The 262,840-nt window shown below is 43.1% G+C and overlaps 1 protein-coding gene across 4 annotated transcripts; it reads left to right on the top strand.

Moving 5' to 3' along the window:
• The first annotated feature begins 91,384 nt into the window (after positions 1 to 91,384).
• Positions 91,385 to 214,937, top strand: Mme (membrane metalloendopeptidase). Of its 4 annotated transcripts, none has more exons than XM_027933692.2 (23): positions 91,385 to 91,596; positions 136,607 to 136,773; positions 137,622 to 137,657; positions 165,545 to 165,706; positions 166,493 to 166,573; positions 166,673 to 166,768; positions 166,881 to 166,999; positions 168,400 to 168,465; positions 175,874 to 176,008; positions 177,860 to 177,961; positions 179,422 to 179,558; positions 179,667 to 179,760; positions 180,854 to 180,982; positions 181,868 to 181,966; positions 184,489 to 184,569; positions 186,589 to 186,692; positions 197,453 to 197,511; positions 202,979 to 203,098; positions 204,445 to 204,578; positions 204,705 to 204,770; positions 207,338 to 207,433; positions 207,737 to 207,813; positions 213,472 to 214,937. In XM_027933692.2, the coding sequence occupies exons 2-23, from the start codon at positions 136,617 to 136,619 to the stop codon at positions 213,569 to 213,571; spliced, it is 2,250 nt and encodes a 749-aa protein (XP_027789493.1). In that variant the 5' UTR covers positions 91,385 to 91,596; positions 136,607 to 136,616; the 3' UTR covers positions 213,572 to 214,937. The 4 variants fall into 4 exon arrangements, with proteins under 4 accessions (XP_027789493.1, XP_071471652.1, XP_071471653.1 ...); XM_071615551.1 differs by lacking the exon at positions 91,385 to 91,596 and adding an exon at positions 132,177 to 132,325; XM_071615552.1 differs by lacking the exon at positions 91,385 to 91,596 and adding an exon at positions 132,527 to 132,576.
• Positions 214,938 to 262,840: the final 47,903 nt, after the last annotated feature.

Here is a 262,840-nt window from a genome sequence, read left to right on the forward strand (position 1 = left end):
AAAATGCCATGAATCATATGAGTCTTATACCCTATGCACCTTGAATTCAAAGTGAATCACATAGTCAGAGGCGGCTCACAGCGCATGAGGGACAAGGGCCTGGAAGGAGTCAGAGGTAAATCTTCCTAACTCAGAAAGAGTGGGCTACACAAATTTAAGGTCATCAGATGACCCACTGACATTATGAGGCCATTGTCTCACAGTTCAAAGCCAACCCACCCCTCCCTGCCCGCCCCCCCAGGCCCTGGGAAATGAGTGAGACTTGGGACTCTGTGCTCTCAAGACTCACCATCCACCCAACTTCTCTAGTCCACTCTGTCCTTATCTCATGATGGAGGCAGGGGGAGTGAAAAGAAGAAACAAGGGGGGAAAAAATCCAAAGAACCATGAGTGGGGGAGCTCCAGTCACTTTACCCGTTTCCAATTACGTTCCTGGGCCAGTCTGACTGACAGTTAAGTTTTTAAGGGAAAAACAAAGACGTTTATGTCTGCATATCATAAATATTTAGACTGAGAGAGAACATTAACAAAGACTTTACGTAGCTCTTGTTTTATAGGTGGGAAAATTGTGACTCAAAGATGTTAAGTGGCCTGGCTGCCAAATGCCTAAAAGAGTAAGGACTCCCAGGTGGGGGATCCACCTTCCTGAATGCCAAAGCAAATAAAAAAAAATACATAACTCAGTACAGATCCAAAGTAAGTGGACCTTTAATGACCATAGAGTCAAGTGTTAATATTTACTTAATAATTCTGTCCTGCTTTGAGCAGTACACCACATCAGCAATGGGCTGTGGGCACTTGTTTCCAGGTCCCTCCTGGGTGAAGGTCAGGCGAAGGAGAGGTGCCAGGTAGCAGGAGGGAGTTAGTCCTTCTGGAGAGGATATAAAGTTAGGACTTCCCTTTTAAATTCTAGAATTTCGACCTACAAGGTTTCCACACTGTTGCTCTGTATGAAGCATGTCCGATCTGTTTCCGCTGCCTGCATCTGTTCCTCTTTGCTTTTGTAACACATCCTCAACCGCTTGGGTGATCCCAACTCCATGGCCACTGCCAGCTTCCTCGGATCTTCAGCCCCTGGGCCTCTGGTTCAAGCTCCACCCGTTGTATTCTTTCTTGAAGGTCTTTCATTCTCAGATCAAGATGCAAAGACCTAAAATGGGTCGAGCTGTTTAATTCTAGGAGGGAAGTCTGCTTACCACTTACTGCTACTGGCCAGTGCCAGTCCAGTCCATGAATGGTGGGTTGGAATCTCAGTCTTCTGGTTGTGTGGCCTGGAGGCAGGCGGGCAGGGGGAGAGGGCGGGATGTGGCATCTCACCACCTAGCATCTTGCCTTGCAAGTAGAAGGCCTTCCATAAATTCTTTTTGAATGGAAGTTATGATTGAGGTTAATGCTGGCTACTGTCGAAGCTTGTAAGATGACCACTTACCAGGTCCTGGAGCAGCTTACCAGAGCTGGTGAGCTGGAGAACTTACCAGAGGAAGGAGCTTGGAAAGTCATCTTCACGTCCTGCAGGGCCTTACACAGAACAGGTGCCAAATAGAACCATGAACGGAAAACATGAACGCCTGGAAAAACATGTTCCAGTGGATCTCAACCTGGTGAAATGTCACTAACCTTTATTTATGTAACTGCTGTGGTCTGAATCTTTGGGTCTTTCCAAATTCATATGTTCCAACCTAACATCCTGTGTATCAAGATTTGAAGCCTTTGGGAGTGATCAAGCCATGAGGGCTCCACATTCATTAATGGAATCAGTGCCCTCATAAGAGGCCTGAGGCTTGTTCACCATCAGTCTCATGAGGGTGTGCAACAAGGTAGCATCTTGGAAACAGAAAGCAAGTCCTTGCCAAACCCTGGGTCTGCTGGTGCCTCACTCTTGGACTTCCTAGCCTCCAGAACCATGAGCAACAAGTGTACACTCCTTACAGATGACCCAGTCTAAGACATTTTTATAGGAGCCTAAAGGACTAAGACAACAATTTTGAAAGATGAGTAGTGTTGTAATAAATGAGACAACATAGATGAGGCCGGGTGGGGAATCCTGCCAAAATTGGGAACTTCAAATTCTTTTTCACTTTTACCATCAAGCAATGTTATCTTCCCTGGAGAGCAACAGAACTGAGCCCTTTCTCACCCAGGTCTAAGGAACAAAAAACAACTCTCCTTTCTTTGAGCGCCAGGCTGGTAACAGCAAAAGCTAGTGCAAGTTCTCAGGAGGAAATTCTAAGTTGACCCCTCTCCATAAAACGTTGACACTTGACAGCCCCGTGGTTTTAGAAGCCGATGCTGAGGGTGTTATCAGGGTAAAGAAGGTTTTTTTTTTTTTTTTTTTGAGCTAAAAACTGGGCTAGGAGTTCTTTGATGAGAGCCAACATGGGCTCTGGGAACTGGAAATGTTTACTGGTCTGTGTAGGATTTGGAGCACCATGACAATACTTTTTTTTTTTTGCCCATAACCTTCACAGTCTTTGCTTCTGGGCCTAAAATAATAGTCTTTTTCCTCTTTTGCTCCCAAAGTTGAAGTATTGGGGAAACTGTATATTTACGGAAAATATGTCAAGAAAGATTCAGAGTAGGCTGTCGCCAAGTCTGCCACTGCAGGGTAGGGAGAGCACAGGGAGATGGTGTCCTGAACCCAAGCCACAACTCTGTCAGGACTTTCTATTTTGTGTAGACTCCTGAGATTTAAAAGCAGTAACAAAGACCAAGGTTCCCGGAGGAAGGTTCACATAGTTTGGGACAGGCTGTCATGTGGAGAGAGTCAGGGCTAAGGCTTTGACATTTAGGACAGATGAAACCCAAGGAACAAATAGTTGAATAACAGATTGCATTCAGATTGTCCCTTTTTGGCTACTAGCTGTGAAATGCATGTAACCTGTGATTTTGTGGTTCTTCATTTGTGAAATAAAGAGATAATAGTAATTTCCAAATGGTGCTTTCCTGAGGTCAAATGTGGACATATCTTGCCCGCTGTCGGGCACTGCTCAACCATGGTGGTGACGATGGTGCTGGTGACAATACATCAGAACAGCCGAAGTCACTGCAGAGGCAAAGGTGTCTTCACACACAGGGCAAGAATTCCATCTGCACCCAAATCAGGTTCCTCTAGAGAAGCTCTGGAATCTTCCTGGAGAATCTCTATTGCTGAGTGCGCTCCTTCCAAAGCTAGGGTTCTCTTCTCCCTTCTGCCTTTTCTTTGTGTGTTTCACACACCTTCTAGGAGAGGTCTCCAAGAGCAAGTGCAGGAAGGGAGCTGTGGGTGGGGGAATATGGAGCCACTGGCAGGGTCTCCAGGACTGCGGACCAGGAAATCCGCCTCTTCCCTGAAGGAGGGGAGACAGCACCGGGACCAGCATGGCCCACAGCTTCACAGCTGTCTTCTGACTCCACTCCATGTGGCACCTTGAAGTGCCACCATGGACGTCTCTCAGCAAGACTTCTGGGTTTAAACCCAAGGTGGGGGACAGCCAGGTAATTTCCACTTATTTTCCAGGTGCAGTAACAGAGTCTAGTACCCCTCTGTCTCCAGGAACCCTTCCATGACCTTGAAAGCTGCCCAGAAGTCATCCATCAGCTGTCCCAGGCTTTCACTGTACATGTAAATAGCCTCCTCCTCACATTTTTTCTCCCTTAGGATCTAAAGCCTCCTCTCTTATTCCCCTTATAACTCTGCAAGTTCTATGAAAATTTACAAGCACTACACTGATTTTTATGGGGCCCAATAATCTAAAAAAGAGAGAGCTGGAAGTGCTAAGTGGTAGGAGCATTTGCTTAGCACCGTAGAGGCCCTGGGTTCTGTTCCCAGCACAGAAAGGAAGAGGTTCACATGAATTATGAAGAACTCTTCTAATTCTTTTATTTATTCTGTTTACAATTACTACAATTCAAAAGTCTAAAAATTTAGTTAACCAGCCTGTTGGTATTTCAACAATCACAAAACAAGCATTCCAGGACACAGAGCATTAGGGGTAAATGAGGGCGCATATTAAAAACAGGAGGCCTCGCAGACATTTTGGAACTCCCTAGAGGAGCTAAAATAAAATTCCCACTGGATACAAATTTTGAAAGGGCAAATTATAAAACTTTGGGGTTATCTGTGTCAACTCTTTAAATATTTTTTCACCCAAATTATAAATTGATAAGCTAAAGGCAGAAAAGTAGCAGTTAAATAGAGCCACAGGGGACAACTGCAGTCTCATCACCAAGTTCACTGCTCAAATAAACTCTTTTTCTCCTTCTGTGTGTATTACTGTTCAGAATTCAGCATCCATTACATATGCAAGTTTGTTATCTTTTTTCCATTTGTTATATAATAAGCATTTCTCATCTATGAGACAATTACTGTAAAATATTTTGATAACTATCCATTAAATAAATAATAAATTATTACATATTAGTAAACAAAATAATAGACCCTCATCACAAGTATATTTGTGGAAATTCTCAAATCATATATAATTAATATATAATTTCATAGAATATTGACAGGACATTACTATATTTACATCTGGGTGAAATTTACATCTAGAGGTGACTTTTGCTCTTCTAAATAGTTCATTTGATGAATATTTCTGTGCCTAACTCGGCATTTTGGATTAGTTCCTTAGTCTCTATTTCCCAAATGGAAATATTATACCAAATCATTATGTTTTGTTTTTTTGTTTGTTTTTGGCAGAGCAGCAAGTACGTATTATTCAAAGCATAAAGTAGACCTTACTGTCAAGGTCTACATTCCATTTCTATGGAAAAATGGACAACAACATCTCCAAACCACTTCCAACTGAAAGAGGGTGAAGTCATGGGAAGTAACCCAAAGTTCTTTTTCTCTATCAGGTGGGACATGGTCAGTTAAGGACATTCAGCTTCAGAGCAGCCCAAAAGTTCACAGTGGCAGATGACAGGTGACTGGACAAGGCATATATAGGACAGGAATCACGCTAAGACAACAATAAACAAGGTGGCGAAGCATTACTTTTTTTGTAAAGAATTAGCACAAAAGCAAGTAGTATTTTAGTCAGTCTCTGAAAACTAGGAAGACAGTAACTCAGAATCATATCACTGAAAACAGATGGAAGTTTACCAATATAGGAGATTAGGAAGATCTGTAGATCTATGAGATCAAGCTCAAATTAACTCAGGACAAACTTGTGACTCTAGAGTCCTTTGTGATCATTATTATGAGGCACTCCCACACAAGAACCTTCCTTCATAACCTCTAGCTTTACTTACTTTTGGTAGGGCTGGCACAAATGTACATCTGGACTATGCTTAGGCTATACTCTCCTGCCAGGTGCTTACGACCAAGTTGGTCAAAACTGACCTTGCTCCTATTTAAAGAGTTACCTGAAATTCTTCAGATATCATTCTTGGGGATGTGTGCAAAACCTCTTGGCTCCTTTAGCTTTCCTCTATCAGTGGTGCCATCTGCCAGGATGGGTCAGAGTCTTGCTGATCTTTATATGGCTTCTCTTGGAAGCATAAGAAAGGTTTCCATCTCCAATGACCCTCATCTTTGCAGAATGTGCACTGGTTGGCTTCCTGTTCTCTAGAGTCCTCTGGATCTCCTTGATGATCAGCAGATAGTGTGACTCACCAGAATTGCAGGGCCCAAAGAGGGATCCTGTTGTTCTCTGGGTCCTGGCTGACCTTAGAAAACAAGGGCCAAAATGTTGGCTAGAAGTTTTTTTTTTTTTTTTTTTTTTGTATCATAATCATCTCGGGATCTTGATACATTGGACAAAATAGCAAAATTGAAATCCTAGTCCAGTTTCCAATCAACTTTTTTGAGAACACCAAAAAATGAGAATGACTTTTGATGGTAGAGAATATTATGGAGACTTTCATTTGTGCTCTTCTAAACCTATTATGCAGGGTCCTCCTCCATCCTCCTCATAGCCATGACATGTAGGTACAATTATGAACCCCACTAAGCAGAAGAGGAGACTGAGGCCCCGAGAGCTAAGAGAGGTGGTCTGCTGTCCAGAGAGAGACAGTGGGGTTTGAATCTCCCCACCTGACTCCCCCACTTTGTTCCTACCCCTGTTCTCCAATGACATAGCAATCCTTCAGATTATAAGACAGGAAAGAGCCAGACTTCTCTCCACAGAATGTTGACTTTTATCATCTGCTTTCTTCCGTTACAGAGAATAATCTCCCTTGGAGGCCAACAGAGTGAAATTAAAGCAATTACCAGAGCCACTGGCCAGAAAGACCAAAGAGGATGCTGCTAGAAGGAGATGATGTTCATGAGAAAGGAATTTCAGGTGGAAACCCGTTTCACAGGGATCCTGTAGCAGAAACTGCACTTGAAATATTTAAACTTAACTCCTAGCTACGTCTCTGGGCTTAACTGGGGGTAACTGAGCACAGAGTTAAGGGCGAGGGAGATTTGCTTTGGAGGATGTGTGAGAGGCAAGGAACTCGAAGGGTTCCACGTTAGGTTACTCACCTCTAAGTGCCCCTAGGAAAGTGGATCTGTCTCCTGTAACTATACCCTCATCCCTGAACTAGGCGCCTAAAGTGGAGAAAGCCTGAAACAAATGATTGTGGAACCCAAATCCTCTATGCTACTTCCAGAGAGCCTCCAAGACCGGCTCTCTGGTGGAGGGAGTGAAACCTTCCTATGGGGACAAGAACTGTAAGAGAGCCAAGAAAGGGCTCATAGGAAGATACCTGAAGGAACAGCAGGCAGACGCTTGATGGAGTGCCCCGACGGAAAGGAACAAGGGCCTGCCAAAGCATGTGCTTTCCTGTCTTAGAAACATAAGGAAGAATGTGCTGGAATGTGTTATGTATGTGAAAAGTAAAGGTTAACAGAATCGGCTACCTTGCACTTGAATCCAATATGTTCACAAAGAAACTATTTTGAGTCTGTATGTGCATTCAGACATTTTAATTAGAACTATACCAATATTTAAATTTTTTTGGTAATATGTTAAAGTAACTTTTGTTAAAGTATAAAGAAAGAGTGACAAGCAGAAGGTGAGTAGAAAGGCCAAGGCAAGAGAGAGGCAGAACCTAAGGACCCTTGGCCCAGGCAGGCCCCGGATCCTCCAGCATTTACCTGTGTTCACTTAACCTGTCAGATTGTGTGTAGGGCCTTCAGCTTTATCGCTTGAAAGTCTGTATCTGCTCTAGTTGGTGCCACAGCTGCTGTGCTGTCCTTACCCACAGCTCTTCCTATGGCACCATGTATTTCTAAAGTTTAAAGGATGCTGAAATGACAGTCATGATAATGAAGAACTTTTTCCAAATGCACTTACGTTTCTTCCCATCAGCTCAAGGTTAACTCAGACACATTTCACAGTATGATTTTAGACACCTGCTCTTCTCAAAGTTTAAATAAACATGCAGGAATCTGAGGGACAGTGTTCATTGGTGGTTGAAATGTCATCTTTAAGCTCTGGGCTCCTGCCCCAGCTCAGGCGGTGGCTGGCTGTGTGACCTTGGGCTAAGATCAAGGAGCTTCAAAGTGCTTCTTAGGCAGTGGGGTCTAATGGTCTCTGCGCAACAGGTTGTCACAAGAATCTGACGGCATGGCAGATGGAGTTGAGCACAGTGCCTGGGACTCAGCAGACAACAAATAAGAGTGGCTCTGCTGACCCCAGTTCAACCCTGCGGAGTGGACAACCGTGGCAAGAACTGGATTCCTCCTGAGACTCCATAACTTCCTGAGCATGGGTAGGCCAGAAATTCCCTGGGAATTGTTGAAATGTTTTCTTCCAGATCTGATGAATTCCAGGGCTTACGAAAAATGCAGAACTGAAACTCATTAACCAGCATCTGCAAAAATCATCATATACGAGCGGGTGAAATTTGGGGGTTGGTTCTCATTGTGTCCCAGCCGCGTTGTTTCCACATTTATTTTGTACTTTTGCTTCGGGTTTTGTTTGTGTCTTCTGTTAACATCAGATTCCCCCGTGGCCTCATGGACAAACTTACTCTTCTGTGTCGAACTCAGAGTGTAAGATGATCTCAATTCGAAAACACTTATTTGAACTTACAATTGGAAGAAAGGGTGACTTGGTCGTGAATTTCTCTTTTTCCAATTGGTCTATGGAAGACTGAAGAGAACCCTCTATATTTCTTCTCTTGATCCCACATACTATTCCTTCAGCTTCAAAATAAACAAATGAAAATAAAGTTCATGTACATAAAACAGGTTCATGCAAGCCTTCCATGAGGGGTAATTCAAACACACATGGCCACTGAGCCGAGCTCATGAGAAAATTTCTCTACTAGTAACAAAAAGCAAGGCCTAAATTTACACATGTGATCATCTGAAGTCTAAGAATAAGTGGAACACTTTCTTTTTAAAGAGAAGCTCATAGTAAAGCTATAAGCTTAAGAATAAGTAGAACACTTTCTAACGGGAAGCTCATAGTTTTACTATTAAATTGACTTTTTTTTTTTTTTGGCCAATTTAAACAGGCAAGAGTTGGCTGTGTTGAAGGACCAGGAAGAAATAGGTAAAAGCCATCACCTCTCTTGTTGGGGCACTAATTAACTTCATAACACAGGCTGTGATTCCTGCTGTGCTGATTTTTCTAAATAAAGTATGCTGAAAAAAGATGTTCACACATAAAAAGGGGAATGAGAAATTGGAATACAAATACAAAATGAAGACAAAGTTTCAAAAGAAAATTAAATAGACTTCATAAATAGAAAAAAACATTGTATAAATGAATAAGAAAAGACAACATAGGTTTTGAATGATTAAACTAGAGGCTAAGACATTTAAATAAAATTGATAGCATTGTTATAACATAATCAAGAATTTAAAAGCGTAGGGATTAGGAAAATCTAAATCAATAAAAGTGTGTGTGTGTGTGTGTGTGTGTGTGTGTGTGTATGCTGTTTGCTGTTAAGATGATGATACAGATTCAAAAATCTTGTAGTCATGTGAAACCAATCATAGTTTCCAAAACAAAAAGCATGGAGCTTGGGGTCTATTCCTTTCTTCACTCTGTGCATGGCACTGTTTTTTGGGTCCTGGGAAGTGAGGGCTGGGTGACTGGCAGCAAGCTCTGGGCCTCCCACCAGCATTGCCTGTCACTGTCCCAGCCAATGAGGGGCAGCTGTAGCAGGGAAAACACCCTTCTCAGAGACTCTGTGACCAGAATCCACTGTTCCAGCCCACCCATCGGGAAAGCCCATCACACAAGACTCAGTTCAGACAGTAACATGGAATTTCGTTATTCAGATTCCACTTCGGATGCGAGCAAGCAACATGTTCTGCGTTTTCATGGTCAAAGCTTTATTTTCCCCCAAATGACCTGGTTGCAACGCCTTTGGAAAATGGTAGGCGAACACCTATTGATAAGACTTTAAATGTTGAAAGAAAGTTAGATATTACTTTAAGTACAATTTAAAGTGGAAATTAGCATCAAAATAGCTCAAATTTTTTAATTAATAAAAGGATATGAAGATTGTCACCGATAATAACAGTTTTAAGCTATACTCTCAAATTGTGATAATTTTAGCTTTATCGTAAAGTCAGCTACATTTTCACATTTTTCATCTTGAAAATGTCTCCTTACATTATGACTCTAATCCTAGATTATTGTTTTGATTTAATCTCTTTGTTCTTTTATCATTTTGAATGTTTCTCATTTCTAACAAAATGAGCATAAGGAAATGCATTAATTTTTGAAGCTTTAATTGCATGTCACTATTTTAATGTGTTTCCTTTATCAAAGGCTGCCACATTCCATTCCCGCCTGAAATCTCTCACCTCAAGCTGCCTGTCTAGATAGTGCTCCATCTTCTAGTCTCAGGAGGGTAATCAGGCACTAGGGAGGAGGCCTCCCTACCCTTTTATTTTCTTCTGGAAATTGCAATCTTACTAAATCTCTCTTTCAAAATACTGATGTTTGATTTGGAAGAAAGTGGTATCATTTTTGCTATTACTGAGGAAGTTTGTCAGCACCTCTGTGATATCCCCCCTGCTTATTCCGTACCTTGGCAGTGACATGCCCTGCAAAACAGTTAGGTCATGGAATTGAACTCTCCCCAACCATTCCTTGCCAGCAGCCTATTTTGCCCTGGAAGCTACTCCCTTGAGTCTGTCCTCAGTTCAAAGCCTACTTTTGCTTTTACAAAGTCAGAGAAGGCACAGAAAATTTTTTTTCCATGCAAATATCCTTAAAGGTGTTCACGGGCATAACAGAGACATTTAAGGGTCTCACTGAGACCCTAACAGGATAATGTGCCATAACAGCATGAATGTGTAGAAGTCACTGGAGCACAGTGCTCAAGACAGCGACAGCCAGTCTTCCAGCCCTGCCCTAAGCTATGTGCTGAGCGCATGCCAAGCAAGGGAAGGGAGATGCCAGCAGCCTGGGAGGCATGGCTGGGAACGTGGCTTCTCTGCATGAAGTTGGATTTCTATAACTTGAATGTTCCTTCCCAAGTTTACAGGAGAAAAAAAAACTGTTTATGATATTTAAAGAGTCTCCAGCAATTCCTGAGTTTGGAATATTCTAAAATATTCTAGTTTTATGGAAGCCACACTTTCTTAACAAAACTATGTTCATTTAACTCAATGTTAAAAGACACAAGTAATATGTGCAAGATGTAGGTTACAAGAAAGAGGAAGAGCTCCAAGTCCACTAAGAAAAATTAAATTAAATTTAAAGGACAATAACAAATATTTGCATAAGATTTACTATAATCATCCTTCTTAGCACCTCACATATCTTCATGTGTTTTGTTTAATCCTCCCCAGAAACTCATAAGCTGGGTCTTCCTGTGAGTCTTGCTTTTTATATGTGGGAAGCCAAACATAGGAATCAGCTTAGTCATTAAAAACAAAGCTTCAAACCCAGGGAGCCTGGCCACAGGGGTCTGCTCACGAGCAGTATATCACACAGTCTCCTAATGCCTCCTGCGGTGTTTCTACATGTTCACAAACACACCATTCTGGCCCGAGAGCTGCAAGTATAGCTAGGATGAACCATTTCTTGAATCAACACCCATATACTGGGTATATCGATGAGAATGTGAGCAGGCCTGGGACGACAGCAAGACAGAAAGCATTTCAGTTCAGAATACAATTCAAAAAATATTATTGAAGACCAAACAAAATGTTAAAATGTGATTCTTAGGGGCATAACATTAGCAAGGGAAATGCAGCTTTAGCTTTCTTATGAAGACCTTGGAAGTCAAGGTCATTATAATGCATGGAAAAAAATTAATGAAGATGCCAACCAGTGTGCTTGTTGGAAGAGAAATGTGACCTCGGTCCACAGCACATCGACTCAGTATCAGGCAGTAATTGCAAAGATTCATCTGTCCTAGCCAAGGACTCATTTTCCAGCAGGTAAAGTACACTTTACCAGATAAGCTTTATCACGTTAAATTAGCAATGATGCCATGGTCACAATTCAGACGTTTACCCAGTGCCTCCCTAAGCTAAAACCAGCACTGTGCATTTCAACACCAGAGCTTGTGGTAATAATGCTTTGTTCACATAACATGAGGTGTTCTAGCAGGCACTGCCTTAATCTAAATGTATAAGGAATATAAAAACCAACACATGAAGAAGCTATTTCATGGTATCTATGCAGATTAACCCTCCTGTGATCAATGCAAAGGGCACTGGTTTGAACTTGCAAATCAAGCTCCTAGAAGAATGCTTGGCACACACTGTAGGTGCTCAGCAGTATTCCTCACATGGATGAACAAACACACCTGGCTGGAAAGCAAAGAGCAGGTAGCACGTGGGGCACTCTACTTACTAGTAAAGGAAATGTACAAGTGGGGAAGGCTTGGTTTCTGGTCTGGCATGTGGGGAGCTTAGAATTCACCACTCTGTCCTAAAAGCAAGCTTAAAAAAAAAGCTAAATGATGGCTCTTGCCCTCTGAGTCAGTCTGAATCCAGGGAACAGGAGACTTCTCTAAAGAACTTTGCAACTGTGGGCCACATAACCTCCTGATTGGGGAGATTAATGAGACCACTGGAGAACAGAAAGCCAACCAGTGCATTTGCTATGAAAAGAAGGGTCATCAGAGAAGGGAAACTTCCCTGATGCTTCCAAGGGAAGCCACATGGTCAAGCAAGACCTGAGCCCATCCTAGAGCAAATGTCTCTAGCAGAACTGAGAAGCTGCTGTAAAGTTACCCCAGGACTCCCATGGAAACTCAGCTGACTGTTAACAATAGATAGAAACTGTTAGAGTCTGTAAACAAGTCAAAATAACACCTGGCATTTTGCCAGGGGAATGTTAGAGTTCGTAAACAAGTCTGGATGGTGCCTGGCAAAATGCCAGAGGGAGTGGTTTGAGAAGTAACAAAAGCGAGCCATTAAGTGTGGAGATTCCTGATTGGTTGACTGATGTATCTAGTTTATGTTAATTAGATAAGCTGTGTGGAATGTATAAATACTGCTCCTGTCCTGCAATAAACGGCTTCCACTCCTGCTGTATCAACGTACACAAGTTGTTCGTCACCCCCGGGTTATTTTGCCCAGCCAGCCGGGCTGCGGCAAGAAACAAAAGTCAGTTTGACTGCTTCATCTTAAACACTTAGCAAAGACAGTTAAAACCAAAACACAGCTATTCCTGGGCATTTTAAATAATAATAATAGTTAAATGTAACTTAAGGTATACACCTTGCATTAGCCCCCAAGAATAAGTAAACTGGAGGCTACAAAAGAGATTATTAGGCAGAAATGCCTGATAACTATCAAAAGGAACTGCCAGAGTAGTTTTTAGTTTAAGGCTTACAGATATTCCTAACCTACACGGGTGGGCTTGGTGTTTGCTAATATGATTATGCAGCCCTAAGTAACAGAATTAAAGGTTTCTCTATTAGACACAGAGGTCATACTAGTAAAAGAATTTTGCAAGATCAGATGACATTAAATTATTAAACAGTATCTTATGGGGAAGGACATCTGTGACACTAAAAGTTAAATGTTATGTTTACATTCCTGATAACTGGGGATGTTAAAGCCTGGTGAGGATACATCTATTATAAAGCAATATGTTCCAGCTGCTGCAACATTTGTTCACTACTCATAGAGAGTACTCTCTCATAGAAGCACCCATCCCCAAATGACTTTACAACCTGTTCTTCCCCAACCAGACTTCAAACTGAATTGACTTCTAAAAGGGAATTCACATCCCCCATGTCACCCCCCACATCGCCCCCCACATCTACCCCATGTCGTCGAGCCCCCTCATGTTCGATGCCCCCTCTTAGCTTTGAAGGAGCCAGAACAAGCTGTTGCCCCTGCTCCTTAAAACAATAAGGAGTTCCTAAAATTAGAGGGGGGAATAAAGCCAGAAATAGATAGACAGTATAGATAGGTAAATCAAGTCAGGTTGGATCTAGGATGCCAATTTTGAGTGAGTTTGGGAAGTTGAAGACTGTCCCCTGAGGGTTACCATTTACTCTACCAAGATATAGAGCCTGCCCAAATATACCCCCAACTAAGGGAACCATGATTGGTTCCCAAGTTTCCAGACAAAGGGGGGAATGAGAAACCAGTCTCTACCTCAGAGGAAAGCCTGTCCAAGGAAGGGGGCATGACCCTCATCCTTGGAAAGACCCACAGAGCACTCCTAGGCACATACCCACCCTGCTGAGTTATATATCTACAAATAACAGGAGAGATCTGCTGTGCCAGGTGTCTCTGAGTCAGTCAGGCTACATGAGGACCCATAGCAATCCCCTGGCAGCCACCAATCAGCATGAGACAGGGAAATACCTGGGATGCCAGATGACCCTCCCAGTAGTTTATGGTGGTTGATAACATGTTGGGAAACCATATAGGTTAGCACATACTCCCCTCATGGCCTAAACCAATCAGTTCAAATGAATCCCCCTCTTGTACTAACCAATCACCCCTAACCGACTTGTTCCCACCAGTGAATGTGCTAATCAATATTAAGAGTTGTTGTTTGATTTACCCGCAGTGTGTGATGATTTGCTAAGAGATGCTATGATGTATGTGAAGTCCCTGCCTTCCCCAAAGAGTGTATAAAACTGCTGCCAACCCTGGGCTCGGGGCCTCTCAGTGTCACCAGTTGCTGTGTGTGCGCAGAGGACCAAGCTAGCTCACAATAAACACCTCTTTGTTGCTTAAAAAAAAATTTTTTTAAAAAGCTAAAAGAACTAAAAATGCACAATTTCTTAGATCTATCAGAGAGAGGAGGTCATGAGCAAACCACTGCTCTCAAATTAGACAGACAGGGAGACTTAAGAATCACAATCTCTAAATCAGAAATTATAAGCAAAAGCCTCCCCAGGAACCAGCACCAGGCTGAGGACATAGCAGATAAATGGCCGAGGCCTCGGTGTGGACAAGACAGAGAAGTCAATCCACAGGGACGCCCATCACCAGGGTCCCGTGTGCTGCCAGGCTCTTCACCTGCAGCAGTCCCACCAGCCAATACAGCGAATGTTGGAGAAATCTCTTCCTCTTTCTAGCAGGGAGAGAAAAGGTAACCATTTTGAAATACCCCAGAATATTCTGCATTCTATTGGTTGAAAGAAGGCCAGCCCTCAGGAGAAGCATCTCAACAGAGCCCAGCTAGCTAGGATGTCACTGCAGCTGAACGCCACTGGGGTAAGAGAATACAGCACTCCTTTCCTGGAGGGGGAACTACTCAGCCCCAGGCCCCTCTATCTGTCCTGCCCCACCTAGGTGGGGAGAGGCCTGAGAGGCACCAGCAAAGCTCCCTTGGGGTATGGCACCCTCAAAGATGGATACCTGGTCACTAGACTATTAAAAAGTTTCCTTTGATCCCACTTCTCTCCATGATGTCACCAAAGGATTACTTACCACAGTTCCCTTTAACTTGTCAGGGAAGCCTACCTCACCCAAAATTACAAGGCACACTGAAAGACCAAAAGAAAAAGAATTCATATTTAGAGAAAGCCGAATTATATATGTATATATGTATAATTCATATATGTGATATATATGTATATATGGAGAGAGAGAAAGAGAGAAGAGAGACTGAATAAGCACAGAACCAGAGTCATGTATTAGCAGGAATGTTAGAATTATAAGGCCAGGAATTCTTAAAACTAATATACTAAGTTCTTTAATGAAAAAAAGTAGATAGAATATGAAAAGAAAAGAATAATGTAAGTAGAAATATGGAAACTCTAAGAAAGAATGAAAAGTAATGCTAGACCTCAACAACATTGGGAGAAAACGAATGCTGTTCGTGGAGTCATTAGTAGATTAGACAAGGCTGAAGAAAGACTCATGGAGGTTGAAGACATATCAATAGAGAAATCGACACATGGAAAGCAAAGAAGAAAAGACCGAAAAAGAGCAGGATATGCAAGCACTGTGACACAACCTCTAAAGATGTAGCTTATGCATAAATGGAATACCAGAAAAAGAGAAACAGCAGAAAAATTTGAAACTAATGACTATGAACATCATTAAATCAATGTCAAACTGCAAATCATAGGTCAGGGACATTCGGAGAAGATAAATGCTGAACAGCTTCCACAAGAGCAAGGTATATCACATTCAAACTTCACAAAATCAAAGATAAAAAGAAATTCCTGAAACAAACCAGAGACAAAAATTACCTTCCATTGTGTGAAGAACAACATAATTTCATAGAAGCTTCCCTCGGGGACCATGCAAAAAAGGAGAGAAGAGAAATATTTAAAGTGTTGGGAGAGAAAAAAAACTAATACAGAATTCTGCACCTTGTAAAATTGTCTTTTCAAGGAGAAGGAGATATAAGGACTTTCTCAGTCTAACAAAATTGAGGTGATCAGTTGCCAGAACTGCATTTCAATGAATAATGGAAGAAACTCATCAGAGAGAAGGAAAATGGTCTTGATCAGAAACTTGATCAAGACATTAATCTACATTAAGAACCTCAGAGAATGAGGAACTGAAGAGTCACTAAAACTTACATTTTTATTTATTTCTTTTTTTTTTGGTACTGAGGACTGAACCCAGAGTGCTTAACCACTGAGCCACATGCTTGGCCTTTTTTATATTTTATTTAGAGACAGGGTGTCACTGAGTTGCTAAATCCTTGCTAAATTGCTGAGACTGGCTTTGAACTCACAATCCTCCTGCCTCAGCCTCCCAAACTGCTGGGATTACAGGCATGTGCCACCATGCCCAGCCATTTTTCTAATTCTGAATTGACCTAACAGATAACATTTCATACAAAATAATAATAGCAACAATGTATTTTATTATGCTTATGCATCCACACTCACAAACATGTATATGTAAACTTCTAAGTCACGTAAATGACGGTAATGACAAAAGGCATGAGAGGAAGAAATTAGGATTATTTTATTATAAACTAATCACACTAAATGAAGAAGTGTTGTATTATTTAAAAATGGACTTGGGTTAATTGTAAATAAGTATTACTTATTCTAGAGTAACAAATAAAAATGTAAACAAACATAATTGATATGCTAAGGAATGATGAAAAAATGGAAACCTAAAATGCTTTAGAAGGACAAGAGGCAGTAAATGTATGACAGACATAAGTGAAAAAAATAAGAAAGTCAAATACAAAATAAGAGCAAATATGGCAAGCGATCAACCAACTATGTGGAGAATCATGTCAAAGGTCAATGGTCTAAATGCACCTATTAAAAGACAGAGATTGTCAGAGTGGATCAAACCCAATGCCTGTACCAGGTGTACTATAGTAGCACACACCTGTAATCCCAGGATGCAGGAGGCCAGGACAGGGGAGTCACAAGTTCAAGACCAGCCTAAACTCTACATAGTCTATAAGACACTGACTTTAAATATGAAAACACCTACAGATTAAAAGTAAATGGAACTCCAAGAGCAGGATGATGATAACTGCTTGACCCTTGGCACTCCCCAAGCCCCACCAAAAAGCACAAAAACAAGGGATAAAGAACTACATTTTGACTAGTGTATAGAGGAGAGTGCAGGAGTACAGGGAGGTGCAGAAACCCTGAGGAGCAGAGTCTCAGGATGGCCACATGGAGAAGGGAATGAACCCCCTGTCCAGCCATGCCAGCCCTCTAATCAGGACCAGTTTGAACCAGGAGGAAGGCTTCCTACCAGGAAGGGCTAAGGAAGAGGCTTCTGGCAGCCTCCCTCACTGACATGGAGCCTGCAATCTGTGCTACTGGAGAATCTTGGTCTCTTCAGGCCCTGGGGCAAGTTTAGGGAGCTGCCTGAAGTTCACATACTGTCACTTTAGAGAGGAAACTTGCATTACACCCCACCCCCACCATGACCCAAGCTGCTACTTTACTGCAACACCTTAAGACCAGAGCCACCTTAGAGTGGATTCTGCTCTGGAGCTCAGTAGCCACTGTGTTCCTCCACTCCTGAGGTTCTGCCATCAGTGCCCCAGGCTTATACGTGCCTATGCACCACTCTCCTGCTGAATTGCTGTAGCTCCTTGACCCTAGGGATAAGCTACCTTGGAAATACTCCATGTTCCCCATCAAGTGGCTGGTGTGCCCCACTTTCAGCTATTTATAGCTTAAGTCCAGCAAGCAGAATAGCTGTGATCTCCAGCATGTGAGTCCATAAAGCACCCTGTTCGCCAAGGAATAGCTGGTCTGGCCCAGTGGGAAGGCTGAGCCTTTTCCAACAGAACAACCAAGCACGTACCCCCCAACTATGTCCAAAGAAGCACACAGCACCTCACCTTCAGGGAAGCTGTACCTGAGCTAGCACAGCAGCCAACACTCCTTGGCATACAAACCAGCCCAGCACCCCAACTTCAAGGCACTGGAGATTTGCCTCAGGGGAATAGCCCTGATGCTCGACCCCCATATCAAACCCAATATCAAGAAGGAGAGCCTCAGCTAAGACTCCCCACTGTGAAGAAAGATGAGAAGAATTCCTAAATCCTTTGCCATTGAGAATTCTGATGATATCCCTTGTCTCCTCTGCCACCCAAACTCCTGCAGTGTATACCAATGAAGCACTGACAGACATTGCTACTGTTCATATCAGCTGGGGAAGATGCAGGGGGCTACTCTACTGTGCCCACCCAGAAACAGAGCCACTGCACTCGGTCCAACCAACACCCAGAACTCATCTGCAGGTGAAACTCTTTCCCTACAAAAGCTACTCTATAAAACTGTGAAGGTGACTGTTCCACCAGATTCCCAGATACCAATATAGGAATGAACAGGAAAAAGTAAGGAGAAATAGTATCACCAAAGAAACACAGTAAATCTCCAGTGAAAGTTATCAAGCAAATGGAAATTTATAAATTGGTAGAAAAGAAATTCAAAATAATGATCTTAAGGAAACCCAATGAGATCCAAGAGAATACAGATAATTCAATAAAACCAGGAAAAGAGTACATGATTCAAATTACAAACTCAATAAAGAGGTAGATATCATAAAAAGAAAAACAAATAGAAATCTTGGAACTAAAAAATTAAATTAATACAATGAAAAAAAGAACTATTGATAACTTTAAAAGCATGCCAGATCAAGTAGAAGAAAGAATCTTTGAACTTGAAGACAGGTTTTTCAATATAACCCAGCTACATGGGGCATTTAAAAGAGTGAAGAAACTCTAGGGGACTTGTAGGACACTATTAAACAAACAAATGTTTGCATTATGGGTATGCCAGTAGGAGAAGAGACACAGAAAAGCACAGAAAGCTCATTTAGAAAAATAATTGCTGAAAAATTCCTACATCTTGGGAGATATGGACATGAGATCTATGGCATTCTAAAGTCCCCAAGGAGGTCCTCTCCTAGACATGTTTGTAATTAAATTATCAAAAGTTAAAGACAGAAAACTCTAAATGCAGCATGAGAAAATATTAGGGAGACCCCATTAGGATATCAGTAGGTTTCTGAGAAGAAATCTTGTAGGTCAGTAGAGAAAAGAAAGACATTTTCTTTTTTTTTAATTTTTATTGTTGGTTGTTCAAAACATTACATAGTTCTTGATATATCATATTTCACACTTTGATTCAAGTGGGTTATGAACTCCCATTTTTACCCCGTATACAGATTGCAGAATCACATCAGTTACACATCCATTGATTTACATATTGCCATACTAGTGTCTGTTGTATTTTGCTGCCAAGAAAGACATTTTCAAAATCCTGAAAGAAAGTTAAAATACCAGTCAAGAATACTATACCCAGCAAAGCTATCCTTCAGAAACAAAGAAGAAATGAAGTCTTTCCCAATCAAAACCAGGAGGAACTTAACCACTACTAGACAAGCCTTATAAAAAATGTTTAAAGAAGTTCTTCAACTGAAAGGGAAGGAAAAATTGCCATCCAAACATATGAAAATGTAAAATTCACTGGTAGCGATAAATTCACAAATAAATTCAGAATAATCTATTATTATAATTTCAAATGTCTGAAAGTCAAACTAGTCAAAAATAGCTATATCTACAATAAGTTGTTAAGGAATATACAACATATAAAGATATAAATTTAGTAACAAAAATATAAATTGTGATGGAGGATCAAAGTGTAGAGTTTTTGTATGTGATCAAAGTTAAATTACTTTCAGCTTAACATAGTCTATTAAAACTATCAGATTTTTTTATGTAAGCCTCAAGGTAACCACAAATGGAAAATTATGACAGATAAAGAAAATGAGAATGAAAAATGAATCAAAACTTAGCAATACAGAAAACCACCAAACCACAGAGGTAAACAACAGAAAAGAGAGGAAGAAAGAATTTACAAAATCACCAGAAAACAACTGATGGAAGGGCCATGTTGTCAATAATTTATCTCACAATATTAACCTTGACTGTCAACAGATTCTACTCTTTGATTACAGGACAGGGAGTGGCTGAATGGATTTTAAAACCCCCAAGATCCAAATATTTGCTGCCTAATAGAGACCCCCTTTTTAACTGTAAGGACACATATTAGCTGAAAATAAAAGGATAGAAGAAAATATTCCATGAAGATAGCAATCAAAGGAGAGCAGGGGTGGCTTCAAGTCAAAAACCCAAAGATAGTCTATGTTCTCAGCATTAGAGCATCAAAATTTATAAAGCAAATATAATGCACATGAAGGGAGAAATAGATGGCAGTATAATAATAATAGGGTACTTCAGTATCTTACTCTCAATAATGGTTAGATGGGAAATATGAACTTGAACTGCTGTTGAAAACAAACAGATCCAACATACATAATTAGAACTTTCTATACAACACAGCAGCACTTAATTCTTTTCCAGTGCACATGTTACACTCTCCAGGAATAGCATATGTTAGGCCACAAAACAAGTCTCAACAAAGTCAGGAAGACTGAAACCATACCTATCTCTGTTTCTGAACATGTCGGTATGCAACTAGAAATCAATAACAGGAAGAATCTTGAAGGATTAAAAAAATATATATAGAAATTGAGCAACATGCTCATGAAAAGCCAAAAAGTCAAAGAAATTAAGAGAGAAATTAATAGATATCTTCAGACAACAATAATGGAAACCCAACACACCCACACCTATGGGATGCAGGAAAGGCAATTCCAAGAGGGAAATATATAGCAATCAATTCTTCCATTGCAAATGGAGAAAGATTTCAAAAAATAGAGCCCAAGATCATGCCTCAATCAGGTAGAAAAAGAAGACCAAACTAAACCACTGCTAGCAAAAGGAAGGAAATAATAAAGATCAGAGTAGAAACAAACCAGAGAGAACAGAAATGCCACAGGAAAAACCAACAAGATCTAGAGTTAATTCATGGAAAACAGAAACAAAATCAACAACTAGACTAAGAAAAATAAAAATAAAAATGCAAATAATTAAAACCAGAAATGAAAGTGGGATATTATGGCAGATGCCTCAAAAATTAAAAAAAAAATCCTAAAATACTATTATGAGCAATTATATGCCAACAAACTGAATAACTCAGAGGAAATGGATACATTCTTAGAAACATGGAGTTAATTAGAATAACTAAGACAAAGATATCTGAAAAATTCCAAATATTTAGAAATTAATACACTACCAAAACAAGAGTAAAAGAGGAGTTTTAAAAATCAGAAAATATATTGAACTGAATAGAAATGTGAAATGCACTTAAAGTAGCGCCTAATGAAAAAATTATAGTAGCAATGACTATATAGAAAAGAAAAAAGGCTTAAATCAAAGTGTGAAATATGATATGTCAAGAACTATGTAATGTTTTGAACAACCAACAATAAAAATTTTAAAAAAAGAAAAGAAAAAAGGCCTTAAATTAGTAACCTCAGTGTTTACATTAAGAAATTAGGGGCAAAAGCAACTTAAATTCAAATTTAGCAAAAGTCAGTTATGAACATCTTTATGCCAATAAACTTCACTCACAGGAAAGGGAGAATGATCATTGAGTGTTTTGGTAAACCCTCACTCAAAAAGTAGATAATAGGAATAACTCAGTATCTGTTTTAAAATTAATGCATAACAGAAAAGGCTGCCCACAAATAACTAAGTCCAAATAACTTCTTTGGGGAATTCTGCCAAATATCCAAGGAAGGAAATTGACCAATTCTAAACAAGTCTTGGAGAACACTGAAGAAGAAAGAATACTTTGCAGACCTTCTAAGATGCGACCTGCTCTGATTAACCTAGACCTGACAGATTGCAAGGAGACTGCAGACCACAGACCCCTGCATAGACATTCAGAATTGCCATGTAGCCTCAAGTCCTCGCCTGGCGCTTGCAGAGTTGGAGAGTGGTTGTACCTTATGTTCTCCTTTTCTACACAATCTGTTTAAACACCAATTAGCCTTACTTATGTTTTCAGAACCTGTGCAGAATACCTTTTCCGGGTTTGAGGGCATTTTCTGTTAGCCTTTTAGTGAAGTTTAATAAACAGAGAAAAATGCCCGTCCCCAAAACACAGCAGGGTGAACTTGCATGCACTAAACACACCCACACAACCAGACCCCAGGCAAGAAAGCACAATAGCATCAGAAGCTCTGGTAGCTCTCAATCCCCACCCACCCCTGTTAATAAAACTGCCATTCTCACTTCTAACACCAAAGAGTGTTGGTTTTAGACAGTCAATTTTCTTAAAGATCTCATTATGCTTGACAGTCATTTAAAATTCACATCCAGGGCTGGGGATGTGGCTCAAGTGGTAGCGCCCTCACGGGGCGCTGGGTTCGATCCTCAACACCACATAAAAATAAAAAACAAAGATATTGTATCCACCTAAAACTAACTAAATAAATAAATATTAAAAATAAAATAAAATTAGCATCCAAACATTTTTAATGTAACATATCATTTGTACCCCCTTCCATTTATTTACACAAATAGCAGCTAAAACATCACCAACTATTATTTTCTACTAAAATGCATACCTATGGCATGGTTCATCATTAATGTCAATCCATTTTCAAATAGATTTCTTGCTAATTAAATAATGAATTTCTTATCTAGTTGAATTTTTTCTTGCAATGTAGTTACACAACATCTTGATGTTTGGGCTTAATATTAACATAATCTCAATTTCAATTTTCTGTAATGAGAATCATTTTGGACCACTGTCCATCTTGTAAGATTGATTTTACTTAAAACCAATTACTATATTCTGCAAGCTTATTAGCTAAACACACCCAAATTGCGATTCATCCCATTTTCCTGAGAGGCAGCTAGTGAGTGACAGGCCTGCTCTCGAGACCACCATGGGTATGTATCAGTCAGGGATCTCCAGGGAAATTGAACCAACAACACAGGGGAGGGCAGAGAGAAAAGGGGACACAGGTATTTTATGGGATGAGCTCACACAAGTGCAGAAGCTGGACAAACCTGAACTTGCAAGGTGGGTCAGCAGGCAGGAGTTGGGTGAGAGCCTATGCTTGAATCCAAGGCAATCTGCTGGGGCAGCATGTCTTGTTCTGAAGGAGGCCATTTGTTTTTCTCTCCAGACCTTCAACTGGTTGGGTGAGACCCACCTGCTTTGTGAAAGGTACTCTGCTTTTACTCCAAGTCTATTGATTTAAATTCATCCAAAACTCACCTTCACAGAAACACTGGGATCAAGTGTCTGGCACCTTGGCCCACTGAATATGAAATTAACTATCACAGGGTCTAGATTCTCCTGGCAGAAAAGCGCCTGCCCCAGACATATAGAGGAAATGAGGTCTCCAGGGCCAATCCAGATTTCAAAAAGTCACAAAGAATAATTTCTTTTATTTTTCTTTAGATTTAAACATGGCATATATTAGTAAATGAACACAATAATGAAAATATTTTAAAATGCAAAGAAAAGTTGTAACACTGTCTTCCAACCACGATAAATTTTCTTTTAATATCCAATGGAACTTTTTCCCAACCAATGCTGCAATTTTTAAAAAGCAGTATTGATTGATATAAGTGAGTACAATGTATTTTAAGCAATTTGGTAAAACAAAACCTGTGATACTGGTGTGTATTCTCATTCCAAATATTGCTTTTCTTTTTTTTTTTTCCAAATATTGCTTTTCTATTCAATTATTTTATTCATCTTTGTTTGGCTTTTCCCTACAGTTCACTTTGAAATTTCTTGGAACCCAGCCGTTTAATCAAACAATGATCTGGAAGGACATTCAGCTCATGGGAAATTAAAATATAACCGCAGCCTTTTATGACACACGAGGCACCCTGTGCTGAGCATTCTGTGCACTGTATTTCCTGAATTAAGTTGTCTGGAGGAGACCAAGACTCATTTCTATTTGGCCGGTGGACATCTTCAGGCTCTGTCTTTCAGGAAGCCCAAGCCTCCTGTTTAAACCCTCCAAGAGGAAGTGCGTCTATGGAGACAAGCCAGTTTTGACTCACCCAGTTTCATTTTTAGTCAAATTTCATTCTCAGAAGTCACTGATGTCATACCCGCCATGGCGATTCAATTTCATCTTCGTGCCTACAGCAGTGGAGAGATGCTGTCCCCTGGACCACTGCTCGGCTGACATTTGATCTAGAGTTTCATTGTAATCATTTCGCTTGGCATCGAAAATCCATGTGAGTCCCAGTGTATATCCCCTGGACTGAGTAATTACTAGTCACGTGTCCCTGGGTCCTGCAGCAAGCTTTCCTCTGGGGGCACTGAGAAGCATTTCTCTCCTGGTCCTGCTGTTTGCCAAGGGCATCTATTCCAAAGGCTTGTGGGGCTCGGACTGGGCTCCACACTCTCTAGTCGGCTCTGCTCTCACCGAAGACTGTGGCCAGCCCAGTTGGCTTTTTGACGTAATTCAGAGTTGGTGGTTTCCTCCATAGTGTGTTTTCACGATCTGGAAAGCTTTAGGGGTTACTTTTTTCCTAATCAACTATGAGAGCTTCTAAAACCCAGAAGTGTAGCCAAAATAACTTATTTGTTGAGAAGAACGGCATTTGTTCAAAGCTCTGACTTTGGAGTCATGGGCTAGACATGTGGGTTTGAGACCTGGCCCCACCACTTTCTAACCCTTCCTTGTTCCCTTATCATAGAAGAGGGGAAACTAAGGGGGCTCCGGTTGTGGCTCAGAGGTAGAGTACTCACCTAGCATGGGTGAGGCACTGGGTTCAATCCTCAGCACCACATAAAAATAATATAAAGATATTGTATCCACCTACAACAAAAAAATGAATATAAAAAAAAAAAGGTGGGAGGAACTAATAGGAACCCAACTGAAAAGCTGCTGGTCATACTAACTGTGCACATAGTAGGGAATGCTTGCTATGGAGTCCCAGGTACGCTCTGCCTTTGGAACAGTTGAACAAGTGAAGCTAGTTGCATAACTGAACTCTGTGGTGGGTTAGTTGACTTAGTCAATGGGGTATAGCAAACCCATGCAGATAGATACTCCCTTCAAATTCAATGGATTTAAATTTAAGTGAATTAAGTAAGCACAGTGCTTCTCCTAGGCATAAATATTGATCAAGAAACTAGGTGTTTCTCAATTATGCAGGCAAAAGGGGGGTATGACTGTCCTTGAAAGCCACTAATTCCAAATTAATATATTTCAAGGCACTTTTTCTTCACATGCTCACATCTCTGATATTAGGATACATTTTACAATCTGCAACTGCGATCACGGTGAGTCAAGCCTTCCCAGAGCGATGTCAAGCTGGGTCGTAGTTGGCTATTCTCACCACTTCTATTGAATTAAATGTCTCTTTGAAAGATGACAGCATGACCAAGCATAACTGAGCATAAAACAATAAGCTGCTTTCTGCAGGAAAGTAGAGGACAAAGAGTTGGTACTCCCTGATAACCAGAGGAGCCGGTGATTGAGGACAGAGCCACAACTTCAGGCTGTCTTGCAAAACCACAGCCTAGTGCTCTGTGGGACTCAAGAAAGTACGGTACTAACAGGCCCAGCTTCACCGTGTGGTCTGTTCCTGAGATACAGGTAACTTTCTATTAAGGTCAGTAACTTACAACAAGCTCCCTACAGATCATGTTGCAGATGTCCACATCCTTAACTTTTTCATGATACAGAGGATAATACTGTGTGGAAAACACACATCACAATTATAAGTTGAAAAGTGGAACAGAAATAAATAAGTTTAAGAAGTGCCCTCACCAATTTATTGCATTAGTATTTTTTATTTTATAGTTTCTTTGTGGAATTACTCTAAGTTTTTCACATTTACTCTTACTTATATAACATTTTCTTTATATGAGTGATTTATGATTGAAAAAATCATGTTCAATGTCTAAAAGTGTTTTTCAAAAATATATTTTTTTTAATTAAGTGGTGTATACTTTAATTGCTACAATTGTTTTCTTCTTTCATAACATAAAATAATAGTCATATTTAATTGCTGGAGCCAGAGTCGATGAAGCATAAGCATATTTGGTTTTGGTTTTAGGTGCTCAAGATTGAACCCAGGGGTACTTTATTGCTGAGACACATCCCCAGCATTTTTAATTTTTATTTTGTGACAGGTTCTCACTAAGTTGCTGAGGCTGGCCTTGAACTTGCAATGCTCCTGCCTCAGCCTCCCGAGCTGTTGGGATTACAGGAGTGGGCCACTGCTCCTGGTGCACAAGCATATTTGAATAAGCATAAGTAACAGTATAAATCTATCTGTGTTAAAGAGCCCTGTTGTTTTAATTTTTAATCTATCACAGAGATTTAGCAAAACACAGGAGATATGAAACTTAAAGAACATAAAGACGTAAGCTAAGTTTTAAAATGTTAGATACAGCAAATGTAAAACTGCTCTGAGAAATCGCTCTAAGTTTCTCACACTCGCTCTCACTTTCTGCACTTGATACCCTAGACCCGCAACGGGTGGTGGACTGGCAGGGCTGTGGCCCATACTTGGTTGGCTACTGTTGGAGTGACCTAATCCTTGAACTGTCTGGTGAAGTTCAGAAAACTCTTAGGTTTTCTTTTCTTATATATCGGCATGCTCTCTCGTAATTGTATAGGACTTTACAGTTTGTAGATACATGTCCTCATAGAACTTTCCAGTCCAGTGGTCTGCAGAGCTCAGACTGCCATGCATATTCTCTGCCCCAAACACTTCTAAAGGTTGGCTTTGGTCATGGCTTTAGAGAGCCCAGAAAGGCAAGATCAGCATTTTAAGTGGACAGAAAAACAAACAAAGCTAGAAGTCCACTCCAGCAGCCAGACGTGGAGCCCTTGGTGGGCAGAGACCAGATGGTGCTCTGCGCTTGGAACTGACAGGAGTACCAAAGCCAGAGACTGGGGTGAGGCTCTCGCCCTCACGACAGGAAGTGGAGAAAGACAGCTTCTGACTCATCTCTGAGAGCCATGCGTGTGCTGAGGCAAGTGTGCACAGAGGCCTGCGTGGACCCAGCCACTCCTCTGGCAGTTCCTGCCTGGCACACCAGCAACCTCAGCTGTCAGAGTGTGGCTCAGTGGTCCTCTCAACTGCCCTAAAGAGAAACTCCTGTTTTGCAAATGGGAAAGCTCCTATTTTACAAGGATCTAACCTAGGATCATGCAACATTCAATCAAATACCAAAACAAGGACCAAGCTTCCTAGCTGGGCACCATCACCCAGGGAAATGGACTCACCGAAGCCTAATCTCAGCTGTGTCTTGCAGCTGCAGTCGCGCATGTAATCCCAGGGGCTCAGGAGACTGAGGCAGGAGGATCTTGAGTTCAAAGCCAGCCTCAGCAAATTAGTGAGACCTTGTCTCTAAATAAAATACAAAATAGGGCTGGGGATGTGTCTCAGTGGTTAAGTGCCCCTGAGTTCAATCTCTGGTACCAAAACAACAACAGCCTGAAAAACAGAGACCAGCTAGTAGAAAGCATATTCTTTCCTTGCAAGTTTAGATTAATTTTTAATTAAATTATCTAGAATTAAAATTTGTGGCTCCTACAATAATTTCTATTCTTATGCCTAAGAATGTCAATTTTTATGATGAAGATTCAATAATAAGGAAGTGAATAAATTTTTGCTCTTATAATTCAGTATACTAGTTTCCATCTGGTATAATCAAACCCTGATGTACCAACAGTTCCTCCACGAGGAAGAAAGAGAGGGTTTTCATGTTTTATTAGGTAGGGAAAAGCCACTGACAACCTAATATAAAGCTTGCACAGGAATTTTCAAAAGGTGGAGAAAATAATCGAAAAAACATGCACTGGTTTGCATTCTGGAATTTTCAAAACAGTCCCAATTTCATATAACTTTATTTTTGTTTTCTAACTGTATTTTCTTATCAGATTATGAATAAATGCGATTTAATTCCAAGGCTTTTGTAAGATGTGCTATGTAAACCAAGGGACAAAGCAGAAAAACAAGCAATTTTGTCAGATCATTCAATCTAATTTTTTTAAAAGCCAAAAGGTCCAGGCTGAATCTTAAGGAGAGCCCCTGAAACCTAAATACTATTGGCTGGTGTAGATCAAGCTCGGAGAGATAGAGAACCAGGTACAGGAACCACATTGCAATAATGAGCATAGCAATCTTGTAAACTAAAGCCACCCTTACCTTGCCCCAGTTCTTCAAAAAAAAATTCCCTCTGAACTGACCTTGCTTCTGCATCTGTCCACTTGTCTGTTGACAACTGATAAAATGTTGGTCCTCTGCTCCACACTCTGTACCCCAACAATGGCCTTTTCCATCTAAGGAAGACCATTCAGTGAAGGGTGTATTAGAATACTCCATATTCTTTGAGGTTAAGTGTGGGAATTTGATGAAACTTATAGAAAATATAGCTATGTTTTTTAATTTAAAAAGCAAACCTTTTATGTAAAACTGCTCTTTTTCTTTATTATTTTCCAGTGTTAATTGGTTCTCATTCTGACGGGACCATAAGAGCAATATAGAACCATTACACACTAGGTATGCTTGTATGCACACATTTCTTGCATATATGCACTGCTTTGCATGGCTTACCAATCACAAGACATATAATTCCCATTTTACACTTTGAGGATAAGGAAAGCTATGGAATTATTTCATTAGGAAATAAACTCAGCTTGAAATAAACTCATTCCATCATCTTCAAAAGCAGTCTGGAGCTTGCCCATTAACTCTGAAGCCCACTAGGGAAAGGATTCCACAGGTACTAATTCCCTTGCAAGAGTTCCAGCTTTGGGCCAATCTGTGTCTTTCAAGCTTATAAGGCTAGAAAAACAACGAGGAGACTTTTGAAATGCTGAGTTCACATCTTAGCAATTAAGAGTATTCAAAAACAAATCATGAAATGCTCATGAGTTCCATGTTCAACCAACCACTTTTAAATTGAGTTTTCTATGTTATTTAATTTCTACTTAATATCCAAAATGGGAAATTCCCCATCACATTTCAAAGGTGAAAAATGCTTCCCCTTTCCTCTTACTGTGTAGCTTTGTAGTGTCTTGGTGTGTCCAATTGTATTTGATAATTGCCCTTATAGACAACTGATTCTTTTAAAAAAGATTAAGTCATGTCACAAATTTATAGTTAAAATAATAGCTGAAAAGATGTATTTCTAACTATTGAAGCACTGAGTGGTGCTTAAAATCTCTCTCACAAGAGAAACTTGCCAGCGCGTGCTCAAGTTAGTCCTTTCCTGATTGACAAGGTTGCCTCCATGTTCGCAGAGCTGATCCAGCCCAAATAAGCTGTTAATTGAAGTGTGCAGAAACTTGTTTATGGTTTGCTGTTCCCCACAGGTGTCTGGATGCAGGACTCCTACAGCTTTGGAAAACACTAAGCAATGTCTGTCAACAGACATTTATAAATATGTCATTATCTATTACTTCATAGAGAAACTCAAAGCCTTATGTCAGACGTCTTACCTGATTTATGTTTTTGTTCAAAAGCACTTGGCTCCATTTGAGAGACAGCTCCTGAATCAGGAATAGGAGTTAATGAACTGAGGGCATTTGTTTGATAAGCGCTTACTGAATACCTTGTGTGCAGTACACTGCTTTGGGTGCTTGTGATAAGACTAATAAGGCCACAACTGAAACCCCCAAAGAGGATATGCTGTTGAAAGGAAGAGAAGGCCACACGCACAAACAAGTAGACGCAATGAAGCTTCATAGATGGACGCTATGGCAGGAAGGAGTGCAGACTGTGACGGGTGCCTAAGGAAGGGGTGGTGGGTGTAGCCAAATGGAGTCAGGACGCTGGTCAGTGGAGAAGGGCAGTCTTGAATTTAGCCTGCAAAACATGCTGGGGTTTGTCAGAAAGTACAGCAGTCCTGGGTCCATGACAGAAAGGTGCAGAGTCAAGGCCCCTGGGGGGGTAGGCTGTGTGGTGCCCTTGGAGTCCTCTGGGGATTCCCTGTGATATGAGCATACAACGCAAGAGCAGGATTTGGTGAACTAGGAAACTGATGTTTCAGCAGCTCTGTGTTCCAGCTCAGAAGTTCAAGCCAACTCCTGTCAATAAAGGTGACTTTTGATAAGTTCCAAAAGGGTAGGGATGCTTTCAGATTTGCATCTTAGAGCTGAAAGTCTGAAGGCAGCTTGAGAACAAAGTGGAGGGGTATAGATAAGGGACAGGGACCACATAGAAGAGTCTAAGTGAAAGATGGTTGGAGTCCAAATCCAGGCAGTGATGGTTGGAGTGGAGAAGACACAAGAGATATGAAGAAGGGTGACTCCAGATAGCCTGATCACCCATTGAATGAATCATTGGATGGTTGGGTGGATGGATGGATGAGTAGTGGATGTATGGATGGATGGATGAGTAGTGGATGAATGGATGGATGGATGGGTGTATGGATGAGTAGTGGATGGATGAATGGATGATTAGTGGATAGATGAATGGATGATTGGATGGATGAGTGGTGGATGGATGGATGGGTGGGTGGATGGATAATTGATGGATAGATGAGTGATGGATAGATGGGTGTAAGGATGAGTGATGGATAGATGGATGAGTGATGAATGGATGGTTGAGTGAATGAATGGATGGGTGGATAGATGAGTGATGGATGGAGTATGGGTGGATGGATGGATGGGTGGATCAGTTTTTCTGACCCATTATCCAAGACTATTATTATCAGTGAAATCAATTTGCAAACTATTTGATTTGAAAATGAATTGCTCTAGAGAAGAGTAACATTTCTAATACTTAAGCACCTATTCAACGGCCCAGGCACTCATTGCTTTTATTATTGAGCCTGGGGCAGGAGTACCTTGTAGATGCCAGATCATTGCACTGTCCAAAGGGTTGAGGGGTGGGGTGGGGAGTTGTGGTGAAGTGAATGGGGATTCAGGGCAGTGGGTGCTTAGAGCGAGCAGGAGGCAGTGAGCACATTAGAGGATGGTGTAGCTGAGTATTAGCTCTGGCTGTGGAGGAGAAAAGAAATAGCCCTAAGACAAACAGACTCCATTTCTAAGCAACCCAATAGCCTGTAAGTTCATAGAGCTCCTCTTCTGTGCCTCACCAAACACCACCTGCTAGCTTAGGTCTAGGTATGGTGAAAGAAAAAGGTTGCAGCTGATTGATCCACTGCATTCTGGCTCTGCCCTTTGATATTATATGACCTCAGGCAAATATTTAACATTTCTGAACTTGGTTATTTTCCTTTGCAAAACAGAACTAATAGCATTTACCCTTCCGCTTTGCAGGGATGAAGTGTGACCCAGTAATATAATACACACGGAGGAGCTTTGTAATTTGTGACGCTGTCAAAATTGGTTATTGCTATAATGTTAATGCTGTCACCCAGGTTCCCTGTGCCTCCTCAGGCTGTGAGAGGTTTAATGACAAAGGGATGACACTCATTTAAGTTGCAACCTGCTTGCTGGGCATCTCAGACCACAGTGTTTTCCTGAGGACTCCCCAGCTCTGGAGGCCTCCAGCATTTACCCTCACCTTGCAGGCTCTGCTGGGCCGCCCACCCCAGAGGGCAGAGCCGTGGCTTCTGATTCCAGGGGCGCTTTCTGTGGCTCAGGGGTCATCTCCAACTGGACAGGCCGGTGCTTCCACTCTGCTCTCCCAGCCTGTGTGTCGTCCTCCCAGCACAGTCGCCCTTCCCCACTTCCTGCCCAGATCTTCCACGGGAGCCCACATGGGCCTGAACAGTGATTCCCAACCGCAATTGCGCAGTAGCCCCCCCAAGAGGGTTCTGAAGTGCCCTTCTTCCACCTGAGACGCTAAATCCCAGTCTCCAGGTGAGAGCCCCGCATCAGGGGTTTTAAAGAGACACAGGTGATTTTGATGTGAGCTGAGAGCAGAGGCCATCCAGAGGAATGGGAGGTGTCCATCTCTCCCCCATCCATTTGGCCTGCTCAAGAGGCTACGGAAACCACACTGCCATGGCTCTGGGCTTAGAAATGCTCCAGAACCTTGAAAAGTACACAGTATAAAAGAAATGACTACATGAAACTTTTCTTCATTTTTTTTTCACTTGTGGTGATTTTATATTCTCCTTTATGGGAAAGTACTATTTCATTCTTTTACTCTTTAATGTTATTTTATGTGGCACATGAATTCATGGGTATGCATGTATTGTGAACACTCAAAATGTTTACTTATTAGAGGGTCAGATCACAGTGTTATGGAACATGATTGTTTTCCTTATGGCATTGGTGATATCCTATGATTTCTTACTAGAAAACGTTGACTCGATCTTTTGATTAAAAAAAAAATCCACAACTCATTCACTAAATAGTCTCATATATAGGCTGTTAAAAACAACAAAGTTTGAAATTTCTAATACTAAAAATACTACTAACAGACACAAGCTTTAAAGGACTTTTTTTTAAATCAAACTGGTCTTCTGATTTCAAGGACAAGAATATCTTAAAAACAAACACTGAAATATAAATAAATATCAGTGCACATACAGAAAAATAAAGAAAATTTTGCATGTGCATTAAAGATAATAACTTTAAAATCATGAAAGAGATGTTCTCATATGATTCCAATCTGATAGTGAAATACCAATCTGTATTTTAGCCAAGGAGAAGCCCTCAACCATAATACTCCTTTCCTTTTAGGATAATTTTGTAAACAGCATGCTCCTTAATTAAGCAACATCAAAATACACATCTAAGTGACTCATTGCTCCTGCATTTCTCAGGAATTGAAAAGGGTTGTAATTACCAACAGGAGCTCCCTGCAAACAGTTCTACACACACACACAAACACACACACACACACACACACACACACACACACACACCTTTTTTGTTCGCACTGTGACCGGTTTACCCCATTCTGCAAGATATATTATTAAAGCAAAGCAGTTATAAAATGCCTGAATGGTCATATTATAAAAACTTCAAATTTCATTGGAAGGTGGAAAAAACATTTCCTGTGATTCTCCACTCAAAACTCCCCAGGGCCCCATTCCAGGGCCTTTCAAAATCAGGCCTGGGCATCCAGAAAGGAATCTGCCCATAGCTCTGCTCTGTGTAGGAAGTGAAGGCTTCAGTTTAATTCGCTGGATCCCCTGCCCGGAAAGGCTGCGCCCGCTGGGGTCCAGTTTGAGTTTCCTTAATAAACCTGGTGTGTTTCAGTTCAAAGATGTGGAGACTTGTTGGCAACTTTCTGGAAACATTTAGCACACTACATTAAGGCTTGCTCCAAGACACTTCATTTATAACCTGTAAAAATTCCAACTGTTTCCCCATTGAGTCTATTTTTTCTAGAGAATACTTTTCTTCCATTATATTCTATATTACAGGGAAAATAATTTTCTACATAAAGCACTAATTAACTTCCTTTTATCTAAATATCTACTCAAAAAAGTAGTTGTCTAAACTCTTCAAGGAGCCACTTCTATTAGAATGTCAAGTTCCTTTCTAGACTTAGCTAATGGGCCAGAAATGCAGCCTTGATTTGGGCTGCCATAAATTATTCATTGTAGTATATTTTTCAATCACATTATTTAATTCTAAGCTGCTTTTTTTTCTTCTCAGTCTATTTTCCCTGGTTATCTCAGAAGCTGGATCAGCTCACTAAATAGATCACCTGACATATTTCCCCAAATTTTAAACATTTATGCAATAACATGAAGCCATGTGAATCTCCTGGAAAACAGGCTGCAGAAATGGGGTCAAACAAATGTTGAAAAGAACTAATAAATATCCCAATATTAAATAAGCTGCAGTGGTTATTAACTATGACAAAAGTGCCCACCACCAGGCCAAGATAGAGAAACAGGAGAGGAAGAAAAGTATCTGGCAGCATTTTCGCCTGAAGTGTGGAGGAAAAAAAAAACCCAAATGACAAGATTCACATCTTATTATTAGGATCTTATTATTCCAATCAGATAGTGAAATACCAATCTGTATTTTAGCCAAGGAGAAGGATTCTTTGTGTGCTCAAAAAAGTACCTGAAGCTGTGATTTCTTATTTTCACCTCCCTTTCTTTCATATCAAGAACAGATGTATTCATGGCACACTAATGTCCTAACGTGGACATTTGTGGAAGCCAGGGACTTCTAAACAGATCATTCACAAAGACGAAAGTCACCAACGCACAGATAAAGCCATTTTTGGAAGATACACTGAATTCCAGTAACTAAGGGAATTAGGTAGCTCACTGACACCCAACACTGTGTTCATCAAACTGTGGCTTAGGTATTTGAAATGGTTATTTCACTTGTGAAAATGAAAGGAGAATTTAACAAGTATAAAATAAAGGAGAAAATAAATCATGTATTGTTTCACTACATGAATGAATGCAGGGAAAAGACACAATTAGTACTGATTAGGGCCTCAAAGGAAAAAAAAAAAATCCAAAGCAAGCTAATGGATTTGAAGAATGATGGAAATAAATTACTTTTAATCTGTGTTGTAAATATTCAGTCTGTTCTGTTGGATTTAGCTTTAAGAAAAAAAGAATGCAGAGAGAATCTTTATTAAGCATCTACTATGCTCTGCTCTCTCAATTCCATGCCAATTTCCCAAACCCAGCTTGTTATCCACACTTAACACTCGAGAAACCAGGCTTATCTGGGCTGAGGACCTCTGCAAGCCTACTAGCCGTGAAGGAAATATTTAAAGCTGACTCCAGCTGTGCTTGGTGAAGCTCTGCGTAAGGTCAAAGTTGCAAAGGGCAGGCTCAGAAAAGTACCTGATATAGCTGGGGTTTTGGCTCACTGTACCTCTTTAATCAAAATGGTTGCACCTGTTACTTCTTTTGTCTAGCGATCTGCTGGAGCTTTCAGTAAAAACAAACACACAAATCTCTGCTAATCAGCCTTAGGAAACAGTGTGCTATGGATGCGGCTCCCAGGAGAGCAGCAGAGCTTTCCAGCATCTGAGATGGAGACTGCAGGCAACATGGGAGCTTCCAGTTGAGACCCTTTCCCTGGAGAGGGAAGCCAGCGGAGGACAGCTGTGTTCTGAGAATGGAGGACATCCCCTTTTCTTCCTCAAAGTGCAAGGACACACTGATCTTTTCTACAGTCAGATGACAAATTCAGAGCAGCCAAGCCCTCGGTGGCCAGGGCTGTCACCACTGGGCCACGTTGCACTTTAGACCTTTCAGCAGAGACCTTCATCCCTTACTCCACATCCCCAGCAACCCACCAGAGACACACCAGCGCTCATTGTATTTACACACCATCCTTTTCCAGAAAAACAGAAATCATAAAGGAAAGAATAACACATCCCAAAGAAATGTACGTTTCCTCTGAAGTATTTTTTAAAAACGGCTTCAATTTTCAATTTTCTATATGGAAAACACCTCTGTGAACCCCTGGGCTCGAGCCAGCTCCTGAACTGCAGACCCTGCCTTGACTTGCTCCTCCGTGCATATCCACAACCCAAGACCTGACCCGATGCCCTTTTCACTGGTCTCCGATGGGCTCTGCTAAATGGAAAGAGTAGAAGAAAGAGCCTTTTCTGAGGCTCCCATCAATTCACAGACACACAAGCCCTCCAGAATCACAAAACCTACAGGCAATCACACTCCAGATTCTAAGTGCAATCAGAGCTGGATTCACTAATTCCAGGAACTTTTTTTTTTTTTTTACATAAGGACATGATTAATGCTAGAAGTGAGTGTGTCAGGGAAAGCAGCCTCTGACCCTCCCCACGCCTGTCTGCATTTCACTTTCACCTTCTCCGGGATGAGGACAGGTCTAACAGACAGCAAGATGGAACTAACAGCAATTCCTGTTAAGAGCCAACTTAGAAATGTAAAGAAGGAGAAGAAGTGTGCGTTCAACCTGGGCATCAGCAAAGGTGACAACTATTCTCTCCCTTTCTGCTGCAGGAAGATATAAAACAGGCTGGGATGTTGGGAACTTGATAGGTGAAGGGAAAAGACTTCAAAAGCTAAGCAGAAATCTGGAGGATGGTGGGGCAGATGTTTTCCATTCTACATTTTTGGTCTGTTTGGGTGATGGGGAATTTGTCTAAGATGTTCTCTTGCTTTCAAGAGAATTTCTGGGCCTAGGGAGGTAGTTGGGAAGGAGGCAGGATGGTTGTGTGTGTGCCAAAACACACACACACACACACACACACACAGACTGCAAGAAGGGACACTATAGGAAGAGTCAATGGTGGGGACCTTGAGATTTTCCACTTGCTTGTCCAACATGGCGTGCCCTCAGGAGAAAAGGTAACGACCAGGAGGATTACTCTGCAGGAAGAGGGAGTTATCAGACAGGAGGAGCCATGCTGTGCTGCACCAAGACATCTGACTGGCTTAAATCAACAACGAATTGTTCCTCCTTCAGCCTATCTGTCCACTGTGGGGGTCATAATAGTCTTTCAAGAAACAAGCAGCATCTCAAATGTTAATTTGAGAGAATTCTAAAAGTATCCCATCAACTATTAAATGACACAAAAGGTTCTATTTCCGCTCACAATGTGCTGTCCAGAGCCAATAACATCGCCCCACTTGGTCACAGTGAGGACAGGGAGTATGAACTCTGTGCCTGGAATAGGAGATGGGGGACTCTGGGAGCCCAACACAAGGACTTCAGAAAGAGGGCATCCTCACACCAACCAGGAGCCCTAGCAGGTCTGGTGGAGTCTCCTAGACTAAGGAAGAAAATTCATAGCATTGATTCTGCTTGTATGTGTGAGTACAAAACAGAATCAGCATATAACATAATGCCCCACTTCAGGCATAGACTGAGGAAGTTTATAAGGACTAAGCTCCTACAAAGCTTTATATATATATATATGAATATATATTAAGTATTACATATTATATTATTTACATTTTTGTATAAATTTATAATACATATTGTTATATATTATATTACATATTTTATATGTTATATTATATATACATATGTATACATATACACATATACATACACATACACACACACAGAATGTAGAAACCCAGAATAAAGGTAAAGAGAAAATCATTCTTTCTTTCTCTACAGATAGACATAGCAAAAATATAATAAAATCTCATTTATATAGACAGACTTGGGGAAAATCCACAGTGATTTAGTCAAAAGTATATATGTATGTATGCATACAGATATATATTATAAAATATTACATATTAATTCAACTTTATTATTTTAGAATATGCATAAGAACTAGCTAGATGAAGTACATATCATTGGAAAAAATGATTTCCAAGGAGTTTCCATCAGAAGGAAAAAGAATGAGGGCTAGGTTCTTGTATTCAAAAGAAGAAGGAGTTAGTGTTTGTTCTCTGAAGGGTCACAGAGAAATTGTCAAACTGAATCATAACAGATGGGCAAAAGAAAAACTAGGGCTAGGTCGTTATTGTTCTGAGCATTTTAAAATTTTTTCCCTAAAACTTTCTACTTCTATCATTCATCACGTCCTTTATCTTTTTGAGCCCTTGAGAAAATGATATTGCCAATATTCCAAAATATGCAAAGGAGAATATTATATACAAGCCAGGTAGATGGCACACAGTCACTATAATCCAGCAACTTGGGAAGCTGAGGCAGGAGGATCACAAGTTGGAGGTCAGGTTAGGCAACTTAAAGAGACCTTGTCTCAAAATGAAAAATAAAAAAGGTTGGGGTTGTAACTCAGTGGTAAAGTGCTCTGGGTTTGATCCCAATACCAAAAAGAAAGAGAGAAAAATTATGACATACAGAATACCAAATAACCAGGTTTATTTCATATAAATTGAGTTAGATGATAAAAGGAATGCAATACATTCCAAGCAGCTGCACACGGTAGCCAGCATTTCTAGACCATCAATGCCTCTATGACCAAATTACTGGCTTTGTGATCATCCAACTTTTCTTTAGACCAAAAAGGAATCAGTTAACTTACCATAAAATTTTATAATGAATTCATGTTTGGAATACACTTCAGAGAGAGAGAAACTAATTTTTGTATGAGAAATAATGATGTTTTATCAGTACACCTGAGATCATGAAGGACACATTGGCTATTATTCATTCTTGCTCTACTTGCGTTTTAATTCTTTTCTATTGTGAGAATAATCAGTTAGGTAGGCTGAGATGATAATTAGCATTGTTTGATGGCAAGTAACAAAAAGATTGCAAATAGCATAAGCAGAAGATAAATATATTGAGAGAATCAGAGCAATACAGGTAGAAAAACCTACATCAGGCTTTAAAAAAACTGCAGAAACTAGAGCATCAGAAAGCAGACGAGGTGCAGGAGCTAATTGGCAACCATAAAGAGGAAGCCCACCCATTTTCCAGAGTCATTTTCCAGAGCTTTGCATCATTCTGCTCAAGAATCAGCATCCCGGACTGACACAGTGGTGCAGACCTGTAATCTCAGCAACTTGAGAGGCTGAGGTAGGAGGATCCCAAGTTTAAGATCAGCCTCAGCAACTTGCCAGGCCCTAAGCAATCTATTAAAACCCTGTCTCAAAATATAAAATAAAAAGGGCTGTGGAGGTGGCTCAGTGGTAAAGCATCCCAGGTTTCAATCTCCAGAACCAAAACAAACAAACAAAAACAAATGCAGATCAGCTACTTGATGCTTCATTTCCACCCCTTACCTAAGGAGCTCAAGATGTCATGACTGATTGACAATTAATCTTATACACTGTGAAGAGGAAATTTCCCCAAAAGCGCGTGGACCGTTTTCACAAAATCAGGGCAAAATTATATAACTAATGCCCAATAAAGTAACAGATACCTACTGCACTAGGATCTGTTCCTAAGAATTTTGAAATTCGACAAAATGCTTCCTAGAGGTGCTCGCAACTCCCTGGTGAGGCTCGTGGTGGAGCTGAATAATGAGAGACCCTGTGCTTCAGCAGCTGGATTTGGTAGGGAGGTGGCAGGACACCATGGAAGGGTGCTCACATGTGACATGTTAAGGTTGGTCTGTGTTGGTTCAGCCACTGATGGAAACACACAGGACAGGGGAGGGGGAGTTGAAGGAGCAGCCAGGGGGAGCCGGAAGCCTAGTGAAGCTCTTGGCAACAACTTAGTCAATGCACAGTTACAGGGACTTGATCTAGAGGAGGGCAGAGGGGCTAGAAAGAAGGGATTGTGTTCATTAGTCTTTTTCTATGAAAGGGACCACCCAGTGCTTAGAGGTTTAAAGCAACTACCATTTATTCAGACCATCCGTCTTCAGCCAGGGGAGGGGAGGGTGGCTTTTGGCAATGTCTCAAGGTATTTTTGGTGATCACAACCGCGGGGGTGAACGTGCTTCAGACGTGTATGGGTAGAGGCCAGAGGCTTATCACCATCCTGCAGTGCACGGGACAGCCTTGCAAGAGCCATCAGGTCCACAGTGGCCAGAGCACCAAGTAAAGAAACCGTAACTTAGCTTGTGGTTCTGCAGGTCATCAGTGCGGTTTGGACTCAGCTAAGCTGCTGCTGATCTGGGCGAGGCTCAGCTGATTTCAAATTGCTGCTCCCCACAGTTGTGTCGGGCTAGCTGGCAGGGTGATGGATCTGGGCCAGCTCCTCTCTGACCCCTGTGGTTTCCTGTCCCCTGCCAGGCAGACCCAGGATTACTCGCATGGTAGAGGCAGGACTCTGAAGACCTCCAAGAAACATGCAATGCCTCTTAGGCCCAGCTGTATAACGATCACGCTTCCCGTCAGCCTGACTCTAAGGGTCACAACAGTGCAGTGGTAGACTACCTGTTGACACAAGGTCTACAAACAACTGTGGTTGACTTGTAATCTTGAAGTTGCAAGGATGTAAAATCAAAATAGTCGGTGGCTTCTAGTGAAAGGGAAGGGGTTAGAATCACATTGACCAAGGTGACTGATGGAATCAACTATGCCCCTCCATGGATGAGAGGATAAAGAAAATGTGGCCCTGGATGTACAGTGGAATATTATTCTGCCACAAAAAGAACAGAATTCTGTCACTGTGTCATTTCTAGCAACATGGAAGGAACTGTTAAATAAAATAAGTCAGGCACAGATACCTCATCTTAATGTATGGAAGCAAAAAACTTGGTCCCGTTGAAGTAAAGAGTAGAGAGGGGATTACAGGAGGCTGGGGAGGGTGGTGGAGAGAGGATGTTTAACAAGCACAGGGGCAGCTGGAAAGGTGGAATGGTTTCTGATCGGCTGTAGCACTGTAGGGTAACTATGGCTGGCAACAGTTAATTGCACCTTTCAAAATAGCTGGTACAGGATTCTCAGTGTTTCCAACAAAAAGAAATGATAAACGTATGAGGTGATGGATGTCAATTACCCTGCCCCGATCCTTAAGTGTATGGAAGTATGACACTGCACCCTATAAATAAGTGCAATTATGTTTCGATTAAAAATACATTTAAAAGATGATATGGAGCAGAGATCCGTGGCTAATTGAATCCCAGTTTTGGCTACCGACTTTTTCAGAGGAAAACGCACAGAAAGAGAACTCGGGAAAGTAAAAATGAACCGTTTTATTCATCTCTGCGGATTTTGACTCAAAAACTAATAGGTCTGGCAAGTCATCTATTTTCAAGAGAAGTACCTTTTACGAAGCAAATACAATCTTGAAAATCTACAAGAAAAGCAAAATAGGAGATTTTCTCTGCCTAGTCCACCCCAAAATGGAACGCCATTTCCAATGTGCAGAAATGCCACCCCTGTGGGGAGGGCCTGGGAGAGGAGCGGAGAGGAGGGAGAGGATGGCAGGGGGCGGTAGGGAGCAGGGGAGGAGGCAGGAGAGAGGCACAGGCGCGGGTCAACTGGGAGCCTCCAGTGCCCTTGGAGGAAAGGGCGCATCCTCCAAGACCCCTCTCAGGGGCGTTTCAGCCCTCCCACCCCCAGGAGACAGCCTGGGTACAGTGATCCTGAGCCTGCTCCGTCTGGCTGTGTCCCCTGGAGGAAGTGCACAGAGGGCTGCTCCTGGAGCTTCCTTCCTTTGGGAGTGGGAGGAAGCGGTTCACCTTCAGCTTCTAGCCCCGCCCTGCGCCGTGCGCCCCCACGTGGGTGAGGAGGGACAGGGCGGGGGACTCCAGCTGCCCCCCAGGAGTGCAGGGTTTAATCCGGGGACTTGGGAAACCATCCGCATTGTTAGTAGTTGGTGTCATTTTGTATGAAGAAAATGAACCGAGAGTGTAAAGTGAGAAGAGAAGGAAACCAAGAACAGAATCTTGGAAAACTGAACATTCAAACAACAAGTGGAAAAAAGGGCTCAGAAGAGGGGGCTCAGAAGAGGAGGCTCAGTAGATGAGCAGAAAGTCAGGAAGCCTGTGAGAGTAAAATATCCAGGAGGGAGAAAGTTTCCAAAAACAGGCTCTGGCCAAACAGAGTCCAGGCCACAGGGGGTGAAAGGAAGATTGAAGACTGAGAGGAAGCTGCCTTTAGCAGTGATCGCAGGGGACCCCATAGTCTGGGAACTAGGGAAAGAGAGGTTGGGATCCCAAGTGAGACCACGGAAACAATTCTTATTTTATTGCATAGAGATGAGGAAGAATGGAAATAAAGGAACACGTTGTGGAAGGTGTTTAAAGAGGTTGGAGTGTATCCCCATGCTGAGGGAGAGGGTCGCTGGACACAGAAAGGGGAGGAACTTGGTGGAACGACTGCTTAAACACGTAGGAGCATGTTCTGAGCCAGACAGGGAAGGGACCTGAGGTGGTGTGGGTCAGGGCTGTAGGACAGTGAAGAACAGAATACTAGTCTCTGCACATAGAATTTTAACTTTATTGAGAACGTGAAGAACAAAGAGCAAAAATAGTGATGGCTAGAAAATAAATTAAAAGTACAGGCATTTAAATAGAAAGTGATCCAGTAATAGTGGGTGATCTTCCCCTACAGGAGACCAACAAGCCAGGAGGCTACAAAACAGCTCCCTGTGCTCAGGTTCTATATGCATGGACCAAAAGACACCAGAATAATCCTTATCTCCAGTTAAAGCTCCCAGCCTTCCACACACACACTCTGCATAAGAAAGTTAGGGCAAGAAAATCAAGGCATTTCCTCCCACACTGTCTTTATAAATGCTTGGCAATATTGTCTCTGGTCCTCAAGTTCTTGCTAAGTCATCAGATTCCGTGCACTTCCCCAGAAGAGTCATAGATGAGCCATTGATTTGCCTTTGACTTCTTCCACCAGTATTTGCATTCTTTTCTCATGCTTCTAGACACAAAGCCACTCTAATAGAGAGATTTTAGGCCCTGAGGAGGAAGAAAAGGAAAGGTAAATGGAAAAGACCGTCTCTCAGCACTTCTCCAACCGCCTGTCACATCATTTACTCCACTTACACTTTAATGTTGGTTCCATCACGGAAAAGGTCGCATTATGTCTTGAATTTTAAAAAGTGATGTACTACACAAACCACTCACCGCATGCATTCGGGGGCAGCCTTGAACAAATTGCTTTGAACAATTGCAGCTACTGAGCAGGTTAATGGGAAAATGCTCCATTCTGCACAAGGGGAAACTGGGAAAAAATGGTGCACTTGGAATCTTCAAGGTAATTCACATGAGTATATAAAAGACAGAACAAGAAGCATGTTTTCTAAAATATTGGTTAAAAATGCTATGCGAGTTCAATTTAGTGTGCTATTATTCTAATCTTTCTATTAAAAGATAAAACGTGAGATTAAATATTACCTGCTTCTCTACCCTGGGCTCATGCATAGGGATGCAATGTATTTTTTTAAAGAATATAAATACCACTATAATTCTTGGAAATGCCAAGCTCTGAAATCCTCTTAGTTTAAAAGAAAGTTTCGGGGGAACTGCTGAGAGATGCAAAGAAGCATGCACAAATGTATTTTTAAGTAATAAAATCCTATTTCACAACGCAGTCACCTGTTGGTCAAAACTAGCAGCAGATAACACTAGATTTCTCATGATCTCACTTAGAAAGGTGAAGGTCAACTCAAGCAGGGTTTTAAAATCTGGAATCATGTTTTCCTTAGAATGTGAGAGTTTGAATATTGTAGACAGTTTAGTAAATAAGTCCACTCTTTCTTTTTACCCCATAAATTTCGGACACACTGAGGATCTAAAATCAAGAATAGAAAGATCCATGGGGTCACCATAGATGAATGCACTTCCACATTTACTTCTGGTTTTTAAGCCCATTGTGTATTAATCCCTTTTTTACTTTAAAATGTTATCAAATTATTTCCAGCCACAAAGTAGATAACATTTCTAGAGCATCCCCAGTTCTTATCAGGAAGGAGCAGCTGAGATGACTAAGCTCACAACCATGCCTTATCCCTAAATAAAGCCATTAAAAAGGAATAAAAGAGCCAGGAGCCATGACACACACCTGTAATCCCAGCAGCTCAGGAGGCTGAAGCAGGACGATGGTGAGTTCAAAGCCATCCTCAGCAACCATGAGAAGCTAAGCAACTCAGTGAGACCCTGTCTCTAAATAAAACACAAAATAGGGCTGGGGATGTGGTTCAGAGGTTGAATGCCCCTGGGTTCAATCTCTGGTACTCCCCCACCACACACAAAAAAAAGTACAGATCACATACATCAATATTTCTTAAGAACAATATAGAAAAGATGGGCATGATAAGGAAAAGCTTTGGAGTGTAAATCTCAATTTCCTTTATGTACGAGCATGACTATATGATAATCTCATTAGTGCAGACTTTACCACATTGGAGTTTGTGATCACTCTGAGAAGTATTGCCAAAGTATACCTCATTGTGTACAATTATTAGGAAGTTACAAATTCTTCTACGTATTCTAAGTCTTTTGGGACATTTTCATCTATGGCATAAGTTACCAGGGGTCTTCTGCTCCCCCTCCCGACCCCAGTTCCATTCATTCCCTAGGGTCTCCCTAGGCAAGAGTCTCAGCAGCTCCTTGTGTGAGAGATGCCAGCCTCCTACTCTCAAAACCTGCACAAGCCTTCCCAGGTCCCCAGGTGGCTGCACCCCTCCCTTCCCCCTCTGCAGGTGTCACACCTGCCTGTTTCCCCAGGGATTGATGCCTCATCTCCTGTCCTCAGCCCCGCTCCTTGTTGCTCACTGACAACCTGAACACCTCTGGAATGTGCTGTATTTCTTCTGGACTTAGCACCTTCTTATCTCTGATTCTTCCCACCTGGAATGTTCTTCCACCAGGACTGTTTTAAGTTGAAAGAGGGAAAGTGACTTGTCCATGGTGTTTTAAAAGTAATAAAATTGTATTTCTTTAAAACAAAGCTTATTTCATTATTTGCAAAATTACAAGCTAACCTTTCTTCCAAGGCCACAGAAATGGTGGCTCCCATATGCTGTGGGGTCTAGAAAGGTTACTGAGACTCTAAAGCCTGAGGTACTAACAGAGAGTGAGGCTGTGAGCACCGAGGCCAGAGCCAGGAGAGTGTGCAGGCAGATGCGCTGTGGTCCTGCCTTGTGTCCAGGGGACAGAGACTCTCCAGGAATAGAGAGGCTGCCCCTGGGGAGACAAGCTCTCTAGTTACGTTCACATTTTCCAAAACAAAATCATGACATGCAGTTCGAGAAGGAGACCTGGGTAGAATACTTGGAATGCTTGAGTCGAAGCCAACTCAGAAAATCCAGACTAACAGTTGTAACATAAGGGAACAAACCAGTTTGCAGCTTCTTCCATAGTTGGGTGAAATGTCCCCACGAAATTCTCATCTTCTCCAGTTCTCACTGATTCCCAATTTCTCATTCAGCTTTAGGGTGTCTTAATACATGTGAGAAGGTCCTCATATCTTGAATGTAAGTGTCATGATATCTAGCATATGTTCTCTTAGAGAAGGGTTACAGACCCAATTTGATTAGGGCCATGTCACAGTTCCAGAGGGAAAATAGTCTTGGACAGCCCAGGAGATTCTGTGGTCCCTTTATTCCAGTTCCTGGGACCCCAGTGACCCCCATCTGAACCGAGGCAAGCTGGTACATGAAGTGGTAAGACAGAGGAATGGCTGCTAGGACCCAACCAAGGCCATCAGTCCCAGGACCTGCCTCAGGACCCTGCTGCATCTGTCAGGAGAGGTGGGGTGTGAGGGCCACACCCCAGCCAGCACCTCCCGCCTCCAGCAGTCCACACCTCTTTCTAGAGCGTGGCCACCACCATCAGGTCCTCCAGGTAGCTCTCTCCCTCACAGTCTCAGTGTCCCCCACCACCATGTTCTTGCCTCAACAGTGGGAGGACAGGCAGCAGACTGGCCCTAAGCTTCATATCTTACTTAAATTATGAGGTCAACCTTAAACCCTGGGATCAGTGTATACATGATTTCAAGGACCAAAAATGCTCCGTAATGGGGCATCAAACAAGGCTTTGGCAAAATCAGGAGGTAGCAAGTTGTTAGAGTCTGTAAACAAGTCTGGATGGCGCCTGGCAAAATGCCAGAGGGAGTGGTTTGTGAAGTAACGCCAGCGAGCCATTTAGTGTGGAGATTCCTTATTGGTTGACTGCTGTATCTAGTTTATGTTAATTAGATAAGCTGTGTGGAATGTATATATACCCCTCCTGTCCTACAATAAACGGCTCCCACTCATGCTGTATCAACGTACACAAGTTGTTCGTCACCCCCCGGTTATTTTGCTGCAGCCGGACTGCGGCAGCAAGTCTAGGTCAAGTTGATTTTCCTGTCTTGGAAAGCCACAAACCAATTTATATTAAAATCTCTTGTCATCAGTCATCATTCCACATTTGACAAAAACTGGGAGGGAGTAGAGAAGCCCTGTGCATTTCTTTGGTTATCTTTATTTCTTTTTATTTTATTTTTATTTATTTATTCAGCAATGCCAGGGATTGATCCCAGGACCTCCCTACCTTGATCTTTCAGTCAGTCAACCCCTGCACTGTCCACCAGCTACAATGTGCTTCATGTTGACACACACTTGATGCTCCAGGTGTGGCCCACAAATCAGCATCACTCAAAAGTGACAGCTTGAGCCAGGTGTGGTGACGCACACCTGAAATCCCAGAGGCTCTGGAGGCTGAGGCAGGAGGATTGCAAGGTCATAGCAAGCCTCAACAACTTAGTGAGACCTTGTGTCAAAATAAAAAATAAAAAGAGTAGAGGATGAGGCTCAGTGGTAAATCACCCCTGGGTTCCATCCCAAGTATAAATAATATAATAATAATAATAATAATAATAATAATAATAATAATAATATCACTTGTCAAAATGCAAAGTCTGTACTCTACCGGGAATCCATGGATCTCAGTCAGCATTGTTAAAATCTCCCAAGGTGATTGATATGTGCTTCAAATTTTATAAAAAGCTTGTCAAAAGTGACAATCCTCACAGTGTGCTCTCAAGCAGGAACACCCATCAGTGCCACCTGAATGCTCCTCAGGTGGAACCCATGAGCCTGCTCCAGGCTGACCTAAGATGTGGAGGGGGGGGGCAGTCAGTCACTGTGTGTCAGCACACCTCCAGGTGATTCTGATTCTCCTCAGGTTGGAGAATTTTTGCCTCTGGCCTTTTAAAATTTATATTTAAGAAGAGCTAAGCTTTGACAGAAGCTATTTTATTTCTAAAATTTTAAGCAACCGAGAAAGCCATATATCTGTCTGGACCATTTTTAAGATCTTCAGTATTTTCTGAAGGAATATCCTTATGATCTGATTTGAGCACTGGAATCGATGGATGTGCCTGGGGCACACTCTGTGTTACTTTCTCTGTATCTGGTAAAAGTCACATCACACTAGGGATCATCCCACCTCTTTGGAATGAGAAAACATCTCCCTGGAGGCACCATAGTGACCCCTGAAGGAATGAGCACAGTGGAACTGTCATCATGGGTAGTTCCTATGGGCAAAGATGCCCAAGAGAAAAGGCACCGTTTGAAGACTTGGCAATGCCTCTCTGCCAGCTGCTGGCACCCAGGGCCACCCTCAGAGCAGCTTGGATGGGTGCTCCTGCCCTTTGAGTCTTTTGGCTCAAAGATGATGGAAATTTCATACCCTTTCTCCTGAATGCATTTGAAATAATTTCTACTTTGAAAATTGTTTTACTCAAAGGTAAGGCAGTTGTTATGGTCAAGAAGGCATCAAATGAACACAGTAAATGTAGTGGTGTCATCCACAAATGTAGCACTGCCCAGGTGAATTTTGTAAAAGATATTTTATGAAGAATGTTAAAATACTTGTAGTTATTTTCTATATCATTCCACCCAATAATTGTTTCTATAAATGTATATTAAATGTATCAAATTTGGATATATAAACTAAAAAATCCATTGTACATAGTTTGTCAGAAACAAAAAATAAAAATGTTCAATTACATGGAAGACCAACCTGAGCAAGTTCTCCTAGGGGAGGCACTCAGAGGTGTGCCAGGCGCTCACTCTTGAATATCCAGATTAGTCTCCTCAGGCTGCCATAACTAAACGCATCAGACCTCATGGCTCCAAAAGTTTCTTGCAGTTCCGGAGGCTAGAAGTTGAAGACCCAGGTGCTGACAGGTGCACTTCGGAGACCTCTTTTCCTGGCTAGGCATCTGCCTTCTCCCTGTGTCCTCACCTGGCCGTTCCTTTGTGGGTGTGAGTCCCTGGTGTCTCTTCTTATGAGAAAACCAGTTTTATTGGACTAGGGCACCACCCCAGTGGCCTCTTTTTAATTTACTCCCCTCTTCAAAGACCTCATCTCTAGATATGGTCACATCGGGAAGCCCAGAAGATTGGACCTTCAACCATATGGGTTTTGAGAACACAAATCAGCCCAGGTCAATCAGCATTTCTTAGGAAGTGATTGGATCTCACAGGGGTATTTACCAGATGGCTCAGAAGTATTTTAATATTTTCAAAATGTGTATAGTTATATCAATGAGTAGAAACTGATTATTAACCCTTGCATGGTTTCCATGCAGATTTTAAAAACACATGGTGCAAAACTCTGAAGGTTTGGAGGAACCCTTCAGGAACGTTCCAGGTTGAAGATTGAGGCTAAGTAGATGGGCTCTGAGGCCGTTGATGGAGTGAGTGACTTTGCACCTGGTGGACAGATGGCGTCGTGTGGTGCTTACACACACAGGCTTGGGAATCCGTTTGTGATTCTGTTACCCATCTATAAAATGAGCTTGATAATAGCACCTACCTGAAAATTGTTGCAAGCAATAGAGTATTGAATAAAATGTTCATGATATTCTTGGTTTGAAGTAGATGTTCAGTAAGTAATACATTATTATACCTCTTGATAAGATAAACTCATGTAAGCGCGCGCACACACACAGTTGCTTGCATTAAGTGATTTCTAAAGTCATTCTCAGTTCTAAAACTCTGTGAGTCTAAGTGACACTTGGCCATAAATAACTCACAGTAAACAGAATAAAACTTTTAAATACATTTATTTTTTTCATTACAGAAACAAATCATACCCTTTTTCTCTATGGCTATTCTATTTTTGTCAGTCACATGGTTTGATTTAGCCTATGTATGTTAAAATCATAATGAATCCTGTGCTCACTGGGTGACACATGTAATCCTGTTGGACTACTATTCTGTGGTTAACATACTATTAAACCTGAAACTTAATGTGTTACAAATAAAATGACGTGATATGTGATTATTCAAGTAATACAACATATATCCATGTGCATGAACATGGAATAATCTTAAAGACATTATTCGGTGACAAAAGCTAAGTGCACAGAGATACCCACATTATGCTGCCATATGCTAAAAAATGAAATGTCTTTGTGTTATTTACATTTTTACAATGTGCATGCATTACCTTTTGAGAACATAGTTTTCCTTTTTCACAGTAAAATGTAACAGGGCAGAACAGATGCCCAAGATTTCATTTTCAAACAGAAATCCCAATCAACAGCACTAGTAGCAGCTGCTGTTTATTTGATAAGAGCAAAGCAGCAGATAGAAATGAAAAATAAACTAAATGAAAAGGCATCTAAAAGATCAAATCCCGGGTGACTCTTATCCCAGTTGGTTTGCTTTAAGTTCCACAACAATTTCTCAGAACTAAAAAATGCCATGATTTCAGACAGAAGGAAAGATTTGACATCAGACAAAGCTGGTCTCCAGTCCTGGTCCTCCCACTTTCTAGCTCTGCAAAGAAACAAGTGACTTCATACCCTGAGCCTCATTTTCATCAGAACAGGTTTTAAAATGCCTGTCCTTCCACTAAGAGCATGGTCATTTCACTTGTACCAGCACAGGACAGCCCATATAATAAGTAGGACCCTTCACATCTCCTTCAGATAATCTTCTTCAGCAAATCCTGTAGGATGCAAACGCACATTCATGCATTTGGTCATCACATGGATGGACTCAAAACACTGTAGCTAAAACAGAACAGAGGTTTCTCTTCTCTCAGGGCGGTAGAAGGAAGATGAAATTCACCCAACATGGTGAATCCTGGTGAGTGCTATAACAAAGACAGTGCTCAGCACCACAGAACACATGTCAGGGGCTTCTAGTCCCAGAACTTGCCAAGGAAGTCTACTAGGGGGTGTCATACCACAGTCAGGCCTGGAGCAGGGGTAGGAGATCACTCAGTGAGTCCTGAGGCCATGTCCTATGCTACTGATTATTAACCCTTGCAATGTTTCCATGCAGATTTTTAAAAACACTGGCTTGGCTGACCCCTGGAAGATGAAATCTGACAGGTGTGTGGTGTGTGTCCAGAGTGCACAACACAGTTCCCCCGAACACCAAGCCTCCAGGGGAAACCCATGTTGTCAAACCCAGCTGAAGAATGCAAAACCTACAGCTCAGAGAAAAGTCTGCCATGGTCACACAGCCACTGAGTGGGCAAATCCAGGGCTCTGATTGCCTCTGGCATTTTTTAAAAGATCAGTGGATTTTTTAATAATTTTTATCTTTTATATGTATGTGTTTTTATGTGAGTGTTTGTGTGTGTGCAATTTATCACATGCTACTGAAATTCTAACTCATTACTGGGTATGTCTAGGATCTCAGCCACTTTACTATACCCAGTGCTTGGAACATAGGAAATGTTCAGTAACCATCTCTTGAATGAATTAATAAATCCTAATTTTAAAGGATCAGTCTTTTAAAAGTGTCACTTTACTGTCTAAGGAGTTTTTAGAAGGTCCCTCAGAGAAAAGAATTGGACCTCAACATGGCCCAGCAGGATTCCTGACTTTTACCACTGAAAAGAATTCCAGGGTGTATCTAAAGCACAGCTAGTGTTCATTTAAGGATAGGGAAGGTATGCACACCCCAAAGCAGAGTTTGACTGCCCTCTTTCTCAGAGAAAATAGGTGACATGAACAAGGTTGAGCTCTGAGTCTATATGAGATTAAGTTGGGAAGAAGCCTGTAGGTTCTTCAGGTAATCTTGAAAACTCAGATCCATGCCAGTCATTTGACACAGGGGGTTAGCGTGTTTGTGGACATGCAGTCTAACCGTGAGTCATCTGTGGATGCCTTCTGTCAGTCTTCAAATCTGGCAGCATTCGAATCATTGTGGTTTTGTTCCAGTTGATCTGGGACAAGCACACCCTGGAGGTTTCCTTTATCTAACCAAAGGGACAAGCCCAGCTGGTCATGCTCAGAGAGCCCAGTCTCCATCCACTGAGGTCTCTTCCTCTCCCCCCTGAGAGCTCAGAGGTAACCCATCTTTTCAATGATTTCAATTCATTTATGTCCCACTCCTTGAACTGAAATTTAAGCATCTTAACAGCCTTAAAGAACTTCAGAATCCTCCCCAAACCAGAGTTTTGAAACTGGACCAGGTCCCCTTTCTTTCTGAAAAGGGTTAAGGAGGCATGTGGCATCCAGAGGCCACCGGGGCTCTGGAATTGTGAAAAGGACATTGCACAACAGACCAACTGGAAAACTGGGGAATAGACCAAAGGCTCAGAGAAAGCCCCTGTGAGGATTCAGAATTCAGCTCAGGATGTGGCCCCCGAGTGTGAAGTCAATAGAACTCATTTGTTTTGAACAAGCAGAAGAAACTTCAGATGTATTTTTGAAAAAAGCATCTAGTTTTCCTCTTACAACATGGACTTGATCCTGGTACCCACCAAACCAAATGCTCTGCTACACTGAAGAATGTGCCTCAGATTGAAAGGCAGGACCCTCATGCCTTTTCCTTTTACCTGGTATTGAGGTGTAAGGTTCTTGGGAAATTAAAAGTTTTAGTGCATTGAATAAACTCTCCTGCTTGCTGGAAAACTGTGGTCTTGTGGAATTACTTTCTGGCTTTTAAACATGGCATCTACATTCCTAATTGCCCTATTTTAATTCCGAGTAATCTAATCTTGGGAGGTAAACTAGGCCCTTGCAGTGGCCTATTAAATTTCTCTTACCCTAAGGGGAAATTTGTTCAATTCTCTTTATGCATCCAAGAAAGCAAACTTTAGAACTGGCTCTAAACTTGCAAGGCCTTAATGATGACCATGGAGTAAGTTTCCACCAGCTTTTAGTGCTACTTTAATTCATTCCAAATGTTCAAATGCAGACTTGTGCCATTAGCGGATCTCTCTCTCTCTCTCTCTCTCTCTCTCTCCCCCCCCCTTCCTTCACATGTACACACATGCACATACTCTACTTTTCTGTCCCCTCCCATGTAGATGTTGACTCTGCAGTTTACAGATCTACCTTACTCTCAGTACTCTTTTCCCAACCCCCAATCTAGGTTCAGCTTCTTCCTCCAGTGCTCTGACTACAATTGCCATCTTTCCTACCCCCATGTGTCTGCAGACAATAGGACAGCAGGGACCATGTCTCTTATTGGCCTCTATTCCCTGGTTCCCAGCAAAATGCTTGGAATGTGGAAGACTCTTAATAGTTTTTGTTAAATAAGTAAATGAGCCAGGCAGGATGGTGCATGCCTGAGGCAGGAGGATTACAAGTTCAGAGCCAGCCTCAGCAACTTAGCAAGGCCCTGTCTCAAAATAAAATATAAAAAAGGGTTGGACATGTGACTCAGTAATCCCCAGTACCAAAAAGTAAATGAATATACCCCAAGACAACAGGATATGATCAGAGATAAAAGGAACGTGTGAATGTCATCAATGCCTTGGCTATCCTCTGTCAAGAAAGAAGTCATTAATTTTACTAGGTTAAAAAAAATTGTCTCTTGAAACATGAAAACTTTGTCCTTCCAGAACCTCTGGAACAAAGTTTTAGATGGTAGAGTATATATATTTTATGTGTGTGTGTGTGTGTACATATATTTATGTATATATATACATATATATGAAATCATAAAATTTGGTTTTGACTCTCTCTCTCTCTCTCTCTCTCTCTCTCTCTCTATATATATATATATATATATATATATATATATATATATATATATATATATAGTCAAGCTAACTCTATTTAATAACATGTTTTCCATAAGTATCAAAAGACAATTTATGAGCTCTGTGATTAGCTTTGTGTGCAAGAGTTAGGTAGTAGACTACATTAGCCTTATTTTCTAGCAGTTATATATTTGCAACATAACACTCATTTCACAGAACAAAAAGGGAAATGGAGAGTTTTGATTCCTAGTTCAGTATCTCTTCAGTGGGATGTGTGCTAACAAAAGGATATTAGAAAGAATCAAAAGAAAACCTAAAGCTTAGAATTGGTCCAAAAAGAATATCTTCATTGTAAGTAAGCAAATAATAGAAACTGGCTTCTCTAGGAAAACACTCAAACCTGTAGGGAAAATGCCACATGAGGACTGAGCCTCTAGCATCAGTTTTGAGAACCACGCCTTCATTCAATACCTCCACGTTTCACAAGATCACACCCCAAGGAACACATGAGGTCATCCCCTATTGGGAACCCAGTCTGCCTGTGGTTTACCTCCCACGGGCTCTCCCCCGTTTTTGTTATCGCTGGCAGCAGAACCAGTGTTGGAAGGCCACTGTGAAGCCAAGAATTCACACACTCCGAAACTGCTTATGTCAGGCCTTTCCTCAGGGTGAAAATAATATTCAACAACTTTCAGCATGTGCTTACCACATCTGCACCCATTTTGGGTCAATCAAAAAAAAAATACTGCTGGAAAGAAATAAGCTACCCATTCAAAAGTAAAAAAACAGGGAAAGCCAGCTGCATATAAACCCTGCAGATTGTGCTGATGAGATCCATGGAGGGGCAGAAAGAGCTGCTGTTTCAGGAAAAGAACATTTAACTTCTGAGCAGAAAAGGCTGAGCACAGAGACGGGACAGAAAATACTCGCTCTCTATCAAAAGCAATTCCTCGCAATGTGGCGAGGGTGTTTTCATTCCATCCCTAAAGACCTCACACAAAACAGTATGTCTTTCCCATGTGTCTGTCTGTCTCTCTGGATGCATGGACTGATTGATTGATTTGACTACTGCTGCCATGTTTTATTTTTTATTGAAGAAAATACAGAGAAGCACGAAAATGAAAAATCGCCCCAGGTCCCATCACTGTGTAATATCTCTGTTGTATTTCCACTGCTGGTTAAAACTTCACCCATAACTCCTCATGACTGTCAATAAATTACAGGGAAGGATTTTCTATTAAGCTTTCTTCCAAAGGATTTATGTCGGTTCTCTCTATAATCAAACCTCCCCTCAGTGCGAGTTTTTAATCAGCAGGACAAGACCCAAGACACCATCCAGGGCATTCCATGGTTGCTTCAGGTGCTTTGTGGCTTCCATTTGTCCCAGGTGAGTGGAGAGAGGCACAACCATGCCAGAATGGGGGTAGATCGGAAAGTTTGGAGGAGTCCCAGCACCCCCAGCTTCTCAGAGACATGAGCAGGTAGATGAGTCCAAACATTCACCTCCAGGGTCCAAATGACAAACCTCGTCAAGTCTGCAGTTGACCAGCGGCTTTGCTGCCTGCTCAGGGTGTCCAAGCTCCCGGTTTGATTTTGGCAGGGACTGGTTACTTTTCTCTTTTCCAAAGCCAAGGAGAGCATCATCAACGGATTATTTCTCAAAGATGTCCTTCGTTAATGAGGAGACTGGGTAAGATCATCTAGATGCATTGGTATAAAGTAACCCTGAGAGAAAATTGACCCTGAGGGCTCTTCCACTCCAGGGGCTTCCTGTATTCCAGAAGCAACACCACAGAGTCATTGTAGAATGAGACTCAAGGGGGTTAATAAATAATATATTAATATAAAGCAAGTCGGGGTTCAAAACCTCAAATCCATGCTTTTCCTACATTAATCTGCTTCACTGGGGAGAACAAATCTTAAATGTGCCGTTTTAGTGGCAGATGTGTAAAAGCTTCTCCTATAAATACACATGGTTAGATAGAAGTGTAAATACACACACATATGTACATGTGACCTCAAAATTCTTAGAATCTTTGATACAAATAGTCAAAATTCCTGAAGAACTTTTAGTAAAATATACATACTCCTCATATCTGCATGGTTTTATGTAAGTTGTAACTTTGGTAACAATTTTATAAGTGGGAATGTAATTATAAGCTATCGAGCATGGAGAAGATATAGAATATTATTTTCTGCATAGCTCTCAAGCACACAGCTGATAGAAAAACCTCTGCAAGCAATAAATATGGAGAATGACATTCAAACACATTAATATTTCTTCTAAACTATCTAGGGAACACGCCTCTTAAATCCCCACTCATGTTGCTCACCCTGCAACTATGCATTGAATTCCTTGGCATTGTGACCAAGAGCCTATAGAGACACATATCTCTGCTTTGCTTTTGTGAGATCGCTGTAAGTCATTTGCCTCCAAATGGAGGTGGAAGCAGAGGGTCCCCACAGCTGCCACTCACGGGTCCCATGACCCCACAGGATGTGGGACAGTGCCTTTGCCAATTGATCCTCTGATGGGGGAGGAGTCTGTCTTCCAAGTCCTCCTCACTGACCTCTAATATGTAGAGGGAGAATAGATGTTCTGGGCCTGGTCAATGGGACTGTTCACTTAGCTAGCAGCCAGGTGTCGACACACAAGCTCAAAATGGGCCATGACAACTAAATTCCATCAGTGACACTAGTAAGGTTACTGGGTCAAAATCTCCACTCCAAGAGACTGAGCTTGTGAGGGCTCACTGACAGTTTCTTGAAAGTGGCTTCACATGACATGTACGACCCTGGGAAACTACTAAAGAAATCAAACTTCGGGGTAATCGGCAGTGTGGCTTTGGAAAAATGGTCTGTTATTTTAAAAAATAGGAAAGAAGAGGTGAAGAAGGAGGCATGGAAAGAGAAGGTGGGGAAATGGGAAAGGGAAAGGGAGGTGCAGAGAGGGGATCCCACACCAGTGTAATTCAACCACAATGGGTCAATCACCTACCTCACCAAGCCCCTGCGAAGGCACTGGGAGGCCATGGACATGAAGGGAGCACCCTGTCCACAACTGTCTGTGAAGGTAGGAGGAAAGAAGTCAGCTTAACATGCATGCTCTCTGGGATCCTCCCAAACGCCCAAAGTGAGAAGCAAATCGGGAGTGGACTTCACACTCAAGCTGCCTCTTGAACAACTGTTAGAGGGTCTTGAAGAAGCAAGCTTGGTCTTCTGCTGGGACAGAACTGGTGACGGCTGTTTCTTGTGGTTACTCAGGTTGGCCCACATCTACAGGTACAGAGTGCAGCCTATCACCAAGAGGCAGGAGCAGCATAACACGGTCACCTGAGTGAAGCTCTGTGGTCTGAATGGGGGGCATCCTCACCTAGACTCAGGTGGAGGCTGACTTCCCCCACTCGATGGGATTGCAGTGGTGAGAAGGTCAACGAGGTCATTAGGTCCTGGGGGAGCCACTCTCAGAAAAAGTGGCTGCCATGCTCATGGGAGTGGGTTAGGTCTCATGGGACAAGTTTAGTACCCTGAATGGCGGGGGGTGGAGGGGTGTTATAAATAGAGGCCACCCACCAATTGTCATCAGCACACCCCCATCCCCACTCTTGCACACATTCCTGCTATGCCAGGCTGACTGTCACGTTGTGACACATCCAGGGGCCTGGACCAGTCACTAGCACTGTGCTGCTTCAACTTTTCAGCTACCAGAATCATAAGCCAGATAAATCTCTTCTCTTTATACATTTCCCAGTGTCAAGCATTTTGTTATAGTAGCAATAGTCTACAGACTAAGACATTGGGATAGCAATTTCCAAGAGGTTTTCTGACTTTAGCATGATGTAGCACAGGGACAAGTGGGCTGTAGTTTGTGACATTTAAGTTCTAAACTCCATTTTGTCAGCAATTACCCTTGAGATAACTAGAGCAGATTGATTCAGTGTTTTAGTTTTCTATCTTAACAAGATTTTGACTTAAAATATATACTTCAAAAATGTACATATTAATTGGAAAATTTGTTCCCAAATAAAGTTGCATTTGAAAGTAATATGAACATTAATTCTTAGATCTTTCTACCTTGAGCATATAAAGTATGAATGTATTTCAATTAAAATCCTTAACTGCTGTAGGAATCGAGAATCAATACAGATGACACTCCATATAAATATTTTTTCAAAATAGCATTTACACAAAACTCTTACACATTTTTTCTTATCAATACTCCTTAAGTGATGAAGATTAACACCTGTTTACATGACATTTAAATTGCATTTGATGTTGTAAATCATCTAGAGATGATTCAGAGTCTACGGAAGGATGTGTCTTAAGTTCTAGGCAGACCTTGTGACATTTTGTAGAAGCAACTTGAGTACCCTCAAATTTTGTTACCCAAGGGGGTCCCAGAAGAAATGTTGGGATACCAAAGGTTGACTATACTGTGAATGTGGAAGAACACGTGGCTATTAAACTTCGTTAACTTGTTCCTTTATCTTCTGGACCATAGCCAGAACTTTGCTGGCTATGCCTGGAAACTTGAGTAAATCAGTGTTGTAAATAACCAATCCTCTAACACCAGGTGAGGGAGATGACGACGCTGCTCCCCTGCTCTGGTCTCCAGAGAAAGCACATGGCTGTGTTTTGACTGAGAAGTTCAAGTATTTAAGCCGCTATCCCTGCCAAGATTTATTCAGAAAGTGTTTCCAGGGCCACTGGGAATGAAATTGTATCTGGAGAAATACGATAGTTGGCATTATAAATAAGAACAATTGGGGCAATTTGCCAGGAAACACCTCAAATAATTCTCTGTGAATCAAGGGGTAAGTGATTGGGTCTGCGGCGTGCGCACCTTCTAAAAAATGCTTTTTATGTCTTGATGGAAGCTTTAGCTAAATGTTCCTTTTGGTCTAACTCCCATTACGTGGTATCTGCTTATGTACTTTTATGTATCAGAGGGACAGAATGACATGTCAAGGGTTCAAGTAAAGGCCAGCCAGCCTGCCGGAGGATGGCCTCTTTACACACAGTGGGAGAGGGCAGGTGACTCTCAAGGGCGCTACTTCTGTCCATTAAAAAGCATTATTCCTGAAAACAATCAGAAGGACTCAGAAGACAATCAATCCTTGGATTGGTCACTTCCATACAGAGCTACCTGGCAGCTCCTAAATACTCCAGAGCAAGGAGCAGAAGGACTGGCCGGTTGCCTCTCTGGGGCGCTCACACGCTGTTGGCCTTGGCCACAGACAGGCCCGATTCTCATGCTCATCCCCGCCTCCACCCAACCACCACCGTATCTGTGGGGCAGCTCAAGGACTTCCTGTCATTGGCTTCTCTTCTGGAAATGTGATCATCAATCCTGGTCTCCCAGAGAGTTTTCTCCAAAGGAAAACAGATAAAATATCAAACGCCAGTGTTGTCCCACGTGGGTGCAAGAACCCATTTTTGATCAGTTTTTATCATTTTAAATAACAGAAAAAGGGCCGTGGAGGTAGCTCAGTGGCAAAGCACCACAGATGAGGGTGGAAGCAGCCTTCGCGCTTCTTACCATCACTTTTGAATGGGTCTTCTATGATTTTATTTTAGTTCAGTTCACTCAAAACATGTTTACGAAGCATCTCCTCTGCTCCAAGACCCGGGAAAAGTCATGGACGTAGAAATGAACATTCAACGAAGCAAAGCAGTGAGCCCAGCCATGCTGTCACATGAAGACCATACTACATGGGACCACAGAGAGGAGCCACAGTGCCAGGTGGACAGCAGTTGGAATGGGGAAGGAAACTGTACCCTGAGGCTTCGCCCCCGAGGAGGAGAGAGGGCCCCGACCCAGGGGGCAAAAAGGTGCCACAGTGCTCAGAATTAGCTTAGAACAGAGACGCAGCCTGGACTTTGAAAACCCTTGAGTGCCGGTCTCATTTAGACTCCATCCTCCCTGTGGTCAGAGGCTGTGGGTGGTGGAGAGAGACACTCGTGCCCACCGTGTTTCATTTCCTAAGAGGTACATTTTTCATTTTGACAGTTCCGACATCCCAGTGCACCCGTCAGGGCATGGAATTTGACAGTGTGCCTCGAGTCGCAGCAGTCACCTCGGACACCCACAGCTCTTCTGTTTCCTCCTTACGCATGTGCAGGAGAGGTGCATAACCAAATGGGACAAATTAAGTATGAGAATACCTGAGACGGCAGGTATAAAAAAAACTCCTAAGTGATAAGATATACTATTTAGTTGCATAACTAGTAGCATTTTTTGTTTGGAGAGAGACACAAAATAACTTAGGGAGGGAGAAATGAAGCCCGAGACAAAGCTGCAGGCCATTCTAATCACCCAGGCAGAAGCTGAGTGTGTGCCCAGGCTGTGCACCAGCCAAGAGTCGAGATTCATCCTGGCTGCACATTTGACCGGACTCAGTGTTCACCTGGAGGTGGTCCGAGGAAAGGGTTTTTTGACGGAAGCAATGCTAGGGATTCAAGCCATGGCTCTGTGCATATAAGGCACATGCTGTACCACTGAGCTACACCCCAGCCCCAGAGGAGGCCCTAGAGGCCACCGATTTTTGGTTTGTGTGGTATTGATGTGTGTTTGCTTTTAACTATTGTCTGCATTTCTTGTACTGGAAATCAAATTCGCCATCTTATAAATAGCCATGTTGTCAACAAAGGAAATGAAATGTCTTTCTTCCTCTGGCTTTGGGAGCAGGTCTTTAGACCTCTGTTCTATAAGAGGTGCTGTTTTGGTACATCCACATAGTCTTCATGACTTTGAGGCTGACCTTTGTCTATTCTTACGTGCAAAACCACTCTCCTAGACAATCAGCTGAGCCATCAACTCAGATTTCCTAGATAACCCTGCAGCAGCTCTGCAAGGGAGAATTCCAGAGCTTCCATGTTATCTCCAGGGCCACTTGGTATTTATGTGAGGACCTGAAGGTGCGGCTTTAATGAGACCAAAAGCAATAAGTCTGAAAAGGAAAATCTTGTTATCAATGATAACAAGGCCAGTGTCCTCAAAACCAAGATTCCTTGAGAGAGGTCATAGCACTCACAAAGCTCCGACCTCTGACTGATCACCAGCTTCACCTTCTTCTCCATATATTAAAAAATACAGTTTGTATGGAAACATTCCTTCACTGATTTAATAATTGTTGAACAGAGCAAAATTATTTGGAAAATTAAATTCTGACAACTACAGCCCAATAAGTCACTTTTTGATGAAAAGCTACTCAAATTGGAAAGGAAAATATTTGGTTAAATTAATTGAATATGATAATCTAATATTCTTAAAAGGAGTGTGAAAAGCAAGGTGCAGGTAGTATCTCCCTAGGCATGCTCTGGAGAATGTTGGTAGCAGGATTCCAAAAGAGTTCTGTGTCCCAAGCAGATCAAAATCTCCGGCTCTCTTCTCCTCAGACCTTTCTGGAACCTCTGTCTGCAGAGGTCCAGTAGAGGGAATATCCACCATGTTCCCCAACCTAGAGAGCCTGCAACCCTCTTTTCAGGAGAGAACGGCTTCTTCTGTCCCACAGAACACTTTTTGGGAAATAGTGGTCAAGTAGAAAATAAAACTTAGCCTCCATCTAAGAGGCCAAGGTGTGTGCATGTGCTTACTGATGCTTCGACATTTCTTGATGAGTCTGAAGTAGGAGTTTAGGCTGAGTGGAAGGTAGTCTTCCTTTATCAATGGACTATTGTCCCTCGAGATTGCTATGATTGGGTTAAAGCAGACACGTAATACTGCAGTGATTCTTAGATATAGACCCCACAGTTATCGTAGTCACACACACACAGACACACAGAGAGAGAGAGAGAGAGAGAGAGAGAGAGAGAGAGAGATAGAAGGCTCCAGTTCTGCAGAGGCCTTCTGAGGGCTGAAGAATTTATAGCAACCCACTCCAACCGTCTCCCATACTCAGCTTCCTCTTTCCCCTTAACAGCATATTGCAGACTGACTGTACCCACCTGAATGTTTCTTTTCTGGGTAATCAGGACATAGACCAAGCTTTCTCTTAGCCTCATAAGACTATCAGGATTTGAAAAAGAAATCTTGGCAGAGTTATGGAGATAAAATCTCAAATGAAACTTCAACTAACGGCACATATGCACTTAGTAACTATATCATTTTGAGGGGAAAAAGTTTTTTAAAGGATCCATCCAACAACAGGGAACAATCATTCAAGGCAATTTTTTAAAAGTGGAAATTTAGAAACATTGTCTTCCAGAGGATGATTTCAATACAAAAGACAATTTAAACCTGAATTTCTTTCAATAAGTGGGTAAATTATTTCACTCAGCCTTGTAGTTTCAGAATAATGTTTCTTAAATCAACTGATAAAGGAACTAAACCTGAAAGGATCCCAAGACATGACAAATTTTTAACCAAAATCAATTACAGGTTTATTTTATTTTCCTTTTGCTTTAGTCCCCAAAATGTACCAAAATTTTTTTTGCTAAATAGTTAAATTTTCTTTTACTATAATTACTTTAGAGCATACTTTCTTTCTTTCTTTTTTTTTTTTTTGTACCAGGGATTGAACCCAGGGGCAATTAACCACTGAGCCAAATCCGCAGCCCTTTTTTATATTTTATTGTATTTTATTAGAGACAGGGTCTCACTGAGTTGCTTAGGGACTTGATAAGTTGCTGAGGCTGGCTTTGAACTCATGATCCTCCTGCCTCAGCCTTCTGAGTTGCTTGGATTACAGGTGTGCACCACCGCGTCCAGCTTAGAGTGTACTTTCTAAAAAAAAAAGGAAGAAAGGAAAGGAGGAGGAAGGAGGGAAGGAGAGAGAAAGGAACACTCACCACTGAATATCACAATCATCCAAATGACATATCAAAAATACTCACCTTTACGTCATGGACCCGAGAGTAAGTGAGTGAGATGCCAAGTTCCATAGTGCCTTTGTTTCTGGGACAATGATCTTGCAGTGGCTAAGACCACATGCAGACTTTAAATCAGACACTGAACAGGGCAGCTTTTGATATTCATCTACACATCTCTAGGCCTCTTCTATAAAATTAAATGGGAATGGTGACTCACTTATGGACCGCTTGTAAAAACTTAATGAACAGAAATATATAAAGTCTTTGGCTCAAGTTCTGGCATTTGGAAAACACTCAACCAACCTCACCACCAACCTGGAATTCAGCACATGCCAACACTTTCCACAGAGGGCAGTTTGAGCCGGATGGGAACTCACTGGGACCCTGGGTCTCCCCTCACTCCACCGACGTTCAGCAGGTCTGCTCTGAGCCACTGGGCCACGCGGCTCATGAAAGTCGCAATCTGCCAGGCGCCTGCTAGCTCTCCGTATTGCTCTCTTCTCTTCCATTCCCTAGCTTGTCTTTTCTTTTTTTCTTCTCCTTCCTGAAATAGCAGTTCTGAAAATTCCACACCTGTTGTGATGGAAAGAAAATCTATAGAGGAAATAAGCCTGAATACAGTGGGTGTCTGATGATGGCCATCATTCCAGAAAGGTCAGCTCATCAATATCTGCAAGCTGCTTCTGCAGTCGGTAGTAATGCCTGGTTCCATAGCCCCTCACATTAATCTGCTGGAGGGGCCCTAACAAAACCGTTAGGATGGAATGGATTACACAGTAAAATGTGTTTTCTCTTAATTCTGGAGGCTAGACGTCCAAGATCAAGGTACCTTCAGGTCAGGGTTGGATTCTGTTGGGGGCTCTCTTCCTAATTCATAGACTTCCTTGGCCTCTTCTATAAGTACATGGAGGGGGGGGCGGGGGATCTGGTGACATTTCCACTTGGAAAGAGGACATCTGTCCTATCAGATGGAAGTCCCACCCTTCTGACGTCATTTAACTTAAATTGCCTCCTTACAGGCCCCCATCTTCAAATAGAGTCACATTAAGAGGAGGCACTTTGCTGTCTATGGTGGTGCACGCCTGTAATCCTAGTAACTCAGGAGGCTGCAGCAGGAGTGTCACAAGTTCAAGGTCCCAGCCTGGGTAACAGAGAGACCCTGTCATAAAATAAAATGAGAATGGCTAGGGAGTAGTTAGTGGCAGAGCACCCCTGGGTTCAGTCCCCAATACCACACACACATACACAACAAGGATGTTTCAACAGATGAATTTGGGGGACAAAATTTAGTCTGTAACAGCCTCGCTTTTTCTTACCATCATGAGAATTATAACTAGCCCCTGTCCTCCAATATTTAAACATATTTTGGTGGGGGAACAGGGAGGAAAAGGCTCAGCCAGGGGAATGAGGGACTGGTCAATGTCTGAAATTCTTTAAATAAGTCAGGATATTTCTGAAAGTTCAAAGCTGCTTTCTTTCCATCTCTCTTAGTCACTTCTGGTTACTCTAACAAATAAACTGAAGATTGAGTCACATAAACCACAAACATTTATTTTTCATCATTTTACAGGTTGAAATCCCAAGGTAGGGGCCAACAGGGCGGGTTCTGCCCAGGGAGGCCTTGGGGTTGCACACTACCACCTTCTTGTCATGTCCTCATGTGTCAGGAAAAGAAAGAGAATTAGCTTTCTGGACTCTTCTTTTAAGGGCACCAATCCCTTTCCTGAGGGCTCCACCCTCAGGGCCTAATTAAAGATAGTCTTCCATATTCATGGGTTCCATGGACTGAAAATACAGTATATGAAAAAAATTGCACCTGCACTGAACATGTCATCATTCCATAAGCAATGCAGGATAGTGATCATTCACATGGGATTTGCATTGTATTAGGTATTACAAGTCATCAGTGATGACTTAAAGTACGCAGGAGAATTGCACAGGTTATATGCAAATATATTTATATGAGACTTGAACACCCTCATTGGTATTGATGGAGGGTTCTGTAACCAATGTCCCAAGGATACTGAGGGACAGCAATAGCTCCCAAAGGCTTCACTGCCAAATGATGTCACCTTGGGACTGGGGACACTTTGAGAGGACACAGACATTGGGTCCATACCACCCTCTAAAGAACTCTGAGTGCTGTCCTTTCCCTTATCACCTGTAACCACCACTTTGCAATATTTTGTTGTTAACATTTCATTTTTCTTTCTAAAAAGTAAGTATCTTGAGAGCCGGATCAGTGCCTGGTTATCTTAATCCTGTTAGTAGCTAACCATGGTGTTTTCCAGAGAGCAATCTTCCATCCATTTTGGTTCGGTGCCTACCACATGCAAGGCCACCACTGTTTAATTAGAGCTTCCTAAGACATGCATGGATGAACCTAAAAATAAATTGTGAAACAATTAAAAGCTGTTGGAAACGGGATGTACTACTACTCTGATCCTGTCAAGTATTTGTAAAATGCACTTAAAATTTATCATCCCGCCTGCCACGCATCAGCAAATGTGTGGCTTGGAAATATGTTCCTTGTCTCTACATCTCACAGAATTTCTGCAAGTGAAAATCCTCAATACTGTTTTTCATGATGAGGGAAGAATACCCTCAAATCGCTCAGCATTTGGGCTTTTTAATATTCAGCTGCAGGAAAGGGTTGAATCTCAGGAGTGGCAGGCACCACGTTTTCATTGTGCGGCGCTGCGGTGTCCAGGCACTAAGGCAGGTGAGGCCATCTGCCCAGAACCCTCCTATCCTGGCACAGTACAATCACATGACCTGCTGGCCCTTTAGCCTTTATTTCTATAGGCGTCCTCAGCTTCTTAAAAGCTAGAGCACAGAAAAAGAAAAGGGAAAGGCCACAGTGGTTCACACAATTTTCAGCTCCTATTTCAAGAAGCTGTGGAATTTGGAAATCCACAGTGTGACATAGAATAGTCCAAATATCATCATGCAGCTTCTTGACAATGAGCTCCTTAAACAGGACCCTGTTGAGGGTCAGCGAAAAATAGAAATTGTTGTAGTTAAGTGGCCCTTATACATCACACATAAATTAGAAACTAGATATTTTATAATAATCATCTATAAGGAAAATAAAGTTTGAGCTCTGATGGCAGCAGTATTATTCAGGAATTAAAAGATAAAATTTTAAATAAGGAACTTTTATTTAGGGAGCCTTTACATCTTGTTTTCATACAGTGTCAGCCATAACAATGGATTTCAAGGTTAGAGTAAGTAATCAGATAAGGATAAAATTAGAATCTTATATATTTGTTCCTGGGAGACGGTGACCTTCAAAACTCCTCCCTATTTACCAAATCTATTTCTATGCATATGGCGGCTCTCTTTCTGACTCCTGATCACAACACTCTGATACCAGTTAACCTCAGTCATTAGATAGACCCTCCACATGATGCAGTTCACAGTGGGCTTCTGTGCTCAACTGGGGATTCATTCTCTATCCCCCCATCAGTGCTCATAGCCCCCTCCCCCCTTACATGCAACAATCCAGGCATTTCTAGGTGAGGAAAGACCTGCTGGGATCTTTCTTTTTATGCCATTTGAAAAGACTTAGATGCACTGAAAAGATATTCTGTGATGGCCAAAACGCAAGTTAAATCTGGGGACTGCAAGAGTGGCAATCCCAAGGACGCAGAGGGCGCTTGCGAGAACAGTTCAAGTAGAGCAACCCCTGCAGGCGCACAGGAAAAGGAGACGCACTGTCCCTCTTGAAATGTGACCAGCAAGTGGCATTTTCAGAGATGTGATCTTTCACCTCAGACAGCTGTGAGCCATTTGTCAACTGCTCTGAAGTGTGGCAGAGTCAACCTCGGGTCTCAGCCACATGGGTGGGGCAGTTTCCATGAGCTGGAAGCACAGAAGGACGCTTCTGGCTCAAGGACGTCCTCCCAGCTATCAAAACAGCAGAAAAGCAATTCTTCCAAATTAAAAGAGCTGGGCTAATAGGCACCCTGGGTGCACGAAAAAAAAAAAAATAATAATAATCTCAGTAAAAACAAACAAACAAAGGGAACTCTGGAGCATGATAGGAGACTCCTGGCCCTTCATCACAGCTCCAAATCCGGCTCCATGACTTACCTCAACAGCTTAGGTGATTCATTTCACCTCTGAGCACCTCCATTTTCTCTACAAAACAAAAGTGACATCCCTACAATTTGGAGAACCCACACCTGTTGAAGCTTCTGGAGCGTAATCGCCCTTAATATATATCAGTACCTCTTCACAAAAAAACTAAAGCAATAAATACGTTCTTTAAACTTAGATGAGATTGTTTCGTGTTTACTCTTCAAACCTTGGGTTTCATACAGGAGAAATAGACCCAGACGTTTCTGGGCTCCTGCTTTGCACTGCGTGTCCCTTCAATGTCAACCAGACAAGCCCCTAGGGCTGACAGAGCTAACCTGGACCCTCACCTGGTCTCTGGGGTGCAGTCTTGCTGCGCCTCTCTGGACTGGTCTTTGGGTTCCTACATGAGCTTTTCTCATCTAGAGTACTGGTTTTAGCACCTATTGTCACATGAAGTGGCAAATGAGTCACTGCTCCCCTTTTCCTTGTCCTCCCTTTTCCTGCATCCTTCTTTTCTGAGGATCTGATCACTCTGAGCACCCAGGGAAGGATGATGCCTGAGATGACCTGGCAGCCAACAGTGTGGAGTCGCCCCTGGACCCCATCCACCTGGTGGAAGCTCCCACTAACGTGACTCTGTCACTGCCTCACTGGCCCTGTCCTCAGAATGCCAAGGTTACCTCCATCTGTGCCTGGGGCCGGTTCTGCTGTCCCAGGGCCCATTGGAGCCCCCCAACCACCCTGCCATCGAGGACAGCCCACTTTACAGATGACGCTCCGGGATGCACAAGGCTATGTGTGTTTCGGTCTTCTGCAGAGTCCTCAGCTCCAAGTTGACTGAATCTTGTAGAGCGGGGTGAGAACACAGAAGCTGAACGGGCTTTGCACAGGAAGTGTTAGGGAGGCAAAGCTGAGACTGAACAGGGACATGAGGGAAGACCACGGGAAAGCTCAGTTTGAATGAGTGTGTGAGTGTACGCCTCTTTCGCGTTTTATTCTTGCTCCTCAGTTCTGACCTATGCTCAAACCTCCCTTAGGGTCAGATGTGGTGCTCGCTTTTATTTATTCTATATGACCTAATTCCAAAACAGCGGAGGAGTATGTCATAGCCTTAGACGTAGAAATGAAAAATAAAGTACTTTCCTTTTAAAGTCCGGGTTACAAATCTAATAAATTTGCAGCAGTGAGGAAGTAACGAGCGTTCACATTCCATGGCCTCCAGCAACACGGTGTAGAAGCACAGTCCTGGCTAATTCACGTGTGGCCAGTCCTTCCCCTGTCCAGCTAGGAGAAACAGTCTCACCAGAACTGAGCGTCCCCTACCCAACCTGTGTCTCCTGATCTCCCCTGAAAAGGACACCAAAATGCTCTGAGCGCTGCTGCATGAAGTTGGGTGCAAATGGGATCTGTGGACCCACCTAAGCATTAGCAGGAGTTTCCTACATGTACATGTGACAAAACGAGGACAAAATCACCCTGAAATACCTTGTACTTTCTCTGATTTCCACCAGCACTGCACCCCCCCCCCCCCAAAGCTCCCTAATTGGTACTAAAGGTCTCTCACATCATCAGGCTAGTATCAGGGGACAGGGAGCTCTAGCAGAATCGAAGACCTCTCTCTTGCAGCCCTCTGCCAGCTGCTGAGAACACCTCCTCCTTCAACCCCAGAATCCCCAGTTCAGGTCACACTCCCTGTGTGGCTCCCAGCTCCCCTCTCCCCTCCCTCGCAGGTGGAGCCTGAATCCACTCCCTTACCTGGCAGGGGTGCTGTCCTTCTCCCCACCTTGCCCCCAAGCCTCCCTGCCACAGCTTCCCATCAGCTTAGGAGCATGTCCCAGCGCCTCCCACTGAAGGAACAAAAACTCAGGCACTGCCTTGTCACTGTCTTCAAACCCTCTCCCTCCCTGTCCCTCTCTGGGCTGCTGATGAGAGTCAGAAGGTGTAACAGGTCGAGCCCCGCCCACCATCTACTGTCCTTCTGTCCTTCTGCTTCCATGACCTGCTCCCTGCACCTGGTCAGCTAGTACAGTTGTCCTCACTCAAAACGTATGACAGACCCAACATCCTTACCCCTGACCCAGGTCACTCCAGTGCTAAGGTCTCCCTGTCAGACAGGAGTTCAGGAACACCACAGTGACAGAGGCAGGGGTGGGGGCAAGAAGGGAGATGAGTCCTGTCCCCATTTACGGTAAGTCCCCATGCCATGACAACTCCAGCCACTGAGGACTTGTGGCTCATGATAACTCCCACCATAGGTTGGCTATTCTGAAATGACCAACAGGGGCAGAGTGGAGAGTACTCTAATTAGGTTTTCCAAGGTAACCAATGGGGTTAAGGACATATCTGTCCCTGGCCCTCCTGTCTTGTCCACCCCTCCACTTGCCTGTGGTGTAACTTCTCCATGGCAGGCTTGCTCTTCCTCACAGTCCTGACAGTGCCAGGGGAGACTTCTCACACTGCAGTTGAATCTCCCAAGTTGCCCAAATGGAAGCTGCCAGCTTTTGAGGAACAAACTAATCTCCAAGCCTCAGAATGTCACTGAGTTCTGTCTTCTTGGCCAAGAAGGTCCTTGAGGTCAAGGGAAGGAACTAGAGCTCACTTCCGCATGACAAGAGTCCTGACTGCTCCTCCTCCTCTCTGCAGAGTTGCTCTGCCCCCAGGATCTGCAGACCCTCACTCCTACGGCACAAGCCAGAAGGACTCCCGGACCTTGTGCTCCTCATCCCAACATGCTTCGAGTTCCTCCAGGCTGCTTAGCAACTCCTCCTGGCTCACTGCCCATCTCCCTTTCCATCCATGGTCAGGGGATTTTGCTCACATCTACACCCAGCACCTAACAGTGTGCCTGCCTCGTGGGAGATACACAGTGGACATTTTCTGAACAAGAGGTGCCAGGCACACTTCCTTAAGGCTTTGTGTTTGGTCCGTCATGAGATCCTTGCAGAAGGCCCACTGAGGCAACAATTGCCCACATTTTAAATGGGGATTCCAAGGCACATGGAGGCCAATTTGCTGTGTGCTAAGGTCAAAGCCAGGATTCCAGCCCAAGCAGTTGGACTCCAGGACGGGAGCTCATCCCCACTCTGCAGTGCTTCTCGGTGTGAGGATCTCTCTGTCTTCATCTCACTCCTCTCTGCAGCCCTGGACGCCACCCCCACATCCTCCCCCAAACAACATCCTACAACCTGCTTTTTGCTTCTCCATCCATTTTCCTTGTTGAGGCCACCAGTCCCCAGGAACATGTGGGTGAATCCTACTTTGTACCTCCCACTGTGCCATTTCCTGGGCACTTCCGGATCACATCCCCAAGTGGATGCTCATCACCTGTCACAGAGCTCTCAACCCTAGCATGTGCAAGGAAATCCAAAGGCACCTGTGCTCTAGCCAGATGCCCAGGGACCGTCCTGAGATTTTCCTGTCTCTCAGCGTCTCCCACCTCATCCAGCCATCGAGCTCTGATCCATGTCCCACACAATCTGTGTACTTCTCTCCATGCTTTGAGCACCATGGAGTCTGGACTGTGTGCTCAGATTACTGCACAGATCTCTTACAAGTCTTACCTCTACTCTTCTGCTTCTGAATTTCCATAACACTGTACAGAGCCAACAAGAAAGTATCTTAGTATCTACATTGCACCTTGCTACTCTCCAGCAGAAAAAGCTTTTCATGAGCAAAAAATTCAAACTCTGCACCATTTGTCTTTGCTGCACCAAGCTCATTGAAAATCGCAATTGTTTTATTTATTCTGAATTTCTTCTTGTTTGTTTTCTTAGTGCCCCACTCAAATACAAATGCATAAGAAAAAGAAAAGTGCTCTATTCTGCACTGAGTACCCTGAGCCCTGGCAGATCTGTTCATTTTAAGGGCTCAGTGATTGTTTCCTAAAGGGGTAATTTGAGTCTGCAGCCCCAGGGATGAGACAGCACTGCCTCGCATTGGCTTTGACAGGTCCAGTTGCACTTGTAGAGTTTCCAGCTGTAGAGTTCATGTGGTCTAGTGAGAATGTGTGCAAGCCAGGACAGCCAGAGGGGCATGGACCTATGATGCTTTGTTCTGCAGACCTGGAAGTGTTACCATTTATGACATAATGACATGTGCATTTCAATTTTTGACTACAGCTCCTGGCTTGTCACTTCCTCTTCAAGAGAGGCCATAGGAGCTAGGATTTCTTCTCCAAATCGGGGCATAGACACTTCAATCTTCCCTGCCTTTCCATCTCAGAGCTGGCCACAGGACATTCTCTCACCTATTGTCTGAAGGTGGATCATAAGACCATCCTCATTCCAGAGGGTCCTGTCCCTTGCTCTGGAGGAAGGAATGCTACACAAAGAGTCCAGAAGAATCAGAAGAGACAGGTCTCACTAGATTTTCCATAAACAATCCAAAAGGACATAGTTCAGAGAGCTTCCCGGTAGCTGAACACAGGGAGATTGCAAGAGGGTGACGTGGCCAGAGAGAGCAGGGTAGGAAGCGTCTCACCCTCTCCCATAGCTCACCCTATAGTTTCTTCATCCATGTCCTGCATAATGTTCCTTATAAGAACCAGTAAGTGTTCATAAGTGCTTCCCTGAGCTCGGTGGGCACTGGAGCAAATGAAATGAATGCCAAGTTGAGGTGGCTCAATTCACAGCCTGTCAGTCAGAGACTGGATCTAAGTAAGGAGGGGTGGTGGTCTTGGGGACTTAGGCTACCTCTGGGTGGTGTATCAGGACGTCAAGGCTGAGGGGACACCTTGCTGCTGTCCCCTGCAGAATGAACTAGCTACTCTGGGTCACAGAAGCCATCTGTGTTATTAATACATAGTAGGAACACACCAAAGGGTATATTTGCCTACGTACCAGAATTTTTAAACAGAAAAATATTGATTATCAGAGTTTTAGGAAATAGCAATTATCAGAATACTCTGTTTCCCTGCCAAGATTTGATGGATTTCATATTAATGAAAAGTCCAAAAGGATCAGAAAGAACTAAATTAAATACAAATGTCCATTGCCTGCCAGGTAGGGGAAGGGTGACCACCGACAGAAAAGGCCCAGTGGCCCGCGGCGGGACAGAGCTTCCAATCACTCCTGCAAGGTAGGCGGGCCTGCGACCCACCGGCAGAAGAGGAGCAGCCGCCTGCTGAGAGGCTGAGCCGCCCCCTCCCCCTGCGCCACCATAGTAGAGGGAACTGTGACCAAACACAGAGCAGGCCCAGCGGCCTGCTGAGGGGCAGAGCCGCCCCCCACCCCCCGCGCCTGCCAGGTAGGGGAACTGTGACCACCGACAGAAAAGGCCCAGTGGCCCGCGGCGGGACAGAGCTTCCAATCACTCCTGCAAGGTAGGCGGGCCTGCGACCCACCGGCAGAAGAGGAGCAGCGGCCTGCTGAGAGGCAGAGCCGCCCCCTCCCCCCCGCGCCTGCAAGGTAGTCGGAACTGTGACCACTATCAGAACAGGTCAGACCTGCAACCGAGAGACAGAACAGGCCCAGTGGCCTGAGGAAGGGTAGAGCCGCCCCCCCCCCAAGCCTGCAAAGTAGGCGGACCTGCGACCCACTGGCAGTACAGCCCCAGAGGCCTGCAGAGGGGCAGTGCCGCTGCCTGCGCCTGCAAAGTAGGCAGAACTGCGACCACCGACAGAACAAGCCTAGCAGCCCGCAGAGGGACAGAGCCGCCGCCCGCGCCTGCGAGATCGGCGGACTTGCTACCGACTGACAGAGCAGGCCCAGCGGCCTGCCGGCGTGGTAGGCACATTGCCCCAATTGGAGGAGGGGCAGAGCCACCGCCCGCGCCTGCGAGGGAGACTTTGCAACTATACAAGACCAATATAAATATATAGGGGGAAAATTCAATAGCACAACAGTTTCACCAAGTAGAAAGGAACGCGAACAGTATGAAGAGACAAGGAAAGAAAGGACCACAAGCAATACAGGTCAACTCAACGTTAGAAGAGGTAATAGCTGCAGCTGATGGAATGTCAGATAAAGAATTCAGGATATACATGCTTCAGATGATCTGGAGTCTCAAGGAAGACATCAGACAGCAAAATCAGACAATGAAAGATCACTTCAACAATGAATTACATAAACAAATCCAAGAAGCAAAAGATCAACTATACAGGGAAATAGAGGTTATAAAAAACAAACAAACAGAAATCCTAGAAATGCAGGAAGCAATAAGCCAACTTAAAAACTCAATTGAGAATACTACCAGCAGAGTAGAACACTTAGAAGACAGAACATCAGACAATGAAGATAAAGTATTTCAACTTGAAAAGAACATAGACAGCTCAGCAAGACTGTTAAGAAACCATGAGCAGAACATCCAAGAAATATGGGATAACATCAAGAGACCAAATTTAAGAGTCATTGGGATACAGGAAGGAACAGAGTTTCAAACCAAAGGAATGAGCAATCTATTCAATGAAATAATACGAGAAAACTTCCCAGACTTGAAGAATGAGACAGAACCCCAAATCCTAGAAGCCTACAGGACGCCGAATGTGCAAAATCATAAGAGACCCACACCTAGACACATTATAATGAAGATGCCCAACATACAGAATAAGGAGAGAATTTTAAAAGCTACAAGAGAAAGGAAGCAGATCACATTTAGGGGTAAGCCAATCAGGATAACAGCTGATCTTTCAACACAGACTCTGAAAGCTAGAAGATCCTGGAATAACATATTTCAAACACTGAAAGAAAATGGGTTCCAACCAAGAATTGTGTTTCCAGCGAAATTAAGCTTCCGGATGGAAGATGAAATTAAAACCTTCCACGATAAACAAAAGTTAAAAGAATTTGCAGCTAGAAAACCATCTCTTCAAAACATCCTTGGCAAAACATTACAGGAAGAGGAAATGGAAAATAACAATGAAAACCAACAGTGGGAGGTAGGACACTAAAGGGGGGAAAATAATCAAAGTGGAAAACAAACCATGTTTAGTAACATAAATAAACAAATATGGCTGGAAGAACAACCCATATCTCAATAATAACCCTAAATGTTAATGGCTTAAACTCACCAATCAAGAGACACAGGCTAGTAGAATGGATCACAAAACAAGACCCAACAATATGCTGCCTACAGGAGACGCATTTGATAGGAAAAGACATACATAGGCTGAAGGTGAAAGGTTGGGAAAAATCATATCACTCATATGGACTTCGGAAACAAGCAGGAGTATCCATACTCATATCAAATAAAATAGATTTTAAGCCAAAGTTAATCAAAAGGGATAAAGAGGGACACTACATACTGCTCAAGGGAACCATACACCAACAAGACATAACAATCATAAATATATATGCCCCAAACAATGGTGCAGCTATGTTCATCAAACAAACTCTTCTCAAGTTCAAGAGTCTAATAGACACCATACAATAATCATGGGAGACTTCAACACACCTCTATCACCACTGGACAGATCTTCCAAACAAAAGTTGAATAAGGAAACTATAGAACTCAATAACACAATTAATAACCTAGACTTAATTGACATATATAGAATATACCACCCAACATCAAGCAGTTACACTTTTTTCTCAGCAGCACATGGATACTTCTCAAAAATAGATCATATATTATGTCACAGGGAAACTCTTAGACAATACAAAGGAGTAGAGATAATACCATGCATCCTATCTGATCATAATGGAATGGAACTGAAAATCAATGATAAAAGAAGGAAGGAAAAAGAATACATCACTTGGAGAATGAACAATAGGTTACTGAATGATCAATGGGTTATAGAAGACATCAAGGAGGAAATTAAAAAATTCTTAGAGATTAATGAAAACACAGACACAACATATCGGAATCTATGGGACACATTGAAAGCAGTTCTAAGAGGAAAATTCATTGCTTGGAGTTCATTCCTTAAAAAAAGAAAAAACCAACAAATAAATGATCTCATACTTCATCTCAAAATCCTAGAAAAAGAAGAGCAAAACAACAGCAAAAGAAGTAGAAGGCAAGAAATAATTAAAATCAGAGCTGAAATTAATGAAATCGAAACAAAAGAAACAATTGAAAAAATTGACAAAACTAAAAGTTGGTTCTTTGAAAAAATAAACAAAATCGACAGACCCTTAGCCATGCTAGCGAAGAGAAGAAGAGAGAGAACTCAAATCACTAACATACGGGATGAAAGAGGCAATATCACAACAGACACTTCAGAAATACAGAAGATAATCAAAAATTATTTTGAATCCTTATACTCCAATAAATTAGAAGATAGTGAAGGCATAGATAAATTTCTGAAGTCATATGATCTGCCCAGATTGAGTCAGGAGGATATAGACAACCTAAACAGACCAATATCAATTGAGGAAATAGAAGAAACCATCAAAAGACTACCAACTAAGAAAAGCCCAGGACCGGATGGGTATACAGCAGAGTTTTACAAAACCTTTAAAGAGGAACTAATACCAATACTTTTCAAGCTACTTCGGGAAATAGAAAAAGAGGGAGAACTTCCAAATTCATTCTACGAGGCCAACATCACCCTGATACCTAAACCAGACAAAGACACTTCAAAGAAAGAAAACTACAGACCAATATCTCTAATGAACCTAGATGCAAAAATCCTCAATAAAATTCTGGCGAATCGGATACAAAAACATATCAAAAAAATTGTGCACCATGACCAAGTAGGATTCATCCCTGGGATGCAAGGTTGGTTCAATATACGGAAATCAATAAATGTTATTCACCACATCAATAGACTTAAAAATAAGAACCATATGATCATCTCAATAGATGCAGAAAAAGCATTCGACAAAGTACAGCATCCCTTTATGTTCAAAACTCTAGAAAAACTAGGGATAACAGGAACATACCTCAATATTGTAAAAGCAATCTATGCTAAGCCTCAGGCTAGCATCATTCTGAATGGAGAAAAATTGAAGGCATTCCCTCTAAAATCTGGAACAAGACAGGGATGCCCTCTCTCACCACTTCTGTTCAACATAGTTCTCGAAACACTGGCCAGAGCAATTAGACAGACGAAAGAAATTAAAGGCATCAAAATAGGAAAAGAAGAACTTAAATTATCACTATTTGCAGATGACATGATTCTATACCTAGCAGACCCAAAAGGGTCTACAAAGAAACTATTAGAGCTAATAAATGAATTCAGCAAAGTGGCAGGATATAAAATCAACACGCATAAATCAAAGGCATTCCTGTATATCAGCGACAAATCCTCTGAAATGGAAATGAAGACAACCACTCCATTCACAATATCTTCAAAAAAAATAAAATACTTGGGAATCAACCTAACAAAAGAGGTGAAAGACTTATACAATGAAAACTACAGAACCCTAAAGAGAGAAATAGAAGAAGATCTTAGAAGATGGAAAAATATACCCTGTTCATGGATAGGCAGAACTAACATCATCAAAATGGCGATATTACCAAAAGTTCTCTATAGGTTTAATGCAATGCCAATCAAAATCCCAACGGCATTTCTTGTAGAAATAGAGAAAGCAATCATGAAATTCATATGGAAAAATAAAAGACCCAGAATAGCAAAAACAATGCTAAGCAGGAAGTGTGAATCAGGCGGTATAGTGATACCAGACTTCAAACTATATTACAGAGCAATAGTAACAAAAACAGCATGGTACTGGTACCAAAACAGGCGGGTGGACCAATGGTACAGAATAGAGGACACAGAAACCAATCCACAAAACTACAACTATCTTATATTTGATAAAGGGTCTAAAAGCATGCAATGGAGGAAGGATAGCATCTTCAACAAATGGTGCTGGGAAAACTGGAAATCCATATGCAACAAAATGAAACTGAATCCCTTTCTCTCGCCATGCACAAAAGTTAATTCAAAATGGATCAAGGAGCTTGATATCAAATCAGAGACACGCCGTCTGATAGAAGAAAAAGTTGGCTACGATCTACATACTGTGGGGTCGGGCTCCAAATTCCTCAATAGGACACCCATAGCACAAAAGTTAATAACTAGAATCAACAAATGGGACTTACTCAAACTAAAAAGTTTTTTCTCAGCAAAAGATACAATAAGAGAGGTAAATAGAGAGCCTACATCCTGGGAACAAATCTTTACTCCTCACACTTCAGATAGAGCCCTAATATCCAGAGTATACAAAGAACTCAAAAAATTAGACAATAAGAGAACAAACAACCCAATCAACAAATGGGCCAAGGACCTGAACAGACACTTCTCAGAGGAGGACATACAATCAATCAACAAGTACATGAAAAAATGCTCACCATCTCTAGCAGTCAGAGAAATGAAAATCAAAACCACCCTAAGATACCATCTCACTCCAGTTAGATTGGCAGCCATTATGAAGTCAAACAACAACAAGTGCTGGCGAGGATGTGGGGAAAAGGGTACACTTGTACATTGCTGGTGGGACTGCAAATTGGTGCAGCCAATTTGGAAAGCAGTATGGAGATTTCTTGGAAAGCTGGGAATGGAGCCACCATTTGACCCAGCTATTCCCCTTCTCGGTCTATTCCCTAAAGACCTAAATAGAGCATGCTACAGGGACACTGCTACATCGATGTTCATAGCAGCACAATTCACAATAGCTAGACTGTGGAACCAACCTAGATGCCCTTCAATGGATGAATGGATAAAAAAAATGTGGCATTTATACACAATGGAGTATTACTCTGCATTAAAAAATGACAAAATCATAGAATTTACAGGGAAATGGATGGCATTAGAGCAGATTATGCTAAGTGAAGCTAGCCAATCCCTAAAAAACAAATGCCAAATGTCTTCTTTGATATAAGGAGAGTAACTAAGAACAGAGTAGGGTCGAAGAGCATGAGAAGAAGATTAACATTAAACAGGGATGAGAGGTGGGAGGGAAAGGGAGAGAGAAGGGAAAATGCAGGGAAATGGAAGGATACCCTCAGAGTTATACAAAAGTACATACAAGAGGAAGTGAGGGGAAGGGGAAAAATAATACAAGGGGGACAAACGAATGTCACTAGAGGGGGCAGAGAGAGAAGAGGGGAGGGGAGGGGAGGGGAGGGGAGGGGGGATAGTAGAGGATAGGAAAGGCAGCAGAATACAACAGACACTAGTATGGCAATATGTAAATCAATGGATGTGTAACTGATGTGATTCTGCAATCTGTATATGGGGTAAAAATGGGAGCTCATAACCCACTTGAATCAAATTGTGAAATATGATATATCAAGAACTATGTAATGTTTTGAACGGCCAACAATAAAAAATTTTAAAAAAAATAAATAAATAAATAAATACAAATGTCCACCTAGACAGCAAAATACTAAGAAGGTTAATGTGCCGAGTTAAAAAGTGTGCATAGATGTTCACATAAACTTGAGGAAATTGTTTTATTTCAAGTCAATTTAAAGTGTTGAGGAACAGAGTAGACTCCAGATACGATCCGGGGGTTCCAAGCCAGGAAGCATGATTGCAGAATCACTTCCTTTACAAGGTGGGGATTCACCAGTGCCCTGCAGTGTCCAGTGGGAAAGGTGATCTGCATATGGGTTCCTCGTGTACACCCATCCACACAGACAGGTAGGGATAGAGATATTATTAACCTTGACCAGAAAGACAATGTCGATTGCTTTTTATCTGTAGGTCAGTGCGGCTGGGGCCTCACAAAATGCTGAACTCCCTTGTGAGATTATACTCCAACTTCTTTGAGGGTGGCTGACTTTATGTTGTTTTACATTTTTTGGAAAACTCATTAAGAAGTAAAATGACCTTTCCTTGGCCTCCACAGTGGTGATTTCTATCAAACATTCTGTGTCACTGGGCCAGTCGGGGGTGTGCATAGCCGAGACACCTCTGAGAACAGTAGACATGGTTTCCACGCAGGCTGGCAGTGCACTCTGGTTCCCCTAGTTGGTAGAGTTTATTTGCTTACAAGTGACTCTGACAAAGCCTATATTTAGCAGAAATATGTGATTTGACTTGCAAATCCTTCGCCTCCACACTCACATACTTAAGTAATTGTTGCAAACAAAGGCTCACACTCATCCTCTGCAAGGTCTGAAGCCAGTATGCCTGCCTGGAGCTTGCCTCTGCAGCAAGTACAGAGGCACCAAATCAGAAGAGTTATGCAAACTCCTGTAGGTGAAAGCCCTTCCTATCATCTGGCCTATGTGCCAGATCCCTGGGCAGTGCAAATAGACAAAGCCCTTCCGAAAACCACCCACGAGGATCAAGATTGCTCTGATAGGGTTTGCTGCTTCTTTTGTTGTTGTTTCAGGGAAAATGATTCCACATCATGGGCATAAACTAAACGGGAGTTGCCATGAAGGGCTCCCATGCTCATTGCAATTAGAGTGCCACTCAGCTTAGCAGAGCAGAGAAGCTGCTAATGGATATCCTACTGAACATGTTACTGGGTTGAGGGTCGGGGGGTATCTGGCCACAGGTCTTGCCGAATGAAGCTCTCTCAGGTTGCTTAACTTCTCTGAGTCTCCTTTGTGAAACTTCAGGATTATGTCTAATGATCTTGTTCCATGGAGCTCTTTTTAAAATTCAGGAATCAGGATATTTTAATTACATTCTCTCTTTACATATTGGTGTGTTTCTGAGCACTAGGTTTCAAGATGTGTATGCTTTTTAGTGAGCAAAATAAGCTTACATAACTAGGCTTCTTCCCTTTAATCTACTCTATTTGTTACTCTCCATGTCCCTAAGGTATCCTGGTTGCTTTGCTGTAATATATTCTAATTGGTTTCACAGGGTTGCCATAACAGAATACCACAAGCTGGGTGGCTTAAACAGCAGAAATTTATTTTCTCAGTCTGGAGGCTGAAGTCCAAGACAAAGTTGCCCAAGGATCTGGCTTCTCCTGGAGGCCTCTCCTTGGCTTGTAGACATCTGCCTTCTTGCTGTGCCCTCAAACAGTCTTTCCTCTTCAATATGCATCCCTGGGTCTCTTCTTCTGAGAAGAACACCAGCCATGTTGGAATGCAGACCACTCACACAACCTCAGTTTACCCAAATCCCCTCTTCTATGGTCTTTCTCCAAATATATCACATTCTGAAGTGATAGGCATTGGGGCGTCAATGTCTGAATGTTGAGGAGACACAATCAGCACATAATGTATATATTCTAAGTTTTCTTTATATGAAATAGTCTTTACCCAATAAAATTTTAGTATTATTTTAAAATACACTTTCAATCTAATCAACATACACTTTCTCTAAGCTGGCCTTTTGAATATGCACATAATTTTAATTACATGTATTGATCCTTATAGAATTTTATGAGCCTTCCTTAGCAGATTCATTCATTTTTTCATAAAATACTCTGCTGAGATATTTTTACAGCTGCTTCTTCTCTCCTTATCATGCGGGACACAGACGTGCATCAGCAGCTGATTCCTGGTGAGCCAGCATCACAGAATTCCTGTGTCACCTCCGCCATGGCTCCTGAGGGTGCCTAATAAACTCATTAGAGTAATTAATCAGGTTCTTTTGACTCAAAGGAAGCTCAAGGCCATTGAAAACAGAGATCGGAGTCCAGGAATCAAACTGCCAACAGTTCTCCAAGGTCGGTGGCCATGGGGGTGAGCACTGTGCTTTCTGGGACAGATGTTCCCCCCAATCCACCCATGGCTGCAGACCTCATCTCTCCTGCTCACACAGACTGTGCTCCCATGAGGGCAGATCAGGGTACTGAACACAGAACGTGAAGACGTTTTTCACGATCTCCAAGGGATCTGTTAGCAGACTTGGTGTCTCTGGGGTTTTCCTGGCCTCGCAGGGACATGGAGAGCTTGGTCAGAATGCTCTGGCCTCCTCCTGCAGGACCCATTCAAGTCTCATCACTAGCAAGGAGCAAAAAACCTGAGAAAGTCCCCTTATTAGTGTCAGAATCAAATTTGGCAGACCCCGTGGGGTCCTCCATAAAAGAAAATGTTTAAGAAAACTGCAGCTGGGCACAGACTACTTAGAAATTAGGAGATTCCAGAAACCACCACGGCATTCATGATGGTGTCTGTGTTTGGCAAAGAATGACAGTGGGCTTGCCCTGGGCCCTTTACAGAGCACGGGACAGCACGTCTGCCCTCACGCCCTCCTTCAGGACACTGCTACCTGTGAAAGGAGGGAAAGAGCCCTTTCCATGTCCATTTGACAGAGAATGACACCAAGACGCAGAGAAGTTAAGGACTGTGCATGGTGAACCAAAGTCAGAACTTGGAACTTGCAATGAGGTCATTGGCTAGGCTCCCACCGGAGGCTGACCACAGGCCTTGAAAGGCTTCCCCTAGCAGCATCTCCTTTTCTAGCGTCCAGGTAAGAACTTGGTAGGTTTTGCTACTTAGCCAGCCACCACCCTGAAACCATCTGTCAGCCAGCTGGATGTCTTCTTCCCCCTAGGATGACATTATCTAGACTATTAGGACAAATAACATTGTGTAACATCATCAAGCCATGATGTTCAGATTTCAGGAAGCTGAATTGCCCAAGAGATGTGGGCAGATTTTTCTCTCGAGCAGTTGAGTATATTCAAAGATCTCTATTTAAAAAAGATTAGGAAAATGTAAATGTGCATTCTTCCCTAGAAGTGGGAACAACAGGATGCAAGAGTCCTGGAGCTGCTGAAGGAATAGTGCCATCCACATGCTTCGATATAATCTGGAAAGCTAGCAGATGGTATTGGTGTGGACAGAAACTAATAAACAAATATCATGGTCTTGTTAACCATCTTCTCCCCAGCACCAAGCCCGGTGCCTGGGAAGCAAGAAGACAAGTACACTGGTGGCAGTAGGAGTCACGGACATCTCTAAAGCAATAGCCTCTTAATTGGCCTCCCTGCTTCCACCCCGGCTCCTCTGCAGTTTCTGCACATCCGGCAGCCACATAATTACTGAGCACTATGAACCAGAGCTGGGAGTCGTCAGATCTCCTCAGTGACTTTTTTTTTTAATATTTATTTTTTAGTTTTCGGCGGACACAACATCTTTGTTTTTATGTGGTGCTGAGGATCGAACCCGGGCCGCGCGCATGCCAGGCGAGCGCGCTACCGCTTAAGCCACATCCCCAGCCCTCCTCCTCAGTGACTTTAATTCCCACTCAGCAAAAGCCCAGGTGCTTGCAAATATTGATAAGGCCCCGCAAGATGGGCCTGTTTGTCTCTTTGAATCTTTCTCCTCTTCTCTGCAGTGTTGAATCCCCTCCATCTGCTCTGTTTTTTGGGGTCCCTCCAGATGCCAGATGCATTGCCACCTGGGTTCATTCATCCCTGAGCTGATCCCCTCCCTGGGAGGTCCTCCCCAAGATATTGCCCTCTGCTCACTTTCTTTAAGGTGCAAAATTTACAGCTGACCCCACCCTGCCCAGTCTGGACTCATCCTCTGTAATCTACCTTTCTGTGTAATTCTTGCAACATTCTAATAAATCATTTATTTTGCTTACTGTCTATCTTGTCTCACTTAAGTTGGGGTTCCATGCGAATAAGAATGTTTGGTTGGTTGGTTGTTTTTCCAGTACATGGAACATAATATTTAGTAAGCACTCAAAGCAGCCCAGGGAGAGGTTCTGAATTCAGCAGCTTTGGTAGAAAGTCCCAGGGAAAGGCAAAGGATGGATAACGAAGAGGAGACAGACAAGAAAGCCTATTTTCAGAAGAAGCCATAGAAGTTCAGGACTTTAAAGTAGAATTGGGGATATACAAAGAAAGAGGGAAGATGGAGATGGGGGAGTGGGAGAGATGTCAGCTGAACAGGGAGCTTGCTAGGGCACCCTTCTTCAGAGCGCACTTTCCCAGGTGTCTCAGCCATTTGCAATGTCATAGACTGTGTGGCTTAAACAGGCAGCATTTGCTTCTCACAGTTCTGAGACTGGAAAGTCCAAGATCAAGGTGGCTGCACCCGCAGGGTCTACGGCAGGGCTGCATCCTGGTCTGCAGGTGCCCTCTTGTCCTGTGCTCACCTGGTGGAGAGCAGAAAGAGGGACAGGCCTCCCTCTGTGTCTCTTCTTCTGAGGGCACCTCGTCAGCCTGTTTGGGCTGCTGTAAAGAGCATAGTCCTCCCTCCATACTCACAGGAGCTACCTCTAGGCCCCCCTTCCTCTGTGTTTACCAAAATGTGCACACACTCAAGTCCCTTATAGGAAATGGCAGGTACTTTCATAAGACCCTTGCACGTCACCTCCATCATGATCTTGAGATGACTTGCCCTGCCTGATACAACACAAAAGCTACGTACATAGTAGTTGTGTTGCATGGTTTAGGAAATAACGATAAGGAGATGAGGCTGTACATGTTCAGTACAGAGAGAATTTTTTTTTTCAGTCCACTGTTGACTGAATCCAGGGACACAGAACTCAAAAGATAGGGAAGGCCAACTGTACTATAAACTGGGTAGCATATAAACAACAGGAAAAAAAAAATGCCCTACACTTCTACAGGCTGGGCAACCCAAGATCAAGGTGCTGGAGAATTGCTGATGGTGAAGGCCATTTCCTAGTTCATGACTGTTGCCCTCTCTCTGCATCCTCCCATGGTGGAAGGGGAAGGCATCCCTGGGGCTCCTTTGTGAAGGTACTATTGCAATAACAAACTCTTGTGACCCAGTCACCTGCCAAAGGCCCTCTCTAACACTGTCCCTGTGGAGGTCAGGACTTCAACCTGTGACTTTCAAACCTTCAGACCATGGCAGACACTAATCTCAAGCAGAAGAGCTCCAATGTCACATCCTAATGACTTCTCAAAGGCCCCATCTCATAGGATCCTCACTATAGGGGCAGCACTTCGGCTTTCAGGGACAAACATTCAGTCCCAAGCACAAGGGCTCTTAGTGGAGTGTTACTGATCAGGGGAGAAGCCAATTGGAGACTTTGGCCTCCAATGTCCAAATCTTCCTTTTGATTTTACATCTTTAATATTTGGGTTTTCTGAGTTAAATTTTGTTTTTAAAAAAGCCTTAGGTTAAAAATGGTTTTTAAAAAAATGAAACTGCTGCCAGAAAGTGCATTATATCAGGCAAGTGTCGAGGGCTATAGGCTGAAAGGCAGGACTCTGAAGCCTGCTAGCTGCCCTCTCAGCAGCCAAAGAGAGGAGCTAAGGCAAAGACAAGAGCCCTGGGCCTCCACCGCCTCCAGGGAGCTGAACTTGGCTTTGAGGTGGTCCCGTCGATGGGCGATGGGCAGGGACAGAGGTGCGACAAAGTAACTCTCCTCCAAAGACACCCCAGTCTTTGACCTGTGGGTGTGAGTGTGCTGAACAGTGAATTTACAACTTCAGAGGACATTAAGATAAGAACACAAAGATGCTTCTGGAAACCACTCAGCAAACCAGGGCTTAGGGCACTGGAATGTACCCGAAATCAAAAGCTCTGAGGGTGTCACAGCTGGACCAATGGTGTCCGTGGGAGGAGCCTGAATGCCTCTCTCGCCTGCTGGTGGTACCACTGCAGCCCAGGAGTGGGATTCCTGCTCTGCAGGAGCCTGCCTGCCAAGCTGGAGGGACACCGTGAGGGATCTGTGACTTGCTCCTCTGACAGCCAATACAAGAGCCTACAGTGGATGGATTGGGGAGAATTTATACTACATGGGCTCATGACTGGGCAGTTTCATCTTTTAAAAATGATTACTCACTGCTTAAATTCACCCGAAGGCCGAGGACCTTCTCCACTTATCCACACTGGACAATGCATGTGACCAGCATTTCACTCAATGTTCTTCTTAATCTATTCCCCACCCCACCTCACACTGGATTTGATATATACAATGATTTATGTTTGCACGAGAATGATAATAAGGCTAGCAAATGAGTTCTGGACAACATACTTGTAAATAAAGGAAGATATTGGTCCTCCTGGAGTCTAACATATTAATATTATTTTACTTGTTTTCTGTCATAGATAACTGATGTTATTAACGTGTAGATATTTTGTTGATACTTTTCACACTGTTTTTTTTCCTGACAGGGAGTTTGATTAAGGAATTTAAGAATTTGAACATGACATAGAAAAAGGAAACATCTTCTGTCAAGTTTCACATTGATGTGTATGTCTAGTATAAATGTAGAAAATGTTATTTGATAAATAAAAACGGTCTTACATACGGTAAGTTGCTGTCAGAGGAAGTCAGGGTGAATTGCAACAGATATGTTTGGAGCACAGGAAGGACCATTAGGCAACGCAAAACTATGTCACATGAGAAAAATAAATTCACTAAAAAAGTGAATTTTTCAACTTTTAAGAAAATGGACCAGTGAACATACAGCTGTCTCCAAATATTTGAAGGCTGAAGAAAGAACATCAGGATTGTTAGGAGGTCTTCACGGCAGATGAAGAGAGATGCAGCTTCCTGTAAAGCTGAGCAGAACATCAATGACACACCTCTGCCCCCAGCTCTGTGAGGAAAAACGTCACCAGTATGCCACTCACCCGTGGCCACCACATACTTGCCCACAGAGGGAAGAGGTCACACGTTGGCTCAGCTAACTCTGCCTGCATGTTGTCAGAGAGAAACTCTGATGGGTTTGTGACTTGTTTTTCTGAAGCTTCGGTGCACCAAATGAATTTGGAGAAGTGGGGAAAATCTGTAAGCAGAAGTAGACAACGTGGAAATCAAATTTCTGTAGAGATTAACAGCCACTGGGCATCAGGGTTTTACAAACAGTGACAGCTTTGCAATAGAGTGACAATCCCAAAGAAAAGGCTCTAAGTAAGTGGGAACAACAGATCAAGGCCTCCTTGGCCTGTGTAGCCAGGGACATTTTAGCAGCAGCCACAGATCTGGTCTGCTCCATACATGATCTGTTTGTCTCTCCGGGGAAAATACAGCTCTAAGATTTGAATGCCAGGGTTTGCTTACTTGTTTGATTATTTTGGTGGAAGAGGGGGAGGCTGTTTCCTTAAAAGGAGCACTGTTCTAGCTTTGTCACCCAAATGGTTAAAGGAATGAGCTCTGAAGTCAGGGTGCTAGGGTTTAAATCCCATCTCCACCAGTGACTGACAGTGTGACTTGGCCAAATGTTCCTCTTGTGGAAAACAGAGATGATCACCATGGTATCTACCTCATAAAATGATGGTTAAAAGAATTAATTGATGGAAAGAGCTCTTCCTAGCACCAGCAGTAAGTAGTTTTTTTAAAGATCATTGTTTGTATAAAAAATTACTTTCAAGGTCAAAGGCTGAGTCTGACCTCTGCTTCCCTGCAAGAAAAATAAGCCTCTTAAGTAACATCCTGACCTGGCTATCTTGGTATCTGTTATGATTCTTGGTCAATGAAGTTGCAGAAACACATAGTCCCAAAAGCCTGCTGTTGGTGTTATGTACTTCTCTCTTTGTGCAATCTACAAACAAAATGAGAATCCACAACAGATTTGCCACTGCACTCTGTCCATTTGACCTCTCAGATAGTCACCATGACTTTAAGAAGCATTGATTCAAAGCAAACAATCCAAATAGGTCTGTCAGCCTGGGTATATCATAGACTCAACTTCAATACCCCCAAAATTGAAGCTTCAATTTTCTCTTTGCACTTCTAATATTTGTCAGTGTTCCTGGCCCCTCTGGTCACCTTGGTATGGCCATGCTACCCTGCTGAATCTCATCAAGCACATCTCTTCCTTCAACACATTCTGTGAAGCCACCCTGCGTCTTGATTGACTGCCTGGACTCCTGCACTAGCCTGGGGAAGGCTGCAGTCCCTGACCTCTCCACTCCACCACCGTCCTGTCTTCTGCACAGCCATAAAGAAAACCTTCTTATGTAGCTCAGACCAGTTTATGCTCCCTGTTGCCTGCAGTTGACCTCCAGGGCCCAAGTCAGGCATCTGTGACTCTCCATGGCTGACCTTCCCTGTCCTGCACATCCTCCCAAACCCTCCCAGCCTCCAGGGCTCCTGGCTTCCTGCACACAGTCCCACCCACCCTAGCACACACCAGGTGCCAGGACCCTCCTTGTCATGCTGGCTGCCTTCCCTGGGTGCTTCTTGACCTTTCTCTGCCCTGAAACCTCCACTCAACCCTTAAGGCCCAACTCAAGTGTCACTGCTGTCAATTTCTTGGCCTTAAGCTTTCTTCCATGGAGTCCCTGAGTATTGGGTGTATGTAACATTTTAACATTGTGAAACGTTTTAGCACTTGAATAGCATTCAAGGTATAACTGTCTTAAAGGTCACAGATGAAATGCAGTTTACTCTGCTGATTAGATTAGAGGCTTTTGAAATATATAAGCTCATTCGTTTTATGCATCTTAACCTTAGCTATTAGCCCAATCCTTAGCATTCAAAAAGTTTGTGGAGCTAATGAATGAAATAAATCTCTGGTGTGTGTGTGTATATATATATATATATATATATTCTTTTTTTTTTCAACAGCACAAATATTGGGAGATGCACTTCCAGGCCTTTTTAAAAGTTATCTCTTAACTTCTATCAATAAATCCATGCATGGGTAGGTGCCAACCTGAAACCGATTCTGCCTTCCTCTCAGGAAGCCAATGGCTTTGCTAAAGTGAACAAGGTCCCCCAGCTGGTCATTGACACTTATTATGTGTCAGGCCCTGTTCTAGGCTATGGGGATTCAGTGAAACAGTACTCCTAAGGTCCAGGATCTCCAATTCCACAAAGATGAGACAAAGAAAACCAGGAAACAGACAAACTGGGTTCTCGTGCCCAGTGGTAAGGGCTGAGAAGAGCGCACAGTGGGCTGATGTGATGTGTTGTGACTGGTGGGGGATGGGGCCACTTAGATTGGTGACACCTCCACAATGAGGTGAGACCTGAGTATGAAAACGGAGCCAGCCACGTGGAGATCTGCAGAGGGAGGGCAGCAGGGCAAAATGGAAAGACAGAATGAGGAAAATAAGCCCTCCAAAGGGGACTGGAGGGTACATGACACCATGTCACTTGCCTTTCATTTTTCTACGTTTACATATGACACAGCCTCAGAAGGCTCCCCGCATTTTGGAGATGAGGAAACTGATCAACAGAACAGCCAAATGACTTTTTCAAAGGTTTCTGTGTTGGAGGTGGAAAAAGCCATTATTCTAAATGAGTTCTGACTGTCTCAAGGATTTGAATCAAATGCCAAGCTAAAGAAAAATGATTTGAAATGACATTGCCTCTTCCTTGTGTGTTAATCCACAATTGCAAATGTTATAAGAAGAAAATACAGTGCCTCCCTTAATATATTTCTGGTGTTAGAATAGACAGTACAGCCCATTTTTAAGGCTATCCATAAGATAGAAACTATGTCACAACAAGCTTCATTATCATGCAATGTTACTAGACAAAATCTAAATGACCACGTATACAAATGCTAGTAAAATTGAGACTCCTAGTTAGATGAAAACATAAACTATTTAAACACTTTTTAAAGTTTAAAGATAAAATAAGAGACACTTCAATGCTAAAGACCGCCTCTGTGTGCAAAGCGCTGTTTCCTATTTGATGCTAAAAGATTCTATCAATTATTCAAGGCTGAAATAGCAGATCAAACAAACAAGAAAATGCGCCACCAAGCAACCGAGGACATGTCAGAAAGGGCATTCAGCTTTTACTGGGTACAATGAACAGATCTACCTTTGTTCTGATAAAAAATTAATCCATCAGGAGTCAGCAACCACCAAAAGACTAATTAAAATGTTAATGAAAATCCCATGTAACTTTCTTCCCTTGGGCCAAAATAAACTTGAGGTGATATGGAATTTAATTACAGCTACACTGGGAGACATCCCTTAACACTAAGGTACCAACAGATCCAGAATTAGAGCATTATCTCAATTAACATGTATTGCAAACTGAGCCAAATGCCTTAAAGAATTGGGCTGCACATTTTTTAAATATACACAAGGAAAAAGACTACCTCCACAGTCCTTCCTACCAAGGCTTCTCTCCTCCTCAACTGACTGTAAGACTCAGTTTTTGAAGAACGGATCTTGGGAGAGGAGTTCAAATGGAAACTCGTCCCTGTCTAGCATCATAGCCAGACTCCCTTATGAGATTTGGGGTGAGTGTGTTCCCTAACTATCAAACACCTTGGGCAAATACCTGAGCCCCAGGCACAGGCAGACTGTGCATTGGGTGTACATGAGATTTATTTTTCCCTCCACATATGCTTTTCCTGCCCGAGTGAGGATTCCCTGGCAATCATAAATATCTTACTCTATGTCCAGAAACCTCGCAGGAAATATGGACTGTGGCTATCAATTTGAGCACAAGCCTCAAAGCAATGTTTCCCAGGCTTGTTGGCCTCCCTGTCTTCGGAAGGACTGCAGAGCTGTTCATGAGAGGCCCCGTCTGTGGACAAGGAGCAAATCATGGGCAGGGCCTCCTGTCCCTGGGGTCTGTAACCCATGGAACCTCAGCGGCTCAGGAGGACTGTGACTCCATGGTTGAGACATAATAAAGCATAGATGAGGGAGAACTGGGAGTTTCATGTTGAGGCCAATCCCCAGGGGTTTTAACAAAATACACAGCAGTCATTACCCAACAGACTCTCGGCCTTCTCTGCCCCTCCTAACAAACCTGGAAGAACTTTAAAGAGCATGTAATTTCTATTTTACCCCAAGGGCCCAAGTCTTTTGGTCAGTTTGGAAACGAAGCCTAAAACAATAAAGAAAGAAAATTTCAGTTTACATTCAGGATAACAAACAGGTTTCATGTTTCCTTCTGAGTCCAGCCACTTTGTGGTACCCCCTGCCCCCCAACCTTGGTGCTAAGCCCATGGCAGAGCTCCCAGGCTCCAAGAGGAAGGAGCCACCATGAACTGCTTGTGCTCACCAGACTCGGGCAGGAACCATGATGTCACTCATGCCTGTGCTTGATGGCTGCGAAAGACGTTCAGGGGAACCACTGGGACTCCACAGTTGCTTTAGGGAGTTAGTGGGGAGGAAGGGGAGAACTTCCGTATCAAAAAGGGGGAAAATACAAAACACGTATGTCTGTGTGCACGTGTGTGCATGTGTGTGTACACACACGCGTGTTCCACTTAATGCCTCCAAAGAAAAGTCATCTATTCATTCAACAGATATTCATGATTTATTATATTATACAGACACCTTTTAATTGACAAGTGGAGATTCTCCATGTCTATGGTGTTCAACATGATGTTTGGATTCACGAATACACCATGGACCGCCTGGGTCCAGCCCTTCAGCATGTCCCTTACCTCACATACTTATCATCTTTGTGATGACACCACTTAAAATCTACTCTCTTAGAGATCCTCAAGTATGTAACGTATTATTAACTACAGTCACTGTGAGGCACCAGTGGACCTCCCGAACTTTCTCCTTCCTAAGTGAAACGCTGTGTTCTTTGACTAACATTTCCCAAGTCCCCCAGGCTCAGCCTCTGGCAATCATTTCACTGTTTATTTTATACGAGTTCAACTTTTTTAGATCCCACACATGCAACCAGGCAGCTTTTATCTCTCTGTGCCTGGCTTTTTTCATTTAATGGAACGTCTTCTAGATTCATCTATGATGTCACAAATGATAGGATTTCCTTCTTTTTAAAAGCTGAATAGTATTCCATTATGTACATGAACCGCATTTTCTTTCTTTATTTGCCTGTGGACACTTAGGTTAATTGCATATTTTACATATGATTATAACAAAATATATTTATATATCATAGCATAAATATATTTTACATGTATAGATATGCATATAAATATATGTAAATTTAAAGTATTATCAATTACATGTTCTGTCAAAATAATGAAGAGGTATATAAAATTTATTAAGTGAACTTCTCTAGGAGCTAAAGATACAATGAAAAGCAAAACCAATTTCTAACCCTCTTCTATTCCATGTGAGGAAACTCCAAAAACAGTTAAGTAAGTAATATGTGCATGTGAGCTGCAAGGGCTGAGGATGCAAATAAAGCAAGAGGAGGGAAGGGGGCTTACTGAGGTGCCCCCTCCATCCATCTGAATGTGCAGGGAAGACCTCCTTGAGAAGGTGGCGATGGAGGAGAATCTGGGAGGAGTGGCAGGGCCATGAGCATCTTAGGAGGCACAGGTGCAAAGTCCCTGCTGGGGGAGTGTCCTGGGGTGTTGGAGGACAGCCAGGGCTCTGGTGCACTGGGGAGCAGGGAGGGGAGAAGCAGGGCAGGTGCTGAGAGTCTTACCTGGTAGGACACTGAAACACCGTCTCCTTCCTCCAGCCTCCAGGAAGTTGCCAGCAAAGGCTTTGCAGCAGATGTGTACCATGTAGACCTGCTGCCCCCAGGAAAACGGACACAGAGGGAAAGGAGCAGAACAGAAGGAAGCCACCACTCAGGAGGCCACAGCACTGATCCAGGCTAGAGAGGGCAGCTTGGACCAGGTTAACTCTGGAGAAAGTGATCCCACCAAAGCTGCACTGTGAAGGTAAAGCCCATGGAATTTTCTAATGGCCTGGAAGTGGGACTTGAAATGTGAGAGAAAGAGAAGCTCCCAGAAGACTCCAAAATGCATGGCCTGAGCAACAGGCGAAATAGATTTGCCATTTGCTAAGATGGGCAGGATTGTGAGGGCAGCAGCTTTTCAGGGAAGAGCAGCAATTCACCTTTGCATAGGCTAGGTCCTCCTTAGTTCTTAAGTCAGCGTCCCTGAGGGACGCTTCACAGGTTTTTTGTTTATTGCAGGAGTTTTTACAGCATCTGTGCTTGTGTAACTACCTTTGCTATCCAGGTACAGAACTTCTGCATCACCCCCAAATTTCTCTCATACCCTGTCCCGGTGGACTTCCCAGCTGCCGCAGAGCTCAGACAACAACTGACCTGCTTCATCCTCACCACTTGGCTTCTTTCTGATGTTCCATATAAACGTCATCATGGGGCATGCAATCTTTCCACTGACGTCTTTCACTAAGAGTAATATTTCCATGATTTTTGCCAATCAAGTGTAGCCGGGGTTGATTTCTTCTTTTATTGCTGTGTCTTGGCTGCTTGTTTGTTATTGAGTTGTAAGAGTTCATTCTGCATCCTGAATATTACTCCCTGGTCAGATATGTGTGTAGCAAATATTTTCTCTCACTCCTTGGCTTGCCTTTTTTTTTTTTTTTTTGGAAGAACAGTGTATATTGAGGAGCAGAATTTTTAATTTTGTTGGAACTTATCAATTTCTTCTGCAGTTTTTTATTTTAAAAAAGAAACAAAAAAACAATTTCTACCCCAAAGTTGCAAAAACCAAATGTCTCCTATATTTTCTTTTAGAAGTTTCATTGCTTTAAGCCTTCAAGTTCAGCTTTATGATTTATTTCTGGGTAGGTTTTTTTTATATATGTGAGATGAAATGTATTTTTTCCCAAATGTACATTAGGCTTCTCCAGCACCATTTGTTGAAAATAATTTTCTTCCCCCATTGAATTTATTTGGCACCTTTTTCAAAGCACAACTGACCACAGACACGAGGGTTTAGTTGTGGAGTCTGTTCTGCTGAGCTGGGTTCCCGTCAATCTCCGCGCCACCCTGAACACTGCAGCTTTACAGGAAGTCTCCCTTTGTGCCTGCAGGTGTAGAGGTGGCTTTTTATTATTTTTAATATCTGGGTTTCCTCATGTTCTTTCTCAGTTCTTCCAATATTTAAATGCAGTAACTTTCCTTTGCTGTAAATACTCAAAGTGTTTTATGTTTTCCAGGTTAAGTGTGACCAATATAAATTCTCACTAAGTTGACAGGTAGGTACTATGGCAATATTCACTTTGCAGAGGAGGAAACTGAGGGCCAGAGACGTCGAGTCGTCTGCCAATGAGCATAGAGGCAAGCTGGCCCCAGAGTCCGCACCTCCCCACCATCCCTGCTGCTGGCCGGCATCACACACCTCCATCCTCAAACCCAGAGCGTGGGCGAAGCCACGTGGAATACGGGGCAGAGGGTACCCCAGGAGAACGCCAGGGCTTAGATCCCCCATCACGAGGAAGAGTCAGTGAAGGAGACTGTAAAGGATCAACAAGGGAAGGGGGAGAACCTCGAGGAAGGGGGAGGCTAGAAACCAAGGGTGGGGTGATGGGTTGCAATGGAGCTGCCCGAAGCTGCCCAGCACCCTGAGACCTGGAAGGTGACCCTCGGGAGGTGAGCCCTAGGAGGTGAGCCCCAGATCTGGCAATAGCAACACAGGGCTGAAGATCTTGATGAGCACAGTCTGGTAGAGTGTGGGGCACACTCCGCCCAATTAGAGTGGGATCAAGAGTGAGTAGGAGCTAAGCAAGGTGGCACGCACCTGTAATCCCAGCCACTCCGGAGGCTGAGGGCAGCCTCAGCAATCAGTGAGGCCCAGTCTCAAAACAAAAAAATATAAAGGGCTGGGAGTATAGCTCAGTGTTAGAGCACCCCTGGGTTTGATTCCCAGTACCCGCTCCCCAAAAAAATGAAAGAGAGAGAGGAGAGAAGGAGGAGGGGGAGGAGAAAGAGAAGAGAGATGAGGAGGAGACAGTGAGAGTACCCAACCCTGGCTGGGTGCATGTCCAGGTAGTGGGTAGCTGCTGAGGGTGGGGCGAGGGGACAGGAAGTCAGGTTGTACAGGGCAGCAGATGGTTTGCAGAAGAGGAACATATCAATGATACAGAAGTGGGGAAGAGAAAACCACAGGCTCTCTAGTTTTGAATTGTTCCCAAACACTTACCTAATTTGCTGTGTGAGTGACATGTGTTTTTCTGTGATAAGAACATGGAGTACCACCCTCCTGCCCCTCCTGTCCTTCCTGCCCGCAAGACTTACATCACACCTGACCAAGACATATACATGAGCTACTCATCTCAAAGACTGCGTTCCAGAACCCAAATCAGCCCAAGGTCCTGTACAGACACCTGGAGGGCGTGGGGTGCACAGGGCTGCCCTCTGAAGCCTCCCTGCTCCTCTCTGAAGACCACCTGCACCTCTCCCTGGCTTCCCCAGGACCTGCCTGTCCTCTGCGATTTCCACAGTGATGACCATCATCCTCTTCTGAGAGCCTCCCTTAGCAAGGTAAGCCTCCACCCTGCATTGGCCCTACATCCTCAAAGGCCACCTCCATTCTGATTGAGCAACCAGACATTAATAAGTGGGTTCTGAAAGGAATGCAGCCGCTCTCTGTGCAGACAGTGTACCTCCCCGTAGGGGTCACTCTTGTTCCTCTCCCCTCCTTGAGCATGTGGGAAGCAAAGAAGCTCTTTGTATACCCGTGATTCGTGCAATCATCCCCCGGTCACCTCCTTCTCTTAACCATGTGGAACACTGCAGGCCCCAATTCTTGAGGAGGCAAATGGGTAGGGGGTTAGATCCTGGGCCCAGAGGAAGAGGCAAGGGAAGGACACTGGCTCCTCACAGTGGGAGAGCCAGGCAGAGGAGGAATGTGACAGGCCTCTTGACAGACAGGGGGCCGGGACCCTGTGGAAGTCCTCTTCCAGCACCTTCTATCTTCTCAAAGTTCAACCACCAGCTAAGAGTCAGGAGGAGCAAGAGGTCCTGGAGGTTTTGCTAAAATGGAAAAGGTGTGAATGAGGACAGAGCGAGTTATTTAGACCAGAAACAGGGGACTGTGGGTGACAGCAGGGGGGCCTGCTGGGGTTGCAAGTTGTACATCTAAAGCAAGCTTCAGGCAGATGATCCTGAAGGGGCTTCTCTGGTTGTTTAAATGGCCACTTTTGTTGTAATGAAAAGATTTTAAGACAGAGCTTTGAGTTTTCAAAAACTGACCAAAGGAATCTCCATAAAACTTGCCACTTGAGGCATTAGATCAAAGATAATTTTCTGGTTTTGATCATTTTACTGAGGTTACAGAAGAGAAGTGCTTGTTTTTTTGGAAACCACACAAGGAAGTATGTGGAGGGAAAAGAACATCATGATGGGACTTACTCCTAGCTGGTTCTGAAAAGAAATGTGTAAATATAAAATGAAATAGACATATTTTGCTTTCCATCTTTATAAAGGTATAATTGACAAATATAAGTCTTCTATTTTATGGTGTATTACATGATGTTTTATATGTATTTGTGTGTATATATATATACACACACACATACACACATAAATTGTGAAATGATTAAGTCAAAATTATTAACATAATTTTAAAAACATGAATTTAAAAATATAAATTAAAAAAGAAAGATAAAATAAGGTAAAGCAGTACATTTTTTAAAGTACTCTGATTACTTCCTTTATGACAACTTTAAACCCTGATACGCTGAGGGGGAAAGTAGCAGCTATTAAAACAAAGATGAAGAACAAATGAAGAGGTTTTATTCCAAGTCCACCTGGCTGTGTCCGGCTGTGCAGGAGCTTGGCGGGACAGGGAGGTAGGTGGCCTTACTTTGAGATCCTCCTATGACATTTGGGGCCTGATAATCCCCTGCAGTAAGGGGTGTCCTGTATATCATCTCTGACCTTTCCTATTAGATGCTCGTAGCAACTGGCTCAAGCAGTGACAACCAAACACCAGGGACATCTTCAAACATTCCCTGAGCTGTAGCACTCTGGTGAGACCCACTGCCTCAGGGACACCTCCCTGTGGTTTTGCAGATGTGAAGTTCTAAAAATCAGGATTAAATACACACACAGAAAACATTTATCTGTATAATGTATATTATGAATTTGTAGTATGCAAGCCCAAATTTATGTATACAAGGAAACAGAGCAACACAGAGATTGTGAGAAAGGATGAAAGGATACAGCAAATACTAAGTGTTATGATCTGGAAGAATATGGGTCAAAAGAATCCAAAATTTATTAATACTATTCTTGTAAATTTAAAATTATGTTTTGAAAAAAAGAAAAAGAAAAAGACTGGTCAGAGACTTTCGTTCCTATTTTTGAAATGCATTTGAAACATTACTACATTTGTAAAAATTTTTAAGAATCTACTTAATCAGAATTTTTATTTAAGGAAAAAGTCAAGGCAAGGTTGATGCTAGTTGCTTTCAGGGTGCAGCTTAAAGCATTAGGGGACCCCCTAGGGGTGAATCTCTATTGTGAGTCAAAGCATGGTTTCCTTGGTCTTTCTGCAAGTTTCTCTGTCTGCATTTTCCCAGAACTCTGCAGCATAACAAAGAACAGCTTACACGCCACACCCCACACAAAGTCCAGGCTGTATCCTGGCTCCCTCTCCCCTGCTCTCCACATCTAGTCCACCAGAAAACACTGCTGATTTGCCCCATATTCTTCCCTCCCTTCTAAGCCCTGTGGTCCACATCACCACTAGACCTGCATTCACTACTGACCCCACCCCAGCCCACCTTCCACACAGCCACCAAGCCTGTCTCTCCAATGTCACTCCTGCTTACATGCTTCAAATGTTCAGAGGCTATAGAATTTTCTGGACTCTGCCTGCAACTTCTTTTTCTCCTTTCTCTGTCATTTATCTGTGTTCCAACCACACTGCATTCCCTAGAGTTCCTGGTGATACCGCCAGTTATGGGTGACGAGTCCTACTTCCCCACATGTTGAAGTTTGAACATTAGAGAAGCAACCGAGGCAAGCACATAAAGCAGAGTTTATTTAAAAAGGGGTCACATAGACTTCTCCCGCGAGGGAGAAGGGGGCCATAGCTGGCATCCTGGTATCCCAAGAAACGAGGTGTTCTGCCATTTTTTATGTGACCTAGGCTTCCTTTTTCTCCTGCCTTTCCCCCATTACCTTTCTCCTTCTTGACTAGGCCCAGGAATGCTCAGTGGGAGGAAAACAGGTGGGATGAAAGGGGCTGGGCAGGATGGAGCAGCCAAAGACACATCAACAACCTTACAGCTCTTTGTAGGGAGGGGCAACTCCTGGGACAGGTTACCTTAGCAACAGGTTGGTGCAGGGGCAGGTTCTTGATAAGATCCCTCAGGATACAAGTCTCCAACTTCCCAGACTCACTCAAATTGGCCCTTTGACTCAACCTGATGCAATTTACCTATCTACACTGACCGCCTGTCTAATTCTGGCTTCACTGGGACCAGCCTGGTTCTGCATCCGCAAACTTGAAGGAATGCCCTTCTCCCTGACAGTCCAAATTTTATTGATTGAGCAAAGATTTATGGTGCGTGTCCCGCATGCCAGGCATTGTCCAGGCTCTGAGGCCACAGCATGGAACCCAGAAGACCAGGGCCGCAGTGACATACCAGGGTGATAGAACCTGAAATTAACATTATTTAAAGGACTTTCTGAAAGGGGAAAAAAAATAGTGAATGCAAATTTATATTTTAAAAGTGAACGCACATTTAGAATAAGAGAAGGAATTTCATCCAGTTTCTGGGCTTTAGAACTTCAGTCTCCTTCCTTCTGAGGGGGCCTGGGAAAAAGCCCCCAGCTAGCAGTGATTTCCGCTCCCCTGCCCCTGCCCACTCAGAGCACTCGCAGGAGCAATGGCTTCGTGGGAAACCCACCTCTGATTCTGTAGATGAGACTGGGGACACACAATTACACCAAACAATGTTTTCAAAAAGGCTTGGTGTGCCAGGCATGGTGACACACACCTATGATCCCAGCAACTTGGCAGACTGAGGCAAGAGGATCGAAAGTTCAAGACCAGCCAGGGCAGTGGCACACACCTGTACTTACAGCGTCTCGGGAGGCTGAGGGCAGGAGGATCCTGAGTTAAAAGCCAGCCTCAGCAAAAGCGAGGTACTAAACAACTCAGTGAGACCCTTTCTCTAAATAAAATACAAAATATGGCTGTGTATGTGGCTCAGTGGTCAAGTGCCCCTGGGCTCAATCCCCAGTACCCAAAACAAAAGGGTGAGAGATATGGCTCAGTGGTAAAACATCCCTAGCTTCAACCCCCAATACCAAAAAAAAAATGTGATGATGCTATTGTAAGGCCAGATTCATGGGACCCCACTAGACCTCCAGGAACTGAATCTGATGCAATCACACAAGAGTGTTTATTGCAAGCTTGAGCCTGGACTCACAACCGTTTCTGACACAACAATCCTGAGGAGTGAGCCCCAGTCCTTTGTTCAGTGAGATTTTATAGGTTTTTGGGGGATACTCTATGTGTCACAATATCACATAGCAAATCATTTCACACCGCGGGAAAATCAAACAAGAACTCTTAACATTGATTAGCACATTCACTGGCAGGAACAAGTTAGGTAGGGGTGATTGGATAGTACAAGGGGGGATTTGTTTGAACTGATTGGTTTAATCCATGAGGGGTGTACGTGCTAAACTACATTTTTTCCTAACATGTTATCAACCACCAAGACTATTTGGGGGTCATCTGCCATCCTAGGTATTTTCCCTGTCTCATGCTGATTGATGGTTGCTAAGGGGTTGCTATGGGCCCTCACTAGCATAACTGAGTCAGGGACACCGGGCACTGAAGATCTCTCCTGTTATTTACAGACAAACAACTCAGCAAGGTGGCTAGAAGTGTCCTGTGGGTTTTTCCAAGGACAAGGGTCACACCCCCTCCTTTTGGACAGGCCTTGAGGTAGAAGCTGGGTTTCCAAAAATTTGGAGTTATATCAGTTTCTCACTATAAATACTAAAGAAGACGCTGTGATACACAACCATTAAATATGGTAAGGTAGAGGTAGAGATCTTAAATGGATTATACAACAGTCTCAAGCCTTTAAAGTCAGAAGTTTTTTTTTGTTTTCTTGTTTATTGTCATAGATTGAATGTGAGGTGTCCCTCAAAAGCTCACGTGTGAGACAATGCAAGAAGGTTCAGAGGAGAAATGATCAGTTGTTAAGAGTCTTAACCAATCAGTGAATTAATCCCCTGATAGGGATTAACTGAGTGGTAACTGAAGTGATGGGGTATGGCTGGAGGAGGTGGGCATTGGGGAAGTGGCTTTGGGGTACATATTTGCATCTGACTAGTGGAGACCTGTCTCTGCTTTCTGATCATCATGTGAGCTGCTTCCCTCTGCCACACTTTTCCTCCATGATGTTCTGCCTCACATTGAGCCCCAAGGAATAGTCTGCTGTCTGAGGATTGAGACCTTTGAAATCATGAGCCCCCCCAAAAAACTTTTCCTTTTCTACAATTGTACTGGTTGGGTCCTTTAGTCACAGCAACAAAAAAGCTCACTAAAACAATTATCTATTGCACCAAATTTTTACAGGAAAGGGTAGCAGAAGGCTATGTGGCTGCTGATGATTTCTTGGAAATTTCACCAAAACACAGACAGCAACAACATCAAACACAGACAGACCACACAGACTGGAAACTTGAGCACTGCAAAAGAAACAAAGCACAGAGTAAAGGGACACCTGGAGGAGGGGAGGAAGTCATTGCCCACCTCCTGCTTGATAAAGGCTTAACCTACAAAATACATAAGGAGCCGCCCCCAGCTCAACAGCCACAAGCACTAAAGACCCAATTAAAAACAGCCGAAGGACTCGAATACACATTTCCTCAAAGAAGACATTTAAATGACAGATAGGTTTATCAAACAATTCTCAATTCTGTGCATCCCAAGAGTTATGAAAACCACAGGGAGGCATCATCCCACCTGTCAGGACAGCTGCTATCAAAAGCACGGCTATGGACACGGGCATGACCACTCTGAAACCCTTGCACATTATTGGTGTGAATGCACAGCGGTGGGTCACTGTGGAAACTGGTATGGAGGATGCCCAAGGAGGAAAAGTAGAACAATCTATGAACCAGCAATTTCTCATGCAGGTATTTATCTGACAGATGAATGGTTGGAGAAAGAAAAAAAAAAAAAAAAAAAAAAAAAAAATATATATATATATATATATATATATATATATATATATATGTATATATATATATATATGTATATATATATATATACACATATTTACATATATTCACACACACACACACACAACACACACACATAAATAGTGCCATTTTATTCAGCTTTTTAAAAAGAAGAAAATTCTTCAGTGCCAGACAACCTACATGAACCTCAAAGACATTACGCTGCTAAAGAATTATTAACCAATCACAGAAAGAAAAATCCTGCATGATTACATGTGATAGGTATCTAAAATTGTCAAGTTCATACAACTAAAGAGTGGAAAAGGATCATCATCAGGGGTGCTGGGGAGGGAGAAATGGGCACCAAGTTTCAATCAAACAAGATGAATAAGCTCTGCAGATCTGGTGTACAACACCATGCTTGTAGTCATGATAATGCATTGTTAAAGTTATTTTAAGAGGCATACTTTATGTTAAATATTCTTAACTCAATAAACTAAAATCGTTTTTTGCAAAGGGCTATATTTTGTTTATTATAATACAAAGCTGCTTTATATCTAAAACACCTATACAAACAATTTTTTAAGGAAATGAAGGATTTTGCCAGAAGATTATTAAAGAATATGAGACGTCAGTCAGTACAGACAATTGTCACTGTAATCTTGAGGTGGTGGCATGGAGTGTCTTGCAGTGTATTTAGAGCATACCAACCAACCAAACCCCTTTTGGAAATGGTCTTAAAAATCCAGGGGCTGCTATATCATGCAATATCTCCGAGAAATGAATGAAGAACTGAGAAGGGAGCGCAATTTCAATAGAAGACGAAGAACTGAAGACAAAGAGAAAGGAAAAGAACATGAGAACTTTGGATCCTAAGTGCCAACCCTTAGTCCTTGATATTAGGTTGACTACTGAATGGCGTGGGCATTCAGAGACTAGAAGAAATAAGATTGTCAGTAGTATTATCATGGCTGCAATCTGGATGAAAACTCTAAATGTTTCTAAACTTTCACTGGATGGCTTTTTCACTTTTATTGAGATTAGACTTTGTCACTTTACAACAGCTCTACTTAGCTCTAAAAGATTATTTTAAAAAGAGAGTGCTTTAATACAGGGGTTTAGAGAAATGAGCCCACAGGCTTGCTTGTCTTAAGGACCATGCTGACTGCCATCTTCTCTGAGATAATATGTACCAACTTCAGGACCTGGAAGCTTCCACAACTCTACCTCTGAATTCTCCTATCATGGACTTGCAGAACATTGGATGCTAACTAGGTTCTGAGAATGTCTATAATGGAATTCCTTCCATCAGCTCCGTCAATTTGTATGTGTGTCTAGCTAATTACTTTTTATTTTAAGTGATATGGATGTAAGATTTTTTTAATAGTAGAACAGAAACATACATAATGAAAAGAAAATGTCTCTCTGCCTGGTTCATGACCAGACTTTTGCCTCAAAGATAAACAATTGAGTTTCTTATAGGTCCATCAGGCACTCAGGGTAAACACACACACACACACACACACACACACACACACACACCATTTTGCACACATTGCATTAAATCTTAAAGAGAGTTTGGATTTTTACTTTTTTTTTTTTTTTATTAAAATGTCTGTTGCCAAATTACTTCTCAAGGACTTGAGGATGTTGTTTTCCCACCCAGAGAGGATTTCTGGGTTTATGTTTTCACACTCTCCCCACCAATGGATTTTTAATTGGATTAATTTGAAAGGAGATTTATGAAATGTCACAGTGAAACTCATTATTTTGTACAATTACAATGCATTAATAACTATAATTTTGAAAAGAAAAGATCATCATTCTTGCTTTTGTTGGCCTTTATTTAATTATAGATGAAAGTAAATACTTTTTCCTGTTTGGGCCATTTGTATTTCTGTCTCTATTAAGGGTCCCTCACATTTACCTATCTTCTACTACATTTTCTTTTACATGGCTAGGGTATAAATCTTTGTCAACTTAGAAAAAATCACCAATATTTATAGTTTATACGTATTTTGCTTTCTAACATTGTTTATTGCTTGGAAAGACTCTTCACTATCAGAAAAGTTTGAATGTTAATTTTGTAACTAGCCACCTCGATAACATTTATCATATTGATTTTAAGAGGATTTTTTTTTTCAGTTTCTTTAAAATTTTCTAACTAGATAACACTCTCACCTACAAGTGATGATATTGTCCTTTCCCATTTCTTCTTTTCGACTCTGCATCAAAACACTGAGAGAAGAGACATAAAAGGAGGAAAGACTAACTTGCCTCAGAGGTTCAGAGGTTTCAGTTCATGATCAACTGACTCCATTGCTGGGGCCTGTGGCAAGAAAAACCATCATAGAGGGGAGCATGTGGTGGAGCAGAACTGTTCACCAGGAAGGACAGAGAGAGAGAGGAAGGGGCAGGGGTTCCAATGTCACCTTCAAGGCACACCCCGTGTGACCTCACTTGTGTCTACTTGGCCCAGTCTCCTAAGCCTTCCAGTTGCTAGTACCACAGTCTTGACCCAGTTTGGGGGGCACAAGGCATAGGGCAGGGTGGGGAGACACAGAAGGCCCAAGCTTCACACTCTTCTTTCTTTCTTTTAATTCAAATGGCCTTTATCTCCTGAACAAAACTGATTTATCGCAGTAACTCTGGGAACCCTCGCCTGCATCTGAGCTGGGACGCTGACTCTGCTTCCCCATTAGGTGGTTCCGTGAGCTGGAGGTCTGTCAGACACCTTCAATGTCTAAGGGAATGGGACTTTCTCCTTCTTAACCCAATGTTACGAGGAACTGTGTTCATTTACTTCCTTCTGTGTAAAAATTTTGGGATGAAACTCACTGGGCCAGGAAGTATATCTTCCTTAATTGACAACTTCATGCTATTTACAAATTGTAGAAGATATTTATATCAATATCATAAGTGAGCTTGATCTGTAAATAGTATGTGGCAGCTTGACTTCTTTCCCTATTCACCAAAATATCTTAAATCAGGTTGAAGATGTCTATGAAACCATTTACACTAATTTTTCAGAGAGTAGCACTTCTATATTTTCTGCAAGTTTGGTTTGATTTCTTCTTTATCATAAGTCTTTTAAGTAAGAAAATAAATTTTCAAGTAGTGAGGGTTTAGGTTTTTAAGATTAATTATCATTTTAACATCTGTAGACTCTATGGTAATAATTTCCTTTTCGTTACTGCTCTTGATGGTTTCTTTTTTCTTTTTTTCTTTTATTTCTTTTATTTTTTTTTTGAGCATTTTACTTAGAGTTTACCAATTTTGCTGGTCTTTTCAGTGATCAGCTTTGGCCTTACCAATTTTCTCTATTGTTTGTTATCTATTTTGTTCATCTCTGTTCTCTCTTTTGTTATTTCTTCTCCTCTAATGACTATGGGTACAATTTGCTCTTTTTCTATGCATTTAAGGTGGAATGTTAGGAACTAATTTTAGTATAAACTTTCCTCTCTCCATAGTTCTAGCTCTATCTCATAAAAGTTCATATATTTTGTTTCTTCATGATTATTCTTTCCAGAGTATTTTCTAATTTTCCCTTGTTTGCCTTTATACTTTGCGTTTATCCTGTTTGGGGATGACAAGCTTCTTAAATCTAAATTTTTTTTTAATATTTATTTTTTAGTTTTCCGCGGACACAACATCTTTGTTTGTATGTGGGGCTGAGGATCGAACCCGGGCCGCACGCATGCCAGGCGAGCGCGCTACCACTTGAGCCACATCCCCAGCCCTTAAATCTAAAAATGTATGTCTTTGAATAATCTGGAAAATCTCAGTTGTGTATGTATGTGTGTGTGTGTGTACATGTATGTACCACTGTGTACACGTGATATGTGTGTGTATGTGTGTGTGCCTCCACCTCTCGCCCTGACTCTATGACACTCCCATCTGTGTAAGTTAGACCTTCTGCTATTATCCCAAGCGTCCCTGAAAACTGAAGCTTTTTTCCAATCTTTTTTCTCTCTGTTGGTGAGAGAGATTTCTCCTGACTTCTTATCTTCAAGTTCAGTGACTTGTTCCTCTGCCAACTCCATTCAGCTTGTGAGTCCATCTATCCAGCACATTTTTTTTTTCTTTTCAGTTGAAGATGTGGTGCTTATCATTTCTAAAATCCCATGTGGTCCTTTTTAAAAAGATAACTCACTCCTTGTTGCAGGAGACATTCTCTCATTTCCCTCTTTGGGGGGGGGCGGGTTTCTCTTCCTCATGGGGCCTGGTTAAACAGCGGCAGGAAGAGTTCTGTGTATTCTGTGTGTCTCCTCAAGAGTCTGTGCTCTTGTCAGGGACAAGAGCTGCTGTCCACAGCATGGGTACTGTTGTGATCCTGGGCAGCGAACAGTCTCATTTGGACAATCAGATCTATGTCCTGTGGGTAGTAATTTGAACCGTTCTGTGTTCCCAGCCTTTGTGATTGTGTGTCAGTTATGGGTCCTGCGCTTAGAGGTTGCGGTTACCATGAAAGTGTTCTGAGGAGTCTGGTTTCAGTGAGGTCCATGGAGCCTAGCTTGGGTCTCTCCTGGCAGGTGTTACCCCGGGGCCTGTTGAAGCAGGACGCTTGCCTCCATCTGGGAGGAAGCTTTGGCTAGGGCTGGTTGGGGTCTGACTTGAGGGTGCCTCCACCGGGAGCTGGGCTGAGACCATGCAGGGCCACAGCTAGCTCTGGCTTTGTCAGGTTGTCTCCGGACAGGCACTCTTCAGCCATGAAGTCCAACTCCTGGTTCCTGTGGGGCCTGCTCTTAAGCAGAGTCACAAAGGAAAAACCAGTTGATAATGCTCAGGAAGCACCCAGGGGTGGGAAACTGCACTCAGCTCCTGCTCTTTTCTGAAACCTGCTTTTGTTTCATTTCAGGGCTGGAAACATTTTGTTTTTTGTTCAGTTTTGGTGGGAGCGCTAGGCTGCAGCAGGATGCTTTTCTGAGATTTTTGCATGTTCAAAGACACCCTTTGTGGGGCTGGGGATGTGGCTCAAGTGGTAGCGTGCTTGCCTAGCATGCGTGAGGCACTGGGTTCCATTCTCAGCACCACATAAAAATAAAATAAAGATATTGTGTCCACCTAAAACTAAAAAATAAATATTTAAAAAAAAAGACACCCTTTGCTACTGTGCCTAAATAAAAAGGAGACTTGAGTGATGTTTAACTCTTTCCCTCTGACAGCTCTGTAGATGTGGCTTCACTGTCAAATCAAAGGAAGTCTGAGGTGACCTGCTGAGAACCACTTGCACCTAGCTCCTCACAGGGCTTTTGTCCTTGAAGTTGAGTCAACTCTTGGGAATGATTTCTTGATGCTAAACACTCTGCGTCCATTGTTCCTAGAACATGGTGAACCTTCCATTTGTGGTTTCGATTTTTTTCCTTCTTATAAAAATATTCATTTTATCTATGAGTCCTTTTTTGATTCCAGAGCTTAGTTTATACTTGCTCATGGACCCGGAAGACCTTCACAGGAAACTGTTTGCTATTTGTATCTAATAAGTGTCTTCAGATTCCTTTAATGTCTTTGTCCCTTTCATATCGAATCACTGTGATTATCCCAAACCTTTCTCCATTTCAGAAGCTCTGGTTTTTTGCCATGTTTATTCTAATCTTTACTAATTCTAATTTATTCATTAGTTCTGTGGTAAGCATCCTCCATCTGGTCTCTTAACTCTGAAATCCCCCCATTTCATCTTGCTGGTGCTGCATCATTTATTTTTTTTTATTGCTCACTGAATTTATGTTGTTCTTAATTATTCTATGGTTATTCTCTTATGGTATATATATATATAGTGGGGTGAATAATGATGCTCCAAAATTCAGGCCCACCTGGAGCCTCTGAATCTGACCTTATTTGAAAATAGAGTCTTTGTGAATATAATTAAACCAGGAGTTGAGATGAGATTGTGCTGGATTAGGATGGAGTCTATATTCCATGACTGCACGCCATGAGCAGCAGAAAAGCACACAGGGACACAGAGAAGCAGCCACACAAGGGTGACTGCAGAGAGTGGACAGATGCGTCTGCAGGCCCAGGAGATGAGGGGGGCCAGCAGCCTCCAGAAGCTGGGGACGAGGCACAGGAGATTTTCTGCCTCAGAGACTCCCAGAAGCAATAATCCTGGTGACACTTGATTTGGGACTTCTGGCCTTCTGCATAGTGCTAGTATAGATTTCAGGTTTTGAAGCCACCCAGTTTGTGGTGACTTGTCATGACAGACTAGGAAACTGATCCAAAGTGGGCTGCTGCAGCAAGTACCTAAAAATGTAGAAGTGGCATTGGAATTGAGAAAGAGGAAAGGCTGGAAGAATCGGGAGGCACTTCATAGAGAATGTGTGGATCTCCCTGAAGAGCTGGCTGGCAGAAATGTGGCTCTTCAAGACAGCTCTGGAGAGAGCTCAGCTGGAAGTGAAGAACATGGTCAGAAGCTTCCATCATCTTCGAGCAGGTACATGTCATCGTCAACAGAATGTGGTAGAAACGAGAAACTGAAGGATGGTTCTGGTGAGGTCTCAGGAGAAAATCAGGTCCATATTGGAAACTGCAGAAAGAAGACTCTTGTCATAGAGGGACAGAAATCGAGACTGAATGGTGTCCTGTGATTGGGAGGAAAGCAGAACTTGCAAGTAGGGGCTTGGGCGTGTAGCTAAGGAGATGTCTAAGCAGAATGCGAGGTGCCTCGTGGTCTCCACTTCCTGCTTGTAGTACAGTGTCACAGGAAAAAGATGAATTGAGGGGGACAGAAAGCAGCAGGAACTTGGAATCCAACTCTCAGCCTATCAGACAGTAAACTCTAGAAACAGACTGAACAACCTTTGGCCAAAGAGCTCAGTGTGTAATAATAATCAGACCAACCTTGTGAGCAGAAGCCAGCAATCGAGATGGCATTACTCAGGGAAAAATCAGTGGAGCCTCCATCCGTGCCCAGACATGGGCAGCTGTGAGCTGCACGGAGGGCCCGCAGGGCTTGAGGGGATGTCATATCAGCAGGACCCAGAGGGACAGCAAGACAAAAATGCAGGATGCGGTCAGACTTTGGGACTCCGTTAGAGGCACTCAGCTGCAGATGCTTGCCAAACTTCCAGAGAGGAGGAAGGACAGCGAAGGCAGAGCCACACAGAACAGGACAGAGCCAGGGGAGCCTCAGAACCATGTCCAGGCCCCGAGCCTGATGCAGTCAGTCTTGCTGGGGTTTGGGCTTGTGGGGACCAGTGACCCTTTTATTTCCTCCCATTTCCTCCCACACAAACAGGACTGTCTAGCCTGTGCCCACCTCATCATGGCACTGGGCAGCAGATAGCTTGTTTCCAGGTCTCAGGCCCATGAGCGGAGCTGACCACTCTGACAGCAGCAGCCTCAGAGCTGCTCTGTAAGGTGTGAGAGACCTGTAGGGCTGAAGGAAGTGCCCGGGCTCTGGGGACTGCTGTGCAGCCTGGTGTCCTATACATACAGTGGGGAATTCATTTTTACTTCCTGGGTATTGCCTCCTATATGATGGATTTCGTCTGTTAGGGTTCCAAGATCTTCCTTGGTGTCTAAACAATTTGGGTACATTCTTCTTGACTTTCTTTCCTCTTGCCAAGACCTAGTTTTGATTCCTCAGAGCTTTAGTGTGACCTTTTTTAAATTGTACATCAAGGAGAAAAAGTAACTTCAGCTATGGACAATTATGGGTAGATGACTTGACCTGGATGCATATCCCAAATTCACTACACAAGGACATGGACTGAAGACTTCAGTGAGTATTTTATGAAAGAGGATACCCCAATGACCAACCTGACTGAACTGGCGATGTTCTGAAACAACCAGAAATCTCGTGGACTGTCAGCAGAACTTAGCTCTGCCATCTTGTAAAACTGGTTGGCAGTGTCAACCCACTAAACATGCCATAAACATACTCAGTGACCCAAGAAGTCATCTTCTGGTTAAACCCAACAGAAGCGTATCAAAGTGGACCACCAAAAGACTTGTCAAATAGGCACCTAGCATTTCCAAACTGGGAACTGCTCAAATATCCCAGTTGCAAATGAAAAAAAAAAATGCAGAACACTCATAGTATGGAATACCACATAGAAATATGAATAAACAGACTAACACTACACTTCACAGTTTGGATGAATCTCACAAACATAATAAGAAAGAAAGAAATCTACTGCCTTACCCCTCTGATTACATAAAGTTCAAAGCCAAGCAAAACTAACCTATGGAAGTAGAAATCAAGGTAGCAGCTGCTCTGGGCAGAGGTGGACATGTCAGAAAGGATCCCAGAGAGATCCTGGATCTACTAGCAATATCCTGTTTCTTAATGCGATGGCCAGTTACGTAGAGGTCTTAACTCTGAAAATTAATCAGAATAAACCTGTGATTTGTTGATTTTCCTAGATGCATGTTATATCCTAATCAAAGGTTGTGGAGGTTTGGTTTTATTTCATTTTGTTTTGTAAGTTCAATGCCTTAGCTCAAGAGGAACAAGGCCCTGGTTTGGATTGTGTGTATGGTGTGTATGTGTGTGTGTGTGTGTGTGTGTGTGTCCTTAGCTCCTCATGGGCTGTCACTCATCAGCACCCTCACCCTCCTCCTCCTGCCACTACTCTCATCCCCACCCACCCAGGCTTCCTTTGCTGTTTTTAACGACAAACCAAACCACGTTCATAGAAAGGGAAGTTGGATTTCACCTGTGGGTCTGTGTCTCTCCCTCAGAGGATGTTCTTTCTCTCCTCACTTCCTCTGTACTAGATCTTTAACCAGTTTTGGAGATCAGCTAGTTGGGCTGGTCACTATGATCCCTGGTGACCTGCTTCCTCTGGTGCATTGGTAGAAAGTAGTTTACAACCTCTACTCTCAAATGGTTTATTGTGATTACCTCAAACTGACCACACACTTCTGCATTCATTTTTCTTCAAACTGTGGTGACCATATGTAGAGGCAATGAAAGAATGGAGGGGTAGAGATCAGTGATATATTTTATCATTAAATTAATCTTCTTCCCCTGCTTTTGATAGATGGAAAAGGGGAGGGAATCTTCACAAGGCCTATCATATTTTGCTTCTTCTCCTGGCTTGGATACACATACACACACACACACACACACACACACACACACATATATGTGTGTGTGTGTGTGTATATATAATTATGTATTTGTTTAATATCTTCTGCCATAAATTATATCTCCTATAAGTCTATAGTTATTGCTGTTTCAAACTTACTACTTTTTAATTTATTTTGGAGAAAGAGGAATCTATAACTTTTCTTTGCTATCTTGTCAGAAAAATGAGGCTCAGTTTCCCAAAGACCTACCATATATTCTTAGATGCATAGGTAGTCAATTAAAAAAAAAAACTTGTATAAACCTTTATAAACAATAATATAATACAGGTACATGGCAAGTTTAAATTTTCAACATATCCCCCACATTTCATTGGTACATTATACTTGTACATAATGATGGGATTTGTTGTTATGTATTCTTAAGTGCAAAACTATCAACATTTTTGATGCAGACCCAAGACTAAATGTCAGGTGCTACATGGTAGAACTCCGTGGGGTCAGACCCCAAGGAGGGGTAAGAACAGCTCCCTGTCCTCAGAGAACACTTGAGCTCTGTTTTCTCCGGAAGACAAGGGGAGGGCCTTATTTACTGCTCACTGTCCTCCTCTACCACTCTGATCTAAGGCAACTCCAATTCTAAATAAGTATCTGTGGGTGAATAAATAAATGAATGAATGGGAATTTCATCATAACATATAAAATAAAACATAGCTCACTACTTCAGTAAAAGAGACAGAAAAAGAAACATCCTTCAGCACTCCTTTGCACCTTCAAAGTGCCAAATGCAAATGAGCATTTAACTTAATGGGTTTAACTTAATGAGTTTAATTTAATGAGTTGAAAACAGAACCCTAAGAAGAGAGATAAGTAAAACATGACACCAGGATTGAATGAAAAGTAAACAAATAAACAATAAATTGGTAAACAAAACTATAATCCAGCTCTGGAAAGGGTTAAGGAAAGGATTGAAAACAAAAGTTCCATTTTCATACATTTAAAAAAATCTCAGTGTTTTGCCAACAGCAAATGTAATTTCCTAGGGAAACTCATTTTCAAAACTTCCTCAAGGAGAAGAATGTGTGAGCCGTCAAAGCACTGTCTCTCACGGAAAGCGCGGGCTCCAGATGATTTTATTACTGGGTTATTTCAAACCCTTGAGGAATAAATAATTTGCCTCTCGGAGGCTTCCAGACAAAGAAGAAGAAGGACCACTTCCAAGTGCACTATGTTCCCATGTTGGTCCCAAGAGCGATCTGGCCTGGCCTGAGAGTAGTTCTGTGCAGAGCCCAGTGTGTAGCGGGAATCCTGCAGGTGTTCCAGAACCCTAGTCCATCTGAGTCTCAAGAATGTCCACGAGATGAAGCATCATCACCCTTTAACATGAGGAAGCTTGGACACAGAGAGGCCCAGTGGCCTCCAAGTTCCCAGGAGGAGTGGGCAATGGAGCTGGGAGGGACCAGGCAAAGCTCTACAAGACAAGCAGTTAACCACAGGAAACAGAAAACAATGCAAATGAAACAGGTAAACAGACCATGGCCAAAATAGGACGTATTCAAGAAAATCTAAGATTAGTAAGATAAAAACTCCTTTCTTGGGGGGGCGGGGTTCTAATTAGTTATACATGACAGCAGAATGCATTTCAACTCATTGTACACAAATGGAGCACAACTTTTCATTTCTCTGGTTGTACCTGATGCAGAGTCACACTATTAGTGCAATCATACACATAGATAGGGTAATAATGTCCATCTCATTCCACCATCTTCCCCCATTTCCCCGTCTCTCCCCTCACGCCCCTCTGCCCAAATTCCTCCATTCTTCCCTTGCACCCCCCCATTATAGATCAGTATCCACTTATCAGAAAAAAACATTTGGTCTTTGGTTTTTTAGAATTGGCTTATTTCACTTAGCATGATAGACTTCAGTTCCATCCATTTACCTGTAAATGCCATAATTTCATTCTTCTTTAAGGCTGAGTAATATTCCATATACCACAGTTTCTTTATCCATTCATCTATTGAAGGTTGTCTAGGTTGGTTCCACAATTTAGCTATTGTGAATTAAGCTGCTATAAACATTAATGTGGCTGCGTCCCTGTAGTATGCTAATTTCAAGTCCTTTGGGAATAGAATGAGGAGTGGGATAGCTGGGTCAAATGGTAGCTCTATTCCAAGTTTTCTAAGGAATCTTTGTACTGCTTTTCAGAGTGGTTGCACCAATTTGCAGTCCCACCAGCTATGAATGAGTACAACTTTTCCCCCACATCCTCACCAATATTTATTGTTGCTTGTATTCTTGATGATTACCATTCTGACTGAAGTAAAATGAAATCTTAGTTTTGATTTGCATTTCTCTAATTGCTGTGAGAAATGTTGAATTTATATATATATGTTTGTTGATTGATTATCTATCTTCTGTGAAGTGTCTGTTCAATTCCTTAGCCCATTTATTGATTGGGTTTTGTGATGTTACATTTTTTGAGTTCTTTATGTATCCTGGAGATTAGTGCTCTATCTGATATGTGTGTAGTAAAGATTTTCTCTCAAACTTCAGGCTCTCTCTTCACATTATTGATTGTTTCCTTTGCTGAGAAGAAGTTTTTAGTTTGAATCCATCCCATGTATTGACTCTTGATTTTATTTCTTGCACTTTAGGAGTCTTGTTAAGGAAGTCAGGTCCTAAACCAATATGATCAGGGTTTGGGCCTACTTTTTCTTCTATTAGGAGCAGGGTCTCTGGTCTAATTCCTAGTTTCCAGATCCACTAAAAACTCTGCTGAGAGCCACAGCTGAGTCTGTATGGCCCCTGGCATTTTGCCAACAGTATTGATTGACAGGCGAGGCATTACTATCCGCCTCTGCCGCAACTTTTGAGTTCTCACACTATTTTGGAGTTCTCGTGGGGATTTCCGGGGATTCCCCGAGAGTTCCCATTGGTTGGGGAAGTGCAGGAGGAGGGATTTCCAGGAGAGATATTTCCGGCTGGGGGTTCCTGGACAAGCCTCGTGGCGTTCAGGACGATTCCCCGGGAGCTGTGTGAAGTGTTTTCCTACAGTTTAAAAATAAAGTTTGTTCCTGCTTCAGTGGCTAGTGATTTGTGCCCAGCCAGACTGCGGCAAAACTCCTTCCAGGAAAATTAAAATTCTCATGCAATCTATTTAATCAGAAAAGAGAGCTTTTATATATATGAAATATAGAGAGAACAAAAGTGATCATTGTTTACAAAGAGTATAAATAACCCACATAAATAAAATAAAACATAACAGTATGAGAATCCAGGGGTGTGGAGGTTCTGATGGATAGGCAATTAGACCCAGAGTCTCAAAGCAGGAGCTATTTATCAGCAGGTAGTGCTCTTGAGCAACAACCATAAGGGTGGAGGTGACCCTGATACTTTATTTGCCATTTAAGATGACTTTGTCCCACCAGGCCATAAGTTACTGGTAGGAGAAATAGTTCTTTATACCTGCCCTTTGAGAGGCTGGGGATAAAAATGATATTTTGATATTTTTAGCAAAATCACGAGTTCATAGTTGTAAGGTAGCTTCTTTGACCTGCAGGTACCCTCCCTCTGGGCTTGTTCAAAGTGGAAGCTTTTTCTTTTTTTCTTTCCTTTTTTTGTTGGGGGGCAGGGGTATAGGAGATTGAACCCAGGGACTCTTTATCACTGAGCTATATCCCTAGCCCTTTTTCTTTTCTTTTCTTTTCTTTTTTTTAATTTTGAGACAAGGTCTTGCTAAGTCGCTGAGGCTGTCCTTGAACTTGTAATCCTCCTGCCTCAGCCTCTCAAGTCACTGGGATTAAAGGTGTGTGCCACTGCACCTGAGTAGGTAGAAGCTTTCTTTCTTCCTTTTAATTTTTTGTTGTTGTTGTTGAGGGGCCTTTTTTATTATTTATTGATATGCAGTGCTGAGAATCCAACCCAGTGCCTCACACATGCTAGGCAAGCGCTCTACCACTGAGCTCCAACCTTAGCCCCCTAGAAGCTTCCTTAATAGATCAAATTAAACACATAAGGTAAAGGGAGCTTTCTCACTTTCAACAAGCTTACCCACCTTAGCACAGGTGATTTGGGATGAGAACATCACCTTCTCTGGTCCTTAGTCTAATCACTCATAGAATGAGAAGAACTGATCGATATGATCTAAGATTTCCCCCATGTGCAGCATTCCGTGATTCTTGTACCCTCGGATCCTTCTCGGACAGTAGGTGCTTGTGGTCGTGAAGAGATGGGGAAGGAGCAGAGGGCATTCATGATGGGGGAGGGACGTGGCTGGAGGAGGGGTCTCTATTCAGACTGCTGTCACAGCATTCCGTGGGCTGGGTGGATTGCGTGGGCTGGGTGGATTCTGCAACAGAGATGTATTCTTCTACAGTTCTGGAATCTGGACTTCTGGGACCCAGGTGAGGCCCATTTTGCTGGATGCTCTCGCAGGGCATTCCCTGCTGTGTGCACAATAGAGCAGAGGGGCGAGGAGCAGGGTCTCTTTTCCTCTTTCCTCAGGACACAGTCTCCCCAGGGGCACACTGTCCTGCCCCCACCTCAACCTAATGCCTCCAAAGTCTCCACCTCTAAAGCCATGGTACTGGGTTAGGGTTCAGCATATGGGATGGAGCACAATCATTCCATGATGTAGGACTACAAATGAACTCCAAAGCTCTCAGCACTTTGTCTAAGGTGTATGCATGATCAAAGGATCATTTTGTGTGTAACACATAAAAAAAGATGTGCTACATTTGAAGTAGCAATGTAGATAAAAAGTGCAGAACATCCTTTACTCATGTTTGTTCTGGGCTATGAAGTCATGAAGGGGGATTCTGTTTTTTTAATATAAATTCACATGTGTCATGGTCCATGGAAATACAAATGATTTGTTTACGCTGACCTTATAGAGCTCAATCTTACTAGACTCACTTATTAATTTTAACAATTCACATGCAGATTGTTTAGATTTTTCTAGGTACAAATCAGATCATTTGCAAATTTCTACTTCTGAATTTTCAATCATTTTTATTTCTTTACACTGCCTCCTTGTCCAAGCTGGGACTTCTCAGTCAGAGTTGAGTGGAATAGTGCAGAGGGCGTTGGCCACCTGTTGAAGTTGGCATTCATCTAGATGGACCTCCGTTCACCTCTGCCTTGTCCATACTCCTTCCTGCCTTTCGGAACTTTCACCCACATCCCTTTCCCTCTACAAGAAGAACACCCTCTAGTGTTCCCATTGGTGTAGGTCTGACGGTAACATGCCTTCTCTTTAGTTTGCCTTCAAACTAAAGAGAGAGAGTGAGAGAGAGAGAGAGAGAGAATTTTAACATTTTTTTTTTAGTTTTCGGCAGACACAACATCTCTGTTTGTATGTGGTGCTGAGGATCGAACCCGGGCTGCACGCATGCCAGGCGAGCATCCTACCGCTTGAGCCACATCCCCAGCCCTGCCTTCATTCTTGAAAACACTTCTTTTCTCCTTCAGTGCTGGGAATCACACATACCACGTGTGTGCACTACCACTGATCTACACCCCAGTCCCTGAAAAACACACTCTTTTCACAACTTTGAAAAGAGTCTTTCCATTGTCTCCAGGCACCCATTCTTCCTGTTGAAAATTCAGCTGTGAGTCTTATTGCTAGCTCTTAGAATCAAGATGATTAGTATTGCCTCACCCCAAGCAAGAGGCAAAAGTAATCCTCTGTATGTTGGAAACTAATTCATTAAACCATGGCATCATATTGGGCCTAGAATTATTTACAATGTTTTATATACAACTTCTAGGACTTCAAAATAACCAGGTACATGAGGAGAAAAGAGAAGGGAAGCAAAGCTTTAGAGGAATGAGACACTGCAGACAAGACCAGAGCCACCTCCTCATACCCTCCCTGCACCCTCTGCTCCTTGGCCAGCTCTCAGGTTTGGTCTTTGAGCTTGACCCTCAACTTTCTTCTTTCTTTTCCTTTTAACTCATCCTTGGCTTTTGAAACTATTGCTTTGATAGCTTTTACCAGTTTTAGAAAATTCCCAGACCTTATTCCACATACTGCTTCCACCATATGCTCTCCCTCTCCTCTTTCCAGGGCTCTAATTACAAGTATTTAGCCCCTCTCAGTAGATCTGGAAATCTCCCTGCCTCTTATTTTCTCGGTGGTACTTCCTTTTGCTTCTCAGTGTTTCATTCTGTGTTTTATTTATTTTCCCCTTAGCTTTAAGTTCATGTATTCTATATTCAACTTTGACTTAGTTCTTTCTTAAGTTTCCAGTAGTATGTATGTCAAGAATCTCAACCTTCTCTTTTACAGTTTAGATCATAATGTGCATAATTATTCTGAAATCCATTTCTGATAATTCCACTATTTGTTGCTGCCTGGTCTCCCTTGGTTTTCTGTTCTTTGCCTGTGCATCTAGCTGTTTTTGATAGAGTATTATAGGTAAAACAGTTACAAGTCTGGTATGCTATCAGATTCCTGCACAGAGGATTGATGGTCACTTCTTGCTAGTGGTGAGGAGCTAAGGGTCTTAGAGTATTTTAACCCAGTTTTAGGGATGCGCATTTAGTGGGGTGGTCAGTTCCTAAAGAGATGGAGTACTGTCAGGACACTCTAATCCTGAGCCTGTAGCCCTCCGGGGCTCCATTCCAGAGCAACAAGGGCTTTCTAGTCCTCCTTCCCAGTCCTTCCTTTTTGTGTTGCACCCCTAGCCTCTTCTTTTCCTCCCTGAGCTATGCTCCATTCCAGGCTCCTGACGCTTCCACAAGAACTGACAGAGGACCCCAGAGGGAACAAAGTCCCAAGCAGAGTTCTTTTTTTTTTTTTTTTTTTTTTAGAGAGAGAGAGAGAGAGAGAATTTTAATATTTATTTTTTAGTTTTCGGCGGACACAACATCTTTGTTTGTATGTGGGGCTGAGGATCGAACCCGGGCCGCATGCATGCCAGGCAAGCGCGCTACCGCATGAGCCACATCCCCAGGCCCCCAAGTAGAGTTCTTATTCACTTGATTTCCTTGTGTTCTGGATTTTGACCGCATGGCTTTTTACTATTTTATCATATTTGCTTTTGTTTTTCTATTGGGAGTTCTGTCCTGCTTTGTGGTGTGCTGTTACTGATCCACACTCCTTTAAAAAAAAAAAAATCAGCTTCCCAAATTCTCTTGTTATTGTTTAAATGTATCCACCTAAAGGCACTTGGTAGAAACTTACTCCCTGATGCAGCAGAGATGGGAGGGAGGGCCCACTGGCAGGTGTTTGGTCCTGGGGCTTCTCTCTAATGAATGGGTGAAAGTGGATCATAAAAGGACTTGAGGTATAAGTTATCTCTGTCTCTCTCACCATGGCTCAGGCATGCCCTCTTACCCTTCTGCCATGGGATAACACAGCAAGAAGGCTCTCACCACATGCAGCCCCCCATCCTTGGACTTCCTAGACCCAGAACCATGAGCCAAATCAACTCCTGTTGTTCACAAATCACCCAGTCTGTGCTCTTCTATTATAGCAACACAAAAAAGCCTAAAATAGTCTCATATATATTTTTAATGTTCTCAATCATTATATGGCTGGATAAAAATTACTGAAAAAAATGATCACAGATGTACTTTGTAAATTTTAGCTTAAAGTAGGTTGAAGTATTTTTAAATTATATTTCTAGTTCTCCAAGGTATAAATCAGGCAAAGATGTGTATTCTTCAGGCAGGGTAAAGTGATCCTCAGCTCCTTATGTGGCTGATCTTGTTGTGTGAGCATGTGTTAGTAGATTCTGCACCATGTCATTGTCTCACAAGGTTCACAAAAGCTGTTATCAGGCAAAGGCAGTCAAAGCATAAGGTCATCTCTAATGGGAGGTTATTCAGAATCACATTTCATCCCATGATGACCGACTTCCTGTCAGAGAGATAGAATGTGATGGTTAAAAGCAAAGGCTTTAGGTGGCTCAGTGGCCACACCTGGGATTCCAGCCACTCCAGAGGCTGAGCAGGGAGGGTCACAAGTTCAAGGACAACATCAGAAAATCAGCAAGACTATCTCAAAATAAAACAAAGAAATATAAGGTCTTGTGATGTAGCTCAGTGGCAGGACACTTGCCTAGCATGCACGAGTCCCTGGGTTCTATTCCCAGGAGTGAAGCAGGAGGAGGAGGAGGAAGAGGAGGGGGAAAAGCCTTTAGCAACAAACACATCTGTATTTAAGTTCTAGCCCTGTCACCTGCTGGTTCAAATCCACCTCTCCAATCCTCCTATCTTAATCCAATCCATGCAAGCGGATAAAACAAAACACTTTGATTGGGCAACTTATAAACAACAGAAATGTATTGGTCACAGCTCCGGGGCTGAGAAGCCAGCAGATCTGGTGTCTGGAGAGGGCTGTTCCTAACAGGCGGCACTTCCTGCATGTCCTCACAGGGTAGGGAAGGTCAACGGGCTCTCTGAGCTCCTGGTATCCTGGGTGCTCGTCCTCTTCACGAGAGCAGACCCTCATCACAAAGTCCCTAAGGCCTCACCTCTGCATGTCACCGCAACAGTGATGAGGTTCAACACGTGAATCTCGGGGGACACCAGCGCTCAGATCTCAGCACCTTAGCTTCATGGTGGGTAGAAGGAAATAACAGTATCTGCCTAATCAGGGATATAATGAGGGTGAAGAAAACAATGCTGACAAATGATTTTTCTAGCACAGCATCTAGTACGTAGTAAATGTTTGATAAAGAGCATTCAGTAGGGCCTGGGGATATAGCTCAGGGGTATATTGCTTGCCTAGCACATGCGAGGCACCAAGCTTAATCTTCAGCACCACATAAAAATAAATAAGTAAAATGAAGGTATTGTGTCCATCCACAACTAATATATATATATATATAAAATTTTTTTAAAGCATTCAATATCAGGCATTACACTAGACGACAGCTCCTAACCTGGGGTCTATTGGCTCTTTGGCCTGGACGCCTCTGTTCTAAGGAGTTTCATGTACATCTTGGCCTCTACTTACCAGGTTCCAGTAGAAACGCCACCCCCCAAATGTGACAGCCCGCGATGTCTCCAGACACTGCTGAAGGTTGGCTGGTGAGCTAAATGCGGGTCGAGAACCTCTGTGCTGGAACACTGTGTCCATAGAGTGATACTCAGATAGAGGAATGCTAACTTTGGAGTTGAGCACCTAAGTTACTATCTTGGATTTTCCATTATTACTTCTAAGCATTTCAGAAAACACTTTGATTTCTCCTCATCTCAGTTTGTCCACTATACATTTATATCCGTTTATACAAATATGTGCACCTAGGTTAAGTACATGTGCGGGAATATACACAGCTACATAAGATACGCTGCAGGTTTTTCTTTTTTAACCCTTGAAATGAGCATCCATGAATAAACTATGACAAACAGCTCTATAAACTTTCTCAAAATTGCTTTGGTCTGGTGAAGAAGAAAATAAAAGCTATGAATAGCCCACACCCATCCTGACTCTGAGGCCACCAGAAGCAGGAAGCTGGCCACACTCAGCCCTTAGAGGTGACATGGGATCTTGCTCCTCATGCCAGTGGGCAGACAAAGCCCTGCAGAGCAAGGCTGCTCTCAGAGTCCACAGGAAGGTGCTAAATTGGAAACCTGCAAAAGACCCCTCAATAATCAGAATACATACAGTGTTCCGGCCCATGTTAGACTAGAGAGCACCAGGGGAAGGGTGTGGTTCATGTTGAGGGAACGTTCTTCCATAGTATGTTTGATATCTATAGCAACTCTCAACTGCAAAATACTCAATTATGAAAGGCACAGGAGAAGATGGAGGTAGTGGGGCACGGTGGTGCCCACCTGTGAACCCAGTGACTCAGGAGGCCATGGTAGGAGGAGTGCAAGTTCTAGGTCAGTCTGGGAAACTCTGGGAGACCCTGTCTCAAAAGAAAAAGGGCAAGAGATGCGACTTGGTGGTGGAGGGCTTCTGGCTTCAATCCCCTGTACTGAGAAGAGGAAAGAAGGAAAAAAGAAGGAAGAATGGAAGGAAGGGAGGGAAGAAGATGGGGGGAGGGAAAGAAAAGAAAAAAGAATGTGCAAGAGAGAAAGACGACGGCTCTGTGGTTCAGGGACAGAGATCAGTGCTGCTGACTGTGGCCAAGGCTAGAGGCTCTGTCCACTGCTCATGCTGGGCTGTGGCACATACTCATCATGTGGGACCATGGGTACACTGTTCACAGAACCGCAGTGTTATGATGGCAGAGTCCTGTGGTCTGTCCCCTTACTTGGGAGACCTCCCTCCCTCCACTCTAAGGCTCCTACGTGTCTGTACCGCCCTTCCAAGGGCCGCTGGAGCAAAGTACAGCAAGCAGCGTCTTAAGGCAGACGTGCTGCCTCACATGGGAGGCAAGGTGTGGCAGGGTGATGCTCCCTCTAAACCCACAGGGAGAATCCCCGGACTCTTCAGCCACCGTGTTTGTCACTGATGCCTGGCCCCTGTGTACAGGTGGCCACAGCTCCGTGTCCCCGGATCTACCTGTTTCTTTCTCTCCTTCTTCTCACCTGGGATAAGGGCCAGCCAAGCGCAGCCCACTACACCTGCCACAGCCCTGCCTGCCAATGCAGGCACCTTCTGAGGTTCCAGGAACACGAAGAGTTATGTCTGAAGCTCCCACCAGTGGCCAGCACACAGGTTTACCTAAGTGCCCGTGACGTGTGAAATGAACCAATCAAACTTCACCTTGGTCCTAAGGGCCCCAGGAGACAAAGACGCATAAGTACCATAAGTATGCTCCCTCAGACCCCAGCTGAGGAAAAGCAGAGGGGGGGTCTTTCCCCACAAAGCTGTCAACAAAGAGTAGACTATCGTTAGCCTCAAATCTCCTTGAAAACTATGTAAGTAAATGAAGTTTTGTTTCCTTATCTGTTACTTCCTTAAAAAGGGGCATGACAGAGCCTCACCGATCTCCAACATCAAGTTTTGAATTGTCTAACTTAAAACCTGAGCATGTTGACTAAGGAGAAAGAAAGCCCTGGGGAAAATGAGCTTAGAAGAAGGAGGGAAGAATATCCAGTAAAAAGAAATAAGAGCACATATGAACATGCATGGCTATTGTCCCTACATTTTCTGAAGTTTCCTATTTCTCATAAATAAATAACATGAGCTTCTCTGGCTGACGTCCCAGCCAAGCTGCCTAGGCCGGCTCCTCTTCCTTTCCTCGCTTGCCTGTGGCCCATGACCAGCCAACTGGTCCACCTCCTTGGGGACCCTAGTTTGCCATGGAGAGACTTTAGTTTTAGAGTATATTTTGCAGCTAAATATTACATAATTTCCTCCCAAATTCAGTCATATATTAATGATTTTTAATAAATCTGCATGGCAATTGGCTATACTTATGTAAATTTTGTCCGTGAATCAACTCACTTTCTTCAACTTAAAAATATATTTTAATGTAAGTCGGGCGTGGTGGTGCACACCTGTAATCCCAGCTACTCAGGAGGCTGAGGCAGGAGGTTCATGAGTTCTAGGCCAGCCTGGTTGACTTAGTAAAACCTGTCTCAAAATGAAAGAGCTGAGGAGGTAGCTGGTGGGAAAACCCCCAGGGTACAATCCCAGGTACTACCAGAACATATATTTTATACATATTTTATTTATATGAAATTTTACATCACTACCATCCATTGGTTGAAAACCTAAGTCACTTGCTATAAAAGTAAATACAATGAAAAAAAATGTGAGCAAAAGAATCCTCGTTGGATGTGCTCCTCTGCCACCGACCCTGGGCCTGAGGACTTATGTCCCTTGGCTGAGGGATGTGGTTAACGATTGGTACAGAGGTGCCACACCAACCCAACTTGGCTTTTTCCTGACCTAACTAGAAGGATCTAAAGAGGAGTCAAAGCAGAAATCCCAAGATTCACAGTGGGATTCATCGTTATTGAATGCCTCTACATAGCCCGTCCCCTGGCAGAGCTCCGAGCACGGTTTACAGGTCACTGAGGAGAGACCACAGAGCAACCTGAGAAGTACTGGCATATCAGGCTGGGCTCATCTGATGTATTTTCTGCTTGTAGCAATGCTGAGAATGAGTAGGCTTTTCTTGAGCTTCCAACAAACTCTCCAAAGATCTTTTCTTATAGTCATTAGTCCAATGATAATTAAAGAAAAAATACAATCTATTAAAAAAAATTCAAAGACAAAATAGAGATGCTTTTATATATTTAAAAAATTTAGCACATGTCTGTAATCCCAACAGTTTGGGAGGCTGAGGCAGGAGGATTGTAAGTTCAAAGCTAGCCCCAGCAACTTGGTGAGGCTCTAAGCAGTTCAGCAAGACCCTGTCTAAATAAAATATCAAAAAAAAAAAAAAAGAACTAAGTACCCTGGGTTAAAACCCTGGTACTGGGCTGTGGCTGTGGCTAGCAGTAGTGCACTTGCCTGGCACGTGTGAGGCACTGGGTTTGATTTTCAGCACCACATACAAATATGTAAGTAAAATAAAGGTCTATCAACAACTAAAAAAATATATTTAAAAAACACCCTGGTACCAAAAAAAATAGATTTAACTATAATGTTTTCTTTTTAAAATGTTTTTTTTTTTTGAATGACACTTCACCAAGCAAAATCTATGGATAACAGCTTCATGAAAAGATTCTCAACTTCATCAGTCATTAGTGAAATGCACATTAAAACCGCATCTGTAAGCACAGCTAAAATTAAAAAGCATGACCGTACCCAGTGTTAGTGAGAATGGGGAGCAAGTGGAATGCACACACTGCTGGTGAGAATATAAGGTGGCTCAACAGGTTGGAAGGCAGCCTGGCAGTCTGTCCAAGGTGATGAGATGGCAGCAGCAGGGAACATGACCGCCTTGTTATCTAGCCACTGCACTCCCAGCAACAGGACCCAAAAGAGACGAGATCAGGTGCTCGCACACAGACTTAAACGCGAATCTCTGTGGTAGCTCTGACTGTAATAGCCCCAAATTGGAAACACGAGTATCTATCAACACAGACAAACACACATGATGGTACACCCAGACCATGGAACATAGTCCAAACACTGACTATTGCTAGTACAGGGATGAATATTAAAATAATTACACTGAGTAAAAAACGTCGAGGCAAAAGCAAGTACATTATTGTATTACTGCATCTATATAAAATTGAGGAAAAGGCAAACTAGGATGGAGTGGCAGACAGAGAGGTGGGCAAGGTCAACAAGGTCACAAAGGAGAGGCTACCAATAGGCAGGTCGTGCTTTCAGAAGGTGACAGATTAATTTCTTATAATGATGGTGTAATTCTTTCAGGGATACATGCATCTGTCAAAATATATCAAATTGTACATTTGGATATGTGCAGTTTATTGTATAACAATAAACTGCATCATAAAGCTATTGAAAGAAACATAACTCCCCCAAAACTGGATATTATAGGCAGCTCCCGTACAGGGTCACTGGTTGTATTAACAAGCTGGGTGTTTTTCAGTTCTCTGTACTTATAACAGCATCTCCCATTCAAACAGGCCCCCCATATATTTAGCCAGCACAAGTTTTGTTAAAGTTGGTTTCACATGAGTGAACTAAGAAAAGATAGAATTTTGTAGCACTAGGGGGTTATTGAAAGTTTTTGAACAGTTTTGAAAAAAAAAAAAATCCGAGCTTCTGTTTAAGACAATCAACTGGGAAGTAATGTGAACAATGAATTGAAATGAAAATGAAGCCCTGTCTTTGTAAGGATACTGGTTAAAATGTTAGAATAACAGTTCAGGCAAAATAAGAGAATGAAGTTCACCCTGGCCAGTGTTGGCCTTGAGAGTGGAACATGGGGGATGGATTGAGGAGACCCTGTGGAGAGGAGAATGTTAGGACCTGGAAACTGACTGTGTGGGGTAATGAAGGAGTACGAGAGCCACTTGGTTGTGTGCAGCCCAGACCCCCTGTGCGTGCTGCCCCTGCCTTAGGAACGCCTGCTCGGGAACTGAGGTGGCCAATACGTCGGGCTAACCTGCGTGGGTGTGGGCATTGCCTGCTCTGAGACAAAGGCTGACACAACAGCATAGGGAGAAACCACCAAGGAAGAAAAGGCAGGAAGGGGACCAAGGCAGGGACAGCCTCATTCAGCAGGCAGACAGGAAGAGAGGCCTGGCAAGTGCTGTGGAAGCCAGGAGAACTCAAGACTCCAGAAGCCTGGATTATACCCGAGGAAGGGCCGAGGGCCAGGAGTAGAAAGCCTGTGTTCAGAAAGAGGGCAAGAGGACAGTTGGAGGGGACAGTGGGAAGGGGACAGGTTGACCAAAGCCCAGGAGAGGGCCGGGCCCACAAGCGGCTGCCACATCCCTGTGACAAGTGTCCTGACTCACCTGGCCCTTTTCCTCTGAGGCACCTCAGAAGCATATTAACCACCCCCCTTGCTGTGAAACTGTCCCAAACTTTTACTGGTGGTAACACAAGAAGAGAAAACATTACTTCATAGAGAGGCCCTATTTTCTTTCTTTCTTTCTTTTTCTTTTTTTTTTTTTAACTTTTATTGATACCTACTTCAAAGAGTTACTGGAGAAATAAATGCGTCTGAATTCCTTCACAGGATGAGACTCTCTTGAGTTCCAGATGCGTAAAGGCAATGCCATCAGGTTGTCAGGTGAGGACCTGGTAGACTGTGTGAAGCCTACCCCTCGTCTGTGTGATGTCAGTGATTCCCAGCAGAAAGACCCCCTTGAGGACTGCCACCCTGCCCAGCTCCACAGCCGCAGGACATGGGCACAACCAGGAAGTAAGATTGTTTTCCCTTAGTAATGACAACCGTTAGACGTCACAGGCAGATGAGGGGAACAGACAATTCTTCCAGAACGATGCAGCCAGTGTGATAGGGGCAAAACCAAGACAAACCACACCATTTCATGTTTTGGAGTTGTTTTACAGTTATGTATGATCAGGAAGTAATCAAATGGTCCTACTAATTCTTCACATTTTTTTTTATGGCCTACCTAGTTTTAAAAGTTAGAGTGTACTCATATGCACTAGATACACTTACGAAATAGCATCACTATAGTTGAAAAGACTTTATACATTAAAAAGCAGCTTGGAAACTGGGCGTGGTGGTGCACATCCTGGTGATTTGGAAGGCTGAGGCAAGAAGGTCACAAGTTTAAGGCCAGCCTGGGTAACTTATGGATGTCCTGTCTCAAAATGAGAATGGCTGGAAATGTAACTCAGTGGTAGAGCAGTTGTGTCATATGCACAAAGCCCTGGGCTCGATACCCAGTATTGCAGAAAAAAAAAAAAAATCTTGTAATAATGAGAACTGCTTTTCTTTATATTTGGCATTGGGATATTTTAAACATTTTCATGAAAGTACAGTCAGTTTTCCATAACCTCATATTCCATACCCATGGATTCAACCAACAGAGATGGAAAATATTTGGAAAAAAAAATATATATATATACATATATTAAAAAAACACAACACACAATAATACAAATAAGAAATGCAGTATACCCACTGTTTACACAACATTTGCATTCTGTTAGGTATTATAAGGAACCTAGAGATGATTTCAAGTGTACAGAGAAATGTGTTATGTCATATGCAAATATTTTTAATTTTTTAAAAACATTTATTTTTTATTTTTAGGTGGACACAATATCTTTATTTTATTTTTATGTGATGTTGAGGATGGAACCCAGTGCCCCGCACATGCCAGACGAGTGCGCTACCACTTGAGCCACATCCCCAGCCCATCATATGCAAATATTATGCCTCTTTACACAGGGGACTTAAGCAACCCCAAATTTGGCATCTGCAGGGGTTCTGAACCCAGTCTCCAGGGGATTCCAAGAGATGACTGAAAACACTAAAAGGCACAGGGCACACACATTTGCCTGCATAAATAAGGTTTAATTTTAAAGTGTTCTGTTTACTCAGACTTAAAGAATGTAGTGAAGTCTAACAATCTGAGTTAAGAAGGATTCTCCGTGCGAGAGCCGACTGCCTGAGGGAAAGAATTAAAAACGCTGGGTTGAAGACAAGCTCCATCCTTGCAAAAGAACTGGTATGATCCCACGTGCTAATAGAGCGTAAAACACAAGAGTCTAAAATCCAGATATTTCTGTTTCACTTGGCACTTCTGGAAATGTCACAGATCCAAGAGTAGTTGGGAATTGATTACACATAGAATGTGATTATCTCAAGGAAAGACTAAAACTTCCAACTCAAGGGTTTATTAGAAGCTGCATTTCTTTGTATTGCTTCCCCTAGTTTCAACTATTTGGAATTAGCATCTATGCCCATGATCAGAGTCAGAAAGAACCAGAGAGATTTAAAGGTTAACCGTGCGAAGCTGAACCACCGTGCCCCGAGGAAAACAGGTGTTCAGATTCTTTCCAGGGCTGCTGGGGTGCAGTGTTCATCTCCTCCTCTCACCTCCTGGATCAGGACCATGGAACCCCCAGGGGGATGTAGCAGAGAGCTCCAGCCTGAGTGAATCAGATGCAGAGGTGCTCTGGCCACCCAGGGCTCTGAAGCAGACTCCCTCTGAGCTGGAGTCCGTTCCAGGTCTGGGATGCCAAGTGTCCATATGAGCTGCATATGGCCAGTGCCAGGGTCTACACGTGTGGCTGGGAGGAGACATACACTCCTCTTGGGAGAGTGGGGGGATGAAGTGCTTTGAAATGAAACGGAGTGGCACCCTAAGGTGAGGAAGGGGAAGCCTGCCCTGGTAGGAACTTTCCTGCCCCATCACATCAGAGCACCTGGAAGAGCTTAGCCAGAGAACTGGCTCAATGCCACATTTTGAAATTTAATTTCCAGTGACTCAGTTATATTCAGTTGAGAAACTGCTTGGTCAGTGACTATTTTCAAAATAGTCACTTGTGGGATCTTTGTTTTTGTTTTTCTCCAATGAGGCTTGAAGTCATAATATTGTAGTCAGATGCGTCCACCTTCACAGTTAGTGCATGTGGCATTCAAAAATGGTCAGACATTTTACCAAATTGTCAGAAGCAACAGACGTCCCGCTGTCAGGGTCCCTCGTGACAGAAGTGCTACCTTGAGGATGTCCAACACCTCACACCAGCTCGCCACCACCAGCTTTCCCTCTCAGTGAGGGGGCAGAGCTTCCCCTTTGCTCAAAACCCAAAGAGTCATTCCTGATTCTTCTCTACCTTCAAGATTTAAAGAACAAAAATAAACAAACAAAACCCCCGAGTCCTGTGGATCCTACCGCAAAAATCTCTCCTCTGCTTGCCTTAGATCATTTACTTATTTTTCAAAACGTCTCTCATAAGAATGATGGCACGGGCTCTCCAACAGAGCTTCCTGTTGGATCCAGAAGATCTAGAAGCGCTCCCTGTCTCCACCCTTACCCTATCTGTCTAGCCTTCCCGTTCCCACCACTGGGGCAGGCATTGGCGGGAACCACTCTGACCTTTTTGCACAAAATGTCTTTGGATTGCAGGCAAGAAAATGTAAACCCTTTTGCGTGGTGTTCACCTTATTGTTCTGCAGCCAGCCCTCAAGAAACTGCTTCCTCTCTCTCCTCCGTCTCCCTACCTTTGCATCTCAGCCATACCTTCCCTTCTGCTGTGTCCCACACAATATTCAAGACACAGAGAATGTGCCACTGTTCCTGATGCTCTCTCTCCCTCTCAAAAGGGAGACGCCCTCGTCACCTCCTTTATCTAGAAAATTCCTATTCATTCCTCAAATCAAATAAAAAACATTATAGGATAAAGTGTTCTGACACACCCAATGGCAAAAAGTTGCCCTTGCATATATTTCCAGCGAACTTTGCCTGTAACTCAATTATGAAAATCAACATATTCTATTGTAAATGCTTGTTTGGATTTCTTCTACCCACTAAATTGCGGATTCCTTGATTACATAATCGGTTCATCTTTTTGTTTTCTTTGCATCTATAATACCATGCACAGGGGTTGCTTGCTATTCTAGTCAACATTATTTTGCCCCGAGTCACCCATATTGATTTGTTTAGTCGCAGCTGGTTATTTTGCATTCTGGACCGTATTCCATTTTATGCATGTATTACAATATTTTGTCCTTTCTCCCATTAATGCACTTCTGTGCTTTCAGTTGTTAAAAAAAAAATAGTATAGACAATGCTGCTGTGAAATCCTCACCTATCTCCAGGTTTTTCCTGAAGTGAACGCCTGAAAGGGAAACTGCATGGTTCTGAGTCATGTGCTCCTTCAACATTTGCAGATAGCATGTTTCCAAATTTGTTCACTAATGCACAGTTTTGTGTTTGTTTTCGTTCCCGTGCCAGGGGTTGAAGCCAGGGTCTCTCATGTGCTGAGCTTGTGCGGTACCTGGAGCTCCATCGCCAGCCCATCCTCCGTGTACTCCTGGTACTTTGAGCACTTTTTAAATAAACCTACACCTGTCACATTTAAATCCCTATTTCATGTAGAACTAATTTTTTTTATAATATAGGAATGCAGTATTTTTTTTTCTGTCTGCAGGTCTCAGCAGACTTTTAAAGAATTTTAAATCCTTTTTAAACAGGTATTTAGATATTTTGCCGGATTGTCAAAAGCAACCTCAGAAGCAAATTTTCTCCCCTCTTTGTCCTCCAGTCTCTTATCCCTTATTCTTTCCTAAGGCAAGTTGTAGAAACTAGAATTCCTCTTCCCCACGGCCAGCCATAGGGAAATTAAGAACCTCATTACACCTCATTTCAGAAAGTTTCTGCCCTGTAGCAAGGCAGTTTGGGTGGGGCAAGTGGAGGAGGGGATGCTACCACTGAGGGGCCAGTAAGAAACTGGACAGACAGGGCTTGCTGGGTTCCCCACTCGGTCTATTAGCATGACATCAGATCTTTGTCCAGTCATGTTTCTTCAAAACTAAGCATAATCCTAAAATCCAAATAAAAATACGGAAGAATAAAAGATCTGGAATAGCCCAAAGTAATTTAAGCAGTAAAAAGAGCAATGCTGAAGGCATCACAGTGCCAGTTTCAAATTATGCCATAGAACTGTAGTAACAAAAAATGGCACAGCACAGGCGTAGAAACAGACATGCGGATGAATGGAATAGATTAGAAGGCAAAGAGACAAACCCACACAGAGGCAGCCATCTGATCCTTGGCAAAGGGGCCAAACACATGCATTGGAGAAAAGACAGTCTTTCTAACAAATGGTGCTGGGACAGCTAGATACGCATAAGAATATGACTAGATCCCAGCTCTCACCCTGCACCAAAGTCAACTCAAAATGGATCAATGACTTCAGGATTGCACAAGGAAAAACGAAATTAAAAAAATAATAATAAAATAAACTAGGCATAAAAGTTGACAGTTCAGCTGGGTCTTTGGATGTGCATTCTGAAGCACCCCAGGATGGGGAAACATGTGATCAAGTCGTTCACTATATTTTTGTTTGGGTCTGGGGTGTCGGCCATGACCCTTTCATAAATGGCCAGAGAGAGATCACACCCCACCCCTTTCTGCTCCTCCATATTTCCTTATCGCATGGGTCAATTTCTGCATCCCTAATATAGGGATTGATCTATTTTCCCTGAGCCAATTGAATATTACTAATTAGTAAATTAATAAATTACTATTAATATTGAAAGCTATCTAGTAGGTTAAATCACTCCTACCTTGTTTTTTTTTTTCCAGGCTATAATTTTCTTAGTTCTTCTACAAAACATTTTATAATATGCTTATTTAGATTATAATCTAAAAAATTTCTATTGGGCATTCAGTTGATAACAATCTATAGATCAGTTTGAGAATTTATAGTTTTAATATGTTGAGTATTTAACTCCAGGTACATAGTTAACTACCTGGTCTTTGACAGTCTATACAATCGCCTGCTCTTCAGGATTTTTCAAAATTTATAACTTTTAAGATTTCTGTTGGCATTTATTTCTGGAAAATGTCTACATTTACATTTATAGTATTATCTATCCATACATATGTTTGATACTATAGATGAGTCTTTTAAGATTATATTTTCTAACATTTTCTGTTACATAAAAATGTAATTAACTTATTAATATTAATCTTAAAAAAATCACATTACTTTCCTATAAAGATGGTAATCTTATATACACTGCCTTCATTTTTCAATATTGAAGATCATCCCATTTTCATGGATGAGTTTTGTTATTCCTATTTACTTCCTTCTATCATTTTCCTTTCTTCTCTCTCTCCTTTTTCTCTCTCTTTTTAAACTGCACTGTCTACACCCTCTAAAATAAATACTTAATGTAAACAAATTTGTATTTTTATGGTTTCTTTTTTTTTAATTTTCATTTTTATACACATCTGCATTCAATTTGCTTTCTTAAGATTCTTTCTGTTCTTTTTCTAACTTCTTAAATTATATACTCATTTTAATATATCTTAGCTTTTTTTCCTCTTAAGTAAAAAGCATTTAAGACTACAAATTTTGATATACATTGGTAGATAGCATTTTCATTGACATTCAGATACAAATTTTTGAAATTTTTATTGTGATTCATCTTGGATTCATGTGTTATTTTAAATTATTTGTTTGCATCTTTTGACTTCCAATGTACATGTGACTTCATTTCTCTTGAGTTATCTTAAGGTTCAAGATGTATTACTTATAATTAGAGTCTTGGAAATTCATTGAAAATTTGCAGTTAGCACATAATCAATGTTTTTAAATATTCCTTAGATACATGGGGGGGGGGGGAAGGAGAAGCAAGTGTTCTCCATTTATTGAACAAAAAGCTCTACATATTTCCACTAGTTGATCTTTTAACACTTTATTCAGATCTTTCTATACAGGTACTGATTTGTGCATCTGATTTATCAAATACATCTGTTTCAAAATCACCCATCACTATGGTGGTTTATCAGTTTCCCCTGTCCTCATTTTACTTTTTGAAGTATAGACTTAAAATTTGTGTTATTACATGTAATCAAGTTTAGGACTATGCCATTGGCTGAATTGATTACTCTTTCTGGGGGTAAAATTGTAGTCTATTTTATCTTATAATATTGCTACATTGACAATCCTTTGGTTACATTTGCTTATGCTTTTCTATCATTTTTGACTTCAACCATTCTAAATCTTAATTTTTAAGGTGTGTCTCTTTTAAACAGGGATAGCCAAATTTTGTTTTATTTCAGTCTTTGTCTTCTAACTGGAGAATTTGATCCAATTATATTTACCATGATGAACACTTTTTTATTTACTTCTATCATCTTATTCTGTATTCCTATATGCCCTTTTTAATATTTAATTTTTCTCTTTCATTATTTTTTAAAAATTGATTTGTGTTTAATTCTAGTTTCTTTCTTGCTGCAAGATTGAACCTTATGTATTCTATTTTTTATCCTTTTAGTGACAAAACTAGTAACATTTAAAGTACAATTAATGTACTCAAGTGTAAGACCTAAACATTAATCAGTATCATTATATTCTTTTCCAACAATATAAGGACTTTGGAGTACTTTGATTAATACTCTCTTAATTTGCACACTATCTATATCTGTTGAGAGCCACAGTTTAGTCGGAATGACGCCTGGCATTTTGCTAGAGGGAATGGTTGAAAGGTGACCCTGCTCCGGGATTAGGGCGGATCCTGCTGGGATTATGGCGGATCCTGCTGCCTTGGGAGCCTGCTACTTTGGAGTTCCCGTTGAGTTCTCCTGGGGGTTCCTGGAGAATTGGTGCGTGGAGCCCGGTGGAGGGAGTGTGTTCCCGGGAAGTGTGTGTAGAGTGCAGGTGAGTTCGGGAATAAAGAGTTGCTGTTTGAACCTACAAGGCTTTTGGCGGCTCCGTTATTTGTGCCCAGCCAGACTGCGGCATATATCATTGTCTAGTATTTTAGTTTATTTTAATTTTTCTTATTGGTTTCCCACTGGAGATTGAACCCAGAGGTACTTATCACTGAGCCACATTCCCAGCCCTTTTTATTTTTTTGTTTGAGACACAATCTCGCTAAGTTGCTGAGGCTGGCCTTGAACTTGTGATTCTCCTGCCTCAGCTTCCCTAGTCTCTGGTAATACAGGGTGCACCAATGCACCCAGCTTCATTGATTGCTAAGATCCATAAACTTTTCTTATCACCATGGTTTTCTGGTAAACATTTCCTTAGATTTACCTGTGTGAATACTGTACTCTGCTACATTCCTTCTCGGATTTCAGATCTTCCATCAATTGTCATTTTTATTCATAAATTGATTCTCAAGAAGTGCCTGCAGTAGGAGTTAGATAGTGGCAATTCTGTCCATTTTTTTCTTTTTAAATTTGGCTCAGTCCAACTGGGACCACTTGACTATATTTTTAACTTGGGAATTTTCAGCCCAATATTCAGATATCTAAGGTCTGGGCTGATCATGAATTCTCACAGGAAATTTCTGTTGTAAATTTACTAGCCTGAGTTCAAGCTAAAGAGAGCGAGGAGGGGGGTGTGGTGGAGATGAGAATACAGTTTTGAATAAAAGGTACACTTTGTCAACCTTTTGGAAAAAGGTCTACCTTCTCTAGAAGTACGTGACTGACACCCCAGCAACTCTGCCAGAGGTGGTTGGGGGACCAGCAGTTAGCGCGATGAGGTTGGTGTGTGTTTCTCCATAGTTTATTGTGGATGTTTCTTCTCCCTGTCCCAGTTCTCTGAAGGACTCTCTGCTCTGAGTTTTCACCTTGCTCGGGACTAGACTTTGTAGAAGTCCCAGGACTTCCAAGTCCTGTTAAAGGAAGTCCTAGGTCATTTAGGTTTGGTGAGGCTCTCAGAGATAGATAGATTGCTCCCGGACAGCAATTTACACCTTCTAGGTTTCTGGGTCATTCCCATTTCTCAGAACTGAGTCACTGCATGGCTAATAACAGCATGGCCACCTGCATGGGGACTCTCTCCCTTATTCTTGCAATTGACCAGCCTGAGTGACCTTGAATAGCCTCAGGAAACCTCAGTTCTGTGATTTTACTTACTAGAAGAATCTAGAGGTCCTTTAGAAGAGAAATTATCTCCAACTTGCACAACCTCCTTAGGAAAAGATTTCACATTCTTGATAAAACCTTACTTAAGTCTCTAATGAACTTTAATGAGATTCAATCTTGTGGTTAAATGAGTGAGGGATCCACCCCTATTGTTGATGATCAGCTGAAAGTGAAAGCCTGCAGTAACTTAAGGCTTTGCTTTTCTTTTGATGTACATTCCAGCTCAGTTCACTACACTCTTCTTTCTGTAAAATGTCCCCACCAAGATGACATTTGAATTTCTCCCTACATTTTTTTTCTTACAAGGAGAGTGAAATAAAACTGTGATGTATGGTCATAACTAAATAGCCTAAAAATTTTTCATTAATGACTTTTTAATTAAATATAAATCATTTACATATACATTTTCAGTTGTCAGTTCAAAGTTTATAACTGAAACAAACCAAGCCATCTTATTTTCTTCTGCTATCAAGATATTCCTGAGAGCTGGGGCTGTAAGTCAGTCACAGAGCAAATACTTAGCAAGCTCAAGGCCCAGAGATCAGCAGGGAACTGGTGTTCTTGAACTTGAGGGGTATGCCACTACCTTCAAAGAAACTTTTTCAGTTTAAAACTTTTATGCAAATTAGAGAACTTGGAAAGCTCCAATGAGAGGGTTCAGTCCAGGCATATGAGCTTGATTTGCATTTCCAGTCAATATACAAGTTTTTGCATTATTCTGGCTAAGCTACTCCCTCTACCAAAAATGCATTATTATGTTAATCAGAATTACATTAAACTTTTCAGCACATGGCTCCATATGAAACAACTGATAACTGGCTATATTTTTTCAAAAATTATTTTTTCAAATTCATTTTAATTCCTTGTTATTAAGTAAAGCTGAAATAACATTTTGGCAATTTCACTGAGAAGTATTAAAAATTAAGAAATGAAGTGTTACAAGACCTAGATTTCCCGCCAAATGAATCTGAGTCAATCAATTTTCTACGTGTCTCCTCTGTAAAACTGTTTCCCGGTGTACTGCCCATGCATCCTAGCTGACATTCTGCCCTTCCCTAATCTTATTCTTGATGCCTAAGGCTGGAGAGTCCTCTTCAGGTGGGCAGGCCAAAACCCTCCGAGCTAAGAAGCCTGCCAGAGTGAGCACAGACGGCTTCCAACTTCATTATAATCTAATTTCCATGCTGAGTGACACACCCAGCAGAGCATACTGGAAGGGCCTGTCCATAAAAGTGGTGCCTGAGTTCTGGGAAACCTCCGCCTCACCCACCCTGCTTATTCTGCATTATCAGGTGGTTCAATTAACTTGTTCAGGTGGCTTAGAGTATTTGGCTTCCCAACACCCGCGGGGGTGGGGGTGGGGAGTCTGCTTTGGAAATAACAGATAAGTAAGCATTTGAGTCAAAATGAACTGTGTTCAGATTCCAGCTGAAACCTAATAAGTGTGCTTATTTCAGGAAATCGCACCTGTAATTTGCCATGAGTACTATGCCTGCAACTTGCACAGACAGTGGAGCATAGAGGTGTGGATAGTACTTGTGAAGATCATGCACCAGATTACTCTAGATTAATTTTCTGTATTAATAGAAAATTGATATTCTCCATATTAATTTTCTCAAAATGTCTCTTTTTTTTGCTTTTTAAATTGAGCTTTTAAATTATACATAATAAACAGAACTTGTTATATATTTGCACACATACAGTATAGCAATGCAATTTGGTCAAAAATGTCTTTTTATCATATTCCACTTAACTCTTTCCTAAGCATGTATTACCTTTTCTCCTTGCTTTTCAGTTTTCTCTACTATGAAAAAAAACCCATAAAATTTGTTAGTGTGAAGGGACTGCTCTATAGCAGTAAATCATTTTGATGTTAAAAGGTAATTCCAAATTCAGGAAAACCCAGTTGTATTTCAGAGTTAATTTCCCAGGGTGGGGGGTGTGTGTGTGTGTGTGTGTGTGTGTGTGTGTTTAATCCAAAGAAGGAAAAGGATCATTGTTAAAGCGATTTATACACTTGGCATTAAAAATACTGGAAGCAGCTGAGGGGTGTGTAGCTCTCCTGTACTCCCAGGTACTTAGGAAGCTAAGCCAGGAGGATCATAAGTTTAAGGCAAACCTCAGCAACTTAGAGACACCCTGTTTCAAAATTAAAAATATGAAGTTGTGGATGGCACTCAGTGATAGGACACCCCTGGGTTCAATTCCCAGTAGTGCAATAAAAAAAATATGCATATATATCTGACCTCCTTGGCTTCTGGGCAATTATAACTGTGAAAAGCAGTTTTAATAAAGGTCCTCCTTTGTGCAAAAAGTACTTCTTTGTTTTTCTAATGCTCAAGAAGGAATCTCAGTGTCTTAAGCGAAATGGTGTGTGCTGCTTAGCAGCATGACATTGACAAGGGTCCCGACACACCCCAGCTCATTTTAGTAGGTAGGCGCACTTTAGCATTTTATTTCGGTCTTTCTCACTCCCCACCCTGTAACCCGCAACCCAAACACACACACAGGTAGAAGATGCCTCAGAGTCAGGAGGCGGGAGTGGAGAGTTTCAGTGCAAATCCTGACATCGTGTTGCTCTGAGAAAGAAAAAGAAAGGGAGACGAGAAGAGAAGGAGAAGGAAAAGGATGGAGGAAAAGGAAAGAAATACAAAGGAGGAGGAGAGTGAAAAATCAATAGAGAGAGGGAGGGAGGAAGCTTGGACGCAGGAGGAAAGGGACGAGCAGGAGCGAAGGCGAGCGAGAAGGAGAAGCATTACTGCCCGAGTCCACTAGGGAGGCCAAGGGACCTTCACCCGCACTACAGAATCCCGAAGAGCCGGTGCATTGTTTTCTTGAAAGCCCCAAGCTAAGCAATTCCAAGAATGTTTGGCAAGGCCCTTTTGGGAATGGTGAGGTGGGGGACCCGGAGACGGGACTTTCTCGCCGCCCCCGCCCCGTGCCGGCCCCCTCGCGTGATGAGGCAGGATTTGGGAGACCTAGCGGAAACCTTCAGGTCACCCAGGGAACTGCTCCTCTCGCTGGTCCTGCGGCTGCGAGGCGGGGTTGAGCGCGCCGAGACACGCGGGGCGCGGAGATGTGCAAGTGGCGAAGCTCGGCCGGGCGCAGGCGGGAGCAGCCGCCCAACTCCCCGCGCGGGATCTGCTGAGAGGCCACGGTGAGTCCCTCGCGCGCGGGTCCGAGGGATGCCGGGCTTCGCCGTCGCCCTGTCGCTCCGGCCGCCCCGGGCCGATCGCTCCCTGGAGTCCAGCCTTGGCGCGGCGCTCCCGGCCGGCCGGAGCGCGCGCCTCGGGGCGCTGGGGGACGCACGGAGCGACGGGCGCTCGGCGAAGCTCCGGGCCGCCCGCCCCGCGCGCTCATTGGTCGGGATGTGTCTGCTCAGCCTCCAACTTCTCCCGAATCGTGCTGGTGAGTCCCGGGAGGGCCGGCTGCACCCGGGGTTGGGGCGCAGGGGTCGCCCGGGGCGCTGGGCGGGCGCGGGCAGCGGCGGGCGCCCCTCGCCCCGCGGCGTGGGCGCAGGAGGCGTGCCCTGGGAAGGAGCCGCCGCCGGGACCAGAGCGGAGCGCAGGGGAGGGGAGGGAAGGGGCCGAGGGTGCCTGGGAGGAGGGCTCTGCGAGTGATGTCAGGTCGACTCTCCAGGTTCATTTCCATAGCTCCCTGCAGCCTCTGCCTGGGAGTTATGTTTGGTTACCGAGATCTGCGCTACCAAATTGCACCGGGGTTGATTTGGGGGCTGGGAATTTGCCATTCCGCTGTACAGACACTGGTTTTTTAAAAAAGCAAGGTTTGTTTTCATTTTGGTTTCTGTCGGATTTTCTCCTCATTTAACTCACTTTTCTATTTTTTTTCTTTTCTTAACCTGAAGATCTTTTCATGATTCCACCTCTTCGTCTCGCTTTGAACCTTGATTTCCTATTATATAATTTATGCTTAAATCTCACAAGGGTTGGTTGGTGCGGCATGGAGGGTGTTTCTTTTGTAGATGGAAGTTTTTTTGAAAGACCTTTTCCTTACTTAACCAGTTTCAGTCTATTTGTACTGTTTTAAAATAAGGGTAATTGCAACCGATCATCCCTCTTCAGCCTCTCAATCAAGTCTATTTCTCCTCCATATGTGATTCAAATGGCAATTTTATTAAACTGGAAACTAGTATCTGGCTTGCAGCGTCAGCATTTGGAAGCTCCTACTCAGAGCAAATAGGCTCTGAGAGCGTGTAGCTTCACTCCCTTGCATTTTTGCTGGGTTCCAGCTCTTTAAAAAACGATATTGTAGTTTCTCAGACTGGATGCCCTGTGCCTCTGGGAGTGATGTTGTTGGGACTTTGTGTCCAGGACTCCATACTTCAGACCCTGGAAGCACTGGCTTAATTGATGTGTGGGAAATGTGGGGATTTCAACTGAGTGCCCTCCTCCTCAGCTTCTGCAGCCTCAATATGGAACCTGTTTTGCTTTTCTGTGCCTCAGTTTCCATGAATGCAAACTGTCATTGCCTAGCAAACCTCAGGGACTTGTAGAAATAAGTTAATGTTATAATATGCTGTGAAGATGAAATTGCTTAGACTCAGATCTCCCTTGGACAAATGGGTTATCCTCCAGGTTTCATGATTTGACAGTCTGATAAATGGATACTTAACGCTGTACCAGTGTGAGAATGAGAATTGCTACATCATATTGCTTTGGAATTCAGCTTATATTCAAGCAAAATGATAATTAATTCTGAGAATGTCAAGTTGAAGTTTTCAGGGTCCTTTTGGGGTTAGATCTCAATTCTAATCATCTACTCCCCTCTGGGGTGGTATCTGGTTTTTAGTTGAAGCTTTTTAACACATTTCTAGTTAAGGTGAAGTATTTTAAGAATGTAGGAATGGTTTTGCATATCCTGCTTTATATGAGAATCCAAGTATCAACTTTATATAATTTTCATATTTTTTTCATTTCCATGTGCCCTTTAGCCCTCTCTCTTAAATGTGGTTGTATATGATTAAATTGGAAGTTCAGGTAACTAGGATTTAGTGCTATGTCCCTTCCTGAGGTTCAGTATCCTGACCCCTGTTTCCTTCAAAGAAAATGGCTTATCATCTGGAATTAAATGAAAATGAATGGCAAAGTTAATTAAGAGGTTAAACTTGCAGCTTTCCCTCTTTTGCTCAATACTGTTAAAAAGTGCTACTTAAGGGCAAAAAGAATCTACAAAGCTTTTTAAGAGGAACAGATGGAGAAAAAGTCTGCTGGTGACTCAAGATGACATTCTTTTGATGAAGGTCCAAGGGCTAGTAACCTGGGTCGCTACCTGAATTTCCCCAAAGCTGTTCCTGCGGCTGCCTCCACTCTCCATGCTGAAGGATAAGGGGGAGAATCCCAGGAAGGTAGCCCAGAGGGAGCAAGAAATGCCTGCCCACCAGCTGTGCCACACTGGGAAGCTTGGTGGTGCCAAAGAGCACTGCCCTGGTTCCCCAGTCTCAAGTTTACTTTACAGAGACACTGAGTCATGTTTCTCAGAAAGAAAGAAAAATAAATAAAATAAGAAAGTTTTTTTTTTTAACCCAGTAAAACATGTCTCTTGATTTGTCTTCTGAAATATTACTAGAGCAGGAGGAGAGAAATTTCGGAGAAATCCTAAAGCAGATGTGATTAATATTTAGGTGTTCTTTAAGGCAGGACTAGAAATTGAAGAGGACTGGGAGAATTACTCATTTGATTGTTTGCCTCTCTGTAGAGTGTCCAGGTATTAAATTTGTTCCTGCCTTTTCTTTGCCCAACTGTCACCTCTATTAAATTAGAACTACAGTCAATGCAATTCCATATTGTAACCCCAGGGGCTGTGCTACTAAAGTAGCATGAGTTACATAACCATTAAGTAAGACATTTTAACATTCAGGTACATTACATTCCACTTTCATTGAGCAGACGTGGTTTTCATTGTTCAATAAAATATTTTTATTTGATAGTCTGTCCTTGATTATAGCCTCATGTAATCAAAGGGACAGAGTGCTTAAGACTTTGCATCCAGGACTGTAAAGTCCAGTTATGGTTCACTTATTAATGACTCCCTGGAGGAAATGAGCACCTTATTGTCTGCTGGGTCTCCCAGACCACACCTCAAATGGCCAGTCTGTTTCTCCTTTCTCTGGTGGCTCAGTTTCTACAAAACACACCCTCAGGGACTTGTGTGTGTGAATTCAACAAAGATCTTTATCTGAAAGAACATTTCTGAGCAGTTACTTAATCTAGGGACTAAATTCTACAACTACTAAATTCCACAGCTAATTTGTTCCTCTCAGAGGTTCTTTCATATCGTCAAGCACAAAAACTAAAGTTTTTTAAACTAAGTTTTGGGAAGTGGCTTATAAGAACTTATAAGCCTCTAAAAGAAGCACCACGATTTAATATTTAGGTTCGTATCCACAATTTCTGCCTAAGAGGTAAGACAGCTTTTACTGCATGATGGTGCAGTTGGTTATATTTCAAACATGACCACGTGTGTCTCTTAGAAAGAATGTTGACTTGCTGTGTGGGCTTGGACAAGTTACCTGACTTCTCTGTGGCCTATTTTCCTAGAATTGGAATATTAATATCCACCTTGTGGAGGTAAAATGAATCAGGTTGTGGAAAACTCTAAGAACTGATGCTGGCACATGGAAAGAACCCACTAGATGTCAGCTATAGTTGGTAGAAGGAATAACACTAATTTATATAAGTTAAATATTTGGCTTAAGGGCTGATACCCTAATCTGCAAGGTAGGCTTTTTTGATCATGTTTTCTTTCCTTTGGTTGCAAAAGAATCATTGATATGGCTAATATCTTTCATTCCACTGACTTTTGGTCTCTGAGTTGACGTCTTCAGAATGTTGTCTGACCAGTTAACTGATGCCTCTATCAGCAGGAGTAGTGATTTTGAGCTGTAAAAACAAAAGTTGTTTTTATGACTAAACTACCTCAAGTGTTTGTTCCTTTTGTTTTCTATCTGTAATCATATTTCAATCAAATTATTGCTTAGTCAAAACCTCAAGGTATTAGTCATTGATTTTGAGCTTGTAAAATAAACCACTGGAGCAAGATGTAAAATCCACCTTTGACATTAGTCCAAAGTTCACAAGAGTGAGTTGTAAGCTTTCTTAATGATGGTACAGCCCCTTATTTGCTTATGAACTTCTGCATTAAAACTATGTGAGTGTCTAACAAACTCGCTTTGTATAACATTGCTGGAATCTTCAGTGACAGCAAAACAAAACAGAAAGGTTGTGACTGGGGCCTGTGGAATTCACATAGCTGTATATTCTTTGCTTTCAGCATCTACATTTTGACTTTTCAACAACAACTTTTATTTCTAATCTAAAATAAATTAACCTTTTACTTTTATCGAGCCACATTAAACATTTATAAAATTATACACAGTTTATTCTTATCTATTTGTTAAGATTTTTGTGTTTATCTGCAGATTTTAGGTGATGGGAAGATCGGAAAGTCAGATGGATATAACTGATATCAACACTCCAAAGCCAAAGAAGCCGAGATGGACCCCCTTGGAGATCAGCCTCTCGGTCCTCGTCCTGCTGCTCACCATCATAGCCGTGACCATGATCGCGCTCTACGCAACCTATGACGGTGAGTGACCCCATGCTGGGTGTCAGCAGGGCAAAGAGAAGGGTCTCCATCTCCTGCTCCTGCCGTCACCCATACCTTAAGAACAGAGACATATGGCAACACAGGATTCACTTGTACAGTGTAACACCTGTGTGTTGAAACAATGAACTTGAGTTGGCTCAAATACACTGCCTTTTATGTTGGAGCAAAGTTGTTAATTGCCAAATATATTTAGGGCCTTCATGTTTACTTTATGAATATATATATATATATATATATATATATATATATATATATATTTTTTTTTTTTTTTTTCCAAAACCTTTATTTTACTTATTTATATGTGGTGCTAAGGATCAAAGCCAGTGCCTCACACGTGCTAGGGAAGCACTCTACCACTGAGCCACAACTCCAGCCCCCTAGTATATAATTTTATTTTATTAAAATATACATAGTTTTATGGCCAGCCTTAGCAATTAGTCAATTTTTGCTGTGTCATGGAAATTCTGAAGAGCTTCACAGGAATTTAAGAAGTCTAATTTGAGTCTTGGACATTTTTCACAATAGGGATTAGCAAAGATTCTTTAATGGGAAAAAGTGATTACTGAAAGATAACTGGAACAACTGATTATTTCAATTAGTCAGGCCTAAGGCTTAGTTTTTAGAGATAATAATAACAACACATTTCTCTTCATAATCAAATTAAAATTTAGGATTTTCCTATCTTCTCCCTCTATTATTTTCTAGCCATTGGCAATTATATATAACATAAGGTTTTTAAGGAGTTGCTATTTAATGGTCAGTTTTTAAAAGAGATGGATAAAATAGAAAACATGCAAATACTTATGCATATACTCTTCTTTGTCTAGATGGCGTTTGCAAATCATCAGACTGCATCAGATCAGGTAAGCAATTGTCTTTGCATTTAATGTATAACATTTGAAAACAAAATGCTAATAGATGTATCTCCACATTTGCTTTGTTTATATTCTTCCTCATTATAGACCACTTATTTTTGTGTCTGTAATCAAGAAATACCAAAATGCATTGAAGTAGTAGATTAAATAACTTGCGTATTCTAAAAAATAATTCACTGTTTTAGCTCCGGGGTATAGGGTGACGTGATAAAGAACTATATGTCTATTTTTATGAAACTCGCTATGTAGTTGGATAAAGAAAATGAAGGCAGGGATGGTGAGCACACTGTTAAGTGCTCAATCATCTCAGGTGTGAGCTCTGAGGAGGAAGTGACCTGTGGTCATCTTGGGCTAGGTGGGGAAGTCAGGGTGTGGGAAATGCCTTGAAGGGGTCTGAGACATGGAAGCAGGCTTGATGGACAGGCATATGTGGTAGAAAGCCTTGAAAGGCCATGTGTAGCCTCAGTGTGGTGGTGAGGGGAAGCAGATCTCCTCCTGAACAGGGTGTGGTCTGGAAGCGCTACACCAGGTGGGGTGGACAGAGCAAACAGTGGGAGCTGCCTGTGACCTGCGGGGAGCCAGGGCTCAGTGGAGGCAGTGGGCAGGGAGCCCCAGATGGCCATGGAGAACTGCCGTGCTAACTGAAACAAGGGACGTGAATGAGCTGGAAATGAGGCCACTGTTTAATATCCAAGGCACTGAGGAGGGTAGTGGCGGCCACTCACAAGTAGAGTGGTTGGGAGATGAACGAGGAGGTGCTGGCTGAGCTGAGAGGAGCATCCAAGGGAGGGAGGGTGAGCAGGACGGTCGGTGGAGGTGGCATAAGAAGCTCAGATTTGGATCTGTCAGCTTGGGGACAGTGGGAGCCTCAGGAATATTTGGGTTCTCAAAAGGACAAGAGCAGAGGCATGGGGTTGAATTGAAGAAGACGTCAGTCATGAGGATAGAAGGAACAGAAGTCAGAGGAGGACGTGAGAGGAGCACGTGTCCCTGCCTCAGGAGGACAGCTACAGAGGCTGAATGCAGCTTCCTCGGGCATGAATGCTACACTCACGCCCTTTAACCATTTTCTGTTGGAAATTATCACCTGGGTTTCTGTTCACTAAGCTGCAAGATTACCAGGGGAGGTGCCTGGGAGGCGAGTCGTAGGGTCTGGTGCCCTTTGCTTTTCTGTGTTGCTTGTTCGTGGACACTCTGCTCTGGGCCTCAGGTGTGATGATCCCACATCCTGAGACGCATTGTAGGGAACTGGAGGGAGACCTCATTTGATTTCAGCCGCTTGCTGCTCCACATGATGGCATGTACTTTCCCATCCAAGGGCTTTCTCAGAAACAAAGATGTTTCTTTGTTCTCTGGGGAAATGCTACATAGCTACTTTGCCTGGGAGATGTCCAGGGTCATTGTACCCAACTGCCAAAGAGACTGCTTACTCCCCCGCAGGTCCTCCCATGCCTCTTTCTCTCTCCACCAGCTATACTGTCATATGCTCATGCCTGTCCAGTCTTGAGAAACCTCCACATAGGCACTGACCTCGCTAGGGTCAGTTCTTCTGTCCTTAGGACTCTGATCTCTTAGTGTACGAGTCCTCTCCTCTCGCTTACCTTTTTTTCCCCCTCTTCATTTTTATTACAGTTTAATTTGGAAGAAATTGGATTCTTCACCTAGGTAGGCACATTTTTGTAAACCCCTCCAGGTGGCTTTCCCCAGAGCTCTAGGAAGATTCCTGCTGTAGTACCCACGTCACAGAGTAGAGTGATGTTTGGAATCTGGAACCTTGTGAATTCATGATTTGGGGACATGGTTCTTGAATAGAGTCTGGAAATGCTCAACTCACCAAAATGTATTTAACCTGCATCTTTTCATGATAACTTAGAAATCATGTCAAGTGTAAAACACCTCAAGAACTACATTTTGGCAGAGAAATGGCCCCATAGAAATAGCTTCCGTGATACCAAGTTCATGGTCAGGCTGTCTCTCTTCCTTCTTCGTTGGTTCACAGGCTGTGAGGACACCTTGATGTTTGTAGTTACTCTTCCTCCTGCTCTCTTGGGCTCACTGTTCCACGCACATACACTCAGTCCTTGGCTGGTTAGAAATCTTTTCTGCCACCGAAAATGCAGCTACTATTTCTTTTAGAAGTTGTTGCAGATTCAGAAAACTCTAGAGGAAACCCTGGGCAGAAGCACATCATAAAGAAGAGTGAGAAGCACGGAGTGTATGGAAAGGAAAGAAAGATAGAAATCTCACTCCAGTCATACAGTCACGGTAGAAGCCTGGGGGTGTTCAAACCTGAGCACTGACCCTCATCTTGAGGGTTGGAAAAGTAGGAATTGGCATCCAAGGTGCTTTCTTTAAAGTTGGCTCCAACTTGAATCTTTCTCCCAGTGGAAGGGATGTTCTGGCAAAGCTGCCTCTCCCTGTGATCCTCTGAGCTCAAGGAGCAGAAGTCAGGCTGAGCTGGGCAAGAGCAAGACCCTGCAGAAGGCTCAGGACCATCTTGAAGTCTGGGCACCTATGATTTAAATTTTTTTAATATATGTCATATATTAGAACATAGTTATAACATATTATAGTAATATATTAAATTAACTTGTTAATATATAAAACACATTAGATTGACCAGACCTATTTAAAATAAAACTTATCTGTAAGCCTACATCCCCAAACTGGTGTCCATTGCATTGTGACTTCCCAGCTCAGAAGGTTCCATGGATAACTGAAGGTTTCATGGGTAATTCTTTGTTGTGGGTGTGGACATCGTAGGGTCCTTCATGGCTTTCCTGACCTACCCACCAGAGCAGCATCCCTCTCCCAGATGTGAAAACCAAAAAAAAAGTCTCCAGATATTACCAAATGTCCCCTAAGGGCAGTGGAGTGCCCTGTGATCAGGTGCCACTGGTGTAGATGAACCAGATAAGTCCACAGTGCTTTTCCTTTGGAGGTAGACAAGGTAATAGCCTTCCAAAGATGTCCATGTCAGTTCCTGGAACCTGTGGGTACATTATCTTTGATGGCAGAAGATCTGTTAAGGAAGGGATTGAGCTAAGGCTTTTGAAGTGGGAAGATTATCCTGAGCAATTGGGTCCTTCTAAGAGGAGGAGAGCAGAGTTTGAGGATCAGAGAAGAAAGCTTGATAGCAGGGGCAGAGGAAGTGAAGGTCCAAGGTGCAGGTGTAGTCTGGTACCCCCGAAGCCAGAGAGTAGGCCCAGGGCTGTCTCCAGGGCCTTCAGAGGTGGCATGGCTCTGCTGGCCCTTCTTGGACTGCTTACCTCCAGAATTAGAGGACAATAAATGTGTCCTGCTTCAAGCCACTACATTTGTGGTAATTTGTCACAGCAGTAAGAGGGAACTATTTCCCTCCAACAATTCCTTTCTTTTAAGGCTGACTTTGAGGAGTTTCAACAGGCACATTCATACATATACCAGCGTTTCCTGTTGGACAGCTGTGTGATTACGTGTGATTACTAAACTGGGGTTTGTGACATGCAGGACTGGGGACGGAACATTGACTAGACTAATAGAGGATGCTCTGGTCTGCTCCAAATTTTGTGTGTTTCCGCATCCTTTAAGAGGTATATCCTGTAAGGGACGATGAGGCCACAGGATTTGGAACTGGGTTCCCGACTTGCTGGAGGAAGTTGGTTCTGTCCGGTCTTCCTCCTCATGCCACGTGAGCATGTAGCAGGGGGCCCCCCACCAGACGCTGGCAACTTGATCTTAAGACTTTCAGCCTCCAGAAGGAGGAGGAAATAAATTTCTATTCTTTATAAATTGCCCAACCTCAGGAGCACAAAACAGACCAAGACAAAGAATAAGTACAATGATAGGTTATAGGGAGGTAACATTAAGAGAATATGATAAATTCAAAGTAGAGTAGAATGATAACAGCTAGCACTGACTGAATGTTTACGTGCTGGGCCCTTCGTAAGCAGCTGACGTGTGGTAACAGTTGATCCCCATAATGACCCTATGAGGTAGGTACTATTATTCCTTCTTCTTGTTTTTCTTTTCTTTCCTTTCCTTTTTTAAGAGCTGTGGTCTCGCTATGTGGCCCAGGCTGCTCTTGAACTCCTGACCTCTGGTGATCCTCCCATCTTGGGCCTCAGAGTAGCTGGACCACAGCCATGTGCCCTATAGGTTGATGTCTTCTCTTACAGGTGAATAAGCAGCCAGGTTCCCCACCCAGCAGCCTGGTCCCCACACCTGTACCCACAACCACTTCTCTGTGCTGCGTGGAAGGAACTGGAGTCTCACAGACTTTCATACTCTGTGGCTGTGGGTCCAGTCAGTCTACGAGAGACAGCTGCCTCCCCTCCCATGGGAATGTGGAGCCAAAGCACCCAAAACAACTCTGAGGGTGAAATAACGAAGTCCCCAGAAACCTGTTGCTTTACTAAGAACAGGGAGCAACTTCTTTAGTGCATCCAGTACATCAAAATGCAGCAGAGATTGAGGGACTTTGTTAGTCCACTTTGCGTCACTGTAACAGAATATCCAAGACTGAGTAACTATGTAAAGAATAGAAGTCTGTGTCACTCACAGTTCTGGGCCACATCTGGCAGTGACCTTCTTGCAGAGTCCTGAAGTGACACGGAGCATCACAGGGCGAGGACAGGGAACACACATGTATGTGCCCTGGTCTCTCCCTTTTCTTATGAAGCCACCAGGACTCACTCATGGGGCGTCCACCCAGAAGACCTTATCCAGTCCCAATCACTTCCCAAAGGCCCTGCTTCGGGGTACCATGGTTGGATGGTTTTAAGACTTTTAATACTTCCCCTGGGGATTAAAGTTCAACCCCTGAACCTTCAGGGAACACATGCCAACCATGTCTACACCATGGCAGATTCTAAAGAAGTGAATGTTAGCAGTGTGGCCCTAAACAGTCCAGGGTCTAGAGAAACCAGGCTAAGCTACAGGAGTGGTATAGTTCCCAAGAGAGAGCGGGGACACCTGTACATCATATGGACGGTGCACTGTACAATTGTCTCTGGCAGCTCATACACCATTACTTTAGACCTTTTACTTTAATTCTGTACTTACCAAGCAAACTTCAAATGAGTACTTAATTATTAATACAAGGAAAGGGAGCATTCTGTTCACTTGCAAGATTATTCAGCATGGTGAGATAATATATTCACATTTTGATTTGATTACCACTTTGTGTGGCTTGAGCTATGACTATGGAAATAAAGTGAATCTTCCAAAGGTCTTGGTCATTTCTGCAAGGGCCAGACCTTGGTAGTGCCCTAGATGAAGTATCGAGGCACTAACTGGCCTTTTCCTAGCAGTCCCTGGGCATTCCTGCTCACTGTGGGCCACATTCTCTCCCTTTTCGCCTATTTCCACCCCGCAGCCTCCAGGAAGAAAAATGGCGCACGGACCAGATCAGTGCAGGAGGGGCTGCAGGCAGACTTGGTGTCACCAGCCTTGTGGCCACCCTTTAGAGTAGGTGTCAAAGCTCTCTCATTATGTGATTTAAGCCTGAAAAGACGTTGAGGCAGTAAGAGCCCCACAGGCTTCTTGTGAGAAGATGACCAAAGCACACCTCTGGACTTCCACATGGCGGACGAAGGGTGGCTCTAGGTGACTTCCCGACATGACTGAAGTTAATTTGTAGCATGCTTGCCTCAGTATTTCTCCATTAAAAATTTGCATTTGTCAATCAAATTTTTTCCTAGAAAGAGAGTCAGCTATGTGATAAACACACACACATAGCGCGTTTTCTTACCTGCTGGGGAAATTCCAAGCAGAAGTGCACCGTTGCTTTTTTTTTTTTTTTTTAATGCATCGTCAAGGAATGGAAAACATAGATAAATTGAATTAAGCACTGACAGGGGAGAAGGTACCAGTGCCTGGTAGGCTTATTGTAGTTCAAAGGTTTGTTTTACAGCTATAAAATGAACTGATTGTACAGACAGTGTGTATAAATTGTAGCCCAGGCTGGCGCGAGGACTGCGGTTTTATACTTCACATTTTAGAGCAAGATATGGAAAGATCCCTCTGTAGTTGAAGCAGCGGAGTAGTGAGATACTTTGTACCAAGACTTTGATTTAATATGAGATTCAAATTGATAAAATTAAGAAATTATTTGAGAGAAGTTGATAAATATAAAATTAAAAGACCATGAGAGGAAAGTCACACAAGCTCTTAGATTCTGAATACGTTCATTTGTTAAGACAATTCAGGTGGGGGGTGGGGCTGGTGGTTTCTTATTTTGATCCTGTTTCTAGACTCAGTGCAAATGAGTACATTCTCTCTATTCAGAACATGCTCACCCAGCTGTTGTGGTGGTGCATACCTGTAATCCCAGTGACTCGGGGGCTGAGGCAGGAGGATTGCAAGTTCTGGGCCTGCCTCAGCAACTTAACAAGACCCCTATCTGAAATGAAAATAAAAAGGCTCAGTGGTTAAGTGCCCCTGGGTTCAATCCTGGTACCAAAACCCAAAACAAACAAACAAACAAAAAATCCTTGCCCTACACCCACTCGAAGGATCACATATTAGGGTTCATCAGAAAAACAGAACCAGTAGCCATATCTATCTCTCTATATATGGGGAGATAGAGATATAACAAAGTTTATTATGGGACTTGGCTCACAAGATTACAGAGGCCAAGGTGTCCCGAGGTGTGCTGACTTCAAGCCCACGTGACTCTCAATCTGGGTCCAAAGTCCTGAGAAGCAAGGGAACTGATGAGGTGAGTCCCAGAGTCTAGAAGCCCAAGAACCTGGAGTTCTGATGACCAAGTTCAGAAGGTGGGTGTCCCAGCTCCAGGAAGGACAGAGGATGTGCCCTCATCACTTTTCTGTCCTGTTGGGCCTCAGCAGACTGGATGAGGCCACACCCATTGGTGAAGGTGGATCTTCTGTGTCCACTGATTCAAAGGCCAGTCTCTTCCAGAAATACCCTGTCAGATGCACTTGGAGATAGGCCCTGTTAGCTCTCAGATATCCATTAACCCAGCCAAGTTGGGACCTAAAATTAGCCATCACAGGCTACAATGAAGGAAGAGAGTGCCCAGTGTTAGTGAGACTGGAGAAGCAGAATCTCCATACATTGCTGGCAGGAATGTAAATTTCAATACATCCAAGCTCAAACGGTAAGGACCATCTTGGAAAAGAGTTTAGCAAGTTTTACAAAGAGTAAGCGTAGACTTTCTACACTACCTACAATTCTACTCCTAGCTATTACCTGAGAGAAATGAAAACACAAGTCCTCCCAAGGACTTCCAAGTCATTGCTCATTATAGCAATGTTCATAGGAGCCAAGCCACACAAACAACCCAAATGCCTGTCAACAGGTGAGAAAACAAAATCAGGTAAAGCTGTGAAGCAGAGTGCTACACAGCAATCAGAACTACATCTACATGCAACCGTGTGAACTTTGAAAACATCACGCTAAGTGAAATAAGACAGGCACAGAAGAGCACACGTATAATTCCATTTATATGAAGCTAGAAAAGGTAGGACTATAGAAGCAGAATACAGAATAGTGGCTTCCTGGTTCTGGGGGAGGGGGCAGGTATTGGCTGCTAAGGAGCACAAAGGAAAGTTTGGAGTGATGGGAGTGTCCCAAAGTTGGACATGGTGATGGCGGCATGACGATACATTTCAGTGACAATCATTGGGGGAGTTTTATAGTCTTCTAGTTAACAACTCAGAACTGCTAAAAACCAAACAAAATGTCACCTGCATCCTTTTTTTCTCATCTCACGAATGTCCAGTTCTAAATAGTGACCTTCTGATTTGGTCTTACGCTAGCTGTTCATTGTTGGGTTCACTGAGCTCCATTTCCAAAATTCACATGATTATAGGTGGTTCTCAGAGTCTAGTAAACCTTTCCTAAAAAATTAACTCTCTGGGTTTGAGGAGCTCCTGTTGTTTGGTCACATAGTCATGTTCAGTGTAGTGATGTTCTGCCCGTGACGGCCAAGGCTACAGGAATATGGCCCATAAGGTCTTGCCCAGTGACGTTGCAGCATCTTGCTTGTGCAGGCACCCTCTCTGATGGTCCCAGAGATCCCCAGAAGATGAATTTCCTAGCACACGTCCCTGTGGTTACCTGACGCATACCTGCATCCAGATGGTATCGAGGAAGAGCCTATGGAAACTCCACCAGGAAGTTAAAACCATGTCAGGGTTTGCCTTCTCTGAGATTTCACTTAGAGTAGGAGAGATGATGGGGCCATTTGCACCAGCCATCGGAACCAACACCAGGCCGCTGGCTCAGCCACAGAGCAGCCTCCAGGGACAGGCCTACCATCAGAAAATTGGTGTTGGTGTTTCCAACAGGTGCTGCAAAATGTTTTTCTTTCAACCTAACTGATAGAAGAGCAAAATTAATTTGTTTGCTTGTTTGTTTGCAGTTGGGAATTGAACCCAGAGCCTCATACATGCTCAAGCAAGCACTCCACCACCCAGCCACATCCCAGCCCTCTTTATCTTTTATTTTGAGACACAGCCTCACTATGTTGCTGAGGTTGGCCTTGAACTTAGGATCCTCTTGCCTCAGCCTCCCTCATAGCTAGGATTACAGATGTGCACCACCTTGCCCAGCTTTCCAAATTTGTTGGGTGATGATGATGATGATTAGAGTTTATAGTTACAGGAAGTAGTTGAGTTCATCCCAACAAACTCATACACACATGGAAATCCATTTCAGTTCCCTCCCACCCTCCCCCACTCCCCTTCTCCTTCCTCTACTAGACTTCCTTTCACCCGACTATTAATTTGTATGTGACTGGTTCCTTATGTAATCTTATGCTTCCCTCCTCTCTATTTTATTCTAGTTCCTGCATGTGAGAAAACACTCAACCTTTGAGTTTCTGAATTTAGCTAATTTCACTTAGCATGATAGTCTCCATTTCCATCCGAATTACCGGCAAATGCCCCAATTCCATTGTTTCTGATGACCGAGTGGAACTCCATTGTATATATATGCCACAATTTCTTAATCCATTAATCTATTGATGGACACCTGTTTTAATTCCATAATTTGGCTTTTGTGAATTTTGGTGCTATAAACATTGAGGTGGCTGTGTCGCTGTAGCATGTGGATTTTAGATCTTCGGGACAAATATCCAGGAGTGGGACAGCTGGGTCAGATCTATTTGTGTAAACTTGATTTGTTACCATTTTTGTCTCCTTGTTCTTCCTTCTCTAATGTATATGAGTTTATTTGATGTACCTCTATAATGCCACTTTGACTTCTTGTTTAGGAACAATATAGGTTGTGATTAGATTAACAGAACAGAGACATTCCAGCAGGATAAATGTGCAGGAGGACTAAGTTGTAACTGTATTTCAAGGAGATACAAGAGTTGTGAAAAAAATTAAGTTAGGATCTTTTGAAAGTTTATTGCTTCTTTTTCTATTAAACATCTTTTAGCATCAGAGCCCCCAGGACATATGTTTGGGCCTCATCCTGTGTTTTTGATACGTGATCTAAATTAAATCATTTTAGCTTTCTGTATTTCATTTTTCTCTTATCTACAAAACTGGAATTAAAAGTGTCTCCATTTACAAAGAAGCATCAAAGAGTCAGCCCATCCATGTTACCTATCCTTGGGGGGGAGATGTGCCGTAGGTATAACACACAGATATATTTCATTTAACATCTTAGGTCATGAAAATTACCACTGCCCTATTTAAAGCTTTTATTAAAAATCAAAACGCAAACTATATCTTTTTAAAGAAAGTGTTAGGACCTTTTAGATAGTCTTAGATAAAAATGTGTCATTTTTTTATTAACATTTTCTTTGATTCAGTTAAAGTGAGCAAATCAGGAGTGATCGCTTTAATCCAGTTCCTGTTCAGCAGTGCCTCCCTGCAGATGCCCCTTGATTTGAAAGTCCAGCTACTCCATGCCCATCCCCACCCGCCCTTGACATTAGCCCTTGCCTCAGCACTGGCTAAATGCCAAAGGTAAAGCAGCAGCAAGAGAGTGACTAGGTCTTTGCCACTCCCACTTTGCTCCAAGGACCAATTGCATGGACATTAAGTGGGAACTTGCAAAATGCAGATTCTCAGGCCCCACCTCAGACCTACTGAATCAGCTGCTGCATTTTGAACAAAGCCTTTAAGAAATTGGTCAGCATAGTGAATTTGGGGAAGCACTGAAGAATCATGATTTTTCAGCTGTGACTTCTTATTAGAGTGATTTGGGAGGCTTTTAAAATACACCCATGTTGCCAGACCTGCTATCCTTCCTGCACACACAAAATTTCTGTCTTTTCAAGGAGTTTTGTTACATTGGGAGGGAAAGCAATTTAAGTAAATAAATAGACAAGTGCACAGGAATTGCCTGGACAGCTGCAATTTTTAAAGAAGGTATGCTAGCCAGCTGATGGCTTGAACAGGTGCACTTTCAGATCATGCATCCAGGATGACTCTAAGTAAGAGTGTGAGAGACACCGGACCCATTTTTTCTCCTCATCTTGGAGAAGCCAGTTCTGGAGTGAAATTTCCCATGCAGTGCGGCCACAGATGTTTCCATAGACACTGCTGACCAGCTTCTTCCTCCTCCTCTCATTCCTTTATCCATTCATCATCTCATTCATGTACTTATTTTTCCAAGAACATTAATCAAACGCCTTCTAGATTTTGAATGCTTTTCAATCACTGGGACTATGAACTAAGATACCCTCTGACCTCAAGAAAATGATAGTCTGGTCAGGATAACAGACAACGAACAAAGTCATCCTCTGGTTTTGATGAGCAGAGTGTGCCCTAAGCACTCAGAGACAGGCATGTTCCCAAGAGCAGGCATCAACCTCCAAGTTCTGGCAGGTGCTCAGGGGCTTCCAGACCAGCGGAGCAAAGACCAGCTTTTGCAAGGCTGGTGCAGGACATAGTGAGAATCTTGGCGAGCTCAAGGCCTGCCGGTGGGTCTTGATGGCTGGTGTGTAGTGTGAGCATCACTGGGCTGGCAAGACTCTGAGCTGAAGAAGTAAATGTGGACAGAGATCCTATAGGTCAGGCTCAGTGGGTTGCAATTTCTCCAAAGTCTGTCAAAAAAAAGTGAAGTGTGTGTTTCAGGGAGTGTCTGAGGGGTTCCTCTCGGGGTGTGGCTTTCCCCAGCTTGCCTGCTGCCTGGCTCAGGCCTGGTGAGGTGGAGGCCAAGGCTGACCCAAGGAAGAGAGTGGCACTCCAGGGTTCCTGCTGTGAGGGAGAGCACAGCCATACTGAGACCAAGAGGACCTCTGCAGGCTGGCCACTTGGGGTGTGCGTGGGGGTGCGAGAGAGGGGTGAGCAGGGAAGAGTCTGTGGGCAGAGCAGTGAGCAGGGGCAGGGTGCTGGAAGCACACGAAAGTGTCAGGACCTCCTGTCAGTGGCAGTGGAAGTCACAGAAGGGAAGGCTCTAAACGAGGCATGACGTGAGCAGAGCTGTTGAAGGGTCACAGCTGTAACTAAGAATTGAGGCTGCTGCACTTGTCGGGACGAGGGTCATGGTTGCCCAGATCTGAATGGTGACATTCGGGGTGGAGAGAAATGGATCGATTTGGGCAATAGCTCATAGGAGGTAGAACTCATAAGACATGCTCTCTATGTAACTAGGGGAGACGGTGAGAAAGAACTGGGGAAGAGGGGGGCTCAGATATCTGATGGGAGACCGGTAGCCCTGTGGCTGCTCCCAGGGGTGGGAGGAACACAGAGGAGGTGCTGGAGAGGCAAGAGGTGGGCCGCAGCAAGGGAGAGCACCCTTGGGGATAGTTTGAAGTTGGGGACCAGGAAGGCCCCATGTGCCGGAGCTGGGGAAGCTGGGGTTGGAGATGAGGACATAGGAAGCATCAGTGCAGCGGACAGTGCAGCACAGATTTCCAGGAAGGAAATGGAGATAAGAATGTGAACTGGCCTCACAGGAGAGAGAGGAAAAGCCTTCTCCAAAGGAGAGTGAGGAGGAGCAGTCAAGAAGGTGGAGGAAAGTCAGCAAGCGTAGTGGAAGGGGTGGCAGAAGCTGGAGTGGCCTAGGGCTCTGTGCAGCTGGACATAGAGCATTGGAAGGGGGGAGATTCGGGTGGAAGATGGGAGGACGGGTGGACATTGCTGTGGGCAACTGAGAGAGGATATATCCAGAGGAAAGAAGCCAGGACCATTGCTCTTAGGAAGGGCCTGTGCTTCCTGGTGCCAGAGGGGACAGGCAGCAGAGGTTGGAATACAAACACATTTGGAGTTAGGAAGGGCAGGAAGCCCAGGGGGCCATTAGCCCACTGCTTCAGTTTTCTTTTCTTTTATTTTTTTTAATTTGTTCTTTTTAGTTATATATGTCAGTAGAGTATTTTTTATTGGTTGTTCAAAACATTACAATGCTCTTGACATATCATATTTCATACATTTGATTCAAGTGGGTTATGAACTTCCATTTTTACCACGTGTACAGATTGCAGAATCACATCAGTTACACATCCATGTTTTTACATACTGCCATACTAGTGTCTGTTGTATTTTGCTGCCTTTCCTATCGCCTTCTTATATCCTGGCCCCTCCCCTCCCCTCCCCTCCCCTCCCATCTTCTCTCTCTACCCCATCTACTGTAATTCATTTCTCTCTTGTTATTTTACCTTTCCTCTCACATCCTCTTATATGTAATTTTGTATAATTTTGTAGAGTATATTTTGATGGATCATACATACATGGAGTAAAACCTATTTTTGTGGTCATTCGTGATGTGGAGTTACACTGGTGGTGTATTCGTATAGGAAAGATATGTCAGATTCATTCCATCTCCCTCCCTTCCCTTCATTCCCCTTTGTCTAAACCAGTGAGTTTCTACCCTCCACGTCCCGTTGTGTGTTAGCATCCACATATCAGAAGGACATCCGGCCTTTGGTTTGTTGGGATTGGCTTCTTTCACTTAGCAGAATAGTCTTCAGATCCATCCATTAACCAAAAAAAGTCATAAAGTCGTTCTTCTTTATGGCTTGTAATATTCCACTGTGTATATACACCACATTTTCTTCATTCATTCACCTGATGAAGGGCACCTAGTTTGGTTCCATAGCTTAGCTATTGTGAATCAAGCTGCTATAAACACTGATGTCACTGTAGTATGCTGAGTTTAAGTCCTTTGGATATATTCTGAGGAGTGGGTAGCTGGGTCAAATGGAGGTTCCTCCTTCAGTTTTCTATATGAAGGTAAGAGGCAAAATCTTCCCTAGGAGTGAGCTTGTAGAGAAATGAAATGAGAAGATGAATACCAGAAGGGACCAGCCCAAGGAGTGAGCCACAAACAGAATATTGATGGCCCTGGGGAAGTCATTGGCCATCATTTCAGGCAGCATTAAATTAGACAGGGTGGGCTCACTGAGACTGTCTTAACATACTTTTTTATTAGGTGCTGTTTTAGGCACTGAGGATACTGATGTGCACACAATAAAGTCCCCACTCACAGGGAACTTTCGCTAGACAAGGAGACAGACCACAAACGGTCTAACATGAAGCACAACATTAAATGTCTTAGCCTGGTGCTGGGGGAGGAAGGTCGCTGGCTGGATTCAGGTCCATTCATCTGCGGGGCATGGGAATGAAGCACTTCCTTGAAATGATGGTTTCAGTGATGGTGCCGCAGGACAGGCTGGGTTGAAGCTAGGAGAAAGACAAATTTAATAACAGCTGAAGAGGGACAGGGGCTGTGGCTCAGTCATAGAGCACTTGCCTGGCACATCTACGGCACTGGGTTTGATTCTCAGCACCACATAAAAAGATAAATAAATGAAGGTATTGTGTCTATCTACAACTGAAACATATTTAATAAAACAAAACAAACAACTGTAGCTGAAGAGCTGGCATGGGGAAGTCAAGAAATGAAAGAAAGTTCTGAGAATCAGAAGGTCAGCCTGGGGCTTGCCTGAGCTGCAGATTTCAGAGATAGAACTGTTCTGGGCCATGACAACTTCAAACTGTCATCATGAAAATGCCTTATCCACGTGGGGTGGAGGTCAAGGTCATGAGCGTTCCCAGGGTCAAGAAATCCCTGTGCTAGGCTATAGCAGTCACCCACCCATCCTTGATGATTCCTGGAAGATGGTCGGAGTTCTTGGTAAGCAGAAGCAAGGGCTCCAGGATAGAGGACGTGGACACAGTGGGTGAGGCTGGGAGTGCTGCCGGGAAGGGACTGTGGTTAAGTCAGCTGGGAGCGTCCATGCACAGCTCAGGGCTTCACACTCCCCTGCCCTCGTGCTGAAGCCAATTCACAAGTGCTCTTCTGCCTGTCCTTCTCACAACCCAGGCTCCTCATTCTTCCCTCTAGAGCTGGTTTGCAGGAGATGCTCTTCTAAGTGGAGGTAGATGTTTTCTGGCAAGAGGAAGGTTCTAGAACCAGAGGATATGCCTCCTGATCTGGAGGTGCGTTCCCACGGGTGAGGGTTTTCTGTTCATGTGTGCCAGCTGTCTGCCGTATTGTTGCAGGACTGGAATTAATAATGTGACAGAACTGGAATTAATAATGAATTTATCTGTATTTGTCTTTCCTAATTAAAAACCCAAAATGAATCAATGAGTTCTGTTCTTAAAATGTTTTGTTTAAACATTTCTCAAAGATGTGATCTTCCCCAAATTTAAACAAACAAAACAGAACTGTCACATTTCAGAAGTCAGATTGTCTTCTGTTTTTAAGTGTCCAGTCCAGAGGGCCCTGCCCACTGGACGCTACCCTGGGAAGCCAGACCGAAGTCAGTCAGTCAGGTGACCAGGAGCTTGCAGCGAGTCTCTCTCTCTCTGTGCCTGATGCTTAAGTAGGAACAAGCAAACCACATATAAAATGGTGAATAAGGCTATATCTTTTTTAAATTCTTTTTTTTTGTTGTTGTTAATCAAAGCTTTCCTGAACTTCAAAGAAATTCTTAAAGCATTCTCAACTGCTTAAGACTTATAATAAGACGTACTTACTAGACGATCAAGCAGGTCCTTACAAATACTTTTCAAAGAACAAAACACACAAAAAAAGCTTTTGTTAAATTCTCCGACTTAATTTTCTGGTATGATGAAATTAACTGGATGAAATTGGGGTGTTTCTGATACCTCTGCCAGTTGGAAGCTAACATTAATTCATTACCCTCTAAACACACGAATGTAGCGGTTAATGATTTCACTAACTTAGAGGCCAGAAAGCAAAACAGTAGTAATGGTATTCGTGATAGAGAAATTGTTTTAATCCTGTTTGAGTGAATCACGTGAAGAGGGCAGTAGACACCGAGCAATCGGCTGCATTCCTTGAAATGCCGTACCCAACATCGCACACAGCAAGGGTTTGACAACATGCTGAAAAGGAAGGACATCGGCGAAACCCTGAAGGTCACCTTGAACTAACTCGTACCTTTGCCAACGTGAATGGTGGAAGGACAGTGGCCTCTGCCTGGTGCATCTCAGCTGTGGTGATAACATGATGTCAGCAAGAAGAAGCAGGAGGATCTGAGGAGCTGACCAGGGGGGTCAAGTTCCACCTGCGACCCAAGGGCAGGCCCGGCCTACCTCAGGCAGCCCATGGCCTGCACCCGTCTCTGGTGGTCAGATTTCTGCCTGGTCTTTCAGGTTCTCCTGGCCCGTTCCCCATTCTGGAGCAAGCCTGAGTTTCTGCTTTTCTTTCCTGTCTTCTGGGCCTCACTGTAGCTCAGCTGTCCCCTCACAACCTTTGCCAGAGGCCAGGGCTGAAGTGGGCTGGGTCTGCACTCACCTCTGTTGGCAACAGCACCCTCTCTCAGCTGCCCGCTGCTCCCACCTCCAGCTTCTTTCCATCGCTTCCTCCATTGCTGACCTCTCATTGTCTGTCCACAATAGGACTCCATCTCTCTGCTGTGGTCACTCCGTCCACGTGAGTCCAGCTGTGTGAAGGAGTGACCTTTCACCTCCTCCACTTCTGAGGAGGTCAGCTCATCTAGTTGCACATGCAGGTGCCCAAACCCCGGGTCGGGCTTGTCCTCAACCACCTGCCGCCACATGGATTCGCTTTTAAAAACTTAGAGGAGGGAGGAATCAATTCTTTTTTGACTATTTAACAAAAGAAAATCTAATCTAGTGTGAAAAGTTCAAAGATTTTCAGATGCTGTGTATCTGAATTTAAGTGAACATAAGTCATTTTTTCACTGGAGGATAGTAACAGGGAAAGCAACACTTTCTGAGATTCTGATGCATGTGGGTTTTAGTTTATAAATGGCTGGTGGTGATAATTGCTATGAGAAGGCTTAATTGAGAATGAGCGATGCTTTCGGAGTGTCCATTCTGAGCGAGTTGTTGGGCCTGCTGTTGGGACATGAGTCCGTGCCCGGGGCAGGGGTCTACTTTACAGTTACCATTGCTCTTACATTCTGTGGGTTGCCTGGAAGTACATGTTGAGTTCCTTCTCAGAACTGTGTCCCACTCTGATCTGATAGTCCATTCTGTGGTTGGTGGTCTGAGGCTCCATCCCTTCCCCTAACTACGTGCTAGAACCTGTCAACCGTGATGTGGGAGCCTTACAGGAAGGTCAGCCAGCAGCCTGCCAATTGCGGTCCCCAGAACCCTGTCTGGATTCATGGAAAGAACTTGCCCCAGCTCGGGCTTATGACAGCATAATTTGACCTGACCAGGTGTGTGACACAGATGACCTCCAGGATGAGCCATGGAGACGGGAAGGAAAGCTGCTTCCACCTTATGCCCACTGACAGGATCCCAGGGTTGCTGGCTACTCCCATAGCCTCAGTAAGAGCGTGTCTCCTTCCCAGGGTCAGATTCCTCCTCTTCTCTGGACAGGGCCATGAAGGCCAGCCTCAGCACCCCAGTCCTGGACAGGCATGGCTCTTGGGATTCTGAGCCCTTTGCCTGTGGTCGAGGCCGGCCCACTGCTCCCCTTCCACAGAGCCACAGAGTCTTGCTTTAGTCCCTTCCTTTCTCAGGGTCATGGCCTGCCTTTTCTGCCTAGAACTCAGCTCGGTTTCTGCATCAGATCTTCACTGGGGACTGAAGGAATGAAGTGTTCATCTGTCCCCACTGCCTCTGACTAGGAATGCCTCCTCCGCCCAGAGCGCCTCACCCTTCACCTGCAGCCCTGACTCCCTGTTGGTAATTGCCCTGTGTCTCGTGTGTGCCTAGACGCTGTGAGGGTCACTGTTTCTGTCTTATTCACTGCTCCATTTCCAGCCATCAGCAGGGCACAGGGCACATAGTAAGTCATTAATAAACCTGACTGAACAGGTTCCTGATCTTGAAGTCACCTTGCCTATGCAAGGTGGTTTGTCAGTAATACACAAATAGAGCAGCAAAAAATATGTTTTCAGTCTGGCTTTGCCTTGCTTGTGTAAATCCCATTTCTCAGCTCCCCATTTCTCTGTCCAGGCTCCTAGTTTAGCCACTTTCTGTCACATCTGGCTCCTTTGCAAGCAGGAAAGTCTGTGTGGTTCTCTGTTGTCCAATTCACCTTCCTAATCTACCCTCTTAAGCTAGAACTAGGTTACTGAGGCAACCGTTTCTCCGTGTTTCTCTTTTCACACTGTTTTCCTGTTTCAGGGAGAGTTAGCTACTTGTTCATTTCTTCCCTGGGTAAGAATCGTGGGCTCCCTGAGACTTGAGTCTCTGCTGGTCTGGTTATTCTTTTCCAACTCTGGTTCTCATCTCTGCTTCTCCTCGAGGGAGCCCTGTGTTCTCTTGGACACCTTTGTTTAGCCAAGTGTTGCTGTTTTCAGTGACCATCATCCTGTAAGACTCCTCTGTCTCTGGTTGCTCCATTCAAAAAACAGCAATGCATACTCTGGTTTCTCTTCAGATCGTATAAATCTTTCGCCTTTTACAAAAAACAGCAATGCAAACCCTGGTCAGCCTGCATCCACAAACGTCCAACTCATTTGTGCAGGTGACTGCTCCCCTTTTGTTTGTGTAGAGAGTGGGGCTTCCTCCTCCTCAGTTGAGCGCTGGGTAAGCTTGGGAATGGAAAATGAGACCGAGCCTGACGAGAGCCCTGAAGAGCAAGGTCCTGTCACATCACAGGCTTCACGTGTGCTGTCAAGGAAATGGTCATGATTAGAACTACAAGCTCTGGGAGCACAAGGGTATTTCTGTTTATTCAGCTCCAAATAGTGTCGGGTATTAGAGGTACTCAAAAATACTGGTGGAGATAAAATGAAAAGTCCAGTCTTTTCATGCTTGGCAAGGAGAGAGTCTTTTGGAAAAGGCAATGATTTAACATAATCCTCTGGGTCTTCTGTGATGGAAAAAAGCTATTTACTCAGTAAGAAATATAAAAAGGTGGAGCCAAATACCATCTTGTGTCACCATCATGTGGCTTATTAACGGGTTCCAAATTTAACAGTGCTCATCTGGCTTCACTTGAGGAGCATTCTAGAAGCACCGTGAGCCTAGCTTGTGTCCCTGACCACAGCCTAAGCACAAGCAGAATGCTCTGAGTTACCCTCAGACATCGCATATTATTGAAGTCTGCTAATCACTCTTGACCAACAACGTGGTCCAAACCAACCTGTCAAAACAGGAGCTACAAGGGCATATAATCTCATCACTTCCTCTTCAGAGACATCTGCCAGTGTCCAAGGAGCTTGGGATCCACCCCAAGAGGGTCATTAAGTGAACAGGGGAGCCTCCTCATGACCTTTGAAAGAATTCCCCACGCAAAGACACTTCGCCGGGAGAATTCCAATTTTATTGCAAAAAGCTGTGTGCTTATATAGAACTAAGGGGGAGATGGTAGGGCTTAGATAAATGACAGGCAAACCATTTATTGGCAAGTTCTTTCAGATATCAGCTCCGGAGCCCAGGAATTAGTTCTCATTGGGGCTAAGGTTCCCCGCCAGCGAGATTTGAAATTGGCGCCGGCGGGAGAGTTCACATGGGCGGGAACTTTTCGCGCCACTGCAGAAAAGAAGAAGGTAGGAAGAAGAAGTCCTTAGGCGCCATGTTGGGGTTTTTCTCTGGGGTATGGCTGCCGTTTATACTTTTCCCAACAACCTTCTGTAACTTTAGTTTTTTAAAAAAAGAACATTATTATTCATGAACATTATAATCAACAGCAAGCCCAATTATTTTATTTTAATTTTTTTGGTACCAGGGGTTGCACTCAGGAGCACTCAACCACTGAGACATATCCTCAGCCAATCATTTATTTTAAGTGATATATTGTATTTACCATATATTCTGTTAATAGTTTTTTGTCAGCAAACCTTTTAGGATTCAAACTGCAGATTGGACTTGAAAAATAAAAATTATTTTCCAACTTAAATCAACTTTGATTTAACTGTAACTCTGTTCCAGGGCTTCATGTATTAGCAGAATATGTTTTGGTTGTGAATTTTGGAGGAGTCCCTGCTGACAAATTATTGCCAGTCTTCTCTTGGCTGTGAGCCATTCATTGAAATGGGCTATGAGATAAGCCTGAAGGATTCCACTGAGTTGGGGAGAGATGACTAAGATTATTATTGTGGGTCCATTAGACTTGAGAGTTCTAAAATCCAGGGCCAAATGAGGTGAAAAAAAAATCATATAGCTATATGCAGGTTATGGGGCAATTAAAATCTTAATTGGGTGTCAAGAAAAACATTGGTTGCTGTATGACTTAATTCCGGATCCTCCCTCCCTCTCTCTTAGAAGAGTTTCCAAGTTTCCTTTGTTGTTTGAAGCTACAGCAAAGGGACACTGGAAAAGATGTTGGCTTTGGATTAGAATGAGGTTCAGTTAAATGCATATGGATGACCTGGGGCTAGCACCATCCTGTGCTTAGATTTCCTTTAAGTTGGGGTAATGGTTCCTATCCTATGGAACAGTTTTAAAGAAAAGCAATGATTAGAACTAAAGCAGCAATTTGGCATGGTAGTTGGAGCCTAGCCTCTGGCCTCAAGGCTACTTGATCCAAACCCCAGCTCTGCACTGACCCACTGTGTGACCTTGCAGACAGATCGATCATTGGCTTCTAGATCTCAAAACTAGTCATTGAAATGCATTTACCATACAGGGTTAGATGGAAATGAATATTGAAGTATTTACAACATGCCCAGCATGGTGTGAACACTTGGTAAAAGCTTGATACACATTGACTTCTATTATTATTATTTATATATTCAGGCATCTTTGTCTAAACCCAAGGGAAATCCTGCTGTTCATATTCTATTTGCAAATCTGATAGCAGATGGATTCCAGGTTCACGGTTCCAGGCTGTGCCTGTGCTTCTGTATTGCATTGTATGTTGACAGTAACTCCTCACGTGTGTACTGATGGTCCCTACTTACAATAGCTCAACTTATGATCTTTTTGACTTTTGGATGCTGAAAAAGCAATAAGCATTCATTAAAAACCATACTTGGAAGTTTGGATCTTGATCGTTTTGCAGGCAACACCCTTGAGATGCTGGGTGTGGCAGCCAGCCAGAGCTCCCAGTGTTCCATGACATACCAGTGCTGTATGGTGTCCTGTGTGACTGGACTGTGGTATTCTGTAGGCTGGGCATATTAGGTCATTTGTGACTGATGATAATTTCAGCTTCCAATGGGTTTACCAGGATGCAACCCTACTGTAAATCCAGAAGCTTCTGGATATTAAGTACAGTTATAAACCAATTGCTCTTCAAGCCAGAACACCAAAAATTGGTCTCCCTATTTGAGGGCACAGCTGTACAGAGTAAACTTTATGTGCTTGGAGACTTCTCCCAGGCCTACGGGCGGTTTCTGAATGGTTGTATATGAAGGCTTCTCTTGGTGCCTTCTCACTGTTCATCAGCAAGTTTATGATGGCCTCGGTTTACCCTGAACCTGATCTGTGGTTGATGGAGGAGTTTGAATTAAGAGTGGGTTGTGGAAGAATCCATAAAGAATCCTTGTCGTGAAGGCCCTCTGGTCTTCACTAGTCCTAGAGTCCACACACTGCCTAATTTCCCTTCATTTTCTCTCCAGAAATGGTCCCTCAGATTCTCGATCCCCATTGCTGGCTTTCACATGGAGTCCTTGGTGCCTGTTGTGTACATCACAAGTTCTTTGGGTTCTCTCTTGGCCTTAATTTTGGTGGGAATGATGGGAGGAGGAGGGCAACAGGAGGAGGTCAGCAGCACTTGCAGAGTGTTGTCAAAGGAGACTTGTAAGTTGTCAAGAGTGGCCAAGCTTGGTGTCCATTAATAAAGCACATATTTAAGAGGGAAGGTTGGTTTCTGAGAGTTCTGAGATGCTCACCAGAGAACACTTTTGCAGGATGGCCAGCATTTCTGGAATCTTCTGGAATATTCATAAATCAAGCTGGTTGTAATTATTATAAGGTAATGAAATTAAAATGTCATGTGTTTGGGGTCAGGGAGCCAGGTCTTGGATCAATTTGGATAGAACAAGCTGAAGGCACTTTTGCTCATGCCCAGCTCCCTAAACCTCCTAAACCTTCCTTTCACACAGAAGGAGATGGTCCCCTAAGACACTTCACCATGGTGTCAGAGGCGTGTATTTGGTTCATGGGCTGTAAATAGATTCCTAACGTGTGAAAAGTGTGTCTAATACATGATGACAACGAGGTTAAAATACAGCGATTAGGGAAGGTATGGCATGCATCCAACTCCCACTCAATGCTGTTGACCATTTTCTATGTTTGTCTCCAAGAAGAAAGGGACACGTCCTCATCATGTGTGAGTTCCAAGTTGGCTAATTTACTCCCTCACTAAAATCTGTCTGTAACCCAAGAAGCAACAGCCCAGGCTCATCCACGGTCATACGCAGACGTGTGGCGATTGGAGACGTTTTGGGGTCTTCGTATATGCACGTTCACAGCGGAGACTGTAATCAAGGGTCCTTGCTGCTGGGCAGTTCGTGCCACGTTTTTCTCATTTTTGTGAATTCACTATTCAGAATGGTCCACATGAGGTTGAAGCGCTCCTCAAAAACCCATGAAGTTCCCCACAGAGAAAATCCACGTGTTACCGAAGCCTCATTCAGCACGTCAGGTGCTCTGACGTGAGTTTGATGTTAGTGAATCAACAACATACATAAAATGAGGAACCTTTAAACAGAAGCACATAAAAAAGCTTACGTATTAATCAGCGTGGTGACCAGAGGCTGACGGGCACCTAATTTGCCTTTCCCCAGCATTCCATGGTTCAGTTCTCAATGATTTCATTGTTAATGATTCTACAGAACAAAATTCTCGTGAACAATTGCCCGTGTTTGTTTTGTAAGTCCTGTGAACTCATTTCTATGGAAAGCCATCGATGACCTCCGAAGTGAGGATCAAATTTAAAAGACAAACGTCATAAAAAAAGCACCACAGTACAGAGCCCTCTGCCGCCCTGGGATCAAGCATTTGTTTGCTGCTGTGGCAGTCACTGATTTCAAGTTTCCCCTGTGTAAACCACATTTCCCCAGAAGCACCTGACAGATGTAGAACTTTCTTTTAAAATGCACACAACACACAACACACACACGACCAGAAAACTGGTCTCCAGGAAATGTTTGTGTATAAACATTGAAATAGTTGTTGTATGCAGTGCCCAAATCCCATTTTCTGTTGGCAAACTATTGGTACTGTTGAAAAGCAGGTTATTCAAGGAAAGGGGACCTTTTGGCTTGGGGCCATTGGCATTCAAAGGCAGGCCAAGGATTGCCCTTTTCCCTGTGGTGCCAGTAAGGAACCCAGGGCCTCGAGCATGCCAGACAAGGACTCTATCCCTGAACTGCACCCTGGTCCTGTTTCTTCTTGAGGTGAGCATGTGGCAGGCTTCCAGAGTCCCCACACCATATCTAAGCAGGTGTGGCAGCCTGGAGGAATGGAGTGCCACGGATTTCTTCTGAGAGGCCAAGGAACCTCCTGAGATGTCAACAAGAATGTCTCTTTGCCATCAGAGGAGAGAAGTGATTCTGAACACAAAGTGGTGTGGTACTTTAATCTCCCCAAACACAGGGCTGTTGGTCCTTATGGTTCTTGGGAGGGTGTGGCATAGGGGTTCAAGAACTCTGCTCAAGACTCAAGTTCATGAAAGATGGGAGGGAGGCTTTTCCCTGCTGAGACCACTTGCATGTGCAGGTGGAGATATTTCTGATCCTCTTCAGTGTGGGACCATCTTCACTTTTCTAGTATTGGATCCTCAAGTCCGTGTTTCTCTGTTGTCTAATCTAGTGGCTCCCTGGCTGCATATTAGAGCCACTTAGGAGACCTTGACAGAATGCCTGGATCACCTCCAAGACTCCCACTGAACCCATCGGGAGGGATCCTGTGTGTCTGTGTATTTTAAAGACTTTTCCGTTGGCACACGTGTCGAGCCAGGATTGAAAAGCACTGCCCAAAGTGCCTTCCTGAGGTTTTTGCACTCTGCTTTGTCCCATGTGCCATCAGGACAGGTCAGGCAGGGGCGCTGCTGGTGCCACCTCCCGAAGGAGTGTTCTTTGATGTGCCTAGCAGTGACCCCCCTGCTACTTCCCTGTCTGCTCACCCCACTGGCCACCAAGCCCTGATGCTTTCTCCTGCCTCTGTCCCAGCGTGAGTTGCTGATGTTGAGAGGACATAAAGGAAGGAGGGAAGCCAGGGCTTCTGAGTGACCCAGAGGAGAGGAAGTAAAGAATAGGTCTGGGGAGTCCAGTGATGGGAAAGGAGTGAAGAGACCCTGGCAGGCTCATCCTTGTATGTCTGGTGCCGAGGGGAGACCTGGGCTTAGTGCCACACACCCAAATGCAGGCCCTGGGTTCCATCACTTACTAGCTGCTTGGTCCTGAGAAAATTACGTCACTTGTGTAACTCAGAAGTGGTGGAGCCCTGGGATTCACAAGAGGCCTGTCTGACTTAAGCACATGAACATTTTTACAGTTTACTCAGCATCTCTGGATGCACACACACATTCCCTCCGTTAAGGACTCCAGTAATTAATAACTTCCCAGACAGAGGCCGAGCTTGTTTTAAATTCTTATAGTCAAATAAGTTGGGAGAATGTTACAAGAAGATTAGTTTAAAAAAAATGGCGTGTCATTTGTTATCAGCCTGGAACATTCAGAATTGTCATTTGTAGGAAATAAGCTCATTATTAATAGGAGATTAGTTTGCTTGTCTTTATGGGACTGTTTTCTTAAATTAAAAATAAACTTTCTTTTCCTTTGTTGCAAAAGCAATGCGCGTTCATCTAATACAAATTGGAAAATAAAGATAAGCAATAATACAAATTAAACCCACCCATAATCCCACCACCTAGATATAACCGCTGTAAATACCTTGGTCTGTATCCTTCTAGCCTTTGGTGCTTTCATATAGGGTTTTAAAAGTTATAGCTTACTTTCACTTTACCTGCCCCACAGTGCTCTCCGTCAATGTGTTTGCCTTGAGATGTCATTTTTTTACATTTACTCATTAAGCTGCATGACTCTGTTTGGTTTGAAACCACATTTGTTTACCCAGAAGTTAGAAACCCACAGATAAGGAAACATCTGAAGAGCCCAGGTGTGGCTGTGTGGAGAGGCTGAGGAATTCAAAACAAAGTGCGAAACACAAAAACAATTACGACCAGTTTGACAGTTGTGCCGTCTGTTTCCTACGGCCCTTCTACCCACGAGTGTGTCTACCGCTGACTTCAAAGAAAAGTCAGCACAGAGGAGGTCCGGAGTGTAAGGTGCAAAACGAGAATCCAGCCCGTGATAAGAGATTAAAGGAAGCACGATCAAAGCCCTAGCTTGAAAGTGCTAGCCTGTGACCTGCTTTGGCCCAGGGCCCCAAAATACCCATCAGAATGGGGCTGACTTTGAAGTGACAGGAGCACCCATGTTCAGATGTGCTCTGCTCAGAGGGGATCACTGAACCCTCCTCCCTGGTCTCTGCCTGTCCCAAGCACACTGTCTGGAGGAGGCCTCTCGGGCATGTCGCACACACATGTGCAAAGAGTTTAACTGCACTAGGAAACCTGGGAGGGACTCTTGACGCAAGAGAAGAGGCCTGTCCCTTTTCCTTGTGGGAGGGGCAGAAGGTGCAGAGTTGAGGGGACAGTGACTTTGAACCTGAGCATGGGGCTGTAGCCCCTGCCCAGCTGGAAAGGCTCATGTGTTTCCAGACACCAGCGGGATCTGCTGGTCACTGTCCTCGTTGTCCTGCCTGCTCTCTGCTCTCCTGGGAGTAATCAGCTCCATGATGTTATAACATAAAGCCACCCATTTCCCTAGAGAGGGGAAGGAAACAGAAGTTCTCCCCAAATGGCTGTGGCCTTTGCAGCATTCAATTAATTTTTTTATAAGAGGGGCAGTATAAAGTTGCTGAGGTGCATTCTTCCAAGACCCTCAGTTAGCTGACCTTTTAGGCTTGGTTTTCTGGTTTCTCCTGTACATGGAGGTCCTCTGGATTCAGGGCCTTAGGTTCCTCTTTCTCCATCTTCCGTATCTTTATTTTCTTCAGTCTCAGGGAATTATTTTTCTCTCTGCCTTTTTCAGATCCATTTCCTAACTTTTGCCTGAGAGTTTTCCTGGCCAGATCTTGGTTGAGCCCAGTGTCAGGGTGGGTGAGAGAGCCGGGGATGAGTCTACGGAGGAGATGAGGAATTGGCACCCAAACCTGAGACTGGTGCCAGCCGAGAGGGGTGGGTAAGGGAGGTCTTTCGTGGAGCGGAATGATTTGACCTGAAGGTGCCTAAAATTTCAAAAGGTGAAGAAATATAAAAAGAGGTATCAGCAGGGGTGGGCCTCAGGCAACAGGGTCAAAGTTACAGAAGCAAAAAATGATAAGGTGTTTCTTGGCAGAAGTTGAATACATTCATTTAATTGGGACAGACAGCTCACGTGAGGAAGCTCAGAGAAGCTTCCTTAGGCCTACCAGGGTTTGGATATGCATGGAATCTGGATTTCATTGTGAAGGTAAAAGGTCCGCACTGAAAGCCATGGAGTGGAAGAGACAGGCTGCCACCCCTGTTCTAAGAACATCAACCAGCCTGTGGGTGTGGTGCGCTGGGTGGAAGAGGCCAGGGCCACAGCCTGGGTGAAAGGCGCAGGTAGAACCTGGGAGTGAGTATGCAGGGTGGGGATGGGAGGGAGTCTGCAGACCATGAGCAAGACCTGACCTGACCTGGGAAGAGGGGAGGGGAAGTGGAGAGGGAGAGGAGGGCTCTGGGGGTGGTTGCATATGAACATAATCCTGCCCTATTGCCTGAGTGCTAGGGGACAGGTGTACAAAGAGACTGGTGGCATCCCCAGAATGGCTGGGAGACAGAGCAGGTGTCCACATTGAAAAAGTGACCTCATCTAAGCGTGAAAGGTGGAGGAGTGGGGATGGGGGGTGGGTGTTTCTTGTAGGCAGAGTCATGGAAGCTTCCGGAGGAGTCAGGCCATGAGGTGGACCTGGAATTCTGGGTGGAATTTGGAGAGAACGGGAGAGAGGTTGAAGATGTGGGTGAGGGGATGGAAGCAAAGGCGCAGGGTTGGGGACACACAGGAGAGTTGGTGGCACACTGCGCAGGCTCATCGCTGAGCACAGAGTTTGAGTAGAAGTGCTGAGAGGGAAAAAGGAAAGGTGATCTTCCTGGTAAAGGTTTGGAGGTCAAGTTAGAGAGCTTGCAGTTTAACCTGGGAAATGACAAGCTGTTGACATTTTGAGTGAGGTTGGGGCCAGTGCAGAAGGGTCCTTTGGTAATGTACGAAAGACAACCGGGATGTATAAGTGATAGGAGGGGGCCTCCAGGACTGTCAAAATGAAGAGTTAGGTGACTTTTAGTCAAAAAGGAGTGAAGATGTAAACTAGGTTGACCTTGATCACAGAAGGGGAGATACAGGAAAGAGCTAAAAAATTAGGAACAATTCAAGGGCATTTTACCCAGAATTTCATACGGAGAAGCTGTGATAACAATCATGCTGCCCACCGAAGCATCGTAGTGGGAGAGGCTGGCTTGGGGACAGCCTGGGCCTGGTGTTCAGTAGCCGGAGCCTGAGGTCAACAAGCGGATGGGTCTAAAGGGAGGTTAGAAGTGGGGGTTTGTGGCTCAGCTGGAAAACAGATTTGCCAACCAAGTTGAAAAATCCACACGGCTCAGCAGTTGTTTGAAGTTTTTAATTAATTAATTGATTCAGAAAGCAAAGTACTTTCAAAAGCTCATTCGAGAGCTTATATTCTCTTGATACCCATGAATTCTCAATTGCTCTTTTGTTTTCATTGCAAAACAGTTCAACTTATTATGGGAAAGAAAGTGAGGGGGGCCGTAGGAGGGTGTCCTCTCCTCGAGGAGGAGGCATCTCGGGCACGGGGCCACATTCTCGTCTTTGGTGACAGTGCTTCGCATTTCTCACATCTGTCCACCCACAGCCACACGTAGCAGTCAGTGTCTTGCACACCATGGAGGCTCCATGTTGGGGGATTTGCATTTTCATCAAAGTTCCCAGAGATAAAAGAGTGGACACGAGAAAAGCTAACAAGCTCACAGCCAATTTCATGTGACAGGCTCTACATAAACATAGGCAAAGCGGATGCACATTTGAATTGCAAAAATTTCGTAAACAAGATCCAAAGAGTAATAACTGGCTTCAGAGCCTCACTAAAATGATAAAAATCCAGGAGCCACCCTACGTCCTGTAGAGTCTCAGAGACATTTCAGCAGTCACAGCACCTTGCAGAGCAGGTCACTGAACATTATTGCAGCACGGAATGGGATTGTGTCATCTCCAGGCCCAGAGAGTCAGAGCAGAGACAACTTGTGTTCTTTATTCTTCACAAATAGCAACTAGCAAGAAATTCAGTTATTTGGGGGAAGGGTGTTGGGAGACTCAGGGTGGGAAGACCCAGTCGGCTCAAGAATAAAACAAGCCAACTATAGTCAAGGGAAAGAGGACTGTGATTAGGGGGCCTTCACCAAGCCACCAGAGGTGACAGTTGTGGAAGAGGAGCAGCAGTCCCATTAATGGGATCATAGAAGGAGCCAGGTGTCACCTTCTTCCTCATCCACACCCCTCCTCTCTCGCCCTTTCCCTGGTCTTGCAGCTGCTCGACTGATCCAGAACATGGATGCCACAGCTGAGCCTTGTACAGACTTTTTCAAATACGCCTGTGGTGGCTGGTTGAAGCGCAACGTCATTCCTGAGACCAGTTCCCGGTACAGCAACTTTGACATTTTAAGAGATGAGCTGGAAGTTATTCTCAAAGGTTAGTGGCCACTGTGCTGGTACATCAAGGAATCGCTCTTCAGGTGTCTGTTTTTTAAGATAAAGCTCTTAGCGTCACAAAACATCCGAGTTGGTAATTCCTCCAGGCTCCTGGGCCACCCCTGAGCCACGGTGCAGGCTGCCCACACTGGAATGGATGTTTTGGCATCTCTTAGTGTTCTGCTTTCATTTGTAGGTACGCTCATGATAAAACTCCTTCAACCCTAGAAATGGTACCTGGATGCCATTTTACCAAAGGAAAAACAATTAAGGGATTGCGACTGAAAACCTTCCATAGCCTCCCGAACCCTAGCTCTGTGTTAAAGTTGCTATAGGACATTACTAAGCTTTGTCTCCCCTGAGAAGTTGAGGCTACTTCCTACTATCTCTAACCTCTTTTCTCTCCTTTTCTGGAAGTGACTTTGTAGAAAAAAAAATTGCTGTTTTTTAATATCTAAAGAAGTAGAACAATTCATCTGATTGATTTGGAACAGTGAAAGTACAATCACACAAAGATCATTATATTCCAGCCTTCCAAAGGACTATCCACATTACATTCTAAATTCCCCTGTGCTGTTATTTTGGTTTCCTTTTAAAAGACTTGAATCATGGAACTAACCCCCAGTTCTGTGCTAAGGACAATGACCCAGGTGTTTGGTTTTTCCCATAGGGTTTGGGATGGGGAGAGAGGACAGCGAGTTTTCTTACTAAACCAGTGTTTAAAACATGGATTACACCTGCAAATGAGCAATTATATTGATGCATTTTATCACATGCCCTGTTTCAGATGTCCTCCAGGAGCCCAAAACTGAAGATATAGTTGCAGTGCAGAAAGCCAAAACATTGTACAGGTCTTGTATCAATGAGAGTAAGTGCCCTTCCTTTTGATTTCATTAAGAGTGTGCAATTATTGGTGCCGAAATATGCATAGACTTCACATTGAATTCATTTTCATTGTTTTCAAAAGCTGCTATTGATAGGAGAGGCGGGCAGCCTCTGCTCAAACTGTTACCAGATATTTATGGGTGGCCCGTAGCAACAGAAAACTGGGAACAAACATACGGTAAGGCCATTTTCCTTCTTTCTTTAAACAAATAATTTCCACATGAAATCTATTATGATGTCATTAATGAACTAAAGCATCTAAAGATATGTTTCTCTTTTCACTGCTTTAGGTGCATCTTGGACAGCTGAGAAATCTATTGCACAATTGAATTCTAAATATGGGAAAAAAGTCCTCATTAATTTTTTTATTGGCACTGATGATAAGAACTCCACACACCATATAATTCATGTAAGTTTGTGTAGCAGACAGCCAGAGTTATCTTTAAATTTCAATAAAACTTCCAGGTGCACTGTTGTTATTAGTATTTAGAAATGCTATGTGTTTTCGTTTTGACTGCCTCTACATCGGGGTCAGAAATTTACACTGTCGCTGACAGCTGGAGTTGGAATTTGGAAAGTATTTTTTAATGCCATGTTTCCAACATTCACCTCTCACTTCTGCTACCTGTTTTAAATACCTCTCCCTTCATAAAATAAATGACAGAGGAGGCCCCAGGCTCCTCCCACTGAGAAGAGCCCCTATTTCTTTGTAGGTTTCATGGAAAGAGCATGCTTTGGTTTACATTCACAGTGCAGGTCTGGAAACTAAAATGCCTCATTGCTTTCAAAAACAATGTAGATTGTGAACACACTTTTGGTTCTCACTGAAGAATACCTTTACTTTTTTTTTCAAGTAAACGAAATGCTATTCTTTTTAAATGGCTTTATTGGATTGTTAAGAGGGATACCATTCATTTTAGGAGTTGCCTAAAAGGGGAAGGAGCAGGGCCCTTCATGTGGAGGTGCCTTTGGGCTATTTCTGTAACGTTCCTTTGAGGTGGGTTTTTCTTGTACTGATTGATGTGCCTCTGAACCCCTGTGCACCTCCTGGGGTTCTCACTTGAACCCATAAGGGCTCTGATGTGCCTGAGTACCCATTTTACCACGTGGTGCACAGGGCGCTGTCGGCAGGTATGTGCCCAGCTCGCTCTTCCGTGCACTCCTGGAGTGGGCAGATGCACTGGAACCGCACTGGGTCTCCTCCTGCCTGCTGGCTGTGCCTCTGCCTGCTGCAGTCCTGAGCAGAACAGCTGTGGGGAGGGCGGAAGGAGTCTTACCCGTCCCTCTGTGTAGAGGAGCTGGTGAAGCTTCTGCAAGATTCACACCAGCTAAAGATTCTAGAGTTGCCCTCAAGATTGTCTCCACCCCCACCCCACCTGCTCGCCAAATAATCCTAAAGGGTATGAGCGGGTCCCAACCAGGGGTGGGAACAGAACAACTGTCTCCCAATGAGGGTGCAGAGTGTCAGAGGCTGGGAAGACCTGCGCGTGTATGATTCAGGAACTCCTTGGCTCTATACCTTCTGCTCTGCATTTAGGAAGCCTTCCCAGCAAACTTTCTGTTCAAGTACTCTTCAGTCTCCCTTGCATACCCACAGACAGTCCTCCAGACTGTCTAACTCCCCCTGCATCTAACACCGTGAGCAGTGGGAAAGCTGTCTCCTGACGAGGCCTGTACTCAGTTCTGACCCTCACCCTCATAAGCAGCCAGACGACTGGTATTACACGCACATCAACAGGCAGGCTTGTATTTTGTCCAGCTGTTTCCTGTCTGCTGAGTGATATGTTTGCCTTGGTGTGTGTTTTACAGTTTGACCAACCTCGACTTGGCCTCCCTTCCATGGACTACTATGAATGCACTGGAATCTACAAAGAGGTAAATAAAAGGAGAAGGAAACACAATCAGAAACAAACTAGAGAACCATCTGGCATAACCCTACAGATAATGAAAAGGACTAGAACCAAATTTAAACACCTTCTTACGTTCTTTACTCAGGACACTTAAAATCACACATTGTTAGTGAAACTCCTTCTAACAGGACCAGGGATTGATTGATGCAATGAAAGGCACCCTTCTAGAACATTCTCATTGGACTCTTCTGAGGACTGTGCAGTCGGGGAAATGCCGTCCTGACTAACTGGGTCAGCTGGCTTGTGGACATCATGTCCCACTGTTAGCCTGCAGGACAGGCTGGGCGTCCTGGGGAGCTTCCTACCTGCCTCCCAGCCCTGCCTCCTGGGGCTGCTGACCAGGTCCTGCATCACTGATGGCAGGAGCAGCAGGAGGCAAAGCCAGGAACGGAACATTGTGTGTTCCTAGTTACCAGGGAAGAGGTTGGTCCTGCACACCTTCCTCATAATTCCACAATCCAGAAGGAAGTTAAGTTGGTCCTAGTGGGTCACAGTGTGATGGTTTGATTGAAGTTGCTTCTTATCTAAAATTATTAGCTAAATGTCTATGCCTGCCACTTATTTTGCCTAGTTATTTTTTTCACAGTCACCATAACTATTTTTTTATGACATTACAATAACTAAGAGCAGTTTAGTCCATGACAAAAATGTTACAGATTTCAGATCACGTCACAGCCCATCCGCCTATAAACATTTAAAAGTGAATTCAAAGAATGGTCGTTTTTAAGTTTCGTGTTTGATACGACCAACATTCTGAGGTTAATGGGGAACAACTGGACCATGCTGCTTCTGTCCCACAGAAAAAGGCACAGTGTAAAAAACACGTGGTTTCGGATTATACTGTATAAAAATTATTAAAATACGTTCCAGTAAGCATGATACATTAAGAAGTGGTACTAGTAAGAAATTGTATTTTGCTTAATTAGGTATCTTTTTGAGTGGCGACACAACATTGAAATGAAGCAAAAGGTATTCATTGTATTGTATCAGTGGCCACAATTAATAGTGCGAGAGTCCAGTAGTGTGGGAGATTTGAGTTGTCTAATTACTGTGTGGGTTGCAGCTATTGGCTCTAAGAGATGTCCAGCTGTTTCCTGTTTCGGATTTGAAAGAGATTAAGGGATTTTTGGCTCATTATACTGTGTTACCATAATCATCAACTGAGATGCTTTTCATATTTAGGATTGCGCTCTTATGAACATCAGTTGTTTCCAACCCAAAGACACTTACTTTTTTTTTCATGTTTTTATATTTCTGATATCCAGGTACACCTAGCAGCCAAGGTGGTAAAGTTTCTTTTTTTGCTTTTCAAAGAGATGTTATTGAGATGGTGGTGCATTTTATATTTAGTGTCATTCCACAGCCTAGGTCAGAGTGCAGACTGGCAGTTTGGGGCCTGATCTGATGTGGAGGCATTTTGTTTAACCTGCAGGGTTTGCTTTGTTTTACTTCTTACTTTTGGGGCAGTTGTCAGTTGTTCACAAAGTCAGAAGATTTTACTTGCTCGTGCTTGATAATTTAAAGTGGAAGGAGTGGAACCCTCAGCTTGCGCTCTCACATGGCAGGGACAGGGCAGAGTCGTGCTCCCACGGCTCCCTTCAGATAGAGCCTTTGTCCTCCAGTTCTAGATGCTCATTGACACACGTGAACTTGTGGGTCCCTGGAGGCACTTAGCTTTGCTTAATGCTTGGGTCTTAGCTATGCTGTAATAATAAAGACTCAAAAATACAGTAGTTCAAGCAAGATCGAAGATTATTTCTGTCTTCTGCTCCAGTCCAGAAGCAGGCAGTCAGCACAGGTGAGTGGGCAAGCTCTGCATCAGGAGAAGGTCTGGGACCCAGCTTTCTTTGACGCCATGACTTGAACATAGCTCATCTGGTGTTTCACGTCCCTCTGTTTGGTCACAATCTGTTCACCAAGGCTGTGTTTACACTTCAGGCCACAGGAAAAATAAAAAAAAGGAATGGGGTAGAGAGTTTCCTTTAATGTTAGTGATGCAAAAGTTGCATACTTTCCATTCTGTAGCACATTACCCTGTGGCTGTGGCTAAATGTAAAGGAGCCAGAAATGTCATCTTGGACCGAGTGGCCACTCACATGCTCTGTTAAGACCTGGTTGGATTTACTTCCATTTTTTAATGCTATTGTAAAAGGGATTATTTTCTTAATTTATTTTATAGATATCTCATTTTTTGTGTATAGGAATGCTAACAGATTTTTTGTGTTGATTTTTATAATTATTATTAGTTCTAAAAGTTTTTGGTCGAGTCTTCAGGGTTTTCTGTATGTGAGATTAACAGAGATAGTTTCACTTCTTCCCTTCCTATGCAGATGCCATTTATTTCTTTTTCTTATCTAATTGCTTTGGTTAGGACTTCTAGGACTATGTTGTTTGCAAGTGGCTTTCTCTTTACAGAAGGAACAAAGAGTCTCTTTTCTCTTGTAGTTTTATTCTGGATTCTACAACTTCCCTATAATTCTATGGAGAAAATGGCCAAGTATCATCTATCTATCTGTTCAAAAACCAAAAGCGACTATATTGTATCCAAGGACTTCTAAGACTATGTTGTATCCAAGTGGGGCATCCTTGTCTTGTATCTGATTTTAGGCGGGAAAGCTTTCAGTTTTTCACCATTGAGCATGATGTTAACTGTGGGCTTGTTATATAGGGCCTTTGCTGTACTGAAGTAATTCTTTATGTACTTATGATTTTAGAGGGTTTTTTATGGTGAATGTATATTGGGATTTTGTCAAGTGCTTTTTCTGAATCTATGGAGGGATCGTGTTGGTTTTGCTCTTCATTTTGTTAATATGGTGTGGCATATTTATTGATTTATGTCTATTGAATCATTCTTGCATCCCTGGGATAATCCAGTTGATCATGGTGACTGGTCTTTTTAAGGTATTGTTGAATTCGCTTTGCTACTATTTTGTGGATACATGAAAACGAAGATATTTTCTTTTCTATTTCCTGAGTGCCCTAAAATTTTAGATAGATTGTCCAATAATAGAAATGTGAACTTTTGGTTTTTGATCAGATAGAGATGATATGTGGCCATTTTCTCCCTAGAAGTAGAGGGAAGTTGTAGAATCTAGAATAAAAGTATAAGAGAAAAAGAGACTACCCATGGCTCTTTGTTCCCTCTGTAAAGAGAAAGCTAACATAGTTGGACAGGACTAAAAGTACAAGGGCAGCAGATATTTAAAAAGAACAGTAGAAATCTCAATCCACATGTTCATCTTTGTGAATGGTCATCTGCCTTCTCGTCCAGAATCAGTTCAAAATACCAGTTTGTAAAAAGGTCTACATGCAACTTCCCCAACATATGTTATAAGCCTTAGAAGTTCTTGTATGAATCTCCTGGTTCTTTCTGATAACTTGATGGAACCCCACACAGTCCCCATGCTATTCCAAGGTGCGTCTTCTCAGGTTCTGTGATTCTCCTTCCCTAGAGTCCTGCTTGGGTTGAGGCTTTTTCTCATTTCTTTTTTTTTTTTTTTTTTTTTTTTTGTGTGTGTGTGTGTGATGCTGAGGATTGAACCTAGGGCCTTGTGCATGAGCTTTTTCTCATTTCCAAACAGAGGGGTGCCAAATGATTGTGCCCTTGCAGTTCTTCTGTGGGGAGCGAGTCTCTCTGCTGGGCAGCTGGGTGCTACTCAACATGCTGCTCAAACCAGGAAGTACCCAAGACTTTTTGATAGGAAACATATCTTTCCTGCTTGATATTCCTGTGTTCCCCTGACACACTTCCTGTGCAACACTTAAGTGTCTCCCAGCCTCAGTGGCTAAGAATAGCATTGTTCCAGGATTTCCCAGTTACTTCCCTGTGTAGGTTTTCTTCCTAGGAAAGGAAAGACAGAAAATTAGTAAGAACTGGGGTACTTTGAACAGAGTCTCTGAAAGTAAAACCCCTGGTCCACAGGCACTTGGCTCACTAAGGTACCCAGATATCAGCCAGTCAGACTGGAGGGCTTCCTCTTCCTCCCTGGGTCTTACTATCATTTATTAGCAACCATACTAAATTTTGAAGCATAGCAATCAAATGACACTGCTCTCTTCTTCTCTGGTAACTCTAACAAACATCAACTTTTTTTTTTTTTTTTTCCCCAGGAGGCTTCCCCTTTAGAAGTAAAAAGCCAGTTTATAAATCCCCTTGCCTGGTCCTGTAGAATGGAGATAGTTCTGATTAGAGTAGCAATCTATGGTGTTAATATTAGTAAATATCTCATTAAGAGTGGCAGATTTAACCCCCTACAAGATTGCTATTATATGGATTTTACCTAACATTTTAAAACCAATTACCCCTTTGAAACTGTTTTTATAAATGCTGGGATATGCTGGAGTTTTTGTTTTGTTTTGTTTAAGGAAGGGCTACATAGATATTTTGGTGGATTCTTTTTTAACCAAAGTATCACTGACTCTCTTTTTCAGAAACTGACTTAGGCCCGTCATCATGGCCACTGACTCTGGCCTGTGTCCTGACAACTAAATACTCTCTTAGTCATTTTAAAAAAAGAAAAGAAAAGAAAGAAAAATTCAATTTTTAAAATAACCTGGCCAGTGTACTATTAAATGTTTAAATATGGGTTAATACTTTCTCCCCATATCACAGCAATTAAAATTCTTTGGCATTTTCCCTATCCCAGCATCTTAAGGAAGAAAACTAAAACTTTATGGCAGAATCATGTCTTGTAAAAAGGATTTAATTGCAGTGGTATGCTTATTTCTGACAACTATGAGATAATTCCAGAAGCCAGGAAAGATAATCAAAATGCTAAGACATAGGTCAGTCAGTCACAGTGGAGTAGGTAAAGGAGGAGAGAGTATTCCACAGAACTAGATGAGTACTCATCCAAGAAGGTAGTGAGACCATATCAACCAGCTTCCTGAGAAACTGTCCCAGTTCAGCAGGCCAGAAGCATGGTCCAGAGTTCTAGAGCTTGCCTTACACCCAAGTCCCAGGGTCTTTAAATACATCTGGGAAGATAAAGATATTGAAGTAGAAGCAACAAAGCACTCAGGAGGATCCTGTTATTGTCTGCTCACCTCATTAACAAAAAAGCATCTCATATAGTAAAGAAAATCTCAGTACATTGATATTGGAAAATTCACATTACCATCTCCTTCATAGCCAGTAGTGATTCCCTGCTGAAGGCAGATGGATTTGTATGCTTTGAAATACAGTTAATTCAAAGCACTTTGTGTTTATACTTTGGAATAAGTTGGTCCCATGAGTTGTGAAGTCAGACATACTTATTTACTCCCAAGCAAAACAAGAGTTCTGATTACCTTTTAATAGGAAAAGAATGGAGTTATCAAGAAGATGTATAAAATTATCTTTTCATTCCTGTTACCTTAGTGACTAGGTTTTTAATACAGACTCACAGCTGAAAACTAGTTTATGCTATTGAGTAGCTGGGTGATAGATGAGAGGCTAGGCAGAGTCCTAGATTATTACAGCGCATTCATGGAAGGAAAGGGCTCCTCTCCACAGGGATAAAGATCATAGACAGGCAGTATCTAAACCTCTTGACTTCCACACTGATAATAATACATTTTGCTTAATTCTCTCTCTCTCTCTCTCTCTCTCTCTCTCTCTCTCTCTCTCTCTCTCTCTCTCTCTTTTTCCCCATACTGGGATTGAACTCAGGGACACTTAACCACTGAGCCACACCCCCAGCCCTTTTTATATTTTATTTAGAGACAGGGTCTCGCTGAGTTGTTTAGAGCCTCGATACATTACAGAGGCTGGCTTTGAACTCATGATCCTCCAGTCTTAGCCTCCTGAGCTGCTAAGACTACAGGTATGCACCACTGTGCCCTGCTCATTTTGCTTAACCCTTGTTTGACAAATATTTTTTATCTCCCTATTGGTTTTAGGTTGATATTGAACCACTGTCAATTCAGATGTGTCTTCACACTGATGAGCAACATGAGGATTCCTCTTTTTTTGTTGTTATTTACTTTTTATTTAACTTTATTATATATATATATATTTTTTTTTACGAATTACACACATGTATTATATGATGTGTATATTATAAAAATATCAAAAAGGAAACTTTATAAGGATGAGATAACTGTGGGATAATAATTTTAAGACAGTTTTTATTTTGTGTATTGATATAAAACATTTTTTCTTCCTAAAATTATTATTAAAATTTTCAGTAAAAAACATGTTTGGGTATTTTTAATATTCTTTTAAGTTTTTTAAATTTTTTGGTAGTCTGGTTTTCTGTCCACTGTGTTTCAATTCTGGGTTCTCTTCACACCATTTCTTCCACAGTGGCAGGACATTTTGACCTTCAGACCAAGTGTCCCTCTTACAGCACCAACTTTGTGAACAACCTTCCAGCTTTTGACCTTGATCCTATTTCAAATGCCTGTGTAGTCTCTGTTAACTTCATGGTAAAGAATTCTTCTTTTTTAAAATTTCCTTTAACTTCTTAGCAACTTCATAGTGACACCATCCAATGATATTTTCTCCATTGATGAATTCAATAAGATCCCCCACCCAGGTGGTTTTAATTGGGTCAGTGATGCCACCGTCTTTAATTTTCTTGATACAAACATAGCCGACACCATTACCGGTAATGGTGAGTCCAAGTGAATGCTCAGATTTATACATGCTCACTTCTGTTTTTAGTCCTTTCACATGAGCAAATATGAAATCTCCAAGACCTAATTGCCCTCCTAGGAGTTTTTTCCATGTCAATTTTAGGTGTGTTTAAAGTACAGTCTAAGGTGGTTTCAGAGGTTCAGTCCATGGTCAGCTGACTCCAAGCTCTGGTGGAGGCAGAACAACATGGCGGAAGGGCATGGTGGTGGAGAGCAGCTCAGGACATGGCAGTCAGGCAGCAGAGGTTCCTCTTTCACTTCTGATTGAATAGTAGGAATATAAAACCCTCTCAAAACTGAAAAGGTGAAGCACCTCATGGCACACACGTTAGCCTTCCCCTAGGTACCCGGTCTTGGAATATAGGAGGCTTGGCCCAGCCCCAAGTTGTATGGTGTGTTTTTCTTGGTCACATTCGCCTGCTTTACCAGAAGAAAAGCTGGTGCCAGGGAGTTCAGTTTTGAGTAATTTTTTAAACAAGATGAGATCATGCTTTATTTTAATTGCTGATAGCTATAAATTACTTAGTACTTTCAAAGTGACACTTTATTACTTTGCTTTAAGCTCTAATTAAAAGACGCATCGACCTTCTAAGAATCTGTGCAGGTCATTTCTTCTGGCACTTAGGATAGGATTTCTATTTTACTGTGCTTTATCTGCTACCAAATATTAACATGAATTGAAAACCAGTTTTTACTGAAGAGTTATGATGAATATTTAGAAGTTTCTCTAGCAATTTGCTGTTTATTTCTTGCAGGCGTGTACAGCATATGTGGATTTTATGATTTCTGTGGCCAAATTGATTCGTCTGGAAGAAGGATTGCCTATTGATGAAAAGCAGATTTCTTCAGAAATGAATAGAGTTATGGAATTGGAAAAAGAAATTGCCAATGTAAAACACAATTTTTTTCTGATATACTGAATAATGTCAACACTCCCCCCTTTTTTTTTTCTTTCCCCTATCATAGTTTAAGGGTAAAAGTGTAACTTTCTAACCAAGTGATAAAAATGTTTACCATGGTGATGGACCATTGACTTCTAGAAGATCTTTGGAGCTATAGGATCTTATAATAAACTGGGTTCTCATCATCCAAGAGACATGCTAGATTTGACAAATGTGAACAAGATGCACTTAATCATTATAAGTGGTTACATCAAGATCCTGCCATCACAGTCAGACTTTTAGATGCCTTGAGACTCAGATACATGCAAAGCTACATTAGTTTTCTCAACAATTTTATTACGTTTTAATTTAAAATAGTCTCCATCCATTTGCTAAGAAGTGCACATGCTCATGGTCAGTGTGGCACCACTGAGTTCAGACTGGCAGGCTGCCTCACCGAAGACCACCAGAGCAGCCAAGGAGCCACAGGATGTGTTTTTCTCTGGCCCCAGACACACTCCGCTCATGGAGTCTGAGTTTGCACTTTCTTCTTGACAGTCCACTGAGGAGCCTTGTGGTCCATGGGGCATTCAGGTTACTCATTGACCCCCTGCTCAGATTCGGTCTAAGACCACAGAGCTCAGTGACATTATAAACAACCACCTTCCACCCACAGGTCCCCACCAACCACTGCTGCCATCTGGCCTCATCAGAATCTTGGGTGAAGTTCTGGGAGGGCACTCTTGGCTTTCTGGGGCTACATGAAACCACAGACCCCTAATCAGAGACAGACTGCCTAGAGCAGCAGCTGACATTGAACCACCGTCGTGAGGCATGAGGCATGACAGTGTGATCGGGGACATGTGGTTCTCTGCTGGGAACAGAATTGCTGGAAGAGAATAGTTTCCTGCCCTGGGATTTTACCACTTCCGCTTTCCCGGCCCATGTCCCCTTTTGACCAGCTTTGGCTCAGCAGTGGTAATTCTGTCACCTCAGAATTCTCTGGGACTGCATTTTTGCCCCGTTTTGAATTCTGAGGTTGGCATTGGGTCCTTGTCATCTTGAAGCAGTGCTCAGCACCCGTGCTTCCTGCAGGTGATGTTCAGTGACACTTGTTTTTGGTAAATGAGTAATAAGTTACCTGCAGGGGACTTTGGAGCCATTGTCACTGAGGAATAATTCCCAGTTAAGCCTTCACCTTTTGTCCCTTTTCACTTAAATTTGATTTTGCTCATTTTGACAACTAATTGGGAGTTACTATCATAATTTTTTTTCTCCTGTTTTGAAATCAGTGGAAAAAAATAGGAAAAAAGTAGAGCACGAGACAAGTTGGGCAGGACGAGAAGACGGCCCAACAGCTGCATGTGCTGCTGTTCCCCTCGGCTTATGGCCTGGCTCTGGGCCATGCTAGGACTTTTCTGTCCCACTTGCTGCAACTTGTAGCCACTATGGCACTTTGGTTTTCTTGGCTAAATTTCAACTAGGGTACTGAGTGATAGGTTAGGAGTGGGAGGCAGAGTATCTGAGATCTCTCCCCAAAAGCCATAATATGAAACAATGCAGAGACCACTGAGCTCCCATTAACCAGAGCCCATATACATCGCCTATGTGGCTTGGGCAGTTAGCATAATATTTTTGAAGAATTTTAAGCTTCATTTGCAACCAGATATCAATCATTGTCACTAACTACACACAAAATCTCTTAAGTTTGTCGTAAGACAAAATAAATTACAAAACAAGTACAATATAGAAACCAAATCAAACTGTATGATACTTATATTTCTGTTTCTGTTATTCATAGTGATAGTTTTCTAAAGAAGGTCGTAGTTCTAAAACAATGATCAAAAATTATATCCACAGGCAACGTCTAAACCTGAAGATCGAAATGACCCAATGGCTCTCTATAACAAAATGACATTGGCCCAGGTGCAGAATAACTTTTCACTAGAGATCAATGGGAAGGTAAGTAGCAAATTTTATGTGCCCTCTTCCTGAACCATTTCCTAAAATTGAAACCTGCCATATAAAATACTATCTTTTTAGAATTTTGTTTATTTCTTATTGATTTGAAATAAACCAAACTCCAGAATGAATTTAGAGGACACCAGCCACTTGAGTTCGTGATAGCACCTGAAGAAAGACTCTCTGAAGTCATAATTATATATTATTTGATGGCTTATTGCATATTTATATTTAGTTAGAATGAATTTCAAAGGTAAAATTCCTCTCAAGGCAGGTAGGCAATAATATTAGACACTGTGGTAGAAGAGGGTTTGGAGAAAGTGAAGACCTCTCTGAGGGACTGCTATAGTCACTGGTTGTTGGCTGGCAGACAGTGAAACAGGGAAGTCACAGGACATTCCAGATTCCTATCCAACCACTATAGCAGTGTTCAGAACAACAAAGAGAAGTAGAGGCAGAAATGAGAGGAGAAATGTCTCTTGGATTCACCTCTCCCTGGGCTGGGCAGTGGCTCCTGCATCTTAGATGATGCACACAGATGGGACATGAGGCACATCCATGGAAACGTGGCATGTCCCACAGTTGGTGACAGAATTCCCTCAGGCACTGATTCTCATTAATGAGGACTTTTTAAAGGGTGTAACATACTGAGTTTGACATTTTGTATGTAGAACTTTTAATACAATGTGTTTGGTGGTATGTTTTGGGAAGTCACAAATACAGTACAGCACCCTAAGTTACTAAGTGTGTGCATAGCGAAGGGTCCAAGATACTGACCATCTTAGGCATGCTCAACTCACCATTTAAAGAATGATAAGTTCCATCTCTTGGCAACTCTCACCTTAGCTTCTGGAACATGCCGACCACGTGTTCAAGGGCCTGACATGAATAGCTTGAAACCTGCCCTTCTGTTGGGCTCCAGAGCATCCCATACCTCTGCACTAAGCATGTTTTCATTTGCAGCAGGATCTCTACACAGGTGCATTACTGTGTTGCAAGGACCTGTTTATTAATACCAACTTTTTACGTTTTTATGAGTGCACTGTAGTTACACGTAATACTGAGATTCATTTTGACATAACCATACCTGTATGGAGTACAAAGACAAAACACCCTATACACCTTTCTGTATTTGCATAAACTGAAGTTTTAGTTTGAAAGCTAAGTTTTCTTTTCCTTCTATTTTCTGATTGTTTTTTCTGTGAGCCTTGTGTTTGCTCTTCAGTGGGCGGTTGAATTCCGCTATCTAAATAATCAGGTTACAGAACTAATTTTTATTCAAAAGCTAATTGAAACAACTGAGGAAATATCCCAAACAAATGACAGACTGGCCATTGTGATAATCACGTGGTGACGCGGCTGACATGCCTCCATGTCTGACTGTCTGACTATAATGGGATCTCAGAGCCCAGAAGAGAAATGCATGATCACTGAATGTTCTGTGTCTGCTTTTCTTCCAGCCTTTCAGCTGGTCAGATTTCACAAACGAAATCATGTCAACTGTGAATATTAGTATTCCAAACGAGGAAGATGTGGTTGTTTATGCTCCAGAATATTTAACCAAACTTAAGCCTATTCTTACCAAATATTCTGCCAGGTAGGTATGTCAGGGTGCCACACCCTCAAAGTTTGCATTGCATATCACTCTGTAGAAGCTCTGCAGCCTCATCTTTTCTGTTGCTGGGTGGTGGGTTTTTTTATACAGAGATCTTCAAAATTTAATGTCCTGGAGGTTCATAATGGATCTTGTAAGCAGCCTCAACCGAACCTACAAGGAGTCCAGAAATGCTTTCCGCAAGGTGAAGAAAAAATCTCTCTTTTCTTAAGACTTAAAGCATAAAGAGCTCTTGGTTTTGAAGGCTTGGTGTGTCTACTGCTAGGATGTGGTGATCACTGCCAAGTGACAAGCTGCCAGGTCTTGGTGATCGTATTGAGGATGCGATGGCTAGAAAGAGGTTGGTCTTCCTGGACTTTGTCAGTCCTATGACATGGTGGTCACTTGGCCCTGAAAGGCATTAACTGTGATTATGTGAGCAGTTCAGGGAAGACTGTGGCACCGGTGTCAGTTGTGGTTGTGCTAGAAGCTGTTGCAGGGGTGCCTTCTCAAATCACTTCTTTTCAGGTGCCCCTGGACCATTAGCTCAGATGGACTTCCTTGATGTGGACAGTCCAGTGACACTATACCTAGCCAGAACTAGAACTCAGAAGCTTTCCTGAGGCTGTACGTACATTATGTAAAGGGTCATCATTTCAGTTCTGTTGCCAGGAGAGCGGGCAGTAGGGATTGAGGAAGGCGAAATTCTAGAAGATATATTGGTTGGTGCAAAAAAATAAATAAATAAAACTCTGCAAGTTCTAGTTTTTACCCTTAAAAAGATAATATAGTCACACATGTTTAAAATTCAAGAATACAAAATAGTATTGTGCTCAATTTCCCTTACCTAGGTGAATCCCCTTAATGATACTTCAATTTATATACATGCACAGATTTTCTTAAGTACTAGAAGCTCAGATAAACCATTAAAAAGCAGAAATGCGTTTTCTTGGGTATAAGATCTCCCCTGTTACATCCATTGAACATTTCTTCCCGTTTATGTTTATGCAGTGTAGACATGATGTATATTTTTCCCTAAAGCTCTCTAGAAGGATATTAACTTATAATAGCCAAAAGTTCTGCTGGGACGTGCCTCTGGAAATATACCTTGTTCTCAGATCACTTTAAGTGAACGTTCCAGTGGGACTGCACTCGATGGTGGGCTAGGGTCACCAGCCTAGTGGGCAGTGAGCACTGTGGCCAGAAGTCACCTGGGGCATGGAGGGTAGAGGCGTGTGCAGCCTGTGCACTGGCCCTCAGCTCCTGGTTAAGGGGCATTTTCTTTTTCTCTCTTCTAGGCCATTTATGGCACAACAGCTGAAACCGCCACCTGGAGACGCTGCGCAAACTATGTCAACGGGAATATGGAAAACGCAGTGGGAAGGCTGTATGTGGAGGCAGCGTTTGCTGGGGAGAGTAAGCACGTGGTAAGGCTTTTGGGACAGTCACCACCGGCTACAGTGCTCCGTCAGCCTGCCCGCATGGTGGGCAGTCACAAAAGCACAGCTAGAATTTTACCAACCTGCCAGAGAAGCTCTGAATCCCACTAGGCCCCTGTTTCCTAATGAATCTCTTCCTCTGTCCCCCAGGAGTCTGGTTATGTGCCTGGCCCTGTACTGTCCAGTTCAACACAACAGTCTATTTTCCAAATTTGAGTGTTTAGCGTAGCTGTCACGTTCTACCCACAGTCATTTATGAACTCTGCCAAGATCAACGAGGACCAAGATCTAGGGCTCTCTTAAACACATAGGAAGTAAGCCAGAGTGTGTTGGAAGTATAACAACTTCACCCCTTTGTTTCTGGAATGAAGACAGTAGAACTTAATGCTGTGTTGGCAGAATTTGTTGAAATGCTACTTCAAATGCTTAACTAAATCACTGATGGCAGTGACAGCTAACGTTTTGTTAGTTCTTGTAATGATAATGGGAACCATTACATTTGGAAGTTTTTTTTTTAATCAATGTTCATGTTAATATCTATGTAATCAGGAATATTAGTAGCAATATTGCTTTGAAATATAATAATCCCATATATACATCTGTCCGCATCATAGTTTGTCTGTAAATGTGTATGTTTTGATGCATCAGGTCATATCAAGACAGTGTGTAGCTCTGGTTTTTTTTTTTTTTTGGTTTTTTTTTAATTTGTGTTATGGGAGCAGGGGCTGCAGCTCAGTAGTACAACACTTGCTTAGCATGTGCAAGGCCCTAAGTTTGATCCCCAGCATCACAAAACAACAAATGACAAAAAATACCCATGTTACAAAGGATGAATTAATGGCTTAAATTTGGCTTCTGTTCTTTGGATCTGAGGTTGAGGATTTGATTGCACAGATCCGGGAAGTGTTTATTCAGACTTTAGATGACCTCACTTGGATGGATGCTGAAACGAAAAAGAAAGCTGAAGAAAAGGTAAGATCAAGAAGAACCGGCAGAGAGAAAGTTCTGTGCAGGGAAAGGGGAACCCTAGACGTAGTCAGGAAAAGACATGATCATAGAATGCATGAGGGAACCACAGTCTCCTCTAAGAGTCAGCGTCTCCAGGAACGGTGCTCACGGCAGAAACATTTGTCCTGTGATTTTCACCTTTTGTCTCTGTAGAACAACCAGTTGGGATTGTTCTAGATCAGCATTTCCAACAGCCATGCCTACCTAGTTTAAAACTTTAAACTAAAGCGCTGACATTTCCCTTTCCTGTAAGGGGGATTTGGGAAAATATATAGAGCAAATAAAGAATTAAAGGATAATATTTCAGTGGCTCATATTTTGATCCTCCTATAAAATATGACCTGAAATGTTCCTACCAATGGCTCAATGACATTCTTCAAGATGTCCCATTACAGTATGATGTGTAAATTTCTAGTTAAACATTTTTGCATGAGCTACACAGGAGGAAATACTAAGTTCCTGTTCAAGATAATGAAATGTGGTGCATTATTCACCTGTTTTACCATCTGCAGTTAAAGGCATATCAAAGAAACCTTTTTATAATTATTCTGGTTTACCCTTCAGATGCAGCTTTTCCTGGAAGTTGTAATATCTTGCATAAGAATAAATCACCAGATTCCTAAGGAATTCTAGGCTTGAGTTTGCTGTGATCATTTGTCTTTATCACTAAAAAATCCAGGGAGGGGGTGGAACCTGTAAAATCCCAATCTGCCTCCAGAGCAACATCCACTTGCTCGAGTATTCCCCTGCAGTTAGAGTAACAGGAAGAGCAGGCCTTTCTTGGAACTGATATTGGAGTCCATAAAAAACCTACTACAATCCACCTCTGGTCTAGTTCTCTTTCAAAATTAAGTCACATGGAGGTAGTATTCGTTTTCCGCTCTCTCAGGAGTCCTGGGTCGGGTAAGCCCATGGAGTAAGCTGACAGTGCATCTATCTTCCCATCACCAGTCCCTCTGGCTGTGCTGGTTCTTTGATGACTTAGCTGTCTCTGATGTGATTCTTTTTGAGATAACCAGTTGGGATTGTTCTAGATCAGCATTTCCAAAATGGTGTCACTAAACACTGGACCTACCCCTTGTTCCACCAGAGACCAGTAGTCCAAAGAGTTTAGGAAATGCTCCTATGGATGGCTTCCCCTGTTAGGTGTGTGCTTCTAACATGATTCCATGGCACCATACTAACATATGTTTGTATTTCTTTCACTGCCTAGCTATCACTGCTCCTTGTAATAAGCTCTGTGGGGGCAGGAAATGTTATCCAGGATTGTATCCTCAGCCCTGTACAAAGTACCTGGTTCTTGGTGAGGATGTGAACATCTTGATGTGAATGAATAAATCAAAAAATCCTCTTGTTAGATACTTACAGTAACCCAAGATGCTAACCTTAGAATCGAACCTGTTTTCATTCTAAGAAGTCCTGCGACAAGGAAAGCAGCTTGCTGTTCTTCCCTCAGTATTTACCCAAAGTTCTTAATAGCAAGTCTTTTTTTTATTTTTTTGTAGTACCTTTTACTGTCTGTAGGATGGGTGCCCTTGAGAACACATGGGGAAATGTCTATGAGGGGTGGATCTGCATAGAGCCAGTACTGGGTACACTTGCAAGAAAATGGGCTTGGTCTAAGTGACCACAGTGGCACGTTTGCTGCCTGGCACCAGGGGAAATCCTGGGCTTATGCAACAGATTTGTAACAAGACACTCATTGGATGACAAACCAAAATCTCAGAGATATAGGCCTCATTCTCCATGAAAAAACGAAACTCATTAGATTATTTAACAACGACAGATGTCTGTGACAAAAGAAAGAAATTTAAAAATTAGAAATAGCAAGTAGTTAACAAGCGATAATAATGAAATAATCAGAGTAAGTAAAATATTTTTAAAGTAACAAAAATTTAAATAAATCAAGTTCCCAAGGTACATATGAGCTGGGCTGACAGGAAAACTCTGTTTTCTGCCTGTTTAATTACTGTCACTCATTTACCTTGGGCAGACAGGCACACTGACTTTGGAGAACATAAAAACTCCAGGAACCAATATTCAGGAAGAATATTAACACTAAACCCAAGAAGCCCTTATCTGTTTTCTCAGCCAAATCAATGAAGTGGAAAGATAATTATATCTTGCGAGAATGGAAGCTCTAAATATTACTCCTATAAAATTGAAGAGAAAAGTCTTTCTGAGAATAAGGTTCATAGAAATACAATACATGCGGAATGATGATTTCTGTCGGTTTCCATTTTGGTTTTCTTGGGAAAGCTGCAGCCTGTAATAAGGTATTAGAAGATAAATTTCAAACCTGATTTTTGTTTATTTTTTAACCCAGGGAAGGAGCCATTGCAAAGAACTGGGGTCCAGTGTTATCAGATACTCTTTTTGCAAACAGTATGGATTGAGCTGTTCAATGGCTGGTCATGGGCATATTGTAACCTGTGTATTTGAAAGTTGCATAATAATCCTGACTTTCAGTGTTATATGTTTCATAGGCCCTGGCAATTAAAGAAAGGATCGGCTACCCTGATGACATTATTTCAAATGATAACAAACTGAATAATGAATACCTCCAGGTAAGTCTCTGCAGTGACTCTGGCTAGTGACATCTGGGGCTGGTGGCAATGTCATTTCTAGCTAGGGGATTCCAGAAATTAGGTGAATAACCTAAAACCGTAGGTCTTAGGTTATATATATAAAGCTATATAAAGGCTTTTACACTGTCGCCAGGCTATATTTGTCTCAGCCCTTTGTTTCTTGAGCCTGGACGCTTGGTCTTTGTTACTTTGCTCTGTGCACATTCCATTTTAAGCACAGTGAGGAAACTCTTTGGAGAGCATGGGTGGGGACATCAAGGTGTGAAGGACAGGCCTCAGCTCATCTTATCCAGGTCTCTGCAGTCACAGCCTCAGGATCCTTCTGCTTCCTTGGTTTCCTTGTGGAAACCAAGTCACGCCTCCTCTGCTGAACAAACAAAGTAAACAGTCTCTGAGAACCAGAAGCCATTTCATTGTCCCCTGGTATCATATCAGTTGGAAGAGAAGAGTTGATCAGGGTCACTACAGCTGCTCACCTGAAGCACCACCTGTCACCGCCTGGCATCCAGGTGTCAGCCAAGTGAAGCTTCCAGGATTCAGGATGACAGTGACTCTCGGCCCCTGACTGCTAGTCTAACAGGGAGGTTTGCATGTGCTCCTTTCCTTTTGCAGAAAAGTTTGACTTTCTCTTAAATAAACTATCTGCAGACTGCACGTCCCAGGTCCCTGTGACGCAAGGGCAGTGGCAAATGTGGTGGATGAGCAGGGACCCTACACCAAGCTCCCTGGGCTCCACCCGGTTCCACCACATTTTTAAAATTTATTTATTTTTTTTTAAGTATTATTCATTACAAATATACACAAAGGTGAAGTTCACCATGGTATATTCATACATGTATTTAGCATAATTGGGTCAATTTCATTATGCAGTTCCCCCCTTTTCCCAAACCTCCTCCCTCCCGCTATACCTCCTTCCTCCACTTCACTGATCTCCCTTCTATTTTCATGGGATTCCCCAACCCTGCCTTTTCTTTAAACTCCTTATTTCTCTCTAGTTTCTCCATAGGAGAGAAAACATTCAACCTTTGACTTTCCTAGTCTGGCTTATTTCACTAGCTTAATGTTCTCCAGTTCCATCCATTTACCAGCAAATGCCATGGTTTCATTCTTCTTTATAGCTGAGTAGTACTCTATTGTGTGTTTGTGTGTGTGTGTGTGTGTATATATATATATATATATATATATATATATATATATATATATATATATATATAAAATATTTATCATTCCATTGACGGACCCATGGTCTTGTTCCAAAACTTGGATATAGCAAGTTGTCCTGCTATAAACATTGATGTGCCTGTAGTATACTGATTTTAATTGTTTTGGATAAATACTAAGGAATGGGATATCTAGGTCATATGGTGGTTCCATTTCTAGTCTTTTGAGGAACCTCCATACTGCTCCGCTGAATGGTTGTACTAATTTGCAGTCCCACCCACAATCCTCTACTGCTTTAGATCTGGGTGAGTGACTAAACTGTCTGGTGATGACATCCTTTAGTTCTGGGGATTACCATGAGGATTAATGAGTATAATATGTGTTTAAAGTACTGGACTCTTTGCTAGGCACACAGTAGGTGCTAAATAAGGATGTGCTCTTATCCTCATCTGTGATGTGAGGATTCATATCGCTTCACAAGGCTTGTCTGACCCTGTTTCACTTGATTAATTACAAAAGAATAAGATGTAGCCATGATCCATCTAGAATAGTGCTGACTTCTACTCTAGCACCAAGCTAATTGGAAATAAACCCTCCTTTGATAAGTTTTCAATGCTGTTTCTTTTTTTTTTTTTTTAGTTTTTTTTTTTAATTGGTTGTTCAAAACATTACAAAGCTCATGACATATCATCTTCCATACATTTGATTCAAGTGGGTTATGAACTCCCATTTTTTACCCCAAATACAAGTAACGGATTTAATAAAATGTGTTTTCTAGTGAAACTTTTGCAGATACTGGCTTTAATAATTCTCCCCCAAATCTTTTATTTGTTATAGTTGAACTACAAAGAAGATGAATACTTTGAGAACATAATTCAAAATTTGAAATTCATCCAAAGTAAACAGCTGAAGAAGCTCCGGGAAAAGGTGGACAAGGACGAGTACGTAGATTCTATTTCCAACGTATTCATCAGAGGAGGTCCTTTTCCTCCTCTTCCTACCCCAGGTGCCTAGAACGTGAGAGTACAGTGTCCTCTAGGAGCAGCTTAGAGGACTTTAACATGGGTCAGGAATTTAGCCAAGTGTGAGCTTTTTCCTGAGGGTTACCTTTAACTTCCCCGTCCCTTCAACACCTTTGCCTGCCCCCCACAGCTAGTCATGGGCAAGGTGTTATCAAGACACCTTAGCTAGGTTAACCCAAAGCTCCTTCAAGCCTCCTCCTGGAATTTTCTTCTGCTGACAGCCCACCTTTTTCAACCCATCAGACCTCCAACAACTCCATCCCCTTCCGGGATTGGCTCACGAAGCACTTTTTTTTAACCCTGCTGTAGTCAAGCAGGAAATACCAGAAGGAGTCTTTAGGGAGCTTTGATTGCTCCTTAGTGACATCAGTACTTCATATGAGCAGTGTTTATTTTTCCATTTAAGGGACGCATCTAACCTCTTTATCAGTGTGCCTGTTGTGCACCCGAGTCCCCAGAGCTGTTCTGGTGGCCCTTTTCTCCCCAGGCTCCCCACCTCTGGAGAGCAGGGGCTGTTCCTTTCTGGCACTTAGAACTGAATGTTATTATTTCTTTTAAAATACATATACTTAGATTTAATACTTATAGCACCGTAAAGTGTCTACCAACAGATATTGTTAAAGTCTTTCCGACTGAAATAACCCACACCCCTAAGATTGAGATTTTTTTTAATGATTTTAAAAATAGTTGAATTACTGCTTGATATTTTCTTTTGAAGTCAATAAGGTTGTCTTCATTCTGTAGTCATTTTTAATATAGTTTACACTGCGTCTTCCCTTTCAACATATGTATTCATTTTCTCTGAGCCTCTCTCTCCTTAAGATGGATAATCAAAAGCCAGAACTGAACACAGTGTTTTAATGAATACTGATCAACGGCATGTGTGCGTCTGTAGACTTTGGGGTCCTTTCCATGAGGTTCTGTTAATCATGGTACAATGTCACTTCTCCGGTCTTCTCTACCATACCTTGCCAGCTTCTTTTTTTTAAAATCTTTGCCTGTATACTGAGTATAGAAATGCAAAACTCTGGCTGCACATTGGAATCATCTGGGGAAACATTACCAAAAAAAACCTGCCTTCTCCAACTCGGTCTCCTTAGATTGTTCTGTAATGCATTTGCTCTGTGACTGGGACCCAGGTACTGGACTTCGTAAGTACCACCCCACCCCAGAGCAGGAGGCCCTGGCTTAGTGTTGGTTTCTTTTTGTATCATTCTTGTTGGTATTTAGTTTTATGGGATTTTTTCACGAGATGATGCATTTAATTTGACAAGCTAGATTTGAGATTTAATGTCTGTTCCCAAATCTTCAGAAACCCTCTAACAGCAAGGGCAGTGTGGTCTGGACCAGGCCTGTAGGATGGGGCACGGTGAAGGTGCTTCTTATTTTACTGTGGCTTTTTACAGGAAGGTTTGTGGCTCACTTTGCTTCACAGTCCTGTTTTCTTCCCTCATGTAGCATCAAGGTCAGGTCCCCATGGTGCACATTCAGAGACAAGTGCATGGCCTCGGCTTGGCCCACCTAGCCCTTGGTACCTGGGTTGCTCAAGATCCTCATTCCCAGCTTCCTGCAGGAGAGACACCAGTCTATGCCCAAAGTTGTGGGGACAGAGATGAGGCTATTGGCTGCCGCAGGCCGCTTTATAGGGTGCTCAGGCAAACAAGGATATGCAACAGCTTCAGGGCATTGATTAAAGGAATTTGGTTCATCAAATAGGAGAGTTCTGGGTGTTTTCTTCTCCCTGCACTCGCAGGGCAAACTCCTATGCTTCTTGACCCCCTCTGCATCATCATCACAGGCAAGGATTTGCAAGGATTTGCCCAGGTCCATGTGCTGAGCTCTGGGCACATAGGTCTGGCTGATATGTGGATCCTCATGATCCCACCAACCCAGATTTGCCATCTAGGCAAATTTAATCATCTTTTTTCCCTATATCTATCTGTCTCCCCCAAACCTCCATACCGTAGGTACCAAGACCCAAACTATAGACTCATTTTTTTTAGTTACAGTTTATTTATTTATCTATTTATTTATTTGTTTGTTTTATTAGTACCTTATAGTTACACATAATATTGGGGTCCATTTTGACATAATCATACAAGCCTGGAATATAATTTACTCCAGTTCAGTCCCAGTACTTGCCCTTTCCTTTCCCTCCTGCCTCCTCCTGCGTCTTTCCCTCTACCCTACTGGTCTTCCTTCTATTTATTTACAGTTTTCTTTTAATTAGTGCTTCATAGATATGCATTGTGGTATATTCATATATGTGCATGGGATAGTTTGCTCAATTCACTCCACTGTTCCTCCCATTTTCCATCCCTCTTCCCTCCCCCTCAGTCCCTTCCTCTATTCCACTGATCCATCTTCTGTTTTCATGAGATTCCTCCCCTACCCCTGTGCAAGCACACACACACTCCCCACCCTGCTCCATTTTGCTCCAGCTTCCACATGTAAGAGAGAACGTTTGACCCTTGAAATTCTGGATGGATTATTTCACTTAGCCTGCTCTCTCCTTTCAGTTGCATGGTTCTTCACGACTACATAGCATGTGTGTGTGTGTGTGTATATATGTATGTATGTATATGTGTGTGTGTGTGTGTGTGTGTGTGTGTGTATATATATATATATATATATATATATATATATATATATATATATCACATTTTCTTTATGCATTTGTCTCTGGACAGGCACCTGAGCTGGTTCCTTGGCTTGGCTATTGTGAATTGTGCTGCTATAAACATTGATGAGGCTGTGTCACTATTGTATGCTTATTTTAGATCTTTCTGGTAACTATGGGGGGATGGGATAGTTGAGTCATATTGGGGTTCAGGGACTCAGCCTAATCTTTTTAGACTGACCCGTTTGATTCAATTTAAATCTCCATCCCAAGAACAGGTGTGCATCCACCAGCTACTAGCCAGGTATCAGAGGGGACAGGAGGAAACATTTCATCTCACATCACCTTTGTCACCTCCTGAATTAAGACATTTCTCATCCTTTCCCAGAGTTATTTCAGTTTTTCCTCTTTGTTTATCCCTCATCACCACGTCTTTGGTTTCTTCTCACACTGCTGTCCCTGAGAAGTTTTGAAGACACACATCAAGGTGTGCTCTTTTCTCATGACCTTCACTGAATTCCTGTGGCTGGCTCATGCCCAGGGAACTTTTGGACAAGAGGCCCAAGGCCCCTGTGCCACCCATCCCCTCTCTAGAACCCTCTAGAGGCACCCTTCCTGCAGCTGCCCCAGGCTCCAGCCGTGTGTTACTTCCAAGCCACTGCCTGCCTTCCCCCACGGTCCCTCACCTGGGACCTCTCCCCCTGCCTTCCCCCTGGGTCTCTCATCTGGGACCTCTCCCTCTGTCCTCATTACCCAGCAAAGGACTCCACCAGGCCCTACTCACTGGCCAGCTGAGCTGACCTCTTGCAGGTTTCGCTTCACCTGAACAGTTTAGTCCAGGCCCAGCAGCTTCCATTACCTCAGTGAGAAGCAGCAGCCAGATAGTCGTGTCACCAGAGATGCCAAAGAGCCCGTGGGGAGGGGGGTAACACTGGTCAACTGAGCTGCCCCTCTGGTTCCACCTGAGCATCTCACCACCATGCTTGGTAAAGACAGCACCATCTTTGCTGCTCTCTGTTCAATAAATTCCAGAAGTTGAGGACATCAGGAAACCTACATGTGATTCACCCAAGTGAACCCTTTGACTGGAAGGGCCTCCCTTTGCCTGTAGAAGTAGCTGGCACCATGACAGGACAGGGACTTTACAAGTGCGCGGTCTGTATTCCTGAAGTCATGTCAAACATGTCTTCTGGGGATCTGGTGCCAGGTGGTAAAGAATTTCAAGCACGCCAGGTTGTCAGGGAGAAATAGTGCTGAGCTGGGAATATAATATCCACTGGCAGAATTACTTGGTAATAGAGCTAAAATCATTTACTTCTAGTAGCATGATTATGCACATAGAACAAAAATAAGCCTCTATGAAGCATGCTCAAGAACAAAACGGAAGAGCCCCTTAGACTTGACGCTGCATTGTCAAGTTTCTCAGGACAGAACTTTCCTGATACGCTTGTGACAGGTGGCCCCAGGATTTATGAATCCTGACTGTTGAGCCCAGGACTCACTTTCCCTGAACTACAAAGGCTTATGTCATGGCTGCGTCTCTCCTGCTGTTACTCATCAAAATAAAGCCCAGGAAGCTTGACAGCAGCTATTTCAGCAAAGCCCTGTGCTGACCAGAGCAGAGGACAGAGGGTTGGATAGGAACTGTCCTCACCTGGGAGTCCGCAGCCCCTGGGGGAGGCAGGCGACAGAGGCCAGCCCCGGCGGGGGCGCGCTTGGTGGGTGCAGCACAGGGAAGCCAAGTGCTGGCCCAGCGTGTTTTTTAAGACCACTGTTAGACCTTTACACACCAGTAAAGCTTTCCCTGGCAGCAGCATGTCAGCGCTGAGATCAATGTCAAGGTGAACAAAGGAGTCACTCAAAGCAGAACAGAAATGGTGGATGCTGCTGTCCTGTGTGTTCGGAGCCAGCTGTTTTTCCGACTCTGAGAGCTGGCAGCCAAGGTCTGTGACTCTCTGGCCCTTCCTGAAAGGCCCCCTCACCAAGAGTGCCAGCACCGCTCACCCGCTGCGCTGAGTCACAGTCCTCTTTCAGTGCCCCTGTTCTGCCAGTTACTACTTGTGGCCTTTAAAGCCCCGTGGTTTCCTTATTTCCAAAATGAGCAGCCTGCCCTGGGCTGTGTGGAAGCTTCTCTCCAGCAGTCTCAGCAGTCTGTGACCTGGCGGGAAGGTTTGATCAGAGCCAGGGCAGCGTTTACCTGCTTCCCTTCTCCAGTTGAGTGACCCCAGGAGCTCAGACCGACTCTGGAGAGGCGGGAAGGGCCTCACCTCTAAGCCAGGCTTCTGACTTGCCCCTCACTGGCGTTTCTAGAACCAGTCTTCTTTGTAATGAGGTCCTTCAACTTGGATAAAAGGAAACCAGTTATGCAGAACTTGGGCCACCGTGGTGGCTGCGGGGAGGAGAGGCTATGGAGTGGGTCCAGTGGAAGTGCGTAGACTCACGTTCATGGGAAAGATGAGCAGAGAAGATTCCTGACTCAGTGAGTGAGCGCTCCCCAGACAGGAGGCCTGAGCCTTAGACTGAACTTGAACCACCATGGCAGCTCCCTGTGGCTGTGTTCCCATGGCCCACTCATGCTCTAAGCATGCAGATTTCCATCTTTGATATTCCCCGAAAGCCGGCTGTCTTCGCAACATGTTTTGGGGCTGTAAGCAAAACATATTTTATCTGCAAAAACATTTTTTAATTAGCATCCAAGAAAGGCTGTTTTGTTTTGTTTTCGGAAAGGGGAGAGGATGTTGGGAGGGAAGCCGAATGATTTAAAGCTTGAAGTTTTAAACAGGGTTTATTCTGTAAATACATATTTCATCTTCGAACAACTCAATTAGGTCTTCCAGTCCCATTTAAAGTGGAAAGACTTTTCAGAGGGATTCTGGTGTTTTACTCCAGGTAGTCCCTCAGGAGGATCATGTTCAGAGGCTGCGGCTTCCTGCTCCCACTGCTCTCTGCAGTCTGTGGAGCAGCGGTGCCTCTGCCCTCCCAGGGTCACATGTCACTGGTCCGCCCTTGGGCCCATGGAGGACCCACTGATATGCCAAGGCCCAAGTATGTGTTAGTGCCTGCCAAGTTCCCAGTACTGCTCCAGCCCTAGGGATTCAGTGACCCAAACCTAGAAGGTCCCCTCCAGTTGCCGTCCAGTGAGCTAGACAGACAACAGCTTTATGTCGTGTTAGGTAAGTGCTAAGGGTCGTGTGGGATGGAAGAGGTTTTAAGTCTTTCCTAGAAGTCCCCAGGATTACTTTAAATCAGGAGGAAAAAGTAGGGACAGAAATGACCCACCCACCCTCATGTCTCCATAATTGGGAGTTTCTCTGAATTTGGCACCACATACTGTGTGCCCAGAGGTGCGCGGACAGGCAGAGGGAGTCATCAAAGCTGAAACCATCATGCCTTGTCACCAAGCTTAGAGCCACACACAAACAGCTGATGATAGGGAAAAAAGCAACCTTTTCTCAAAAGAGAGTGGACTCTCCAGTGTCGCCACCAGAATGAGAGTTCACTCGGGTGAGGCCCTGGGAGGGGCAGAGTGCTGAAGCTGTGCTCACCATGCTTGGGCTGCAGTGCGGATCAGCTCAGTGACATTCTTTGGTTCTACTGTGCTTTAGCTTTTGAATTGAAAGTTGCATCCGGGACTGGGGTAGCTCGGTGGTTAGAACATTTGCCTAGCTTGCCCAAGGGCCTGGGTTCAGTCCCCAGCGCGTGTAACACACACACAAGAAGTTGCATCTAAGGGAACACTGGAAAGAGCACATGCTGGGGAGTCAGGGTGGGATGTGGACTGTGTCGTTGGGCTAGTGGGCCTGAGTTCAGGCTCCTGCTTCGCCACTTTGCTGAATGAACATAGATGAGCTCTGGTTTGGGTCTTTGTCTCTGCAAACAGGGGTTAGTGGCATTGATTTTTCCTCTCCTGATGCCCATGTTATGTCAGACAGTGTTCCTGGTGCATAGCTTGGGTGTCCACCAAACAGTAGCTCCTGTTGCCGTGATTGATCTGTCATGGTGGGTCTTCTAGAATGCCTTCAGGGTGGGGCGGAGGTCAGCATTCTTCACTGGCCTGGTGTGGAGGATCGGAGACGTGGAACAGTGGTAAGAAATGATCCTCTTCATATTTAAAGAGGTCAACAAGAAAAATGGCATTGATGGTCCTGATAAAATTTTGTGTGTGATGCAGATCAGCAGACTCACAGTGGGGAATTTGAGAGGAGGATGAGCAGGTTTAAATATTCTTTTCCCAGCTCGATCACTTAGTTTTTGTGCATATTTGCAGAGTTTAGTAACTGTGCTGTGCCTGTTTCTACACCTGCAAATGAGAGGTGACATCTGTGTAAGGCATGATTCGCAAGATGAATAAAAGTATGTAGAAAACATTACCATCTGGATGAGAGGATATTGGTAAACGTAAAGGAACACAATGATGTCTGCGACTGCAAGATGGGACTTCTCCTTCCACCCAGGACACTGGAGCAAGTCATAGGAAATCTATTGAACGGCTGCCTTCAAAGGAGGTGCCTTGGGACTACTAGATGCTGAGAAGCTGAACATTTGCAAGGAGGGGTATTAACAGTTCTGTGTTCTTTCTGAGTCTTGAAGTTCCACAAGAGTGGAGGAAAGAAAACATTTTGTTCAAGTGCTTTGTAATCCAGTGGGCTTATCGTCTCCAGAAGCCTCTGGGATCTGGCTATTTCTGCTTTTCTTCCCTGCTATAAAAGTGATGTCCGTGCGTTCATGTCATCACTGCTTAGCTTCTTCAGGGTAATGAGAGGTAGCGAGAAACACCTGGTCCCTCTCCCAAGTGGTCTTCTGTCGTTTTTTCCCCACCCACATTGGCTTCGAGGGCCACGTGGCTTGTGGCAGCCCTTCTATGTTCTGTTGTTGAATGCCCCAAATAAGGTTCCCTGACAAAATTCTCATCTCAGAAAGGAAAACTCAAGTTTCTTCCTGAGTTTCCGCTCTTCAGTCCCCCACACCGCCAAGCTCGTACACACAGGAGATAGGAGGAGAAACGCACAGACAGGGCACTTTGGCCAGGCCTGGTCCTGCACAGTGGAGGTCTAGAGGCACCTTCTGGAGAGTTACATGCCCACTATTGTAGGGCATTGTCACCTCCGACTGCCTGCATTTCCTGAGTGAAAGCTTCTCCACTAATGGAGATGAATCCAAGTCATAGGAATTTAGTTGCCATATCACCACTTAATCTGGAAAGTACTTTCTTTGCCCCGTTAATTTAGCTTTTGTGTTGACATAGCCGGGTAGTTCATGGTGGACTGGACGTCAGCCATAGGGTGTGTCGATCTTATCATCCCGTTTAAGATGCAGTGATCTGATCACAGGACTTCATGTTCTGAACATTGCCAGGACAAAATGCCTGTGCTCTGGGCTCTGGGTAACTCCCCAGAGTCTCCTGAGGGTGCATCACAGAAGAACTCAAAGAAGGTGAGGCAGGTGCTCACATGAGCGCTCCACAAACTCCGCCGGTATATTCAAGTTTTATTTGAGTGTTGCACGGCCATAAATAGCCACCTGTTTTCTCGAAGGAATAATTCACAGTGGACATTTTAATATGTAAAACTCTCCCTGCTGGAAAGTCACAGGCATTAATCAAAATGCAATCTCCAGCTCTAAATGTATCAGAAGAACACAATCCTCTAGAACAAAAGGCTCAATGCTTATTTTTACCAAAGCAGTAAACACGGGCTGAGTCATGTCTTAGGCACCCCATTCGTCTCTGTCTGCTCTTGTGGTCTGTCGTCTGTAGCGCTGGTTTCGTGTGTCTGATTCTTCTCCTGTAAGAACACTAAATTTTAAAACCATTGGAATTGATACTTTTTCCTGTTTCATTATTAGAATTTTTCACTGTTCAGAGCCAAACAATATGCACATTTTATTTGTAATTACCCACAAAAGTCCATGCAGAGTTTGCTGTCCCTGAATCAGAGGTTTAACACTGAGAAACAACCCTGAAATCTGCCAAGACGAGGAAACATGTGATATTAACTTATTAGCAATTAAAATTTTAATAATTATAAACGGTTGATACATCAATTTTGCTGCCATGTTTGCTGTCCAAGGGTGAGGAACACATCAGGAAGACCTTTGTTTTCTCAGGAGCAGTATGAACACATTTTCCATTTTGACCTTCTTGCCAGCTGCTTGGAGCCACTTTTGAACCCCCACCATAGCACCCATGTAATATATGTGAACATAGTCTTAATATATTATTTTTCCTGATCATGATTTTTGTTTACATACATATTCTATTTTATAATATTTGTAAGTCACAAAAATGAAATACTTCTGTTCTACGGTTTTTGCTTTCTCAGTTTTAGTTCAGCATGCAAATACAGTACACATTTCTGTAGTGAGTCGCCACGAATTGTGTGGGAAGCAAGTAGAAGTGTAATTAAAATAAATACAGTTATATTCTTGTAATTATCAGCCTGCAAGAAATATTAAAATATTGATGTCACAGCTGTGAGAACCTTAGGGAGGACTGATGAATCTGGTGTCCCGTCTGTTTAAGAATGCTTTTCTCTAATTAAAACAACTAAGTAACTAAGGGAGAAACACACAGACCAGCCCTTCACCCCACCTCCAACCTGATTATCTTCCTAAGGACGAGTTCACAAAAGGTGAACTGGACAGAATAAATAAGAAGTTTGTATCCTTCATCCTGTGATTACAAATACCACATTTGGGATGCACCAGATAGTTGTTCTGTATGTGGCCCTGCCATTGCGGAGATCAGCATAGTACTCAGTCTGACCTCTACAGTACCTCCCTCACATTGTGACTCAGGTGCTGATTTGGGTGCTACTGATCTGGGAAGTTGACTCTGGGAACAGTTGATTTATCTTCATTGTGTAGATTACTGTAATCTTGTGTGTAAAGGGTAATAATTGTCTTACTAAGTATTGCCCTGAACATGGAATAACCACAGCGAGTCATTAGATAAAATGGTATGTGTTTGCCCGAGTGTGTGCTGGGTGCTGATGCTTAAGAGGTTATCTGAAGTCCAGCAGGGTGCATTCCAGTGAATATATATGGAATAGTCTATTAAAATGGAATATTTTTCTTGTTGCACACAAGTGCTTAGCACAATTGTTGATGTACATCTTTCATAACATCTGAGCAGAAAGACGTGAGAGACATTAGCTCTTATCCTTCAGTCCTCAAATTATTGTTTGAAAGCTATTTTTTGCATTTTTCAAATTCAATCTTTTATTGCATCTTTTATTATAGTTCTTTGTGCATTATTCTCATCTCAGCTAAACCAGTCTCCTGCAGTCAGGGAGTGTATTTTTTATAAAATCTCTTGATTCTCTGCAGAGCATAAATCAGGTATAGACAACTGGTGACACTTTAGTGTCATTCAGAGATATACATTTGCTCAATTAGTTGGAATATTGCATTAAAAAAAAAAACAGCTTTACGAGCCCATAATAAGAGATGCATTGTTCCAAGCTAACTACCTGAGATATCATAGCTCCCAAAAAGACTCTTTGTAAATTAGAATTTGAAAAGGTTTTAAAGATTACTTGAATCTGAAGTGTTTTGTCAAATGCTCCTGAATTTTTGACATAGTTATTTAGTATTAGGAAAATAAAGCCAATACATCCTGATATACCCTTAACCCACTGTAGTTTCTGAACAGACACATGCCATGGGTTTTGTACTGATACCTCTGTAAAAAACGACATCGTCACGGACCTGGATATATGCCAGAATTCTTTTAAAATATGTTTTTAAATTGTAGATGGACATAATACCTTTATTTTATCTATTTATTTTCATGTGGTACTGAGGCTCAAACCCAGTGCCTGGGTAGGCATGGTAGGCAAGTACTCCACCACTGAGCTACGGTCCCAGCCCTGTGCTGAATTTTTAAGAAATAGAAATCCTTTCCAATGAGCTCTCACCTCATGAGCTCATTTTAGTTTGCTTATCGTATTTCAAACAGAAAGTTCACATTCCTCTAGGAATGGTAATGTTTTATCATAGTGAGCAGATGGAGTTGGATGATGTATTGTCTTTTGTTAACCAGTTCTTGTGTCTTCCGTAGGTGGATAAGCGGAGCAGCCGTGGTCAATGCCTTTTATTCTTCAGGCAGAAACCAGATAGGTAAGATGTGTTCCCCACTGTGCCAGCCCACCGTGCTCCTGTGGATGATTTGTAATACCCAAAACCCCAGAGCTGAGGCTGACTTTTTGGTTTATTGAATGTACTTCTTGAAAGTAGATGTATCTATGTGCCTTTCTTTTACTAGAATGGCAAAATTTAAATTAGTACAAATCACATTAAGGAGTTTTGGTTTTGTTACAGTGTTCCCATTTATAGCTAAACAGTTTATCTTATTTCCAAGTGGTTTTTATTTAATTTCTAAATACTTTCTAAAAGTCCATTAAATATATGTCTCTCTAAAGTTATATTGACTTTCAGACTTCCTAAGCATCAACATGTTGAAATGGTTCAAGTTCAAGGAACCAACTTTTTATAGATCAAGGTCTCCTGGTGATTATGCTAGCTCAAGTGGAAATGGTTCCAGTCTATGTCATCTTCCTTCTGAAAGCCTTGGAGAGTTCAGACAGTTAAAAGCTAAAGTGTATTAGGCTGAACCATTTGGAATTGTATTTACCTAACCACTTTTGACCAGAAAAGAAAAAATTACATTGATTATGCCTTTCCCATTTGCCTTTAAGCTTAGGAAGAGATACATTAGAAAGTTATCAAACATTTTTTTTCTAGTATTTTTATGGTTTCTATTTTTGGAAAAAAACTTGAATACATCTGGAATTTTCTTTGGCGGATGACATGAAAATGAATTATATAAAGTAATGAGAAAAGATTGTCTTTACATAACATAAAGATAATAAGTAAGACATGTATACTGAAGTTAAAATCAGTTGGCTCCAAGTCTGGGCTAATCTGTTTTCCAGATAAAGAAATGATTGGCAGACCTAGACCAAACCTGCTCAACAATCAACTACTTAGAATCCTGGCAGTCAGTCCTGTGGAATGTATTTCTAGAGAGACCTGTCAGGACTTTTCTTACAAATGCCTTTATCTCTGGAGGATCTTCTCTTTGAAGATCTTTCTTATAAGTGCCTTTGGGGATTGAACCCCTGGTGCATGCTAAGCACATGCTGTACCACTGAGCTGCATCCCTGGCCCCTGAAGACCTCCTTTCAATTATGTTCAGTCCTCCTGTCAGTGCAAGATCTAGTTCATACTACACTGCAACTCAGAGAGCAGAGATAACTTGCAATGTAATCGCAAAGCAGGGTGAAGCAGCCATACCCTTATTTCTGCACTGGGGCAGAGCAATGAGCATAACCTCATTGCATTCCCACTCTGGGAGGACTCCAGAGCCTATCAGACCCAGGGGTGATTCATTCTCAAGGACAGGAGCCAGACAGACCCTGTAGGACCACTGTGGCTCGGCCAGGCCTTGGCCTTTCTCCAGAACCTGTTAGGACAGGAACCGGCATGATTGAATTACCCCAAGTCCCAGAGGCTCAAAATGGGTTCACTTCTGAGACTGCCTGTTCAGAGAGGAGCTGGGAATGTTCTCATTTTGAGTTTAGTATCTTCACACCAAATAAGCACATAAAGGAAAGAGAAGGCAAAGGTTGGGGTGGGGGGGGCGGCGGGTGGCTAACATTTCACAGAGTAGTCAGTTATCATCTGGAAAATCTAGAAATTGGCTTTAAATTCTTAATTCATAAGAAAGACCTTTTGAAAAATTTTCAAGATAAACTCCTCTGATGAAAATATGAATAAGAAACATTAAGCTCTTTTCCTGTGCTCCTCTGCTAATAACAGCAGTTCAGAGAAGGGGAAACTGTCAGTCAGGAGGGGATATCTTTGAGATGTGCACTTTTCTCTTTAATGATGCATTTAAATTTTCAAAGTGGGGAGTCTTGACTAAAAATGAGTGAAGGTTCATCTCCCCATCTTCCTCCTCAGTAAAAATGTGTGTGTGTGTGTGTGTGTGTGTGTGTGGATGCACACGTACACACCCACACACCTTCTGCCACAGCATCTTAATGGGTGTGATGTGATACCCATCTCAGAATCGATGCCAAGTGTGTGCCACATAAATGACCCCTGCCACACACATACCCCAAATTACACTGCATACAGTTCTCACGCAATGGGTTGTCTTACGTTGTTACATTAAAAAGTGCTTGTTTTATTATCACAAAGGGAGTTAGTGACTCATATCAATAATTTCTACTTTTCCATTGACTCCTACCTTTGGTTAGAACTCATGCAAGTAGCCACATCCCAACTCGTAGGCACCCTACACTTCACATCAACACAGTTTCCAGGGCTAGAAAGCACACTGAGTGTGTGGGATTCAGGGCTCCCCTTCCCAGCACACCTGCTTCCCAGAGCTCCGGAATCCTCCCACATCACGCCCTTAGGAAAGCTGCACGTGAATATTTTGTCAAGCATTTCTCTGTAAATTCCAGGCACTATTCAAGCATCATTCTGAATGTAAAAATCTGACTCAAGGAATTGATCAAGTCAAATGGGAAGTCCTAACACGGTGGTGTTCTCCTTTTTCATTAAAACTGAATCAAATTTTTACATCAATTCCTTTTTCAATTTCAGAAATGTCTGCGTTGTGTCATGTATTCAGACCATGTGGCCCCTAATACCTTGAATTAGATTTTCTAAAATGTCTTTTTTATTCTTAAGAGTATTGGCTTCAGGCTTAACAATTAAGTGTTTCCAAACATGTTATTCCATTTAATACAAAAAGAATGTTTAATCATTTTCCAACAACAAAATTACCTAGCCAGGCATATGCCTATAATCCCAGCACTTAGGAGGCTGAGGCAGGAGGATCACAAGTTCAAAGCCAACCTCAGCAATTTAGCGAGGCTGGCTTTGAACTCCAAAAATGATTGGAGATATGGCCATCAGTGGTTAAGTGCCCCTGGGTTCAATCTCTGGTACAAAAAAAAAAAAAATTACTGAGTGCAAACTTGAATTTATAAGAAATATTCTAAAATTGAATTGCTTGCAGCCTTAAAAAAAAAATAAACCAGAGAAGGTGCGAAGGCAGGGGTGATGGGACTGAGAAGAGGGTAGAGGAAACCCACTCATTTGTTTCATGGACCAGTGACTTATTTAATTAATTAACTTGTTGACAATCATGAACATTAAAAAATGCACAACTGAGCAATTGCTAATAAACAACAGTTGTGAAGTTCACGAGCAACAGCGATAAGACCAGCAGGGAAAATCCTCATTACAGGGATTTGGCTGACAGAGTAAAAGAGGAGGTCATAATTTGCAAAGTTGAACTTGGAGACTAGTATTTAATATGAGCCATAAAAATCTTATCTCTTGCCTGAAGAATGACATCGAAGGGTACAATTAAGTCAGCAGGATCTTTAGTTAATGTTTAGTCTTGAGAGCACATTTCATAAGAGCATTTTATATAATGGGTGGATTTTAATCAAAGTACATAGTGTGGGAGATAGTGTTCACTTTAAGTTAATAAAGTACTGCACATAATTTTTAGACTTTAAGCTAAAAATAATTTCTTGGCACTGTTTAGCTCAGGCAGCTACACGTGAGGTATAACTTTCATCAAATTTCTCCAAGGACAAAATATTTTTTAAAATTATTTTGCCATTTCAGTGTGATGGCAACTTCTCAATTTTTTAAAAGTTTGGGGAGCAATTAAATTGTTTAGGGTGTTTATAAAGTCTCCTCTACAAATAACTAATATTTGTCCCTGAAATCCATGCAAGGTTAGGTCATGTATAGCCTTCCTATAAGACAAAGAAACATTACTGCTCATGTGAACCAGCTCTTAAGTTTCTTATGGTCAGAGTCCCTCTATTATACTCTTGATGGACCACAAAACAACAGCCCAGGGCTTTGCATATAACAGGTATTGCTGCTGAAGATTTTTTTTCAATTACAGAACACGATATTTCAGTTACTCAATGGAGAGTAGAATTTTAAAGCATGAAAGACAAAAATAACAAAACTGTAAGCATTAATTTTAATTCATTTACAAGGTCAAAGATTAACCACTTCTAAATAGCATTGTCCCAAAGCAGTGATCTTTTTTGTTCAACAGGGGAAATATATTCCAAGGCAAGAGAATAAAGGCACCTTGTGAGTTTATTTTACAGCAGTGAAAGTGTCATTGGGCACTTTAATATAAGAGGGTCATAGAGAGAGTGATGCAGGAAGAGGAAGGACACAGAAGAGCAGGGGGTGATGACAGAGCCAGGACCAGGAAGAAGATGCAGTGTTCAGTTGCTGAGCATGGAGAGTCACCAGGGTGTCTCTGCAGCAGAGAATCCAAGACCAGGGCTGCACGTTAAGCCATACTTAGATTAAGAGGCTAGATTGAAATCAGGGCAGATCTCCATTGGGTAAGACAGGAAATGGAAAGACCAATCAGGAAATGAACAATTCTGAGGCTGACAGTAGTCAGACCACCAGAGATGAAGGGTGGACACTACGAGGAGAAAGGGAAGGTGCATCCCGGGGTGCTGCATCCCAGTGCAGAAGGTCAGCAAGTACGTGAGCTCATCAACGTGGGCTCCAGTTCGCTTACTGAGCTTTTTAGGACCACATCATTGTCCGTGTATTCACTTACTGCTGCAGTCCGGCTGCAGCAAAATAACCGGGGGGTGATGAACAACTTGTGTAGATTGATACAGCAGGAGTGGGAGCCGTTTATTGTAGGACCGGAGGGGTATATATACATTACACACAGCTTATCTTAATTAACATAAACTAGATACAGCAGTCAACCAATAAGGAATCTCCATACTTAATGGCTCACTGGTATTACTTCACAAACCACTCCCCCTGGCAAAATGCCAGGCGCCATCCTGACTTGTTTACAGACCCTAACAACTTACCACGATGGCTCTTTCATCAGCACACTTCCCAGCTCCCTCTGTGCTCCTGGCAGTGTTGTGTGGCGGTTCTGAGATGAGGAGCTTAAACACAGATGAGCCAGAAAGCCACAAACAGTGTGTGTTCAGTCACACAGATCTCTGGCTCCGAGGGCTGAAATTTGAGGGGGGGATTAGAGGGAAAGCAAGGACTCAACCATAAACAAAGAAGGATTATAGGTGCCTTGACGAAAGTAAAATAGGGTTATGTGATGGAGAGACACCTTTGAAGGAATGACTGTGGATTTCAGATGCTGTCATAGATGGATACATTTTTAGAGATAACGTCGGAAGAAGTGCAGCGTTATTGAGTAACTACTTCTTCCAAATTTTTACAAGGGGAAAAGGACCTTCTGAATGTAGATTATAAATTTCCCTGGTCCAGAACTCCTTACAGCAAAAAACAATCTTAAAAAGAGATCGTAAAGTAAATTGCCATGAATAAATCATAGATTATGGTGCCACTCCAGGCTGATCACTTTGTTGCTATCAGTAATAAAAGACTGGCATGTGTTTCTGTCACAGAAGATGTTTATATACATAACACTGGCAGAGTGGTAACACATTAGCAAGCAAAGGGACAGCCAGGCCCAGGCCCGGTGTTGTGTGACAAATAAGGCCACAGTGACCTCCAACCAGCTTCTCTCTTCTAGTCTTCCCAGCGGGGATCCTGCAGCCCCCCTTCTTCAGTGCCCACCAGTCCAACTCGCTGAACTACGGGGGCATCGGCATGGTCATCGGACACGAAATCACCCATGGCTTCGATGACAATGGTAAAGCCCGGCTGGTATCCTCCTTTGGCTGAGATACATCCCCTTAAATCGGGTTAGGAGTTGTTATAACTTAGCAGTAGAACACTACACTTGTTCGTCAGTGTATCATCGCCCTAAGTTTGATTATATTCTCAGAGTTCCCTTTAAATTGTTGCTTAAGGAGATCACGAGATGCTGACTTGTGTGGGGATCGATGTGTGCTGGGTACTGGGAGAGTGAAGCACTGCTCACATTGAGAAGAGACGGTGGCACTGGTCGGCACCAGCAGTGCTGTGGGTCTTCTTCCCTGGCTGCACAGTGATCCTAGAGGGCAGGGTCATGTCTTAAAAAGAGAAATAAAAGATGAAGGCCTCTCCTCTCCAGGTGCCCATAAGACTATTAAGCTTCCATCAGTTGGGGATGTTCTGTTTAAATCTTAAACCTACTACATGGATTAGACCTGTGCAAACAATAGACACTTACATGTTTATATGCTGCTCTAAATGGCAAAGTAGATTTAGAGTTTCAATGAAAGCTGGGAGAAACAGAGGTGCGTAAAGTGATAATTGAAATTATAACAGGATTATTTCACAAGTAGAAAAATAGTAGGAAGAGAACAACAGCAAAAAAATAAGCATTAACATGACCCAAGGTTAGAGAGCCATAGAGAAGAAGGTGACAGGAGAGGTGCAGTCTTTAAAAAGCCTGGCTAAGCATCTGTTAACTCAGCCTTAGCAGATTGGTGCAAAAACAGCTTGCACTTTTCAAATGGAACACAAACAGAAGCACATGAAATGCTCGTGCACAGACACAAGCGAGGAACTGGTGGAGTTGGCGAGTAGGTTGAATAGTACGGCTCTGAAGCCCTCTTCCTGTTTATAGATAAAAAGATGATAAAGTTCAGTATCAAACCACTTGGCATGTGGAAATGTGGTTAGAGCTCAGAAAAGGGAAAGATCAGTGTAGGTGAGGCTTGGCAGGAGAGCTCTGGAAGAAAGAGGAGACTGCTGGGTGTGCTCAAAGTAGAGGGAAGCCACAGGACCTGAGAGGGGCCTGGGAATGTGGCAGGTGCCAGAATAAAGAGCAACATAGTGAATACGACAGATTCATGCAGGTAAAGCCACCCAACAACACAAGCCGATTGAAGGGTGTTGGGTCTGTGGCCTCGTCTAGATACCGAGAGCCCAGGCACACAAGCGTGGCAGGCGCTGACAGTCTGGGCTTTGCCCACTCCATGGTTGAGAACAGAAACTTCTCTCCTCTGTCCAGCCCAGTGTTGTCCACAGAGCCGTGTTTCAGCCTCTGCAAGATAAAGATAAGCAACTTTTGCAATGAGTTTCCATTTGACTTAAATAAATGTGTTGCAGGCAGGAATTTTAACAAAGATGGCGATCTCATTGACTGGTGGACGCCACAGTCTGCACATAACTTCAAAGAGCTGTCCCAGTGCATGGTGCACCAGTATGGAAACTTCACCTGGGACCTGGCAGGCGGGCAGCACGTACGTCACTCGTCACTCGCATTCTTCAGAAGAGCCTCAGAGTGTTCACTCACTCATGAGTGAGCACTGGCGCTTTGCACAATCATCCTAATGGAGGATTTTTTTTTTTTTTTTTTTTTTTGACAGCTCAATGGACTTAATACACTGGGAGAAAACATTGCCGATAATGGAGGCATTGGCCAAGCCTACAGAGTGAGTGATGGTATTTTCTTTCACTCTAATGAGGAGGGGTGAATATTTATTATATTTAACCACTTATTTTAAGATCTTTGCAAAGACACATGTACTATGATCATTAGATGAGGAATGTAAGTTAGGAGCAAGGGGACCCTCACTGTGGCCAGCCACAGGTCAGTAGGGTTGATGTGACAGAGCTGAACGCCATGCTCCTGGGTTCCCAAAAGCCAAGGAGCCAAGGAAGCATGCTGCGTCTCCAGTGCTGCAGTTAGGGCTGGCGTGGCTCTAGCACGTGGCCTTGCCGTTGGCCTAGCTGTCCCCAATACAGTATCCTGGGAGTCACAGCTGCCTTACGTTGCTCTTGCCTTTGATAGGTATTCCTTGAAAGCTCTGCCTTGGGTTGGGCACCAGTCTGGGTGCTGGAGAGACGGCAACACACCCTCCATGAAAGGTGTCATTTGATGATCTAAGAACTAAAGGACCGGCTAGGGACTGCCATGTGCACAGAGGACGCACATGGGGTTTTCACAAAAGGGTGGAGGAAGGGTGCCCGTGGAGGCAACGAGGAGGAGTGAGGGTGATTCTGAGTGCTTCCCCAATCCCAAGGGAGCACACGCAGGAGGGAGTGAGCAGAGTCCACCTGAGATGGCCAAAGGGGCCTAGAACCAGGCTTCTCAATGCCACGGGTAGATTGCGCATTCCTGGACTGGAGGAGTATGCAGAGTTATTTGTTCACATAGGAATGTCAGGTTAGAGGGCAGAAGGGAACCTTGGTGACTGTCAGGGCAATGTGCAGGGACAATGGAGGACCTGCAGTCAGCAGTGACCATGAATGATCAGAGTCCGAGGCTTGGAACAGCTGAAGGTCCCCGAGCAGGGAGTCCCTGTACCTTCCTGCTTTAGAATGCTGGCTGGTGTGTTTTCTGCCATCTGTTGGCTGGATGGCACACACCTTGCATTTTACCTCCTGGGGTGTGAACTGTTTCTTGTTTTTCTATAAATATCCTCAAGCTTTATTGTAGGGTAGAGTTAACTTCTGTAGAAATGTTTTGACCTTTGGTTTTGCTTTTACAACACATTAAGTGACATTAGCAGAGTGCTCAGGCTGGGGACAGTTGGGAGCCCTGCTGTGAATCTCGCAGCTTCCCCTCTGTCCTGTGAGCGACAGGCACTCTCATCTCTCAGACTTTTGGGCCATCTTTCCTGGCTCTGAGTAGCTCTCACACATCTCAGATCTCTGCTTGGTGGAGCACTTCAGTGTGACTGTCTGCAACCTCTGTTGTCCTCTCTTTTCAGTATTTTACTCCTAGTGACTCCAGATTGTCAGCTGCCCGTCAGCTCAGTTCAGCTGAGTTTCCCCTCCCTGCATGTGGCCTGAACTCACCGGGCAGCGAGAGAGGGCAGCCATATGTACACTTTGTTCCTTTTCCATCTCTCAGGGACCATTTTCCTTTTTGCCTGATGCTCAGTGATATGCCAATCACCATTTCGTATCTTGTCTGTCATGTGATTATTTCAGCCCCTGCCACCCCACCTTGGCTGGAAGTGGGAGGCCTTCTCACTCTTGGCAGCCTCATGGTGATTCTAAAATACAGCCAGACTGAGGATCCTTTGCTCTGAACTACAGTCCAAGTTTGGGTTGCTGGTCATTCCACAGAGATCCTCACCCAGTGCCAGGACACAATTATAATAATGAAGCAAATTACAGTTGTGCAAATAATTTATTATACTTCGAATACATGAGTTCTTTATATGAATGCGTTGCCCCTTGGCTAGATCGTGAGCTCCCTGAGAAGGAGTTTTCCCCACACCTAACCACGGAGTCTTCACCTAGAGGTTCAGAAACTCTGTGTTGATGGGGAACAGAAAGAAATGGAATGCATTGCCTAATTAATCACCTTCCTTTGTAAGAAAGAGAAAATGACACATCCCAGAAAGTTCACTGTCAATCCCTTTTGAAATAAATTCAATAGAGAAAAACTGCAATTTTTTCACAATTGTCTATAAATCCTTAAGGATTAAGAATATTTACTGACATTTAAATCACCTAAATTCCTTTCTCTTAACATAATTGAGATTTAGTCTATTTTGTCCTATCTTTGGGGAGCCAGAATGGTTGCTTAGATTCCCTAGATTCATAGGATCCTGGGCCTCCAAGGGGTTCGGAAGACTCCCTTGAGTTTTGGCAAGAAACATTCAAATGAGTCCAATGTGACTGTTTTGCCAAGAGTAGTAACCAAGCTAAACATAGCAAATGCAGATGAGTCCCTTGGCAATCCACCCGCCCCCCGGCAGGGCCTCTAGAACCACACATGTGTACTTTTTTCCCCACTTATTTAAGTTACCCTCTAATTCAGCTGGCGTTTATTGATCATTACTCTTATCATTGCCTCTTGTCATTGCCCTTATAAGCAAATTCTAGCCTTCTTCATAATTTAGGAAATAGCTGTACATTGCCATATCTAAAAGGTATTGGGGTGATTTTGATATAAAAGGTAAACTACTTGTTTACATGGTATTTTGAATAGGTTTATATATAAATTTAGAAATTGTAAACATGTTTCTATTTTACTACTGCCCAGGCCTATCAGAATTATGTTAAAAAGAATGGTGAAGAAAAGTTACTTCCTGGACTTGACCTGAATCACAGACAACTGTTCTTCTTGAACTTTGCCCAGGTATCGCCTCCTTCTTGACTGATAAACATGAAAACCTTTCTGAGTTGTGATTTCACAGTAAGTTAGACACTGCATGCTGAGTGGTCTTATTTTAATCACTCGTGGCAGGAAATCTGACTCCATCGACTCCCATTGTTTATGACAGATTGTCAGGTCATATTCGTGATGAATGATTGTTTCCCTGGTTGCCCTTCATTAAACATTACCCGAGGAGTCAGTAGCTGAGGGATGCAGAGATCACTTGGTTTTGCTTTCGCCCACCTTCCTGAGCACACTGCCTGCTTTTTCTGCTCCTGTCTCCAGGTGTGGTGTGGGATCTACAGACCAGAGTATGCCGTCAACTCCATTAAAACAGATGTGCACAGTCCAGGCAATTTCAGGTATGTGGGTGTGAGCTACAGTCTGGGTGACCCAAGGTTGGCGCCATTGTTTCTCTGTTTGGAATTTGGCTTTTTCCAACTCTGGTTCTATAAAACTTGGAAACCCCAATGCTTCTGTGTGTTTATGTCAAAGATGGGACTGATGGAACACCTCAGTGCAAGGTTTACATGAGCATTCTGGCCGCTCCCTTCTGCAGAATACACCTGTCCTCTGCTCAGTGCTTGATGAGTTCCAACAGAGATGTTGTCCCCAAACAGTGGCTCCATCTGAAGCTAGCAAAAGCACATATCTAAAAGGCTCTGAGTGGTTTAGGCCTGAAACAGTGACTTCCAGATTGCAAAGAAAGATTCTATATAACATAAAGGGAAATTTGTTACTAACCGAGGTTCTGCAGCCAGGAATAACCTTATCTCTAAAGCTCCAGGGGAGCACAGTGAAGCTCAGGTCCCAAACCAGCCCATGAGGGATGCCAGGGAGAACTGCCCTACAGAGAGGAAGAGAGAGTAGAAGCCCAAGCCCTTTACCAGGTAGAATGTCTAAGAGGCCCACAGATGGGACTCCTAAGTCTCTATGTATTGTTTTAGGACTGAATTATGACTGCTGTCCCCTTCCCATGGACCATAACACTTCATCACTCATTTGCTGATCAACACCACCTCCCAGGAAAAAAAAAAAGCAGGGGAATAAAAATCTGAAGATTTTATAGAGTTGTTGGAAAAGAGAGTTTGAGGACAGAAGGGAACTAATGAGCTAAATTTGAAAAACCCAGCCTAATATCTATGCAAACACCGTCTTTCACTGCTGAGGAAGTAGGTTCATTTATGACGTACCGAAGTGGCACATTTGAAGGTCAGAGACCTCACTTGGCATGTTCTAGTACCTTCTCTGTTGACGTCATCCCCTTAGGAGCTCTCTGGAAACCCATTTACTCACAGCCGTCACTGTACGCCTGCTTTCTGTATGATGTGAGCTACATCTAGTCCTGCTGATAAGTTACATCAATTGCTTTATAGGTACAAAGCAAAAAATGTTACTGGATCAATTCCCATTATGTTCTACCCGTGAAACTCTTAGTTTTAATTTTTAAAAGTTTTTATTTTCCTGTGGAAGTCTCAAATCCAATGTCGAGAATACCAGAGAACATTGGTAAACTCACACAAAGCACCGTACAGTCTAATCTGTCAAAGCTTTGCCCTGCGTGTCCTGTGAACTAAATCAGGGCTCCATAAAGACCCCAGTGGAGTGAAGCAATATGACTGTAATACTTGTGAATCTGCCATTCTCAGAGAGTGAGTTTAATTTTGCAATAGGTAGAGATTTGACTCTTAAGAATTAACATTTCTATCTGAACCACTGGGTAAAAATTTCCTTGTTTAAAAATGCATTTTCTACCTGCCCATCATAACCCTATTTCCTGAACCATATCTAACGCTTTGGTTTTGGTTTTTGGTTTTGTTTTGTTTTGGTTCTGTTTTTTATTTTTTTATTTTTTTGACAAGACAAACTGTTGTTGTGACCGTTAGTTATGCTCTTGTTGTTTATTAGGTGAGTGAGACCCTCAAAGTCTATGGTGGGTCTAGGACTGTTCATCCCTACACCCAGGGTGCACTCTCACATTGTCTCTGTATCAGGGTTTTGCTGCTTTTCCCTGGTACTAGATTCATCTCTGTGCCTCAGTTTCTTGACATTTAAAATAAGGATTAAGTTACCATGAGAGTGGCAGAGGACTAATGTTAATGCGGGTGATGTGCCTATTACATGTACATATTTGAAAATTATTATTAGGATTATTTTTAGATAAGAAGTCTGAACAGAATAAAAATTCTTAGGAAAAAGTTGTGGACTTGTGACATTCCCTATCAGCTCCAGGCAGGTGCTTTCTGTGGCTCATGAATTGAATTATGTCCTGCCTATTCCAGCACATCAGTGATAGCTGGTCCAGCAATACAGAGCTAAGTACGCTGTTTCCTACCCCCTATATTAAACTGAAAACAATATTTTAGTCAATACATGGAATTATTTGTATCTTTGATTTTCTTTTGGTCCTGGCTTCAAAGATGCCTCTTTGACTATTTTTCATTCATAATAAGAGAAGTGTGTTTGTGTGTTTTGAACGGTAAATGGAATGCCAACCTTTTGTCAAGGAAATTATTATTTTCTCTGGAGGTAAAGGGATTTCCTTGGCAAAAGGTTGAGGTTACATTTCGTTTTGGAAACAGGCTGCTTCCTGACTCTACAAAGTAAAACATATTTTTAACAGAACTTTAAAAACTAACAGACATTGGGTTGCTATTGAAAAATTGTGCTTGGTGGTGTATGTAAAAATATTTCCAAAATAGAGGGAGATTTGTAACCTTGTGCTTAAATAGCCAGACATTGAAAACAAAAGGCAAAATATACTTGATATAAAGATGAAATCTATAAAAGTGTATTCGTTAGGTCTAAACTAGAATTGTTTTATTCTTCTTAACTAAAGCCTTATGTATGTTAAAATAAAACCTCAAAATCTTTAGTGTTTTTTAAAAAATTTCCCTTGAATATGCTAGAAATTAAGTCCACAATTTAAATATTGGCTTCTTTTTGAAAATCTAGATTTGGCTAGTCATCCATAGGCACTTTGGGGAGTGATTATTTGTTATAATATTTACTACATAATATACAACAATGTTTCTAATGTTACTTAGATACAATATTTCTATTAAGGGATCTGTTAATTTTTAAAACAAATCTAAATAGACAAAATCATCTACATGCTTAAATTACTTAATATTATCTCCCACTCAGGAAAATGAAAGAGAACTTTATAGAAATAATACCACTAAAAAAACAACTCAGGTAATGTTTTTCACAGCTTAGTTTCCAATATTTTGGAAAGAATGTTATTTGTAGTGTTTTGTGCAGTTGTTTTCAAGTTATAGGGTTATTTTCTTCTTATAGTTTAGCATCCTTACACTAACTCCTCTTTAAAATGTTCACATTTCCTCCATTTACCTAAAATATTAACATTGGTTCCTGATATTTTATAAATATCAGGGTGGATCTTGGTGAGCTTTGTAAGATTCCTGTTAGCACCTATCAGACTTTAGCACCTACCTAAGAATCTCTGTTAGGCATTTATTTGTTTTAGACTATACAGTGAACTGGGTGCACAGTGGCACACGCCTATAGTCCCAGTGGCTCAGGAGGCTGAGGTAGGAGGATTGTGAGTTCAAAACCAGCCTCAGCAACTTAGTGAGACCCTGTCTCTAGATAAAATATAAAAATGGGCTGGCGGTGTGGCTCAGTGGTTGAGTGCCCCTGGGTTCAATCCTGGTACCAAAAAAAAAGAAGAAAAGAAAAAAAGAGAGAAAGAGAGAGAGAGACTATACAGTGGAGCAAGTGCTCATCAGTGCGGCTCCATTTTGAAAGATGCATAACAAGTCATGTAGGCAGGCATAGTCAGGTATGTTATAGGTCAGAAAGTCCACTCTTGGTCACATAGATGCTCAACTCTACCTCTCTTAGATGTTTTTAATACAAGTGATTATTTGCCAAGGCAATAAACAGCAGCAGCACAACAAAGTATTTTATTTAATGAAGTAACAAGTCAAGTAAACCAAAGTTTTCATCTTCTGTTATTAGAAATGCCAACGCAGGAGCCACATAATTTTCATGTAGCATGAAATTCGTGTAATTGTTTTATGTAATATTAATGAAATTCAATCTCACTCTCAGAGAAAGGATTTGTTTATTCATACTGTGCCACTTTTCAAAATGGTTATGCATATCTTCCATCCAAAGATTTGATGTTATAAACACCAGACATTCATTAGAGACCCAGGAAAGTGAGTTAGGCCCTGGTATGCATCTAAGTGAAGTCTTCTGGTGGAGGGGAGACCAGAGCTGAGTGCTCAAGGTCAAGCGTTCCTGCCTCTCCAACTTCCCCTATGTTCCAAAGACGATTGTGTCTTTAAGGTGTTTTTCTGTTTTTAATTTGAGACAAATGGGTTTGGGCATTGCAGCTAAAGTACTTGTTCCCGTGTGATGAATCTAAGATACTAGCCTTTGAAAAAAACTTAATAAAACAAAAAGCAAAGTCCAGTTCTTCTTGTTCTTTCACAGGTTTGTGCTATCAGCTAGGGAGCTTGTCCAGTGGGAGGTACACCCAGGCCACCATTAGGATTGTCCCCTAGCCAGAGTCTAGAGCTTCCTAAATTGGGAGGCGGACTGGATCAATGGGCCAAAGCACCTCCATCCTGTAGAGTACGTGAGCCCAGCGCCCAAGAGACAGGAGCAGTGAAAATTCCTAGTTTCTAAGAATTTCGGAGTTAGGAAGTTCTGGGAGTACTGCCTTCCAGGATGCAAACTGCAGACTTCTCGTTGTATCCTCACCTGGTGGAAAAAATGAATTTATTCTTGAACATTTCAGATGTAAGAAATGGGCACTTAAAAAAATAAATAAATAAGTCAAGCTCTCAGCCCCTGGCCTAAGCAAGGAGGTGGGAAATTAAGTCCCACTAGTGCCCCGTGTCCCACTTTCTAGGGTTGCACAGGAGTTTACCACACAGGCCTGGGAATTGGGGACTTGCCTTCCCACCTGCCACAGTGGCTGCTGAGGCCCCCACAGCCTGAGGGCTCCACATGAACCAGGTGGCTCCTCTCCCTTCCATGGTCATGGTCAAGGGCCTCCAGAGCCTCCACTCCAGAATCAGTGGAGGCCTGTCAGAGGCCTTTATCGTGCACCACCTTGTCACTGCCTTCCAGTCTGTGGAGCCTCTGTCATGTACCAGTGGATATCTGTGTGTGCAGAATGGGTGTTGGAGCAGGCAGGGACTAGGCTGTGTGCGCGTGGAGAGCTCTGTCAATCAGGACGTTCCTGGTCTTCATCGCCCCAGCACCCCTGCCCCCAGCCCCCACCCAAGGGAGCATGCTGCTGGTCCAGGTGGATGAGGTGGGGCGGAGCTGGCTGGGCATGACACAGTCCCCTCCACATCCTTGTATTGACCCATCTCTTCCCTCCAGTGCTGCGCGGTGCCGATAGTGTGCTGGACACGGTTGTTTTCGCCCATTGGGAGCAGAGATAAGAAGACATGGGCATTTTTCCAGCCCTTTCCAGTTATTCAGGCTGAATCCAGTTTCTGATATTTAAGGAGTCCTTTTGGGAAAAAAATGAAAATAACAAAGACCTATTAAAAGCCTATTATATTTCAATGATTGTATGAGCCCTTTCACAATACAGTAAAAAATCCTGATTTCATTCTTCACCCAAACTTTTCTTACGAAACTACAATTGCAAATATGCATTGTTTGTTTATTTTGAAAACACAGAGCATTTATGGATGATTAATGCTCCATTACAATCTCAAGGTGCAGAAACTATTATTATATGCACTTTTAAAATGAGGAGACTGAGGTACAGAGAGGCCTAGTGACCCAGGTTCAAACCAAGCAGCCTGTCTCCAAAATCCATGCCTTTCACTAACTTCTGCTCCGCAAACTCTCCATTGAAAAACTGTTAATGACAAGGAATCGACTCATTGTATTAGGTTTATTTTTCCTTTTAAATTTCAAATTCTATAATTACTGACTTGGCCTACAAAGAGAAATCCTGTAGGGCTGTCCACTGGTGTGGACATGAGTAGCCAATGCTAATGATGTCTTTTTTGTTTGTGTCAAAGGATTATTGGGACATTGCAGAACTCAGCAGAGTTTTCAGAAGCCTTTCATTGCCGCAAGAACTCCTACATGAACCCAGAGAAGAAATGCCGCGTCTGGTGATCTTCCCAAGAAGCAGCGCAGCTCTTGGCTGGACTCGTCAACAGCATAGAAGACTGGAACATTCTAGCCAAGAGAACAGGGGCCTCTAGGTCACTGCAGTTACCTGGAGGGATTAACAGAGATGAGAACTTCACCATACCAATCAAATTAGGTTCTTCTGGAAAGGGTGTGGAGCAGGAGGGGTCCAAGGCCTGTCAAACCAATCGTGTCACCGTGTAAATACTGTTTCGTTTCTAAAGATGATCTTACCATTCATTTCTGTTTCTCCTGTGATCTGCCAGTTTTCTGTCCCTAGGAAACTTGACCACTTGAGCCAGACCAGGGTTTCTCATCAAAGAGAAAAAGAAGGGGTTCAATACAGTGGGCACCAAAAGCACGGCCACCACATGCTGGTTTAAAACACACGGCCAGTGCTCCTCTTTACCTTTATTTGCAATATTTATGCTCTTCAAAACTCTTCCAAAGAATTCTTATGCATTTGGGGGCCTTGGAATGGACATAGTTTTTCCATACATCAGTTATTCATTCAGCCTTCATTTTATTCTAAGCACTCTTAGGGCAAAACTGAATGCCCAAAACTGTTTTTGGTTATATCTGTCTTACTGATACAGAGATTCTTGGGGCCCCTGCAATTTTGTAAACAATTTCTTGCTCTCTCTGTCTCTCAACACTTGGTCTTTTTAAGGGATTTCTAGTAATGTATAAATAATAATTTTTATATTTAATTAATTACATTTACAACTAAGTAACTGTTATTATAGGTAATCATGGAATATTAAAGTTTCTCACCAAGATAAGCAGTTATGAACCAAGATCCGTAAAGCGATGTGCAAATGAAAATGTGAGACTTTAAAAATTTATAAATGGATGGAAAGCTTTAAGCACAAACTTCAGGACAGAGATGCCACTGAACAGTGGTGTGGAGATGGATGATGCTTGTGGGTCACAAGCAGGATTTTCCAAAGCAAATCTGTCCCTGAGGGTGGCTGAGACAGAAGGGCAGAACTGCCCATGTACCTCTGCTCGGGTTTGTCATCTGATGGAGATACTTTGGTAATAAATTGAAGTTCGGAGCCCATTGCTCACAAGCCTGTGTGCGAGCCTCCTGGCTTCAGAATGCAAGGTGTGCTTCTGAGTGGCAGTGGGAAGCCTCCATGGGCCTGCTTCTGGAATTCATGTAGGTGGCACAGAGTTTTGGAGAGGACACCTCTTCCCTATGGGGATCCATCTCTTGAGACTTTGTGCTCCTCTCTATTCCTGTCCTGTTGGCTATTTCAGCTCATTTCATTTACCTGATTAAAATTTTACAAAAGAGGTGCACTTCCAAAGTCCTTATTTTTCCAAATAAAAGGTGAAAATGAAAGAATCTACCCAAAATAAGGGTGTTGATTTTACTGCCTCTTGAAAAATGCCCGTTTGCCTTTAAAAATGTCACTAAGACATTTTACACACATACACACACACACACACACACTTGAAATTGCCTAGAGCCCAAGGCACAGCCCCGTGAATTCTGAGCAAGGCTCCGAAGCAGCACCAGGGAGGCAGAAGCCCATGGTGCCACCTCAGGGGTCCACAGGCTCTCACATCACGTGCCAGGATTGCCTGTGGTGGCTTTTAGAGAATAGAATCAGTCAGTGTGGGTTCTTTCCCACCTGGGCCCTTCCTTCCAGCCCCACATTTGTGAGATTCGCTCTATTATTGCCCCAGTCATAGACCCTTCATTCACATTGCAGAGGAACATTCTCTTGTGGGACTCTTCCAGAATTCATATGCATCCTACTGTCAGCCGGCTCCAGAGCAGCTTCCTGGGCGGGGCTGTTCCAAACAGCACAACTACTACGAGTGACAAGCTATTATTCTTGCGTATTAGCACATTTCCCCACGTCTTGCAAAAATTACAAATATTCAAGATGTAGCTTCAAGCTAACCAATGAACATCCTCATCCTTTCCCCTTGATCACCACTGCCATTGTCACAGATAAATCAAAGCATATTTACATCGATACATCTTCAAATTTAAACATACCCTAAGTGGTATTTGTAGTTGGAGGAATAGGTACTCTCAGCTTTGAATAAAACAGCTATCTTTTAGTTATTTTATTTCTATCTCATCACAGCAACTGAAGAGACATCAATGCAACTCATACCAGGCTCCTGTCCCAGTGGAGGGACAGCCCTCCAGTCCCTGGATGCCTGTATCTAAACTTCAGATTGGTGGGGAGGAGCCTAAGCATAGATAAAGTTCAGGGTAGTGATCCCCCCACCATGTCTAGACGTTCATCCCCAGTTTCTCCTGGTACTCCTGGGTCCCACAGACCCCTGTGATCTCCCTCAACCACTGCCAGCCATCTGGAGTAGCCACATTAGATGAGACATACCTGGAATCTCACGAGTCAATCCAGTTCCACCAATGAATGCTGAGTTCTGGGCAAGGACAGAGGGTTCAGAAGCCATGACCCCAGGGCTGAAGCTGATGGAACTTGGGATGGAGACAGGAAGAAGCTGTTGGCAGGACATATTGGGGGGAGCACATCCAGGCCACTGTGACAATGTGGCCGCCAAGAACAAGGTGGGAGGGATGCTGTCCTGGACGTGTCCCTGTTCTAGACCTGTTCTGCCACTACAGGCAAGGTGACCTTGGCCATTGAGTGTTCTGTGGGGCTTCTGCTTCTCCCACCTAAATGAAAGGCCATTCCATTCTGCTGGTTCTCACCTAGAAAAGGTCATCCCCAACCCCCTCTTAAATGCGTCAGACCCATTAGACCACGTTTTAGGGTGAGGAGCAAGGACCCCAGCTTGTTGAGTTTGTTAGTGTCAGGCATTACACAGGGCAAAAGCCTGCTGATTTCCTCAAAAGCATTTATCATTCCTGTTGCCACAGATGGAACTTTTCAAGCTCTTCAATCTGCCAGCTTGGAAAGAAATAAGATTCCACTCTATGAAAGGATATTCCAAATTTTTGTTGTCAGGCTCCAGGCTCAGGAATACAAAATAACAACACACAAACCTTTCTCATACTACCACTTAAGATCCATTAAGACTATATGGATCTTTTGTGGCTCTAGCTACAAACTGAAACCTCTAAAAATGGAGGATAACACTATCTAACAATATCGTCTTGTTTTCACACCCCCTCCTTCCAAAGAGAACCATCGTTTTCTGATGGTTGGATTTGTTTTCAAAAGGTGAGGAGGTTGCCAAACGCTGGAGGGAGGGTCTCTGTGCACTGGCCCTGGATTAAGGAACCGGACCCTTTGGTTGGTGAAGACAACAGAGGAGCCACATCTGACTGCTATATGAAGGAGACATTTATTGCCCTCTGATCTTCTCTACCAGTGTTTTCTTAGTTTCAGCTCCTTTGTGTTTTGCTGAAACAGTGAGAAACATTCCTATCATTTTCAGCCTCATAGAGAAAATGTGGTGCTTCTATTTTGTCTGACAAAACCCATATTGGTTTTATGAGGGAAGGCTGGTACAACCAAGCGCTGGTTTTTGCTGGAGATAATGATGGGCTCCGCTGGGGAAGTGTAGACATGGAGGGCCTCACATTCACATTTCAGTGTTGCACTTGGGATTTCCTTTCCATCCAGAAACTAACGAATGTTCCAGGAATCAGGCATATTAGCATTTTCCTGAATCCCTATAAATGCATGTGATTCATCTCCAGTCTGATCATCTCATTTTGTAGTACATGCTAAAAATCTACTCTATCTCCAGGAAGAGAAGTGGGGTCAAGTGCTGGATTGCCATCTGCATTGGTATAAATCATTCACATATGCTGCAAATGCACTGTGCCCCGAAAACACGACATCCAAGATCGAGTGCTGGAGTATTCATGGTAACCTCACAGGGCCAGAAGAACAGGAAAGAAAAACCCAAATAGCAGAAAATGTTTAGATGTGTTAAATTAAAGTGCATTTTCATTTCAAGTTTGTTAAAATATTGTCATGAAAAAAAAAAGTTGGAAAGAATATATGCCAAAAATTAACCACAACCATCATGGGTAGTAGTATTGTGACATTGTGACTCTTCTTTTCTTTCTTTCTTTTTTTTTTTTTTTTTTTTTTGGTTTTGTGAATTCTACTTTTTCCAAAATGGGAAAATGTTAGTGTTAAAAAGCCATTTTAACAATGTTATTTTAAAGGAAGAAGAAGGGTATGTGGAAGAGAAAAAAAAGTGAAGGAAATTTGACCAAAAAAAAAAAAAAGAGAGAAATTTAATTTCCCTAAATTTAAGGTTTGTTAATTCATTTAAGGGCTCTCTCCGGTTTGGTGTCCCAGGGCTGGTGTAGGGGACATGGGACAGGAGACCCTGCTTCAGGAACAATCACAGCTCACAGTTTCTCAGGTGGTTCTAACACACCCTCCCCGGAGTGGGGAGGCTGGCAGACACCCTCTGTCTGCACTGGTTCAGTGAGAAAAAAGCATGTGCTCCAGAGGGTGTGTGCTTGTGTGCGTGTGTGCATGTGTGTGTGTGTGAGCTCGCGCGCTTTTGTTCGCCTGGGTACACCTGTGTTGACTGCTCCAACTACACTCTCCTATTTGATAAAAAACAAAGACAGATCCTTAGCATTTGCCAAACCCTGATCTAAGATGTGAAACTGAAGCCCGAAGATGATACAGTGATCAGACCTGAATGCTGCAGCTGGTGGGTGCCGCAATTTACCTGGTGGCCAGATGCCGCAATTTAGAGGTTGCACAGGGAGGAGATCCCAGGGTACAGCTAATCCCAGGCCACTCACTGCTTTTCTGTGCTCACATGTGTTAAGACTCTGTTTGCAACAGTGACTATCAAACTCACACTCCTCTAACCAAAATTGGATATTTGTTGATTCATGTTACAAATACAGGGCAGGTGTAAGAACTGGCCTTCTCTGAAATCAAGCCATGATGGGCAGCCTGCTGGGGAAGGGTGCCTCTAACTGCATGTGCACTTGACAAATCCTAAGAAAAAGGCAACTGGCCCATTTTGGAACTATACACACCCCTGTGAATAAGACACAGGGACAAGGGAAGGTTGTAGAAATTATAGTTTGTGACCTCTTCAAGAACAAGTCTCCCCAAAGAAGGAAAACACCATTTCTAGAAGAGAAAGGAAAGGAAAGCTGTCCAATTCTAGGTACTTCTCAAATGCTTCACAAAGCATCATGGTGCAGCTTATGAGCCCAATGATATTTTTAAAAGAATATTAAGTATTTTAATTAATTATATCAATAAACATAGTGGATCATCTGCTCTATTCCAAATACTATATTAGAAGAAATATTGAAAGTAGCCACACAAAAAAATAAGGTAAAATAATGTTCTTTGGCCAACACTACACTGTCCACTACATTTGTTCGCTTGTTCATTGATCAAACATTAGCCACCACTCACATGTGCAATTAGTAGACAAAAATAAGTGAACGCAGTCGCGCCCTCTCCATACAATAGAGATGCTACAGAGGTCCACAAACATAATAAAGAGAAAGAGATAAAACTGAATTTGAGTACTCAGGTAAGTTTCCCAGCATGCTGAAGACATTTGAGAGAAAATTATATTTAAGTTGCATGTGAACAAATGGATGAGACTTTGACAGTTAAAGAAGATAAGGAAATATTTTGGCTTAAATATAACTCATGCAAAATTTGGCATCAAAGAGTAGGGACTGCACAGACACCGGAGCAATGCCATTCTGCAAGGACACAGCGAAGTGGGAGGCCGCGTGCGTACTCTGTTGACACAGCCCTTCTTTACTCACAGTCAGCTTTCTGACATGTCCTACATCAACAAAAATCATCTTTGTTTATTCATTGAGCATCATATGCCATTCTTAAAGTTCACCCACTATCTTTCTACTGTGAAAGACGTCCTGTGCATTTCTTGCATTTACTACAAGTCGTGGGATAAGGAGAACATTCTGTCTTGTTCTTAGAAGTTTAGGGTCCTGCTCTGTTTTAAGCCCTGTTGCTAACACACTGCGCTGAGTGAATTTCTCCTAACTCAATTTCTTTGCATTTGCATTGTCTCAATAAAAAATCGAGTTAGGATCAAGGCTTTCCCACAACCAGAAGGCAGGCAGATGGAATGTTTCACAAATCATACTCAAAATGGCAAAAAAATAAAATCAGTGCAGAGGAACTAGGGCACAGTGTCTTGGAAAAATCTGAATCCAGAGAGAGCCAAATAGACCCAGGGACATCCAGGGTCAGGGCAAAGACCAGCCAACTGGTACATGGTGAGCTTTTGGCTCCCTCTGGCCTCAACTTCCTCCTCTGCAAATGGTTCTCCTCCTATGCCTGCACCTCCCAGGGAAGAGTTCTGTACCAGTTGCCAGCCAATTGTATGCTCAACCGCACTGAAACTTAATCCTTGCTTGTTACCTCTGACATTTCCCTGGCCCTAATTAAATTCCGTGGATCTTTAAAAACATGAGGCCTTTGGGCTAAAAGGCTAGAGTTTTGTTTTCCCTTTTCTCATACTGTCTTTCATATTGCTCTAAGTGAATCGCTTGCTTGATCCCTTTTGAATCATTTTTCTCGCCAGACGCTCTTGAAACAGGAAAGACAAAAAGTTCAATCCTTCAAATTAGCAAGGGATTTCTTCCAAGGTAAAAAGAGCAAAAGTCAGAACACACTCTAAACAAGGGTGAAGGTCTGAGTGAAACAATAATTTGGAGCAAAACAGGTTCTGGTTTGTTATGCAAGTATATGGCTTTGCTCAGGAAATGGCATTGGCGCCAGAGACCTTGTGAAGGCCATTTCATGCCTTTGAGTCAGTTTGCTCAGCAATAAACTAGAAACACATTTTGGTCCATCAGGTATGTGGTGGGCAGGAAACGTCCTTCACCATCAATGTCCCAGTGCTGATTCCCAGAACCTGTGACATCCCAGGATGCATGTCAAAGGGGGTTGAAGTAGCAGTTTGAATTACTTTTGCTCATCAACTAACTTCTAAAGAGGTGAGATTCTCCTGGGCTCTCCAGATGGACCTGCCTTGTGATGACCGTCACAGGGTGCTTAAAAATGAAGGAGGCAGAAGAGAAGCCAGAGGGCTGCTAGGGGAAGAGCTGGCCAGTTCTTGCTGACAGGGAAGATGGAGGAAGAGGGTCATGAACCAAGAGACATAGGCAGCCTCTGGGAGCTGGGCAAGAAGGCGTGCAAGCTCTCTCCTCCTGCCCCCAAGAGGAACGCAGCCCAGTGGACACCTCCACCCCTGCTCGCTGGCACAACACCCCCGTCAGATTTTTGGCCTTCAGGTTTTCAAGGTAATAAATTTGTGTCATTTTAAGCCATGCTAGGCTTGTGGTCATTTGTTATAGGAGCAGTGTGAAAGTACTTCAGAATTTTTAAAACCTATTGAAAGTTACACTAAGCTCAGGTATTATCTTCTAATGGTGAAATACATGCAATTATAAACATTCAGACAGAAACATTTACTATTCTGCACTTATGTGTTATTAAATATTGAGTGTATGGATATAACATCAATTTGAACTAACTAGATAGGAGTTGGTATTATTGTAAACTAAAATAAGTAGTCATAAGTGATTCACTCATGCAAAGACTAAAACATTGGCCTTTATAAAATAAACATAATTCATCATGCAGAGGTTCGGTATTTGGCAATTAACAAAAGGCCTGCCTATCACCCACCCTTCATCTCAGCATGTGGACTAATTAGCCACTGAGACTACCTTCCTTGGATCAGCACAGATATGTCAGGAAAATATTTATGGCATTATCCATTAAAGTAGCTAAAATATAAATTGTTTAGGCAAAGCTTTAAGAAAATAGAAACTTAGGACCATGGAAATAACTAATCATAAAGCAGCCTTGAGATTTCTCTGTACTTGGTACGCTGCATTTTCCTGAGAGTTTATTTATAGGTAATATTTTTACCTTAGGCAAGCTAATAATGAATTGCTGTGTTCTCAGGAACTTGTGCACTTCAGCTGTAAGGAGGATGTCATAAAAAGATATATTGCTCAAATGCTTAAACATTAAAAATAAAGCAGCTGGTGAGTGTGTGCTGTCCGTGGTAGCAGGACCAAGACTGTTGCTGGCTTTTTAATGCACAACAACTATGATGTGGATCGAGACATTGCTCAGAGCTTCCTCAACATTTATTGAGTTCTGTAGATAGCAAAATGGATTGAAAAAGCCAGGCTTGGGGTGGGCCAGAAACAGATCTTCAAAGCGGACTGTTAACTTTTCAGATTTTGTGAGTTGATGTCATATTGGTACCTCGAAATCGCCCAACACTACAATCCAGGTTGCCTAGCCTGCTCCTCTCAGAGCATCAGCCGTTTAGCATTTACTAGCACATCCCTGGCCCTGACCAAGGACAGCTCACATCCCAGGAACTTAAACCAGCTCACCATTCAAAGTGACACGCAGTCTACGGGACTTCTCACACACCTTAGAGAAGCTTTGCATATTTGTAACTTTTCCTGCAGATGGCTATGATATCCCTCTCCTAAGAGAATCAGTATGTTAGAATTTTCCAAAAGATGGAATTAAGGTATCTGGAGGACAGGGTGCCTTCTCCTGCTTTATACAAGACTTGCACATATGAGCTAAAACAGACTTGAGGGGCCTACCCTAAGTCAGGGCAACAGACCAAGTGCTTGTGTCCCCCATGTTCAAAAACTGAAATAATTCCTAATAAGATATTATGAGAAGGTAGGACTTTTGGTAGGGGTTTAGGTCATGAGAATGGAGCCTTCATGTTTGGGGTTGGTGCCTTTAAAAAACAAATTGCACAGAGCCCCTTCACTCTGGCCACGTAAGGACACTGTGGGAAAATGGACAACTGGGAGCCCAGAAGTGGGCCCTCACCAGGTGCTGAGCCACCCGGGGCTGCGGTGTTAGACTTCCCACCCTCCACCATGGAGAGAAGGCTGTGGTGCATATGCCACCCGTCACACAGCATTCTGTATTAGCACTTGTGTTGGCTTCACGGTGGGACACCTGGAATATGACATGGGTTTGATCATGAAGGACATGATAAAGGAGTGCAAATGAGGAAGAGATTACCTTCGTTTGTGAATGCTTGCAAAGGTTTTAGGAAGATGAGTCCCTTTGGTAGGGTGCTTGAATTAATTCTTGTTATTAACATGTATTTATTGTACAATTTGATGGGTTTGTTCCAAATTTCCACCCGTGCATGTATCGTGTTCATCCTCCCTCCTCCCACCATCTGTGACTGCCCTCTCTCCCCATCTCCCTGGTCCTAAAAGTGCCTCTTCTACTTTGACGTTTGTTTGGTTTTAGTTCCTATATGCGAGAAAGCATGTGATACTTATCTTTTTGTGTCTGATTTGTTTCACTTAGCACAATTTCCTCCAGTTCTATCCATTTACCTGCCAATGACACGATTCGTTCTTCTTCTTCTTCGTGGCTGGATAATGGTGCATTGTGTACATACACCACGTTGTCTTCATTCCTTCACTATAGGCCGGCACCTAGATTCATCCACAAAGTGACTGTGTGAATGTGGGCACATGGGTCTCTTCTGCTTGCTAACTTCCTTCCCTTGGGGCACAGACCCAGGAGCCACAGAACAGGATCATATGGTGGCCCTATTTTTAGTTCTGTGAAGAACCTCCACGTTGCTTTCCACAGTGGCTGTACTGACTGACAATCCCACCAGCAGTGGATAAGGGTTCTTTTCTCTCACCAGCATTTGTTATCTTTTTTTGTTTGTTTGTTTTTTTGGAAAAGCCGTTCTGACCAGGGTGAGATGGATTCTATGGAGTTTTGGTTTGCTTTCTCCGATGGCTAAAGACATTGAGCATTCTTTTACACGTTCATTGGCCAGTTCTACTTCTTTTGAGAGGTGTCTGGTAGCTCATTTGCCCACTTTTTAAAATTAGATTACTTATTCTTTTAATTTATCATTGTTGTTTTTAGTCTTTAAATCTTTGGAATGTCAATACTCCCAGATGGACAGCTGGCAAAGGTTTCCTCCTACTCTATGGGTTGGCTCTTCCCTCTGTGGCTGGTTTCCTTTGCCGTGTGGATCATGTAACCCTATTTGCCAATTTTTGCCCTTGTTTCCTTCTCTTCAGGAAATCTTTGCCTGTACCAAGGTCATGAAGTGTTCCCTCACGTTTTCTTCTAGTAGTTTCAATTTGGGGGGTTTTGCCTAAGGGTTTTTGATCCTTCTTGAGTTCATTTTCATGCAGGGTGAGGAGAGGTTTCATTCCAATCTTCTTCTGCATGTGGACATCCAGTTTCCCCAGCACCACATGTTCAAGAGGCTTTCCTTTCTTCAATGTGTGTTTCTGTCCCCTTCGTTGAGAATCAGTTGCTGGTAAATACAGGGATTTATTTCTGGATCCTCATTCCATTGGCCTACGCATCTGTTTTTATGCCAATATGCCGATACCATTTTGTTCTTGTTACTATGACACTGTAGTATATTTGAAATTAGGCTTTATTTTTTTGGCTCAGGATTTCCTAGATGGTTTAGATATGAGGTGTCCCCCAAAATCTCATGTGTGAGACAATGCAAAAATATTCAGAAGCTTAATGATTAACATTATGACAGATATAAACTAATCAATGGATTAATCCACTGCTATAGATTAACCTGGAGGTAACTGAAGGCAAAACTGTGAGTGGCTGGAGAAAGTAGGTCACAAAGGGACATGCCTCTGATGTTTATAATTGTTCTTGGTGAAAGGAGTTCTCTCTGTTTCCTGGTTGCCAGGTCCTGAGCCGCTTTTCTCTGCCACACCTTTCTACCACGATGTGCTGCCTTACCTCGGGCCCAGAGCAGTGGAGTTGACCAACTATAGACTGCAACTCTGAAACCATGAGCCAAAATAAACTTCCCTCCTTTTAGTGTTCTTGCCAGGCCCTTTGGTCAGAGCAACACAGGATCCGACTTAAAACAATTGCTTTGGCTTTTGGAGGATCTTTTGTGCTTCTGTATAAATTTGAGGGTTGCTTTGTCTACTTCTATGAAGAATGTCATTTGTATTTGCATGAGAATTGTATTGAATCTGTAGTTCATTTTCAGTAGGAGGTCCATTTTAACAATATTAATATACCCAGTCTATGAATGTGGGAGGTCTTTCCATCTTCTAGTGTTTTCTTTAATTTCTTTCTTCAGTGCTTGGTGATTTCCAATATACAGTTATTTCACCTTCTTGGTTAGGTTGATTCCTAGGTTTGTTTGTTTGTTATTTGTTTATTTTAGGGCTACTATGAATGGGATTGCTTTCCTGATTTCCTTCTCAGCAAGTTTACTGTTGGTGTATAGAAAAGCAATTGAGTTTTGTGTGTTGATTTTGTATCCTGCCTTTTTGCTGAATTTGTTTATCAGTTCTGAGAGTCTTTTAGTGGAATTTTTAGGGTTTTTTAAATTCTTTTTTAAGAATCATATTATCTGAAAACAGGGATAATTTGACTTCCTCCTTTTCTATTTGTATCCCTTTTATTTATTTCTCTTGTCTGATTGCTCTGGCTAAAATTTCTAGTAGTGTTTTAAATAAGAATAGTGAGAAAAGACACCCCTACCTTGTCCCAGATTTCACAAGAAATGTTTTTACCCATCCAGTAGTATGATGTTGACTGAGTTTCTCATACATAGCCTTAATTATGTTGAGGTATTTCCCTGCTGTACAAAATTATTAAAGGCTTTATCATGAAGGGAAGTTGTATTTTTATCAAAGGCTACATCTATCTATTGAGATGCTCTTATGATTTTTATCCAAGATCCTATTCACATTCTGTATTAAACTTCTTGATTTGTATATGTTGAGCCATCCTTCCATGCCCAGGACACGAACTTGATCATAACATGTGGTCTTCTTACTGTACTATTGAATTCAAGTATTTTATTGAGGATTTTCATATCTATGTTCATCAAGGGTATTTGGTCTGTAGATTTCTTTATTTGTTGTATCTTTATTAGGTTTTGGTAGTAGATAATACTGGTTTTGTAGAATAAGTATGTAAGGGTTATTTCCCTTTCTATAATATGAACAGTTGGAGGAGAACCAGTACTATATGTTATTTAAAAGTGGTAAAATTCAGCAGTGAATCCATCTAATCCTGAGCTTTTCTTCGTTGGGAAACTTTATTACTGCCTCAATGTCATTGCTTTTTGTTGATCTATTTTAAATACTTTCTTGATTCAATTTTAGTAGGTCAGATGTGTCTAGAAATTTGTCCATATCTTCTAAATTTTTTCTGCTTTTTTTTCCAATACAGGTTTTCAAAGTATTTCCTCATGATCCTTTGAATTTCAGAGGTATCTGTTGTAATCATCCCATTTTTTATTTATTGGGTATCTCTCTCTCTCTCTCTCTCTCTCTCTCTCTCTCTCTCTCTCTCTCTTGGGGTTTCTCTCTCTCTCTTTCTCTCTCTCATTAGCTTGGCTAAGGATTTATCAACCTTATTATTTCATAGAGACCATTCTTTTTATTTTAGTCTTTATTTCATTTATTTCTCCTGGTATTTATTATTTATTCTTCTGATTCTGGTTTTGATTTGTTCTTGCTTTTTTAAAGTCTTGAGCTGCATCATTATTTATTTAATCATTATTTATTGACATATCTTTCTATTTAGTGTTGGAATGCATAGCTATGAACTGCCTTCTTATGATAGCTTATGATAGTGTTTCTGTTTTCACCCCCTGATTTCTGCAATGACCTACTTCTTGTTCAAATTTTTATTGTTTAATCTTCATGGGTTTGAGTAATTTCTGCAGTTTTCATTGCTATCAATTTCTAGTTTTATCCCATTATGGACTGATAAAATGCAAGAAATAATTTCAAATTTTTGAATTGGTTAATATTTACTTTATGGCCAAATGAATGATTTATTTTAGAAATAAATTCCATGTGCTGATGAAAAGAATCTGTATTCTGCTGCTTTTGACTGCAATGTTCTGTATTCAGCCCATCTGATCTGTAGTATAATGTAACTTTGATGCTTCTTTGCTAACTTCTATAGTCTGGATAACCTACCTTTGGTGAGAGTCGGGTATTGAAGTCACCCACTACTATTGTTTTGGGACTTATCTATCTATTTAGGTCTAGTAGTAATATATAAAATTGGGTGCTTCAACATCTGTGCATGTTTGTGTTAGAGTCTGTAAACAAGTCAGGATGGCGCCTGGCAAATGTTAGAGTCTGTAAACAAGTCAGGATGGCGCCTGGCATTTTGCCAGAGGGAGTGGTTTGTGAAGTAACGCCAGCGAGCCATTAAGTGTGGAGATTCCTTATTGGTTGACTGCTGTATCTAGTTTATGTTAATTAGATAAGCTGTGTGGAATGTATAAATACCTCTGTTGTCCTACAATAAACGGCTCCTACTCCTGCTGTATCAATGTACACAAGTTGTTGGTCACCCCCGGGTTATTTTGCTGCAGCCGGACTGCGGCATGTTTGTTTATAATTGTAACATCTTCTTAATGAATTGTTCCCTTTATCAATCTGTAGTGATCTTCTTGTGTCTTCTGACTTGGGCTTAAAATCTGTTTTGTGGATTATGAGTATACTTACTCCTGCTTGCTTTCAAATTCCATTGACTCGGAATATGATGTTCCTTTCTTTTAACTTTCATTCTGTATATGTCCTTGCTGGAGAGGTAAGTTTCTTGAAGGAAGCATATTCTTAATCTAATCATCCAGTCTGAGTCTTTTAATTGTTGAATTAAGACTATTTATATTCAGGATTATTATCTTAGAGGTTTGATGATCTTCTGTATTAATATTGTTTGGTTCTTCCCTGATTTTCTTTAGAACAATGCTAGAACCATTGAGGCTATGAGGACTTTTGAAAAGAAACTAAACGCATTTTGCACTATGAGATGGACATGGGACTTTGGGGGCAGAGGCAGAATATTATGGTTATGAAGTGTTTCCCAGAGTCACATGTGTTGAGGGCTTGGTCCCTCAAAATAGCCATATTAAAGAGGTGGGGATTTGGGAAATTGATTGGATCATGAGGGTTTTGACTTTTTGGTGGATTAACCCATTAATGGATTCATAGCTAAATAGATTATTAGGTGATGGAAACTGTAGGAGGTGAAACCTAGTTGAAGGAGGTGGGTCACGTTGGCATGCCTCTGCATACTGAATTTGTCCCTGTCCCCTTCTTCTCCCTCTCCGCTTCCTGGCTGCTGTGAGGTGAGCAGCTTTCTTCCACCATGATGTTGTGCTTGGCCCCATTCCAAAGCAACGGAGCCAGCTGTCCACACACTGACACCCCCAGAGCCATGAGCCAAAATCAGTGTTTCCTCTTTTAAGTTTTTTCCTCAGGTATTTGTCACAGCAACAAAGAAAAAGAAAGGAAGAAAAAAGGAAAACAAAAAGAAGCAGAAATAAAAATTAAAAAGAAAGAAGAAAAGGAAAAGCAGGAGAAAGCTGTAAAAAAGAGGAAAAAAAAGAAAATTAAATATATTAAGAGCAGAGCACAAGAGAGATGTAAGTATATATACAAACAAACCCAGTAATAACAAAAAGTGTATTAATTTTAAAAAATTAAAATTTCCTCTCCTCTGAAGCAATCCATGGGGTGGGTAGGATTGGGTGATTGCAATCCGTGCTGGACAGAGAATTTTTTTCCAGGTCTTTTTGACTGTGCCGCTCAGACAGAGGAAGGGCTGGGAATTACTTACCTCCTTCTCTCCTTTGTGGCGCTCCTGGGTGAGCGATGGAGCGGTTTGTGACCCCTCAGTTAGCATAGCTCCCTGCTGCCTTGCCAGCCAGATGAGCAGGGGCAGAAATCAGAGCTGGACAGCAAAGATCTACTCTGGGGTTATCTGGGCTGCACAATCCAAGAGCAGGGCAGACATAATGTTGCAGCCTGTCACCAAGCTCGCCCACAGAGGGGACTCATCCAGCACAGGTTCCCTGTGCTTCCAGGAGCACTGCAGCTTGCCAAGGACTCTGAGCTTCTGGGCTACACCTGGAAGAGGCTATGGAGTCTCAGCTATCTGTGCTGGGGGTGAATGGCCACGGGCACTGAGTGATCTTCTCCCTTCACCTCTGGTGCACCCAGGCTTAGCTCCTGCTTGAAAGTGCAGGGCTGCTTCTTCCCCTGGGATCCCGCAACCAGGTTCCTGATCTGCCAGTTTTAAAAGGGAAGCATCCTCCATTCTCTTACCTGGTTCCCACCACATAGAATTCTCTGCCATTGTATGTCAGAGGCTCTCCAGGACCAAGCTGCCCCTTGAAGCAGCTACCCACAGAGTCAGTGCAGTTATACTGCCATCGGGACCCAGAAACAGGAAAATGCAGGGGCCTTTGGCTCCCAGAGCAGTAAGCTCAGGCAAGACCTTCTCAAGATGGTCCCTCTTAGGGCACCGTGAAAACCCTGTGAAGGGCAGAGAACTTCTCCAGAGCCCGGGATTTGCAATGCAGATTCCAGGTCTCTTATGTTTAGACTGAATTTCTGCAAGGTGCCAATTTCAGGGCTGGAGGGACTCCCCCCATCCCTGCCACTCTACCCTGTAATTGGTGCTAGGGCAACAGGTTCACCCTTTGCTCTGCTATCCAAGGTCACTGGCTTTCTCCAAATCTCTGTCCATTGTGGACAACATTCTTCCACAATCTCCCACCTGGATACACAACTGTGTCCAGTTGTGATTTATCTGGTGGGGAAGGAGAATGCCGGGGACCTGTGACTCACAGCTCCACTCCACCAGGGCAGGCTTTAATGATGGACAGATTCCAGGGGAAGATGTAGGACGGGAATTCCAAGAGGAATGGGGAAGGTGCGTGAATCTCGGTAGCCAGAACAGTTCCTGAAAGAGCCCACAGTGCTGTTGCAAACTAACTAGAAGGAAAGTCACCCCTCAAGGTGGTTTGGGGCCAAATAATGAGGATTTAGAATTCTAAACTGAGCCATTTCAATTGTGGAGGTGCATTTGAAATTTTAGAGTCTGAGTTTCTGTCCCCCCAAAAAACAAAAAAATCCCCACATATAAAAGGTGTATGAACATGAAATTGCAGGCCTAGTAAACACCAGGAGAGCAGGGCTCATCTCTTCAGTGTTGCCCCTCCAGGCTTGTCCAGCGTCCAGTACCTGGCAGCATTCAACATGTTTTTTTTTTTTCTGTTTGGAAAGGAGGAGTCAAATTAGTGCTATTATCCTTGATCCTTCTATCACAAAACATATTTGTTAAAATATTTTCAATACATGCCAACTAACCCAACACCCCAACCCTCTCTAGAGTCACTTGACAAAATGACATCTATATCCTTTCTTCTGGTGCACTGTCTTGCCAGATTAAAATGGTAGGAGGCAAGATTGATGACAAGCAGAATATAATCATAATAGAAAATTAATTTTTCTACCTATAACGAAAGAGCATAGAACAAGAGAGACTTGCTGGATAGCGTGATTCTCTTTATGTCCCAGAGCCCTGATTCAGGTGCATCAAATGCCCCCGTGAGGCCAAGGCACCGCAAAAGAAAAGTGGATTTGGATGAAACTGGAAGAGAACTGACGTCAGCCTGGGGTTGCCTTCTCCGGAGTCAAAGGGTGTGCCGCTGGAGCCATCCCTCTTCTGGGAATCCTGGAAATCAGGGCAGTGTAAGGTGGAGGGACAGCAGAGTGACTATCTTCAGCACTCCCCTAGGTGGTCTCCTGCACTGGGGGATGCCACAGTCTGACTGGGCACAAAATAACCAAACCGCCACGAGGCACTTGTAGGTTCAAAACAGGAACTCCTTTATTGCCAGAACTCCTTCTGAACACCACCCAGGTGGCCCTTCCAGGAAACACCACCAACCAGAAATCCCTCCTCCGGCACTTCCCCAACCAAATCTCCAGGAATACCTGCGAGAACTCCAAAGTAGCGGGCCAAGGCAGACCGCAGGGGTCTAATATACAATTGAATACACAGCTTAACATAACCATCATCATCTCAATGGCTCGCTGGCGTCACCTCTCAACCACTTCGTTCTGGCAAAAATGCCAAGCGTCATTCCCACTCGGCTGTGGCTCTCAGCAGGGGGAAGCAGATCAAGAGCACTAACTGTGAGGTGCCTGTTTGTAGAAGGCCAAGAGAGGCAAGGAGAGACACCGGAGGAAATCTTACACTCCTGTCATCGGATAGCTCTGGTCTTAAATCCATCTGCCATGTAGGGTCAAGTTCTAGAGCCTCCCAACTTCTGCTCATGCAGTTCTGAGTTCTGCAGGACCCACGCTTTCTACACTACACCATATCCAGAACCCTCTCCGACTAAATAAGTCCTTCTCCTCTGATTCTAGTCTTCTGCAAGGATTTGTCCTACTAATGCCAATTCCAAATGTGGCAACCGTGCTCCAGGGTCCACAGAGGGGTTGGCCACTGCTAATCCTCACCCAGGGGACAGTGACTGATACCTTCCTTAGTGGCACAGCTCTGAGCATGTGATGCCAAACCTAGGACACTCTCATCTGACCCAAGGGCACTGTCTCTCCTTACTGCCAGAGTCCAGCAGAGAGTCTTTCCACTGCATCAACAGCTCTGCTATTAAGATCCTGTGCTCTCATGTCCCACAGAGGGTTTTATGAGGACAGCAGGTACATCTACATCCACCTGTTCTATTTGTTTGCTTGGCAGCAGATTCCTTGAACCAAAATTCAAACTTTAATTCATGGTGACAATCTGAAGGAGAGAATCTCACAGAGCTCGGAATCTCCCCTTCCCCATCTCAGCCCTCACCTTAGGATAAACTATTCCTCCTGAGGTTCCTCACTTCACTGTCCCATTGAGCACACCCCACCCTCCACTGAGCTGGCGCTCAGCGGGTCTAGGGGGAGCCACATGCTCATGGTGGGCATTCAGCCTGATTAACTGGCAATAAAGGTTTGAGCTCATCCCCAGCCTCCATGACACCCCTAATTGAGGGCCAACACAGGTGAGGCTCTCCAAAGGGCACTTTAAAAACACTCCAGTTATATTGTGTGCTGGTACAAACATGTAACAACAAATCCCATCATTATGTGTGGCTACAGTGCACTGATAAAAATGCGGAAAGGGAAAAAAACACAGGAAAATACCACAGGAAGGGATATTTTCCATACCTTAGTTCCTTAGTAGGGTGACAAAAAAAGAGAATTCTGTGTCATCATAATGGAATTTCACGTTACCTGAGGTGGTCCAATGGTCCTCATTTGCAAGAAAAGGTACCGTAGCAGACAGTACTGATCTCCTCTGATACTGAAGATGCTCAAAAGCAAGAAACCCACTGTGAATCATCAGATGAAAAGCACCCAACCTGTCCTAACATCCATGCTCCTTCTCTTCCACTGTGACAAGACTCCCAAGTTCTGTCTGACACACGGTCACCTGGCTGCAGAGACGACATTTCCCAGCCAGGAGTGGGCATGTGGTTATGCTTCGGCCAATTGGATGTGAAAGAAGCTCTACATGCAGCTCTGGGTCCTGTCACACAGGCATGAGATTATTTGCATGCCAGGGCACACACTGGAACTCCCAAACATGCCACTAGTGAGCTGGCCTTGGGCTGGGGGTGGTAAAGCCGCAACATAGAAAGAACTTGGTTCCCTGGTCAACCTCACTCGGGTTGTTAAATGAGAGGAAGACAAACGCCTGTTCTGTTTGAGTCTGAATAATCATTGATTTGTTTTGGGGGTGTCTCTTTGTGACGGCAGCTTAGTTTGTGTATTAATGCGTGATAGAAGCTAGGGACTGTGCAATCCATGTGGGAATACACTTATTGGGAAGAAAAGCTGTGGGCCTGAACTTTTGATGGTATAGCATTACAAACTACATCATGGGCTGCAACCCTAATCATGATTCACTATGAACAAAGAGAATTGCATTAAAATAAATAAATTCCCTAATGATGTCCTCTGTAGACACTTCCTTATATTATAGTAATGCCCTCCCCATCATAGTACGATGAATAAATAAACAAATCAAAATTTAAAGTAGTTTGGATTGGTCAGGGTAATAAACAGTTGTCCCTCAGTATCCAAGAGGGACTAGTTCTAGAACCCCTGGTGAGCACCAAAATCCAAGTCTTCCATCCAACCACATAGTATTTCCGTATGCCCTGAGTACACCCTCATAGCCTTTCAATTATCTCTAGATGACTTATAATACAATGTCCATGATATAGAGATACTTGTTGTACTGTATTATTTAGAACATGATGACAAGAAAATGACCTATTTATGTTCAGCATAAACACGGCCACTGTAACCATCAGCAAGAGCATAACATCGTTTTCTGAATATTTTAATCTGAGGTTGGTTGAATCTATGGATGTGGAACCTGAGACCACAGACAGCTGACTGTACCAGCCATTGTGACAACCCAATTGAGATTTTTTTGTTCTCCATCACACACAATCTAATGCTTGCTGGGCAGGCTTCTGGTGGTAATTCTTTAATCTGTGACTCTATTACCTGGGCTCTTTCTAATATTTTTACCACCTCTTAGGGACTCTTTGCTTCCCACAACATGGATGGTGTTATGGTTTAGGTGTGGTATCCCCCAAAATCTCACGTGTGAGAAAGTGTAAGAAGGTTTGGAGGAGAAGTGACTGGGGTATAGCTTTAACAAAATCAGTGAATTAATCTCTGATGGTAACTGGAGGCAGGGGGTGTATGGCTGGAGGAAGTGGTTCACTGGGGGCATAGCCACGGGGTGTATAGATTTGTGTCTGCCGAGTGGAGTTTCTCTTCTTTCTGATCATGATATGGGTTGCTTCCTTTCAACACGCTCTCCCACCATGACATTCAGCCTCACCTCGAACCCCAAGAAATGGGGCCAGCCTTCTATAGACTAAGACCACCAAAACCATGAGCTTTCAAATAGACTTTTCCTCCCCTACAATTGTTCTGGTCAGAAAATTAGTCACAGTGGAGAAAACACTGACTAAAAGAGATGGGGACAGGTAAAGAGGGGGTCTGGGGGAGATGCACAGTATGTACTGTCACCTAGGCCTTGAAGCAAGAGTCAAAGTTTTCACTCACATTTTGCTGATCAGAACCAGTAACAGGCAAGATGAAGAAATGTAGGGAGTGCGTGAATAGTCATGTTTCACAGTCTTTTCCCGATCCTCTGCAAAAGTGTAGTCAATAACATACACCAGAGTCCAGAAGGACTCAGCACAGCCCTCATTCTGCAACACTGACTAGAATTTCATGAGTTGAGAGATAAAAATTCATTTTTTTCACCTCCTCTGAAATCCTTGGAGAAACACTGAAAACACATCTTAATCTGGTCCCTACCCAGAGTTCAGATGTCCCTCTCAACATATGCCCAATGGCTCAGTGGGTCCCAGCATGCAGAGCTTCTGCAAAAGGGAACACACATTGAAACATCTTATCTCGCACTGAAGTCCCTGCACTTACTTGAGAAGCCGAAAGAGCTGGAACAGGACTGGCCAAAGGGCAGCCTCGTGATGAGGACCAACGTGGGTCAGCAGCCCTGGGGGCAGCTCCTCCCTGCTCTCAGACTGCTTCTAAAGGACTTTTTCCCAGGAGTCTCCTGACCCCTATAGAGAGCAAGAACATTCTGGCGGGTCAACTCAGACTCGGCCCAGCCTGGCAAGAACCCTCGCGTCTTTATATTCCAGCTCTTCCTTGATAAGTCATCTCGGGGTCACTGCAGATAATCTGAACTGGCGACGACTTTGGAAATCAGGGAGTTCTTACTAATGGGTTTACTGGTGTGTTATGAAACAGTCAAATTGAAACAACATTTGTGGCAACGTAGGCTTCCAAAATGCCTTTCACCACCCATTGACCTGGCTAACGAGCTCATTTATCAATTGCGTCTTCAGAAGGTAGAGAGAGAGACTTCTTCTGTCTGGACACTAATAAGACCAGGTATTCATGCAATAAATGCCTGCAGGATACCAGCTTTATTAAGAAACACAGAACCAACATAATAATCCCTTTGTTTGAATGCCTGTGGCTTATGAACCATGAAGAACAAACAGAATTACTTGACATTCCCAGCCTTGAACATTATGATATAACTCTTTTTTCTAATCCAAGATTACAAATAAAGTTGTCATATAAGGCCAGTATTAAAAATTAGTGAAAAGTATTTAAAAACCGGGGCTTATTCTGAAATCAACCCGAGTTGGCAAGCATCTAATTACAAACCTATTTTGTAGTTTGAAATGAGGCCAAGACATTAAAATAGTCTATACAAAAAAGAGCCCAGGGTGATAAAGGAGGTACCCCAAAATTAGAAAGAAATCAAAATGAGGAAACCAGCTGCCTGACACCTGGAAGTTAGTTGGTGAGAACCACAATCCAGTGGTGAGAAGAGCGAGGGGACTGATTATATAGCAATAAACTGTGAAGATGAACATTTGCAGAAAAAGAAGGAACCCTATAAGAAGGAAAGAATTCAGATTTCCCAAGCTACTAAATTCTAGTTCTAACAATCCAAGTCTAAATCTCAGAAGACCTCAGCACCCACATTTAACTTGAATTTGATAGAAATGTGGAAAAGGACAGAAAGTCCAAGTCCAACTTTTAAGAATAGACAGAGAAATTGACAATTAAAAACTTGAAATGATCATAGCGCTGTTTCTCATTAGCAACTCCAAAAGGAAAGAGAATCGGGCTGGAAGTGACCCGACTGTCCTGAAAGAGGCCAAGAACTTGAGTAAGTTATTTTACTCTCTCTGCACTTTGATTCCTCCTGTAATTTGAGGGACTTGGGGTAGACAAGATCTAAATTCTGACCCAGTTCCAACGTTGTGTCTTACTGAGATGCTTCTGGAAGGTCAGCATGGCTAAGTCAGGGAATGGCATGTTTCTGTGAGACTGCCCACGCCTGCTCCCCTTCTTAGGATTAAACAAGGCCCCTGTGCCTGAATTCTAACTTTTCTCCCAATTTCCTTGTTTAGGACATTGTTTCTTGTGCCTAGTCGACAGGATGGCCTCTTTTATAACACTGTAGTTTTTATGACACTAGTAATTTTTCAGTGGTCTCTGCTTTTAGGTTGTCTCTTTGAGTACTGCCACAACAAAAAGTTTTACTCTAACCTTATCACTATAACCACTGTTTAAGGAGTAAAGTTTAGTTTTTCAGCACTAGTTCCAAAACAGATGAAGTGAGTCCTCAGAGCCTCTCCCTCTATGCCTGTAGCAGAACCCTTCCTTCTGGCTCACCTGGCCCTATGTAGAGGAACACACCTGTGGAGAAAGCCCATGCTTCCCTGGAAGGAAGAGTCAAGGTGTTCAGAGGCAGCCATCCTGCACCCACCCAATGCTGGTACAGAGTAGGAGCTTGATAAATTCTAGGCAATGATCCAAAGCATTTCAGACATAACAAAACTGACCTTATCACAAGCCTGTCAGCCCTACTGACTCATCCAATAAATACCCCCACCTCTGAAAGCCATCTGGTGCTCATGTTTCACATGACAATCTCCCAGGTCAAAGGCAAGCATCTGAGGAAGAACTACTAAGCCCCAGGCCTTAGCTCCAATTCCAGGGCCAGAATGGGAGGCGAGCAGCAGCTCAGAATCCTTCCATTTTTTACAATAGATCTGCAAGCTCATCCTTCAATCGCCTACCTTCAACAATTACAGTGCGAGGCTATAACACTTTCACTTATTTACAGTCACTAATGTGGGCAATTTTAAGATCCATCCAAGGAACAGAGTGAAGGAGAATGGAAAGGGAACAGGAGAGACTTTCCATTTTTGAGCTCTGCCAAATTGTGGGTACAGTTCTGGGTACTTCACATAGATTGTCTCATAAAAGCCACAGATTACTGGATCCTCTATGACAGACAAGGAAAATGAGGTTTGCAGATGATGGTTATCTAGCTGGAAAAACAGCAAAGCTGGGCCTGAAATCTGGCTCTTTTTTGCCTATTTATCTCTTTCCAAAAAAAAAAAAAAGGCTTCCATTTGCCTTTGGCTCAGCTGTTATACAGCAATCAAAAGACTCCCTATAACTCCTAATTCCCACGATGCTGGCTTCTCTCCATCGGACCTTGCACTCGGCCCCCTTGAGGCCCTGCTCAACACCCCAAGAAATTTCTGTTTCTTATTTACTTTGACCTTACACCACCATTCCTTGACAATGATATGCTACCGCTATCGTTCAATTGTGTCCCCCTGTAAAGATGTTCAAGTCCTAACCCCCAGTATCTTTGAATGGGATCTTATTTGGAAATAGGGTCTTTGCATATGATTAAGATAAGATGATGTCCTTAGGGTGGCCCAAATCTAATACAACTGCCATTGTTGACTCAAATCTCATACAACTGAGTACCTCCCTCGTGACCCTCAGAACCTTGCTAATGCCTGGATCCTAGACTTCTGGCCCCCAGAACTAGCACTGAGAGACAGGAATTTTCTGCTCTTTTACCCACCCAGTTTGTATACTTTATTACATTAGCCCCAGGAAATTAAGATAGCCACCATTTAGTTGACACAAATAATACACAGGCCAGAAAAAGAAAGCAGGAGATTACACAACATGAAACTACCCAGAAAAATCAAACAAAAATTCAGAAGGCAAAAGTAATCCAATATTTGATCGATATGCATTTATTCTACTGTGATCACTACTCTATTCAGAAAATGAGGCCATCAGATGTAACCAAGTATTTTAATTACATTAATTGCTCACAATATAAAAGCTTTTAGTCTGGTAAGTCATTTTAAGCATCCCTAGAACTGTATTTGCCAAGATTCATGCATGTGATATTGACAAGCATATTTTCCATTCACAGAGAAAACTGATATCACCCAGAAACTGAAAGATGTTTAACTAATGAAGCTCAGTCACCGATGTCAGCCTGGTGCAGCAAGATTGGGATACAGGTGACCGAGAATACACAGTGACAGGCAAAAGCAGACCGGTACCCTTTTCTAGAACCTCTGGGAATAGCTTCCAACAACCCAATCCAGGTCAGATGCATTATTAGTTTGCTTAAAAGCACAAAAGAAATAGATTTCAAAAAACATGAAAAAAAAAGAGTACATTTTAGCCAACCAGCTTCCATTTGTTGGCAAACACTGAAATTCACTCGTGAATAAGTTGGAAAAAAAAATTCCCCAGGCAAAGAATTGAAATAACCATGCTTCCACTATGCATCACATGAGGTTAGTTGGCACCAGACAAGAAGAAGAGAGCACGATAATGGGTTACATAGATCAGCACATTCTGCCTATTTTTGGTGTCTACTTCTCATTCATCACCAATCAGCACATTTCTTCGCGCTCCTGCTCATTGGAATGCATTATTTAAGAAACTATTTAAAAATTTACTAAGCAACTATTAATTTTTCATTCATTCGACAAATATTTATTTTGTGTCTAGTGCGGGGCAGACACTGTCCTGGGACACAGGGGTAAACAGAATAGATGTAATTTTCTGTCTTCATAAAACTGCCCTTGATTTTGTGTGTGAACTTGTGTCTGGTACAGAAGGAGAGCTCAGGAATGCAGCATTCCCACGTGAAGTTCATGCTGAATGATAATGACCAGACTCAGGCAAGAATTCTCAAATCGCAATAAAATATATAACACAGGGTTAAGGGTCTTATCATGATCTTAGCAACTACATCTGAGCTGAGTAAAGGAAAATTATCTGACCCCAAAACCCGTTGCTTTTCTTCTAGAACCCCCTCTAGTACCAATTGTAGTCACCATGTCTCTGACCACAGAAGAGGCAGCTGTGTTTCACCGTGACCCTGCCCCCCACCCCCTGACCCTGCCCCCCACCCCCCGACCGTGCATGTCATGTACAATCAGAGAAGATGCCATGTGGATGATGGTGTCTGCTATAATCAAGGTGAACCCAAGGTGGCAGCTGAGGTTTTACTGTCCCCTGAAATCCAGAGAGGACTGATATAAATTCCCATGGTTTTTGTCCGGTGACTCATGAGCATCTTCAGCCTCAACTTTCTGCTTGCCAACTTAGTCTACTCTGTGCCTTCCTTGTTTACCTTTATCGTCACTATTTTCAAACCAAACATGCTTCTCAAAAATAAATAATAGCCCCACTTTCAGTAAGTTTTTAAAATGTGTGGCATAATTTGCTGAGAACTTGGGAAATAACATACTAAGTGAGCACCCTGACCCTGAACGTTCACACCCCTGTTCTAAGTCTCAGGTGGCTCCTCTTCCTGCTACCCAGCCTTTCCCCCACCTCCTCTGCCTCCTGCACTGGCAGATTCCTAACTGTCCTCACTGGACCGTGCATTACCAGAACCCTTGCTGACCTATTGCCTGTGGGGCATTGTTGAGAACTTTCCCTTAAAAAGACAATCTCTTCCTAAGAGCACTCCCGTTACCTGTGAATGAGATGATTCTCACCCCAAGAGAGGCCAAGTACTTGAAAAAGCATGGAGGAGAGAGTCCTGGTGGGGAGATGGAAGAGAAGAGGCCACGTGTGTAGGGTTTTCAGGGATCTGTTGGTTTCCTCAGGATCATTCCAGCAATATGCAGAGGGTGCCCTGAGTTCAACAGAAGAAAGACAGGAGCCACAGAAGACCCGAGAACAGGGCAGGGGCTGTGAGTGGTGCTCCAGGTGTCCCCAGTGGAGTTCCAGGTGAGGATGAGAGGAGCCCCGTGCAAGCTGAGGCACACATGGCGCAGTGCATGGAGGGGAGACTGTGTTAGCCCTCAACCCGTCTTCTCAAGGGAGCAGTCGGCTCCATGCTTCTCTCTTGAGGCATCTGTAGGAGCTTTCTGTGCCTGGTTTATTTTCTTGCATATCCACAGCCTCTTCTAATCCTGTAGATTGAGCCTTTTAATTCAGGAATTTTCTTCTTTAACAACTTCTCCCTCTTCTTTTCTGTCCTTCCATCAAGGAGCTTGTCCACTGGGGTGTTGGATCTCCTTGACCATCCGATACCCACTTTCCATTTATAAGTCCTTTGGTCCCTGTCTGGGTTGGATTGTGCCCACCCCTGCTTCACATGGGGCAGTCGAGCCCCATATTCCTCAGAAGGAGGTAATCATGTGAAAGTGAGGTCATCCAGGTGGACCTGATCCATATGATAGTGTTTTTTTATAAAAAGAAGAAATAGGACACAGCACAGGTGGGGGACAGACACCATGTGACCTTGAGGGGAGGAGAGGCTCAGAAGATACCAACTGTAAGACCTGGAGCAAACTCTGCATCTCCATGCCTGGGAGAACATGGCCCTCGGTGGCTGGGCCACCCGGTCTGTGGCACTGTGTATAGCAGCCCTGGCGAACTATCGGCCGGCCTCACAGCAGTTCTTCTTGATTTTCCCAAAGAGTATCTAAAAATTTCCTCCTACTTGCTATCACATGTTTTGTTTTTAAGAGTCCTTTTTTGTTCTCTAAATGTTCCGTTTATGAGAGCATCTTGCCCCTGCTTCAAGGATACGGTATCTTTTCTTAGCTCCCTGAGGAGATTAACAACGGCTGTTTTCCTCTTTTTGTTTTCACATTTCTGCATAGTTTTGGTTTCCTCCAAGGGTCTCGTGGTGTGTGTGTGTGTATGTGTGTGTGTGTGTGTGTGTGTGTGTGTGTTTGCCATTCATGCCAGAGGCTGTCCTAAGGTATCTGCTCATACAGAAGAGCTGAGCAATGAGAAGGCAGATTTGGAGCTCTGAGTGGTGATGGGTTCAGTGGCTGTGATCTCTGCCCTTTGATCTTTAACCCAGGGATTGGAAACCGCCAACCCACCAGCTGAGTCTGAAACAACAGTGTCTGTGATAGGTTCTTCAGCTTGACTCTCATGCCTTCAAGAAGGTGTGCACCTTTCCAGTACCCATAATCCCCACCGCACCTTCTTCTTTTAAGCTACTTTTAAGTTTGAAATTCTTATCTAACATTTGTTTTTCAATCAGTCAAAATCTTCCTTGTCCTTTAACCCAAGCTCCAATGTCACTTCCTCCTCCAGGACTTGCTCCTTGAGGCTCTCAGGCTGAGTTCAGTTCTACCTCATCTGGATCTGCAGTTTTGTGGCCCCGTCCTCCTCAGGCAGAAGGAATTTGATGACTGGCTTCTCAGTGAGCCTGTGCATCCTGTGGACACAGGAGTGTACTTTAGGCATGTTATCATCTTATAGAGTAGCTTTGCTACATGCACAAGAAAGGTTTCTTGAAAACTTTAAAAGTTCGATGAGGCAGGAATTAAAGGAAGGATGGAGGACAGGGGAACATGGTTTCATCTTCTTCCTAGAACTCAAATATTGAGCACTATGTGATTGTTGAAATCCTAAACTAACCCCCCCCACCCCCAAAGCAAGCATCATGCTTGCTGGGGCAATGTGGCTTCAATGTACTTTCAGATGGCCACACAGAGCTTAATCAGTTTCGTATGATAGAACATTTCTCAAGCTGGAACAACAAAAATAAAAGGAAAACAAAGGCGGAAACATTGTCATATTTGAGGAGGTGATTTACCCTCATCTGTGATCACACCCTTTTTCAGAATTCAAACCAGGTAAGGTATGAATCTTGGCACATCTGCCAAAGTGCTCATAAACAACGAAAGGATCATTGTTTATGGCAAATATTTTGAGAGCAGTTTTCGGGAGTCTTTCTGCTGCATTTGATTCACCCTGTTCACGTTCCTAAGACGCCTGGATCGCAGCCGGCATTGCACCCAGGTCCATTTGAAGCTTCAGGAACACAGCCCCGTGCTCATCCCATCTCGTCCCACCAGCGACTGTGCTCTTATTTTTCCTTTCTATTCAGCCACTTATGCTGGCCCAATTAAACAAAATTAGCTGACTCTTTGTTCCTATTAATCATTTCCTCCCAGGACAGTTTGAACATTGTGGTTTTTAAATTATTAAGCGAGCCCTGGGAGTTACCAAATATAGAGTCATTCATGTGAACAGTAAACAAAGTATGTTTGGATTCACACAGTTTATGATGCTGGAAAGACCTTGAAGACCAGATGGATTTTAAGGACAGTGTCTCCAAGTACTCGCAAACTGACACGGAGGTGAAGGTCAAGTGCACAGTTGGCCTCCGCTCCCACCCAGCCTCTGCTATGGGCGGACGGGGCCTCAGGAGCTACCCACCTCTCCACAGTCCCTTTTGTGTACAGGGCAACCGATCCATGGACCTCAGAGGGCTTTGGTGACGATCAGTGAAAGAAATGTGTTCACACACCTCCATGGGTTCTTTTATTAACAAAACAAGGCTAATACAGTGTCATGGATTTGCCAAAGAACAAGTGCTCACAGAAACTGGTTAGACGGCCATACCTGCCAGCTACAGAGAGGAAATGAACTGGTTGAATTAAAACAGAAATATTCAGAATTCTATATTTGTGTGTGAGTGTGTGTGTGTGTGTGTATGAGAGAGAGAGAGAGAGAGAGAGAGCAAGAGAGACAGAGAAAGAGAAGGTCTTTATTTTCCTTTCCTTTTTAATAATTCTTTTAAAGTTTTTTCATTTACTTTTGGTACTGGGGATTGAATTCAGGGGCACTCTGCCACTGAGCCACATCCCCAGCCCTATTTTATTTTTTTATTCAGAAACAGGGTCTCACTGATTTGCTTAGGGCCTTAATAACTTGCTGAGGCTGACTTTAAATTTGCAGTTCACCTGCCTCAGCCTCCCCAGCACTGTTATTACAGGTGTGTACCACCGCACCCAGCTTAAATTTATTTTTAACAGATTCTAAACATGTAAAGATTGTACATGTTTATAAGGTATCATGTGATGGTTCAATACATGTATACATTGTGCCGTGTTTATATCCAGGTAAACATCTAGCTTCTAACATTTCTCATTCCTTTGTGATGAACACATTCAAAACCCCTCTAGACTGTGAAATTCATAGTACATTATTCTTTTTTAAAAAATACCTTTATTTTGTTTATTTTTTATGTGGTGCTGAGGATTGAACCCAGTGTCTCACACATGCTAGGTGAGTGCTCTACCTCTGAGCCACAACCCCAGCCTCAGTACGTTATTCTTTTGTGAAAGATACTTTCTCTGGGTAAGAAATCCAGTCCACAGCAGTTTCCTTCTACTACTTAACAATGCTCTTCTGTGGCCTTCATAAACAAATAATTTTTAATACAACATTTGGGAACAAGAATTATAAAGGAATTACAAGCTTATGGCTTCTAACTTTTATTATTATAGTGACTTTGGAAATTAAGCAAGAAACTTCCAGGTCAAAACCAATTTCTCAGGAACCTTTAGCTTGAATTAAAAACCTAAATTCAATGAGCCCCCAAATTCAAACTCCCCCTTCAGCATATCTATCATGTCTGATATGCAGAAAACTTCCCTTTCCCTGTAAGGAGGGCCGAGGGCCACTGGATGCCAAAACTGGAAAAGAAAAAAAAAAGTTAAGCCTTTACTTAAGAGAATCAGCTAACTCTTATTTTTCTTCCTGGGTCAAAAAAAAAAAAAAAAAAGAAAGAAAGAAAGAAAGCAATATTTATTTTGTAAAATGTACTTCGATTTCCATGAGCTTGTCTTGTTTGGTCCAAATCAGGAGTAAGTTGACATGAACAATATACAATAGTTATCATTGTTCTTCTAAGCAGTTGGATAAATTGGTTGATTTAAGATTAATCTGAATCAGCCTCTCCCTGACTGTCAACCATATAGCCATCTACAGAACACTGTTCCTGAACTGTCGATCTCTCGGTACCAAAACAGAGGAAGGAAGGTGTGAAATAGAGGAGAATATTTATTCATCAGCTTGTCAAATGTGTGATAGCACATAAAAGACCCTATGGTGTCCTAAAGGGAAGAAATTATTTTGTTTTTCTTGATTCAGGTTTTTCCAAAATCATTTGAGCTGGAATCCATTTTTCCCCAGCAACCCTTTGAGTGCCTCACAAAGTACAGTCTGCAGGACTCCAATTTGGGGATGCAAGGTTGACAAGTGGTCAGGGTCCATCCTGCCCTGACAAGCTGGCACACTGAATGATCCGGGCTCTACATATCCATGATGATGACCATGTAGGTACTGCCCATGAGCACTTGGAAAGTGTCAGGGAAAGTGCCTCTTTCTCATTCTGCACTCTGTCTCGTCCTTGAGTATTTCTCCTCACTCCATGGTCTCTAGTCCCATCCTGGAGGAGCATCTCTATCAGCTGACAGCAACTGGCTGTAGCTTTTTTTCTTTTCTTTTCTTTTTTTTTTTTTTTTTGGTGGGGGTGGGGAGCAGAAGTCACGTACAACATTCAGAGTGGAAGGGTCAAAGACACGGAGCCTCTTCCCTTTCCTCTGCATCCACACCAGGGACAGGGAGTAACCTGGGCTCTGTCTGCTCCTCTGAAGAAAAGTTTCCCTCAGGAGAGTTGGTCAGAGGCTGAGAATGAAGAGGAGCCTATTTTGTTGCTCAAACTAAGTCGTATCTTGCAACCCAGCTCTTCTCGTTGATCTTGGGAATATTTTAGTTCTTCATGGAATCATGCTATTATATTTTAACTAGTCAAGAGTGTGGGCAGTGCAGAGAAGTGTTATTTTGGGACCATCCCCAAAAGCTGAATAGTGTGCATCATTAATTCTGCATTCTGTTTTACGTGCATTATCTAACTTAATCCTCACCACAAACTTTTAAGGTACATATTAATGTATCTGAATCCTCATTTTACAGATGAAGAAATTGAAACAAAGCAAAGTGGTCAAAGACTTTACCAGAGCCAGTTGCAGTGGTGCGCATCAATAATCCCAGTGATTTAGGAGGCTGAAGCCAGAGGATTGTGAGTTCAAGGCCAGCCTCAGCAACTTAGGGAGGTCTTAAGCAACTTAGTAAGATCCTGTCTCAAAATAAAAAAATAAAAATGGGTGGAGATGTGGCTCAGTGGTTAATCACCCCTGATTCAATCCCTGGTACCAAAACAGAAGGAAATTTTAAATTGACCAACAACCCACAGAAGGTTTGCTTAGCTCCTTTGGTAATCACAATTCCATCACTGTGACAAAATACTTGACGTAAACAACTTTAAAAAGGAAATGTTTACATTGGCTTAAGTTTCAAAGGTTTGCTTGGTCCCATTGCTTTGGGCCAAGGTGAGCCCACCATCATGGTTTGGAGGGTGTGACAAAGCAAAGCTCAACTCATGGCATCCAGGAAGCAGAGAGAGGGCTCACTTTTATAACACGCTCTACCCAAAAACCATTAATCTATGAGTCCATAAGTATATTAATCCAGGCATGAGGAGGGAGCACATGGAGCCAATCTGCCCCAATACCTCACCTCTGAACACTGCCACATTAAATCACGCCCTCAACACATGAGATTGTGAGGGATTAAGATACCATGAGACCTCCAAAGTGTTAAAGATCGGTAGAGTTGTTAACAAGAAGTATGGATTTCTGGCTTCTCTTGGAAAATGTGAAGAACTGGGAAGCAATGACCTGAGGCTGAAGAGCTGCGGTGCCCTTTGGGTGGGGCCTGTGCAGCAGTTACCCTGGGCCCCACAGTATCACTCCATTTAACTTCTTTGCCTCTAAGGCTTCTGCAAGCATCTCAATTTGCAAACCTGGTGTCAGCTGAGAGGACTCCCTCCATTCACCATCACTGGGATCCTGGAGGCTTGGAGGTCAACGTCTGTGATCGGACCCCTCCCTGAGCCATGGAGGTCTGGAGATGAGACAGCCGAGCTGTGAGCAGCAGCTCTTCAGAAGGGAGACTACTGCTCAGTGCAGGTGCTCATTTTAATCATGCAATCAGAGTGTCCATGCTGCACCCCCTCAAGGCTTCTAAGAGTGAGGAGCTGCTGGACTGGCAGGGCTCTGTGTCTACTGCACACTTGGCTTAGTCTGTGTCTGCCTTAGGTATAAGGCATCTGCGTAAATAGTCCTAATTTTGGGCTTCTTTGGTACCAGGTGTGCCCCAAGCCTTCTATGCTCCCATCCCCAACAGCGACCTTTCTTCTACATGGGAGTCCTTAGGGTCAGGAGCTCAGGAAAAATCTATTAAATGACTAAATGGATAGACAGTCTGTTTGTTCTAGGGGTGGATGACTCTCCTTCCTTTAAGGAATATACATTTGAGCAAGCAGTGAACACTCCACCAGTCTTCCTTTTCTACCCTGCTTGAGGCCTGATTCTCATCCCACCCTCTGCCCAAATGAGCAAATTCATCTCCAAGTAAGGTGAGGTATCACTCTGCCAGGGGAATCTGCATTCAAAGGAGTCTATAATGATGACAGGAAAAGTCTGTCCCTTCTTAGCAATATCAACGGTCAGGTGGACTCAGTAATTGGGGAGTACCCCAAAATCTTTTAAGACTCCTTTAGCACCAGAAGTCAGGCACTACCAATTTGAATTTAAAAGCAAAAGAAATGATGAGCTCAGAATTTCAACAAGCCATAACTTATGTGTTAATATGAACAACCACAGAATCACAAAACATTAAATGGAGTTGGAAAGAACTTTAATACAGAACCATCAAATACAGCAGCCTGTCGCAGTGAACACGGCATTGGAACAAATGCCACCCGCACCAGATGATTATAGATACCAACTTGCTAAATGTCTTCCATGATAAATATGGGGAGCTTCTTGAAAAAGCTGATCATGAAAAAATTATCAACACTGACTCTTAATAAGGGAGATATTGAAATTATGCCTTAGAGTAATATAAAGCCCTTGGAGAGAAAGTATCTCCAGAGGTAATGCCAAGATAATACTTTTTTAAAATTATATTTTCTGATTAAGAGGATTTGCCTCTGTTTTACAAGGCTTGTCTTGGGTTAATTATTTGACTGGGAGTTGGGGGGTACCTTTGATAATCATATGATCAGAAATGCTCCCCCCTGACCCCAGCTGCCAAAGGTGCTGGAGCGCTCTAAGTAACTCAGACCAGATGATTTATCATCTGGGAGTGCCTGTCCCACCACAAGGCTGGCAAAGCCAATCTACCCTCTGTGTTCCTCAGTGGCCACATGGCAGTTTAGCTGAGGCCGAGTCACAGAAGTGCTCTGGAAAGTTTGGGCAAGGCTACTGCTTTTTCTTTCCTTCTGATTAAGACGAGTGGCACCTGTTTCCCTTCATCCTCCTTGACCAAGCGTGCACGTGGCAGGGGCTCTGGAGCAGGTATGTGACAGTGTGGAGTCTCCAAGCCAATGACAGAGCACACCGTCACCCACACACCTTCCTCTTGGCTACCACACTGTGAGAGATGTGTGTGCTACCTCCCCCCAGAACGCAGGGGGGAACCAGCAGCACCTGTCTTCAGGGTCTGCAGTCCATTTGAATGACACCCCAGGAGGCTGAGGCTTCTGTGGCAGCCACAGGGCCCCAGGCATTGTGGCTCGTGGTAGGCCCAAGCTCACTCTGGGCAGCCCTGAAGCCCCCTCTGTCTGCTCCGTACAGTCTTCCCAGGAGCCTTGCTAAAGCTTGGTGTGGGGTGGTCATAGTTCCCAACTCCTCGTCTGAGGTCTGTTCCTTCTTGCTTTCCCAGACGCTCCTCCATTTTTAAATATATCTCGGGAGATTTGGTCATCTAGTTCATGAAAAGCAACAGCATCCAGAGCAAGGCAGTGAAGGCCCTTTGGCCCCCTTTGAAGGCCACAGGTTAAAGACCATTGTCAGATTTTATTTTTTATTGGTTCTCTCTAGTTATACCTGGCAGTAGAATCCATTTTGACATAATCATACTAGCATGGAATATATCTTATCCTAATTAGGACCCCATTCTTGTGGATGTACATGATGGTGGGATTCCCTGTCTTGTCTTCATATATGTACATAGAAATTATGTCAGATTCACTCGACTGTCTTTCCTTTTCCTATCCCCCTCCCTTCCCTCCATTTGTCTAATATATTGAACTTCTAGTCTTACTCTCCTTATTGTGGATTAGCTTGCACATATCAGCAAAAACATTCAACCATTGGGTTTTGGGGATTGGCTTATTTCACTTAAAATGATAGTCTCCTGGTACATCCACTTACTGGCAAATGTCACAAAGTCCATGTCCTTTAGTCTTCTTCCCAAGACCGTTAGCCATACCACGACCGCAAAACAGACACACAGCCCCATCCCTGAATCCCATGCTGCTCTCTCCCTTATCCTCAATCAGTGTCTTCATTCATTTCTTATTTTTCTCAGAGATTTTTTTCATTCAAATACTAGGAAATACAAATGTGCACTCTTTTCTTCTCTCTTTCACATGAAAGTCCACCTCCACACGTGGCCCTGTCTTGCTTGCTTTGTGTGACTGTGTCTTGGAGTCTTCCCATACCCGGGTATGCCATCCACATGCTTACAGAGGCGTGTTCCATGGCTTGAGTGTACGTGAGCTATTCAAACAGTCCTTCCTTTTTGCTCACTTGGACTGTTACCAAAAAGCAATGCTGTGACCAGTAACCTCATACACACACCACCTTGCACAAGCCGGGGGACCGCTCCAGCGGTCAAGGGTAAAAGCAGTCGTCATTCTGATTATTAATGTCAAGTCGCTTGCTAACAGAGCTGCACCAATCTATATTCCCACTAGCAACATACCCAGGTGCCGGAAGGGAAACGTTTAGCTTTTACCAATCCACTAGATGATAAATGATATCTTGATGTACTTTTTAAACTTGCATTTATTTTATTATTTTATGAGGAACAAATATCTTTCCATAAGTCTTACAGGCCATTTGTATTGATTTTTGTCTGTCCCTCTACCGATTTTTCTAAAGTTTCACATACTTTTTAATTTAATTTAAGAGAGCTCTGTATATATTAGGGATATTACTTCTCAACTAAAGATTTTTTTGCTCAGTTTTTTCTTTGTTTTCAAATATAATTCTAGTGGGATTTTTTTGTGTGTGCATGTTCTTGTTGATTTTACTTAGTTTTGCTTTTATAGCATCTGAAATTTGAGTCACAGAAAGACCTTACCTAATTGAAATTTTATAATTTATCCATGTGTTCTTTCAGTATTTGCATGGTTTAATTTTTTCACATGTAAATATGTGATCCATCTGGAATTTATACCAATAGACAGTATGACAGACCCAATTTCTTTTTCCACTGAGTTTCCCAATTGTACCAGTTACTGAGTGACTGTTGCTGAGAAACCCATGTTGGGGGGGGGGTACTTAAAAATAAATTTTAGGGGCTGGGACTGTGGCTCAGTGGTAGAGCGCTAGCCTCACATGCGTGAGGCACTGGATTTGATCCTCAGCACCACACAAAAATAAATAAAGATATTGTGTCCAACTACAGCTAAAAAAATTTTTTTAAAAAAATAAAAATAAATAAATTTTAAATGTCTAGATAGATATAGTGAAGTCTCATTATTTTCTGAGTTTAAATCATAAAAGGGAGGGAGTTAGGAAAGTAGCCACTGTTTGTGTACAATCCATCTGAAGATCAAAGCAAAAGAGTTGAAACTTGGTCTTAAGATTCTGCCTTTGGGGGCTGAGGTTGTGGCTCAGTAGTTGAGGGCTTGCCTCGCATGCGTGGGCACTGGGTTCGATCCTTAGCACCACATAAAAAAAAAATAAGTAAAGATATTGTGTCCATCTACAACTAAAATAAATTTTAAAAAAAGATTCTGCCTTTGAATAAATAACATATGGATTGGAAGGAGTATAAGAAGTTCAGTGAGGAAAATGTTAAGATTATGTTAGAGAAATGCTGTGGGGTTTTTGTTTTGTTTTGTTTTGTTTTACTTTTCTTTACAGATTTAAGGCAAATGGAACTCCAAGGAAAATAAGCATGTTCATTGAAACCGAATGAACTGCCTAAAATGGAATTTGGTACGATTCTGTCTGCCTGACATTTCCAGGCCCCGCCTCTCCTCTAGTGAATCAACACCCTTAGAGCTGGAGCAGCAAGCCAGATGGCAGTAACGCAGGCCTGTGGGTCACAGTCGGGGACTCGGCATGGCACCTCCGACGTCCAGCCTGCAGACAAAGGGCAGAAGCCACTGTAACACTGCAGAGTTGGAGGCACAAGGCAGCCTGGTGGACCCAGCGTGCTCTACCACCCTAATTAGGGATGCCAGTGGCCTGTCTCCCGGGGTCTCAGCAACCCTCAAATGCCATTAGAGCCTCAGTTTCGAAGTCACCGCCTCAGCAGTCTTCCGACAGCTGGCCTCCCTATGGGTCTGAATCCCTGTGTTCAATTCCACCCAGGAAGGAGAAGGCAGTAGTAATCCCTGGGTGTGCAAATGTGTCCCATGCACTTCACACACCTTAACCTCTTAACAGCCTTCCTGAGCCCTAGTCAAGTGGATAGCGTGGTCTCTTGCTGACAGGCAAGAAAACCAAAGTGTAGAAGATGACATAAGCAGCCTTACCCCCACCCCTGGGCACCCAGCAATGATAAGAGCAATAAGAATCCAGAACCAGATCTGCCAAGTCTTCCACAAGGACCGTCCAGCGTCTTCTCTGACCCTTCAGACAAAACCTAGGATTATCAAAGATGAAGTCCTCGGCAACTTTTTGTCTCCATTCATTTAATTTACATCTACTAGCTATTGTTTTGGACATAGCAGAGTAGCCCATCTAAAAGCTCCCCTCCCACCTGTTCTCTCTCTGTCTTGGTCTCCCTGCAGCACACCCCGGGGAGCTGCCTGGGTGGGCTCTGTGCACCACGTGTTGCTTGACCACTGCTGGAGCACAAGCTTCCCCAGGGCAGGCCCTCCCTGTCCTGCTCTCCCTGTGCTTGAGACACTGGGATGGCCCAGCCACTGAGAGCAGAACAAGGAATTCTTCATTCCTAGCTGGTCGTCTGCTTTACAAGTGCCCACCTCTGAGGGTTGCAGATGCTGGGCCTGGAGCTGGATGTTTGGTTTACAGCTGGATGGAAGAGCTTGCTCACCTCCTTGCTCCCCTCTGCAGGGAGACGAAGTCAACAAAAGGCAGGCTTTGAGAGCGTCACCATCACGTACCAGCCTGCTCTTGGCTCACTGGCATCTCTCTGCTTCCACTTTTCCCTTTTTTGTTACGTCTCCTCTCTCCCCTTACACACAGTCTGGAACACTCATTTTACAGAGGAGTGTAAATTGTGCTTTATACCTAGGAATACTGGGGTTTCGAGAGATTGTCACCAAAGGGAAGGAGCGGAGGTTCAAAATCAAGACTTCTATCCATTTCAAGCTCCTCCAGGATGGTGAGAAACCTGCCCGGCTATAGTGTCTACAAGGACTTACACTACTATTTGCTAAAGACCTGTTCCTAATCTGCTTTATGACATGTGGGTAGTGGAAACATCAGATTTCTTTACTTTCCTAAATTGTGTTTAATATGGTCTAGGAAAAATACAACCTCAGTTACTTTGTGGGATCTATCTGCTAGGATGCCTGTAACTGAGACTTAAAGTGGCTGGAAGTATTAAGAATAATTTCAACCAAAGAAGAAAGCTGGAAAGCTAGGAGTTTAGAAAGCTCTAGAAAATCCTCTATTTCCCAGAATCCTTTCAACCCTCCCCTCTGACTTCTTGAGTATGATTTTCATCCACGAAACTGTCTCGTGGTCCTAGGCGACAGCTGGAACTCCACTCGTGACAGATGAATGCCCGATTTTCAGGAAGTGGGGGGAGGGCACATCCAGTTGAGGGACTCTCCCCAAGTCCTACCTTCCAAGTTCCTCCCCAACCCATGCCAGACAGGGCCATGGAAATCTTCCTTCACAGCTCACGCTGACATTTCCCTGGAGTCCTGTCTCCTAACACACGCAGCTCTCTCCAGCATGTGGTCCTGATGTGTCCAGAATGCTCTGGAGGAAAGTGCGTCGCTGAGACAGAACTGAGATGTGATTCTCTGCCACCATGTTGCCCACACTTATGTCCAATCTTAGGCACTCCACCTGTCTTTGACATCCTTGGCAGTATAACAAATAACCTCAAAGTCAATAGCTTAAAATATAGCCAGTAGTTTGCTTAGGATTGTTCCTCTAGGGCAGATGTTGGTGGGAAAGCCCCACTTTGTTCCTGGTGGGTTGACTGGGAACATTCCGTGACTTCCTTCAACTTGGAATGCTACTGGGGTAGGAAATTTACAAAGACGCTCTTCTTCAGGGACTCTCTTATCACTTGCCAGGGCTGCCCAGTCTTCCTCCACGGTGGCTGGATACCAAGAGGGAGTATCCCAAGGACCAGTCAAGAGGAGCTGACCATCCTCTAAAGAGTGGCCCTGGAACTAGCCAGACATCACTTCCACCATTTTCTATTGGTCAAAACAAGCTATAAGGCCAGACCAGATTCAAGGGGAAGAGGAAGGGGAAGGGAAAGGGGTGCCATACTTGAACTATGCTGGACTACCATAATCCACCCTGTACAGCCCTCCTCTGAGGCTAGGCCACTCCCCCTTCTTGAACTACTTGCCTCCACGTGCTGCATCCTCTCGGGACAAGCCCACGGCAATTTCTGAATGGGCCTAAGATTACAAAGTAAAGATTTCCAAGTCTGAAAGACAAAAAAACTGTTAATATAATCCACCTGCCTCCCTCAGGCAAGGGAGCCTGCACATATGGACGCAGGCTTCTTATGAAATTAAAATGTCCTTTTTTTTTTCCTGTTGGAAATGAGAAAATAATAGAAAATATTTTAAAAGTCCAGTATTTAAGTAACTTCTCAAGTTACAGTCACACTCATATTTTTAAATATAGTTTCTACTTCTCTGAGACTTAAAGTGGCTTTATAGAATATAAACATAGGATGGATGTAGATAAAAGAAAACAACACCTAATAATGATTTTAAAGTCTTATTTTGATAATTTCAACCTTCTTGGTATTTAAACATAGTCTATCAGAATCCTTAAAAATAGCAGAAAATTTTTGGATTAGCTCTCACCTTCCTCCTCATTTCGCTGTTTCAGAAAATTTTATGGGTAGTTACTAGTACAGAAATTCAGCTCAAAGTAATTTAAGCCAAAAGGAAATTTATAGTTTCTAAGCCAGAAAAATCAGGATGAGGTCTGATTTCAAAAGCAAGTCCATATAGGTGCTCAATACACTCATTGCAGGCCTGTTTACACCTTCTTGGCAATGATCCTCAGTCTGTTACTTCATGTCCTCCTGACTGAGATGCACTCCTTCTTTGCAAGAGCAAAGAGGTGCCACAACCCAGAGTCATTGTCTTCTGGGCCAGCCACCCTCAGAAAGCTACTTCTCCACCTACCACCCTACCAACAATCTCAGGGAAAGTCTGATTTTCCATCCAGGTCACATGTCCACCTCTGGATGAACGACTTCCTCAGAAGTGTGTATAGTATAGCAGACCGGGTAATGACCCCCCCAGAAGTCCCCACGATAATCTCCATGACAGTTGAATTTGCTAGTTTTCACAGCAAAGGGGACGTTGCAGATGTGATGAAATCGTGGATTTAGGGATGGGGAGGTTATCCTGGATTACCCAGGTGGGCCCAGTATACCCACAAGGCTCCCCCTAAGAGGGATGCCGAAGTCAGAGATGGAGAAGAGGTGACAGAGGAAACAGAGACTGCCGCGAGGCACTTTGAAGGTGGAAGAAGGATCTCCAAGCCCCTCTGCCTTCTCGGGTATGATTTTCATCCACGAAACTGCCTTGTGGTCCTAGGTGACAGCTGGAACTCCACTCGTGACAGCTGAATGCCACATTTTCAGGAAGTGGGGGGGAGGGATACGTGGCTTAAAGAAGGTGAACAGCCAAGCGACCAGGTTCTCCCCTCCATCCTCAAGGAGGGATCTGCCCTTCTGGCCCCTCAACTTCCGCCCAGAGGAACTGATCTTGGACTCTGGCCTCTAGGACTGTGAAAGCATGGATTTTCATTTCCTCAACCCACTAAGTTTGATGTGTCACAGCTGCGTAGAAACTCATCAAGGGGGTCTCCCAATTTGGCTCAGTTTTGTTTACAAACTTTGATCTGTAGTCAAGGAAGGGGTAAGAGTTGGCCAGGGATGGCGGGAAGGGGACAGATGCCACATGATTGCTGGTATTCCCAAGGCCACATGGAATTTCCCAAAATGAAATTCCTTTGTTATAAGTGGCTAGAAAGGAAGCTTAACTAATAAAATTAACATGCAAACAATAATTCCTATAGCCTAAAACTACTCAAAAGCAAAAATGCTAGAGGTGGAAGGAAGGAAGCCAGCCAGGCAGGAACACGAGGGCTTGGAGCTGGGCCTGGACCACCAAGAACCCACCACAGCAACCACACAGGCTTTCCTGCTCCAGGGCCCGAAAGAGTGCGCATCAGGAAGGGCAGTGAGCGCGTGTCCTGGCATCAGGGAGACCTGGGCTCAGATCCCTGCCGGAGCTGACACTCTCTTCCTGACCTTTAACCATAGAGTGACAGAGCTAGGACTTGAAGAACTGTCCCCAAAAGGCCCCCAAGGTGATAAAAGAGGAAGCTGAAGGTACACCTAGAATGTAGGAACCTCAGAGAGACCCCATGCAAGTATCATGTTTATTTGTTAAAATGGAGTTGATTTACTTTCATGTAAAAGCCAAGGGTTTTCTCTTCCTCAATAACTGAGTTACTTCGTGCTCCAGAAGGTTTGCCTTGCTTCACTCTGGCTGAGGGTCCTCTGGGTGGCACGAGGTAAGTGTATCCCAGGTATGGACTAGAATGAGGCCCTTCTAGACCTCCAGCCCAAAGGCACCCACAGCACTCCTCTGATCCCACTGTCACTGCCTGACCCTGAGCAAGGCAGAAGCTCTCTCTGCCGTAGTGACAACATAGCTGAGGGGTGAGAAGCTGCTGCCAAGTCCCTTCAGAAGACACTGCGGGGCAGAGGTGGATAGAGGTTTTCATGGTTTTAAACGCATCTGCAGGTTCTCTGATCTTCCTCCCATTGAGGACTCTCTGTGCCCCCACCTTGAATAAGGGCAGGGTTTCACATGACACTGCAGGACTCCTGAGGCCACCTTAGGAAAGGCAACACAGCCTTCACCTGGCTCTCTACCTTGAGGATGTCACCCAGAGCGCCCAGCTGACAACGAGTGAGGAGGCCAACCCACCTAGAGAGGTGGCACATAGGTGTGTGGGCAGCTGCCTCCACTTCGAGGCCAGAGTCACTGCAGCACCTCAGTGAGGAAGGCTTTAAGGTGCTGCAGACACAGCCACCCCCTGCACAGCCACAGAGAGCTTGAGCCAGGGCAGCCTCGCCTGGGCCAGGCAGCCCACGGATCCAAGAGAGGCAGCAGTAAGTTACTGTGGTTTCACACGCGGGGTTTATGCAGCAGGACATTTAAAACGAAGGAAAAGTCTGTGGCACTGACTTCCTGGATAGGAGGCCTGGGTCCGGGCTCCGAGGACGTGACCGCCACCCTGCAGGGCATGCCCCCCCACCCTGCAGGACACGTTCCCTCACCCCACCCCACGTGCCTCGGATTCCACTCTCCATGTTGGATTGTAATGCAGCTGTTTACTTGTCCACCCCTTGTCTGCAAAGTGGGAGGTGCTTCATAACACATGGGCAAAGCCAGGGAGGGGACAGCCAAGGCTGAGACCCCAGACCTGATGGTGACAGCAGTAATCCCAGCAGCCCACGGAGGCACCCGTTGGTGGAAATCTGTGACTGGCTCCATGCAGTATCTAGTACTGCTCGAGGGTGCTGAGGACACCGCTGCCCCCGTCACCCACTGTGGAGCCACCTGTCCTCTGCTCCTTGCCCGACTTCTCCCACTGCAGCTCTGAGACAACAGCGTTAAGGGGACCCAAGTGCTAATTGCACTGTAGTCATTTCAGAGATGTTTAATGAAAGTCTTTTTAATGCTGAGTACAAAAGTATCAATTCAATCTAAAGCCAAGATTGTCTTATAAAGAAGGCGGAAAAACTAGCATGAATATTAAGGAACAATGAAAGAGCCATAGAAGAGCCCGCACCCTTACAGAGGCCAGTGCCATTCCCCAGAGCCACCCTGCGGGGGGGTGGGGGGTGGGGGGTGTCACTCCCCCCAGCTGACAGGAGTGCAGTGCAAGGCCCTCCCACTTAAGGCTTCAGTGAAAATGCTTGCCTTGGGGTGTCTTCCTGTAGCAGAGGTGCACCCCTGGTACCCCTAACCTAATCTGCCAAATCTGTACGTCTTGTTGGAACCACAGAGGGATTTTTGAACTAGTGGCCAATGCTCCAGGTTCAGGGGTTCATTTACTAAGCTGGATTTCTAGGTTTAGCTGAGAAAAACTGGGAGATCCTGTCAACTTGTGTCAACATCCTCCTGGGGGGAGGTGCCAGGTTCTCTCTTTAGATGAGACCTGGTCCCACAAGCATGCCACTGTCCCCAGAACTCCCTGTCCACACCACTGTCAGACTCGTGGCCTGCTTCTCTTGTCCACGGTGGCTGCCTGGCACCAGGAAGTAATGAAAGCTGTACCTTTTATTCCAGGGTGACACTGAATCATTTGGGTCATTTGCTAGCATGTATCACTTTCTTTTCCAACTTTGATTTCTCTAAAAATTTTAAGACACTCTTCTCAGCAATCTGATCCAGAATTTGAACCTGATCTGTCCAGGTTTCAAATCAGGGAACCATGGGGCTGGGATGAGCCCATTTTTCTGATCAGAGCCCACAGATTCTGAAGGAGGCCATACAACCAAAGGGACCTAGAAGAACCCAAAGTTTACGTGACTTATGCTCAAGGAACGAATTAGACTCAAAACATGCATCTTCCCCAGATACAAATTCCTAGAAAAGTCTGACAAAGGAGTAATGAAAGGAGGTTCCACCAGGCACTCACGTGCCCCCACCATATGGGATCCAGACTCCTTCCTCGGACTGGAAGTGGAATTCCCAAAATCTTTGGATTCTGGTGAGAACAAGTGGGGTTGGCCTCCTCACCAGGACACAGCTGGGCAAGCCCTGTGTGTGAGCTTGTCATCGTATCCACCTCGGGGACAGTGAATGCTCACCATGACTCATGGCTTTGTTTTCTGGGCTCAGTGGCCTGTGGTCTGGCAGGAACGGAGGCCTGGGATCTGCAGCAGCTGTTCATGTCACCTGGGAAGGCACTGAGCATGCAATGGGATAATGCTTATCAGCCTGCAAGCGCTGGCTTTGCCTGCCAAAAGGCCATGCTTCTGAGCTAGAAAAATAATATTCCTATCTGAAGCGAGGGAGGAGTCAGATACATTACATGCCAGGGTTAAAAAATGCCATGTAATCCCAAGTGGACCTCCCAGTATCAGCTTCCTGTTGGGGTGCCCTGACTCCTACAAGGCACAGCTACAACCCCCTTTCAGATGCTTCCATAAGCTGCAGAGGATTATCGGCAAATAGGGCAGAGGCGAAGGCTCATTCTCTTTCCTCAGGGCAGGGTGATTTTCTTTAGATTCCAGAGAGCAGCCACTCCCTGCCAACTTTCATACACCAAAGTCGCTCCCAGACAGTTGTTCTGGCTCCTCCGTGTCACCTTTTACCCTGGTCTTTCCAGATCTCACTCTTTGCCATCTTCTGGTGAAGTCTCCTGAACCCAATTGACCTTGCATTCTCCTTTCCCTGGACCCTTTCCAGCCACTGTCTGGAGAGAGGCACAGTGTCCTTTGGGCTACAGCCACGGAAGAAACACTGATTATGTGACGACCACAGGCACCGCCTGTTCCCAGCACACAGAGATGAGGAGGAGGCTCACTCCCTTCCCACTGTGGAAACCTGCATCAACATGTGTGGACAGCAAAACCAGCCAATTCACCAGCAGATGAAGCATAAAAGCTTACCAAATGCACTTAGCCAGCAGGTCAAAGATCAGAGCCATAATTAAGTTCTGGAAGAAAGTTTAAGTATGGGAAAAGTCGTGACGATCCCATCCGTGTCACTAATTGGGAGCTCCACCAAGTTTTCCCATCTAAATTCCCTCAGAGTAACAAGCTTATTTTGAAGGCAGCCAGATGATAATGAAGGGAAGTTCAAGGCAAAATGTAGTTATATGTGGATAATCTGGACGGACCACGGAGTGGAAACTTTCATGTAGATCAATGTTTAATACAATTAGCTGTTTACTATTTCCAAATCCAAAAAAGTAGTGTTGACAGAAAATTCTAGATAAAATTTATTGCGGTAAATCTGTGTGGTTGTCATTTTGATATTCAGTGATCTACTTTTCATTGTGCTTCCTGCAAGATCTTCTCCAATCCAGGCCAATTACCACAAAGCAATGACTTCAATATTAACGATTCTTCTACGGGAACATTTTTTCTTTGATTCTATGAATTCCCTAAGGCTTTTGGTCTCCAGCCTAGATGAAGAGCAAACACTGAGAGAGATTTTACCTTGTGTTTATTGTCAGTGGATATCCCAGAGGAAAAATGAAACCCTGGGATGGATGGATTGACAGCAGAGAGTAAAAGGAGATTTGAGAGACACCATGGAAAAGTAAGGAATGAAGCTTGTGTGTGTGTGTGTGTCTTGAAATTTGGAGAAAGTGGCAGGAGACAATTCTAGAAAGGGACTGAATAGACACTTCCCCCTCTCCAATTCAAACACTTCACAGTTTCGTCAAAGGTTAGCCCTACCTCCAAATTATTCATGACATATGTTTTTATTTTCAAAAATTGAGGGCCAATGCTATTGTTTATTCAAGCCATGTGTCTTAAAAAATGTTAAATTCCAAAAGACATACAATATTGTGTAGAATATTCTTCTTGCCTAAGATCTCCTGCACCTTCCCCACCTGCCAGCTCTCACTCCCCGCCATTCAATTTCCAAACCAAGAGAAAGGGCCAGGCTGGCTGTTCTGGCCCCAATCAGGGAGAGAGATTGAGAAGGATGAACTGGAAGCTGCAGATACCCAGCTTTCCCCGGTGCTCCTGGACCATTCCTTCCAGTAAGGGAATCAGGACGCATGTCCCTTGAGAAGCCCAGCATGCCTCCCTGATGGAGAAGCCAGCCAGCATAGATAGTGGAGAGTGTCCTGAGACCAAGGGGACGAGCACAGTCTATTCAGAGGAAAGTAGAGGGTCATGATTACCCCACACATTGGCTCGACCTCTTAATCATCATGAGAGAGCCGCACTTGATTAATGCAATTTTTCTTTTTCTTTAACACAACTGGACATTCATTTCCAATTATCTCGAGTTAACCCAACAAAGAGCAGAGGAAGAAATATTTGCTTTTGATGATGTGAGTTGTGTTTTCTTAGGCAAGAGGACTGTGGGGTGGACGTTGGAAAGGAAGGGGAGACACACACCTGCCCATGCTCCTGCCTCCCACTCAGGAGGCCTGGAGTGTTTGGAGATCCCTCGCAGCAGCACTGGGCACCCATGCTTTTTGGTAGACCCCAAACTGGCTCTCTCCAAATTATTCATGACATATGTTTTTTTTCAAAAATCGAGGGCCAATGCCATTGTTTATTCATGCCATTTGTCTTAAAAATGTTAAATTCTAAAAGACATACAATATTGTGTAGAATATTCTTCTTGCCTTTCTTCTTCTTTTTTATTTTTGGGTACTGAGATTGAACCCAGAGTTCCTCTACCACTGAACTACATCCCCAGCCTTTTTTATTTTATTTTAAGATGGGCTCTTGCTAAGTTCCTGAGGCTGGCCTCGGATTTACAGTCCTCCAGCCTCAGCCATCCAAGTTGCTGCGATTACAGGAGTGCACCACCACACTCGGTGTAAATCTTGCCTATTCTTTTCCTTAAAAAAATTGAATTTCCTGTGTGAAATTCTTCTGAATTTTTTTGGGGAAAGGTACCAGGGATTGAAATCAGGGGCACTTGACTACTGAGCTACATCCCCAGCCCTATTTTTTGTATTTTATTTAGAGACAGGGTCTCATTGAGTTGCTTAGTGTCTTGCTCTTGTTGAGGCTGGCTTTGAACTTGAGATCCTCCTGCCTCAGCTTCCTGAGTCACTGGGTTTACAGGCATGTGCCACTGCATCCAACTGAATTTTATTTTTGAGATAACGTCTATAGATAACTAAAATGTACTGTGTTTTACAGATGATTTTTCTGTCGATTAAAATATCTTGTTCCCTTGAATAGGTATTAGGCAAGAAAATATCCACATATGTATATCGTCTTGATCAGTCGTTTCCATAAGTTGTAAATAATATAGCTATGTTCCAGAAGATGGTTAAATAAGAGGGAAAAATGTACCCCCAAATGCCATCACTATAACAACAACAAAAGAAGCATCACCCCAGAAAACAATGTTCTGTCCTGATAGGCCCCCACTGTGTCATAGGAGTGCTGAAGTAATGCTCCACACTGAGAGGACCCCAGCCTATTCCTGAGGCCTGGATCCAGACGCCATCTTGTCCTGGGACCAAAGGGCAGTGGCATTGTTCAGGATCTTCCCTAGGACCAGTTTTTTTTTTTTTTGGGGGGGGGGTTGGAAGGGGTACCAAGGATTGAACTCAGGGTCACTTGGCCACTGAGCCACATCCCCAGCCCTATTTTGTATCTTATTTAGAGATAGGGTCTCACTGAGTTGCACAGCTCCTCACTTTTGCTGAGGCTGGCTTTGAACTCACAATCCTCTTGCCTCAGCTGCCTGAGCAGCTGGGATTACATGCAGAAAGCCAATTCTTGGGAGAGACTCATCAAGGACCCCAATCCAAGTTGGGCAATGCCACTGTGCTTAATGTTGAGTGTCTCAAGAGCTAACAGAACTGATTTCAAGATGCTGGGAGAGGTTCTAAGACACCTCAGGCACTCAGTTCAGAACAAAAGAAACTTAGGGCAGCAGCCAAAACAAAGTGCACTTCTTGACACAGCTCACCCCAAGCCCTGGAATGAGAACCAGGAAACATAAGTTCTCCTGAATTGAGTCAAAGAACAGACACGTAAACTGAGTGAGCGTTTGTTATTTGAAAACACTGAGTCACAACTTACAGAAGGGCTCAGATGAATTCACGGTTTGTAGATCCAGATCCAGAGAAAAGCTTGTGGTGTTCCATACACATCTTGTGTTAATGTCAGCAAGGTTAATGAAACCCTTGAACAAAACAGAGCCTGGTGTCTCCAAGCTGCAAAAGATCCAAAACTTTATCCAGCACACACACACACACACACACACACACACACACACATATATTCCTTTCCTAATAATTCACAGTGCACGTTATCATACAGGAAATTCTGAGTAATCTTTCATTCAATAAATGTTTTTTAACTTTACTAGGATCAATTTTTTCCAGAATGACTGACTCTGATGCCCTTTGGGCCATGCCACCATTGCTACCATTCTGTGAAACTAAATCACGAGACTTCTGCACCAAAACCTCAGTTGTATCCATAATTATTACTTTTTGCTCCACTGGTTCATTATTTTCAACCTATTATATTCAATATAAAAATATGGACAGCATATAAAAATAGATTCTTAAATAAAACCCCATACAGTTTCATTTATTCAACCAACTCATCACGGTCACAGTGAGGTGCCAAAGTTCCCTCTATGCACACTCGGTTCGTGACTCAGAATTGATGGCAGTCTCTGCACTTGTGTACATTTGCAGCTGATATGACCTTGGCCCAGTTTTTTCAGAGGAAGGTGGTCTTAACGTTAGATGCATAACAACTCATTTGAAGAGAATTTTCTTCCACGTATGTAGAGATTACTTTGATATAAAACAGAAAGTGAGCTCCCTATACAACAGAACTGTTTGTCCATTTTAGAGTATCAAAAAGAATACACTTAGCTTTAACCATGAATCTTACCTCCAAGTTAAACACAAGGAGGTTCAGGTGAATACCGTGTAGAGGTTTTCAGAAACGTCATGATGACATTCACTGTTGCCAGATGTGGAGGCCCTTCCATGTCCTTCATCCCAGAGTGATTTCTAGATAATTGGTCCAGTGTTAAAGAGTCCTCTGAGTTTCCTTGAGTTAGCATGATTTCCCCAAACACACACACACACACACACACACACACACACACACACCCGCAAACTCACAGATGCCTGGAGTGCTGGTAATTTGTTGTTTCAGGATATGTCTGTGAAAATATCTCCAGAAAAAAAAAAGCATTTGAATCAGAACTGAGCAAGGACAACCTGCCTCATTGTGTGCAGGCATCATCGAATCCACCGAGGGCAGTAGGGGTGGAACCCTACTGGGGAAACTTCTCCCTCCCCATGTCCTGGTCTCACATATCAGAACACCTGTTCTTTTAACCTTTGGCCTCTATTACTTGCACCAGTGCTTTCTTTCCCTGTTTTCAGGCCACCTTCCACCAGCCCCTTCTGTTTCTGAGACCTTAGGCCTTGGACTGAGTGACAGCCGCCCTGGTTCTCAGATGTGTGGACTTGGATTGCTGTATACTTCTGGCTTTTGTTGTTCTCTACCTTGCAGATGGCATAACATAGGACTTCTCAATCTCCATAATCTTGTGAGAGCATTCTCATTATATCTTACTCATGCTATTTCTCTAGAGAACCTTGATTAATAGAAATTTGGGGCACCAAGAGTTGTCTTAAAGGGACAGAGTTATAAGGATGAATTTCCTGAATTGGCTTTGAAAATTTGGAATTAGCTGTCTGAGAATATTTAAGAATGCTAATGACTGTATTTGCTATAGGGGAAAGAGCACTCATAGCCCATGGCATAAACTGTTCATAGAGAGATGCATAATATCTGCATTGAGTACACCCATCCAACACTTATAAGAAGCAAGGAGCTAGATACCTCTTACGTGGTGTTTTTTAACATTGTCAGAAAAGTATGGAATGGAATGGCATTGCTTGGTTACTCCTCATATCACTGAACAAAGTAATGGGAAAAAGGTGAGCTCAGGGATTTGAATGCCCAGTTGACACCCTGCACAAATCACCTAAGAGCTTCTAGCTGTGGCCTAAGGAAAAGCTTTATCTCCTATAGACCAAAGCTAAAAGTGCTGAAAATCAAGCCCAAGACCTTATTCTATAATTGACTGAATTATAGCACTAGTTGAACCCCCCAGATTCACAGGGTGTCTACATCCAGGTGAGGGCATTAATAGAGTAAGAATGTGGTTCTGTAAACTGAGATGGGATCATGAGGGAAAACCCCTAGGAAGCATGGCCATGGAGCCCTAAATTCTAATTAATATTCACAGTCAGTGGAAGAGGTCTCATCCCCAGCAGAGTGGCCTCCCTACCCACGGTGGAAGTGGGTCCATATCCCAGAGTCAGCATTTCCACCTCCATCTGAGAGGATTAATCCTGAATTGCCTGAGGGGATGGTAATGGCCTCCTGGAGGCAGGTGCCATTCAAGAAGGCTAATTCTCCTCTGGACTTCCCCTGTCCTCTTTTCTTCCAGAGCTATAAATAGATAGAAATCCCAGCAGACCCCTGAAGGTGAGGTGCACAGTTTGACTCATGATTATGCTACGCACCAAAGAACTACTTTGTTTTCTAACTTATATAAGTAGAAATGCAGGGAACATGTGTTGAAATGGATATTATGGGCGTGCGTGGAATAATGATCAAAGGAACATAAAATTGGATCAGGCTGAATGTACAGATATGGGCCCACTAAGCAGAGATTTGGCATTTTTTTTTTTTATTACCACTCAGGA

This window comes from Marmota flaviventris, chromosome 8 (assembly GCF_047511675.1).
Source record: "Marmota flaviventris isolate mMarFla1 chromosome 8, mMarFla1.hap1, whole genome shotgun sequence".
In the NCBI taxonomy this organism is placed as follows: Eukaryota; Metazoa; Chordata; class Mammalia; order Rodentia; family Sciuridae; genus Marmota; species Marmota flaviventris.

What these genes read in the sequence shown, in the direction of transcription:
- Mme (XM_027933692.2), top strand. Translation starts at nt 136,617, where the DNA reads ATGGGAAGATCGGAAAGTCAGATGGATATAACTGATATCAACACTCCA. An exon ending in TGGAAAAAGAAATTGCCAAT is followed by an intron (nt 176,009 to 177,859) that starts GTAAAACACAAT and finishes TTATATCCACAG; the next exon opens with GCAACGTCTAAACCTGAAGA. An exon ending in TGAATAATGAATACCTCCAG is followed by an intron (nt 184,570 to 186,588) that starts GTAAGTCTCTGC and finishes TATTTGTTATAG; the next exon opens with TTGAACTACAAAGAAGATGA.